The sequence below is a fragment of the Penicillium canariense genome (genome assembly GCF_028826845.1).
Source record: "Penicillium canariense strain IBT 26290 chromosome Unknown utg000003l_segment0_segment0, whole genome shotgun sequence".
Taxonomy (NCBI): Eukaryota; Fungi; Ascomycota; class Eurotiomycetes; order Eurotiales; family Aspergillaceae; genus Penicillium; species Penicillium canariense.
The window spans coordinates 1,379,261-1,592,402 of NW_026622730.1; the positions used below are offsets into that span (position 1 = coordinate 1,379,261).

Sequence of the window (213,142 nt, forward strand, 5' to 3'; positions counted from 1 at the left end):
TATGTACAAGCCATCTATCACGAATTCACCTCTTCATTGTTTGCCCTCCACTCATGTATTCTACACCTCTTGCAATTGACTCGTCTCACACTTTCACTCGACGTCTCCCCTGGGCCCTGAAGTTTTCCTTTCACCATTTTCTCTCTCATTTCTCTATCCTGACCCCAATACTTTTGACCTAGTTCTGACTCATCCCATTCAGATCTCCACTTTGTCCTCCATTTTTTGCTTGTAGTCCGACTTACTTCCATTTTCCAGCTTCGCCCTTTTCCTGTGCGATGTGTATTGAACTGCATAGTCCTGATATTACGGTTATTATCACGGGCTGTTCAACCCAGAGTAGTTTGTCCATTATTCATTTATTAGCATTACTTCTTCTCGCTTCCTTGCTCCCCTACGCGATGTTCAGGCGCTTAGATTCGTTTCTCGTGCTAACTGATGGACTTTGGTTGATGGGTGGGTGCTAGGGGGAGCATTCGAATTAGTTTCCATCATAACGGACAACGTAATATATAAGCAACCTAGTATTTCAATGAAGGCGAATAGGTTCAGAATTATTGAGCAACATTCATTTGACCACAGCATATTCAGATTAGCAAGACAGGATATCAACTTAGTGAGACATGCATATATCCGACAAATCCTGTGGAACCTTAGCAACAGGGTTTCCTTGCGGAATAGGCCATGCCCATTTTAGAAGCAGGTTCAACTTTTCCAAATAGTCTTTTCTATCAATCATATCAAAATACCTTATTCCCCAATCAGGGACGGCAATCACATATCCTAGATCCAAGACCTGTGTGAATTGAATATGAAGCTTGCCATCAAAAGAGAATTGAAAGATACGGCATCCACCATATTCATCCATCAAAATTGTCAGTTGCTAAAAATATGTTAATAGAAAACTCTAGATATTGAAGTATAGGGGACAAACCGGGAAAGTAAAATAGCACTTATCCGGCTCCTTCTGATCAACTTGCCGCATTTCTCGTTGGGTCAATGCGGCAATGGCAAAGAGCTCCATAGAGGAAGGTCGTTCATCAGAACCACATTTCGTGTGGCTATGTAAGCCGAATAATGAGCTCCGGTGACCTTTATGGTCATGGCAGGGCACTGAATCTGGAGGAGATTCTATCTTGATGGCCAGTTCAGATTCAAAGTCGAGGTAAGACCGTGTGAAATAAGAAGAGAGTATATCTTATATAGGTATACTAACTCTCCATAGAAGTGATCCCTGATATGGCGGTTCTGGTCCTTCCCAAGTGCGAAATATCTGTATTCATCGGTCATAACATCTGGAAACATACACATCTGCAATGATTCAAGAATCAAGGGATGCGAGCGATCACCTGGCCGTTCAGAATGACTTCCAATTTGCATAAGTGGCGAACGTGCCAGGTGTGGAGAATCCACGACATCCGGGAAATTAGCTCGCGGTAGGAAGTAGCTTGTCACGGATGGTGAGGTTGTACCAGTGCGGATATCAATGTGCTGAAGATCGACCCCGAGATCGGAGAGTTGCTTGTCTGTCAAAGGAAGCTTCCTATTCTCACGAAGGGTGGTAAATATCTTCTCCATCGTTCAAAAGTGGGTTTCAATTCCTGGCTCAGCGTAATGGGGTTATAAGGGTTGGGTAATCTTTGGCAAGCTGCGAGATTGCAGAACAGTGGTTTAAGTAGTAACACACAAATGGCTTTTCTGCCTAGTCTAATTCAAACTAAGCTAATATAGGTCGTGAAAGTCTATATAATAATTCATATTTTCCCAATCTATTTCGGTTGAAAGGCCAACTGGTATTGATGACGATTTGGGCAAGATGTACTGATTAAATTTTGTACTAAGCTGAAATAGGCCGTGAAAGTCCAGGTACCAATTCACAATTTCCCAATCTATATTCGGTTGAAAGGTCAACTGGTCTTGATGACGTTTTGGCCAAGAGTTAGTGAATGTAAAACTTTGTCGTAGAATGGATATTTAAATTAGTGATGGGAAATGAAGGAGAGAAATATGGATCTATAGCCGGGACGGCCAATTACTAGAAGGGAGGGAATTCCCCCTTCCTGCTTTAATCCACCACCGCTGTTTAAAATTAATTCATAGAAAGTCGGGCCCCGAAAAAGTCAGCTCCCAAAAAGTCAGCTCCCAAAAAGACGGCCCCAAAGTCGGGAAGGGGAGCATCTATCTTCATAGTTTACTTCACTAGGGACTCCTCGCCTTGGGACTCCGACAACGACCCTCAGAGGCTCGCGCTCTAGTGACTTCGAATCATCTACCGCAGAGGCCGAGTTGAATGCGGAGACTGACAGATCAGCAACCAACGCTGATTCGTTGTGGTTGAACGTTGTTCAACTACGGCTTGGGCACTAGGTGGCCCCGGGCATTTTTCAGACTCCCAAATATCGATACCTGCATTTCTCTTCCAGCCTTTTGCTTCGTACCGACATCTTGAACTTGATCTAACAATTTCGCGTTGGATTTCTGGTAAATGAAGGGTTGATCACACAATGAGCCACCGGTTTTTGCTTAGTAAATTGCACTGTGATTGCCATATCGAGATTAAACAAGTCAGCCTTCAAAGGCTTCATTATCAAAGACTGAGATGATCATGATTTTACGTTCAACTTAGCGAAGGTATGCAGTTAAGGTCTCTTATCTATAAACATATCTATGATTTATAGGACTGCTAGAGAAAAGCCTGAAAAGACGAGTGCTGCCGAAATGTTCATGAGTCCAGTAACCAAGTGTGAAGATTTCCAAACCCGGTCTGTCGCTTCACCTGTCTTCGTCCCAAGGCCTCGAACATGCTTTCTAAGAGATGTGAAGCAGATGCTTTCCTAATTGACTATCCCATTATAAGCATATCAATATCCAAAAATAGGATTTCAATAGGGATTCTTGATGATACTTTTCATAGAGCACCTTTCCAGGTCGTCAGCCACCCTTTAATCAACAGGCTGTCTAAATATCCGGCCCTAGACATATATCAGGGTGATAATGCCATTTTAGCGCTCATATATAGTTATACGGATATATGAGTAGCGCTTGTTTTTTGAAGGTAGTCGTTAGCCTGTCCCAAGCCACCTTTTCAACCCAAAAGGGTGGGTAGATGCCATTTCATATTGGAACAAGGCTCAGCCCTTTGTGATCAGAGAGTAACAACTCGCGGAGATATCTTCCTTTACGCTACAACAATTGGCTAGCAGAATGCACAAGATAATAGCAACAGTTACCTATCAATCTATAGTGTACTGTTCAAGAACCATGAAGATACCAAGTAAGTCCCAACACTCCCAACTCAAAACAGGAATGGTCTGTATCGACGTATATTACTCCCCTAACCCTAGTAAACACCCCACACAAAAGCACCGTAACCTGAAAAGTGCCTAGCGCGCCTAACCACACCAAGCGAAGGTCCCAAAACCCAATTCCGGCACCCTCATTACGATCCAAGACCGTAGACCTCGAAACACCACCCCGGTCCATGCCTCGGAGCCATCCAAAGCGGAATCAAAATGCTACCATTGCAAGCATGCATACCCACTCTGGTAACAATGTACAATACATAGTACGGAGTATGGACTCTATGGCACCCCCCTGTCGATCACCAACGCCAAGCCACAACCGCGGTCCAGACTATAATATGCACCAGCCCGGGCCAAGAACCTAGGCTCGAAGCGAGCTGAGACGATGACGACAGACCCGGTTGCCGCGTGCTCTGATCCTCTCCCCGACCGACATGCGGCATAACATCGCAGAGCTACGTGCAGGCCGACCGGGCCAGCATGTGATGCCGAAGCTAGCGGGCATCGGCATCGGCGGCGATTCACACATGGATAACTACGTACTCTGTGGAGAAAATAGACAAAAATCGGGTTCGGAACATTATTCACATTCACATTGCGTCGTCCTTTGGTCGGCAATGCCTCTATATCCATCGTCAAGTCAAGATCAAGTCGAGTCCATCCAGGTACAAGAACAAGAGCCATCGTCATCGTCGTCACGAGAAATATCAAAGACGCCCTCGATGAACCAGAGAAAAGGTAGAGAAAAGAAAAACAAAAGGAAAAGAAGACAAAATGGAAAGAGAAGGAAGAGTGCCCCGGCGCGCCCCCCTTTTTCGCCTCCAATCTTTGTCCGTAATAAAACAGATAAACTTAAAATCCCGCTAAAAGACGATCAGAAAGCACAGAAAGGGCAGAGAGAACCAAAAAAATCCCCGGTCGGAAGACCAGATGCCAAGCCAATAATGACATACACAAACACATGCTTATGCACAGGTTCCTTCATCCAACCCCCCGAGATCGGCGTCCACATCGGCCGTCCGACCGGGCCGCTGAGCCTCGGCTGAATACCCCGTGGGTCCTCCACACTCACCCACATGCGGCTCCGCTAGCGCGAAATCAAATGCCTTGGGCTCCGTGTCAAAGCCCAGGGCTTTCATATCAAATTCGTAGGCCTTTTCCTCGGCGCCCACACCGACGCTGGGAATACTCGACTGCGGCTGGTCATCCGCGAATAAGTCATTCCCGGCATCGTCGAAGTTGATCAGCGCGTCGAAGTCGTTCTGGGTCACTTCAGCATCATTGGCCAGATCCATCAGCTCAGTGAGGCTCATGTGAGAGTTCAAGTCTGGGATGGCGAAGGCGTCATGGGAGGCGTGGGGGTTGAGGTTATTCGTACTCCCGTTTTCGCTGCCGTCGGAGTGCGGGGGCGTCGTCGCGAAGAGATTGGCGCCGGCTTGGGTGCGGCTAGGCGCGGGGCCAGGCTTGGGGTATGTGAGGTCGGGGATCTTTTGGGCGAGGGAGTCGGGTGGGGGGGTGAGCGCGGTGGGGCGGGAGAGGAAGTCGAAAGTGTCTGGGGTGGTGGCGGTAGAGTTGGGGGTGGTCGTGGTGCGGCTGGAGCGGGCCCGCGACGACTGCACGTCTTGCGGGGCGACGGTGAGCTGAATGCCTGCTTTGCGGATGGCAGCTTCAAGGAAGGAGGTGGCGAAGTCGGCGGAGGCATAAATCTCGCGAAGACGCTGGAGAATGCGCATGCATTGGTAGAAGCGCTGGAGGCTGGTCATGCGCACGCTTGGGTCGCTGGATTTGATGTCCAGCAGGTGGATGATGACGGCAGGGAGAAGCACGGTCACACCGGTGGTAGGGTAGTACCGGGTCAAGTCCAGGAGGTGAAGGTCCTGGGCAATGTTGGTGATTTCCACCGCGGCGAAGCGCACCTTGTTGCGGGACAGATCTTGCAGCTCAGCGTCCACGGACGGATAGGGCACGGCGGGGAGGACCTGTGGGCGGTGCAGGGCGCTGGACGTAGTGAGATAGACCATCTTCAGCAGGGCACGGTGAGAGTGTAGCACTTCGCTAGCTTCGGATAGCTTTGAGCCCCCCGAAGGCGAATACTGGGTTTCCACGGGGAGGTTGGCCAGCCAGTCCTCCAGCTCCTGGTCACAGCGTCGCACCTCGAAAGTCTCCGCGGTCGATTTCTTGGGTACCAGCATCATGGTGGTTTCCATGGTACCGCCGAATTTGTGGCTCAGCACCGAGTACTGGGCCGAAAGGACATGGCTGACGCAGAGGCACAGCTTGGCCTTCTCGATGAACATCAGCGCCAGCTCCCGCTGGTGGCTGACATTCTGCAAGATCTCCGAGTCGCCGATCATTTTCACGATCTCCGGGGAGAAGGTCCGGAATTCGAAGTCGTCCAGGGCGAGCATGGGCACATCGCAGTCGTCGTCCATCACCCGCATCGGCCGTCGCATGCCCAACGCAATCAATCGGTCGCGCGTGTACGTACTCCACCAGATGCGCTTCCACATCCGTTGGCGGCGAAGGTCCATCCGCGAGTTACCGGGGTCCCGGTGTAGACCGATGGTGTGGGCCAAAGAGAGACTGACACCCATCCAGTGCCAGGTGTCCTTCTGGTCGTCGGGGGTCTCGTACCAGTACGTCATCAGCAGGAGTGACTGGACGAGGGAGATGCGGTCCACCTCGTAGTCGAAGTCGTACAGCAGACGGGCCCGATGGAAGAAAATCTTGCGGGCCGCTTTCCGGGTCTGGTAGCCGGCGGCCTGGAGATGTTTCATGTCCACAAAGGCCATGCCAGCGAACATGACGGCCTGGAATAGCAGGAGACTGATGCGGTGGATGCCATCATTCTGGACAATGGTCTGCAGGAATTCCTCCAAGTCCAGCAATGGCATATATGTGTGAACGTAGTGGATGTAGGCCTTGAGCAATTCATTGCGGAGGCTCACATCGGGGATTGTCAAGGCACCCTTGGCGGCTAAATAGTCGATGTCCTCCTTCTGGAGTCGTGCCGGCAGTCCACGGATATAGTCGGGAAGGAAGACATTGGCAGAGTGGGAGTGACCAAGATTCGGGTCCAGCAGTTGCTGAATTTGCAGGGTGGCATCGGCCAAAGGTATCGATGAAGGAACGGCCGGGCTAGGGGCCATTCGGTGACGATAACGATCATCAGAGCCAATGCGATGGGCCTGCGATTGATCTGCCGAGGGGAGGGGGGGGGGTATTAGTGGCCATACACCAAGTCATGTCTCGGAGAAAAGGCTACGAACAGAGCAGATGCGGCATATGTTGCCCATAGTCGATATCGACCGAGTTCTGCGAGGGCGACGTAGCCTCCATATCGGCCAGGCCGTGCAGAGAGCCCAGGCCCAGTGGATTCTCCTCGGAGGCTTCGCCAGGCGAGTCGGCGGGCTGACTGGTTTCCGCTTCCACACGCGACTTCCTGCAAGGTACCGAAAAGCCGACGTTAGCCTTTACAAGGATACTTTTTGCGGCAAGACGGTTTTGTATCAACCGAGATGGGAACGAACTTTCTCCGCTTGCTTTCTGTAACAATACACTCAACTTGGTCGAGGCGGCAATTCGTGCAGGGCGAGCCATTTTCTACCACATCGCAACGAACCTTGCGGGCCCGGCAGCAGCAGCAGGCTTTGGACGCCCGACGTTTCACCGGGCGATTATGGGCGGAGAGGCTGGCGACCGAGGCCTTGCGTTTTCCAGAGTCGGATTCGGCCATGGTCGTGGTGACACTACTCATGATGGAGGCGATGTGATGATTGGGGGGCGAAGGGAGCACATTCGACAGAGGCCTCCGGAAGAGTCGTTAGAAAGAGGATTGCCACACAGGCAAGAGAGGAGGGAGAGGGAGGAGAGGAGGGGAGAGGTGCCGTTTGAAGAGTGGAGAGGGTCCGGGGGGGGGGGCGCCTGGGGCCGGGGACATGGATGGTTTAAGTATAGGATGGTATAAACCTCCCCCGGTCCCGAACCCAGGACAAGGTTCGACTCAGGTTGGGGCAGATCCCACAGAATACCCCAATCAACGTGGTGATAATTCGCTAGGCTAAGACCGGCAGGAATTCCCCACACGAGAGGTATTTCCACATTGGAAGTGTGGAGGACTGCGTCACAGTGACCCAAACTGGTTTAGCGCAGTATTTTTCTGATTATTTTTCCTCAGCGGTCGCTGCGGTTTGGCTGGTTTGAGAATTTTCCAGTCTTCTCACTGGCTTTGCACGGGGCTCCGAAGGCATGACCAGCCCGTCTGGCCAAAATTGCTCGGCCCGCTCACTTTCCCCCGTGCGGCACCGAGGTGGTGCCGGCTATCCGATCCCTGTTCCGGGACTGCATACTTCTACAACTTATCCCATGATCATAGTATGAAAGGGAAGAGTCAAATCAATTCGCTAGTGGCTTCAGGATATCCATTTAGACATAATCTCTCACCACAAAAAAGAGAAGAAGGATCATTTGTGGGCCCCTTTTGTGGTGGAGCGCGTGTGTGTCATGGGAGGCGACCCCAGAGCTACTGAATGTGGTAATTTACCACGCCGTACTCGTAAGTTTCCCTTGTGTTCAAAAAAAAAAAAAAAAAAAAAAAAAAAAAAAAAAGGAAAAGAAAAAAAAAGTAACGGGGTAGACTCGGCTGTAGTACCCACGTCCACACCAAGCGGTAGATCCGGAAGACTGCCTCACAATAATAATCATATTATACTGTTTGTTGGGAATTGAAGATGCCATGGTGGCCCTAATCGCTTCATCCTCCCTCTCCTCAGTTTGTGCCGGACCGATGCACTGATAGGTTTAAGTAAGGGGGGTCCTCTTCCTGGTAGTAAAGCTCCCACGCCGACCAGGTACAGCACGCACCGCGGGGGTTCCGCAACCCGCAACTTCTGCGCCTCCCCAACAGATCTGAGAAGATCAGAGACCACGACAGAATACAGTAGTGTGGCTAGACTGGGGGACCTGGGGCTGGGGAGCCACTGGACCGGACTTCTAGGACCCATGACTAACTGCGGATGGAGTACGGAGGAGAGTGGTCCAACCAGGCGGAAGACTTGGAAGAACTGGAGAAGCGTCCGATGGCGGAGGGCCGGCCGGCCCCGGAGTGGAGGTCTATCACACGCTTACCCCCTCCGGTCCCTGGATGAATAATCAAGAAGAATGAAGAAAAATTCATCATAATGGGATCCACGTCGCTTCTCATGCCGTAGATCCGTGCCGACTGCAATGCGACAGGGGTTCGTGATCAGAAGACAAGAAATACCAGTCCATTGAAGGCCCCGGCTTGTCTCGATCGCTCGACGCCAACAATCACACACAACCTCTTTGGCGTACGGTAATCAATGTGTGGCTCATGACCCGGGTACTTCGATCGGAGCCTAGGAGAGATGCTTCGGTATACTCTATCACTGATGATACTACGATCCTTTCTGCATGACCGTTCAGACGGGGCTCGACCTGCAACGGGAGAAAAACGCAATGCAACGAGCAGTGGACCGTTACCCCTGTCTTCCCCCCCCCCCCAACCGGCACGAACGCCCACAGCTGAAGGAATTATATTGAATGGGATGAATATTAATTGGGATGATGGAAAAATGAAGGAACGAACTCCCCCCACCAAACCAGCGTCCCACTGAATAGTTTCGAGAAAATTCCCACCAGATAAATCAATAAATCATTCTATGATCATAGCTACGCCGCGGCTCCCAAAACCGCCGACAATCGGCGTGAGCATCGCCTCCATCTATCGACAGGAGAGTGAAAAGGGAACAAAACCGGCCGGACCGACGGTTCAATTCCCAGTTCCCAGCATGATGCCCGGGGCCCTACATAGGGTGTCCCAGATTCCGTACTAGACGAGTCCAAGTGCCGATTCTCGGAGGTGTCCAGTCCAGTCAACGGGGACGCGCAGGCTTTCCGCAGATTCCGCATGCTTAGTTACTCAACTCCCAGGGGGGCAGAAGAAATGATACTGTCCATGACGATGTGAAGCCTGGAAAGAAACCCTCCCCTTCATTCCTCGCGAGAAAATAGAAGGGCCCCGGTTTAGACGCAGAAAGCGGCCGTGAAACCAGAAAGTCTAATCTCCCAAAATCGGTGAAAAGGGTCGAAATCCCTCCAAAGCATGTGGGGAAATCACGAGGGCATTCGGGGATTTGCGGGGCGCCAGTGGGGACTCTCCTGGCGGAACGACCAGGAACAAGCAGCCAATGACCAGCGACGTTCTAGCCTGGGCGAAAGAAAGGGAAAACTCTGGCTTCGCACGCGCCCAGTGGACAGTGGGCAGTGCCGACAAAGTGGACGTCGAAATAGTGGGATGCCAATCATGGGCCTGGCATCTGTCAAGGTGCCGAGGCGCTGACTCGCGTGGTCCACGATACTCCGTACACAAAGGCGGCACCGAATACTGCCTGGGCCTTTGCGCGGCCTAGGCGTTGCCTCGTCCGTCTGACATGATGTTTCGATCCTGTCGGCGAAAAAAAAAAACATATTCAACACGCGAAACCCGGGGGGGTTGGCTGAAGACCTGGTGTCTAGGCGTGCGGGCTTCAACATCAGGCGTGTAAACGGATGGAGATCCGCATGATGCATCGTCCAGGTACTTCATCACGAATGGGCAAGCTACAGCTCGCAGTGTGTACGGAGTACTGGGAGCTGGTCGTGCCCTGCCTGTCGCAGGAGCCGACCCGAGAACTCAAGCCAGCAGGCTTGCCGACAGAGGCTCCCGAAACAGCCTAGGCGACCTCGAGTGCCGCAGGTCGTACCATCATTTCCGTCATGCCCGGTGCGATTCGCATCAGATCAACACCAACCACGGCTGCGGAACGGCGGGAGACCATTTCCGGAAATTCTGGTGCGTCTACCGTACGGTACGGAGCAGGTACGGCCGCAAAGTCAGCGATTGGATGTTATACAGCTTGCAGTGCGCGGCTGCTCTCTAGTGTTACCATCGGCCATCGCGCCGGTCGCAACCCCCAAACTGTACCCGCCAGTAGCCAGTAGCGCCGCAAGTGCTGAGCGCTGAATGGTGAATGCCGAGTCCTTTGAGAGGCCCAGATAGTCCGAGCACAGGATCCATGGAGGCCGAATCAGTGGGCACTGCAGCCACCGGAAAAGAGTCCTGGGCACTTTGACAGGAGCGGACCCCATATACACACCTAATAGAGAGTACGCCGTGCACCTACGGCACTCTGTAATATGCGCAATCGAAAAGCCACCCCACGTTGTGTCGGAGCAAAGCCGACACTGCACGGCCAAAGAGCTCCTCCATCCCACAAGGCCAACTGGGTCCAAGGGCGGGCGGTTGCACCCCCCGCTAAGAGTACACTACTCCTGGCTAGCATCGAGCCTGGCCATGAAGTGGGGGGGGGGTTTGGGTGGGGGCCGATCAACAACCTGGGCAGTTGGCAGCTGGCAGCTAGCAGTAAGAGGAGCGGGGCGGTTGCCCTGGTGGCGTCATTGCGCATTTGCCCTTCCAGCTAGGGAGCCCAAGCGGAACAGGGCAAGCTATTGGCCTTACCCCGTAATATCGCGCATTCACGGACAGGCGGGTTGTGGCGTGAAGAGAGATGTGGGCCGGACGAAAGGGATTCGGGCCCGATTAGGCAAGGAACCAGTGTGCAACTCGGCTCCCCGCGATGAGCAATGGCTCTTTGGTGGGGAAAGGCTGGGGGGGGGGGGCGAACTCTTGCTGGTGGGCGAGTCGGAGAGATGGTCGATTTGCCTCCCTGGGTCGAGGTGGCGCGGAGTTAGTTCGTATTCCAAGCGGATGGTACAGAAGATGGGAATTGGGGGGAAAGAGAATTGTCCGGGGATGGATAGGGCTGAAGAAAAGGTGAGGGTGAAAGTGGAGGTTCCCCGAACTGTATTGATAACCAGGGCCAGGTGTGTAACAAGGAGTGGTTTGGAATAGCATTCATTACTCGAGGGGGTACGAATCGGGTTCTCTTTGTAATCCCAGGTCTTGAATCGAGTCGGGGCTTGTACATAGTGGAATTTTGCGTACGACGTACCTCCCATGGGGGTCATGGACAATGTGTCAGTCTCATTATATATTGCATAGTATAACACATACCAACCACTTCTCGCTCAGTCGATACTGGAGATCACCAAAACCCCAGGGACACAATACCAAAGACAGAAAAAAATCCGTTACCTCCCTAAGCCTACAGTACAGCTTTACAAAGGGATGCCGAATCAACACAAATCGAAACTCGACTAACTTCATAGCACATAGTAGCATAAACATCGTAACCCAACCCTACCAAATCCCAAACGGGGTTATTTCAAGCCCCAAAAAGGATAGAAACCATTCAATGAAGAAAACGATAATCACTGCGGAAGGGGAATCAATCGCGAGAACAGCCAACAACGAGAAACAGAACATAACCAAGCACGCATCTCCCCGTCTCCCAATCTCTTCAAGTCCCCCAAACCCAGGCCGAAGCCGAAGCCGAAGCCGAAGCCGAAGCCCCTGTCTAAGCAGCACCACCACGACCCATCCGCTCAATCGAGCTCATGATGCCACCACGACCAGGCGTAGACACCGCAATGCCCGACTTTCCACCACTATTTCCCTGCGAGTGGCCACCGGGAGCACCGAAACGGGGAATGCGTTTCTCCGCCGTCGCAGGGGCGCGGATCCCACTCGAGCCCGAGCCCGAGCCCGAGCGCCCGATACTGCGGTTGAAGGTCTTCACGGGTTCACCAGCAGACTGATACTCCTCATCAGGATTGTTGGCCGAGAAAACCGAAGATTTGCGTTCCTGCTGTTGCGGCTGCGGCTGGGCAGGCTGGCCTTGCTGCATGGCGAGCCACTCGTCCACGGCCGCGACGAGCTCACCCTTCTCCGCGCGCTCGGACTTAAGCTCAGAGCGGAGGCGCTCACTATTTTCCTTCAGGGCAGCCATTTCGTGCTGCAGGCCTTGGATCTGGGCTTCAAAGACACGCTTCTCAGCCTCGTGCTCGTCGTTTTCGCGCGCGATCATGCTAGCGTTGACGGCGGCCATAGAATCCGACTGCGCGGCGTCGCGCTCGACTCGGAGCCGCTCATTGTCTTGGGTTGCGGCTGCGAGTCTCTTCTCCGCCTCGCGCAGGCGCTTCTCCCAGCGGGACTCGTAGCTTTTCTTCAGGGCGGCGACCTTGGTCTCGTGCTTGCTCTTGTACAGGGTATGCAGCTCGCGGGCGACCCTTTCGACGGCGTCCTGCACTTCGCGCGCGGTGTCCGCGGCGGATTGGGAGGAAGGCTGGCGCGATCCAGGGACGGAGCTAGATTCGGACGACGCCGACGAGCGAGCGGAAGAGAGCTGAGTCTCCAGCTCCACGATTCGGCCTTCCAGCTGCTCCTTGGCTTTCTCGGCCTCCTCAACCTTTTGCGAGAGACGCTCGCGCTCACGCTCACCATCTTCCAACTCATCCCGAACGGAGCGCAGAACGGTTTCCATTTCTTTGCCCCGGCGGTCCCATTCAGCCTGCTCCATCTCAAGCTCATCCTTGCGGGCAGCCTCGTTGCGTACTTCCTCCAAGGCTTCTCCCACCCGTCGCTCTGCATCAGCAACAGCCTTCTTCAAACTCGCAACCTCTGCTTCCTTGCCGCTGAGGGTAGCCTTGAGTGAGGAAATTTCTGACATGAAGCCTGACTTTAGCGATTCCAGTTCTCGCGGCGTGATGGAAGGAAGGGACCGAGGAGTCGGGGCGGGAGGGATATCGAAATCTAACAGAGACGACATCTTCGACGGGGACCGAATGGATTGTCGCATGGCCCGCATGGGAGACCGCCGTGATGAAGAGTAGCGAGCGCTTTGCATCGACTGGCGCGCGAAGAAGCTCATCTGATCGGTGAAATCAAGGAGGTTCGGCGTCTCGCCGGGCTGACCAACGCCCCGGGATGCCCTGCGCCTGGGCGTAGGCGACCCAATCGGCGAGCCTAGATCCAGCAACGGGTTATCTCTGTATGACCTGCGCGCGGTGCCGGGGGTCGATGGGGCAACACTGCGTCGGTACATATCAGCTGGAGGGGTCGGGCGGGGCCCAACACTGCCGCACATCGATTTCAGCGGCGACTCAGCGCGCAGTTGCGCGAAGGAGGTCATGTCCGGCAGGATGGAGAAATTGCTTAGGCCCGTGTCATCCATGGGGTCGTGGTAGTCTTCGCCCAACATGGAATGTTCATCGGCACGCTCGTGGCGTAGGTTCTCTTTGCCGGCATCCTCCTCGTCATGGAGAACGGTGCTCATGCCCTCGTTGTGCCTGTCTTCCATCATGCTGTTGGCAATCGCGGATCGGTCGTGTGTGGCACTCGCAGCCGATCCGAAGCTTTGGTTGTGAATGACACTGGACTCTTCGTCGAGATCGGCATGGATCTCCGGTCCCCCAGCCCGGCTCATCATGCCCTTCTTGCATCGCTCATTGCTTTGCGCATCTACATCGTGATCTTGTGGTGTCTGATCAAACGAACGCTTCCTAGGAGTCGCGGTTGAACGGGGGTCATCAAGGCCGAGAGATGTCCGAGGTACCGAGCGCAGCTTCTGAGAGCTGATCATGCTGTCCTTCTCACTTTGATGGGATAACGAGCTGTGCGCGGATTGCACGGAATTTTTATACGGCTCCCGCTGGGTTCCACGCGACGTCGGAGAACTGATCGTATCATCCTTCTCATAACGGAACGGCGAGTTACGCGCTCTAACGGGAGACTGTCCGGGCTTCCCAAACGACCGCCGCTGGATTCCACGCGAAACCTGAGAACTGATCGTATCATCCTTAGCATCCCCACGGAACAGCGAATTGTCCATTTCAACAAGAGCAGCAGCCTGCGTCATCTTTCTAACCGAGTCTCTTTCCGCAACTGACTCGCGCCGCATCTCGTGCAGATTCTCAAAACCAATTGTCTCCGCCTTAGCCTCAGGGCGGAAGGGCGAGCTCTCAGGCATAGTCTCGAACGTAGGCGTCACAGAGCGTTGCATCTCGCGCAATCTCTCGAAATCCACCGTTGCGTCTCGGGCGTCCGCGCGGAACGGCGAGCTAGCCGGGTCCTCGAGCGCAAGCCGCTTGTCCAGGCCTGGCGACATTGGCTGAACATCGCGCAGCCTCTGGAAGTCAATCGGCTCGTTTTCATTTTCATTCTCATACTCGTGCTCATGTTCATGCTCATGCTCGTCTTCGTACTCGTCGCGGGCGTTGGGACGGAATGGAGAGCTTAGCGGTTCATCTTGTTCTTCGATTGCGAACTGGTGAAGTGTACCAGCACTGGCCGAGGACCGTTGATGTTGCTTTTGCTGTTGGTATTCCCGCATCTTCTGGAAATCGACGGTTTCCTCGCGGGCATCGTAACAAAAGGGTGAGCTGGTGGGGTCTTGGTCTTGGTCTTGGTCTTGGTCTTGGTCTTGGTCTTGGTCTTCGTCGTCGTCATGATCATTGATATCGTGATGGTCGTGAGGGAAGTAATTTTGGTTCTGGATCTCGTTCGCGTTCTCGTCCGCGCCGTAGGTACTGAGGCTGCGCGCATCCGTATCTCTGTCCGTCCACGCCTGCTTCAGCGGACTTGACGGCACACTGAAGTCTGCGGGCGCGGGAGCATCGCGTGTTTTGGTGAGGAAGGGCGACGAGCCGCTCATGGTCATTGGCGAACGGGCTCGCACATTCTGGTAGGATGAGGAGAGAGGGGAGAGAGGATTTGACATGTCGAATGCCGAGAAGAGGACGTCGTGTTACCTCTTTGGTGTGTGAGGGAGGGAATAATGGTGATTGAGCAGGATCCGCTCATGTTTGGATTCAACGGGATGCGGGTGCGGTTGCGTTGCTATGTAAACAGAGCTAAGCCGTTTTCGGAAGGCGGCTTCAGCGAAGTATAAACCGTATGATGGGATCAACGGAGCGATTGTATTGTCAATGACAGAGGCAGAGAAATTATGAGACATTGGAAGGAGAGCTGTAGTAGTCTAGAAATAATAAATTGATTCTTTTTATCTCGCCAGCAAATGCTAAAACGCCATGCAGGGTAGTCGCTAAAACCGGAACACTCTTCGCCAAAGAACAGAACAGAACAGAACAGAAAGGGCAACCATATAACATCATTTGAACCCAACCACCCCAATCAAGATAAATATGAGCGAGAATGTACAACGGGATCGGGGTGGGCGGGTTAGGTATCATACTAAAACCTGGACCCCAGATCTTCACAGCAATACTGTGGCCGCCGAGCTTTCAGCATCAGCATCAGCATCAGTCACGATGATATGTACCGTTTGTTTCGGGGGCTGACTCGGAAGGGGAACATAGCGGCAGGGGGCCGCAGAGGTCACCGTCACAGACGAATACTTCTTGCGCTGGATGAACCAGATCTGGACAGCGCCCAGCAAGGCGACGAAGGAGCTTGCCCACCAAGAGAAGGCGGTGCAGCCAATTTCGGCACCGGCGCTGTACAGAAATCCCGCAACAGGAGGCGCGACAGTACGCGAGGCGGCGCCAGCAGATGCAGCCAGGCCGTTGATTTTGCCCATGACCGCATCCGAGGGACTGGCTTGCTTGATAAGGATGAGCAGCACGGGGTAGGCGATAATGGACAGGGTGTTGCGGATGATCAGGCAGGCATAGATGCCGACGAAGACGAGGTGTTGCGGCAGCAGGGCCAGAAAAGGGACCATGAAGTATGCGATCGGATGAAGGACCGTCACGACGACGAAAAGCCGCCACACACCGAGCCATTGGGCGAGGGCGGGGAAAATAAGGCTTTGAATCACAAGGGCGATGATTCCATCCGTGGACATAATCACACCCACGTTTCGGGTCGAGAGGCCAACTCCGCCCGGAATATCGAGCAGAGCGTGATGACCTGCGGAGACGCCGCGGGTATTTTCGTCTTGCAGGAAGATAGGTAGGAGGTGGTCGTATGTCATCGAATGATACGTGAAGATGGCGAGCGCGACCACCAGCATCGTGACCCGCCAAGTGAAGGCTTGAGGTTTCAGCGACTTCTTCCACACGGGAGACGTACCGTCTGCCTGGACACCCCAGTGCTCCTCCTCATGCATGCTGATCTGATTGAATGTTCCGTAGGACTCGGCCCGAAGGTCGACGCCTGCATTGGCCGTGGCGCCCGAGGTCGCGAGGAGAGGCTGTTCGGCAGAGGTGTGCTCAAAGAAACGATGGGCACAGCCGGGTTGCATGTCCGGGTGGGTCTCTTGCAGAAACAGGCAGCTGCCGATGATGCTCAAGAGCAGAAGAACAGAGCAGACAAGGTTGGGCAACAGATAAGGAAAACGGCCAAAAAGACCATCCGTAGGAAACAGGGATGGGAAGCCTTCTGCGGGCCTTGCCAGCAGACCTCCAATGGCTGCATGGATTTACGACTTAGCACTGGGTCTGTGATCGATGTGGCGTAGAGTGAAGGAGATGAAATAATGGATGGCGCTTACCTGGCCCGATAATAGTCCCAATGGACCAGACAAAAGGCATGACCGCATATGCCCGTGCTACGAACCATACAACGTCAGTGCACAAAGTCCACGCACCCAAAGGCCTCATGACTTACGCTCATGCTCAGGTCGTTTCACCAGCTCGCCAACCATGGTCTGGATGACACCGATGTTTCCATTCAGAGCACCGCCCAGCACTCGACCGACGAGGGCCACCCAAAAGTTCGGAGCCACGCCGACAAGGAGCAGGGAGAGCATGGTACCCACGCAGCCGGAGATGAGGACCGGCTTGCGGCCCACTCGATCAGAGAGACTGCCCCAGAACATGCCGGTCAGGGCCTCGGCGAGGGAGAAGGCGGAGATCAAAATGCCGGCGTAGAAGGAGGCATCATGGCCGCTAGCCATATGGAAATCCTTGACCATCACCCATGAGTAGGGGAAGATGGACGTCAAGGCGATCGGCTCGGCCACGCGACATATTGCTGCGGCGGGAGAGGTCAGCGAAAGATGTTCCAGGTGCGCATCAGGGGAAAGGCGACGCAGAGGACGTCCGTTGGACCACCATACCCAGGAGGAACAGCTGGACAGTGGGGAAGCTGTCGTCGGTCGACGCGAGAGATCTTGGCTGTTGTGTTAATACCATCGTCCTATAGAAGTATCTAAGACCTTACGGCAAGCCCTCCCCGCGAAGTCAAGTCTTCTTCACCTAGAGTGCCGCTGTGGTATTTCCGTTGGTTGGAGCGCAACTTTGGGTTTCGGGGTTTGGCCTCCAGCCTTTGGCAGAGTGTGCAGTTTGAGATTCAGAGGACATGAAGGGAAAGAGGGAGGTGGCGGGGACGAAAGGTGGAGGGGAAAAAGAGCCTGCGGTCTGCGGTTTCCATTACCCAACCGAGAGCGGACTGCGCTGGGGCCACAACCCGGCCTGCCCTGCTTGCGACAAGCGCCGCCTCCTCAAGGAATGCACGGTCTCATCACGGCACAGTGTTCTCTGATTGATTCTACGATTGATCATCGACCATGACAATGACCATGCTAATGACCATGCTATGAATCATGTTGATGTCCGTTCCTCTGTTTCGATTCTACAGGACTAGAACAGAGTTTGAATCGAGTGGCGAAGACCCAAACTTTACCCGCTCGGACAGCCACTCCCACCCTATCGAGGTTGCATCGGGGCAGGGACCATCCAAACAAAGAGCCCGATAGTTAGCCACATGGACCACAGGGGAATAGTTCAATGGTAAATCGTGCAGCTGGCCACGAACAATACATCAATGAACAATTCAAGCCACGTTCGACGCCCCTCCACTGGAACCCGTCGGTCGTCTGATCGCTCCACCCATTTCTTAGCGGCCGTTTCGTCGCGTTCTTAATCGCCACCGGACCAATGACAACGCACCATGCACCGCCCGGGCCCCGTCAGAGCCGTACATGAGGTGTGGGACTGCGCGTGTGAGTTGCAGGGTAACGAGCGGAGAGCGGCGGCGATAGATGTTTGGATTTGGATTTGGATTTGGAGTGGCCGAAATATTTCCCAGGATCTGACCTGCTCGGGTGTACTTGATTTCACATTGGAGTGTATACGGAGCGAAGAGAATGTCCCCTGAACGGGGCTACCTTCCCCTCCCAAGAGACCAGACGTGACATATCGACAATAAATGAAACATGACATCTATGTTTGAAAGCACTTAGGTGTCTACATCATCGAATCCGGAAGACCAGCTCAGCCATAAAGAAGAGCTATTTGCTAATAGTGGGAGAGTCATACATAGTAAAGATGGCGAAGGACATGCAGGGCAGGAGCAGGCCAACTCAACGAGATGTACCTCTGAGAGAGAGAGAGAGAGAGAGAGAGAGAGAGAGAGAGAGAGAGAGAGAGAGAGAGAGAGAGAAAAGGGGGATGAGAGGGGGTAGGTCGAGGAAACTGCAAAAAAAGGAGAGGAAGGGGGCCGGTTAAGGGGTGGTCAAAGTAGGGTGAATCTCCTCTATCGTGGGTTGAGTGGGTGGGAGAGAAACAGATGATACGGAAAGGGACCAGAAACGAGCGATATGCTAGAACAAAGAAGCAAACATCCTTCAATCCGATGAATCCGTCCTGCTGCGCCGGCTAATTCATAATCCCATTCCATGCGGCCCGACAGAACCCAATCGAAAAAAGGAAAGAACATGGGACCATGAATGGAGATCACGAGGTTGATCACGAGGTCGCTTCGGGGTTCGCGGCGCTCGTAATTTCAACCGAGCGAGTCTCCAGTTCTTTGGGGGAGATGCCGCCCGGGCCCTGCACGTCCACCGGAGGTGTCCCGAGCGGGGTCTTCTCAGCCGTGGCGGGCTCACCATCGGTCCGGGCCACATCGGCCGAGGGCTGGTGGACGGAGGGAGTCGCACTCGAGGAACCCGCCACGTGCTGGGCACTGTCCTCGACATGCTCGGACTCGCTCCCCTTTTCCTCATCGCCGATCACGGCAGCCAGGCTGCGGAAGTTGAACATCGGTTCGAGAGAGGTGTTGCTCCCGTCTGCCGCGACGTTGCCCACCCGTTCGTCCGGATTAGCTTCCATGATCGACGAGAACGACGAAGAGGCGCTCGAGACGTGTCGTAGATGAGATGGTTTGGATGGTTCGGCATTCCCCGACAGATCAGGCGGGGCGAGGGATTGATCTGTTGCACTGGACGCGGTCGAGGAGGCAGGCAGGGGAGTGCCTACCGTTAGTGATGGGGGGGCCCGATCAACGGCTTTGCCCTTCCCTGCAGTCGAGGCTTCTTCAGCAATGGAGGATGAGCTGCTGGCTTTGCCTAAAGGGCCTTCCAGGGGAACAGACAATGCGGAAGTGCTGGCATTGTTGCTGTACAGGCCAGTCTTGCGAGCCGCCTTATCGGCCTTCCGGGCCTCCTTTTCCCTCTCCTTTTCGCGTTTCTTCGCTTCCTTCTTGATTTCCTTCTCTTCTCTCCGCCGCCGATCCTCCTCACTGGCTAAACTCAACCGAATCGCCTCCATCATCATCATTTCTTCCAGGTCATCAAAGCGGGTGCGCCTGGAGCTCTCTCGTGCCGGTGCGATATTCCCTTGCCCGTCCTCTGCTGAATCCGTGTCGGGCGCGGCCGCAGGCACCCGAGGCGGGGTTCGGTCAGGCCGTTCGGTCAAGAATGCGAGCGCATTGAGGGCAGGGGATCCGGACCGGCCGGCATCCCCGTACGTCGCTCGTCGCAACCCTCGGCGCCCCAGACCGAGGCCCCGCGACTCGCTCCCGGAGTTGTTGGAATTCATCAAATACGCCGCGGTGTGAAGGGCAGTCGCTGCGGCCGACCGACGAGCTGCATGAGCTCGGGCATTAGCCAACTTCTGCGCCCAGTCCGGACGGACCTTGTCCGTCGTAACCACAGTAGGGTCGCTCGCAGACAAGGAGGTCGCACGGCGGCGACCGGTTGCGGGAAGAAGATGTGCGGACGACAGAGATGAAGTGGAAGAGACGGGAGAGATGATGTTGGGCGAGGGGCGGGCGCTGGGGTCGGCGGCGTAGGTTAGGCCACGGCGGAAGGATGGCGGGGTATAGGTGACCCCAAACTCAGGCTGGACGCAGAAAGGACACGCGGAGGGCTCTGATACAAGCTGGCCGTCCGTCGATTCAGCTGCCTGCTGCTCCTGTTCGCCCTCGGCCGGAGCCCGAGCCGGGGCATTAGTACCGGGCTGGTCGTGCTCTGGGGGATGCGGATCCGGGCGCTTGATCTGAACAAAACATTCCGAGCAGATGGGCTGATCACAGCATCGAGTTCGGTTCAGATGCGGGGGATAGTACAGGAAGCAAATGGGGCATTCAGTCGCATCTTTGTAGAGATAGACCTCGATGGGTTGACCGTTCACGAACGGATCCTTGGGAAGCTGGAGTTCTCGGGGGGTCAGATCAGTCTGGGAGCCATGCCTTGAGGAGGTCGTCAGGGCTGCGAGGGTCTTTGCTCGGGCGCGGAATAGCGGCGAGGTGGAGGTGCCTGATGCGATCGCCGACGGCAACGACTGCGCGGGCATGGAGGATTGCGAGAGGTCGGAGTTCAGGGACTGCGACCGAGACGTGATGGGCACTGTGAGATGCTGGATATTCGCCTCGGCAGACCCCTTCGTATCACTGGCCTTGGGAGGCATGTACTCCAACTCCGGTGGGATCTCGTCCGGCGGGGGAATGATCATTCCGCGCGCGGCGGCCATAATCTGGTGCTCCGCCCATGATTCCGAGAAGTCATTCAACCCTCTCCAGAAGGGGGCCAAGCGACGTTCAATCTAAGGGACCCAAGCTGTCAGTCATTGCATTTCTGCAAGCCTGCCGGGGTTGGGGGGAGGGAGGGAGGGAGGAGTTGTTTCTCCGCGCGGGCCTACCATGAGTTGCCGGACTACCGCCTTGTTGAAGTCCTCTGTGCCCACATACACGCCCTGAGTGACAAGATAGCCTCCATCCACATGTTCCTCTTTCATACTGCGTTCCCTCTCCTTCACACGAGCCGCCCGTTCCTTCTCCAAGCGGCGGGCCTCCCGCTCCTGCTTTGTTTCGCGCCGGTGTTCCAGGGAGGCCACGTCACGGTCCTGATGATGGCTGCTGCCGATGCCGAGGATAGACAAGTCTGGCCGACTACTTCTGCCCGACCGAGGGCCCTGGTATAGCGCCCGTCCACTGCCGGGGCCATCGGAAGAGGACCATTGCTGACTGCGGTGCGGCGGGGCGGTGCGGGACTCCTTGGTCTGCGAGTTACCCATCGCGATGGGGTAAGAATGGTTGGAGGGAGAGGCTGGCCGTGAGGTTGAACCAGGTCTGGCCGGTTGGCACGGCGTTCCTCCGAAGGGGAGAAAGGGCCCCCAAGAAGGGGGGAGGTACGGGAAATGGATCAGGAATCAGGCTAAAGCCGAGAAGACGAATACAGCAGCATAAGGCCCTTAGCTAGGAAATCCGAGAAATGACATGTGGAGGTCAAGTAGTCGAAGCGGGGAGCAGAGCCAGGGGGGGATCTGTTCGGAGGAACTGGGGAAGTGAGATCGGTGAGAGAAGGTGGGAAAGCTAAGAATGGCGCTGGAATGGGATAAACGGGCTACGTAAGAAGAAGGCAAGACCCCAGGGTCGGATGTGGCGGATGCCCTATCGACCAGGTCTGTGAGTTAGTTAATCGATTACGCCGTTGAGTTTCCTACTCCGCAATGAGTTGGGGACGGGCATTCCAGTCCACCGGGTCCATCTTGTCGTGTGCCACGAGACTCGTCATCACCCGTACTTATCGGGAGCCCGAGGAGCTTGTCGGAGCCCTGAGGGCCCTGAGAGCCCTGCGCGAAGGGATGGTCGCGATTACATCAGCCCTTGGGAATCCGAGGCCCGGCAATCTGTTGATCCCTGATCATTCCCGCGAGACGATGTACGGAGTACCCTGGTCCCGTCTCGCATCCAGTCTCTCCACCGGCCTCCACTTAGCTTTGCAGGAAATTGGCCCGGCCAGGGGCCATGAGGAATCGTCCCCAGACGAGTACGGCGGGCGCGAGCGGCCATTGGGGAAGTAGCTGGAAGTAGACCGTCCCCTTCTGGCAGGCGGTGGCCGACTGCGGAGCCAGGAAAAAAAGTGCGGCGATCCGATGCGAGCTGGTCGACCTGCCTCTTAACAGGTCCAGACGGGCCACGCCAGATGCAATGACCGAAGCCACCACCAGACTCCATATCACCCCTCTCACTCCCGATATTCTTCCCGCTGTGCTACCGCCCTCACTCCGCCAGTCCGCCGCCGATATCTCCTACCACGCCATTCCCACATTCCCCGAAAACAGCTACGGCTACGTTACCCTGCCGACCATGGACGCCGAAAAGATCAAGAAGAAGCTCAATGGCTCCATCCTCAAGGGCAAGAAATTCAAGGTGGAGGTGGCCCGCCCGTCCAAGCGGGAACGAGACGCCGAGGATGCCAATGCCGTGGTCGAAGTTCCTGCGGAGAAGACGAAGAAGTCCAAGAAGCGCAAATCGGATGATCAAGAAGACAGCGTGCTAGATGGCTATGAGCTGCCTTCGAATCGCAAGGTCAAGCGAGGATGGACGGAGCCGTCCGGTGCGCAGAAGGACCGCCGACGGAACGAGAAGAGCAAGAGCAAGGGTGACAAGAAAGAAAAACCCCGGACCAAGTCCAAGTATACGGAGAAGGAGGAGTGCTTGTTCCAAACCAAAGTCCCACCCAATCGTGCGGGAAATGCTGCCGATGACAAAAAGGCCAAGAAAAATAAAAAATTATCAGAGAATATTGTTCACGAGTTCGCCAAGACGACCACCTATCCCAGCTTCCTCCGCACCTCAGGAGAGGGGGCGGCGCCGACGGTTGAATTCGAGGAAGGGAAGGGCTGGGTGGACGCTTCGGGCAACGTGAAGGAGGCTGCCAGCGACAAGGCCCGAAAGGATGACTACCACCCGGGGCAAGTTGCGGGAGCCAAGCTCAAGAAACCAGCTGTCAAGAATTCAGCTGTCAAGGAGACGGTGCCAGAATCGTCGAATGAGCCGGAAGACTGGACATCATCCAGTGGCTCATCGTCCGAGGAGAGCTCCGACTCTGAGAGCGAAGCCAGTAGTTCGTCCGACGATGCATCTGATTCTTCCATGGAAGAAGAGGACGCAAGCCGGAAGGCGCCGAAAGAGACCGCAAAGTCGACCCCTCCCCCTAAGCCTTCTTCTGACGATTCAAAGTCGGAGTCAGGCTCAGACTCGGATTCAGAAGTGGCTGATCAGCCCGCTGAAGATGCCGAAGAGCCCTCTGCCCAAGAGGTCCATCCTTTGGAAGCACTTTTTAAACGGCCTCTCCCCATAGAAGCCGAGGAAAAGCCTGCACCCGCCGCCACCGCTGGATTCAGTTTCTTCGGAAACGACGATCTCGAGTCTGAGGATGAGCCGCACTCCGCCGAGCCTCAGACCCCCTTCACACCTTTCGCCAAGCAGGACCTCCAGATCCGCGGTTTGCGGAGCGCCGCACCCACACCCGATACCGCCATGATAAACCGCCGCATGAACTGGACCGAGGCAGACGAGATGGAAGAGGACGAGCTTTCTATTGATACCCCGGTGTCGAAATCGCACGAGAAGGCTGTGCCGGCAGAGGAGACGGATTTCGCAAAATGGTTTTGGGAGCACCGTGGTGAAAACAACCGTGCTTGGAAAAAGCGGCGGCGCGATGCGGCTAAGGAGCAGAGGCAGAGAGAGAACCGGAAGAAAGGCATGAAGGGCAAGTCTTAGAGTGGATATCCATGTTGGGTATCAGAAGGGGCAGTATGGGATTATGCTGCTCTGTAATTATAACTTTTGGACCATAATTACATAATTCCACCGGGTTCAACATCCCACTTACCTACTCAAGTATAACTAGGTCTCACAGAATGGTTTGCGATCTACGGAGTATTCTTTGGGTGGACGTCTTCCAGCCTGTGGGAGAGCTACAGTCACGTGAGTTATCCCGATAAGTGGCTGCGATAACCTCGTCATCCAAGATGTTGGCTTCGTGTCGACCGACCCAGGCAAGATGCATCTCGGCAGTTGCTTCAAGAGCAGCAGGGCACATCTCCTCCTGCTACTCCTTGCCCTTCTCTCCCTCATTTCTTTAACTCAGGCTTCCAGTAAGTGGGAACCACGCGACACCGCTCAGCTTCTCGCCGCGTGCTATATGGGCGAATTCGGACCAAAACGCTGATACTAACTGCCTACCCGTGCAGCACCCACCTCCTTCTGCAAATGTACCTGCTTCTCCAACAGCACGATCATCCCCCTGGACCCCGGCAAGTCTAGCTCCAGCTCCGCCCTCGATCATGTCTACAACCTATACGAACGCGCCTTCGCAAGCCCCGACCTGGACCTCGCCAGCACGCCAGAATCCAAATCCGAAACAGACAGTGAAGCACCAGCGGCTCTCACCGAGCGCGCATCCAAATACCGTGCGCTGAGCTGCAACGACTGCAACCGCAAGTTCTGTCTGGACTACGAGCTGCCGATTTGCAAAGACGCGAAGGAGGAGGACGTCTTCACTACATGCTTCCGTAAGTGTGTGTGCGCTGGTGCGCTGGGTCGCAATTGCCTTATCCTACAAGTCCAAGCCTAGAGCTACTCTCGAGGTGGTTGACTAGACGAGACTATCACTCTAATAGTCTCGTAGACTCCTGGACTAGACTGCCATTGAAGGCATCCCCATTCCTCCTCCCGGCCCTCCCAAACCAAAAGCGTGGTACATGAGCTGACTGTTCTACGCGGCGCATAGAGCGCGACTCCCGGAAAGACGAGGCGGTCGTCTTCATTTTCATTTTTGCCACGGGCGGCTTGCTGACGTGGGCGCTGCTCAAGCCCTGGATCGAGCGGTATATCGAGGTAAGAAAACAAATCATAGGACTCCGAACAGAGCTCCGTTTTGGCTGCCCTCTTGCTTTGAAAAAGTCAACGGCTGACGCGTGGTGAACCTCAATCTGCAGGCTGCGCGGGAGCGCCGATCGTACATGCCTGTTGCGGAACCCGATAGCTAGCTAATGAGCTAGATTGATGATGGCTGAGCCAGTCTCCCAAAAATCCAACCAAAAATCCACCAAAACTGGGAGTCTTCCTCCCGTCTGAGCTGTGTCTCCCTTGTAAAGATAAGAAGAGAACAAGGAAAGAAAAGCAAAGAAAAGAAAAAGAAAAAAAGGAAACCCGCTTCCCAAATAAGTAGAATGACGTCCTGAACATTCGGGCGATAGCAGAACAATAACGGCCAAACCCGTGCCACACCGGGAAGCGGGTTGTTGCGCTTCCAATGATATCACTGCGAGAGCGCACCTGTGGCATGCTGGAAGATAAACCAGCCTGCACGAGCCGGGACAAGAGGCCTGTGCAAGAATTAGCTGGCGTTGAGCTAGCCCAAGTTAGCGATGCATTAGGTGTAGGAGCCGGGTCTGTCCATTGGTATTCGTGCGTTCGACCATGGAAGAGCCGGTGGCTACCAGCCCCAAGCCCGATCTATTGCCTCTAGCGCCGCCAGGTTGTGACGGATCCAATGGCCCAATGGCCCCCACTTGGTTGGTGGGAGATGAAACAATCAGGCACAGGTGGGACGATCTCCACTGCGTATCAAGCCCGCTAAATGGAGACCCTTCCAGGTTTCCATGTGGACGCGCGCCAATGGCGGCGCTGCTCGGGGATCATGATGAGTTGGCGGATGCCAGCTTGGATTCCCTGGTCGGATCGGCCGATGGAGGGCGATGGTGATTGAAGCGAGCATCACTGAGCATGGGAAAAAGGTGATCGCTGGCCCTCAGTGTGGTCGGGGGCCAGCGGAAGCGAATGAGGCGGCCCTGAAGGGGAGGTTGAGAGAGTTTGGGATTGGAGAGTGGATTCGGATCCCTCAGGCACAGCTTGCTGCCCTCCCCCCAATTAAGATTACAGGTTCATTTCGCTTCCTTTCCTTGGTTTGACATCCTTCTCATAGTCCTCTCTGCACTCCTTCTCTCTTCCCTTTTTCCGCCATCATCACCTCCAACGTCCACCGTCCGCCCCCGACTCTGGGGCCTGCGCGGAAGAGACCCATCGAGATCGAGATCGTCGCCAACTAAAAAAAAACGGTGGCGCACATTGTCGGGATAGCCACGAGCTTACCCACCACGTTGCGTCCTCCACACCTATCCCGTGCACACAGTGTATACTTCGTCCTTCTAAATGGCGATTTTCGACTCGGAGAAGCGCCCACGCGGCCTGCGCGTACCGTCCCTGACGGCTATGAAAAACAGCAGCGCCGCCGCCAAGTCGCAGTTCTCTTTCCACAGTAAGAAATCCAACGACTCGCACGAAGATTGCACGGCGCCCGCCTCGGGCCTCGCTGCTGCACCTGCACCGGCGCCCAAGTCTGCACCGCCTCGAGATAAGCAACTCCCGCCTCCCCCGATGGAGAAGCGGCCGCAGCCGGGCCCTGCCCCGCCGCGGTCATCCTCGATGGTGCCCCCGCGTCGAGAGGTAGCTCGCAACCACAGACCCGGCGAGACTTCACCTGTCATGGGAACACCGACGACGGGGTTGCGACAAGCTTCGCAGGTGTCCCCTGCAGTTGCAGCCACGCCACAATCACCGCCGCAATCGCAGTCACCTCAAGTACGAGCGTACGCTCCATCGCCTCAATCGCCGCCCGCTTCTCATGAAGGCCTGGTTTATCAGTTGTCCCAGGCTGCCCCAACTCCTCCAAACCCCCAGTCCCCTCCGACCCGGCACGCAGCATCCCAAGAGTTCCAAGCCCCAGCTGCAGTCATGTCCGCGCCTCAAGCATCCGAATCAGCTCCACATCCACAGGCATCCTCGGCAGCACGAACACATACTATATCTCCCCCACCACAAGCCGAGACCGACGCCTTGACCCCACTGGAAGACTTCATCCCAACTCCTGATGGCGCAGGCACGCCTTTGGAACCAGTGTCCAGTGACGAACAGGCTCCACCCGACACCTATACACCACCCGAGCTCGAGCCTGTCGCAGCACCACTGGGCAAGGTCCACTTTGCCTGCTTCCAGGAGCACAGCAACATGGTGGTTGTGCAAAATGTGTGGTGTCCGGTGCCGTGCATGACGTGCAACAAGTTCGACCGCGAGATTCGGCATCGCTGTGTATTCTGCTGCCTACGTGTCTGTGAGAGCTGCAATCTGGTGCTGCAGAAGTGTCAGAGGCGGTCGTTGGCGGAGCTCTTGGGCCAGCTGGGCTGATTTTGGTGGGCTGAGTTTCCTGTCTCCCCTTCTTCTATAATTTTCCCCTTCTTCTTCCACCACTACAACTACTACAGCTACTACTCCATTTCTTCCCTTTTGCTAGTATATCTCTCATGTCCTTCTTTCTCTTCTTAGTTTCATTGCATGACTGGCGCTGTGCCCTTGGGCTAGGAAGGATGCTGCGAAATTTGATTAGATCGGATCACATTCTCATCTGGGCTCGGCGATACGGAGTAGCGGCCGGGCTGTGCTTCTGTATGGGTCCTTTTTTATGATACCAAGGAGCTTCGTGTATAGTATGATTACCCGGAGAGTGGGATCACCAGCGTCGACATATTGATGATGAGTTTGTGTCTGGCTCTGAATTAGAAAGCAACGGGGCCATGAAACCAGAAATCAGGAAGTGCGCATCAAACAAGTCGCGGCGCATTTTTTGGGGTCGTAATCTATTAATAATTCGTCATGTAAGACATAGTGTACAGTCTACTCCGCTCTGCAGCTCCGGTTTAATCGTGCTCCTCCTCCGTCAATCCAGGGCAACCCTCCAGCTCATCGTCTGTCTCATAGCGATGCTTGCACCAGAAGCAATACCGGTATGTCTCCCGCAGGTAGGTGACCAGCTGCTGCAGTCGCTCAGCCGGATCGAGCGCGTTGAAGGCATCCAGTTCCGGGTCCTCCTCTTCCAGCTCCTGCTCGACGACCGCAGTATATGGCTCGCGGGTGCCGAGCGCCTGCCGATCGTCGCGATCCATGGTCACGTCATCGTAGCCCGGCAGCCTCGAGCTGGGGAAGAACGAGGACGGCAGCGAGGACTGGAGGGCATGGCGGGCCTGAATGGAGCGTTCGCGCTCCTCGCGCTCGCGGACCAGGCCCCGGTAGAGCACGTTGAGCTGCGCTGTTGGCTTAACATGCTTATGTTTCGGGTTGCCCAGGGTCTCGCTGGCGGGTGTCTCGTCCTGCGAACAGGCGTGGTCGGGGGTGCCGTCTTCATCGGACCCAAGCACGCCACCGGCCGCAGGTTGTTTGGATTCACCCGCTTTCCCCTCCCTGCTGGGCGCCTCATCGGCCGTTTCCGCCTCCGCTTCTGCATCCAACCTCTCCGCGACCTTCTGCGCAGCGCGTACATGCGCCTCGGTGCGCCTCGTCTCGCGCTCCTCCCGCACGCGATCGCGGTAGTCGCCTTCGTCCCGCTTGATTTTCTTCGTGGCCTCTTCGGCCTCCTCGCGGATCTTGCGCTTCTTCTCGCTGTCTAGACCGATTCCGCCTCGGCCCTCCTTAAAAATGAGGTTCAATGGCTCCGAGCGCGCTGGGGCCGGACGATGGGTCGAGGCTGAGTCGGCGGATGTGGTCGAGGTCGAGATAGAGGCCGAGGCCAAGGGGGCGGAAACATCGCGTTTTCCGAGCGACTCGCCCGGCTTGAAGCCTAGCTTGGCCATCATCTGGAAACCCTTGTTGGTGGGATCCAGGGTGCTCTTAGCCAGGGCTTCATCGCGACGGGCAGCTTCTTGAGCGGCACGTTCGGCTTTGGGGGGACTCGTCCGCGGGCTTCAGCCTGAGAGAAAAGCGTTGTCAGCGGTCGGGGAGGATTCTGTGCACAGCCCCAAGGAGTGTTGAGACGGCTAACGGTGGGGGCGGGGCGGAACCTTACCTCTCGTTGCTCACGGCGTTTGCGTTGAGTGAATGTCTCCTTCTGCGAGGGCTCCTCGATCACCATGGACATATAGTCCTCCTCGTCGGCAGACATGGCGGTGATGCAAGACGAGGATTTGCACAGGCGCAGATATGCTTTTTGCGGGGAAAGCCCGAGTGGAGCCGCCAGCAGCCAAGCAGCCAATGACAAGCCCGTGCGGCCATGCTTGTAGAACGTTTGTTGTGCTCCTCGGACTTGATGCGCGCAAGGGAGGGTCTAGCCCCCCCCCCCCTTGGGACCCTGACTGGGTCTCGCCCTTTATTCGGTTTGTTGTCCGCGATCGACGGCATTCAGACCACTCAGGCGGCCCAGTCTGGCCCCGCCAACTTTCGGACCTTTTCAGTGCGTGGCTGTGAAGGGTCTAGGGCGCCTGGATTCACTTGACTGGGCCCTTTTTGTTTTCTTTTACGACCTCGGGGCCAATGCCATTTATAAGAGCGCGATGAGTCTTGAGACCCTTTCCTCCAGTCAAGCATGGTCCGACATGGTGATTTTACGCCTCTTCTTCCTGCTATCCCTCGCGTTCGCGAAGTCTCCGGTCGTTGACCTGGGCTACACCAGCTATGAGGGCCGCTCACTCGGCGGTGGCATCTCACAATGGCTCGGCGTACGCTACGCTGCTCCACCGGTGGGCGACTTGCGCTTTGCAGCGCCCCAGGATCCCCTCGTAGAGAAAGGGATCCAGCAGGCAAACAAAGTACGTGTGGTGTGCTTGCATCTGAACCTCCTCGGACCGTGTCGGCTGACTCGCTTTCTAGCATGGCGATGTCTGCATCCCAGTTTCCGACAAGCTGAACCAGGCTGTACCATCGGGCACCTCGGAAGACTGCCTTTTTATGGATATTTACACCCCCACGCACGCGCTCAAATCGGACAAGAAACTGCCAGTATACTTTTTCATCCAGGGAGGAGGCTTCGCCCACCTTTCTAATCAGAACTACAATGGGTCAGGCTTGGTTGAGGCCTCGGACTTTAACATCGTTGTCGTCACTTTCAACTACCGAGTGGGGCCCTACGGCTTTCTCGCCGGCGCAGAAGTTGACGAAGGGGCGAGTCTCAACAATGGTCTGAAGGATCAGATCAAGGCCCTCGAGTGGGTGCAAAAGTATATTACCAAGGTAAATCAAGCCACGCGTTTCATCATGTGTTGGACACAACTAATTGGTACATGTAGTTCGGCGGTGATCCGGATCAGGTTGTTATCGGCGGCGACAGTGCAGGAGGTGCCTCCGTGACTCTCCTGCTTTCTGCAAATGGCGGGCGCGACGACAAGCTGTTCGTCGGAGCTGCCGCGGAATCTCAAAGCTTTGCAAACATGCTCAATGTCACCGAGAGCCAATTTGCCTATGACAGACTGGCCCAGCGGACGGGCTGTGACGAGAGTACGGACTCGCTCGAATGTCTACGAAACCTCGATATCAGTGATCTGCAGGCACAAAACATCAAGACACCCTACCCAGGTGCACCCGGCAATCCGTTGTACCTATATGGCCCAACCGTCGACCAAGGACTCGTCGAAGACCACACATACAAACTCTTCCATGCGGGCAAATTCATCAAGGTCCCCGTGATCTTCGGCGACGATACGGATGAAGGCACCATCTTCGTCCCCAAGGATACCGCCAGCGTCTCCGATGCTGACAAGTTCATCACCAACCAATTCCCAACCATCACCAAGGCCCAACTGTCCAAGATCAACGGCATGTACCTCACCAAGAACCAGACGCGCTCGTTCCCCCACGCAAAGCCCTATTGGCGCCCGGCCAGCAACGCCTACGGTGAGATACGCTACATCTGCCCCGGCATAGACATGTCCTCCGTGTACGCAGAAGCCGGCTTACCCAGCTGGAACTACCACTATGCGGTACTCGATCCATGGGCCGAAGGGAACGGCACCGGCACCTCGCACACAGTCGAGGTAAATGCCATCTGGGGACCCAGCCACGTTAGCGGCGTGCCGCCCGAGTCGTACTGGACCACAAATGCCAACATCGTTCCTGTGATGCAGGGCTACTGGACGAGTTTCGTCCGGTCTTTGGACCCGAATAAATACCGGCATCCTGGGAGTCCGGAGTGGAAGACTTGGGGAAAGGGCAAGGATGCGTTCCAGCGGATCTTTATCCGCACGAATGCGACGCGGATGGAGAGAGTTCCGAAGGTGCAGCAGGAGCGGTGTAAATATTTGGTCAGTATTGGGGAGGCTTTGAGGCAGTAGGGTTGTGGCTTCTGTGAATATTGAAGGCCCATATAGTTGATGTCTTGGCCCGCATGTGGCATGTCAGCATACAATAATTCCGTTTTCAATTGTTATTTCCCGTCTTCTATCTCAGACTACCTGCTTTCTTAACAGAGACGGCCGCCAAGTGAAAATAAATGGCAGCTGTCGTCCGATAAGCAAGGATGACTACCCCCGAGGCAATTCAACCACCACCCATCGAGCTGGATCCCAATCCAGGCCCTTTCTCTATTGGTGGCTCTTCATCCGCTTGAATCGACCGCTGCCCAGGTTGACGCTCGTGTGCATGTTCAGAGAGGGCAGGCTTCGGGATGGCCACATCCTCCTCTCCGGTTCGAGACTACATACAATATCTATGCAAACAGAGACATTGTCAACTCAGAGCAGTCACCACAACTCATGGGCCTGCCCCTGGAAGGCTTCTTCAACCCTCACGATCATCTGGGCCGCGATACTCATCTGCTCATCCTCATCCTCGAGGATTTTGTCGCCAAAAATGCTGTGTATCGTCGTTGATATCTTTGCCCCAGACTCGAAATACCAATTCGAACGTCAAGAAAGTAAGGGGCGGATGAGCAGCGTGAATGGCAGTCCTGTAGTTCAGTTCCCTACTTTTCACAGACTCGCGTACGTACATTCATGTGGATTAGAAGCTTTCGCTTAGGCCCAATTAAGCAAGGCGCACGCTAGTTGGCTATGGGCTGCTAGTCAGCGCGGGCACAAAGTGCGCGGGGCTGACACCCACCCACCCCTCATCCCTCTTCTTCGGCATCATATCGCCGTACAGAGCCTCTCGGTTAGTTGCGAAGATCTTGAGCTGGAAAGCCCACTCTCATCGATGCGATGGTGCCCGATACCCCAGTAGGAAAAGCAGAGGCCCGAGACCTACCGTCGATCGGCACCCTTCACGCCCGAGCCTTTCACTCAACAAGGGAATGGCACCGCAGGGTCTTCCCTCGCTCCATCGCTCCATGGTGGGAAGAAAAATACGCGCGGGACATTAACGACCCTGATTGCTACGTTTTGAAGGTCTCATGCCCGGACTCGTCAACGTCGGTCTTAGGGCTGCTCTGCCTACGCAAGTACAAAGCCGATGAGAAAGGAGCTGGACAATGGTCCTCTTTGCACCCCCCACCACAGGTTGACAAGGAGGCTTACGACGCCTTATTGACGTCCATGGTTGAGAATCGTGAGAGGTTCATGCTCGGACGATCGCATCTTTGTGTGGATCATTTTGGGGTCGACGCCGAATATCAAGGGCGTGGCCTGGGGAAGTTACTTCTGGCAAGCGCCTGCGAGATTGCAGACAGAGAGGAACTGGATATGTTTGTCCAAGCCAACGAGTTTGCAGAAAGCTTCTACCAGCGATTTGGATTCAAGACCGAGCAGAAACTCGAGATGCCCGGTGGGCTGACAGAATGCTTTCTTACCCGACCATGTAGATGACAAGATGACAAGAGAGAACGATGTCCCGTCAAACCGATTTCAATCTCGGTATCATTGTGTTTACTTGGGTTTCAAGGGCTCTGAAAGTCCCTCAGGTGTAGCACGAGCCATTTCATGGACAGGTTGGCCCAACAGGGCTGTGGTCAAATGGTGGCACCGACAAGACACTTTCTTCGGCTATTCATAAGCGTGTGAGATATGTTGCGGCATGGAAGAGAAGGAATAATATTGTGATGAACATCGACTTTTGAATCCGCAGCCATGCACCAGCCCTGGAACGGGGGCAAAAGGAAAACTATGTACCAATTCAACGAAATCTGTGCAAACGAGAAAACGGGATGAAGGGATGCGGTGATAGGTATAACATAAGAGCACGGGGAAACAGAGGCCCGAAATGCAACGTGCAACGAGATTACCGCTTGCCTTGACGTCCCCGCTTCTGCCGTTCGTACTCGTTGGCCGCCTGACCCTCCTCGCTCTGAATCTCCGCAATAAGCTTCTTGTACTTCTTCTCGTACTCGGCATCGCGCTCCTTCTTCTCCCGCAGCTTCTCCCGCGCGACGAAACTGGCATCCTTGCGCAGCTCGCGCATAGCACCCTTCTTCTCACGCTTGTACTCAGCCTTGAGGCGGTTGGACTCGGCACGCTCGCGGTCCGGATCGTAGTGCTTGTCCGGGTTGAAGTTCTCCTCGAACTTGGGAATGGCGGACTTGATCGCGAGCGGACGGTGGCTGTGGAGGAGCAGCGGGCGGCGGGCAAGACGGGCATGGGCGAGATGGGCATCAATCTTGTCCAGGGTGGACTGGATGGGGTCTCGAGCTGCTGCGAAGACCTTGCTCTTGAAGGATTGGCGGAGGTGGTTGAGAACATCCCGGACGGGACTGAAGATTTCAGCGAAGGCAGATTTCTCAGCCCACAGATCCGAAGCAGTGTCCAGGAGAGACACAAACGTAGTGACGAGGGAGATTTTAAGATCTTCTTCGGCCTGAGAGTCGGAAGGTGTAGCAGCCAAATCCCGGAACTGCAATTTTCGTGGGGTGACCTTTTTGGATGGCGCGAGTTTGACGGATTCCTGTGACTTTCGGAATGGGAAAGACCCAAGCTTCGCGATCGGCTCGGTGGGAGATAGGTTGCAAAGAGCATTCAGTATATAATTGATGAACTCGGGCATGTACCGCTTCGCAACCGCCTGGTACTGAAGGCAGAGACTCGTGGCGAAGGCACCAGTCACAAAATCGGAGGTGCTGCTGAGTGAACACTGGCCCAAGAACCGAGCAAGGCAGAGATGGGCGGGCGTGGTGACAGCATGGAAGTGATCCGACGTAGGGAAGACAGTAGCCACTCCAGTCAGGGCGACGAGATCACCGGGAAGGAGGTTGAGCGGGCGATCATCCGAGATCTCGCGAAGACGAGCACGGAATGCCATGGCGACGTTGATGGGATGCGTTTTGGCCAGCGAATGAATGTGACGCAGAATGTTCTCAATGATGGCGAACGGAGGTTCATCGCTTCCATTGGCCAAGTAAGAAACATGTTCGACGAGGACCTCAGCAAATCTGCCGAGCTTGGCCTTGTTGTCGGCATGAAGACGGGGGTGATGCAAGGCACGAATGCGCTGGATGACCGTCGGCAGATCCTGGGTAGGCACGCCGTGGATGATCTTGAGAAATTCATCATGGCTGCTCGGGCAAGGGTATGTAAATGCCAATTTCCCATCAGCGGTTTGGTTGACTTGGACAGCTGTTGATGCGGCAGCACCGCCAGTGTTCGCCGTTGGTAACGTCATCCCATTGATGAGTTCGTCTTCCTCCTCAGATTCATCATCATCTGAAAGCTCCTCCTCTTCGATGTCGCTCCCATCCACAGACAAACTGACGTTTGACCTCGTCTCGACTAGGTCATCGTCGATAATGAAATCATCTTCGTCCTCGACCGCAAGTTCCGGGCGCGGCTCATATGAAGTAGCAGTGTGAAGTCCGAAAGCAGCCGCATCGTCAATTTCAGACTCCTCGTCCTCTTCGTCGCCCTGGAAGAAAGAATCCTTGTCGCTTTCCTCTTCCTCCTCGTCGCTTAACTGTTCGCCGCGCATTCTGCGGAGTCGGTCTTCCTCCAATTTCTTCAGCCGTTCAGCCTCCTCTTCCACCTTCTCCTCCTCGGTCTTGGTGCGATCCGTGGGTTTCGACCGCTTGTCAAACGTCAGTTGTTTGAGACGCTGGTCGTATTCCTTCTCGGTGTTTTTGCCTTCTGGCTCTTGGAGCATGGCCGCGCGCTCCGGGTTCATGGTATCAAGATCCTGTCTAGGCGGCTCCGGTTTAGCCGGGGCCTTTATGCCACGCAAAGCCTCAAAGAGGTCTGGGAGCTCTTGATCCAGTTCGTCTCGGAGATCGTCATCGTCCTCCTTGGCCTTTTGCCGCTCGGCCTTGTAGAACTTAGACTTGGCAATGACTTCCTTCATAACTTCGGCCTTGGACTTCTTGCGGTCCGGTTCATCCCCGCCTTCCTCTCCGTAATCGATAAAATCTTCCACATCTTCCTCATCCTCCCCAAGGCGCTTTCGTTTCCGTGACTCCTCTTCTTCAGACTCAGCCCCGTCCAAATCGCCGCCATCGAAATCGTCCATATTAGCGCCATCAAGCGTCAGTGACTGGCCCATATGCGTAAGCTGGAACTCTTCATCGTCTTCTTCGAGATTGAACATGGATTCCTTGCGCATCTTCTTCTGGCTTTCTCTCGCGAATCGTTCGGCGGCTCGTTCCTCCGGAGTCATGGTCGGATCGTTTTCACCAAAACGGCGATCAACAAGCCCACCAACTTTGTTTCGGCTGTTCATTTCCTGCAGAAGGGTGGCGCGGCGCTAGAAGATAATGTCAGCTAGGAAGTTCATGAAACGATTTAATAAAGGAGGAACTCACCCTCTCTTCTCCCAAGGACTTGGTGACACCTGGACGGCGCCCAGTAGCTTTTGTGGAATTGCCATCACGAGTGGTCGTCTCGAATTTGCTCCTCGGTGCAGTTGTCCGGATCTCAAATGGGTTGAACCGATCTCGAATTGCCTGCAAAGCGGCATTGCGCTGGTTCCGATTCTGCGATGCGACACCAGACTTCGCATTCTGGCGCTTCTGCTTCTTGGACTGCTGGGGACCGACAACCCCGCTATCCCGAAGCGAAGCCTTCAACTGCTTCAGCTGCGAAGGTGGCATTGTTGTCTAGAGGAGCTGCGTGTGGAGTGGAGTTTTTTTCGTTGCTGCGAAGCCGATCAGAAAAAAAATAAGTCCACCGCCTCCGGCGATTACGATTCTGCCGACTGCCTCTTCTCCGCATCTCCAACATCCACCATATCCGCCCACCATGGCTCCATTCTCGGGGGACGGGGTACTATGGCTTTGCCTGGGTAGGGGAATTCGAATAATTTTCGTGGTCAAAAGCTAACTGTTTTAGGTGTGTCTCTTTTCTTCGCCGTACGCGGCATTGCTACGGACCTACGCCAAGTGGTGGATCTAACCCAGATCAAGCAAGTTGAGAGGGAAGACAAGATCATCAGTGAAGGAACGGAAGAAGGTGAGTGTTATATCTGACTCAAACAAATCTCTTATATTAAATACTTCTAGCTTTGAAACTAAATACTCTGCTCAAGCTCTCTGAGAGCACGAGTCACGACCTCCGATCTGCGTAGGACGAATCTCTCACGAACGTTGCATAAATGTTATCACTAACGAATACACAGAGCCTTGCGCATAATCTCGGAACGATCAACTAAGGGTGAAACACGCGACTTACTGTTAGAAGACCTGGCATGCAAGGACAATAAAGTACGGCAAAGTAGGGCGCTAACAGCCCTCCACTTTCTTGTCACAAACCGAGCATGTATGCAAACTTACCTATCAACATACCAAACCCCATGCTGATGACTTCCAGTATCCCGAACCTCGGTCTGCACCCGACTCCGAGATGTTGAGACTTACATGGCTTTGGTAAATTGTCTATGCAATTTCCTGGAAGAACATAACGAGCAAACATCCGCGACGAACTCGCCCATCCTACCCAAGACTAGGCCTATGGGGGAGAAGAAAGCCCTCCAAGTCTTGAACATACTTCTACCAGAGAACCTTCCTAGCGCGTTGGACGCGGGACTTATCAGCCGGTGGCTGAGCAAATATCCATTTCCATGTGCATTGGGCGAGTCATCACGTCGACAGGATGTAGTGCTTCTGATGAAAACCTGGTGGGCCGATGACGTGGTCATGAGCTCCATTTTTGGCACATTGGCCACACACCCGGATGGGATCAAACAGCTCCGAAAATATGGGCTAATGGGCAGCATGATCGAAGAGAATGACCAGGATGATGACGATGATGCGGACAGCGATGTCTGGATGGTAGACGGGGATGACACAGCTGGTTCATTTCGCCCAACTTCCGCGAGAAGGCTTCGGGAGGATAGCGCAGAAGAGCAAGCACTGCGCCGACGGCGAAGAGAAGCCATGGTTCTCAGTGAAGGGGGTCGGCCCTTGGGGAATGACGATATTATACAGCGGCCGATTTCAGAATGATTGATCTCGGCTTAGGAATTTTTTTCCCTACTGATACTTGACTGCATGAGTATGATACCCCTGCCTAGTAATGGACTTATTATTGATCGAAATGCGATGGATGCAATGCTATTGAATAAATACTTCATAATTAATCTCAACTACAACCCCATCCATGAAGATTTGGCCAGATGGTCTGTCTTCTTTCGGCTATTCTTGACCATGCCAAATGACTTCAAATCGGACAGTGCGCCATAGAACAAGGACATGATCATGCGGTCGTCGCACTGATTGCCCTGGTCACTCTCAAATACTGCGTGGAAGGCCTGCCATAGGTCATGGACATTGACCATAGCTCCGGACTCAAGGTAGAGTTGATATAAAATGGCGGTAGGAGGCTGCCTAGCGGAAATTCTTGCGCCGCTTGCATCAGTTGAGGAAATAAGATAGTCGAAAGGATTTGCAAGGGCGCGTTCCAGAGCGAAACGGGGCCGAGGTGTGAAATTCTCTTTCAAAGGATTTCGCAGATCAAACAAGAACGCTTCATGCATGAATAGATCCTGCGGCTCGATCAACGACTCCGTGAAATATTCATGTAATGCCCCAAATAGCCGGTCGATGATCCTGGTGTACTCGATGTCTTGCTCAGACAGGTTTGCCTTGCCTTTGCTGAGTAGAACCCGTTGCTGGACGACAGTGGTTTTCACCACAGAGCTGTTAATATTATATTCACTGCGAAGTGGTGCGTAGCCTGCGTTTGTGCCGACAAGTGTTTTGAGATCTGTTTGGATTTCTCCAATACCTAGGTCGGCAGGGAGGGTCTTGGGCAAAGACTCCAACAGAAGGCCCAGCTTTTCTGAGTCGAGAGCTCTCACGGTGGCTAACATATCCTCCACCATCTGCGAATCGTTCAGCTCACCAGAGAGGGCACGAACGGACAGGTCAGAAACGCTAGTTTTCTTCGCAGTTTGAGTGTGCTGGAGACAGGCATGGATGACAAGAACAGCTTGGAAAATTTGCTGCATTCTCTGCTGGCCAGCGCTAACATTGCTGAGCGCTTCCTGGACCAGATACTCATCGCTTTCTAGCAAGTTCCGTACATCATCGGGGGAACCAGCCTCGACTAGATCCTCACAGAACCTGTCTCATGATTTAGATGGAAGTTCCAACGTGGGAATATAGACCACTTACATTCTGAATGAAGGCAGGTTTCTAATGGCTTCGCAGAGCCGGCCTCGAGATATCGTGGCTGGTGCTGGGCTTCCTAACAGCACTGCTAGAGGATTGGCAAAGAAATGTGACATGTACCCATACTAACCATAGTTAGAAACTGGACTTGGCCACCCACAGGGCTTTTCCTTACCTTCACCATGCGACTAAAAGCTTCCGGGGTTTGAAAGTAGTCACTTGTCTTTTCAAGAAGAGTGCTAGTGATATTGCGACCAAGCCACAATTTTCCATGTGGGCTGGTTTGAAGTGTCTCGTAAATGCGGTCGACACAATTGCCCGCTTCTTGAACTTCGAAATGCTTCCCTTGAAGCAAAGAGACGCATGCCCGTGGGAGTCGACCCTCAAACAGCTCGACAGAGGTTGAGATTCCGAGCAGCACTGTGAATGGGATACGATCAAGCCAGGACCTAACAATGCATTAGCGCAAAGCTCAGCCCAATGGGCGAAGCTGATCTTACTTGAGGAGTGATAGTAGATCCATCAGCAGACCTGGATCAAAAGCCTCGCTATCTTTCAACGCAAGAACTAGCTTTTTGGTGCCTTTTCTTTGGACGTAGTCATTGAGAAGGTCCAGATCGTACCCAAGAAGTCGGGGTCCCTTGTTATCAGTTAGTGTGGACGGGGTTGAAACCTCCAAGATAAAAACGTACAGCACGATCCGTAAGGAACTTTTGATATCCATCATTGCCCTCAGTATTGGTGATCGCCGCTCGAATGATGTTCTTCAGAGATGTCTTCAGATTAGGGGCATCGCCCGACTCGAGCACCACCACGCCACCTTGGCCGCACGTTGTTAATTGATCATTGAGGCGCGAAAGCAATCTGCTGAGTGAAGATACATTGGATCCAACAGTCACCAGGCCCGTAGGAATACATCCATTGCATCTAGCTCCTAGTTAGGTCACGGCTTTATGATTCTCCATCGGGGAAGGGCGTACGTTTCAGGCGAATTCTCTCTCACGAAAGAGAGTACGTCGTTCAAGACTCCGGCGTCAACATCTTCAAGGATTGCCTAATCATGTCCTGTCAGCCACAATTCCTATATCTGAGCCAATGCTTCCCACCTGAATCTTGTACTCCTGCTCAACCCAAAGCTTTTTGTAGGTATCGTGTCGCAGTTGCACACATTCGGCGCTTTCTCCGCCATTGAGCAAGGGAACAAAGCATTGAGCAATGGACTGCTTTCCTCGATTGTCGGTAGAGGAGACCTTGCGCCGTTTCGAGGGTCGTTCGCCGGGGGTTTTCCCAGGTTTTGCCGGTTGGTAGATGTACACGCCCTTGTTTGAGTCAGCATTACCCAGTACATACGAGTAAGAGCAGGAAAATCGCATACCTGATTCTGTGACCTGTCTCTGGACAGATCCAGCGCATCGTCAAGGCCGTCAGGATCCATTGCTGGGTGCAACTGACAAAGTCGCGTCGAGGGCGGATGACTTCACGCTCGGGGCGGGAACGCGCTAAACCCGAACAGGAGGATTAATGGTTTTCCGATCTTCGACTCTCAACCACCACCCAACTTCTCTAGGACCCTGATGAACAACTCCATATGCTCCGCCAGGCTGTTCGAGGAGGGGCTCAATGGTACCACGCGGCCCGCAGCCCGTCGATTGCCCGGCGCACCTTTAGCGCTGTGAGTGCGCGTCGTCTCGATTTTGGCGGGCCGAACGATAAGGTCACTTTCTACGAACAAGAGAATCCCTCGAGCAAGAAGCGACGGAAGGTCGATCCGGAAGCCGAAGATAATGAGGAGCGCAAGGAAGTTGAGAGTGAACTGTCGAAGCTCCAGGAGGAGCTCAAGACACTAGAGAAAGGCCCCTTCACCCCCGATGGTGAATTTATCCAGAGTCTACCGGAGGAGGACCGGAAGATTGCGCTAGAGGCCCTACGGAAATACGAAGCAAATCGAGGTCCATTGGAGCCACAGCCCTCGCTGGACGATGTCTTTGACGAAGAGCTGGATAATATGCTGAAGGAGGAGTTCGAGGGTCTTGCGCTGGAACAAGAGAACTGGCAGGACAGCGCCAGAGTGCGACGAAAAGTGGCTCCGCGGAAGACTTCGCAGGGTCTGCTTGCAGATGCAGAAGCAGCATCCCATCCCTACGTCATCCGATTTAAGGAGAATTTGCGCCGCTTTACGCCAAAGGCATCGGATGATCGGGCGAGGCAGGAGCTGTGGAAATCATACCGCCGGTGCAAGCAGAACATCCCGGACTTTTTGAAATCGCTTACCCCAGAGATGCTGAATTCAATTTGGGAGTCACAAGCCACAGCACAGTCAGCCAAGTCCACACGAGCAAGACACCTCCAGACCCTCGCCGAAGACATGAAGTCAATTGAAAGGCCTCTCGCCATCCCCCAAATCCTTTCCTACATCGAAGCCCTACATGAAGGCGGTGCGATCAGCCAGGCATTAGAACAATGGGAGGCTTATCAAGCGGATCTGTCGCAGAAAAAGGAAGACCTCGAGGAGTACTGGATGCTGGGCGTCCGACTGTTTGCGGCTGAGAACAACCCCCAACGCGCCCAAGACATCGCATTGGCATTCCTCGTCAATGACAGGTCCCGCCAACCGCGTGTCCTCATTCCAGTGATTACGGCATGGGGTAGAATGCCCGGGAAAGATGCAGAGGTGAAGGCGTGGGCGCTGTATCTACAGCTCAAGACATTCCTGGGGCCAAACATGACCATGGAGGACTATGACCAAGTCAGCATCGGTCTCCTCACGGCTGGCCGGTCAGACATGGCTGTTGCTGTCTTCAAAGATATGATGGTGACAGGCCAAGACCCAGCCAACGATTCAACGGCCCTGTATCAAGCAGCCCTCGGTCTCGCAGGGAGCCTGCAAGCTTCTAGCATCGACGAGCAAGCTGTGAATAGAGTGTCATTGTCTGTGCTCACGATGCTACCCCGCCGATTCCATAATCGGTTCTTCTACGCCAGCTGGATGAAGAAGCTCATCGGAATGGGCGAGGTCGACTCAGCCGCAATGGTGATCGAGCTGATGTATGAGAGAGGGGTGAAGCCAGACGCCAAGCATCTCAATGGTGTCATGGCAGGCTGGCTCCGCGAGGGCAATGCAAGCGCCAGAGACAAAGCAGAGCGACTAGGCTGGGCCATGATCCAGCACCGAATCGATGTCGCGTGGAAACGGTTCCAGCCAGTTGAGACATCTCCTCAGATTCAGGTCAAGCATCAAGCGATCGAGTCAACCCGCATGCCCAAATTTTTGCAACGAGAAGTACCCCCGGCAAGCATCGAGACTTTCTCTATTCTTCTCCTTCACTACACCCGCCGTGGAGACGATGACATGGTCAAGTACCTCGCCAAGTGCCTCAGCGACGCACATATTCAGCCAAACTCCTATTTTATGAACCACCTCCTCTACGCCGAGCTACGAAAGCAAGATATCCGCTCGCTATGGGCCAAATTCGAGAAGATGTCTACCAACATCCGGCCTGACCTTGAAACCTTTGCGTGTCTTTGGGACTGTGCGAAGCTACAATACGACCGTGGCCGCACTGCATTCGACCCCGGATTCCCAACTGCGCGACAGCTGTACACGCATATGGCGCAATGGTACTCTCAGCTCTCTTCGCGGGCACAAAAGAGTACCAGAGAGCAGTTCACCAAGGATTTGTATGACCAGATTGTTCGGTGTTTCTGTCTGTCGAAGGATCTTTCCGGTACACTAGTTGCACTGCACTCAATGCACGCGACGTTCGGCTATGCCCCTGACGACATCACTGCTCGCTTAATCGTTCTGCAAGTCGCACGTCTCGCGGGAGTGCCGGCTGACACCCCAAAGCGCCGGCTCCGCCGTCTGTCCTCCACTCCGCGGAGCAAGGAAAACATCAGCCAGGTCAGCCGGCTACTGGAGATGCTCGGAGAACGCAAATCACTAGCTCTGAAAGCGCATGGCCTGGGTATCGAGCAGCTTGATCCACACGAGAAACAGCAGTACCAGCTCGAGGTTATGGCTAGTTTACTGCGTATTGTGCTGAGCCGGACTGGGGGTTTGGATCCCGTCCAAGTTGAAGCGAATCTTGCGCAGGCTGCAGCTGAGATGCAAATGGAAGGCATCGATTTGGGATCTCCTCTGGGAGTGGATGATAGCAAGTTGCTATAGTCTGGCTCGGGTTGATCATGTTCTTGTGTTGCATCGCATGGTATGGCGTTTAAGGGCTTTCTTTCTTGTAGCCCCTGGTAAAAGGACCTGTATATTACTACCCACCTCTTGGTAATCTAGATCGGAAATGTATCTCGTTTTCCTCTTCAAAAGCAACTCACAACTCATTGTATTGGACATGATATCTATAGTGGTGCTTCAGTGCTAAATCTAGAATCGAATCCAGTCGAAGCATGCTCATAGGTATGACATACCTACCAATCGTTCTTACACCTTGTAAGCTTGTACCCACATACACATTCCGGCTGCGGGGCTCACACAGTTAGGTGGTCGGCCACCGCCGCCCTGCCCCAAATCCCGTCGTAGTGTATGGGACTATACCAACGAGATGGAGAATCTGAATCAAGCGGAAGTATTGAAAATGCCAAGTTTTTGCATGAGGGAGGAAACAAAGCCAGTTACGAATAACTGTTTAATAGCCTTGCCACAAGCTTCTCCTTCTAAGAAAACGCCTTCCCGAATGAGCCCATTGAATTGAAACGGTGATAACCCAATTGAAAAAGAAACATAACGTTACAAGCCCATATCTATTTCTTGCCCTTCCCCTTCTTCTTCTTCCCACCCCCAGCGCCGCCTCCAGTGGATGGGCTAGCAGGACTATTTACGGATGGAACCGCCTCGACCAAGACCGCATCATCATCGCTGCCCTGCACCGAAGGTGCAGGCGCCGCAGCGGGTGCTGACTCTGTAGGCTTGGAGGGCGTGGTAGGCCGCGCAGCAGTAGAGCCGGAAGCCTCCTCCTCATTCAATTCCTTCATGAATCCCTCGCGGACACTAGTCTTCTTCTTGTCCCACCATTCGCGCTCCTCGGCGAGTTTCTCCTGGTGCTCGGCGATACGGGTGCGGTAGATATCATTGTTCAGCATCTCGTTGGCGGACTGGAAAATGGTCTGGCCCCAGTTCGGCACGTAGGCATTGGCCTCGGAAACAACATCGCGCACCTCGTCCTCCATCTCCCTCTCCGCGCGCAGGAAGCGCTGCCACAAGTCGTCACCCACGCTTCCGCGCTGTAGGAGCGTAGAAAGAGCCTGTTTCTGAGCGCGTAGCGCCATGACACGGCGGATATCCTCGGTTGCGCGGCGGAGCAGCGAAGCCTTCAGGACGGACTCGGGGACCGCGACGGTCTTTTTCTCGTTTTGCGAAGAGGGGTCTAGGTGCATGAGGGAGAAGTAAATGTCACGCTGGAGGTGAGCAGGGAACCATGCTTCCAAGGAGGCTGCCTTTTCTATATTGCAGAAGAGGAACATATTAGTTCACTAGTCCTCGGAGCTATCCCGGAGGTGTTCTGCGGAGTGGGATGTGATGTGAAAGTTTCAAGGGCAGAACACATACGGGCCTTGCGCTTGCGGTACAGCGAGGAAAATGTAGCGAGAGAGCCGATTAGTATGCCTAGGTAGGCGAGGGGCACGGCGAGACTGAGCCAGTTTACCATTGTTGCGGTGCGGGCGTCGTAGATGCGCGGTAGGAAGAGGCGCTTTTTAGAAAAATGGAGATACCAAGAGAAAGGAAAAGAGCGTAGTAGTTCAGGCTCCGGTCATGATCCAGGAGTTAAGACCAGGGAGCAGGGTCGAGGGAGGGATGGGAGGTGGAGAGTGAAGTGTCTATCAAAGGCAGGCACACCAGGCGTATGGCCACAAAGGCCAGGTGTTTAGTGGGTCGACGTCACATGTTCCGCCTTCAGCGAAGTATAGCAACTCAGGGTCTTCAACAAGCTTTTTTGAAACAGATTTACACAGCACAGGATTTTTAAATCACATATTTCATTTCTCTAAATGTACGGGACTGTTCCTGTCCCTCCTGATTCGCTCGAAATACTCTCACATCCATCCATACTCAATACAGAAAAAAGGGAAAGAAAAATGAGAAAATGAGAAAGAGAAAGACTTCTGCAAGACAGGGCGAACGCCCTGTGAACACCGTTTAACTGCACCTTGAAATGACCTAAAATCATATCAGGAGAATGATCTCAGCTGAGACGAACGTATACACATGAAAATAAGAAGGGAATGAAAGAAAATGTCGTCCCATGCAGCCATTACGCAGAAAAGCTGGGGTTGGCCAGCTGGTCCTTGGTGTTCTGGCTGATGGGTCCGATCTCCTGTATGGACTGCATATCCTCCAACACAGCGTTGAAGGTCTCCGTGATACCCATAGCGACAGTGGTGCGGTTCCACTCACTACGTCTTCGCCAGACGAAGTCCATTAGACAGGTGTGAACCTGCTCAAGCTGCTCGACAGAGCACCCGCTGGTCTGCAGCGTTAGCTGGTTGTGGAGATGCTCGATATACTCCAGGTCAAGAACTATCTCGGGTACGGGCTTGGCGGCAGCCGCATCGAACAACGGCGGCTGGGGCTTTGGCTGGGACTGGCTTCCGTTCAGAGTGCCAGTCTCCTCGGCCTGGCCCTGGGACTCGCGAGGGCGGGGAGACGGCTGGCTGCTTCCGCCTTGCTGGGTATCGGGCAGGTGCTCCTCCTGCTGCGGGTCACGGTCGGGATACTGCCGGAGATCGGGAAACTCATCCCGCGACGCGTGCAGACTCTGGGTGTGGTCATGACCAGAAGACTTCTTGTCGGAGGATGTCTGTGTCGTAGACGCCTCGTTGGTGTAGTCTCCGGGTTGAGATCCGGCAACCATGGGCGTTACAACCCCAGTTTGCGAGAAGCTCGACATGCCAGACTCCCGGCGCATCTGCTGAGATGGCGCAGTGTGCGAATATGGCGGCTTGGGCTGCGCCGAGGGCCCGAAGGAGCTGACCTGGGTGTCTTTGCTCCCGGAGTGATCCTCCGAGTTGGTCATAAACACATCCCCGTCGACATCCCCGTGAGAACCATTGCTCTGACCATGAGGAGCAAGCTCGTTCAGATCCGAGCCACCGCCGTGGTGATACCCGTTTCCGTTGGCGAAGCTGGCATTTGTTTGCCGACTAGGAGTCACAGGGCGCTCGTCAGTATTGCTGTTGAACAAGCCGTCCCGATTAGCAGCGTTGTCATTGGGTCCATTTGCAGAGCCGGGCCGAGACATTGCTGCCTCCGCCTCCTCTTGACGCCGTTGCGCACGCGCATGGGCCTCCTTCTCGCGGGCCAGTTCCCGCAAGTAGACATTCTCGCACTCCGCCATCAAAGCCGGCTCCGCTTGCTCGATAGTGGAGACATCGACTTCGACATTAGACAGCAGTTCATTGGCCCTCAGAAGACGCTCCTGTTCGCCAAGCGTTCGAGCATCCTTGGCAATCCGCTTGATATCCGCCAGGAAATCTGATGGGCGCTTGTAGAAACCATTCGACAAACGCTTCTCCATGGTGACGATTTCCATGTTGTAGTAGAACTTCCCGGACACAACCTCGTGGAGACCAGGTACGCCATGCTTATCATATGCTTTCTCGTACGGCCGGTAGGAGGTCAGGGGGTCGGGGGGAAGATCGCTCGTGATAATATTCGGATCTTCCTCCTCCCACAGATATCGAATATGGGCTTCATCAATCACACCCTGGCGGAATCGCTTGTACTTTTTGATCTGATCCATGATGGGCTGGATGCGAATCTTCAGAAGATTGAGAGTGTGATGATCCTTCTTCTTCTGGGCCTTGCGCTCCTTCTTGGATATAGGTATTTCCGCATTTGGAGGCGGAGGCGGTGCAACCTCCAGCTCTTCCAACTGACGCTTTTTGCGGTTTTCCGGATCGGGAAAATCGGACGGGGGCGTTTTGATGTACTCAATGAGCCTACCGAAAAACTCGTATCGAGCAGTGTGACCAGGGGCTCCGAGTTCATAGAGATTCTTCTTGGAGAATCCGAAGAGCTTCTGGAGCAGACCAGCATCCACGTCATCCCCTGTTGACTCAAGCACGCCGAGCAACAAGACAGGATCAGTAGGTGGCACAGATCGAAGCAGGCCCATGAAGGTAGAAATGACGGCTGGTCCGACTGTCTCGAACCACGTTTGAATATTAGGGATGTAGATGACACTGGGCTTGTGGCGCTTGACCTCAGAGAAGAGCTGGATAACAGTGGCCTCCGGTGATCGGGTCGAGTCGCTGAGGAGGGTTGGTAAATCGAATGCCTGGACATGTAGACCCTCGAAATGGTGCAGAAGCGCGGCTGCAAGATACTGCTGGCCCATACCCGGCGCACCCCGAAGAAGCATCCGCGGGCGGAAGACACGCGACCGATCGAATTCCTGCATGATCTGCTCTCGCCTGAAACTGCCCCCATCCTCGGGTTCCTCAAACTGGGCTTCCTCAAGAGCAGTCAGTCTCTTGCGCTGAGGAAGGATTTCAGACAGTGAAGCCTCGATCTCGAGCAATTGCTGACGAAGAAGAGGCTCAACGTTCTGAGGGAGAGCAGTTGCACCCGAAGAAGTAGATCGCTCTGATGAAGGAACCATCTTTTTGATTGCAATCATGAAGTCCTTGGGGGTCACATCAATGTTCTTTGGATCAATCACCAGCTTCTTGTCGGACTTGTAGATTTGAGGGTATCTTCTCTGCACAGCATTGAGGGCGGCCTCAGTGCAAAGGGCTCGCAAATCGGCACCACCATAGCCCTTGGTAATCTTGGCAAGTTCATCTTTAATATCGCCCGGGAGAGGAGGATCCCAGCCCTTGGTGTGGATATCAAGAATAGCACGTCGACCCTCATTGTTTGGGAGAGGGAAGTAGAACTCGCGGTCGAAACGACCAGGGCGACGAAGAGCAGGATCAACCGAGTCAGGTCTGTTGGTAGCACCAATGACAATGACTTGTCCACGGCCGTCCATACCATCCATTAGGGCTAGGAGAGTCGAGACGATCGAGGCATGGATCTGTTCTTGTTTGCTTGATCGCACAGGGGCGAGACCTATTTGGAACCGTTAGCCAAGTGAGTTCAAGGTACGACAGGGACGCCTCTTTCTTACCATCGATCTCGTCAAAGAAGATAATACTCGGCTGTGTCTTGCGGGCCTCTTCGAAAAGCAGGCGGAGCTGACGCTCAGCTTCACCAACCCATTTACTCAATGCATCTGCACCTTTTCGCATGTAGAACGTCACCTTGCGGCCCTCGGCACTGACACTGTTTGCGAGAGCACGGGCCAAAAGCGTCTTTCCGGTACCAGGAGGACCATGAAACAGAACACCGCGTGGAGGTACGATATGGAATCGCTGGAAAATTTCCGGGTACAGCAGCGGAAGCGAAACCATCTCCTTCAACTGGTCGATGTGACCCTGCAACCCTCCCACGCTGTCGAAATTGACATTGACATCAACACCCAGAGGGTCCGCATCTGCCAGCGCTTGTTTGTCCTTGATTTTACCAAAGTTGGCAGGCGTACCGGAAAGGTTCTGAGCAGGATCGCCGGAATGTGTTTGGGGAACAAGACCACCACCGGATGCAAGTCCAGCGGGCTTGGATTGCTGTATAGCTTCATCGTCACTGCTGTCGCTGTCGACACCACCAGTGGCAACAGGGGCACCCGGAGGAGCCAGGATAGCCGATGGGCCACCACCACCGAAGGGTCCAAATGTCGGGAACAGGGTTCGCTGCCAGGCGCCACCACCTCCGCCGCGTCCACGGCGGGATGGAGACTCAGTAACGAAATCATTTTCGGCATCTTCCATGGGGAGGAGATGCTCGGGTCGAATAAGGCGATAATCAACTTCCTTGCGGCTACGGCGTGGCTTCTCGGAGATGACTTCGTGAATAACACGGCGTTTCGACCGGCCACCTCGCAGATCGTGCAGCTCCTCGGCGAGTTCCTCTGCAACTTCTGACTGGCCGCGGGATTGGGTAGGGCGTTTGCGCAGGCCAGGTCGACGACCAACAGTGCTACTATCTTCCTCTTCCTCGCGAGCTTGGCTGGCTTTGCGAGGTGAACGGCCGGACTGTTCAGACTCAGAGCCATCGCCATCATTGGATTCCTCTTCCTCGGGTTCAAAATCGCTTTCTTCATCCTGTGTCTTGCGCTGCGATGAGGGCTTCTTGCGGCTGGAACGACGGGGCTGAGGGTCCTCAGATGCTTCGGCTTCGGCCTCATTTTCATCTTCCTCGTTTTGGTCGGGGTTTTGAGTAGGCCGGCTTCGTCGTCGAGTAATAGGACCCTCGTCATCCTCATCTTCATCATCCTCGTTCTTTGGGTTTGGATCGCCGTGCTCAGACTCGGGGACGACACCGTCATTGGTCATTTCAACATCTTGTTCACCATCGTTTGCAATCGCAGTGTCACCTTCAACCCCGTCAGGGGGCGCGTCACTCTCCAGGATTTCCAGGGATGCCTGGATCTCGGTTGTTTCGACGATCTCTTCGTGAATCACAGGCTGCTTGGATGCTCGACTGCCTTGACGATGGCGCATTCCAGTCTCAGGACTCACAGTGCCTCGCTCAACAGTCTCCATGTGGTGTCCTGAGTTGGTCAACGCGTACATATCCTCTGAAGCGCCGCGAGTACGGCGGGTGGTACGGCGAGTCATGAGATCAGGCTGCGACAGGATCTCGGGGCGAATCTTCAATTTGACCAATGAAGCTTTCTTTGGCGGAGGGGTGGAAACCTCTGGCTCCTCATCATCATCCTCGTCGCCCCCATAAGACTCTTCTTCGTCGGAGGGCTCTTCGTAGGTGGTTTTAGCCTGGGTGGTTCGTCGGCGCGCCGTTCCTCGAGCGTTGCGTGGTATATTAGGATCGTCCAGATCTTCTTCAGACTCGTCGATAGAAAGCTCATCACTCAAACTAGCATCGTCTGACACCACATCGTCTGAACCACGGCGGCGCTTCTTTGAGGGCCGGGACTTCTTCTTGGGGCTCGACTGGGACTTGCGGCTGGGGCGTCGCGTCGCGTGGTCGGATCCCTCGCTCCAATCTTCATCGTTAGAATCAGACATATTCGCGATCTCCTCAAGAGAGCGCTTAGCGCCGCCGCGAGCCATGATGGCGGGGGGATGGAGTAAGGGAGGTCACTTGAAGCGGCAAGCATGTTAGCGAGGAGGCCTAGATAAGGGTGTAGCGAATGAGCAAGGCTGGGAGATGTCTCCAAGCGAGTACAAGATCTGATAACCTGACGAGGACACCGAAGTCGCGGGAGGAGGGACGCAAACTGGGGAGCTTACAAACGCCAAACAAAGTCTTCGTCCAGCGATGACAGCAGACAGATGGAAGTGCCGGTGCGCGACTCAGCTCAGGGTTAACGGAGAGTGGCCACGAGCGTCTCCCACGAGCAATTGCGGATCAACAGACAGGTTGTCCGCGACGGGAACGATGGTGGAGCGCAAGATGAGTTGAGAAGGGTCTCACGGACTCGGAGTGGACGCGTGAGAACAACAGAGAAGAATGGAAAAGATTACACAACTTGACAGGTGCGCAACATAGAGAAGGAAAGGTGCAGCACAGCTAGAGAATGGTGGACTATGTGCTCTTCGAATAACACAAGTGGATGGCCCAGGGCGGAAGGGACTCGCGCTGCCTGAGAGAGCGTTCCAACACCAGCCACAGGGGGCCTTCCAGCCCTGTGGCGCACCATGCTGAGTCATCCCGCACGTGCCACCATCGTCGAGGTGAGTGCAGGCAGTCCACCCTCGTGGCCCACGCTATTCGAAGCCCCTAAAATCGCATTCGGAGATGGTTCTGGGAGGCATCAATCATGTCAAAACGGCATTCTGGGTCCATTCACGCCCCGAATCAGGCAGTTTGGGGCCTGGAGGGACATGGGAGCCTGGGAAAGACAGGTGGTGAAAGGAGGTGTCAGAGGGCAGTCAGGGACAACGAGAAGCGCTGCCGGGAGCCCTTCTACCATTTGGGTTGTGGCTCCCTTCTTTGGCTGCCCGCCAGAATTCAACCAGACCTGATATCATGTGATGGATGACTCAGCGGGTTGATCGGCAACTGGTAGTTAGCTTATACAAAGTAGTCAATTAGCTCACCGCAACGAAACAGGTATATACGATGGAAAGAGGCACAGTTGAGCGGCTTGATGCTTACAATAATGGCCAATTGCAATCTCTCTCGATGTATCCTCTCATTGGCGTTGTTTTCGATCGTCATCAACACAATCAGCCAGTGCCACAGATGCACAGTATACACATTACGGCAGACCAACAACCCTCTTTACTTCACAATTCCCTCAAAAGCCAACATAAACCAATAAATCCACCCCATACGGAACCACTGATCAAGCACCCCGGCAGCTCGTTTCTTCTGCCCAAACGCCAGAATCGCAAGCTGTACTCCCACCTGCCAAGCCTCCGCTATCCCCAAACAAGTGCCGGCGCTAACCCGCATTCAGCCACCCCAGACCTTTGCCTGACCCGCGAAGCCGCAAGGAAATTCCCCAGTGCCACCAAATATACAATATACAAGCAGCAGCACTTCACACACACAAGATGCTACTCCGACGATCAGCCCGGCAGCTGAGCCTCGCAGCTCACCTCACATTGCCCGCCCGATCTACTGTAACCAGGCGATCATTGGCATCAACGGCGGCACAGCTTGATTCGGCGCCGCAGCCAAGTTCGTACCGGCAGGGGGTATGTGTCTTGCTCTGTTGATTCTTCATCTACCCTACTCCTACGTCGTAGAAATGAGTGCTAGTTCCGTGCTGACGGACCCCTAGATGTCCAACTACAAGACCTTTGCCCGCCCCTTCGGCAAGGTCTTCCTGGGCGCCGTGCTCACGTACCAGATCATCTACTGGACGTGGCTGAAGCTGGAGACGGACGAGTCTAAGCTCGAGAAGAACGGTATGATATCTCTAGGCTACATTTGCAGCTTCCCTTTGCTAACCGGATACGTAGAAGAAATGACTATCCTCGAGAAGAAGGCGCGGGAGTTGGCGGCCGCGCAAAAATGATATATCTCCAAGGATGGGGGCGGATTAAATGCACTGTACCATATTTTACCATTTAGCACGGGCTTACCTCGATAGTTACTCGTGTTCTGCTTTGTTGCCCTTTCATCTGATATAATCCACCTTTCCAAGTCCGATAACGCTAAATGTCAATAGACTGGCAAAATCCTTCGACCACCCAAGGCCAGCTGTAATATATCATTGTACAAAATATTCATTATGCATGCGACAAGCACGATTTAGGTATCTGGCGAAACATAACAAGCCATTCATCACCCTGAGAACTTGCGCTTTCGATAACTCCTCTCCGAGCCATGCCCCGTCTCACTCCTACAGCCCACATTCGCCGGCGCCGCCGCAGCACTTCCGCTCGGGAACGCATTGTCACCCGCATCCTCACCACCCGGCAAACACCAGTCCCTCCCCCCTCTCCCCCTTCTTGAAATGTTCCACGTCAATATGATTAAAGCGCTCATCCAGCGCGGCAGCCCCGCAATTCCCCAACGACACATTGCGCGTGCAAAAGCCACACCAGAAATGCGGCTGATCCGCCAAATCGAGGCGGCTGTTATGCACGGCGGTCTTCACCCGAGCCTTCGAGACGCGGTGGTCCTGACCCAGGTGTTGGGCAAAGGTTTCCTCGCGGTAGAAGATGCGCGCGCAAGAGGTGCCCTTGGTACCGTCGTGCAGGGTGCAGAGCCAGCTGGGGATGTGGAGGTGTTGGGAGCTCTCGTGGCGCTTCCAGTCGGCTTTGCTGCCGAAAGATTTGGCGCAGTGCGGAAACGTGCAGCCGTAGGGACGCTCGTGGCGCTTTTGGTGTTTTCTGGTGGTAGTTGTTAGATGAGTAGGACAGACGGAGAAGGGGGGGGGGGGGAACGCACTTCATTTCGCAGCGGAGACGGGTGCGTTTTGAGCAGATGTCGCACTGGAACCAGTCCTGCTTATCGTCGATGGGCTCAGGCTCTGTGGATGTATTCTTGTCCGAAAGACGCTCCAGGGCTACCGAGAGGACCTTCTGCAGCATCTGGCGCTGCGGCGGGGATAGTTGGGTGACATCTGACTCAATCTCGATCCCCTCATCGCTGTGATTGCTGGACCTGTGTCCGCGGCTGTTCATCACCTTCGTCATGGCGTTGATCAGGTTGTCCGCTGCGTCGGCGACGCACGTCTCCGGCTTGATGCTGCCGCGTTCTGTCGCTACGTCGCGGCCATCACGGGCAAGTGATACCAGACCCCCTAGTGCAGGGATCTCGGGCTGTGTATGATCATATTGAGTAGGCTTGGGAGTGGTAGCACCAGAGGGGAGAAAGTCCCCGGTGTCCTCTGGATGGCCCAACGAGTCAGTCGAATCCAGGTCCATCTCGTGGGGGGAGACCAGATCCTGCTGTGTCTCGTTCGAGGGATCGGGATCGTCTTGCGATGCACTGTCCTCGGCAATCTGACCAGGCTGGCCTGTGAGGTTCTCATACCAGTCCATAGACCTAAGAATTGATTAGCTTGGGAACACATAGCCGGCCCCAGGCGATAAGCCAGACGCTCTCTTACTTCTTGAGGAGTGCGTCTGCATCTTCTTCATGATGCATCCGGCTCAAATGCTGCTTAAAGTTGTCCAGCCGGGGCCACTTCTTGTTGGGCCGTGGGCAGTTCTTTCCAAAGCAGAGGTACATCATCTTCGGTCCACGCTCGGGCTCTTTGTTGTGGACGCATTTCTTGTGCCGGGCCAAGTCGTTGATGGTACCGAAGCCTTCCTTGCGGGGGCAGTTCATCTCATCACATTTGAACAGCTTGCGATGTCGTGCCTCGTGTTTTCTAGCTTTAGGTTAGTGGATGATCCGACACGACGAATAAGCGGTGCGGATAGACATACCTCTTATCGGAAGGACATTTGCCCACCCAATTGCAGGCGGGGTGATCACATTTGACCGATTCGAGGGCCGAATCCAGATCCCTCGTAAACATCGGGGGTCCCACATACGCTTGATCGAACATGGCAAGCGGCTCTCCCAAGCCTTGTTCTTTACCATCGACCTGCGGACTCGACATGGAGTCGACGCTATACGAAGAGGGAACCACCGAGTGCGTCGCACAGCTCGTACTCCCATACCCCGAGTCGGCGGAGTGGAAACTGCCCATATACTGGCTGCCACTCTCCGAAGGCGTCCGATAATGATGCTTCGCGAAGCCATCGCGATCCCCGACCGCCATGTTCATATGGGACATGGACGATGGGTGCGGAACGCCGGTGACCTGCAGCGGGTTCCAGGCATCCTGATCGGCCGTGAGACGGGAGGCCGGGTAGTACGACGGATAAAAGTCGTGGGGCTCGGACGAGGATGGCGGCCACGGCCCCAGAAAAGCGGGTTGGTGGTGGGGTTCGAGCGATCCCAAGTCCAGCTCGAGCAGCGGGTTCGGGGCCTCCAGCGCCAGCCCGGACGATTTGAAGTCCGCCAGTTCGGGATGGGGGTATGAACCGTCAACCATGATGCCCTGTAGCACGTCGGCAGGGTCACTCCAGTTCAGCTGAGAGTCCTGAGGGAGAGGAAGGGGGGGTTAGAGTGAGCCGGGTGATACAAGGAGCCGCAGCGAGCACGAACCTCCATGATGTGGCTGCGACTGGGGCGGGAGACAAGGTGATAAGCGTCCAGACCGGCTGAGGCTTATGGGGCGGGGACGGTGTGGGGGGGGGGGAGTGGCTAGATCCGCGGGTGTACCGTGGGAGGGTAGGGCGAAGTTGTGAAGACGAAAGTATAACAGTCCAGCACAAACTGAACCCTCAGGAATCAGGTCAGGATAAAACCGCTCACCGTGTGAAAACAGGACAGGCTCCGGGTTAAATGCAAGCCGTGGCGCCCCTAGGAAAACGAGGTGCATGCACGCTGGGCCGACGCACGCGAGCGTGAACAACACGCACCCGATGCCACACTTTCCTTTGCCTCCACTCTCGCCCCGAGCCGGTTCACCACGCGGACCATCAAGGGCGGAAAATGTCGTGTAATGCGTCAAAAGAGTCGAAAGGGCCGCTGAGTGCTCATTTCCTTTCTGAGACATCCGTGGAATGCAGTCATCCCTTGATTGCACAGCCCCGCTGCACGGGTGGTTTAGTGTGGTTGGCTTCATAGTGGGGGAAGATCATGGTGATGGGCTCTCATCCGACTGAGGGGGATCGTTGAGATCATCATGACGGGACCAGAGTGCTCACGATCCGGGTATATCTCCTACACTATACGACCTGTTGTTCGATAGTCTGCGATAGTCGACAGGGAGTCTCCAGCCAGGCCAGGCCTCGATCGGGGTGTGACAGGGCGATCGGCCTCGTTCCGTGCCATGCCGTAGGGCAAGGGATACAAACTGACACATAGGGGGACACGGTATGAAACACGACATTTGGACCACGCATTGCTAGGAGGGTCCTCCGATCATTGCCAGCCGACCTTATGCTTAACGCCCAACCCCGTCGAAATACCAGCGGAAACATCTACCCGACCCTATCACTCTCCCAACCTTGCAGACGCCCTCTAATCCACACAGCCCTGCAAATCGGGGCTCCCAACCGAAAGAACCGCCCCAAATCGAGAACCAAAGTACGCCAAGCCCAACAAGAAAAATGATCTCTCATATGCTACTGTATGCACACGGGGGTGGGTGACGCCACCAGTCCGAGACAGGACGCCCCAGCAGCCCCCGAAAATATGTACACAAGCCCGATCATCAGGACCGTCATCATTCCACATATGCAAATAATATGTCGCTAACTCTTGCTTTCGCTCTTCGCATTGCGTGCAGGCCCCATCTTTCAGCCAATGAGACGCTAGGAACCAGAGGAGAAAAGGAAAAAGACAGAAAGAAAAAAAAAAAAAAAAAAAAAAGGAAAGGGGGGGCCCAAAACGGTAAACAAGGAAAAGGAAAAGGAAAAGAAGCATAGAGGAAGAGAGAAAAATAAGCGATCAATAGAAAGAAACAATGGGAAAAAGAAAAAGAAAAAAAACCAGAAAAGAAGGGGGGTTTGCGTGTAGAAGGTTCACACTCGTCTCAACCCTAAACATAACAGAAAACCGCTCATCCCTTTCTAATGCACCTCGGCTGCCGGGACGGCGACCCCATTACAGCAACGACGAACGAATTAAATAGCGGCAAGAAAGGGGTATACACGTAGACATACACCCTGAAATGCAAAACCAGAACAGGAGGAGCGGGGAGCACACAGAGGTCGGGAAAATGAACCCCCCCACAAGGAAAGTCATCAAGGGTGCGAAAGTGTAGCCTAGCGAGATAGGAGAGAGGATATAAGATGGAGTCGAACCGAACCAGACCAAGACCACCGTCCACGATAAGTGCTGATGCGTATGTCGAGGGTTATGCTCACCCCATCTGCGAGGAATAACTCGAAGGATACAGACCTGATGGGTACGAACGATTCGGCGCCACGGGTTGGTACGCCGAGTAACCCGGCTGTGGTGTGGGGTAGAGCGAGCCCGGAGCCTGACACTGAGTCGGCACCGGCTCTTGAGCCTGCGGTGGCAGGTGGGAAGTGACAGAGAACGAGTGCGCATTCGCAGCGGCTGGGTCGGGGGAGCGCGTGTAGAGCGGTGGGTATGAGACCGAGCCCTGATGCAGGGGGTGGGGCGGGTGGGCGTGGCCTTGCGGGTGGAGCGTGGCCGTGGCTTGGGCTTGGGCTTGGGCATGGGGGTCGAAAGGGCCGATACTGCCCAGAGCGTACCCCGGGAACTGCGGATCGCCCGGCGGCTGGGATTCGAGCATCGAGTCGGGCTCCATGGAGAGTGCGCCGTCAGTCATGGTGGTGAAATTGAAGCTTGGGAGATCGAGGTAGGTTTGGGGTTGGGCTTGGCTGGGCGCCGGACCAGTCGCGGGCGCGTTCTGCTGGCCGTGAAATGGTCCTGCGGCGAGGGAGGCGGCGGAGGAGGAGGAGACGGAGGAGGTGGAGGGGTGCGGGTGCTGGTGCTGGTGCGGGTGCTGCGACTCCGCGGCGGATCCGCTGCCCTCGATCCCCACCGGCTGGCCCTGGGCAGGGAAGGCGCAGCTCTGCCTCGCAAGTGCCAGAACGGGCATGGCCAACTGCTCCATGTGCTTCCCCAGGTGGACTGTTAACTTCTTCCAGGTGCCACAATTATTTCCGCAGAAGCGGCAGGGCTCCTCGGCCGGGGTGTCCGTGGTGAGATGTTTGCAATCCTCGACCAGCCGATCCACCTCCTTCGAGGGAGTTGACTTGGGCTCAGGCAGTTTATGCTCGCGCACCAGGTGCTGGAGGAAGTTATTCTTGCGGTAGCACTTGTGCGAGCAGTCGGCTAATGAGCAGTGCCACCACTCCAGCTGGCGGTGTCGTTCGCTTTCATGGCGGACCCAGTCCGCCTTGCGCTTGAAGGATTTCGGGTCCGGGCACCCGGGGAACGTACACGTGAAGGGCTGCACATCCTCGAAAATGTGCTTGGACCAGTCGGACGGTTTCTGAATCGTTTTGACTTGGAAACAGACGGGGCACTCGAACTGGGCCGGAAGACAGGGCACGGGGGGAAGGGGGGACGCCAGGGGGAAACTGGGCCGCGGCCACGGCCCCTTCGCCGTGGGTATATGACGGATCGCGGCTGTCCGTGACGCGGAACTGGGTCTGGCCACTCTCCATGTCGGCGGCTGTCTTGCGCTGCGGCAGCAAAACGGCCTGCCCACCCAGTGCGAAGCAGAACTTGCCTGATTTGCACGAGCCCTTAGCGACGGCCGCGGCGTGCTTCTGTTGGTACTCGATGAGCTTGCGATAGCGCCGCACTTGCTCGCCCGCGAAGCGGTTGACCAGCGCGGGGTTGAGTCGCGGATTCAGCTCCATGATTTGTGACTTGAAGCCTTCCACGGTGGGCACAGGCAGCCGGGAGATCGCTGGGAACTCCATCACGAGTCCCTTCTCATCACCAGCCATCTCCACGTCATCCTCATCCTCGGCAACATGCACCTCCAACGACGGCGCAATGCTTGTGCGCGGCTCGTCCTCATCCGGCTCTGCTTTAGTGTAGCGAGAGAGACTGGCGACTGGCGGACCGCCATGGGTGGTCATGAGATCCACCAAGCCTGGTGTGGTCGGTCGTGGCACCTCACTCCTCGCTCGATCGCGGCCCCATTTCGCTGGAAAGGCCTTGGGGCTAGCTTCTGCGTGGGGAGAAACCACTTGAACGGAGTGACTGCCGCCAACGGCGGCCATCTGGCCCGTCATGGACATGAGCGCGTTGGTCAAGCTCGGAGACCGGATGTGCGGCCTCGGTACATGCTTATTCGACGACAAGCTCAGCCTATGTCGGTAGCTCGAGCCGGTGCTCTCCTTCCGCTGGGGTTGGGGCGGGGGCACCTCCGGGCCACCCACCTGTTGGGCGTTGGAGGGTACACTCGACAGGGATAGATCGGAAGCTTGCCGTTTGATTCTCTGCTGCGCCTGCTGGACCCCTCGTTTGAAAAAGCTACTGCTCCAGCTCGCGTGTTTCTTCGGCGCGTCAATCCTCAACGAACGCTCAAAGGTTGCGCTGAAGTTGATGATGCTGTTATTGTCGATGGTCGCCGTGATCGAGGCAGCATCCTGTTCCTTCGCGCGCTTCTCGTATGCTGACATTGCAGCCGCGGAGCTCCCGGGCTGCCTCATCTCTGCCCTGCGCACTGGATCGCGCGGCGCATCCTGCCACGGATAGAGAGGAAAGCTTTCCCCCGGCGAGGCGACCTCCTGTGAAGTATACTCTCCAGGGGTGGAGTAATCATACAACCTACGATCATCAGCGAGGGCGGGGAGCGAGTCTGGCGCCGTGCTGCCATCCGAGTCATCCTCGCTCACAATGCCATCGTCGCTGCTCTCATGCAACATGAGGCCGGGCCCCAGAACCGAGCGATCGCTCGCATTCAAATTAAAATAATCCACTTGCTGGAGGGGCCGGTCTCCCGTGCTGAGCGCTCGGATCCGTTTGGGCGCTTGATTGCGTCCGCGGGACAGGGCAGGAGGACTATCGCCGGCCTCACTGTTCGCCGCCGACACCGTCTTGGTCCAGCGGCTAATTTCAACGTTCTTCTGTCCTTGTTCCCGCTGGCCCTGGAGTTCATTCGGGCTGGGCACGTATTCATTTCCTCGCGCGAATGGATCCAGGCCCCGACGGGCCGCGGTGGGGGTCCGGACCCAGGTCCCGTTGTGCGAGGGCACGACGGAGAGAGAAGAGACCGAGTGGTGCTCATCATCGTCTTCTTCGTCGTACCCATTAGCCATTTCCTCCGGCCCGATGGGTGACAGCAGCGATCGGCTGGGTTGTTGTTCGTGGGCATGCTCATTGGGAGAGTCCCCTCGTGATGTCCTTGATATGGTGATAATGGGGCTTCGGCCTCTTGGGGACGAAGAGGACAATTCATTCTGCGCGATCTGAGTGGTCGAGACGGTCAGTCTGGACGGTCCATGGGCTGGCTTGGAGCTCAGCCCGGACAGTTGCGGTGCCGCAAATGAACCGTGTGTGAGGGGCGCGCCTTGGGCCGTTGCGGTCTCCGGCACAGATGATGGGCTGGGCATAGTGTGCTCAGGGTCCAGGAACTGGGCCGTATCCAGTGGAATGGATGATAGCCACTGCGCGTGGCTAGTCGCTGCTGCGTTTGGCTGCCCCGCTCCTGCGCCGAAGGACAAGGTCCCTGCGTTCTGCAGACTATCATAGTTCACCATAACGTCCGCTGGGGCGAGGAAGTGTGTCTCGTCCGTCGAGGAGGTGCTCGCACTGGGGTCCGGATAATCATTCCCTCCTGGGGCCAAATAAACCTGCGACTGGACGGAGGGGCGGCGGGCCTCGTCCCGCGGCGGGGAGTTGTGATTAGGACTGCCATTGACGGGAGTGAGTCGAATAGCGCTGGCATGGAAGTCACTTTCTTCGGGATCGGATTGCGCCGACAGGTAAGGGTCGGTGTCCAGCTCCAGCGGCGAGTGATGGCCCACCGCCAGGGACTGACGGGTGTAGGGACTGGAGGACATGTTCAGACTGAGGTTGAAATGTTGGCGGGATGGTTTGGCCCATGTAGCGAACGGTTGGGTTGGCGAGCCGCCTTCGGACGGAGGCGAGAGAGGACCCGACGAGGAGAAATCATTGAGGGGGTGCAGTCCGCTCCGAGCCAGTTCACGGGAGTTATTATATAGATTCCCGGGCATGAGGGGGGGTAAAGAGAGGTTGAGAGGTGGGGAGGTTTTGGAAGGGTTCCTTTCTTTGGGAGAAGAATTTACAGCACAACGTAGCCCGGCTTATAGAGCGGTTGGGCTGGTCTTGGTACTCCGCTTAGCCAGCTGCGAGGGCTGATGGAGGGATAGTCTTGCAGGGACGAAAGAGGGTCAGAAATGGGGGCCGACAGTGGGTTGAAGAGGGAGGGGGAAGATGAGAAGAGCAAGAACAACAGAAGTCCGATAGTTTACCGCCCTGGAGCGATGCGATATGGGCGTGAGGGAAGTCGGGGATCTGAGCGTCAGAGATATGCCGCCGGGACTTGTCTAAGCGTCGCGCATGAGAGAGAGGAGGGGGGTCAGCCTTGAGAGGGTTTGGACTCCGCTTCCGAGAAATGAGCCTCATTTAGCGCTGTTTGCGCCCCGAACCTGCGACGGCGCGAACCACCAGCGCCATCATCACCACGACGATACCAGCACTCCTAGACTCGAAGATCCTGCTCGAACCCGCATTGCTCCTGGTATCTGATCCTCCTGCCTTCTGTCCCAGTGCATCATTGCATCATTGCATCATTGCATTATGGTATCGTTTCCCCCGAGGCAGACCTGCGACCCCACAGGACAGCTGAAACAGGGCTGTGCCGGCGATTTTGCAGTGTTTGCAGCCTGCCTGAAAGCCTGCAGCGAACCGCCAGCCTTTTTACCTTTCCCCTTCCCTCCAAGGCGTTTCTATTCTTGTCCCTCCCTCGTGGGGCCGCTGGCAAAGCCACATAGGGCTGAAGCCAAAGGTCCACGAGCTTGTTTATGCCGCCCCATACCGGAAACTCGTCGGGTGGCGCTGCCGGGGCCACTCCGTGGTCCATGGATCGGATACCGCGGGGATCTTGGATCTTCGAGCTTGGTTGCGGGGGCCCGGATCCACGATTCAAATCACTCGTAGACAGTGAATAGAGTACTGGGTGATAAGAATAGATCGGTAACTAGTAGGTTGGAGGGTACATAACCAAATTCATCGATCCGTTGCTATTTGCTATACATCTGAACTGCGAACTGCGGAATACATTTGCGAACCGTACAGGAGCCCTCGAAACACAGCGCGCTGAACGCAAAGACCAAAACAAACTGACATCCAATATCGCAAACAAAAGAAAACAGACAGAGCCGAAACACAGGCAGAACAAGAGCTAGTTCCATAAGAACAGCCTCCCAAACTCCTCGCACATTGCCTCAGGCCGGCACAACCTGCCCCTCGGCCCTCGGGCTCGCGGCCACCGACAACCCCCCCATCTTAACAGGCGTCGCACTCCTCGCAGCCGGCGGACTCCGCACAAAAGTCGCGCTCGGCTCACGCACCATGGAAACCTGCTCGACAGGCGCGCCCGCCAAATCCACGTCCCCGATCTCACCCTTCGGCGTCTTGGGCGGCGACCACAGGCCCTCCTCTTCGGCCACCAGCGTCTCCGTCGACTTCTTCGCCAGCTCCCGCAGGCGGGCCATCACGACAGGGGAATCGGAGAAGAGCACCTCGCCCGCCGAGTAGATGCAGGAGGTCGCACGGTCCGGCCCGCTGGCGAAGTCTTCGTGTGCCGGCTCGCGGAATACGCGCGGGAACGTGCGCAGCACGACGTGCCGGGCAGGCCCGGAGGTGGGGGCGGGATGGTCCTCGTGGGCAAGGGAGGCAGCGGCGCCGTACTCGGCCCAGCCGTGGTTGGCGACGGTCTCTGCGTCGGGCGCGGGGAAGAGGGCTAGCACAAGCTCGCGCTCGACGCGGGCATGGCGCCACGTCTCGGCGGCGAGCTTGACGATCTTGCGGACGGCCGTGAGCAGCGGGTCCAGCTGGCGGGGGTCGGCGAAGTGGCGGATATGATCGATGATCTCGTCGACGATGACGGCGGCGGCAACGTTAATGGACTGCTTCGCGTCGGAGGTGGTGTAGGCCGCCTTGAGCGTCTGTTGGCGCCAGAAGGCCTCGCGGCGGACGGACTTGCGACGGATGTCGAGGGATAACATCTGGAAGAAGGTGTCGGCCTTGTCGTAGCGGCGGCCGAGGGTGAAGAGGAAAGGCTGGAAGACGCGGTAGGTTAGGGTCTTGGAGACGACGTGCTGGATGTAGGCGGCGCGTAGGGCGCGGGAGGCCGGGGTGTTGTCCAGGAAGGAGGGAAGCTCCGAGGGGATCTTGGAGAGGATGTCTTTGGGCGGATCGATGGGGAGGTAGGCGAAGTGCTCATTTGAGAGCTCGGAGATCAGTTGCGAGAGCTGGGTGAAACAGTCCACACTAGAGAGGGGTTTGCTTATTAGAACTTGTACATTTATAGCGTTATCGACATGGTGGCATGGGAGGTGACATTCTATAGAACATAGGAGATAGATGCGAGGCCTTTGGTGAGGCAAAGGAGAGTATATGTCGGACGGCGACAAACGAGAAGACGAGAACAGAAACGCATAAAAGGAGAGAGGCATGGTCATAGACCGTAGCAATTTCAAGTTCAAAAAACCGGAAAGAACCGAAAAGTGTGGGTAATTGGCTCACTTACAAGAATTGATCGCCCTTGGTTGTCTTCAGGTCAGTCGCTTCGCCGAGGCTCAGCAGCGTCTTGCGCAGTCGATCGCAATCCTGATCCAAGTGGTCAATCGTCGACCGCATCTCCTGCACCGCTCGCTGGAGCTGCTGCTCCTTGATCAGCCCATCCCCTTCTAACTTGTCCTTCTCCCGCTCCGCGCTCGTCAGCTCCTCGTCTTTCTCGGCCAGCAGCTTCCGCAGCGCAGCGCGCTCCGCCTCCCAGTGCTGCTGCTGCTCGAGGAAGTGTGCCTCCACAGAGGCAATCTTTTCGTTAAGCTCTGTGGCTGCGGCCGCGAGCTGTTCGTTGTGGCTTTGCTGGAGTGAGTCGAGCTCACTGGCATGGCCCAGTTGAAGGGTGTCGAGTTCACTGGCATGGCCTTGTCGGAGGCCATCCAGCTCGCCGGTATGACCCTGCTGGAGGGCATCCAGTTCTTGCACGCTCTTTTCACGGGTCTCCTCCAATTCCTTTTCTTTCGCTTCCAGCTCCGCCACTTTGGAGGCAACCTCCTCGCGGGTGGTGTTGAGCTCAGCCAGATGCATCTCCCGCTCGGTCTCCTGAGTCTCCAGCGTAGCAATCTTAGAGGCGAGCTCTGACTTCGTGGCCTCAAGCTCACCGCGTTGCGTCTCCAAGGTCTCCTCCATCAACTTCTTCTCCTTCTCCCATTCCTCCTTGGCAGAGTCATGCTCCTCACGCAGATCCTTCTCCCGCGCCTCCAGAGTCTCCGAAGCGGCCTTCTCATCCTCGTTCTTGATCTCCTCAAAGAGTTCCGTCAGTTCCTGCTTCTGAGTCGTAAGAGCCTTGGCATGTTCGTTCTTCTGCGCCTCCCGCTCCTTCTCATGTGCATCCTGCGCGTCTTTGAGACTGCTATGCAACTTCTCAATCTCCGCCTCAAGCTCCGATTTGGACTGCGAGAGCTCCTCGTTGGACTTCTGATGGCCCGCTAGGCCGTCTTCAAGGTCCTTCTGCTTCTCCTGCAGATCTCCCAGTTCCAGGCGCAGTTCGTTGATCGTGTTCTTCAGCTTAGCACACTCCTCAGCACTTTCGTTGGCGGTCTTCTTCATTTGAGCCTGCAGTGCCTCGATATAGAAGTCCTTGTGCATGAGCGCTTGCTCATGTTGGTTGCCGATCTGCTTCATCTCTGCTTCGCGGCTGTTGAGTCTGGTGTGGGTGTGGCGGAAGCCATGTAGAAGGCGGTTGATGTCGGGAATGGCGGATTGAATTCGCTGGAGCAGCTCGATATGTTCCTGGTCGTTCTCTGGGGGAGAAATGGTACCATTCTCGTTCACTTGGCCATTGTTTAGGTTCAGGTCCCGAATGGCTTGAAACGATGGGGTATAGGATTGGTCGGAGGCACTGTAGCTGCGGTGCATGAAGTGGCTGTCAGGCGGTTGAGGAGGGGTATAAGGAGCATATGGTGGAACCATCCCGGCAGAGCTCAAGACGGGAGAGTGAATAGCCGTTGTATAGCTCTGGGCTGTTGAGGATGGCGCTGACAGGGCCATTGGGACAGCCGGCGCCGGGGGTGGTGGTGGTGGAGTGGCAGTGGGCGACATGATGGGTGACATATAAGGATAACGAGATCGGGCAAGCGGACTGCTGACCTTGGGTATAGGCGAATAGTAAGTGGGAGGGGAGTATACAGGCGCGGCGTAAGGGGCGAATGGAAGTGGAGGAGGGGGATAGTATGGGTAGTAGTGGGCCTCTGGTGAAGCACTGGACATAAACCGTGCCTCGGTCAGAGACGGGGATGGCAACGGCACTAGAGCCGGTGCAGGCGAAAAGGGAGCAAACGGGGATGCAACAAGTGCCCTCTCGGGATGCTCTGTCGGATAGCTTTGATCTGTCGGATAAGGTTCTTCGTCCGATTCGATATGCGGCTCGCGTGTGTCTTTGGTGGTTGACACAGAGACTTGGTCGTCAAGATAGTCGTTCTTCTCAGCTAGTTGTTCGTTCGAGGGACCAGAGGGCTGTTCTTCATGACCTTCCTCATTATCGACAATTGCGGGAGAAGTCTGAGTCCGAGTCCCGGTGAAATCAGCAGCGGCCGTGGCCTGTTGGAGTGCTGGATCCAGTGATTGGCCGAGCTCTGGTTCTTGAAGCACAAGCTCGGGGCTGCCAGGCGCAGACGATTCGGTTATTGTCTGGTCTTCTGTAGCTTCGGGACTCTTCGACTTCTTAATCTTCTGCTTTGCTCCGGCCTTGCCAGTTTTATCCTTGGCTTTGGCCTTCTTGCCACTCACACCCATCTCGGTTGAGTGATGCGTGCCCAAGGTAGTCGGATGGTTAGAAAAGAGGAAGACGTGTTTCCAATAGGATCACGGTATCAACAGAGGCAATAATGCGATGAGTAAATTCCGGGTGGGCTGATTGATGGGACTTCTGTTTTCTGCATACATTTGCAAGTGGTCCTGGCAGTGCCTCCAGATATAGCCCAAAGAGGCCTCAACAAGCTAGGGTCGAAAGAGACCCAGAATGCGAGAAATAGTGAGTCAAGGTGCGCTGGACGAGGAATAATCGGGCAGAGAGTCAATTGTTCTGTTCTTAGGGTCTAGTCGGACGAGTGGGCACAAATGAGTGCGATACACGAAAGCAAGGCTGCCTGTTCCAGCACGCAGATAATTTGGGCAAGGCCAAATCTCAATTTTCGAGCGTTGGTGGATCAGACAATCGAGGTGGTTGGTGTGTACAACCAGAGAGAAATAGAAGGAAAGAGAAAAAGCAAAGGCATTGGATTTAAAGTACCTAACTAAAAGAGGGAATGTGGATGGGCAGACAAGTCGGGAGGAAAAAACGGACAGTGCGTTCGTTTCCAACCCTTCCACACTTCCACACTTCGGGCTCCTTGGGAAGGCCGCAGCGGACCGAACCTTAGGGCGGATGTTGGTACCCATCCCAAGGCCGACCGGGTCGACAATGCAAGCGCAACGCTGATCGGCGGCCCCCAGAGAACAGCAAAGATTCCATTCTGAACCGAAGCGAGGCCAATTGCCGTGCGCCATGGAGCCATTGGGCATCAATGGGTTCGGGCGGCATAGTTAACAATAGGGCAATGCCGGTGGGGACTGGCTCCCAAAGTCTGACATGTTCAATCCACAGGCAGACACTATACGCACTTGCACTGCTCAGGGTGAGAAATGATGGGCCCAATATTGATGGATTCGCCTGATGTACGGAGTAGGAGTAGTAGGGGAGGAGGTGGGGTGGGGGTTCCAAAAATGAGGCGTCATCTCTGGAGATCGCCCTAACAATGCAGTCTGGGAACATATCGCCTCGGTTTTGGGGGAAGTCGTGCATATGCAGCGTGATCCATGATCCGTTCGGTTCGAGCGGATTGAATGTTTTGGAAACATAGTGGAAGACGAAGAAGTGATGTCGCTGTTAAGTTGTGTTGCCGTTGTAGGTCAGAAGCTCAGTAGGAGGGCGCCAGTCGTCCCGAGCCAACTGGTACGCGCTAGTCCCAATACATACAAGATCATGTGACCTTGTCGGCACGCAACTTCACCCTATCATCACCGCCCGAAGGGTCATCACCATTCGTCTCTCGCCAAATTCCCCTCCATTCAGTCATGTTCGCCGCCAGACGCTCTGCTGCCTCGACGCGGCAGCTGCTGCGCCAGCCGCCTCGTCGGTTTGGCTCCCACTCCGCCCACTCCGAGCCCGTGAACGAGGGCTTAGGCGTAAGCTCCTCCCCTCCGGGACCTTCAGGCTTGACGAGGAGCTCGGAAAGCCCCGAACGCCCTTCAATGCGTTAAAATGGCTTGCTAACATGATGTTTCCCCTTAACAGCGCAGTCTCTACGTCACCGCTGGTTCTTTCGCCTCCGCGTACATCCTCTACCGCATCAGCAAGGCCAACCAGGAATCCGGCTCCGAGTCCTTCATCTCCGGGCTGATCAGCAAGTTCACCACCTCGCAGGAGGTGTTTGAGCAGCGCAATGCCATCCATACTGCTCTGCTCGAGAAGGCCGCCGAGGACCGCCACCTACTCCAGTCCCAAGGACCCCGCGAGGCCTTCGAGCTGAAGCAGCCGGAGTATGTCGATGAGGATTCGTTCTGCAGTAGTGTCAATGACTAATTTTGGTACAGTTTGTTCAACGCTCGCCCCCCATACAACGTTTCTCCCGGCTCCCAGGCCGATCTTAGCGCCGTCGTGGCCCACTACGAGCGCCAGAACAAGGACATCGAGGAGGCTCGGGTTGCGCGGATGAAGGACGGCAAGGTGCAGTCCATCTACGAGTAAGGGCATAGAGTTCTTTTTTCTTATTTGGTTGGCCGTCTCCGATAGACGTGCGCAATTGGGGGCAAAACATGTACATATACGTTGGGACTGGAAAGTGCAATCCGGCAACCCCATCATTTGAATTTCATTTGTTTGAAGCCGTGTTTCCGGAATATCTAGGGTGGACGATTGCCCTCGAGGTGATTATTATACATAGCGTGTCCATCTCATACGCCATGCGCAGACAGTGTGGCCTCCAACACTACCCGACCGACTCCTTCCGACTGCACGTCCACCTTCTCCTGGACCTCCAATTCTTCTGCACAGACACTCTTAAGAACAGCGAGAAACTCGTCGACTCCACCCCCAACTCCGAAATAGACCTTCTTCGCGGCAATCAATGCGCGAGTCTTCGCTGCGGGTGTGCTGGAGCGACGCAGCAACCCCAGGAGGGTCTCGGAGAATGCCGTCAGTGTTGCCGGCGAGTAGATGGTCTCACTTGCAAGCACAAGAGTCCTGCATTCGCCCGCGCGGGTAGTCGAAGCAGAAAAGACCAAGTCGACGAACTCCGGAGACCACCCGCCAGAGATGAAATCAACCAATATCCCCCTTCGTGCCAGGTCATTCTTGAACTCATCTACCAATTCAGGGGTGATGTCTAGCTCCTCATCCTGCTGAGCTTGAGAGGCTTCCTGGCCCGCTGGAGGTTCCACCGCAGTCTGTGACCGGCTATTGTGCCAGGTCAGGAGGAGGTTGGGAAGAGTTACGAGGCGCAGCACCGCATCGTTATAGTCTGCGAACGTAAAATGCGCTCTGCGCTGGGGAGCTGCACCATCTACCGACTCTGTCTGGCTGAGAATATGGGCGAACAGAGTCATCGATGGTACCGCAGTGCCTGCACCGAGCTATTGTCCCCGCATCGTTAGCAATATGCTTCACCATCCCCCCAAAGACAATACACACCTCGATCACATGGACATCAGTCTGCGAGTTGTTCAACGACTCGATGATGGCCGTATCACCAGCAGCCAGTTTGGCGAGATCCAGGGCACACTCCCAAGTCTTGAAGCCACCTTCGTAGAAATTAGGCTTGAGATCGCCTTCTTCAAGGCCAGCGATCAATTCGGCATTGTCGTAATTCTCGTTGTCCTCTGCCATCAACTGGGTGCGGATATCGAATATTTCTCGACGTGCAATCACAATAGGTGTGCCACTGATTGCAAGCCGGTTGTAGAATATTTGTGATGGGAGAATCGAAAGCTATGAATGTGTGAGTCGTTGTGACTAGCTCAAAGCAGACAGATAGCAATTGGGTGTGTTTGTGCGGCTCGACATGAGCTCTCGGACTATAAGAAGTCGCGTTCTCACAGCCCGTGGGCGGGAATCAAGTGCTTAGAGGGAAATGTACACAGAACAATGCGAAATCATGAGAGATGTCTGATGCTACTCACCCACTCGTTCATATCATGTTTGCCAGCTTTCACCAGTTCGGGGAGAGAATTGGGGGCACTCTGCGGGGGCAGCACATCTGGGACTCCATTGCTAGTCTCGGAGTCGTCCATGTCAATATCGTCCCCTGAAAAGCCGAAGCTGAACGCCATGTTCGAGCAAGCTCCTCTATCCCCGTGTGGCAGGCAAAAATATATCGCGGGGTGGAAAGCTGGGAACGAGGTGATCGTTGTAGCGTCCGAGGAGATCTTCAAGTAACTATTTGGGTGGGCACTCTAAATCAATGACTCTGAAAGGCTCCAGATTGATCTATTGGGCCGGCATTGGCCAGTAACTTGCGAATTGATCTCAAAAAGGTCATCAAATATGCATACCAAAAATTGCCGGAGTGGGTCAGTAACCATGACTAAGCAGTATATCGCCGGCCGTGGACCGAGCAGGGAGGCTGCGCCAAGATCAATCTGGAGATCTCTGTAATTCTAATTGTGAACATCCAGATTTTCCCTTCCTGGTAGATGCTACCTAGTAACCTCTGGTCAATTGTGGCTATACACCTAGCATGGTGTCTAGCTTGAACTGTCGCAAAGCGCCTGGTTCGCAGTTTGCTGTCGACCAGAGTTCGGAATTCACTTCCATTTCGTTGTCGGTATCGACAGTTGCCTGGAGTAATTTTAATGCGGAGGTGATCATCGGCCATGTTGGAAAGTATATGACAGAAGGGAAGGGTAATGGTCTGCATAGAAAAGAGGGATTGTTTGGAGAACCTCAAGGATGTCAGCCACCCACTCATCCAGATAGGCCACGGTAATGAAGTACCGGTTTCAACTTCACGTTTAGGTCAGACCCCCCGCCCGAACAGCTGCTCACGTCTGCCTGGCTTGAAATAAGGAGTAAGTGGATTATGGCTCAAATGGGTGACAAAGAGGTGAGGATTGTTCTTGAGCATCGGACATGAGGTCCCGGAGGTAATTCTTCAGTACCTTCTCCTCAGGGCCATGTTCCTCCCCTCATCTGTCTTCTTCTGGAATGTCTTCTGGAATGTATTTCCCACCATCTTTGTTGATGGATTCATGATATAAGTGTCGGAGTGGAAGGGCCATATGTCCTGCCGAGGGTTCTCTAGCTTGATGAGGATAATATGCTTGATCTTTACATTTCCATTGTGGAGCGCTTCCTGAAGAGGCTCCAAAATGCTATTCTGGAGGCTGAGCGTGGGTGTGTAAGGGGCCTTTCATCGGAGTGCAGTGCTCGTACAGCTTCTCCCCGTCTGCATTTTCATTAACCCTATTTCGTTAACCCTATGTGCCTGAAAGGGCGACCAATCTGGAAAGCCCTTAGGCGAATGATGTCCGAGTTTACCAGAAGTTTTGATTCTAGATAGTCGTACTAAATACAGTATCTGCAATAGGGACAGACCCATCTGGAGGTAATTATCATCTACCATAAGCCAACTGGCACAGCACCTGAGAGCTAAGCAGTTCCTATTGCCTGTTGTCGACTCTCGTTATCAAAATGTTCAAGTCGAAGGCTCTCGGTGCAACGATATAGACTTCAGCACTTACAGGAGCTGCAGAGTAAGATCCCCTCTAATTTTTGCTTTCAGTTCAATCTCAACATCCAGATTCAAATCCAGCCTCAGTCGCAGTTGATCACCTCCTTTCTTTGATACGGCTTCGGTGGTTTCTACCACTTCGCCGGTATTCGCGTTAGCTGGATTGGAAATGGTGCGCCCTGACAGCGCATCTTCCTGATTCCGAGCGGTAACAGCCTGTTGAGTTGTAGCCTCCGGGCTGAGTATCTGTCGGACGCGGGTGGTTTGTAGCTGCGTTCCTGGACTTTCCGAGGATTGTTGTTCACGCTCCAGCACTTGATCTTGGCCTGGCTCCATGGATTGGCTCGACTTCCGGCGTACTCGTTGACGGTGGTGCTGGAGCATAGGCTGGGGGGACATCTGCGTTTCTCCAGGCGTTGAATTGTCGCTGGGGTTGTTCAGACTTGACTCCGAGGCGACGCCATTCGGAAAGCTGTCAGAGGGACCGGACGACCTTTCTGGAACTCCATTTTCTCTCTGCTCGCGTGCCTCGTTTGGTCTGTCCTCGGGGGTAGACTTCTTTGCGGGCTTTGGTGGTCTGAGTTTTGGCGGCCGTCGTTTTGGCGAGGGAGCGAGATCACTCGCGCTGGAGGTGAGTTGGTCCTTGCGAGGCTCCGTCGGCGGTTTCATTGAGGGCAGCGTTGGCGATGTGACCACGATCAATCAGAAGTGGGAAGTCAACAGCTTTCCCGCAAATGGGAACCAAGCATTATTTTAGCCCCAACTACCATTACACGCAATCTTTGTTTGGGCCAGTTCGCCTCGTGACGTCAGGTGAAGAGGTTCATCAAAAGGACAGAGCCGCATCGGGACAATCACTCGAGCCACAACGATATTCCGATCGAGTGTTCTGCCACTAACGGGATGATGCATGATGAGGTAGGCGAACACTCGATGCCATGATGGTCATCGTGGACATGAAACAAGATTGGAGAAAACAATGATGCCACCCTTTAGTGGGGATCCGGGGTACACGGCAGCCCGAGTACCAAACTTCCCAGGAGAAAGTGGGGACCACCAGACTGGCCGATGTGGCTGTTCATATATGATCCGGTCACGCTAGCCGATAACTCCTACGGAGGACATATGATAGCTGGAAGGTGAATCGATTTCTTTGCATTACTTCACAGCCTCCAGGAGGATCACCACAAATGGCACCGAATCAAAATGCAGGCAGGAACAACATCCCGGTGCCAGATTCGAAGCACTTGAGTGATGGAATGGAGCAGGAGCGCAGAATCTCTGCGGTTTCTGAGATCCAATCGCAAGAGGATGACGATTCTATTAGCTTGATCTCCGGTTACTATGAGACCAACTCGGATGTCGACAAGACAGACACAATCATCCAACGGAGTTCACCTACCAAAGTGACCACATTGAGACAAACCAGACCCGAGGCTCCTATCCAGGCAAGGTATGGCGAAGTGCAACGACGAGGACTCGACGCAATCCAACCAGTCCAGAGGACGGAAGCACCAGCAAAGAGTGCGGTTAGCCTAAGACTGGACCTGAATCTGGATGTGGAAGTCAATCTGAAGGCGAAAATTCGCGGTGATTTGACTCTGACCCTGTTGTGAGTCTTCTAGACGGCCTTCAATAACAGTTGAGCCGCGAGCTGACCCCTTACAGGGCGTAAATGGCGACGGGAGCAATGACATGAAACCCTCCGCCAATTCGACTGGTGGGTTCACCTTCCTGAGAGGAATCGATGCGATGCAGCCCTGCACCTTTGCAACGCTGGCACAGCGGCCACAGTCAAGCCACCCATGCGGGACACGTTATCTACTTTATTTCAGACAGACAAATGTACACCAGTGATCAGTGATCAGAATACATCTTAAGCTGCGACACAGGAAGGCCGTGTGGCGAAGAGTATAGTGCCAAGCCCTTCCAGCCACTGTTTCGCCCTGCCGCTCCGTGGTTATTGTCCAGCAGCCGACGCTGGGAATGACGACAAGACACCGAGCGCTCTTATAGCCACACCCCAACAAATGTCCTGAACCAGTATTTGTTCCTCGCAATTGTTCGGGCACAGCCTGTGGGCCATCTCTAGCAAGTTTTCATTCGCTTCGACTGGACAGTGATTGGGCCGATTATCCTGTTATGATGCTTCGCTTATTGTAATCATATCCATCTGTGGAGACGTCTGTGGCTTGGTTTACAGGAGGACCACTGGTATAAAACCACCAGTGTTGGCAATCTATCTGTGGCGCATCATCAATCATAGCATCTGGATAAATTACTCTTTGATCAGACTTAAAACGCAGCACCCCAAACAGAATGGCATCTTCGGTGTCCAGATCCATGCCTGGGAAGAATGCGGCTGAAGGTCCCTTGAAGCAGGCGCAAGCTTCCCCCAAGCCCCTGGCTGCTCGCAAAAAGCCGGATTTGGAGTCGCCTAAATCTTCAAGCTCTACGGGAAATAAATCTGCCGCCTCGAAACCAAAGATAGGTACAAAGCCGTCAGATCTCTCGAGCAACAAGAGAATGTCAGCACATGCTTCGAAAGATGCGAGCAAACTCATTGCCGATGGTCCTCGCCCATCAGTGCCTACCGGCAAAAAGCCAGTGTCACAGGAGACGAAGATAGGTACGAAGCCGTCAGATCTCTCGAGCAACAAGAGAATGTCATCACATGCTTCGAAAGATGCGAGCAAACTCATTGCCGATGGTCCTCGTCCATCAGTGCCTACCGGCAAAAAGCCAGTGTCACAGGAGACGAAAACCGTCGAGGGAACAAGTGATGACGCGGATGATCCCAAAGATGAAGAGGACAGTGGCATGGTTGACCTCGTCGACAATGAAGAAGGCCCGATTGAGGCAGAAGACGAAGGTGCTGGACCTGAAGAGCAGAGAGGAGGCGCAGCAAAGAATGATGCGCAAGCCTCTGGGTCCGGGGGAAGATCGGTATTTCAACGAGGCAAAGATGCGGCCACAGGTCTTGCCAGTTTCGCCACGAGGGCCAACAAACTCCATTCTCAGATGCCTGATCCCGTTAAACAACAAGTAACCAGCCGCGTGCAGACGGGTGCTCGAAATATCATGGGCACAGTCGGGCTAGACTCCGCGGAAGCAGAACGCAAAGCGCAAGAGCTCAAAAAGAAAGATTTTGAACTTCCAACCGACCTCTCTGCCCTGTCCCAGCTTGAGGTTGGTGGGGATGGAAAGGTCGTCGATGATGACGGCAATGAAATTGCCCGGTTAGTGGAGGGAGAGCCCGAAGATCTTGCTGGTCGGGTAATTGGCGCGAACGGAGAGATCCTGGATGAAGACGGTGATATGATTGGGCGTGTGGAGCTTCTCAGTCAGGATGTGGCCAAGAAAGCGCAGGATGACCTAGGCTTAAAAAGACTCGCGCAACTGCCCGTCACAGAAGAAGGCTTGCTCAAAGATGAATCGGGCCAAGTGGTGGGGAAAGTCGTTGAAGGCGACCCTGAAGATTTGGCCGGGTTCACTCCAAATGAGGCTGGTGAGATACTCGACGAAGATGGTGACTTGGTTGGTCGTGTTGAGCTTGTTTCTCTCGACAACACCGAGGAACAACTTGATAAGGCTAAAAGCGGACTAGAGGTCCCATCGCCCGAGCTTTCTATTCTTAAAGGGATGTCGATCAACGAAGAGGGCGAGATCCGCGACAACGAGGGGGGCCTTCTTGGTCGAATAAAGGAGGGCCAAGCCGCCGATTTACTTGCTGGTAAAGTACCGAACGAGCAGGGCCAAATTTTGGCAGAGGACGGGGAAATCATAGGCCAGGTTGAGCTGGTAGGTGGGGAGGCGGCTGAAAAGGCAATGCAAAAGCAGCAAGAGGCACAAGACATGCTACCGTCTCTGTCCACCCTCCAAGGCCTCCAGTGTAACGAATCTGGAGAAATCGTCGATGAAAATGGGCGGGCCGTTGGTGAGCTGGTCGAGGGTGACCCCAGCAAGCTCTCCAAGGCCAATGCACAGCTTGACGATCAAGGCCAATTTTGGGACAGCAAAGGCAATATCATCGGTAAGGCTCAGACGCTTCCCGCGGAAGATCAAGACAAGGGACCATTTGCCGATGTCGAGGAGCCGTTTGTCACAGACGAAGGCGAAGTCCATGATGCAAATGGCAACAAGGTGGGGACCTTGATCGAAGGTGAAATACGCAAAGTTCGTGGACGAGCTGTCGATGAGGATGGCGATATTCTGGACAAACGAGGCAATCTGTTGGGGCGGGCAGAGCCCTGGAAAGAGCCTGAGCCGGGCCCTGACAGCGCCGATCTCTCTGTGTTGGAGGGTCTTCTTCCGAACAAGCTGGGCATTGTTATGGGGCCCGATGGAGTGCCCATCGCACGTCTTAGCGAGGGTGACCCAAAGACAGTGACCGGCAGAAAAATCGACGCTGAAGGTCAGATCTGGGGTGACGATGGCGAGGTTATTGGGCGGGTGACTCTGATCCCCGAAGACGAACGAGAATCCATCCCGCCCTTTGGCAACCTGGGAGATTTGGTGGTTCGGAAAACCGGGTTTGTTGAGGATGAAACCGGCGATGTTGTGGGCAAGATCGTCCAAGGTGACCCCCAGAAATTACAGGGTCTGGCTGTGGATGAAGATGGAGATATCATCGACAAGCGCGGCAATGTCAAAGGACACGCCGAGCCATATACTCCACCGCAAGAAGAGGAGCAAGAGGAGGAGGAAGAGGAGGAGGAGGACATATCCATCCTTGAAGGAAAGACGGTCAACAAGCTGGGAAACGTTGTGGATGACAACGGTTCTGTCTGGGGACGCATTACCTCGGGAAATCCCAAGAAGCTCGCGGGCAGACAGGTGGATGCAGAAGGTCAAATCTGGAATGACAGTGGGCAAGTGATCGGCACCGCCGAACTTGTGCCGGCTCGTGAACGTGAACAGGCCGAAGGCATCTTCTATGGCCTCGATGGCCTCTTAGTCGCCAAGGATGGGACCATCACTGACTCCCACGACCAAGTTGTCGGCAAGCTGGTGGAGGGAGACTTAGCTCGCCTGAAAGGTCGAGCCGTCGACGAAGACGGCGAAGTGATCGACAAAGTCGGAAATGTCATTGGTCGTGCAGAACGATGGACACCGGAGGAGAAACCGCGCGAGATCAACCCGATGAGCGGCCGAAAAGTGAATCGCGAAGGGGAAGTCCGCGATGAGGATGGCAATCTAATCGGTCGACTTACCGAGGGGAATTTGAAAGCACTGGTGGGTAAGTCGATTGACGACAATGGCAACATCGTGGACAACGACGGGAACAAGATTGGTGAATGCACCCTGCTGGAGCAGATGCCGGACGAAGCCGAACAAGAACCGGCACTGTCTGCCGAGGAACTTGAACAACAAGAGAAAGAGAACCGGGATCGAGACTTGGCGAAGAAGATGTCGGCGATTGTGCAGCAGACGCTGGAATCGGTGGGACCGCTATGCAAACAGATCACGGAGGTAAGGACGTCTCATTCCTACAGCGACACCCAAATACTAAAGGCTGGACTAGCACATTGAACGGGCCGATCGCACTCCTCGGGAAGAGCTTGACGAAGAACAGTTGGTGAAGACGGTGAAGCCTCTCATCGAAGACGCGGGAAACATGCTACAGGAATGCAAAGGGGCCCTTCGCGCCCTTGATCCCGACGGCCAAATTGCAGCTTCAGCCAAATTGCGAAGTGTGTCCCACGAGGCAACACCAGAAGAATACCAGCTGGCAGATCTCCTCAAGGAATTGTCCCAGACGATCTCAACCACCATTGAGAATGGTCGGAAGCGCATCGCAGATATGCCCCATGCAAAGAAAAAGATCAACCCCCTGTGGGCTCTCCTCTCCGAACCGCTCTTCCAAATCATTGCTGCGGTAGGTTTGCTCTTGAGTGGAGTGGTGGGCCTTCTTGGTAACCTTCTTGATGGACTCGGTCTCGGAGGTCTCGTTCGTGGACTGCTTGGGGGATTAGGAATCGATAATCTCCTCAGTGGTTTAGGTTTGGGCAACGTAAGCGAGAAACTAGGAATGTCTGGTTGAGGGCGTGCAAAAAGGGGGCGCGGAGGCGTCCGACGACTCGAGCATATGTTGCTAAGCTTTCTGTCGCGTTCGGCTATGTTCAGTTTGAATGAATTAACTCAGGTGCTACATGAATATGAATAATGTAATTCACAAGCCGAGCTGTGCACCCTAAAATATATGGAGTACATGCGATAAATCAAAGAACTGCATAGTTCATCTAAATTCACTATACTACACGATATATAAAGACTAGGCACTATCTATGAATAGGGGATCATTACTGAGGATAATCTAGTTATCCTTCTCAAGACTGAGCTATTATTCTGTTGGCATATCCCTATCTAAGATGGATAAAGTAATGCTTTTTTTGTAAAGGTTTCCGAGTCAATTAGTGAAACTCCCGTGAAGGAAACAATTCCATAGTTACGAGCATTCTGAAGCGTTATTATTCGTTTCACAATCTCATTATTATAACTGAGAAGAAGAGAGTGATGTGACACCAATTACTAGCGAAAGGTGTGAGCCGGAAGGAGACAAAGCCTGTCACGAGCTGGCCTTAATGGTTTGCTTCTGAGCAAGGAATACGAGATACTGAAGGTCGACGTCCTATTAGAATCGCTTCAAGATAATATCATAGCTCAATTGAATAGATAAAAGATTCTGTAGGGTGACGTAGTACTCATAATGGCCTAAGCTCCCTAGGTGATCATTTCGGGCGGAGATACGTAGCTATAAAGACTAACGCATGCAGGAGGACAGCACAAATTTGCAACCCGTTGTTTATCTGGAACCTTTGGGCTTATATATCATGGACAGGCAGAAGAAAAGATAAGGCACCGCAACAACCCAGCTACCTAGGCCAGCCCGAATCCCCGGAAGAAATATGGTCATTTTTTCATTTCTCCTGTCCACCGGCTGCTCGATGTCGTAGAGGAAGTCGATGCTTCCGGGAAACTAGTCGGTTCCAGTTTGAAGCCTCGCCCATACCGTTGTTTATATTCAGCCGTCATTCCACTCTCCACTGCATCTCGCTGATCCGGTATGCTGCCATCCGTCGAAGAAGGCTCGGCCTTTTTCAGATAGTTCATGTTGATAGTTGCAATATCTCTCGATAGCTGCTGGACGGATGCATCGCTCACATAGCCTCCCACTTGTCTCGTTCTCCAGCCATAGGCTCGGTTTTTTCCATGTAGGATCTTACCATTGGTGGATACCATGAATTGCAAGGCATCGCCGGTTCCATAATTTTCAATCACACTAACATTCTCTTTCAGATTATCATCCGCCTTGGAGCAGATATCCAAGCACTGTCGGGCGGTATTCCATTCATCCTGTAGCCTTGCCAAATCCTGTGCATCCTTTTCAGATGTGATTGTTGTCTTGGTTTCCAAGAGTATTCGATTCATGACATCTTGCATATGTTTCTCTAGCTTGGCAGCCGTCAGAGACAAGCTATTTTTGCATTCTTGCAAGCCGTCATTGGTGACCCTTTCAGGCGAGACATGTGCACTATCTGAGCCATGTGGGGCACCACTTCGGTCCGATGTCAATTGGATTTGGTCAATATGATCGGATAGCTGGGCACAAATCTGGAGGCATTTTTCTGTACTCAAACGCTCCTCTTTCATCGATTGCAGTTCCGCAGCGTCTGGTCCGGATTGAGCCACGCTTTTGTTAACAATGCACTCCAATTTGTCATCTATACTTTCCAGACGAGCTTCAAGGTCATCCTTGGCGTCTTGGATAAGGTGCTTGTAATCTTCTAGGGCTTCGGTATTGGCAGATGTTTGACGTCTGATCGGCGTAAGCCACACGCACTCGAGCAAAAGGAAGACGGGACTGATATCCATATCGAAGTCCAGTGAAGACATGATCACTTACATATTTGCATCAGTGAGCGCGATATTGATGGTTGCCTTGTACCCCGCCAGCAGTCTTCGGAAGCCATCTATGTCGTCACCCATGTACTTTAGTCTGGCCCACTCCCGGAAATTCGTCCGATTACTGCCTGGCTGCGACGAGCATTTGAGAATCTCCTGCCGAAACTCGTTGCAGGCACCGCCACAGCGTAGAAGAGGAAGCTCCAGCGCCGAAAAGTCTATGTCACTAGTGGCCTTGACAAACTCGCCGAGTGGCCCAAGCACAGCACTCAGGGCTTCAAGTTCTTCAAGAAGATCACGCACGCGCTTCGGATGGTGGCGAAAACTATTAACCGTTTCGTGGAGCGAGATGCTGCACTCGAAGGCGAAAGTTGCCAGGGCTAGCAATCCGGCTGCTAAACCTATTGGTTCGGCCATGACTTCAATAACTTGTATATGGGTGAAAACTCGACGGGTGAATAGCCCACTCCGAGAATGTCATGGGTCTTTATAACCGAACCAAAGTCACTTCTCAGCCGCACACGAAGACAATAGGAATCGCCGATAAGGGTCAGGCCAAGAGATGCGCTGGTTCGCTTGCCGCTATCCCGGCGATCGATCAAGGTGCAAGATTGGTGGGGGCCGGCGGCTAGCTGTTAATTACATAGTTTTGCTCATACGAAATTACTAAGCCTCACTTATTCCCCCTAAAATTCCAGACCACCTCCTTGCGAGAGTGGCTATCATTGGGCCCCTTGTACGCGCCCATGCTGGGACCCAGTTTCAGAGGGGCATCAAAGCTGTTCGCGCGCGCGTCCGAGGCGCTTTCCTATGGTAGAATTCATATCTTGCATATTGGTTGCGCGGCAATCTCCGAAAAGACCTTCGCCGCGTACAATATTAGGTCTCTACTTTGTTGATCTTCTCCCTTCTCTGCCTGATTGCATGCGAGATATGCGGTGGGGGGTGCTGCAAGCCAGTCACGTTCCGACAAAATTAGTGTAATTGTAAGACAATACGCGCCCGCCTTGACGAGGCTAGAAAAACAAGGTGGGGGCGATCGCAAATTGTTCCCCGAGCTGAGCACATAAAGCATCCCCGCACATAGTCTTCTGTTTCTCTTCTCACCCTTTCTGTTGATTCAAATAACATTAATCACTTCTGCTCTCGATATCGAACAATACAAAGCTCCTTCTCTTTCCTAATGGCCGAGGTTATTGGCATTAGCTCGGGCGTTGCTGCCTTGTTGTCCTTGGCCCTCGAATCAAGTAGCATCTTGTTCCGCACTCTTAAGAGCCTCAATAACCGGGAAAAGACCATTCGGGACCTTCGAGAAGCGCTCCAGGATCTCGAGGATGTGCTGAAAATACTCCAAGATTCGATCAGCACCTCGCCCTTTTTGAATAGCGGGGTCATTGAACGACCTCTTGATCGATGCTGCAAAGCATGCAACGATTTTAATGCGCTGATCATGAAGTGTTCTGAACACTCCACAGACAATCGCTTCAGTATCCGTGATTGGGCCAAATTGCGCTACATGGGTGAAGACGTCGCTGGCTTTCAAAGCATGCTTTCTGGCTATAAATCCACAATTACCATCGCCCTCGCGTATTCTAATGTGTACGTTCATAGGATTGCCCTGAGAGAACTTTCTGACTTCTCCTAGTAACCTTACCGTCACGACAAAGAGTGTCATACACGAGTACAAGGAACTCATTGAAGATACGAAATGCGACCTTCAGCTTCATTTGCAGTCGATTGAAGACAGATTGAAATCATTGTCCTCCACCAGACAAGCCGAAATGGGATTCGATTTTATCGACGTCAAGCAAATGAACGAAGAATTAGAATGCACACAGCACGGCCTGGATATTTGCACGAAGTTTTCTTCATACATAGAGGAGACAAGGACCACCTCTTTGCAAAAAATGACTCAGGCTCCAGGAATATCCAACAGAGGGCTATTATCTCCGGAAAACAACATGCCTTGGTTGATACTTGCTGAAGCCTTGAGTTCTGCTGAAAGGGAAATCGTCAGTTCAAGACTGCGACTGCTTCAATATCGTCACGCGCGCGGAAGTCAGCCTTGGTTCTTACAACACCAAGGGTTGCTACCTGAGAGCGAACACAAAAACGAGCGAAGTGACATCAAGGAAGAGGCAGAGAACATTAAAGAGTCGTTGAAATTCTTCGATCAGGTATCCCAAGAAACCGGTGAGGGTCGAACAAACTATTTTGAGGATGTGTCGACGGGTGATAAAAGCAAGCAAATCATTGTGACGACTTTCAAAGATTTGATCTCTGCGCGACGGATTACCTCGGGATCTGGCTCATTGCAAGTCCTAGGACATTATACCGAAGACTCCCTGAACAACGTGCTGCGAAACCAGGATGACTTCAATCCGGAGTGACCCCGGTCTTAGGGACTGTCAGTTTCTATGCAACGTACGCGTGAAGGACATTGGGCATTGGCCATTTCGGACTGGTTTCCTATCTAATCTTAACTTTCTGTTTGGGGGCGGCCTTCTACCGCCACACCTTAGTTGAAGAAGTAGATAGAGCTATATTAGTGGCGAGGCGTTTGGAGATATCAAGTCACGATAGTGTACCTTCCTCGATATCATAGAACGCAATTACCGGGTGAATCACTACAATCCGACGTCGATGTTATTCTTCCATCATCTTACTAGATATAGTAAGGACAGTATCAACTAATATGATATATTATAGTATTATATATCCGGTACGCTATAGAGCGCCTAACACTTCTTATCGATCATTTCCCTAGAAAGTTATCGTTCGCTATCGATCACTAGCCACGAATTCTTGTATTGTTCTAGATTCTCACAGACTAAGCGCGTGCGCTACCTCCCCCTTTAATCCCGTAACTTACGGAGGGCTCTAGTATGCATTTCGAACATTTCCAGAGTTTTCTTCAGACTCTCGAGCGCTCTAGCGGATATTACCAATAAATCAATGAACAACGGGCTACTCTCACTCTTTGTCCGGCCTACTTCACTGGTGATCTTAGAAGCTCTCTCGATTGTCTCTCTTATCTATTCTTGTTAATCTACCGCTCTTTTTAAAGTTTATTCCAGAGGAGGAACAGTAGTAACCGAAGGTAGATCATTTAGCTTATATAGTCTCCGAGGGTCGATAGAGTGGCTTAAAAAGAACGCGAAGCGTATAAGTAAGACCTCAAATAATGCCTTAAGCATTAATGTAGATTCCGACGCTATAGAATCGAACGAAGATATTAATCCTAGGATGCTGTGATATCATGTTCTGGAACTCGTTCGAAATATCCGCTATACCTGTACTTACAAAGCTTAGCTATAAGATTCAAACGTGGAGACAAGGGAACTACTGGCTACCATTATACGCTTTAGCTACTCTATATAGTTACCTGTATGGCTTTTTTGGTGGTTTAAATATAAAGGATTACCCCGTTCAACCTACATTGGATATGCCAAGAGAAACAGTCTCATGTCAAGAAGGGCCATTAGTTATATTATCTTTAGTAATCACACCCTATTGAAAGATGGTAGCTTCTGTTCTTCTACCTGAATCTATCAAAATTTAGTCTGTATGGATACGGTATATTAAAGTGGATCAATCCCAGTCCCCAGCCCGGCGTTTCTGCAATGTAATTAGCCAGAACAGCTCGTTGGTCTACGAGGCGATTTGCATAAGATGTGGAAGAATATGAGAATGAGAATCGCCATGGATTTCAGATACTGTCCACTTTATCTTTCACCGATCGAAATGACGCTAAAGGCGGTGGTCCGAACCCAGGGCGGGGATCGTTCGCAGTATAGATCCCGGTGGACGGAACGGAGCCAGATGTTGCTTACTCCCTTTCTACTATGGGGGATGCTTCTTTTTTATCGCTTATTGCTCCTTCGAAGAGCCCCCTGGATAATATCTTATGATTGATGTAGCAGAAGCAACAATGCAATGTATTTTTGCAGCCCCGGAATCGGAGTATGCACAAAAGATGCAAGTAGATTGTGCAAATATCTTTTCGCTGGGCGACAGATAACAAGGATCATGTCGAGAGCCAGCGGAGCAACACAAGGGAAATCGTCTATTATCTAGTTTCGTTAAAATGCAAAGAGCCCATCAGAATGACAGAACCACAACCCTCTATGCGCTGCCGTTGGACGCAGCCACAGTCTTCTCCAGCGCCTGGAGAACATCCTCCGTCAGATCCTCAGCATCCTCCACGCCACAGCTCATGCGCACAAGGTCATCAAACACACCAGCAGCCTCACGCTGATCCTTGGGGATACCGGCATGGGTCATGCTGGAGGGGACTTCGCAGAGCGACTCGACGCCACCTAGACTCTCCGCGAGGGTGAAGACCTTCGTGTACTTGCAGAAATCGTGGGCAGCCGCCTGGCCACCCTTGATGCGGAAGCTCAGCATGCCACCGCCCATGCCATTGCGGTGCTGCTTGATGGCAATCTTGCGGTGCGGGTGCGAGTCGATACCGGGGTAGTTAACGGAGATGACGTGCGGGGAGGCCTCGAGAGCGAGCGCGACGGCGGTAGCGTTGGTGGTGGCCTCGCGAGCGCGCAGGTGCAGGGTCTTGAGACCGCGGTGAGCGAGCCAGCAGTCGAAGGGGGAGGGAATGGCGCCGATGGCGTTCTGGAGGAAGGAGAGGCGCTCCTTCAGGGACTCGGAGTTGAAGGCGGCGACGCCCATGCAGACGTCGGAGTGGCCGTTGATGTACTTGGTGACGGAGTGCACGACGATGTCCGCGCCGTGGTCCAGCGGGTTCTGCACATAGGGGCTCATGAAGGTGTTGTCGACGACGACCAGAATGCCGTGGCGGTGGGCAATGTCGACGACGGCGCGAATGTCGACCAGGCCGAGGGTCGGGTTGGACGGGGTCTCGATCCAAATGAGCTTGGTCTCGGGGCGGATCAGCTCCTCGATGTGCACCTCAATCGTAGGCGTGAAGGTCACATGCACGCCGTGCGCGGCGGCAACCTTGGTGAAGTAGCGGTGGGTGCCACCGTACACGTCGGAGACCGAGACGACGTGCGACCCGGCCGCAAGGGACTGGAGGATGTTCGCGGTGGCGGCGGAGCCAGAGGCGAAGGCGAGGGCATACTTGGCGTGCTCGAGGGCAGCGACGGCTTGCTCAAAGTTATCCCTGTGAAAAGGTCTGGTCAGAACGCGGACTGGTGGTGTTGGCGAGCCAGGGAGGTTTTGGGGGGGGGGGTGTCCCCGAGAGAGGGGGGTCGCACTTACCGGTTGGGGTTTGCGCTGCGAGTGTACTCGTACAGGCCGACGGGGTTGCCGACACTGGTTTGGGCAAAGGTGGTGGAAAGGGAGATCTAGACAGCGTCAATTGACCATTATTTTGTGCTTCTCAGAGTCGCAATCGTACCGGAGCAATGACGGCACCGGTGCTGGGGTCGTGAGGGGAACCAGCATGGACCGCAAGGGTGCCAAACCGGCGCCCAGTCGTGTGGCCGTTCTCAGTAGAGCCCATTGTGCAGGAGATGTTCGGATGCAAGAGTACAAAGAGCAGAAACGACGTAGATAAAGGAAATGAAGCTTGATGAGGTGATTGCTCCCCACTAAGATGAGATCACCGCCTTTGGAAGATGGACGTATGCGGCGTTGATTAGCAAGCAGAACCAGCGAGAATGACTGAATGGCAGGGGTAACGAGGTGGAAGAATCGCTTTGTGATCCCTTGCAGCGAAAATTCTAATTTTTTTCGTATCGCCCAAAAAAACCCGCCCCGTGAACTATGGATCGGAACCTGGATTTCTTTTACGTTGCCTGCAGCTGTTCTGGAGCTTTGGGCGATCGATCGTCAAGACGTGACTGGCCCACAGGCCCTGACAGCTCCACTATGGGGACTTGTCCCGGACGGAGCCGCGCCCATGTATTCGGAGAAAACTCTGAAGACGCCGCCTAATCGGAGTGATCGGAGTAATGTCCAGTTGGATTATCAAGCACGCCGGGTATCACGATAGTCGGAACCGGACACCGTCGGACGTGATTGAGAGGGAGAGATTGTAGATCCTAGATTGCTCAGCCTGCAGATGCAGACAATGACGGAGTGCCTTCGAGACGGGCTAAGAATCGGTCTCTCCGGGGTCAGGTACAATGCGTCTCGTCGTCTGCTGTTACGTAGTTCTACCCATTACAAGAATGGCACATTACTCTATAAAATGATGTATTCCATAAATCTGTGCGCCCCGGTCTCCTGTGTACCTGGTCTGCCTGGGTATCTGATCTGACGAAGAAAAACATAAACTACCCCCACCCTTGCAAAGCGCCCTCCAATGATCTAGCGTGATGCACAGAAACCGAACAATTCCGCGGCGAAGAACCCCCTCACCACCAAGTAATGGGTCCGAGACCATGGATTTGCATAGAGCCCTGCGGCAGAGTAAAGTCAGTTGCGGGTTCATCGTGCGGGCAGGAAGAACGTACAAAGATCGAGTATGCAGGCTTTCGTTCTACGACAGTCTCCTCCCCAAGATCCGGCGCATTGGGGATCTGGTCATGCCACTCTTCTGTCTCCACGCGGAAGCGGACAATCTCACCCACGTCGAGATAGAACATGGTGCCGTCATTATCCCAGGTCCAGACCTGGTCCGCATAATCGCTGCACCCACCGAGTCAGTCCATGCCCAGGTTGAGCGTATATCAGACAGGAAGCAGAACTCACAATTTGGCACCGTCCATCAGCATGGGCGGCGGAATGAGGATATCGTTGAAAAACTCGACACTGACTGGGAGCAAGTCAGTATAATGGACATGACGGAAGATTTTCTCAAGATACATACTCTTGATGCCATTCTCAGTGCCACTAGAGATTTTTCCAAGCATAATCTCGCCCTTGAAGGGCCGGAAGACGATCATGCGGAATTTCACTGGTATAGAATTAGCCACGACCGGAGAGCGGAGGGTACGGTAATCGGTGCGGCTTACCATTGACGTTGACAAGACCTGTCCCATGGCCAATCAGGCCATCCGAGGATTCCAGGAGGTCATAGAAGCTGATGCAAAGGCCGATCTTTTGGATCACCTACAACAGGGTGAGCGGATGTGGAATCACCAAAGGCGCATGGGCCAATACATGGGCGAAAGACCTACCTTGTTGGCATACTTCTCATTAATATTATCTTCAATGGCCACCGCACTGAACTTGGAAAAGTCCTCGGGCGAGATCTGAATCAGATCGGAGATGGTAGTCTGCGCCCCAGTTAGCAAAAGAAAAAGACGTCCCGCCTGTTTGTCACAACCAACATACCAAGATGAACATGATAGCCGACGGTGGTTTGTATGTATGTCAAAATTACACAATCCCAGACATGAAGCCTTTTTTTGGTCCCTGCTCAGGGCCAGGCAACAATGGCGATCTCTCGGTGAATCCAAAAGCCTGCACCCATTCTCCAACGGCGTGCGGATCCTGCATGCACGTGACCTGCGGAGCTGTCAGAAGTTGAGCTCCGCCGAAAATTCGCGCCGCAGCTTTGCTCCGCGATGGTGTAAGCTTGTCCCTGCCGCTGGGACCTCGGAGAGGGACAGCAATCATGAGTTCACAGGGTTTTTCATTTCCTCCCCCTCCACCTCCCCCGCCGCCTTCCACGGCCCAGCAACCGCCCGCCTACCCCTCGGCGCACCCCGGCCAACACTGGAATGCACGCGGGTCTGGCGGACGAGGTCGTGGCCGAGGGCACGGGAATCGAGGTCGAGGAGGACACTACTCCTCAGACGGCGGAAGACCGCCATATTCAAATCCCCCGGGCTACAACTACGCTCCCGGAAACTATGGGTATCCAGCCCAACCGCAACCCGTGTCGACGCCGTCGTACATGCCTCCTACTCCCCCGCCATATCCTCATTCGCAGTCGAATTTCCACCACCCTCAAAATCCGCCTACCTATCAACCGCCTCAGACATACTCGCAGCCCGCCGGCTCGGCTGCCTACCAACCGCTCCCGGGATATAATAACGGGCCGGCCGCCAACCTGGCGCACGCGGCGCCCTACCCTACACAAGCTACGCCAACATACCCTCCTAATGTGCCACCTCCACAACATGCACCACCATCAAATAATCCGATGATTATGGGCTCGCACTGGGGTGCTCCCCCGGCCCATGGACGAGGCACCTGGCCCTCCCATCCTCCTGGCAACCTCGCATCCAAACCGCGACACAACACGAAGCGCGACCATACGTCTGCTTTCAGCCGGCCGCAGTCAACGGTGCCCCGATCTCCCGCACCGCCCCCAGTGCCCAGCTTCGGCAACCCACTACCGTCGAAGCCCCCGCCCGCCGTGGATGCAACGCGAAAGCCCAAGAAACGCAAGAGGAAGCACAACCAACTCGGACTGACCCCGAAAACCGAGGACCACGAGTCGAGCGAGGAAGAGGAGGAGGTGGATGAGGAATCCAAGCTCGCGCAAGCCGGCTCCGACGCTACGGCGCCGCTCCAGTTCTCCTATAGAGGGCAGACCGCGACCCTGCAGTCGCAGTCGGACGTAGCGGCGTGGATAGCGGAGCGCAAGAAGAAGTTCCCGACGCAGGCGCGGATCGATGAGAAGAAGAAGGCGGCTGAGGAGGCCAAGGCCGCCCGTGACGCCGCCCGAATAGAGAAACAGAAGGAACGAGAGAAGGAACGGGAGAAGGAAAAGCAAACGCAAACGCAAACGCAACACGAGTCGCCCCAGAAGCCCGGTCATGAGGGTGCAGCAGACCCGGCGCTCGACGCCGCACTGAAGGCACAGCGCAAGGCTGAGAAGATCCGACGCAATCTCAACCGCGAGCAGAAGCGGTTCGCCAAAGCGGAGGCCGAGGCCGAAGCTGCCCGCCTCAAGGTAGAGGCGCTGCAGAAGCAAGTTCAGGGCCTGACGGATAAGGACCCAGCTCCTGTGCCGAATGGACCACCTATTACTGAGCCATTACTAGCCGTGCCATCTGAGTCTATGGGAGGAGAGAACGCAGCGACCCTTAACAACACGGAAGTGCCCAGAGCACCTGAAACATTCTCGGGCGAGACTACTACCTCGTTGCCTGTTTCAGTGGAAGCTATCAACGCTGCAGCTCTGGATCATTGGTCCGATGGCTTGGACATCAGCGACTGGACCTCATCCAGCGGCTCGGGTTCGGGTTCGGGTTCAGACTCAGAGCCTATCTCAGATAGCGAAGACGACGATGGTGCTCCCGAGGAACTGAGCTCGAGACGGCAGGGCCCCGAACGGGTGCTGCCACCGCCACGCGAAGGCAAGAAGCCCGCCTGCCGGCACTTTGCGCGCACAGGGAAATGCAACCGGGGCGAGAAATGCAAGTTCTCGCACGAGGGGCCGGGGCGAGGACCGAAGGTCAAGCCGGCAGAGAAGAAGGGGCGCAAGGGACTGCTTCAAGCTGTAAGTGCTCTTTCCCCCATGATTCTGTTGAATCTCTACATCCACATCCACATCCGTAACCAAGCATTGGAGGACCCAAATCAGGAGCTACGCTCGGTGCTAATTTGAATCATAAACTACACAGCTGCTGGACCGGCAAAAGGATGATGAGGACCGCCGAGCGATGGAAGTGATTTGCTGGCTAGGGCAGAATGGCCATTTGGCGGCGCTGGCGACGAATGACGCTGCCAGCGCCAGTGCCAGTACTAGTGTTAGTACTGGGTCGAGTTTGCGTGCGAACGGCGCCCCGCAGCCGGATACCCCTGCTTAGTGGCTGTAAGCCAGCGAATACACACGAACGCCTATTTGTTTTTTTGCTTCTGAGTGGTGTCACCGTAGGGGATGTAGTACGGAGGCCTGTGCATGCAATCTGCATTTAGTCACCACGGTGGACTAGTTAAGTGACGCGCACGCCTCAGTCACCAAACCATTCGAAGGATAGTCTCAATGTGGAGCCTATCTTTTGAACGGGGTTATCTCGGAGTAGAATTCCGCTTTGATGTACATATCTGGTTTACGGTTGTTCTAACCGTTTACAGCTTAGCCAAAAGATTTATGCTAAAAATCTGATGGAAAAGAAACTTCGAAGCATGAACATTACAATTGAAGCGTGTTAGAAGGTATTTGCCATATCAATTTAGGTATCAAGTTTCAAGAGTGAAATGGCGATCGCGCCAGACTATTGTGGTACCAGTGTACCACAGTTTGATTCTAACATATCTTCGATTCATGTGCTCAACGCGTTCTATGCTGCGCCAAGCCTGAACCTACCGCCCAAGCAGGTGTCGATCACTTGCCAGATCTATAAGCGCTATGTCATTTCCCTAACAACAGCCATCAATTTGGGCAAAGGGGTTAGCAGCCAGAGAATATAAAGGCATGCGAAGGCCAGGTAGATACTAGATCAAGAGAACCATCTATGATTATCCAGGGTCCATCAGCTAACATCCGGCTGTCTAGCTATCCTTCATCTAACTGGGATCGGATCTATGTTGCTCTATCCGCGCGTTAAGGAAGCTCGATGCAGACGATAAAGTCACGTGAGATCGGTCTCCTGAGGGCACTGGGGCCAAGTCCGCCGCAGGAAGGAGCGTCTCAGAAGCGATAGCCGTTGGCGGTGGACCTGGGTTCATGAGGGACCGCGTACGTATAATGAAGGGTCTCGGGAGCTAAGCGGGAACGCGCTGCACAGTGCACAGGTCAAGCGGTTCCTGCAGCCTCGTCGATAGTTCGTCAGAGGAAAAAGACCTGCCCGGCCAATTTCCAATCGAGCACCCTGACTCGCGTGGCGCACAAACAAAGCAAACACGGTCCCCATGGGTTCCGATCAACAAAACCCGAACGAAGCAGGACGGAAGCGTGGGAGATAACGTGATAAACAGGAACAAACACCGAAGTAAGCTCGGGTCCCGCTCATCCTCTTCGCGCCCGTCTAGTCAGGTATGACCTCAACCAGCCCTCCTCACTTCGCTACAAACCTGTCTGCCTACCGCCCAAAGACGAAGGGAAAAAAGATGAAGATCAAAACTTGACCCATCCGAACGGTAATTTCCTCACAGCCCCCAGCCAAATATAGATATCAAAGGCCGAAAAAATCCACAGCGTCAGGCCCAAGGAGGACAAGCCCAATCGCTGCGCCTCCCCACACGATTATCACCGAAGTTACGGCCTTCGGGGCGAGGAAACTCTGCTAAACGAAGAGCCTGCCGACCGTCAGGGCGGCCGGACTGGTGGGAGGAGCCTGTGGAGAAAAGTCATTTAAGGTCCTCCCGAAGCGAGCACGCTGACTGGCGGAGGTGGCCCCTCGTGGATCGACGCCACGAGAAGGTCCAATTTCCTAGGCTCTTCCGACGGGGGCCCAGCCCAATTTCAAGCCAGTGATGGCGCCCCGATAGTATTTCTGGCCAATGGCATGGCGGAGAGAATGAGGACAAATATGCGCTATTTGCTGGACGCCTGTTTAGTGCAGCCGGTGCCTTCCTAGTCCAGCGTGGTGACCATGGCACATGGCCGTGGAGCTGGGCCCTTTCAGTTGGCCCTCCGAACGTCGTGGACGAGTCAATCTACTCCGTCGCTAGTTTATAGGGTCCCCAATCCCGGGGGTCACGCCCTGGCTCCCTCGCTCTGCTCGGCTTTTCTATCCGCTCCTTAGCTTTCGCTGTTGCGCCTCTCGCTTTTCGCCGATCGTCTCTCAGCTCTGACAGTCCTGCGTTGTCACTCTTTTACATACACCGCAGTCTGCTCTTCTGGATAGTCCAATTCCTATACCTATCACTTAATTTCCCTCCCACGGCTCCTTGATATCAAGCAGCCCCCCTTGGGACCCCCTATAAACTCCCGAACCCCCTGGTCTATCCACAAAAAGAAAAACAACTCCCATCACGATGCGCACTTTCATCACCTTGGCTACCGCCCTCTTCGCCACGGCTGTCTCCGCGAACAGCAAGGCCAATGCCTTCAGCAACCCCGCCGGTGGCTATGTCTTCACCGTTGGCGAGGCCACTACCCTGGTGTGGAATGCCGACAGCGGCTCGACCGTGACTCTGCGCCTGCAGTACGGCGACGTCACCACCGCGAACTCCGGCGCCGTGATCGCCTGTAAGTATCCCCCAGATTTTGTCGCATATGGCCCCCTTTGCTTCGAACCCACGCGATAAAACGGTATCCGGACGCCCTGGTCCAACCGGTATACCTGCACATGGCATTGACTAACTCAACCCAGCCGGTATCGCCAATGACGGCAGCTACACCTGGCAGGTGCCGTCCGACCTAGCCTACGAGTCGGACTACACCATTGAGATCATCGACGACCAGGACACCAGCAACTACAACTTCCTGCCGCGCTTCACTGTCGCTGGCGCCACTGCCTCGGCCACGGCCACCACCGCCTCGTCGACCAGTATGTCCACGGCCACCACCGTCTCGTCCACCAGCACTAGCACCACCAGCGCGTCCACCTCGAGCACCCCGACCACCATGACCACCACGAGCAGCTCATCCAGCGCCAGCAGCTCCAGCACTGCCTCGACCACCAAGTCCACCTCTACCAGCGCCAGCACCAGCGCCTCCAGCACCGCGTCCGCGACCTCCGTGCCGAGCTCCAACTCCGGCATGGTCAACCGCGTGTCGGGCGGTATGCTGGCCGTTGTGGCCGGTGCCGCCATCCTGCTGTAAATTTATGTGTGATTTGGATATAATTGGGAAATACGAACCCATCAACGCCACCCCCACCCCCTCACCTGCTAAGCTGTTAGACACGCAGATGAGATGAGCGGGTTGATGGATGGAATGGAATATGTGGAGATGTTTGTTTGTCATGATTTGGAAATCCACTGTATCTATAGCCCGCCTGTCCCAGGTTAGTTCCGTTTTCTAATCTCATCGGTTCCTACCCGACTCAGCCGCACCCAACCCAACCTCTCCATGGCAGTGTACGACCATAGGCGACATTTATTTTGAGATGCAACGTATCTGGATAGCACTAGGCGTCAACTTGAAATGCGTATGAAACAACATCAAGCCCAACGCGAATCTCTTCCCAGGCATACTCATCACTGTCGAGAAAAGACGGCTGTCCCGATTCATCGTTCCATTCGCAAATACGGTCGACATCGCAGGGTCTCATAACTTCAGGGCAGGAGCCAAAATCGATGGTGTTTGCCCTTGTCCTCTCGTCCGCGAGCATGATGTTGCTTGTGCTGCCCAAGGCAAAGACCCGTGATCGGGGCGGAAACCTAGCAGGATAAGTCATTACCCTGGGTGCTTTCTATGGTTGAAGTTGAATCAGTAGTGCAACCAAGATAGGTGACACCGTTGGGATTGGGTGCCACATTAGGGGGACCGTAAATCCTAGCTACCTAGAGCATCCCCTCAGCAAACAAATTCTGTCGAGGCCTCCGGCTGGTTCGATCGCAACTACTCAACAGCGGCTATTTACTAAAGCAACTATTGGGCAGCGACGGGTATTTGGGATTACGCGGCGAGACTGGAGGGTTGGTCACATCTTCCTTTCAGTCTTCGTAGATCCTGTTCCTCCCTAGTACTTCCAGTTATTGGTCAAGAGTTGGCGGAGTCAGCATAGCTTCGATGCACTTGGCCGCGTTGGTCACTGATATACCAATTTTAATGGGAAAAATGACCTTTTTGTCAAGGCTGCTGTAACTTGCCGGGCTTCATGTTCCCGGAGCTTTCATGGGTCTCTAATTACTTCTTCACCATGAAAGATAAAAGATAGCCCCTTTGTAGTCACGCGAGTCTGATCTGTCCATCTTGAATTCAAGGCCCATTCGTAACTGGATGTAACTGTTTGGTTTGGGCCATGAATTTTGTGTTCACTCGCTTGTCTTGGTCATACCTCATAGAGGCGGTGGCGAGCATCTGAACATCGGAGCAATCTCTACGGCATGCAAGTCGACTAACTCCTACGGTGTACTCCGTTGATGACCACAGTGGGTCCTCGGAGATAAGGCATTCCTTCATACTTGCAGCACAATTTCCCTTGAGTCAAGAATTTCCATGGCAATTTGCCCGCCCCAAATGACCGCATCTTGCGTCTCGGGCCAATAGTATGTATGGATCCAGTAAGGGGCGTAAAAGAGCGTCACCATCTCTCCAAAGGGGTCATAGGGATGATGCTGCCCGATGATGGATGCTATGTCACCATACGTCAGACCTGGAGGTACAGTGTAAATGAGGATCAGCACCGATGTGGTGCTGGTGGAGACGCAACGGTCTGGCGTCGATAGTGTGCGGAGTATCCTGGTAGCGTACACTCAGAACACTAAGAATAGCGAACGGGGTTAGCGTGTGCGGCCTTGGTTGTCCGTGTGTTTTCCTTTTCTTTTCTTTTTCTTTTCTTTTCTCGGGCGAGTGTATCTTTAGTACGCCGTACTCCGCAAGGCTCCACTCGCGAAGGGCCGATGCTATCAGATCGCCGCATGAGTAGATGCTTCGAAGTCGTGAATGAGCGTACTCCGTCAGATGACGGAGTATTGACTTTGAGCTCGATGCGAACCATTAATAATGACTGGAGGCACGAGTCGGTAGGGGAGAGATGCCGGGCTCTGGTGTGATCTCTCAACCGCAGCTCCTCCCTTCGGGCCGTCCCAGCCAATTCAACTCTGCGTCTGTGACCTCGCCAGGAACTTCGGGGACATTCAGGAACGCGGAAAGTTCCTTGCTGCATTGCGTCTCTGGTGCGGATGCCTGACCTGCACGGAAGACTGCCGGACTCTGCCAGCGTGGAGTGTCAATGTCGATGCCCATGCCTGCCATTCGCTGTTTTGAAGTCATCATTGCCATCTTGACTGACCTCAGCCCCATGGGCAGTTACCATGGCGAGAACCCTTCGGGTACAAATGGCCTTTGGCCTTGGAGTCGATAGCGATGAGGAGCGGAACGTTGTTTCAAGATACTCGCTCTTCAATGGGAGTCAGACTGGCTCGGTCCCGATTCATCCACACCGCATCACCCCAGCCCTAAATCCAAGACTCCAGAGTCCTGGCCAGGGACCCTTACACATTCGCATCCATCCACATTCATCCAGTGCATCCAGCTTACCGTCATCAAGGGCATCACAGACTCGCCTCAAACCCCACATGCAAGGTTCGCTGAGAGTCGTTGACTGCACTGCCCTCGTGTCGGCACCGATCAGCAAGGGTCGCCCCGTACCATGCAACGGACCACCAAAATAGCCCACTGCCGCATAGGCCTTGACGAGTCCAGCGCCTGACAAGTTCGCAAAAGGGAAAAAGTAGCTGCCTGCGTGATGTGAGTTATCCACGCAGGGGGATTGATCGATGAAGTCGAAGTTCGGCCACTAAACAGCCTGCTCCGTTGTTCTGACTGGCTGCTGTCGGCCATGCCAATGGTTTCTGGGCCATCGGGGATCTTCCTGTGTGAGGGTGATCCTGCAGGCCTCGGATTGACGTGCTGCCCACTCCAGACCCAGAGCTTGCGATGACAGTTTGGTTCCAATCGCAATGAACCAATGCACCAATGCACCGATCGACCCGTCGGCGATGCAGAAAGATGAATGGATAAGACCATGTACAAGCCGAGGATCCGGGGATTTTCTATTTCCAATTGTATTGATTCTCGGTGGTCTATATAATAGCTCATCGGGACCCCAGGATCATCGCCCTTCTCTCGGCCAGCAGTGAGGGTTTCATTGTGTGCAGCATCCAACACAGCCAGCCTGCCCCAGTCTTGCTACTTTACAGTCACTGGCCAGCCACACACAGCCCATTATGCCCTCCAGCATCTACTTCGCCGTCTCGGCCGCCGCCCTCGCCGGCTTCGCACAGCTGGCGTCCGCGCAGACCAATATCACGGCGAGTGCCTGCGCCGCTGAATCCGCCTACTCAGACTGCAACGGCAACGTGGCCGACAAGTGGCGCTCATGCATCAATAATTGCAACGGCGATGGCAACTGCATCATCGACTGCGGGTGCACCGCACACCAGGAGTATATCAACTGCATGGCGCAATCGTGCTGGAACCAGGTTCGCTCCGCCTCCCTTTTCTTCAATTGCCGGCATTGGCATTAACCCTGCAATGTACTAAACGCGAGCTGTGTCATCTAGGTCTACTCCTGCCAATACCAGCTCTTCGTCCAGCAGTACTTCGCCGTGTGCCCGAACGCCGCCGAGCCAATCCCCTTCTGGCCGGCACCAGACAACGCCCCGAACCGCTGCTCATGCAGCCTGGGCAAAGTGCTATCGAGCACGCTAAGCGCGCGCAACGATCAGATCTCCTGTGTGCAGAACGTGACAGACCAGACGATGAATAATCTTCCCGACCTGTCGAATCTGGGCAATATCCCGGATATCGCGCGGACGGCGACGGACTGTGCGTGCTGCGGTGCCAGCGCGAGTATGTCTGCGTGCGTATCCCCTGCATCTCCCCTGCATCCCCCATTCAATTCAACCCAATTCCCACCCCAGGACGGACTACAAACCACCGTACCTGTCAATGTGAAAAGAAAGAAGGAATCGAACATCCAAAGTACAAGACTGACATGACAACCCTTGCAGTGCATGGGACGTGTGCCCTCACACAGTTCCCACCCTTGCAGGTGCCGATCTCTGGCCCATCTTCTTCCCCTCCAACCTCCCGAACCTGTACACCTCAATCCCAAATTGGGACTGGGACACCTGCGACGGCACCCTCGGCTCAACCGACTGTGCAAACATCGGCTTCTCCGACCCATCCAACAAGTTCTACAAGCCCGGCGACTTCCCGTCGAACGGGACGTCGACGCTGTACAATGTCGGAGGCACCGTGACGGCGCCGCCGAGCGGGACGGTGATTACTTGGTCGCAGGCTTCGGCGACGTACACGGTGACGGCGACGGGGTATGATAAGAAGGCGGTTGCGAGTCAGAGTGAGCATGAAGAGACGGCGACGGGGACGGGCGATGCGATTGTGACGCAGACTGCCAATGCGGCTGTTCAGGGTGGGGTTGGGCTTGGTGGAGTTGTTGGGTTGATGGTGGGTGGGCTGATGGCGTTGTGAGGGCATGAGATTGCTGTGGGAGTAGGTACAAAAGTGGTGTGGGGGTTAGAGATGCATGATTTATGATGAATGGGATGATGGGAGTCTTCTTTGCGGCTGACGAGTTATGTTTTTTGATGATCGAATTGGAACTCAAAAAGTCATCTATGAATGTACTTGTGGAATCATATAATATTGAAGATGTCACCCAGTATGGGTGAATTGGGACGTTGAGTCCTCAATTCAAACGATCATGATATAGAACAGGTAGAAAGGGAAGAAATAGCATAGCAAAGCTACCGCCCACTCCAAAGACAAAGCCCAAACTCCAGTGCGCCGGGTACCGCATCGAGATGCAATCATGACACCCACGAAGCATTCATTCAACTGAGACGAATTCCCTCGGGTATCCTCATGGGCTGGCCTGGCCAGACCAGACCAGACCAGACCAGACCAGGACAGGACAGGCAGGCCGAACCAGCCTGCCTCAAGCGGCCGTCCACGACGGAACAACCCTCTTCAAAAACTTCATGAACTTGAAGAAGCCCACCGCATACTCCACATTCCCACGAGGATCAACCACCTGCTCAGGGAACGCAATGCCCGCTCCAAACAGACCGGGAATAACGGGGCCACCCCCGCGCTCATGGAAGCAACCAGACGAATGATCAAACTCCATCGTCAACGGGGCCCCGCCCCTCGTCAGTTGCGGGAGCGGATCACGCGTGAAGCCAACTGCCTGGACGATATGCGAGCAGCTAGGCAAGTGAGCACGATACTGCGCCGCCTCGCGGGCCTCGCCGCCGCCGCAGTTGATTTTGGTGATAATCTCGCCAGCATCCGAGGTTGCCAGCTGATCGTCTTCCAGCTGGGTGCGCGCAAAGTCCGCCGCCGACCCCTTCAGCCCTGTGTTATCGCGCAGGATCCAGCCGTCCATGTACTCGGCGTAGCGGAGCGGGTGGCGCGTGAACCACTTCACGCGCAGATGCGGGTGCGAGGTGCGGGCGAGCGTGACCAGGTTGAGGAGGGCCAGGATGGCGCTGTGCGAGGCGCCGACGACGGCGACGGTCGAGGGGGTGGTCGGCGGGAGGATGGTTGCGAGCTCGGAGGGCTTGAGGACCGTGTCTAGGTCCAGACTAGTGATTGTCAAGCCAGGTACTGGGACGGGGATGTTGGTGGGGTGGGAGCCTGTGCAGAGGATGAGGCGTGCTGTTTGGATCTCGAGCTCGTCGGGCGAGCCGTGCTGCTTGATGCGGACGGTCCATTGGGATTCGCCGTTGGATGCCTGAGTACGGGCGATGGTGTCATTATTAGCCTTCCTGCGTGCGACACGCAGATGTATGGACCCAGTGGCCCTAGGGAGGGAGGCCTTCGGATCGGATCTGCGTGGGGTGCGTTGGGTGGGGTGTGTATTTACCTTCTCGCTGAGGGAGGCTGCTGTGACGAAGCCACGGCAGGCGTGGACCTGGTCCATCTTCATCAGCCCGTCCGTGAGCCCGCGGATCATGTCTGCGGCGTAGTGCAGGTGGCATGTCTTTTCCTGGTCCAGCTTGGCCATGGTGGAGAAGGCGTTGGGCGTGGGGGTGTTGTCGATCACCGTCTTGAAGGGCTGCACGGCCGTGGCATACGCCTGGAAGAGGGCCACTTTGGTATTGCTGGAGGTCGTCGGTCAGTTTCATGACGTCCGGGCCACCTCGCATGCTGCCTGTGGTCTGGCAGGTGGATGACAAACCTAGGAACCTCGCGGTATTTGCGATTCACGCGGCCAGCCTCGAAGCTGGGATCCACCCAGGTTATTGTGCCCAGCTGGCGCTCCAGGAGGTTGCCCACGACGGCCACACCGCCAGGGCCAGCGCCCACGACGACCGCAGCGCATTTCCTAGAGGCCATTTCTGCGAGAGAGGAGAGAGAGAGAGAGAGAGAGAGGAAGAGAGGAAGAGAGTAAACGAGGGGGAAAGGTGGCGAAGGTGGGAAAGCAGGTATGGGGTTATGAGAGAGGACTGGATTTAAGAAATGGAGAGCGAGGAAGTGCGAGTCAGAATGGATTCATTCGGGTATCTAAATAAGAACTGAAAGTCACTCTGGCGCAGACCGCAAGTCGTGCAACGCGGCCATGAGAGGGGTTTTCGAAAAAGGGGCGGGGCAATCAAAGACAAAAAAGCCAAGAACCGGCGGGACGAAGGAATGAACGGAATTGGAATGCGTCAGTCTCCGATCACCAATGGCACGTCCAGATAACGCAACCACCGTCCAGTCGGGACATCACCAGCGCGGGAGAGCCGAACTGGCCCAACCTTGGGAGGCGTGTTCCCCTCGGGTCCCCAATTTCTCAGTTGCCCGGTGTTCAGGTGCCCTCAGCACATTGTAGTAATCGTGACACATCGCGCAGGACTCTCGGTCGAAACAATGCGATAGACCGAACGATCGTGACTCAACCCGACGGCTGGGTATCACCCCTCAGCTGATCATGGGGCACGGAACCTGGCTGGCGGTGTGGTTTCGCCCGTGAGCGCCCTTAGCCGGCCGAGAGAGAGGGCGACGGGGCGACTGACGCGGTGAGCCCCACTGGCTGCTGCGCTTTGCTTCGGCTGGTCGGCTGCGTCGGTTCTGCCAGGCGGAAGGGAAAGGGTGTGTTCTGGTGTGGCCATCCATGGGGATGGCCAGTCCACGGCTCTTCAAGGAGGCATATTGGGGGAGTGCTGGACGAGCTGAGAGCTGCGTCAATGTGCCTGACAGGCTATTTTGGGGGGAAGAAAGAAGCAGAAAGCTGGTCGAGGAGGACGTTTGGTCTTATACTCGCTTTGGCGTCGATCCACAGGGCTTGGCGAAATTGCGTGATCGAGTGCGGCCTGGATGCCTCAGGACTCAACATGGCCTGAGGCGTCGCTCTTTTGATAGTTAACTACCTTCCAAGGCGAGGAGTTCTCGGTCCTTTGGAAAAGATACAGTTTGAAAGAGGCGACGGCCTGCTGGAAGTGACTTGCGGAATGCTGACGCCGAATGTACAACTTGCACCGAGCCATGGCTTCTGAGTGTATCATCATTACTATTCTCCTGTGGTTCATAAAAACATAGGACATATAAGAGAGGCATGTGCGGCGCTTGGGAACCAAACCGTGGGTAGGTGGCTATAAGAGTAAATTAAAAGCTGCAGTTTCTTCCATCTCTATGAACTCCCTCCTCAGATAGCCCAGAATACCGTCACAGAAGCACCGTAGACATGGTTCGACCACCCGGGGAATCGTGCACGAGCCCAGACAGCAATAGAGTCCCCCACTTCCATCTCGCGCACCACACGTCCATCCAAAGTGGCACGGCCACGACCCTTGCGGCTCTCAATGAGGGAGGCCTCGGGTGAGTCAGCTTCGATGTCGTCTTGGTAGTGCCAGATGATTTCGACATCTTGCCTCTCGTAGCAGCGACCGCCGTTGGACTGCAGCTTGTTGGCGTGTGGGAGTAGAAGGCGATCATCAGGACCAAAGTGCTTGGTGTATTCGCCCTTCTCGTCCTCCAGCAGTTCTTGCTCCTCACCATTCGCAAACATGTTTTTGGCGTGCGCGCCGCGGATCACTTCCGCGTCGAACCAGGTCCAGGACTCATGATACATATTTGGGCGCACTTGGCCGGGCCCTTGGTCATGAGATGAGAGACGGAAGACGATCTTGCGGCATACTTGGTGGCGAGAACGGTGAGGAAGTGAGCGTGGGTTGTCGGGCGACTGTTCGAGTTCCTAGAAGATATGTGGTGTCAAGACGTACGTCATTAAGTAAATCACATCACGATCACTAGGCATACCGTGCGATCATAGCAGAGAGGTACAGTCTTCACCAGGACCTGATCCCGGTCTTTCCTGATAATTCTGTGAGATTCATCGTCCGCGCTGGCCATGGTCGTCGTGGTGGACGGCCAGTACTCTGCCGCGTCGATGATTTCATCCACGATCTCGGTGGGCAGGGCGCCTATCCGCTGCAGCAGAAATCGAACTTTCAGAACGTCCCATACACTAGGGTGGTAGTCATAGCTCTGCCGAGATATGCTTGCAGGGTGGACAGCAGGCTCTGACACGTCTTCCAAATTGGCATCTTCGTTTATCTCGGGATTTGGGGCGGTGATTTCATGGCCGTTGTCATCCGTCAACCTTACATTCCATCGGCGCAAAACTCCCTGTACCATAGGGAGCATGATCACGATTGTAGAATTTTCATATACCCGCTTATTAGCAAAGAAGTGAGGGCTCGTCGAGAACCGAAAGGTACGGGGTAAGGGGAAGAATGGAAGCTTGGACACTCATGGCATGAGGTGGGCCAGTCAGCGGGTCCCCCACCAAGACTAGATCGACAGCGAGGGAGATCGAAGATTCACGAGAACTTCCACTTCAGTGATCGACCGCAACTCCAATTGACAAGTATTATTGGTATACTATGCATTCATCTCAAGACAACCTTTGAAAATCTAGTTCTCTGGGTCTACTAGTCATTCCTCAAAGAAAGGTGATGGTCTCAATTCTTATCGGTTATCTTATCTCCCCGCATTCCGGTGGAACGACTGTAAATCAGTCTCTCATACATGAGATATCAGCTGACCACACCTGGAGAATACAATTTGCCTTGGGCACTTTGGCGTCCAATACGAAACGTGGCACGACCTTAAAGCAGCTGAAGAGTTTGTGCTTCAGGTGTTCGAGAAATCAGCCGACACGGGGTATCCAAGGCGACCATATCTGGACAAATTTAAAAACGGCATAGATGGTTCGAATTGCATGAATGCTGACTTCTGCTACACACAAACATGTATTCGTCCTTTTCTTGATAAATTTCTCACCAATATACGAATTACATCTCTCACAATAATCAAGGTTGTTTGTTGAGGCATTTTCACACAAGGCCTTAGGCACAGTGGCGGGTCGAGGAGCTTTCATTGAATGTTCGTGCCACTCTGAAGCTTTGCTTTCAAGAATCGAGACGCGATTACATGCTCATCTCGAGTATATAGGAAGATTATAAGCATTGAGCTCATGCGTGAAGCTAAGCGCGGGATCCTCATCGAAGACGCACTGGAATTGCTTCCCGCTCAGAGGCCACAGCGACCTCAAGGGGCCATTTACAGATCGTTTCGATGTCTCCCGACTCCGGAAGCGTGCCCGGCGCCGTTTCCTTCCCAATCCAGTCAATGACAGTCCGAGAGTGGTTGGAGAGCATGGCGCGTTAGATTGGTAACGATTCGATTCACAGTGCTCTGTGCTCCGGGATCAGAAAGAGCCGGTAGAAGTCATCGACAGCGCGTGTGCCATCTTCCTGAGTCCCAGGAGCGGGCTGAAGAAGCAGCCGGGATCAAAGAGTCTTGTTCCACCAGCAGCTTGGAAGTCACTCAGGTCAGGGTATGTTGTTTGCAAGACGTCTCCCGAGTTCTTTTTGCGTGTAAAGAATCCATTCCTTGAGGGTGTCGTAAGTGACGGTCGGAAGGCTGGACAGTTTCTCTGCATCCGCGATCATGTCGATGAACCGGGCAACCCAGACGCTTCCCGAGCCAGACATTCATAAAGCGCTCCAATCATGCCATCCCAGTCCAGGTGGTTTGAGGTTGTGCTGGGCCCCTAGCAGTATGCCTTCCCGTGCATGCATGGGTGGAGACGGGGCCTTGGTAGTGGAACTTGGTAATAAACTTTGGTTTGCCCTTGCCATGGGGCGGAGACGCACTCTAAGTGCTTGGAGAACTGCTTGAGGGTTCTGGAATCGGCTGATTGATCGAGGTGGCCGGCCAACCAACCTCCGCCGGGGCCTCATTTCCCCGCAAATTGCTCCACTGGGCTTCGCCTTGAGGTTCAAACAACGATATCCATGCCTTGTAGTCATCCCACGCTGGCATAGGTAGAAAATGGAAGAAGATGTGAAAATCGTAGGAGGGGGTTGGTCTTGGACCTGTGGGGTTGAATGGAAACTTGTTCATGAGTCTGCCGCTGGCTCAGGTATTATGAAGATATAATCTCCCCCGACGTGTGTATGGGAAATCTGAAGAAAGGGGGCATGGGGAACGCATGAATACGGAATAATGTTGCACGTACGGTAGCTTCGAGTTGCGGGTAGAGATAAATCGTAGATTGATGATATCCGCATGATAATTTAGATGCCCTTCCCAACGCCCATAAGATACAAAATAAAGCACTTCTTTTGTTTTCAAACTATGGCTTCTGTCCACCAGCAGCCCGGTAGGCGGCAGCACGCTTGCTGCTCCGGTTCTTGGGCTTGCCCTTCGAGCCGCGGCTCTTCACCTTAACCTTCATCCTCGGGCCGCTGCCCTCGCTGGCGCGGTGGCCCTCGAACACAAACGAGTTGCCAGCAATGCCGCCCTTGCCTTCTGTCCTCACCTTAGCCGCACCGGCTCGGCCAAGCAGCTTGGTTGCACGGCCCTGAAGAGTCTTATGAGCCAAGTTGCCCGATCGTGCGTCCTTGCCGCCCGAGTCATCGCGCTTCTTCATGACCTTGCGGGCACGGGTCACGCGGATTTTGCGGGGAAGCAAAGGAGGGAACTTCTTCTCGTTGAGCAGAAGCGCCTGCTCGACACCGGTGCCCTCATAGAATTGGACGTAGGCAAAGCCCTTGCCGACGCGCGTAGAGCGGTCACGGATCACACGGACGAATTCAACGTTCTTCTTAGGAGTCTTCTTATCCTTGGTATCTCCGGTGTGGGCGTTGAAGGTCCGCCAAAGACCCTCCTCGATATCGGAGGGAGCGCGGACCTTCTTCTTCTTGCCATCATCGCCGTCTTCGGTTATCTCCTGGTCCACGAAGTCCAAATTACCCACGAAAACGCAGCGCTTGTTGTCGATCTCGGCAGGGTGAGCAACGCTGTCCACACGCAAGTGCCGGTCCAGGACCACAGTTCCATTCAGCGCAGCTGGAGCCTTACGAGCGGCCTGGATGGTGGTGTAGACGGCATAGGCATTGGTGCTAGTGGTGGTCTCGTCCAGAATCTCTCGGCGGGCAAAAGACGCACGCTTAGGGACGCCGCCACCGCTAGCGAATGGCACAGAGCGGAAGCGGATCGACTCAACCTTGTGCGGACCAGAAGATTCGGGCAAAGTCGAGCAGAAGGAAGCCAGGTGTCGGAGAAGAGTCTTCTTGCCCGACTTGGACTTGATAGCTTCGGTCGAGACGTTGCCCAAGAAGACTGTGCGGTTGGACTTCTCAACTTCGCTGGCCTTAGCACCGCCGGACATACTCTCGTGCACGGGCACCGGGTCCTTCTTGTCCTCCTCCTCGTCGCTGTCCTCGGATCCGGCGTCCTCCTTTTCCTCCTCCTCCTCCTCCTCCTCCTCCTCCTCCTCCTCAGATGCATCATTCTGGTCATCTTCCCCAGCGGGCTTCTGGCGCTTGGCGTGCTCGGCGTTGCGCTTTTCCTCGGCTCTCTTCTCTTCCTTGTCGATGCGGCGCATATATGAAGCCTCAAGGTCATCCTCCACGCCTCCTCTTTTCCGCTTACGGCTCTTGGAGTCGAGAGCCTGTTCTCCCTCAGCCTCTGGTTCATCTGAATCAGCGGAGCCCTCAGGGGCATCCTCCATAGCTTCATCCTCCGACTCGGCGTCGTCTTCCTCAGATGCGGCAACATCTTCGGTCTCTTTCGCTTGTTTCCTCGGTTTCAACGCGACATATTTCACAGCGGGGGTTGCCACAGGGCCAGCCTATTAAACATGCGGTCAGTTTTAATTCTTGATTCTGCAAGAAATATGGAAACATACACTCTTCTCGAACAGCGAAGACAAACCCGCGTCGAGCGATGCGGCACCGCTCAGGAAGGCAAGGCCGCCGGTCGTAGGCGCCTTGGTGTCCGACTTGGACTGCGATTTGGATTTCTTGCCCATGTTGAAGAATCTTGAGTCCTTGGAGAAATCTATTCCTTCAAGGCTTGTCCAATGAGTGGAGTCGAGTTGCTCTGGGGGAGACTACGCATACCTCTGAACTTTTTTTTCTTTGGGCTTATCGGTCTTGGCGCGGGAGCTGTTGCGCATCACATGATTTGTATTTCAGATCACTCAGTCGACAATATTGATACGGAAATTGGACTGGACAGAGGTACGCTAATAAAACCAGGTCAAAGATCAAATTAAGTAGAATACGTTAACTGACTTGTTCTTGTGAAGTCCCATCAGTGTCCGTCGGAGAGTTGCCAACTTCCCTATAAGCCGATGTTGTATATGGACGATGCCTTCGCTCCTACCGATCAATATTGGATCCTCCGAGTATATCTATTTACCCCTCCCGACAAGCCCCAATCAACTCCAGTCCAGGATATATTACTACTGTTCAATTTGCGCAGGAGGCCGTCTCCGGCGACGTCAGCCCCACGTGATCAGGGAGTTTTTGCAGGCGGTGAGCCTCGCCCTCGCCGGGACGCGGCAGAACCCCGTCACTCGCTTCTGTTGCTGCACCCCATCATAGCAGTCTTGTCGCTTTCTCTCCCCTTTCTGTGAGCCGTCGACTCGATTTGCCTGCCCATACTCCTCTCCGACCATTGCGACGACGTTACCCATCCTCATCTCGTGCGTCTTCATGCCGACCGCCCTCCCGCGACCCTCTACTGTGGTGTTGCCCACGTCCTAGCCGACCTCCCCTCTCCCTCCAGCACCGGCGCATCGGCAGTCCAACAGCTTCTGGCGATATCCCACACTGGTGAGACGCGTGGATATACACCTGGTCGATCGTCTGTGTGCCAGGAACGCGGTGGCAGCGAGAATCGTGCTCGGTCGCGAGCAGCTGTGCTCTTCACCAGCGTCGCTCCCGGCGCATTGTTGAAACGGTACGTCGCTCGCACGTCTACATTCATCTACAAGTGGCTTTTGGTCCTATTCTGGACTATACTAGTCATATGCTGTCTGGGAGGTTGTCTATCCATTTCTTGGGCCTGCGCAAGGTGCCGGTCTCCTCTGGCCGTGCCGTCGGCCGCCGACTCTGGGGCCGTTCCGGCGATGATCAATCTCCGCACCGCCTTCTGGAGGCGCTGACCTACCCTTTGCACCCACCCACCTACTTTTCCTCCACCACTCTTTTCTGAGCCATTTTGGCACATATACAATGGCAATTGAGCTAATCCATCCTATGTTTGGTCCAGACTCTCAAATAAACCCTTTTCAGGTGGCTCGGTGACCTTGCCGCCATACTACCTTCTCCCCACCGACAGCCACCACTCTGCCGAGAGCTACCTTCCGCACGCCACAACCTCCCTCCTACCATACCTCCTCTTCTCTCTATTATATCACACTCGCTGTAAACTCAGGCCTTCCATAGCTGCAGATGGAGGTGGCCGAGAGCAGAGAGCAGGCCTCCGTTGGTCCGATAACGGGGGCAGAGTCCACCATCACCAATGGCGAGCGGAATCCCTTCTTGGATGACCCTCTCATGGATGATGGCCGATCGAGCAGCTTGAGCGAGATCGATGATGTGTCCGACGACGAACCATCTGACTTCGAGGATTCGCCCAAGCCTGAGAAGCAGCTGGAAAACGACTCGGAGGCGGAAACAGAGCGCATCGAGGACTCCCCGCACAATATTCGGAAACATGATATTGTACTCAGTGCTGGTAGCGCTGGTCCAAGCCCGAGCAAACTGCACCAGTCCACGACCCTAGATGATGTCGACGATGACGACCAGGTGGTGGACGACTCGCCGAGCAAACCGCGACGGGCCTCCAACCAAGATGCAATTGATGATGAGAATGCCGATCTCGACGATGTGGAACTTCCCGATAGTATTGGGAAGAAGCGCAAGCGTGTTGAGACCGGCGACGAGACCGGAACCGAATTTGATGAAGATGAGCCGCTTAAGAAACGCCGGAGCTCCATCAAGAGCGACCTGAGTGACCCGATTGATGACGATACCCCTCTTTCACCGGAGCCAATGATGGATGAAGAGTCGGCCCCCATCATCGACGACGAGCTGCCTGCCGATGACCTTCCCGGGTCAGAACTCCCTGCTGTGCTATCCAAGGGTAAAAGGGGCAAAAAGGGTAAGCGGAGCAGAAGAAGAGCCCAATATGGAGACAAGGAGATCGAGACTGGCGGCGTGGAGGCTAGTATAGAGGACCTTGCTGATGACAATTTTGGCGAAGACGAGGAGCCCACGGAACGGGTCGATGAACCTGACGATGCCGAGACTGCTGCTAGAGTTGAAGAAGAGTGTAAGCGTTCTCTTGAATCGCCCTGCCAAACATAAGACTAACCCTATATCATAGCCGCGAAGAAGATGTCCGCCTTGGAATCACTGGCAACGCTGGAGAAAGAGTTCGCAACATTGCGTGACAAGTGAGAAACGTCGGACCCTTCCACATGCATTTCCAATTGCTCACAACCATGGCAGAATTTATGATGAACGGATCACGAAGCTCAATCGCGAGTTGGAAATGCTGACCGGACCAAATCCGACACATCCCGAGTACCTGCGTCAGATTGAATGTGTGCAACGTTACCGGGATGCCAAGATCAAATACGAGCATACCTTGTACCGTTACCGCATGAAGGCCTTGTTGAACAAGAGCTTGGCCGAGCGATCGCAGGGACATAGCACCTATTTCCAGCGTGTCCGAGACGTGCGCGAGCGTCATTCGAGTGCGATCAGCAAGCAATTTTATGCTATTCAGCATGACCGGTTCAAGACAGATGAGCTGAGCCCGCATCATATCGTCCCATTCCCAACCCGCCGCTCGCAACAGATCGCACATCAAACCGCCTACAATCATGAGGTCTCGATTATGGCTGGTGTTGCCAAGTACGTTGGCTTCCCAGCTGCGCCCACTTTGTTGGGGGCGCGCCCGTCCGAATTAGAAGAGGATCTGGAGAAGATGGGGGTAAGTCGATCAATTTTGTGAGCTCTGGACATTACTGACAGGTTCCTCTAGATCTCGATTGAAACACGGGTGTCGGCTCCAAGACATTCATCAGCAATGCCGCCTCGAGCTGCTGTGTCAGCTATGTCGTCGAACGTTTTCCGCACAGCCGCCGAGGAAGCGTTCCTGGAGCAAACGCCTTGGGCCAATCCACAGCATCCTATCCATCAACAACAGCCACAACACCAATTCTCTCAACAGCATCGGCCCCAGGCGTCCTCCTTCGCTACTCCAGCCGCACAGAAGCGGGTAGTCGACGTCAACGCACCTAATGGATCTGCGTCCACCATTCCCGAGAACATGTCGGCTGCCAATTCATCTACCAACAACACCCCCTACGGTACTGAGCAGGAGCCGCGACACCCCGCACAAGGACCTTTCCGCAATCCAGACTACGACCCCGAGCATAAATCTGGGTTTCGATCCCCCAGTTCTTCTCCATTAAATGTGCGAAAATCTCAACCACGCCCGAGCCATCCTATTGAGCGCCACTCTCCTGGTCCGGATGTTTCCGCCTCTCGCAACCCTCTCTTCTCTCCACCTCCTGCCCGGGCTGGCTTGTTCCAGCCATCCACCTCGAAGCCGGAATCTTCGCCCCCCTTGCCATCCAAACCGGTTGACGCGGTACATTACCGCCCCCATCAACCCGAGATCTCCACGGGATCTGGCCCAAGCCACATGCCTGCTCGGTAGACAAAGGGATTTTATCTCAAGTACCGATGTCATGACTGACTGGGCTGGCCTGTCGCTCATGGTGAAGGTCTGGAACCTAGACCTGGTATACATGATTGCTTGATATGATGTTGTGGTTTTCGCATCATCTTCTTTCCCCTTCCTCTAATGAAGATTCCCCTATTTCCGTTCTGCTATTGATGCGAAGGCAGATGTATTTTGATCAGCGTTCTGAGCTAGAAAGAGAGAGGAAGCATGGTGTGTTGATGTGCATGGAGGTGTCCGTTGGAATAATTGCTTCGGTCTCGAAGCCCACACTATATACGGGGAGGAGCTCGGTGTTTATCACTTACGAGGCCTGGATCCGGGCGATGACTGCATGGAATGGAAATGGGCCTTTATCTTTCTATCATATGAGGTGTTTGTACGGGCTACGGAATTCAACTTTGCCTTCATCTTTCAGTCTCTTTCTTCAGTTTCGACTTAGCCAGGGGCGGAACGTGTTGCATCGCAGTCGAGTATTTCCTCTAATATGCCCGCATCGACCACATTAGATCGAGGAACATATGAGGAAAGTCCCCCACGAACGTCCTCGTCGGTTTTCTCTTTGGCTCCCTACTTTCGCTTCGGTTTGGTAATCTTTTTTGCCTCCGGCATAAGCGGCACTCTTTTTGACGGCGCATACGTTTTTCTTAGCAGGCGTTGTAGAAATCATGTTGGAGGCAATGAAATTGATGAGTGATTCAAGATAGAGATGAGAGATGTAAGATAAGCTTTGAACTAAGCATAGTCTTCTGAGAAGAGAAAATGTACATGACTAGTTGTACTTGTAGATTCCCTCTAAGAGTCAACATACAAATCAAGGAACTTGACCTAGCACATATGAGCTGAGATCGAAACAGCCTAGGCGAAACCCAGGAGGAAAAGGTAGATCGACAATTGGACCATACCAAACTCCAAAAGAATCTTGTTTAAAGTCCCCTAAGAACCGAGTGTTCAGCCTCGACGGAAAGTGGCGGGAAGGGCGAGTACAAAGAAGATTTCTAGCCTGATACCATCACAGTGGTTAGAAACGCGGGGGAAGCCATGAGCGTTGTCAACATGAACGATAAACTTAGGTCATGGGACATCTGACCAAACATCGATTTCCCCCATATGTTAGCGTAAAAGTCAACTGAAGTGCGCTGACCTGAAGGAGGTGAACGGTCTATGCACGAAGGCCAAACGATTCGATCCGTTGAAGTCTATATGAGGTCAGAATAGAGAGATGTAGTCGACAATGAAAGCAAAGGAAAGGAAACGACAGAAACTGTATCCAATGTCGATTCTGATTGATCCAATTATTCAGTGGATGATATACGAGAGGGTGTATGGAATATGGTATTTAGAAGGAAAACAGGACAAGACACGAAAGGAAGCAAATCCTAGCAAGTCAATAGGTATCCATCCCCCATGCTGCTTTCCTCGACAGTAATAGAAAACCTGGATGATTCACATTGATATGACAGGGGCTTGCACCTCTGCCTGGGGAGCAGCTGGTGCAGGCTCTGCGGCACCATTAGTGACCGTCTCAACCGGCGTGGGAAGCGCTTGCGGACGCCATTTGGCTAGAATTTTGCCTGCTGCGGGGCGAGATTCCTCGTCTGGGAAGGGCTTGTCAGTAACCGGTGCCGCGCAGGTAAAGCAAGTGGTGGATCAACTTACAAGTTTGGTAAACGTCCTCGAGTGTGTTAAGGCACATTTCCCGAGCTGGGGGCCGGAACATGATCAAGTACCTGAAAGGTCGTATTAGACATAGGTAAATCCAAAAGGAGGAACGAAAGGAGATACTCACATCAAAGCTTGCACGCAGAGATTCACACGTTCCGGATCTTTGGCCAGGCTGGCCACCCGCCGAGTGATGGGGATGGTGACTTCTGGGATCTCGCTGAGGAACCGCACAAGTACCTTAATATCACGGGAGTCAAGGTACGGCAGGAAGCCATCTAGGAGTCGAAGAGCCCAGGTATCATAATAAAGCGCGACAGTGGGTTCCTCGTCCCCTTGATCGTCACGCTCCGAAGCAGCCTCTTTCATCCGAACCCGGTCATTGTACCACTCCTCATTAAGCCAGATGATACCGATGTTGAGCCGGGCTCGGAAATCCTCCAAAATATATCGATACAGTGTCTCGCGGATGGAGTCTGAAATGGTTGTTTGCCTTCGAGAGAGAGTCGACTCCCCCTTGCCCTTATCACCAGACTCCAGGCCAGCTGGCGAGCGAGTGGCCAACCGAGTGAGGAGAACAACCCATGCATCTCGATCGAAAGTGCTTCCAGCTAGCCGGGAGAAGCCAAGTTGTTGCTGGCTCTTGCTCTGAGCTGGCGATGGGGTTGAGTCTGCGGCATCAATCATGCCGAACACCCGCGCAACAGCACTACGACCGACATCACCCGCTTCCTCCTCAGTAAGTGGGGGTGGCTGTGGCAGAACGAAGGGGCCCAGGGACACTAAATCGTGTTGCAGGTCCGCTACTTCCGCTGCGACAGTAGTGGCCTCCTCCGATATATTCTCCCCCACGTCCATGGGGTCGTAGTCCGGCTCGTAATCATCATCCTCATCAGCCGCAGCCGCCGCCGCAGCCAGTTGTTGTTGTCGCTTTAAGTTTTGTTCCTTGGTTATAGTTTGATATCGGTTTCGAATGGCCTAAGGGCAAGTTAACTATTGTCCGTTCGGCCTCTTGGAGGAGCGTACTTACATCAACGGCTTGTGTGAGCATTGACTGGTTTACTTGGGATAGGAGTGGAACTGTAATCTTCACTACTAAGTCGGGAGGAAGCTGTTTGACGTCGAAGGAGGAAAGGCCGACATCTTGGGTCAGGGTGAAAAGCTGGTTGAAGCTGGTCGGGCCTGGGGGTAGATGAGGGATATTGAGCAGCGGAGGAGTCAGAGCATCGAGACGAGCCCGCTTGGCGTTATCCAGGCCATCTGTCGGCTCGAGGGGCAATCCACGTTTGCGCGATGCATCATCCGTGACCTCAAGCCGGGACTGCATCAAGCGCTCGATATACATTTGCATCTTCCCAACCAGCGGGTGGCTCGGGTTCCTGAGACAGGTTTATTAGCCTTGATTTTGGGGGCTATAGATAGAGGAGCTGGGATATCGCCGTACTTCTTCATCACGTTGACCAACAAGGCCCGCGCTGTACGTTCCATGGACTTAACGCTGACAAGAACGGCAGGTGTGAACGGTGGGAGGACATGTTTGGCGGGATAGAATTCCAGAACTGTAAGGATTATTTTATTCGCAATCGACTGGCGCGTACGGATCAAAGGCGCAAGGCAGTTCAGAGTCGCATTGACAATGAGGGGATCACTAGTAGGGCATCAGCTGAGAAGTATTAAAAATCTCTCTCCGTTTTCAAACCTTGTCTCTTCTTGAAATACACCGAGCAGCCGGTCAAGCAGACCCGATGACTCGGCCTCCAGGTGTGGAATGGCAAGCAGGGCGTGGGTTCGGGGCACAACGGCCAATGATGTCTCGTTCTGGTCCGGTCGCTGATGAAGTTGAGTATCTAGATCCTGAGGAGGGATTGGGCTTGCAAAACATACTCTAGGGTCCGCAATCAAACCAGGCGTCTGGACCTGGACCACGCGTTGTAGAAACTTGATGCAGCAGATCTTGACCGGACACGGGAAAGAATCCATTTTCCGAAGGATATCTTGTTTGATGGCGTTCATTGTCTCCCATGTCTTGTTGTCCTCCGGGTGATTCACACTAGCCCCAGCCGCGTGTTAGTCCGTGTAGTCCACCCGCTCTTCAAACGGGATTCTATTTGGAAAACTATTGCAAAACATACATGTGACGAAAGATGAGAGGGTACAGACTGGCTGATGTCTGCACCAAGCTCGACAGGACTGCCGTGTCCGTCTCAGGTAGCCCCAGGATTTCTTGAATTGTCTGCAACACGCCCGGCGCGAGCTGCTGCTTTTGTGCTGTAGGTAGCATTGGGCTGGCAAATGTCTCTGCTAAGAAGTCTGCACCCCATCTTCGCAACTCGAGCCTCGCGTTGGCTCCGACGATGGGGAGGATGCCGCTTACGATCCGCGGGTAGAGTGCGGCATCGCCGAGGACAAGGTTGCGAGCAGCGTTCAGCTGGGCGACCTGGTCGACGACCTGGTCGGTCGATTGAGCCATCGCGGCTCAAAAGAAGGGAAGGGAAGGGTATGCGATGGGCGCTAGTCGGGGGTAGTCGAGGCGAGTCTGCGGGCGCGATGAGATGGAGCGTGAGGTGTTCCCTACCCGGACCGAAGCGCGAATGAAGCTGCGTACCAGGTGAACAGGACGCGCATGTGCTACGAGGCACGACGATAACAAGGATATACCACGACCGGATAAAATGGGTGTGTCGGAGGGGTTGGGTTGCGGTCCGGGAGTAGAGGGAGAATATGGAGAAAGCAGCGAGGTCCGCGGCCAAGAAAAGTTGGGGAAAGTTGGCGATGCCACTCGGCGCGTAGGTTAACCCCAGCACGGCAATTAAGAACAGGGATAATCAACTAGTCCCAAAGGACCAACCTATCGAGAAGGTGCTACGGGCGTTTCTAGCTGGTCTAATGAACGGAGTAACGTGGGCATTCGGCGAACGGCTGTATCTACTGCAGCCTGCGCAGGCACATGAGCCCAAGTTTGAGACAGCAGGAGAGCGCACAATCTTTGATGGGCACCAGGTTGACTATGTCCTAGATGTATCAGCATACCCAGAATCAATTGCCCCGTTTCCTGGCTAAATAGAGGAGTTGAAGCGGAGTGGCCTGACTATACATCGCATCTGGTCGCATTTCCAGGCGACAAGTACCAAAGTAAGCAGCGCCAAGACTTTGCCTTCGGCGGCGCATCGAATCGTCGCCGGCCGTCTTCTCTTCTTCACCGACCATCAACACTCGCCATGGCTACCGGAATGTACGTTGCATGACCAATACCACCCTACGGTGAAGTTCATGTCTTGGCTAACATTTCTACCCTCCACAGCTTCAACTCGACGTACTATGGCAAGGACTACCGCGCTGGCGCCGCCCTCCTGCGTGCCCGCCGGCCGTACCTTTTCAAAAATGCTCTGACCGGGTTTGGTCTATTTGCCTTCTCCATTGGCGTTTGTAAGTTTGCCTCGATCTGGAATTCCCTCCGTGCATTGTCCCTAGATCTGCGTCGCCGAGAATCATGCCAGAGAGTCAATCGATGGAACCATATCCAGAGACACATCGAGTCCCGCAGGAGACTCTACAGAGGGCCTATTACCAGACCAGCTTGCTGACCCCGACCTCTCTCCTGTCTACAGATGCCTATACCATCCGCGCTGTCGGTCAAGAAGAATTCTCCGACGTGAAGGTCCCCGATGCCACCACGCAGAAATAGTGCGGAAATAGAGTCAGCACACATCACAGCCCACCGGGATTCAGCCTCCCAGCTGACCGACTTGGGGTTGTGCGTGTACCATATAGTCGCATCATTTGGAAGGGCGAAACAAGTGGCCGAGATGACCACCCCTCGGCAGGGAAACAGCAACGGAGCACATCGGGGTTATGGAGTCTTCTGAGCAGACCATCTTTTTATCTGGGAGCTCAGCGGTTTTGCTTTACCGGCATTTATGTTGTATTGTACAGAGCATATTGGCCAGAATATATTTTTACTTGTGCATAGGCTCCGGCTGATTGCCATTCTCTTCTCTTTTCTCATTTGGCCTTGGAAGATCGCGTTATATTTGTGCGGATAATGTATATGTGTATACTACAAGGGTAGTTCTGGCAGATAATGGGCTTTTTGGGATTGACTGGCCACACTTCCGCTTGTAATGCTAAGTCACGGCCAACATGGCTTACAACTACACAGCATATTGACGGATATCTTTCCAGAAGGATTCATTGTATACTGATTCCGCTGAGCCATTGGCTCTGTACGGATCAACGATGAAAAACATGCAGAGCGAGACAAGCCTGCTATGCTAGGCTAGGTATGGAAATAACCAGGATGACAGGATAAAAATCAAAAGAGACAAGCAAAACACATATTTAGTTCACAGACAAGTCTACTCGGTTCTCAGAACGCGAGGACCCTTCTTCTTGGAAGCACGCTTCCGCTTAAGACCTTTGTCAAAGGCGACCGCATTGTTGTGATCACGGCCGAAGTTGTCCAGATCCTTGACCTTGTAGATGCGGATGATCCAGTTCTCACTGGTGAAAGCCTCCTCGAGGGTGTTGAGCTGCGGGCTGTCAGCCGGCACGCTGGTACCGCGAACCCGGTCGACGGCTTGGCCGGTCGGGAAGAGGGACTGGTAGTTAAAGTAAGACATCTTGTACCTGTTGGAGAGTTAGTGCGATGCGTCATATGATGAGCGGAGAAAGAGAGGGAAACATACATCAAGCTGTTACGCATGGCGGGAGTGGCCTCCTCGTCGACACGGTACTCGCCACGAGCAGTGAAGAAATCGCGCTCCTTCACCTCATCAGGCCAGATACCCTCGGCGATACGGACCATCCACAGGAACTTGTTCAGGTCATCACCGGAATAGCCCAGCAACCCGCCGAAGACGACTAGAACGTAGTCGACATCGTGTTGACGGAGGATAGGGTAGCTGACCTCCTCGCGCGAGCTCATGGCCTTGCCAACGGTGGCAATGTGCGTGTTGTTCCAAGTGTTGTTGTCAACCAGAGTGGGGCGATCGGCCATGCCACCGATCTGGTAGCCATAGTCCCACCAAGACATGATCTTAGCGTTGTCGGGGGTGTTCTGGCGAAGCCAGTAGTAGGCCTCGCGGTAGTCGTCGATGATGAACTGGCTCCCATCGGGCATGCGGCTCGCCAACACAACGGAGGGGGACGAATAGGCGTTCGAGGTGACCCATGTGCAGTGCGCAACAAAGAGGAGCAGATAAAGAGAGATCGAACACGTAACAACGGTCTTAGAGAAGTACGAGTAGATGCCGACAACCGGGTCCCGAGTCGGGCGGAGCGACTTGGAGTCTTCCACGGTGGCCTTGGCCCGAGACTCAGGGTTCGGCTTCGTCATGACCAAGAAGTTGTCGAGAATGCCCGACAGGGCAAGGGCGGCAGCGACGCAAACAATCGGAGTGAGAGTGAGCATCAGGCGGACCATGACACCAGCGAAGTAGCTAGAGAGCACAGCGTAGATAATCACGAAGACATGCTCGTCCTTCAAATTCTGGAAGCACATGAACACACCGGCTGGGAAAAGCCAGATGAGGAAGTTGAGGTCGAAGAAGAAGGCAGGCCAGGCAGTAGGCTGGTGCTCAGAGACCGACGCAATAATCGGAATATGAATCTTTGCGTAGCCAGTATCCCAAAGCGAGTAGAAACGGCCACTCCACGGGGCAATGACACCAGAAATAGAGAGCAGGATCAAACCGCCAAATCCAAGACCGACGGTAAGCAGAATCATGGAAGTAAGCAGCTTCTGGAACTGTTTGCCAGGCAAGAAGCCGCGAACGAAGTCAGCAAAGGCCACAAGCTGGATCAGTCCGAAGACACCCAGAGCAGACATGTGGTCGCTGTTACGAATGGGCAAGAAACCGACGAAAGGGATCTGCATGCTGCCCAAGGTTCCCAGAGCATACCACGTGGTGTAACTGATATACACACGAGAGCTGTAGCGACCCATGCAAAGAAGAACGAAAACATGGAGAGGAATGAGGTTGGTAATGAAGACATATCCACCCCAGGCGGAGACCATGTATCCGTAGAACAAGGCAGTCAATGCTCCCCACATGATAGAACCGTTCTTGACGGCCTTGATCCACAGGAAGAAGGTGAAGACCAGCAGGAAAATGGCAATTGCCTCGTTATCGTAGCTGCCAGCCACGGACCGCGAGATATAGCCAGGGGCAATTCCCATGAAGGCGGCGGCAAGAAGACCAGCCGAGGGCGAGGTCGACATCTCGCATGTCAAGAGGTACATCGCCAGGGCCGTGAGCCCCGAGAAGCCCGGCGCAAGCAGAACGCAAACATTTCGAATATCGACGGGGATGGTGAGGAAACGAAGGATGTGGTAGATCACGCCGCTGGTCACCATGAGACCGGGGTACAGCGTGCCACCAGTGACACGACCGAGGGGGTGCCAGGTTCCTGAACAGAGAAGCAGTTTGCATTAGCACCGCCTGGTAATACCATTGGGGCTTGCGACTTAGGGAGCCACGCAAGCATAGATAGAGGGGGATAACATACGGTCGTCGAACCAATCCCAGAAGCTATAGAAACCATTTTGAACCAAATATTTTGTTGCGCGGAAGTTAAACCAGGGATCGACTGTAATTCGAAAGGGTCAACAATCCAAAATTCGTCATCTGGCCGATGCCAAGTTGTATAGTGTGCATGCAATAGGGATGTGGGATCATACATTCGTGAATAATACTTTCAAATCCTAGAATCGAGGTCAGCAAAGAATTAAGAGCAGGAACTGAGCCATGTCATACGGATAACACTGAACAGACGACTGGCCACAGCAGCCGCAGCGATCGTAACGAGGATGATGATCCGCAGTAGACCGCGCGTGCTCTGGCCGGAGCTGCCTTTCAGCAGAACATCAAGAGGGGAGGACTGGGCCATAATGGCCAAAAAGAGGAGCAAAGTCCAAAAATCAAAAGAAGTGACACATGAAAACAAGAAATGAATTGGGCAGAGCTGCCAATGGTTGATCGTCTGGTTGATGGTTGGAGGAGGGAGAGCTGCGCAAGGTGGTCACTTCTGAAGTCTTGGCGTCGCGTCGGGGAAAGGCGCCACCTCCGACTGCTCCCCGCAGTCGATTCAATAACTGCTCTCTTTGGATTGTTTCTTTCTCCCCCACGCCCAGAAATTCTATCAGAAAAGTCCTGTAGTGATTCGAAAAGTCTGTTGCGTCATCCGGTCCGACTATCTGGCTTTCTGTACAGACGGTTCCACGATGGAACTACCTCCCCTCTCGGTCGAGCAGCTCTCGAAGCTGGCTGCGTCAAACGTTCCTCCATTACAGCTCTATGAGATTTTGTCGCAATACGAAACAGATGCATGCCTCATATCTGCTGGTACAGGTAGCCTTGAGACAGGCGATGGTGACCCTCAAGTATTGAGCTTGTTCTACTCGAGCTTTTTCTTCGCCCATCTTCTCGCCAAACAATTGTCAGTGTCTTCGATTGCACCTTGGGAAGCAGAGGTAACTCACAAGAGAATTCATCCAACAGACCAGAAGCTCGAGCCTTGACACAGCGGATGCCTGAGACTCTGCGACGCCAGGATCCTTCCTTACAGAACTGCCTGACTTTACTCCGAGCACTTTGGCAAACCCAGCATGCCCAGGTTTACCAGATCCTCCGAAGATTGCCGTGGCCAGAGAACCTGCAGCCACTAGTTCAGAGATATGAGAGTACGGTCCTGATTCATGCCCGTTATCATCCCAGAACGCTAACGCTAGCCGTCACCTAGGCTTTTTCCAAGACGATACCTTGATCGCAATCAGCACCTCCTACGAAGCGATCAGACCCGCCACCGCAGCGAATTACCTTGGCCTTGACCCGCAAGCGGCAGAACAAGGAGACCCGGCTATTATAGAGAAATTTACAAGTTGTGGGTGGACCTGGGATGCGGCGACTCAACTACTACACCCCTCCCCGATCACCATACCGCCTACCGATAAACCCTCCTCAAACGGCATTCGCGAGACCATGGCTATGCTGGGAAACCGTGGGAGTTGAAAAGTACGATTTGCCCCAAGTTTCCGATATGTCGATGGATGACGTGTCTAATACTCCCATTAGAGAGTTAGGTAGAGAGTCAAGTACACAGGCAGGACGCCAAACCCAACACTAGGCCGGTCCATACAAGGGCTAGTGGTAACGCCGGAATGCATAACACGATCTTTTTGCTCTTTCTTGTGGTTCAACTGTAGTGTACAGTCGCACGACAGCCCAGGGTATGTACAGAACCCAAATGATAACGTCTAGAACGAAGAGTAAAAGGAAACGAATCAAAAAGAAATCATTGCATCTTTCGCTCGCAATGTCGCAACTCGGGGGTAAATTAGACCCAAACAATCGTACAGTAAATGGACCCGAGTAATCAATTCTAATACCCTGGGGGAGGTGCGATTTCCGCAAAGAGATGCGTATCCATTCCTCCTCTATGCCATCTTTCATCCCATTCAAGGGTTCTCCTTAGCCTTGGCCAGCAAGAATGCCTCCAGATCGAAGTTCGGGTCCTCGAAATTGGTGATAACTGTAGGAGAGAGACCGGTTAGCGGTGCGAATTCAGGTGGGCTAATCTCGGCCACTTCGGAAGCCTAGTTGCAGAATTGATTCTGTAGAGCAGTGTTCACATACGTCCGCTAGATTGTGTAGAGGTCTCCTGCTTGGGCTGGGTCTTCTTCTTCCATTCGGCCTTGGCCTGCTCGATCAGACGCTCCTTGCGGGCATACTCGTGCTCGATCTCTGTGCGCTTCGCCGACGAGTTAAGGGACGACTGGTGGTAGACTCCGTAGACCAGACCAGCAACAAGAGCCGAGTAGCGGAGGACCTGTACAGAACAATGGGTGGTTAGACATCCGATTTCGCATCCATGCATAGGGCGATTGTTTCCGGCCGGGCCACACTCACGTTAACACCCTGAGTGCTAGCCATTTCTGCGAGGTCTCCGGAAGACGGGAAGAAGACGATAAAGCAAGGTGGGGGATATCCGAAGGACCGTTCAACAGAAGTCGACCGTCAATGGCAGTGAATCCTCGGGTTGGGCAAGGCGAGGTTCAGTCCCTGTTCTGCGCGAGTTTTTCCGGTGCCGTTCGAACCTGGCGCTTATGTCATCCCGGTAAATAAAGCGCAACAACACTACTACAGCAACTACAGCTACGCATCTGGTCAACTGCCCATGATTTCAAGATGTCGTCTATGCAGCAGCGCAAAAACGAGATCTTGGCCAAGCGGGCAAAGCTTGCTGAGCTGAAAAAGCAGCGCGAACTGCGCCAGAAGGAGTTCTCCAACAACCGGAACAGCATCGGGGATACTTCAGAGGTAACCCAGCCTGAGGATGGAAACTACCAAGCTCGATCGCAGCCTAACGTTCTCATAATTTAGATTGCTTCCCCGGTACCAAGTCGCTCTGACAGTAGAGCTGAACTCGATGACCTGATCGCTCGCCTTGTGGACCGTCCTGGATCAGCTTCCATCAGCCATGGCGCGGAAGGCCCGTCGCGCAAAGGAAGTCGCCCAAATTCAGTGCTGAGCGCCAGCCAACTGAGTGGAGAGAACGCCGAGGCCTTTAGCCCTTCGTCCCGACCGCAGTCGCAGTCCATTGCCGTGCAGACGGTTGGAGAAGAGCAGCCTTACAGCTACTCCGCGCCGGAAGTCCACGCCCCGCTTCCCCCTGAAGCCAAACCGGAGGTCGTCACATATAGCAAGGCCGTGCAAACAGACGGTTTGGAACAACAAACTCAGTCTGAGGATGGATCTGTTGCTTCAGATAACGAGGAGGTAGCTGGTACAGCACGATCAAGCAAGCGTCTTAGTCGACGAGACCGAGAGCGCGATGAGGAAATTCGGCAGAAGCTTCGCAAGGAGATCGAGGAAGAGTTGCAAGCGACCCACCAAGACGGAGCTGATGCGGCGACCACACAATCTACACAACTACGCTATCCTTTGCGCACACTCGATGACGACGAGCTGAAGGCTGTCACCTCGTCTGATGACTTCTTGGACTTCGTGGAGCGCTCCTCAAAAGTGATTGAGCGCGCTTTAGATGAAGACTACGACGTTCTTGCAGACTATGAACTTGGACTAAATGGAGATGTAGAGGAGGACGAGGAGACTGGCAAGAAGAGGAGGGGCATCCGGGAGGTTTGCCAATTCTGGGACGAGCGATGGAGCAAAAAGCGTATGATCACGGACTTGAGCTTCTCTCCTAAGGTAAGCGTCTGCTCATTGGCTCTGGCGCATGTTCTGTATGCTAACTGGTCTCAAGTTTCCTGAGCTTGTTCTTGCGTCATACACCAAGAACCCTTCTGCCCCTCATGAGCCAGATGGGCTCGTCCAAGTCTGGAACCAACACCTGCAATCTCGCCCGGAATACGTGTTCCACTCTACGTCCGACATCCTTGCAGCCAGGTTTTCTCCTTTTCATCCTAACCTCATCGTTGGCGGTTCATACTCGGGTCAAGTCCTTCTATGGGACACGCGTTCCTCGCGCGCAGGCGGTGGTGCACCCGTACAGAAGACACCTCTGACTGGATCTGGACACACTCACCCCGTTTACAGCATTTCAATCATCGGTACCCAAAATGCGCACAACATCCTGACTGTCTCCACAGATGGAGTGGTCTGTGGCTGGACTGTCGACATGCTTTCCCAGCCGCAGGAATACCTCGAGCTGACTACGCCTCCTCCATCCAAGACGGAAGACCTTGCACCAACTACCATGTCGTTCCCTCAGTCCGATCCGACCTTCTTCATTGTTGGTACAGAGGAGGGAGGCATCTACCCTTGTCACCGCTACGACCGAGCCGGCGCTAAAGCCGGCACCGACCACCGCCTCGCTTACCGCGGACACACTGCGCCGATCATGTCCACGGCATTCCATCCTGCACGTGGTCCAGTTGATTTGGGAGACCTGATGTTAAGTTCCAGTCTGGACTGGAGCGTGAAGCTCTGGCGCGTGCGGCCGCCAGCGACAACTGCCGCTCTCACATCCGGCATGTCCTCCGCCCAGGTTGTTTCGCCCATTCTGGACATTGCTCGCGAAGATGTTGTGTACGATGCACGATGGTCCCCACACAGACCGGGTGTTTTCTCCCTTGTCGACGGTGCTGGCAACGTCGAGGTATGGGATCTTTACGCCGACACCGAGGTCCCCGTTGTGCGGACCACTCCCTCGCGCGGCCCTGGCAGCGTGCCATCCCGCAGTCTCAACAAGGTTGCTTGGGAGGAGCGCGAAGGGCGGCGCCTGGCAACTGGTGGTCTCAATGGGGTCGTCACTGTCTTTGAAGTTGGCAAGGGTCTTGGTGGACCGTCGGAGGAGGTGCCTGCGGAGGAATGGGCAGGCATGAAGCGCTTAGTGGGGAAACTGGAGCAGAAGGATCGGATGGCTTGATTTTGAATGTTCTTTGTGCAGGGCACTCGGCTGTCCTCTCTTTCCGTTTTCTGGTCTCCTGCATGTCTCTGTAAACTCCCCTTGTCACGACTAAACCTTGCTTGCCATATACCCCTTTTCTCTTCAATGACATAGTTTAGGGATATCATTCTCTTGTGTCTACTGTTCGTACCGGAATTTAACCGTATCATACCTATCCATATATCACCTAGCTGGATTCAACAATCTGCATAGTAATAAGAGCGACAACTTCTTCCAATTCGGTTCCTATACTTCCAGGGCATATTGAATAGCATCCAGATCATATTATGGCCCACAACTTCCCGCTCTAGCACAATGCTATACTTGCCCTTTGGAAGGGTCACGGTGATGCAGTGGGGAACACGTCGTAGCTAGATGCGGCCGCCAACACTAGTCAAACCGCCTCAATTATCCACCGTATGGCCGGTCAAGTCTTGCGGAGACAATGGCGGGTGCGCTAGTCCGAGATACTCCTCCAGGTATTAAGCAGCGGCAGCAGTTGACAAACCCGTATGCACGACAATCTCTGTCTCGTATGAGATCGCATCAGTAAGAGGAATGACCAGAACCTCATTCCACCGCCTCTAAATCTGGAAACCGTGTCTCATCACCCTTTGTGGTGGAGGTAAAGGAACCCCGCTAGCTAAACCGCACCTGGTCAGGCTTCAACGACTTCGCCGACTACATTGGACCCACAGATGTGAGGAAAATCCAAGCCATGGTACTATGTTAGTGCCGAATTTCTGCATATTGCGGTTGACTGGGTTTATAGCAAACAGCTTCGGTCTTAATGACAGGCTCATTCTTGCTTGAAATATATTCGATGGATTGGACTTAGAGGAGTTGGCTCTATAAGCGAGTATTTATCAAATTAAAAAAGCTTTTTATTAATATACCTATCAATCAATCAATATTCTTATTCCCGATCTAGCTTCCTATGTTTATAGGTGTTATGCGGGGACTTGCACCTTCTGGTTTCCAGCCTAGTGCGCACGCGAAGCTGCCCGTAGCGAGATTAGATGGCTTACTACCATCAGACCAAAGAAAATAGTGCAAACACGATAGGCAGAAAAGAGAGCTAGGGAGTCAGCACCCTAGTGGAATTATTGTGCCGTAAAATCTGAGTCTACTCATATAGTATCTAGTATATACACCAGGGTACCTATCTAATTACCTACTATTCCGATCTACCTAGAAAACGGCCCTTTGTGATAATCTATACAAGGTAAAAAAATGATTTCTGATGCCATGCTACTAGTTAATAAGACCCAGCTTCCATAAGCTTTTGATACACTGCCTTTGGCCCATTTGGAATCTCCATCGGAGCCGTAAGACGATTAAGGTCATATTCTCCCACCTGCCCAGTAGCCTCGAGCCCCAAATAACCAGGTGCATATAATTCGACATCCTCTTCCCACTGCTTGCGGTAGTCCACATCTAGAGGAGCTGAGCCGCCCACTGATTCTAGAATATCGAGTATAGGTAGATCCATATCCAATCTATTCATATAATCGCCGGAGTTAGTATATACCACGAGCAAGATAGAAATAAGACTAGGACTCACGGTGTATTCTGATAGGGGCGACCACCTGAACGCTCTTTTGCTTCTAGTACACAAGTCCTCCCGTGTATAAAAAGATCCAAGGAAAGGGAGAACATATTAAAAGGGCGTATCAAAGTTGAGTGCTTAATATCTCCGTTCAAAGCAAATTTAACTAGCGTCAAACGAGCTGTTTTTAAACCTTCCTCATCCACTATCATAAAGTGCTCTGTATTTTGCTCATATAGAACACTTCCTGTCTTAGTGAGATAGATATCGCCAAAACATGCACTCTCAAGATAATACCAGGGAAGAAAATCTTGCACCAAGTGGGTATTAGGAGTGGCAGGGTTGAAAATAGCTATATTCGGAACGGGGTTCGCGATAGGAAGACAGTGCCCTGCTTCATAATCGTAACGATAGAGTAGAATCGCGAACTTTACCCATCGAGCCCTATTTATAGGATGTGCCTTATCAACGGGCGCCACACAGATAGCATGGTTCGGCTGGCAAGGTAAGAATGCATAAACTCGCTCTAATGCCTCAAGAGGATAAAGAGGAAACTGATTTCCCTCGCTTAGAGCACGATTATGGTATGACTAACGTATAGTTAGCTAGGGAATACTAAAGATATTCAAATAGAAAGTCTTACATCACGGAATTCCTGAGAGGCAGACGCCCATTGTTGCACCAACGCGCGGCGTTGGTGTAATTCGTATTCTTTATCAGCATCAAGGTTGCTTGGTCGTGACACCCAGCTTTCCCGGACAAAAAGTAGCCAGCCTTTCACCTGTTCTTCAATTTCATCACGAGACACGTCGGTTTCGTGACGTTTGATTTCACGAGGAATGCCCCCCGGCCAGTGAGATAGTGTAGCCATGATAGATTTCTGTACGTTGTAGGGGAAAAGGGGGTAGGGGAAAAGGGGGGAATCTCAAACAAGTACTTGAGATTGGAAAGAAAAAGCCGAAAATCTCGGTTAGGACGCACGTGTATGCGCTTCAGGAACAGTGGTGAAATGGAGTGGTAACTTACCACTAATAATGGGCTTATTCATCAAGTGCTCACTTTTCTTATATTTTTGTATGTAATTCTGGTTTACAGTGGCTGTTAGTATATGGAACACAGTACGGAGGGTTACCGCCCACACGTTTATCTTGATATCATTATATCAACATCGATGGCAGCTCCGATTGGTGTACCCGACCTAAGTAGGCTCCAAAGACGAAGTGTCTAAGCAAGGCTGTCTCAGTGCGGATCTCCGATGTACCTGAAAAGGAAGTCCCACTTGGCAGATCGGGTGGGACAACGCCGGTTACTTGTGATCGCCTCCTCGGGTTCTATTATAATCTCGTGCTCTCCGATCGGCGCCTTTATACTTCGGAGCTTCTCCATTTTCTTTATCCGGTGACGTAGTTGTCAAGCTCAGATATACAAAAACAGTTAGACTCGAGTACGTCAAGCCACGAATGAAAAGCGTAGGACGTCAAAGAGAGATTCTTTCTCCTGCACTTGCGTACGTGGAAAGTCTTTTCCAGGAGGGTCCTGGGGCTGTTGCTGGTTACGAGTTTGGATGATATTGATTCTACACTGAATAACCTGTTTGGGCTTGACGGGATAGAACGTATGTCCTGAAGCTCTGCCAACGATCATGTCGTACCGAGTTGCACCTAGGGTCAGATGACTGAAGGCTTTTGCGCCGAAATTCTCGTCATATTGGGGCAATCACTGCAATACTCTCACCCCCTTTTCTAAACCAATTTTGGCGGATTACAATCGTTACCTCCCGGCTATAGGTCTACAACAAAAGTGATGATTTACTGACTGTACGCCAACCTCAGTACTAAAATGCCGGATCCTTGTGAAAAGCTTCAAAGCAGGAAGTAAGTTGAGGGACTGGGCCGACGTCATGCTAGTGATCGACCAAGAAATCGACATCATATTCATTCTGAGATGCAGGTTGAAATAATTTCAGCTATGCAGTCACAAAGCTTCGAAAATCTTACAAAAAGCCACACTAGGACCCCTACATGACGAATACCGAACCCCACTACGCTTATGTCGGCAGTCTCGGACGACAGCAAATGATCGACATGTCAAGAAGTCGATCCTTTCAACGGTTTGGCTCCCTATATCCACTTTCGTAAGGAGTGTAGACCAAATTTTATACATCCCGAAAGCTTGTGATATTATGAAACCCGAACCGGTTCCGGTACATGACGAATGCCGAGACCAACGGCCCATCGATGCCGGCTGAGATGTCAATTAAAGCTTAACACAGCACAAGGTAAAGCTTAAAGTTGGATCTTCAACCGGCGTCTTGGGTAGAAAGTACGCCATATGGGCACGAGTGCAAAGCAAAAGCATTTAAGCAAGACATCTAGGCACGCACCATCTGCTCCGGATCCGCCCTGGCGACGCGATCCTTCTATGTCAGTCGATTATCCCCCATCGGCGTGGGCATGAACTTTCATCTGATAGGTGAACCGTAACAAAATGTGGGGTATTGCGACATCCTGCGACCTCTTGCGACGCATTATATCGCATTGCATCGTGTTGCATCGTATTGCATCGTATTGCCTGCGGGGAAAGCATGAGCGGGCTGCTGGTCCCCGCCGGACCGGGGAAGCGCGGACCCAGGGCGAAATAGCATGATCCCACTATTTCGCCGAAGAGAGGAGCAGTTTCCGGGGATATCGGTTCAGCTGGGGAAACCTCGGTGCTTTGGAAGCCGGTGGTTGGTACGGAGTCTGGCGGTAAGGACAGGCGAAGACAATAGAGAACCCCGAGGTGGAGGGATTCCTTCCAGAAGGTCGCCGTGGCCACTTCCGGTCAGTGATGAGGTCAGCGGGAATTCTAGCGAGCTCCAGAACATGTTCCCCGATGCTCGGCTAGTTGCTGTATTAGGCAACGTGACCAATGGACCAAGCCTTTCTGGCAGTCCGTGGCTTAAGTTTCCAAATTCTCAGAGCGAGCAACGGGATCGTCCATGCATTTCATCAGTCGATCCGGGAACTGGGTCAACCTTATCCTGGTGCCCAATCACATCCCGCAGGAAGTGCGATGCTCTCCACTCCGCTGGGCGGGAATCGTATCCAGGACTGCATGGGCGCGATATCCCTCTCAATGGGCATCCACCGCCATGCGATGTAAAGCCTAATTCACCCGGTGCCGTGGTGTGAGATCCCCCAACATGTGTTTAGAACGGACCTGACAGTCCACACTCTCCGGGAATGACATTTGCCCCATTCGCCGAGTAGGAGGGGCCACAGGACGTGGAGACAGGCCGTTTGTTCCATTCTTCGATATGGGAACGTAGTCGGCTAGCGACTTAGTCCCCGATAGACACCGATCGGGTAGTGGAGGCGATGATCTGCAGTTGAAATAGAGCATGATGTCTTGCTCTGCGCCTCCGATGGTGGTAGCAGACATTTTGTTCAACCCGCGTTATCACTCTTCTCCAAAGTAAAACCCCTCCGTGTCTACCGATGCACGCCCACTCTTTCAATCCACGATGGGTGAGGCCCGCTGGGTAGATAGCAAGACACCGTTTTCGGATGGAGGTGTTGCCTTGATTACTGTTAGCGTGGTACTTTCGGTGGTGCAGATGGTGTTTGTGGCTGCGCGGTTCTACACTCGTTATATGCAGCGGATGAGATGTGGGCTGGATGACTATGTCATGCTCATCGCTTTGGTATGCGCGGTCCCTTGAGCTGCATATTAGTGATCCTTGGGTGCTAATTTGAGACTATCAGGCTGGAAGTCTGGCAAAAGCTATCATCTACATTGTCTGTAAGTGTAACGATCTCGCGAGACGTTGGAGAATACATAAAGCTGACAGACTGCAGTGGTTCATATAGCAGGACTTGGATATCACCTCGATGAAGTTACCCATCCAGAACAGAAAGTAGCCCTCATCAGAAAGGTACCAATCACGTCATTCCTTTCCCCAATCCTAGCTCCCTTCGGAATTATTGACTCTATTTAGTTCTTCTTTGTCCTCGAGATCCTTGATCTCCCTCTCTGCATAACACCCGCCAAAATCTCTCTACTGCTCTTTTACATGCGCATCTTCCATGTTCGCAAATTCCGGATCTTCACCTATCTAGTAGGATCCCTCGTGCTGGCAATTGGCATCACTGTATTCTTCCAAACGATCTTCCAGTGCTCACCCATATCTTATGGCTGGGATTTGAGCGCTGGCCATGGGAAGTGTATTGACCAGACCACATTTTACCGGTATATCTCGCCGTTCAATGTTCTAACGGGCATTTTGATTCTTGCTATGCCCTTGCCATTGGTGTGGAAATTGCAAGCACCCAAGGAGGAGAAGTTTGCTCTAACGATCGTTTTTCTGCTGGGTGGGCTGTGAGTGTTTCCGTTGTCTGTCGGATAGCCTTGGGTGTCAAGTGCTGACCGTACGGGTAGGGGATCCGTGGTGAGCATACTACGGATGGTGAAATACATGCAGAATTCGCCGACGCAACTCAGTGATGTCACCTGTATGTTCTGCAGAGCCCAGTTATCGCAAACTCGACGCTGACATGACAACCTGCAACTTAGGGTTCTCCATTAATTTAGGCATTCCCACCGTTGTGGAAGGCGCAGTCATAATCATCGCCTCCTGTTTAGTGACTATTTGGCCACTCGTCATCCGCCTCACCCCCCGCCGCCTCAGAGCTGCGCTGTCAAGCTCTTTCTCCCGAACCCCAGAGCATCATACAGTCTGGTATAATACGGCACAATTTGACACCCAAAGAAGTGCTGTTCTCACACCCTCCGAAGCAAATAGTAATAGAACAGACTCGAAAAGTAGCTGGTACGGCTCACATTGTTCCTTTGAAGATCTAGAAGACCAGCGGTGGTGGGATTTTGAAGAAAGGGATACAGTCCGTCCTTGTGGGGGGGGGATAGTCCGGTCAAATAGCACAAAAGTCTAACTTAATAGATAATAGATCTGCGATTCATCAATCAGCGCTATCTGATAGAATAATACATAATACACAGGGTTTATCGTGATGAAATGAACATTCCTGCACGGGCGACAGTAGCATGCAGTTCTGTTTCTCATGGCATTCGTTGGAGGGTATCATAAAGAATACTTTTCAGAGGCAGTATCGGTTCATCTCGTTAATAGGTATATCGGAATCCAGCCTACAACGATGGAAATCAGCATGTCAACCTCAAGAGTCGCCCCGTAGGGTGAGAGCACACATACCACGCGCTCAATGACTTTCTCGCCGTGCCTCTGCTTTTTGTTGGCGGTATAGAAATAAAGCGTGAACACGCCGACAATAACGATCAGCAGGGCGTGAGACCTAAACCGAGTCAGTAACTGGAAGGCACGGTCAGAATCAGATGAATACAAAGGTGCTCACCCAACCGACACCCAGACCGCCGTCTGGTACAGCGGGGCCTCTTGCCGGCGGACAATATAGCTGCCCGCCACGCCCCCCAGGCCGTTGCACGCAGTCACAGCTGCGGACGTAACGGCGCGCTTCCACTGGCCAACGACATTGTTCGCCTGGAAAGCGTTGAGCGCAGCCCAGTTCGAGATGTACGCTCCGGTTGCCAGGAACGTGCCGACGTATCGCACCGTCACCTGTGTCGACGCAGGAAGTCCGAACATGAGGAATCCGGCGATGATGCAGAGCGCGTTGAAGATGATCAATGGGCCCCGGGTGCCGTAGTGGTCACCGATCAGCGAGGTGAGCAGCACTGGAATGACGGCGTAGTAGTATGGCTAAAGAATGGTTAGATCAGCGCCGAGAAAACCCGTGGATCAGCAACGAGGACATAAGCAGCGACAACACATAACAGCCAAGAGGGGGAAACTTGAACTCTAACACTCACGGGAGTTGACAGCAGAATCGATTCGTTTGCATCAAATCCCATCCCACCCTGCAGGATGATCGGCAAGAAATACGACAGCGCCGTCGACACGAGGTTCAGCAGAAAGAACATGCATGCAAACCCGTAGATTTTCAGATCCTTGAAGTTGCTGAGCACTCTGACCCATGAGAACGGCTCCGGCACCAGATCAGCCCGATCATCCTGGATTCTCTGTGCCGCGACACGAGCCTCCCGATTCGACAGAAACCAAAAGCTTTTGTGTGCATTCTCCGGGAAGTCCACCATCCACCAGTACGTGGCGATACCTAGAATGCACGTAATGAGGCCCTGGACGAGGTACATCCAGCGCCAGCCTGCCAACCCCGCCTTCCCGCTCAGATGGTTGAGACCGAAATTGACCAGGTTCCCCGTGGCCAGGACAGTCACCTCGCCAGACTGCAGAAAGGCGAATCGGAGCTGCTGCTCACGCCGCGGGTACCAGGCGCTAATGAGATAGGTCAGGCCCGGGTAGATGCCGGACATGGCCATGCCGAGCAGCACGCGCAGGGCAATCATCTGGCGCCATGTGTGAATGAAGGCGGTGCAGAGAGTCAGCAGACCGAAGAGGAAGGTGATGGATGCGAACCAGAGCCGCGGGCCGACGAAACGCACCGCGAGGGTGGAGGGCAGCTGGAAGACGACGCTGGCGATGGTGAAGATGAAGATCGACACGGAATACCGCGAGCCCTGGTCCAGGCCCAGATCGGTCAGCATGCTGGTTACTGCGGCGGAAGACAGGATGCCCGAGTCTAGCAGGTTGAGGCTGCATAGCAGGCCGGCGATAGAGCAGAGGCGCAGATCGACTTTCCAGCGGACTCGTCGCTCTAGCGCGGCCCATTCATCGCCAAGTTCGGCATGCGGGTCATCGAGTGGGAGCCGGTCGGAGGCAGCGCTGCTCGTGAAGATTTCGGATTTGCCCGCCATGAGGGCTTCACTCAGAACGCTGGTTCGGGCCTGACTGCCGTGGGCGTGAGTGGGTTCTTGTCCAGACTGTCGAAAGCGTCGAATATGACGAATGGTCTTGTGATCGAACCACTGTTGTGTGATATGGTATCACAGAGAGAGATGCGGTGAATCTGAAACACTGCAAGAACGTCGGTGTTCGCAGTCGGGAAGCGATGGGCGTGCGGGCTGGCTGACTATCGTGGGGTTTTCTTAGTTTCCCTGCATGTGGGTGGCCGGCCGAAGCCATCAGAATCTAGCGGAACGCCGTCCAATTTTCGTTCTGTCGGCTCCTGCAGGTCGGCTTTAGCGGCCGATAGAGCATTCGCCTATGGCCATTCAGCTATGCTATCGATTCGGGGATGGATCCAATGTATACAAGCGGTTCCACAAGCTAGGTGGCAATGCATGCACCCGGAGCAGCTCAGCAATGAGAGCGGATGAGATGACATCTGACAAATAGTTGCCGTTGAGAGGGCTAGCCCAGTTTACTTGTGAAGCAGAAACATATATTTTTTAAAGACTAGCTGTAATTAACTAGTTCTTCGAATAAACTTTGGTACGCACCGCATGGGTCGGGCCAAGGTCGCATTGACCCGCAACATGACCGGAGGCGTCAAAGAACAAACAGAATACTCAAAACGGAGAAGAGTAAACTCACCAGCTTAATGGCAGTCTAATATTGTCATGGTTCTGATTGGTACCGGGACCTGCTTACAAGAGAGCATAGCCAAGCCTCTAAGCTTCGGCCTGCTCATCCCCAACTGCCCCACGCCTTCGGGCGAATGGAGCCCGCATCCACTTTTGTCCACTGCAGAGCTCCGGTCCACGGCTCCGAGGGGTTCGGCCTGGGGAAATCATGGCACGATTCTGCTTGTCCTTTTCTCTTCTATGCCAACAACCCTCCCGCCTCCCTCTCACCACCCCCCTCCCCTCAGCATCTCAACCTCTCACCACCTCCACTCCGCACCTCCACCGACATGGTCGAACTCATTAGCCCTCCAGACCCGCGTGCTCTGCTTCCTGCCCTCCTCGCTTGCCTCCCCACAGCCTTCGTATCTCCTCGCCCGCCGCCAGTCCTCCTCCCACTGCTCTCTCCAATCCTCCGCCAGCGCATCCAAATCCTCACCTCCGTGTCCACATCATCCTCCGAGTCCTGGCTCCGCCTTCTCTGCTGGGACACCATCAAAGCCGAGCGCCTACAGGCTATCGTCGATGAGGCGACCTTCGAGCCACACCCGGTCTCTGGCGAGATCGAGCTGCCCACCGAGATCCCGGTGACATACAAGCGTATCGATGATGAGACTCTGCGAGCCCAGGTGCTCCTGCCCGAGTACCGCCTCACCGTGATCTACCTTTGGTGTCCAGACGATGAGCAGGGCGGTGGGCGCGGCTGGCGTGTGGCGGAACTACTTCCGCGCGAGCTCCCCGCAGATGACGAGAGCTCATGGGCACCCTCGATTGGCGAGGCGAATGACCAAGCTAAGGAGAAACTCCTCGCCGACGCTCTGGACGATCGTATAGACGGCCCGGCCGTGGACGATGGTCCGGCCGCGGAGGACGATCACGAGGACGAGGACGATGACTACTGGGCTCAATACGATGCTACACCGGGCAACAAAACCCCCGCGGTGCGGGCAGGCTCATCAACCTTCCAACCCTCGGGCCTATCTGAGGCCTCCTACTTCTCGCAGTACAGCGACGTCCAGCCCGCCATGGACAACCATGACCCCGAAGAAGAGCAGCCCGAAGTCGGACCATCTTCGCTGAACGGCGACATGCTCGCCAACCTGCTGCGGCGCCAGGTGAATGGGCTAAACGGTGACTCCGCACGCACAAACGGCTACTCCGCCGGCGAAGTCCCCAGCGACGCCGCGGCCCAGGCTCTCAGCCACCCCCGTCCAGCCTCTACCTCATCCAGTAACTCTGACGCAGTGGCCAGGTTGGAGCAAGAAGCTGCAAGCCAGAGCACGTACGAGGTGGGCGTGAAGCAGCATATTGGCACGAGCATCAAGAGCCTGTTCCGGCTGGCTAAGGCGACGGGGATGTCGCGGGGTGAGTTCCAGGGCCTGGTGCAGACGGAGCTGGAGCTGCTGGATGTGATGGATATGGATGATTGAGCGCCCCTGTGTTTTTGATCTGCTTACATCTTTTTGCGTGATACCCGTGAGTTCATGAGATTGAGCTTGAGACGAAATGATGTTGTATATTGATATGAAAATGATATAAGCCATAGAGGATGCATGTTGCATGATGCATTTGGGGGTTTGAGGAGCATTGCCTTTTTTTCATTTCTCTCTTTCTCATTTGCTTGTTTCATGCTACTTTTGCTTTGTTCTTATTTGTGTGACTAGTCCTCTATAAATCGAAACTTGAGATGGGCTGGAGCACTTGATTATTGAACTTAATTAAAGAAAATGCTGTCTATTGACTATACAAACTAAACCCTACCGGAATATCCCCTCCCACCCAACTTCACACCCTCCGATTCATACATCACTCGTACCATCCAGCCTCTCATACCGTGTCCTGGTCGCCACTTTACTAACAGCAACCGGCCCTTCACCACCATCAACCGCAAAAGACAAACAAATCCGTTCCATACCCCCCATAATGCGTCGCATCAGCCGCCAACCAATCCTGATTCAACCATACTGCCCCCGTAAACGGCCTGATAACCCCGATATCCGCGCGCCCCCGGCGGGCCAAATACGTTGGTAGTTGCCTGAGCAGCATCGCCTGGAACGCGACGCGACCTTTTTGGTCGGCAGGATTTTACTTCACGATGATGGGTAGCAGGCGCGAAGCCCTGCCACCGAAGATATTGGAGTTTAACACATTGGTGCCGTTCGAGATAAAGCGCGTGATGTTGAGGCCGGACTTAGAGGTTGATGCGGTGGAGCGGTTGAATTCGATGGTGAGGCTGGAGTTGAGGCGGGTGTCTGTGGAAGCATAGCGCTGCATACCTTGGAGACGCTCCAGAATTTCCCTAGCTCGAAGATATCCACGGGCGGCATGCCCCAGTGTGTGACCGGGGTCTCGCCGGTAGGCCATAGGCTTCAGATGTGGTGTAGTTGTACAGCAAGTCAAGAGCAGGCCATTCCTCGTGCAGGATACCAGGGCTCTGGGATGCCAGGGCCCACAGGGTAATCCGCTCCCACTTAATATGCCCGGTAGGATCCTCTTTACGCTAGGACGCTAGCTTGGCCAAGCCAGGGTTGATCTGCGTGACAGGACGGTTCCATTCATCTTCAGTGAGCGAAAGCATGCCCAAATAAGTGGTGAAGAGCTTACTGGCACTGGCAATTTGGTAAATGCTGTGGCCGTCAACTTTGTGCATCCCATTTGTGCCATTAGCAACCTTGAGGCTGGTAAAGTGGTATTGGAAGTCTGTGGCCGTGGAATCATGGATGGAGAAGAGGCCGGCGGAGAAGAGGGTGCTCACGATACCGACCCGATTTGCAGTTTGGCTGCTTTTGGTATGCTTACTGAGATACGCATCGAGGGAGGAGGTGAGGGTGTTCCAGGCAGCTCGGATAAGACTATCTTTGCTGCTGACATCGACAACTTGTCATCTAATCCCATGCCCAGGCAACTTAGCGGAACACGACCATCTCGCCAACCATAGTGCCTCTTCATCTCTCCCGCTAGTACTCAAGCTACTTGGGCGATGAGGAGCATAACATTTGGATTGCCCAAAGGATTAGCCTCAGCACCCCTCGGGAAGAGGTTATATGTCAACTAGATAATATCAATTTAGAATTAGTCTTATCTCATGTCTATCTAATTAACCTCCCACTGGAGTTAGTGGGCTTCTTCTGCCACCTGTGATAGGTTCAACTGGGTCATGTGCTTCGTCGTTTCACAATCTACCGTAGGAACCGCTGCGGCAATCCTGCCTGGGCAATTTAACAAACCTCTTACAGCTACCCACGAGCATTTCCACCTTTGACTAATATGTCCTTCCAGACTTACGGTTGTCACCCCTTGTGAGAGAACTACCGCGTCATCGCTCCTCCTGTTGTCGCAAGTTCGTTTCCAAATGACAGCCTGTTGGCGATGTGATTGGTAGGGCTGGGGGGTATACACCGCGCCACGCGGGCCACCGCCTTGCCAGAAACAAGAAGACACGCAGCCAGTCCAATCCGCCCCTTCAAAACTCCTTTCTCGACACCCAGTTTTCCTGGCCCCAATCTCGGAGTGCCATGCCCTTTGGTGATTCTGGTGAGTATTGCCATTGACCTGCTTCTCCCTTCACTCTTACCCTTCGCGTCCTCCGGGATGCTTTGATGAATCCCGCTGACAGCTTCGCCGTTTCGGAAGTCTATTTACTTTAGGTGGTTTCGCGGTCGTTCTCTATCGTTTTCCTTTTTCTCTTTCTTCACCATGTCTTCGCCTTCTTCCTCTCTCCGCAAGAGAGGCGGGAAAAAGGACGCTTACACGGCTGTACCTTCCGATGAAGTCTCGCTGCATCCTGCGGTCGCGGCTGCGCGCCAGCAGTCGGAGTGGGATTATTGGCTGGCCATGATCGTGCTCACCGTGTTGGCATTTGCGACCCGTTTCTACCGTATTGACTACCCCAACGAGGTTGTCTTTGACGAGGTTCACTTTGGCAAGGTACGGATCTGCTTTTGAGGAGAACTGCGCAATGGTGTGGTTGTGAGCAGAAAGGGGTCTCGCCCAAATGAACTGAACTGACATGTGTTTGCCCTCCGACTAGTTTGCCTCGTATTACCTTCAGCGCATGTACTTCTTCGATGTACACCCTCCCTTCGGAAAGCTCCTGTTTGCTTTTATGGGCTGGTTGGTGGGATATGATGGCCACTTTTTCTTTGAGAACATTGGGGACTCGTATATTGACAACAACGTGCCCTATCTATCTCTCCGTGCGATGCCGGCTGCCCTCGGTGCTCTGACAATTCCCGTCGTGTTCTTGACTATGTGGGAGTCAGGCTACTCGCTGCCAGCCTGTGTGTTGGCTGCCGGTCTGATGGTGTTCGACAACGCTCACGTTGGCGAGGACCGCCTGATCCTCCTGGACTCCACGCTGGTGTTGACCATGGCTCTCAGTATTCTCTGCTATGTCCGGTTCTACAAGCTGCGCCACCAGCCTTTTGGACGTAAGTGGTGGAAGTGGCTGCTACTGACTGGATTCTGCATGAGCTGCGTCATCTCGACCAAGTATGTAGGCTTCTTCACTTTCGTGACCATTGGTGCGGCCGTCCTGATCGACCTGTGGAACCTGCTGGATATCAACCGCCAACAGGGGACTCTTGATATGTACACCTGGATTAAGCACTTTGCAGCTCGTCTGGTCGGGCTCATCATCATCCCTTTCTTCTTCTACCTCTTCTGGTTCCAGGTCCACTTTGCAATCCTCACCCGGTCCGGCCCTGGTGATGAGTTCATGTCCCCCGAGTTCCAGGAGACCCTGAATGACAATGCCATGACCGCCCAGTCTGTTGGAGTCCAGTACTTCGATAGCATCACTCTTCGCCACAAAGACACCAAGACTCTTCTACACAGCCACTGGGAGAAGTACCCGCTACGCTACGATGATGGCCGAATTTCCAGTCAGGGCCAGCAGGTTACCGGCTACCCGCACAATGATACCAACAACCTGTGGCAGGTCCTGCCGACGAAGCCCTTGGCCGAGGATGGCCAGCCACAGAGCGTGTTGAATGGGGATATCATTCAGCTCCTCCATGTGGGCACCAACAGCTTCCTCCTCACCCACGACGTAGCTTCCCCCTTCTACCCCACCAATCAGGAGTTTACCACTGTTTCTCAAGAGCTGGCTGACGGCGAGCGCCACAACGATACGCTGTTTGAGCTGAAGATTGAGAATGGCAAGCCTTCTCAGGAATTCCGCACCTTTGCCAGCCTGTTCAAGCTTATCCATGTCCCCACTCGGGTCGCCATGTGGACACACACCACCCCTCTCCCGGAGTGGGGCTTCAAGCAGGCCGAGATCAACGGTAATAAGAACATCCTTCAGTCCAGCAACCTTTGGTTCGCCGAGACTATCGATGGTCTCGCGGAGGATAGCCCCCGCCTGGTGCGGGAGGAGCGCAAGCCCAAGTCCATGTCCTTCCTGCGCAAGTACCTTGAGCTGCAAGGTGCCATGTTCCACCATAACAATGCGCTAACCAGCAGCCACCCTTATGCCACCGAGCCCTTCCAGTGGCCGTTCTTGCTGCGCGGTGTGAGCTTCTGGACCAAGAACGAGACCCGGGGCCAGATCTACTTCCTGGGTAACCCCATTGGATGGTGGATTGCTAGCAGTCTTCTGGCCGTTTTTGCCGGCATCGTCGGTGCCGACCAGCTGTCCCTCCGCCGTGGGGTGGATGCACTGGAAGAAAGTAAGTTGCACATCCCTTTTTTATCTCTCAGTTCGCCCGCCTGTCTTCATCGCCGATGACTAACCTCGAGTGCGTTCTCTAGTCTGGGGTCCCGGAGCCCGCTCCCGCCTGTACAACAGCACCGGATTCCTGTTCCTGTGCTGGGCGGCCCACTACTTCCCCTTCTGGCTGATGGGCCGCCAGCGCTTCCTGCACCACTACCTGCCGTCCCACTTGGCGTCGACCATGGTGACGGGCGCACTGATTGAGTTTATCTTCAACCTGGAGCCCCTGGACCCTGCCACCGCGGCGCCGCCCGAGGATGACCCCTCCGGCAAGGCTAAGGCGAGCCGCAGCGTGCGCCGCTTCGTCACCGCCAAGGAGCGTATGGGCCGCAAGTCGCTCCTTGCGGGATGGATCGCGACTCTGGTCATCCTGGCGGTTACCATCTACGGGTTCGTCTTCTATGCGCCGTTGACCTACGGCACACCCGGCCTGGATGTGGCGGGCGTCAACGCCCGCAAGTGGCTGAACTATGACCTCCACTTTGCCAAATAAGGGACCGCTTGAATGAGGTCTTCTTCCCTGGACTCTTGACTCTGGACTCCATTTACCTCGGGTTGGATGCGAACATGATCTGGCCGCACTCGGGAGGACACGCCATCCCAACTTACGAGGATCTTGTTTGGTAGGAGTATGTATCAATCTTTTTGCAATAGAGGGGCGATGGATGGTGTTTAATTTTGCCCGGACTGCCGCGTGGACAGGTAAAACTCCGGTGTGTAGTGTACTGCCTATTTCCCGTTGTCCGTTCCAATCCTTTATGTTTCATGTGCATTTTCATTTTTTTTAAGTTCATTGTACCCTAGTTCCGCTGCGTGCCACGGCCAATATTGAGGGCCTGTCGAGCCCTTGTGTGACGGCTGGATTTCCCGAGTCATCTTGTATGTCGAGCTGCACAAGGCCCATCACCCGACCGTAAGAATAGATGCATGGGAAGAACGACTCAGACGAAGAGTGAAAACAGGGCTAGATTCCACGTAATCGGCAGAACGAGTGGGTGGCACGATATGAGTGAAAAGTTCACGCCGGATAGTGATTAGTCGCTATTAATCGTGGCCGGGCGGGCCTCGCCATTGGACCATGCTCAAGGATTAATTAAGTGGATTCACTGCTAGCGGGGGAGAAGTCAAAGCCGGCGGACCTCGATGTCCGTTTCGATTCCACCTTGAGTGCTCTGTCCGGCATAGGGTGAGTCTCAGCTGCGACTCATCCCTGGGCCAAGAAAAGCATCCTTACTCTGCCCTCTGACGAATGCTTCCGGCAGAATGGCAGCATTCAGGGCCAGAGTCTTTCTTGTGCACGAGGGGGGTTTAGCGAACTAGTCAACGCCAGCATTCTTCCCCTCTCGGACCATCCGAGCACTAAGTACGACTAACCACAAAGTACATAGCACTTTGTACTTTGTACTACCTGATTGGGTAAGTCCTAAGGTACCTAGTGGGTTACATAAGCAGGGCCTCGTTGTTTATTTATAGGCTCCCACTTTGTCCGTCCAGCGCGTATAATAATAGTAAAGAGGTTTCACATCGGTCTTGACAGTCGTTCCTGTATTTCCTGTCATTGTCACCACCTCCAAGTCGACGGATCGACCGTCGACATCATCCTACAGCGGATACCCAGCCATTCCCCTCATCCCTGCCCTTCCGGTCCCGGTCCAGCCACGACAAAAGGCAAAAACTACTGCAACTAACATACGGCAGAGGCAGAGCACTAGACTGCGGCGAGGCGTGCTCGTTCCACTGGCCTCACTGGTTCTATTTTTCCGCTTAGTCTCTTTGCTTTTTATTTTCCTCTTAGTGTCAGCGGCTGTCTGCGCTTGGTAGCTCCTCTCAGTCTTCGTCTAGTCGTCTTAGTTTTTCTTAGTCTGTTGGGCTGATCTGTTTCCGATCTTTTTCTGCCCTTTGCTTCCTGTTTCGCTTTCGCTCATTCTTTGCATGTCCGGCCTGGACATTCCGTAATTTTCGCCTGCTTCATTCTTTACTGTTGTATTTTCAGCCGGCCTTCTTTTGGCTTCGTTCCATTCTTAGGCTTCGTCTTTGCCTCCCCTCGCAGCCGTCGGTCGCTCTGGATCTCATCCCACGGAACTGATCCCACAGGATCCTCCCCGAAAGGCACTTTGCTTGCTCGACTCCCCAGCTCCACTCCCCGCCCTCCAGTCGGATCTGACTCGCTCCGACGTGCTCGACGGGCTCAATCAACGGCAATTACAAGTCCAGCTAGGGTCTCACCTGATCGGTGGGTGCAATTCTTTCTTTCTTCGTCCTGCTCCTCCTCCTCCTCCGCCCTCCCCTGTCCCCCAAACATCTCTGCACATCCTTCCCTGGCTCCCGGTCGCGTATTTTCTCGGTTCAGGGGAAGAAGCGACCCAGAAACAAACCCACGGGAGCTTGTGAGTTTGCATTCAGATCGCAGCACCCGAACCCACCGGGTGGATTCCTACTGGGGGGCCTTGATCAGCCGCTAGAGAAGTGTGATTGCTGTTCGGCCTTCGGTTGTTGTCTCCTTCCAGACGCTTCTTTGTAACTGAACTAACTGCTCCGTCTTGTCTTCAGTTTTATCCTGATCAACCTTCACTCTCGTTGCCCCGTTCTCTCGCTGTACAAATATCTATTCCCCTTGCGACCGCTTGGCCGATCCTCCGCTCCCCTGGACTGATCGCTTTTTTTTTCACCCACTCAGCCCGTCCACCTGCATTTGACACGTCAAGCGAATTGCCGAGCAGGAGAGATCGAACGCTATCCCCCAAAAACCCCCTCCACAAAGGATTGACAGAACTTTAATGGGAGCGACTCGCGAGTAAAGGGAGACAGGCTACACTTAACCCATCTGTTCACTCAAGTGCTCTGAGCTGCGTCAGCCACACCGCACCGATGCCCATCAAGCTACCCAAAAGCTTCGCTCGGAGGAAGTCTTCGGGCAATGTCCTGGAGGACGTGGATGGCAACCCCCAGCCCTCCTTCCGCGTCTTCGAGCGACCGGGCCCCCAGAGATCGATGACAGACGGCGCCCCACTCACAAAGCGTATGAGCGAGGACCATGCGGTCCCCTCGCTGGAGGATTCCGACAACATCTTCGCCGGGTCAGAGCACCCCTTGGGCAAGACTCGGTATGGCCGACCCCGGACCATGGAATCCCTCAGAAAGCGGCTGACCCGCCACCATGACAGTGGTCCAACCTACGAAAGCTCGACCTCGACTCGGCTCAGTTCTTCGTCCACCCTCCCATCCTCGACAGAAGTCCCGCCGCCCGACGAGGCGTCCTCCCCACATTCGCGAATCCACGATATCCCCGTCCCTCCTCCACTTTCGGGGGCCCTACGCGCTGCGGGCAGGACATTCTCATTCGGTGGGCGCTTTAATAGGAATTCAGGGCCTCCTGCTCCGCCTCGACATGCTACTCCAGAGGTCCCCAAGCAACGTGCCTATAGCGGTAGCACTGACGACACCGCGACCCCGCCAAAGCTACCTGATTCGCAATTAAATTTCGATCTCGGAGCAGGGGGCGACGACTTCGGGAAGATGTTTGACCACTTAGGTAAAAGGGAAAGCGCCCTGTTGCGGGAGTCGTCTCCACAACGGGCATATCAGGTACGGAAGTCAACGAGTCATGGTACGCAAGGGGGGAGCGCAGGCTAATGGTGTCATAGTACTCTTCGTCCCCGCCCACGAACGCCCTACCGGGATTTCAAGCAACGGAGAATAGGGCTGGACGACCCGCTCCTATTAGTACAGACCGATCTGTAGCCGTCGAACCCTCTCCTTATTCATGGGGTAGCCGTCACTCTGGCGATAACCTACTTAATAGCCCAGGCGACGAAATGGCCACTGCGCCTGCTCATTCGACCCTCGACACAACCAAGGGTGTCCGCAGACCGTCGCCGTCGCCGGCCCAAATGCTCGGCGCTACTACTTCCCACCGGGCCTTGGACAAGCCGAGGCGGCCATCAGACGGACTGCGAAGAAGTGGGATCTATTCGGTGGACCGAGACTCGAATCCCGTTGATGACGAAGACGCCAAAATGGTCCGACAATCTCTTTTGTGGAGTAAAGGCTCTTCGCCCCGATGGGAAGAAGGCACCTCTCCGTCGAATGGATCGCCGGTTCTCGATAAGGGCAAGGGAGTCAGTCATTCGCATTTGAGCCCTGATGCGGATGAGGGACTGTTCGCGCCTCGCCGGTCACCCGCACCCAGCGATTCTGGAATGGACGATGCACGACTGGCTGTTCAATTCGCCGAGAGCCTGCCCAAATCCACTTCCCCGGCAAATGGCAACAAGGTGATGACTCCATCCCAATTCGAGCATTACCGCCAGCAGCAAGAACTTCGGCGATCCAACAGCAATGCCTCGAAGACTGATGAGGAATCTGACCACGAGGAGTTTGATGAGGAAGATGAGGTTGAGAAGCAGCGTGAGGCGGAGCGCCAGCGACGGAAGCAGGAGGCTCATCTCTCCGTGTATCGACAGCAGATGATGAAGGTGACCGGCCAGCAAGCGCCATCCCCTCTGCTTCATCCGAACATGACGGGAGCGAGCAACAGCACTCCGAACCTGTCCAACCGCCTTTCCAACCTGGCTGACAAGTCTTCCAGCGGGAAGAGCAGCAATGAGGACGATGACGAGGAGGTTCCGCTGGGTATTCTTGCAGCCCATGGCTTTCCCAGTCGCAACCGTCCGCCTACTCGCCTGGCCAATGCCAGCTCCAACCCAAATCTTCGCGCTTCACTCCACCCATACGCATCGTCGGCTACTTCACTCGCCGGCGGCGAGGCTGGCAATCGTGGCAGCTTGCCCGTCTTTGCCAGGAACCTACCGCAGGACCCCTACTTTGGAGCTCGTATAGTTAACTCTTCCAATCGGGAATCATTGGCCTTGGGTGGTGGTTCCGGGTCCGTGTATGGCGGTGCTTCCTCCCCGGTACCTCCTCCTGGCGGTCTGGTTGGCGTGATTGCCAATGAAGAGCGACAACGTGCAGCTCGGCGGGGAAGTCCCAACCACCAGGCAATGTACGAGCAGATGCAGATGGGGATGGGTGGTGCAGGCGGCGTGCCTCGACCTTACTCCATGATGGGCCCGCAGCCGTTGTCTCCAAGCGAGCAGGCTCAAGTCAACCTCTCCAATCAGATGCAGAGTATGATGCAGATGCAGATGCAATGGATGGGTCAGATGATGCAAATGCAGGGCACCCCTCCGCCGATGATGGCAGGTGGCATGCAACCTCCCATGATGGGAGGCATGCCTATGCCAGGCGGTCCCATGGGCCCTCCTTCAGTCATGGCGGGCAATTTCAACATGAGACCGGTCTCCATGCAGGGTCCTCCAGGTGCCGTTACACCGAACATCGACCAGCGCACCCTCAGCTTGCTGGACCCCAATATTGCTGCGCGCCGCGGCTCGCCGATGCCGAATCTGCCTGGCGGCCCGCCCTTCCGACCTCACAATGCAGGCTATGCCGCATCCATCGCACCTTCTGAGCGCAGCAATGCAGGCCTCGCATCCCGGTATCGGCCTATCTCGGTTATGGGAGGTGAGCCCGGTCACGCCCCGCCACTCAACAAGCCCTGGAACGACGAAAACCAGCACCCCTCGTCCTTGTCTGTCTCCCAGTCTCATAAGAACCTGCCCAAGTCCTCATCGCTGGCGACCGTCACTGTGCGACCGGTCTCACGAACCAGTCAGTCCCCGGCGGGACGCAAGCCTCGCAATGCTTCGGACGAAGAAGACGAGGATGAGGGCTGGGCAGAGCTGATGAAGAAACGAGACAAGAAGAAGAGCAACTGGAAGCTGAAGCGGGGCACGTCCTCGTTCGGCGACCTCCTGAGTGCCGTGCACTAGATTTGCTGCTCTTCATTCATTTTGGAAAACAAAACCGTTCATTCACATATGCACCCGTGTCGTCGCTGTATAGAACTTATTTTCTTAATCCCGCCGCGCCTCGCCTCTCCTCTCATGACATGATTACCACGCACATACACCTCCACGATCCAGAGTGCCGAGCTTCGCACCCATTCTTCATCGTCAACACCGTCATTATTTTTTCTTTTTGGATACGTCTCGGGAAAAATTACACCCCACCCCACCTCGCTCGGTAGAAGGAGTCTTTTGAGTACCTTCCCAGCTAGCGTTTTGTTCGGGCTTTTTGTATCAATGTCATGTCATATCCGGGGCGATGCGGCATAATAGTATGAGAACATATGTCTCCGTTTTTCACCTTCTACGTTTACATTTTCATTCTAGTTGGCATTGGCGCAACCAGGCATGGCGTTTCTTTGTTTTCTGATTGTTTCTTTTGACCGTGTTTGTTAGCATTCCTGCATCTTGACCTCGATGTCTGTCTCGCTTTCCCACGCATCCTTTTTCTCTACCTTTACCTCGACCTCTCTTCGGGCTGACTTCGGGATTTGAGAGAAAGATAAACATAATTCATCCGGGTTGTGCGGCCGTTCACTCAGTCCGTCTTTCATCATCTATCACGTATTCGTTCCCAGCAAATTAATTTACAAGTTATAATATGCTAGCAATACAGCACTAGCTACTCTAGCACTAGCCCTTGTATATATAACCTAGAGCTGACTGCCTTGTACTCCCCCTCATACCCCCTCCAAAATCTCCTCGCTCCAGGCACCTTCTTCACAAGTCCCACTCCTACCCCCGCATACAGTGCCATCTGCCCTAGGCTAAATATTGCCTACAGGGCCCTAATAATACCCGTCTTCACAGCCCGGCGCATTGGATTTCTCCCCGGCGGCTACGACCCCCGATGCTTGGCGTCCGAGAACACCCCTACGACACGTAGTAGAAAGGAATGAAGGGCGAGGGCCTTCAAGGTGTTAGCGAAGAGTGGGCTTTGTTTGCAACCCAAGGGTCAATGTTTTGGAGGGTTCTTTTGGGTTAGGCAAGTGTCAGGGAGGCTCAAGCTTATGATGAGCGAGAGAGCAGTGGAGAGATATATTTTGAACCTTGATGGATTTAAAACCCTTTGATGACGGAATGGATTAGTTGTTTTTTTGGAAAAGGAATTGGCGATGCAGCTCGATAAAATAGAGCAGTATTGTATTGGGGAGTCTGCTTGTTATCGTGCATATTGTCGGGAGTGTTAGCTCGTGAGGTTATTGTTCCACATGTCGCGGTAGCTAGTAAAGGACCGACGTGGATTTTTTTGAGCTATATATATAGTCTATACCTATTTTATAAACATCCTCTGTCCCATTTTGTATCATCAGAGCTGTTGAAAAAGCGAAAGACCATGCGATAAACACCAAACCTACTCCATCCATGGATGCAGCGCTTGCCGTTCCAGAGATGTGGTACCTATGTAGGTTAAGCAGCATCACGTGAAGGATGCGGAAAGTCACGGGACCTGGCATCAAGGGACATCACATCACGTGGCCGATATCACGATCTGCCCGCGACACGGCACTTTTCTTCATCTATATCGACTCGGCTCTCACGACACAGACAAGCCGGGCATTTCCGATAAAACCAAGATCGACTGTGTCTGCCTGCCCAAGCTATATATAGGCTTTTATCGGGTTTACACCCCCCCACCCTGGCGCCAGTATTTGGAGACTTGGGGCCTTTGACCACAGGGTATTCCGTCGACAAGGCGACGACTCAGCGTGAACTACGGCAGTGCCTTTTGCTTGGACGGGCACTTGGAATTCCTCAATTGGAATTTGAAATTCTCGCGCATTCTATCCGCTTGATCTGACATCTTTGACTATACGGTATACCGTGATCGGCTCTTCCGGCCTCCAAGTGTCAGACCTGCAAGAGAAGTAATATTTGCCCAACATGAACGCACCAGATCGGTAAGCGCAAATTTCTGTTTTTTATCATTATATCGATTTGTCTTCATGCGTTTCTTTGCTGGTTATTCGCTTTCATGCATCTACTATTTTACTGGCTTTATCGATCTTCCATCATCTTTCCCGGATGTCCGGTTGGAAGGAACGGCCGTGGCTGGCATGGGTAGCCTCCAGAGTACTGCCTGGATAAGATTGAAGATGCTGGCTTGGATGAAATTATTCGTTGTATTGGTTTCATGGACGAGTTGAACCCTCGATCTTTCTCTTCCCTCCCCTCTTTACGCTGCCCTGCACTCTCCATCCTGCTGTATGGCCTCGGCCATATTGGTTGGATTGTATCTTTTCGACCAGTTCCCTCTCACCTGTTTTCCTTCTTCTTTCCCCATGTCATCTCCTGTTCTTTCTCCAGCCTCTTCCAAGCGTCCTCCCAAGCTCCCGCCCAAAGATCTCCTCGAAGCCGAAATCTACATCCCGGGGATCATGATGCCTTTCTCTTCCAACTTTAACTTCACCACCGCCGCAGAAGCCATCGCCAAAGACCGTGCTGGTCGGCGTGGTGTCCTCCCCACTTCTCACCGCGAGGGCCCTCGTCAGGTTGATGATCGCCCGGACGTGTTAGTTCATTTCAAAGATCATGGAAGAAGCCTGTTGTACTCCTGTTTTATCTGAATCATGTCTCCTGTTTCTTGAATAACTTTGCGCACCCATTGCTGCTTGCATCTAGAGACTGACTCAGGTTTCAGGTATGAGGCCATCTTGCTCGCCCCCGGTGAGAACAAGATCGACGTTGAGGTTGATACCCGTGAGTACTCTCTTCAGCCTCGAGACACGGCGAGAGAAGCCCTTCTGACTGCTGCGGTCTAGGCCTTCCCTCCGCTGCCATCTTCACTTTCCACAAGGAGGACCACACGCTCGCCAACATGCTCCGCACCCGCCTCCTGAAGACTGCACACGTCATCTTCGCTGCGTACCGAGTGAGTGAAAGCAGGGTTATCTCGCAATTCTCATTTCAACAGACCACTGACTTTGCAGGTCCCTCACCCCCTGACCCCCAACTTCCAGCTGCGCGTTCAGACTGATGGTGAGGTCACTCCCCGTGACGCCGTTGTCAACGCTTGCCAGGCCCTGATTAAGGACCTGGGCATTCTATCGCGCGAGTTCACCAAGGAGTACGAGCTGCGCAAGATGGCCAACGCTGCCAACCAGCAGCAGAACATCGGCGAGTAAAGAAAGGGTCGGTGTGTTAATGCCTTCCTCTTTCGTAGCCACCATCTCTAGTCCTATTCGCACCTCTTTTAACTGGCGCATGGAGCAATTCTGATACTTGTCTTTTTATGGTTTACGTGCTCCCTTTCACAATCCGGGTCGGCTGCCCTGATGGATTTGTTCTCTTCCTTTTTCCCTCTGGCTCCATAGTCCCGGCGAGGACTTATGATGGTTATGATCTTCATTCGCCTTATGCCATGTATCTAGCGTGATACCACTGCAATGCATCATTAATTGCGTTGCTTATCTTGGTTTTCGTAGGACTGTAGTGCCAAGCGATCGGAACCTGCCAATAGTCTTGATCTATGGCCATCAATAAGACTGGCTTTGTATATTCCCCCGTTTCCCCTATCTCCGCTGAAAGTGTTGTTGAGAGAATATCATCGAAGGCTCGGGATAGCGCAAGCTTGCATATACACTTTCTATACCTCTGCAAGTCACACAGCAACTGTGGCAAGTCGTTTTCAATATCGTATTCTATATTTACTCACCTCGCCCTTCCCTTGGGCCACAATGGGCCCGCTAACCCATGACTAAGCACCCGCTCCGGCTAGCGTACTTCCGCGTCCCTGCAACGGCGTCATTTGCGTTGCTCCTGAGATTCACCTAACTGCCCCCTCAGCATTCTTTTTCTTCTTTCCCTTTCCATCAATCCCTCCTCTCTGGGATCTTTTGGATCTGTTTTGTCCATGCAAGCGCCGTGTTCATAATGTTCTCATCGTCGAATTCCTTCGTCGGTGGTGGTGGTCCTGGCCGTCCAGGCCAGGCACCATTCATGCCGCAACAGCAGCAGCCCTCATACTCGCAATTCCCTCAGGGTCAACAGCAGCCCCCAATGCAGCAGCCACAGCCCACGGGATTTGCGCCCCAGCCTACTGGCTTCGCCGGACAGCCTTCGCCGTTCGGTAACGCGCAGCTCCAACCCCAGGGCACCGGATTCCCCGCGGGACAGCTCCAGCCGCAGTTCACCGGTTTCCCTGGTCAACAACCACAGCATCAGCAGGCCCAGATGCAACAGCAACAGCAACCGAGCTTCCAGCAGCCTCAATATACCGGATACCCTCCCCAGAACCAGTCGCAGCCGCAAGCCCCACAACTGCAGGTGTCGCAACCCACTGGCCTCCCTTCTCGATTCAAGACCTCGTCTGAGATTGCGAACTCCTTCCAGACTGATGGTGCCTCGGGGCCTCCTCCGCAGGTGCCTCCTAAGACCGGCTCTAAGATCCCGAGTATCCGACTCTCGTTCATTACTGCTCAGGACCAGGCCAAGTTCGAGCAGCTTTTCAAGTCCGCGGTCGGCGATAGCAAGACAATGGAAGGTGGGTTTCAATGCAGCCAAGACGCAATTCGCTGCAGTTAGCGCCTATTTACTTACTTGGATACTACAGGCGACAAAGCACGGGACATTCTAATGCGCTCGAAACTCCCCGGAAGCGATCTTTCTAAGATTTGGGTGCTGTCAGATTCCACCAAATCGGGACAGCTGTTCTTCCCTGAATTCGCGTTGGCCATGTACCTTTGTAATCTGCGCATGACCGGACGTGAGATGCCCGCCGCTTTGCCGGAGAAAATTAAGAATGAGGTTTCTAGCATGGTCGATATTATTTCCTTTGATGTCCCCGACACTCAGCCCGCGCCAGCCCCGCGCACAAATGTGCCCAGTTTTGATCAGCCGCTCTTGGAGAACAAGTCCGCCCCTCCGGTAGTCCAACAGCCTCAGCCTCAGCAGGCTAGCAACCAGCAGCTCCTGTCGCAACTGACTGCTCAGCCCACCGGATTCTTCCCTCAGCAGACCGGCATGCCGCAACAGCCCCAGCAGACCGGTTTCTCCGGACAGAACCAGCCGCAATTCCTTCAGGCTCAGCAAACCGGATTCTTGACCAACCCGCAGGCTACGGGGTACAGCGGTCCTCGACCACCGATGCCACCTATGCCAACTGGCTTTGGCTCGAACCTCAGCCCTGCGCAGAATGGTGGATTGGTAGCGCAGCCTACGGGCTTGACTGCTCAACCTACCGGCATTCCCGGCCAGTGGGGCTTCATCAATACACCCGCGCAGGGATTGCCAAACATTGAAGCCATGAAACAGCAGCTCATGCCTCAGCCTGGTCGCGAGGGTGGTTTCACCACTGCCAACCTGTCTGGTAATGCCACCGTTGCTTGGGCTATCACAAAGGAGGAGAAGAAGATTTATGATGATCTCTTCCGTGCGTGGGACGGACTTCGCAAGGGCTTCGTTGGTGGTGAGACGGCCATTGAGATCATGGGTCAGAGTGGGTTGAACCGCAAGGATCTGGAGCGGATCTGGACCCTGGCAGACCCGCACAACCGTGGTCGTCTCGACATGGACGAGTTCGCCGTAGCTATGCACTTGATCTACCGTGCCTTGAACGGGTACCCTGTTCCTAGCCGGCTCCCTCCTGAGCTCATCCCTCCCTCCACAAGGCACTTGAACGACTCCATCGGTACTGTCAAATCCCTTTTGTCCCAAGACGCCGAGACTCGCAAGGCTACTGGTGCCTTCTTACAGCCCCAGAAGACCGGTGTCAGCTACCTCAAGGATCACTCCTTCCGGGGCGGCGGTGGCGCCTCTCCTGGCTTCGGCCGTAAGGATGCGACAGTGTTTAAGAACAATGATAACGCTGGTGGCTATCGTTCTAGTGCGCGTCGTCGTGTTGGCCAAGATGGTCGCACTCCTTCTCCTGCTCCCTCCTCCCAAACATCCGAGGGCGAGGAGCTGACTGTGGAACAATTGCAGAAGAAGATCCGGGAGACCAAGATTATGCTCGATGCTGTTGACTTCCAGGATGAGAACCGTGCAGAGGACGATGATGCCCTCGATCGCCAGGACCGCCGTGAGGCAGAGAGCCTCATGGACCGGATCCGCCGCGTTCAGGATGACATTGACACTCACCCCAACTCTGGATTCCGAGGGCTGGATAATGGAGCGGAACGTCGATCTCTTCGTCGCCAGCTGCAGTCTTATGAAGATCAGGTTCCCCAGGTTGCGTCTGATGTTCGACGTGTCGAGCGGGATATTGCCGACGCGAAGCTTGAACTTTTCCGTCTCAAGGACGCCAAGGCGAACCCTGGCAGTGCTGCCAACATTGTCGGCACCGGCCCTGGTGGTGCGATCACCGAGGCAGACCGCATTAAGGCTCGTGCTCGTGCGCGTATGGAGGCTCGTGCTGCTGAACTTGCCGGCCGCCCTCCCCCTGCAAGCGCGGGTGATGATGGCCAGGCTGCTCGCCGGCTGGAGGCCGAGAGTAGCAACGTGAAGGCCGAAAGGGAGCGCAACGAATCCATGACTCGTGATGTCGAGGATAGTGTTCGTGACTTCGCCAAGAGTCTGGAAGACAGCCTCCGTGATCAAGGCGAGAACTCTACCCGCGAGCATGAGAAGCGTCGGTGGGAGGATGCCCTGGGCGTTGAAGACATCATCCGTGACTTCATTTATGATCTCAGCCGCAACAATCGGACCGCGCACATTCGCAAGGAAGAGTATGATTCACCTTTTCATTCACATTTTCGAACTGGACTAATGAAAGATAGGCGTGAACGGTCTGCCGTGGACCAGCGTTCTCAGTATAGCTCTCCCGCCGCCGAGTCTCCTGCGGCCCGTCCAGCTATGCCCTCTTCCACTGGTTCTTCGGGCTCTATGCCTGGGAACACGCACGAGGACCGCGTGGCCGCTGCAAGAGAGCGTGCTCAGAAGCGTATTGCTGAACGGATGGCAGCTGCTGGTCTGAAGCCCAGTGATTCTTCCGAGTCCTTGTCGCAGCGCCAAGAGCGGGAGAGGCGAGAGCGGGAGGAGCGCGTCAAGCGCGCTGAGGAGGAAGATGCTAAGCGCGAGGCGGAGCGACAGCGCCGTCTGGCCGAAGAGCGTGGTGGCCCTGCTCCCGCCCCCGCCGCCCCCAAAGCTGCTGGCAAGAAGCCGCCTCCTGCGCCTCCGACTCGCAGGGCCCGGACCGATAGTGCTGACCAGGCCGATGCGAAGAAGGCGGACGAGGCTGCCAGGGAGCAAGCTGTCCGCGAGCAGGCTATCAAGGAAGAGCAGGAGGTACAGGAGGCTGAGACCAAGCGTCTTGAGTAAGTTTATACCGAGGATATCATTCGTGAAGATTGCGTTCGTTAATCGATAACAGGGATGAGGCCAAGCAACGTGAAGAGGAGTATCAGAAGCAGAAGGAGGCTCAAGATGCCAAACTTCGTGCCCTCGAGGAACAGGTCCGACAAGGGAAGGTTAAGAAGCAGGAGGAAAAGCGCCGCCGAGAGGAAGCTTCTCGCCAGGCCAAGGAGCAGGAAGCCAGACTGGAGGCCCAGCGTGCTGAACTCGAGGCCGCCAAAGAGCGTGAACGTCAGCTGCAGCGCGAGCTGGAAGGTATGGATGAAGAGTCTTCGGATGACGAGGGCCCCGTCAGCATCACTCCTCAGGATAGCACTCCTACTCAGAGCCAGGTTCTATCTGCTCCCCCTGTTCCTACTATTGCTGTTCCCAAGCCTCCTGTGCCCGTTTCCGCCCCGGAGCCCTCGCAGGTTGCCAGCCCCGAGTCCTTCCCAGCGACTACACCTGACGCTGAGTCAAAAAACCCCTACTTCAAGTCTCTGGGCCAGCAGGCTTCGGAGTCCTCGCAGGCGACCTCGCCGTTAGCTGCGCCGTCCACCAACCCCTTCCACCGCCTCGCTCAGCAGGAAAAGCAAGAGCCCGTCAAGCCCACCTTCACCGGAGCCGGCCCCTTGGAGCGCAAGACCCGTGCCCGGCCTGAAGATGATGATGACTGGTCTGTCGCTGGTTCTGAATTTGACTCATCCGATGACGAAGATGACCATCCCGGCGGTGGCAGCGCCAAGCAGCTTGCCAGCATCTTGTTCGGCACCATGGCTCCTCCACGGCCCCTGAGCGCCATGGACGAGGACAAGTCCGCCACCCCGGTGCAAGACAGCCCCGTCGCTCCTCCTCCGCCCCCTCCACCTGTGGCTGTTTCTCCTCCCGCTGCCGAAGAAACCTTTTCTCCCGCCCCTCCCGCTGGAATCCCTCCCCCCCCCACCACCACCTCCTCCTCCTCCAGGAGCTCCAGCTGCCGCCGCGCCTCCTCCTCCCCCTCCTCCTGCAGGCGGAGCCCCTATGGCACCACCTCCACCTCCTCCCCTCGGAGCGCCCGCTGCTCCTCCTCCGCCCCCTCCCGCAGCTGCGGGCGGCGCTGGAGGTGAACACTCCGCCCTCCTCGCATCCATCCAGGCGGGCAAAGGTCTCCGGAAGGTGCAGACCAACGACCGTAGCACGAGCTCCTCAGCCGGTCGTGTGCTGTGAGGCGATCATCGGCTGGTGATAGAACATATTGTACAGAAGTTGGGGAGATAGGTATTTTATTCATGGGCTGGAAGCAACTCTTTCTCATATTTCTTTTTTTTGAAGCATTGCTTTTTGGCGAGGTGGTTTCGGAGGCCTCGCAAGGTATATGAGATGTGATGGATGACGATGATGGCGATGGCGATGGCGATGAAACCGAGATGGCGAGGTAGCAAGTAGCTTCTTATGTATGTCATTCACATCAATCATTGGTTTTTAATTGCTTGACAGGTTCTAGAGAGGTTCACGTAAGAGCTACCAGTACCACAGGAAGGCAAAGCACCCATGCCATAGGCAAGTTGAATACCCATCCCAAGCTTGGCGCGCGTCTAGAGTGCTTCATGTCATTTGTTGCACTCTCCAATCTGCCACTTTGTCACCCATGGGCGTTATGGGGCCAGGTGAGCAGGCCAGAGAGAACGGAGCTGCACACTGCCCACCCACCGTCCCGTAGTATAGCCGGCCGTGTCGCGATATTTATTAGACGATATCTAGGACGCTGTAGCTTTCTGTTTGACTGCTCGCCCAGGATTTGTGCTCATGTAGTAGAACCCAGGCACGCCCATGCGCGCGACACATAATCCGTGCTCGGTGGCTCGTTCTTCTTCCGCACAGTCCCATTCCACTTGTCTTTGCCCAAGCAGATGGCTTCGGCGCCCGCTACGAACGGAAACGAGAACATCTGCACCATCAGGGGCCATATTTAGTTTACACGCTATATGCTGTAAGTGTAAGTTTACCTCGATGTCTGGAAATGGGGCAGTAGAAGCCAACTGTGATATTTTATTCTCATTCTGCTTTCTTGATGCACCCAGGGCCCTGCTTGGTACACGCTAGCTAGGAAACCAGAAATTACCCGTCGTTATCTGCACTTCAGAATCAGAATCCACTGTTTCGACCAGAGCAGATGCATGATGTTTTAAAAACATTTCCAGGATCGTGAGTGTTGATCCGAATGCCGTGGAGTTCAGCCCTAAGCCTTGACACCTTCCTCCACATATACGCTATTCTCTCCACCACTTTCTGTATCGGGCTGGCCGGCTGAGCTGGGCTGACGGGCCTTGAGGGTCTGCTGCATGCGGCGTGCCACGCGCGGCGGGTCAAAGATGCTCTTCGACTGGGCAAAGATCTCGTCGATCTCTTCCAGCGACCGTCCCTTGGTCTCCGGGAAGAAGAAGTACACGGATGGCACAATGAGCGCATTTAGCACCGCGAAGATCAGGTAGTAGTAGTTGTTGATGGAGGCAAAGCCGACGGGGGTTACTTCCGCGAGTAAGAAGTTGAACGCCCACACCGTGGCCGTGGAGACGGCACTGACGGCAGCCCGGACCTGCAGGGGCGCCATCTCGGCCGCGTAGAGGAAGGTCAGGCCCGAGTAGCCGACGGTGAAGATGAACTGGAAGCAATAGAGCGCAATCACGGCGACGACTAGGGCCGCCGTATTGTCTGCCGCCCCGGGGGATGTGGTCCCGGCCAGAAGAGCCATACAGACGGACATGGCTGCTGCACTCCACAGCATGAGTGGTCGACGACCGAGTCGGTCGATGGTATAATAGGCGAGGAAGCCACCGAAAGGCTGCATCAGACCCATGGCTGCGGCGAGGATGCGGGACTTGACGGCGTCGAGCCCGAGATATTGCTGGAGTGCGATTAGTCAAGAGGACGTGGACAGGCCCTAGTCAAATTGCTCCCCATTGAATTGCATATTCTTACCTGGAAGATGTTTGTGGCGTAGTAGGTGATGAGATTCACACCGCACATCTGCTGGAACATCTGACCCGTCGCGGCGAGATACGCACGATGGAAAAGACGCTGCTCTCCGTTGGTGAACATGGCCGTCCAGGAGGTATTTCCGCAGACCGCCAGGGTCGCTTGGATTTGGTGAATGCTTTCAGTGATCGTCTCTGAGTCTGGCTCGAGTTCAAGGAGGGCTGATAGCACCTGCCGGGCCTCTTCGAGCCGGCCGGTCTTGATTAACCAGCGGGGGGATTCCGGCAGCACCGTGATAAAGATCATGGCTACCAGTGACAAGATCACCTGGAAGGCGAGAGGGAATCGCCATGCCACCGAGTTATCCTTCACGAAGTAGAAGCCGAGATCAATCCAGAGAGCGATGGTCACGCCGGCACCCACGAAAATGCCATCGGTCACTACGTTCGAGCCTCGCTTATGAGCGGGTGATAGTTCGGACTGCCAGACGGGCACCGTGGCGACGTATCCGCCAATTCCGAGACCAAGAACTAGTCTTGCGACGATGAACTGGGCAAAATCGAAGGAGGTGGCCATCAAGATCGCGCCGATAATCGTGATCAAATTTGTCCAGAAGATCACCTTCTTGCGTCCGAGGAGATCACCCAGAGAGACGCAGGAGAGCGCTCCGAAGATCCCGCCCACAGTGTAGAGAGCAATCACGGTGCCTGGGCATCCCCGCCAATATTAGCGGATGGGGATCCGATGATTGACATGAGGGACCCACCTTGAATCGTCGAGTTTTCATGTTGCACGGCACCGGTCGTGTGGATAGTATCCATTCGAGGAAATTGATTGTTGAACGCGTCCAGCGTCAAGAGACCGCCCGCCACGCTCATGTTATATCCATAGCAGGTGAATGTGGGACATACGACCAGCATGACAGCTGCTCGAAGGAGTGCATTGCCGCGAAGGCCCAGATACGGCTTCAGGCCCATGATGAAGTCGGTATCAGATGCGAACCACACGATTAAGAGAGTGGCTCGGGGGGAAGTGAAAACCGAATGAATAGGGCAACAGGCGACCCATGGAAGACTGATATAACCGGGTGGTGTCAATATATCCGGGATCAATGGTGTCGCCGCTAAGTATGGGGTGGAATTGTCGGTAGTCGGCGGTCGCCGCTGAGCCACGAGCCCGCCAGAAGAGCCACGCCTGCACTGCATCATCTCTGGGGTAAAGTCCCGAGATGTCTGGGGAAGTTCCCCACGATCTGGGGAAGTGCTCCACACTCTTGGCTCTTTAATCCAGACTGCATCACGAAGCTCACTTCGGGTAAGCGGCGGAGAATACGCAGTAGCAACATCTCAGAACCACTGCCGCCATAAAATCTGATTGGCACTCGGCCACAACTGTTCCGGGGAGCTGAAGTTCGATCGCTAGGACTTTCCCGTGGAGCTTCGCTGCGGCCGCGGGGAGTCCCTGGGAATCGTGCCAAGCATGGAAGGGACCGATCGTGGGGAGCATGAGGATGAACTCGCCCTAGGGTGGCTTGCATCTGTTGTATCTCGAGCGCATGGGGTACCTTCGAGACGGACAGTTGACTTCCCATGGCCTCCATCTCGATCGGTTGCACTCCCAGAACCCTAACAAGCTCGGTTTCAAACACACCTCGGCTCGCGGCGCCACCCGCGAATAGCCTTCCGATGGCACGGCCTTTGGCTTTGTCCCCTCTGCCCCGTCCGCGAATGCTGAAAGCAAGAAAAAATTACCAAGAGAATCTCGACTGCTGTGACATTTCAGGCTCAGCAAATGCTTTGATTCGCCACGAGGAAGTTGGATGTACTTCGCGCACATCAATTGTCCCCATTCGTCCAACTGGCCGACGACTCATGGTTGTCTCCCGCCGTCCTCATCCGCTGGAACCAGTCGCCGGAAATTGGCAGTTTCTCGGAACCTATCTAATGTCCGTTGGACGTCTCGACGGGACTTGAGGCCATTCACGCCGGGCTCAACTCGCCTCCACATGAACCTCGTGTAAAGATGCAAAGCCGACCATTTCTCGCTACAATTGGGGTTCGGGGGCCAACTGGTCTTTCAAGGAAGAGAACAGCGTGATGTTGACTATGGTATCTTCGTATGTTCTACCAGGCGGGGTGAGGCATACTTCGGCTGCGATCACGTAAGTCGGGGCACTTCACCCGCATTTCATTGGCAGTCCGACAGATGAAGCTCCACCTCATGAGAATCCTCATCTTCCAGCCAAGATCTCGTATGGTACCGAGAGGCCTGTGAGTCAATGCTTCGGCCGATCCCTATGCACCTTGATTGATGAACTTAATCATCAGGTTTCTGGTTCTTTGGTTCTCACTCAGGACGTGGTCTTGATACACAACGCATTGCAGGTTATATCAGGTTGGGTCTAATTGTCTGTCTCAGCCCAGGAACTCCAGATGCGTACCTCGTCCATGCGATGCGCGCTTACGGGCTGCATATTATCCTCTTCAATTTGATTATACTCCGATCAATGCGCTTGATTGATAACCCCAGGGCGAATCAGTGCCCCTCTTATTATGCTTGACCGTACAGTTGCCCGCACTCGCCTCTCTGACCCGCTGGTACTGTATATATCTGCTTGAGATGCATCATCGGAAGCAGCCGAACACCGAGCCCAGAACCATGGCGATTGCTCGGTGCGGCTGATCCTGCCATACTCGACCCCCTACCTGAACTTAGAGGTCGTTTGACGATACAGCAGCGAAAATCGTCTTCTCATTCAGAAGGTCCAGCCTTCACACTCCGCGGTCCATTCCGAAGTCTGCCTCTCCTGGTAGCCTCTGGTAACCTTCTTCTTCACGCTTGATTTCCATCCATCCGGGCCCTTCGTTTCGTGAGCATCTATCATGGATATATCAGTGGCGCCGTCCCCAGAAAAGAAGTAGTCCAGACCGTGAGCATTCAGTCACACTCGTTTTCATCATGTTTCTGACCATTTCCAGATTCAGTGTGGGGGTCTGGCTGTGTCTCGTATTGCTTCATGCGTGCGGCACTGCAGCATTGGCATATCCATACACCGTCTATCGGGGCACATTCATTCATCTCCCCCGCCTGAATCTGAGCGCGGAGGCTCCGGAGCTCGCTCGCCACCAAGGTGTTCTGTGGGTCTCGTCTGAAGATGGCCGGATCAAGGGATTCGATTGGACCGTCAATGATGATGCGAGCTTCAAGTCGTTCCTGTCTAGCCACGGCTGGACGGATGCCACTGCCACTGGTGGCAATGGCGATTCAACCACCCCCGTCATGGTGGTGCAGTCCAACGATGAGAATAACGAGTTCTTCTTCCCCGGATTCATCGGTCTGTCTTATCTCCCTTGCTGATATTCCAACCCTTCTGACGATGTAGACACCCACATCCACGCGCCGCAGTTCCCCAACATTGGCCTGTTCGGATCATCAGGCCTCCTGGACTGGCTGAACGAGTACACTTTCCCAGTAGAAGCTAGCTTTGGCTCCAAGTCAGACCCAAAGAACCAACAGACAGATCCCAAGCAGATTCCACCCGAGGGTCTGCGCGTCTATGATGAAGTCGTCGCCCGCACCCTGGCCCACGGCACAACCTGCGCATCCTACTTCGCCACAATCCACGTCCCAGCAACCAACGCCCTCGCAGCCCTGTGCCACTCCCACGGCCAGCGTGCATTTATCGGCCGTGTCTGCATGGATAACCCCGATCAATGCCCCTCCTATTACATCGACCCATCCGCCGAGGAGGGCATCAACGCAACCCAGTCGACCATAGACTACATCCAGACGCTCGACCCCAACGGGACATTGATCCACCCAATCGTCACCCCCCGATTTGCCCCGAGCTGCACCAATGCCTCGCTCGATGGCCTCGGCAAACTGGCCGCATCGTACCACCCGCCCCTGCACATCCAAACACATATCTCCGAGACGCTCGACGAGATCGCCCTCGTCCACCAACTGTTTCCGGAGGCATCCAGCTACGCCGATGTCTATGATCAGGCTCACTTGCTGACCAACCGAACCATTCTTGCACATGGCGTACATCTCACCAAGGACGAGCGCACTCTCATCCGCGCGCGCGGCTCCAAGGTCGCACACTGCCCCGCGTCCAACTCAGCCCTGGGTTCGGGCCTTGCTCCCGTGCGGCTAATGCTCAACGAGGGCGTCACCGTCGGCCTAGGTACAGATGTGAGCGGCGGGTACAGCCCCAGTATCCTCGAAACGGCGCGACAAGCCTGTCTGGTCTCCCGATTGCTGCAGTATAGCGCCGAGTATCAAGAGATGAACGGCAATGCAACCTCGGATGGAACCGAGAAACTCTCGGTGGAGGACAGCCTTTACCTCGCCACTCGCGGCGGCGCAGCAGTCGTCGATATGGCCGATGACATTGGCGGCTTCGATATGGGGATGATCTGGGATGCGCAGCTGATTGAGCTGGGCGCAGTGCTGAAGGACACCGTGAGCCCGCTTGATGCCGCGCCGGTGAATGGTCTCGCTGCTCGGAGTCTGGCCCCGTCGGGTCCGGTGGGTAATGTTGATTTATTCGGGAATGAGACTTGGCAGGAGCGGATTCAGAAGTGGATGTGGAGTGGTGATGATCGGAATGTGAAGAATGTGTGGGTTCAGGGAGCGCTGGTGCATACCAGGGAGTAGAGTTCTCAATTCGCCTTGATTTTGATATCAGAGACCTGTATACAGTGTGATGTCGTAACGTAGCATGGTCTCCGTTGCAACTTGAATCGGTCAAGCGTGGAAATGAGTGGCATGGATTGCTGTGACATCAAGATTACGGAGCTGTTCCGATCCTACCAGTGTGTTACGAAATAAGCATCGAAGAGGTAAAAGTGATCCTATTGCTATGTAGTAGCTACGTATGTTAACTTGCAAGCTTAGTCAAGCTTAGGGAAGAGCTTAGGTATTCCTCTGTACCAACTCGCCCACAACAGAAAGACGCTGCCGCCCTCCGTAGCGAAGGGGTGTGAGGCTTCACCATAACATGCAGTCCTTCAGAAGCTGCCATTAATTGCTGGATCGTAGAGGTCGGCTGAGGGCGTCTCTGGCGGAGCGCGGAGTTCGTCACGGATCTGTTGAACCAGGGGCTTAAGTTCGGCATCCGTCATTGTTTGCAGACTTCTGTCGATAAGTAGCAGGCCCTCAGTTAAGGCGATGGCGTCTCTGATTCTGTCGTGGTCAACGAGGGATCCGTGAAGAGCGCGGAGCACGCGCGGATCGCCCTCTGTCAGACGAGCGCGGAAGTCGATGAGACCGGCATGGCCGAGACGCGTGATGTGGAATAAGGAGGGGTCTCTGGATACAACCTGATGCAGGTTCTCCACTGAGAACAACAGAGCGATGATCGGGCCGACGGCCTGGGGCTCACGTCCGCCTGCCAGGGAGGCGATACGGATAAGTAAGGGTGTGGACTCCGTAGAACCGGAGCGTGGGCGGTCGAGCTTGACATAGGCCCAGGATGGCAATGTCTTGTCTGCCATGAGGTTCTTCTTGGCGTTCCAATGGGGGCTCTATTCGTTGAGGAGAACTGGTATTTAGAGGAAATAGATGATTCTGTGGACAATTTGATGCGCTGCTGAACCGATGATTGGCTAGCCTTACGCCCTACCGTAGGGTGGAAGGCTCCATAGTGGGCCTGTCTTATTGTGAGACCTGACAGGTTCCTTTATGTGAAATAATATTTGCCAATGCGAGTGGGGGAACTTTGGGGGAAACGCTCTTTAGGCGGCAGCATGTCCGTAACTTCGCATGCTTGACCTGAGGTTTGTCACTGGTTCTGTACGAAGACTTTTGGTTCCCCACACTCGATTAGGAACATGCAGGGTTCATGTTTTGGGTGCTGGGTGTTGTGCATCCGCTTGTCTGGGTCCATATTGTACCTCTCGTGACGTTGTCCGCGGTCGTCGGGAAATTGGACCCGAGCCAGTGCAATTACACAATTCCTCCATACATTTATAAATGACGAGAGCGAGCCCCAGTGAACATGTCAACGCTAAGTATATCCGTGCAATCAATTATGTCTACCCACAAAAGATCTCTCCTCAAGGCCGAGCCCTACTACAACTCGGAGCTCGGTTCCCTCCGCGCAGTGACAGCAGACCAGCTGCCGGTACTCAAGAACCTGTCCATCAACCGATTGACTCTCACGTCCTCCGCCATTCGCGAGCCGCATTGGCTCACCAATGCCAACGAATTAGCCTACTGCCTTCGCGGGAGCGTCCTAGTCAACATTCTCGACACCGGAGATGTGTTTGCGACCTTTGTCGTGGAAGCCGGCCAAATGTTCCACATCGAGTCCGGCTCCCTACACCATATCGAGAATATCAGCAACGATGAAGCTGAGATCATCATATGCTTTCGACATGAGCAGCCCACGGACTTCGCCTTGTCCGCATCGATGGGCGCCATGACGGACGCCGTGCTGGGCAACATATATGACCACCACGCCGCCAATTGGGCCCAAATCAGCCGGACCACGCAGCCGAAGTATATCATTCCACTCAAGGGACCGCCCGCGATTCCATCGACCGCGTTCTACCCCGATCCCCACAAATTCGACATCGAAGGGACGATTCCCCCCGTGGTATCGGATGTCGGATCAAACCGTACCGCTCGCAACCAGTTCTGGTCCGCCCTAACCAATATGTCGATGTACTCCCTCCGCGTCGAAGACACGGGGATGCGCGAAGCACACTGGCACCCGCAAACCTCGGAATTGGGCTACGTGGCCGCGGGCTCGGCGCGAATGACGATCATGGACCCGGACGGATCGACGGACACGTACCTGTTGCAGCAAGGCGATATGTACTACGTACCAACCGCATCTCCGCATCAGATTGAGGTGCTGGGGTCTGACCGGATACACTTTTTGATCTTTTTCGATCAGCCGAATCCGAAGGATGTCGGGTACCGAACGTCGGCTATGGCGATGTCGCGAGGGACCATGGCGTCGACGTTACGAGTTGAGGAGAAGGATTTGCCCTGGTTTCCGTTTACTGTTAAGGATCCGATGATTGTGATGAAGAGAAATCCGGTTGATGAGGTGAAATCGAAGCTGTAGAGCACTATTTGGGCTTGTATACAGATTTGGACGGTTCGGAATGTGATGCATTGTCGAATCTACCCTACCATCCAGACGTATCTTGACCACTATATCAGCCCGAAAACCCAGCAATACTACTCGCATTACACAAACTTCACTGGGCGTGGATTTCCCGATGTGGCTGCCCATAGCTTTTACCCCTAGTAAGTCCCTTTTGCTGTTGAGATTTCCTAAATATTTCCCCTTTTTTCTTACCTATCGACAGCATCGAAGTCGTCAAGGGCGGCGAAAAGGCCCTTTCGGGAGGCACCTCCGCCGCGGCGCCTATCTTCGCCGGTATCATCTCTCTGCTGAATGATGCCCGCCTACGCGCCGGCAAGCCAGTTCTTGGATTCCTTAGCCCCTTTTTCTACTCGCAGGGATATAAGGCGCTGAATGATAAGGTCGCCGCCGGCTCCTATGGGTGCGATGGTTCTGTTGACGGCGGCCTGGTCATTCCGTATGCCCACTGGAACGCTACCCGTGGCTGGGACCCCGTTACTGGACTGGGTACGCCCGATTTCCAGAAATTGAAGGCTATGGTCATGTCGATCTAGATGTAGGACCATTGAATAGATAAGCTTAAATTAATGATAATTGTTAATTCTTGTTTGTGGATTTTCTGATACACTCTCTGTTTTGAAAATTTCTCGAGTAGAGCAGGTGAGTCGGTCATATGGAGGCACTCAATGTGGCCCATAAGGCGTATTCCTCTTTAAATTTGCTGCTACATTTTGCCAATATTTAGACTACATACTGTGGATAATTTTATCGAGGTTCAGTCGTTTACTCAACTATTCTGTTAGTTTTAAGACTACGGCGACATTCAGGTAGACGCCTTGTGATTTCAATTCAAGAGCCAACGACATCGACTGCCTTCTTTAAGTCAACCTACCGGCGACTCTGCTACCCCGCTCCGGAGAGGTGGTATACCTTGGTATATTATGTGTCGACTATACGGCGAAGCACCACCGATACACCTCTACTAGAGTATCTTTTCAGGTCTAGTAAGAACCTCGGATTCAATGGCCCTGGTGCGAAACATTACTGTCTCCACCCCCTTCTACGTCGTTTAGTTTGCGGCCAATCTCTCCATTACAGCGTCCAGAAGTCCGGTGGCATTCAAGGCAGTGCTTCTCGCCTGGTGTGACAGGGGTGTGGCTTATCCTGCCTTCAGTGTTTCAAACTTTTGCACTGCCACTGTACTCGATATCGATGCTTATCATAGCCCATGCTCAGCCCCGCTTTGGACATCAAAGCAGCTGTGCCCCTGCCCGATGAGGCTGAATACCAGCTCTGAAATAGAAGCTACATCAACGGCTGAATCGCCTGTATTCTCAGACTTAAAAATTATCGATCACGATGGCTGAGCCACTCTCAATCGCATCAGGGATTGCCGGGCTGCTTTCGCTTGGTATTCAGGTCACCCAATCTTTGGTCAGCTTTTACACTACATATAAGGACCAAGACAGCGATCTGGCAAAGGTTACGCAGAATCTCGATAACCTTCAGAGCATCTTTCGAGTCCTTCTTGTTGCAGTAGAGGAACGCCGATCGCAGGTCGACACGCAAGATCTACTCCGAGAAGTCGAGAAGGCGGTACAGAAATGCGAGGAAATCATCGCCGACCTGCAGAGCGAGTGTGATAAATTCCACAAAGACTCGGCCGCTAGTTTAAAGGATCGCGTTAAGACTGCTGGGCGTCGCGCGGCCTATCCATTTCGGAAAAGTACCCTGCAGAAACTTGAAGAGGATGTCAGCGACATACGTGAAAACCTATCATTCGCACTTGACGTCCTGCAGCTTAAAAGTCAGAGTCAAATCCAAGCTAGCATATCGGACGTCAAATCACTTGTTGAGCGAACAAATGCTAGTCAAGTCTCACTCACGATTCGTTACTGGCTCATGGCACCGGATGCATCTCTCAACCACAACACAATGTGCGCGAAATGCCATCCAAGCACAGGTTTATGGTTCGTCAACGGCCATCAATTCCGGACTTGGCTAGAGGAACACAATTCCTTCCTATGGCTGAATGGGTTCGCAGGGTGTGGCAAGTCGGTCCTCTGCTCAACCGCAATTCAGTATACGTTTCGTGAGATGCGGCATAAACATGGAGTAGGAATCGCGTTTTTCTACTTTTCCTTTAGCGACGAGACAAAACAAGATGATAACGGCATGCTACGCACATTGCTATTACAGCTATCGGTACAGCTACCTGACGGCGAGAGAGATCTAGAGCAACTACATGCATTGTACAAATCCGGTTCTCCCCCAGTCGATGTGCTGCTGGACTCACTACGACGCTTCCTTGGACGACTCCGCGATACTTATATTCTACTCGATGCGCTAGATGAGAGCCCCCGAGACAGCAAAAGGGAAGGTGTCTTAAGAGCGATACAACTGATACGCAGTTGGTCAATACCTGGTGTCCATCTTTTAGTGACGAGTCGCAATGAGCTCGATATACGGGAATCTTTAGATCCTTCTCGTGACCAAAGCCTTGGGCTTAGAAATTCGGAAGTCGATGGAGACATAGCAAACTTTGTCTCTTATCAGCTCAAGAACGACGCGAAACTCCGAAAGTGGACAGCTCGCCACGACGAGATCCAGGCAAAACTAACAACAGGTGCACAAGGAGTGTAGGTGTTCGACAACGAAAAGCTAGTATCCATTATATTGACTAAGATGATATACAGATTCAGATATGTTGAATGCCAGTTTAACGCCCTTCGGCGGGCGCGGAACCGGAACCAGCTCGATGAATGCCTGCGCACGTTACCCCGTGATCTAGACGAAACGTACGAGCGCATCTTGTGCAGTATTGCAGATGAATATGTTGAGGATGTGCGGCGAGTTTTGACTCTGCTGTGCTTCTCCACCCGACCGCTCACGGTCACTGAGCTGATCGACGCTCACGCTGTTGATCTAAATGAGCCACCGCAGCTTGATCGTGACGGTCGTTCGTACGAGCAAGATGATCTTGTCGACATTTGCCTCGGTCTTATCGAGATCGCGGCCACGGAAGACGAGAATGGGCAAACGACCTTGACTGCTCGCATAGCGCATTTCTCTGTCCAGGAGTATCTTCAGTCAGATCGCATTTTACAACAAAGCTCAAGAATATTCGCTTTACGAAGTGCGCCCGCGAATACGGAAATAGCCCAGATATGCCTGGTCTACCTCTTGGAGCAACCTCTCTCTACCGGAACGTTGGATGAGGCAAAGCTTACAGCTTTCCCATTTGCTCATTTCGCGGCCCTGCATTGGTTTCATCATTATGAAGATTCCAAGGAAGGGAAGGCCGCAATCGAACAACTAGTATCGAAGCTTTTCAAAGAGGAGACGGCTTTTGTGACATGGATAAAGCTCCATGACATAGACTGTCCGTGGGACTTAGATGTGAACTATATCCGTCCTATTCCAGATATGGCATTGCCTCTGTACTACGCAGCATTGTTGGGATTAGAATCCGTCATGCACAGTGTCTTACCAGTTAAAACAAGGGATGCTGACGCATCAGACGCAGTGAATGCTCAAGGCGGGCGGCTCGGCAATGCCCTGCAGGCCGCATCGTCCGGAGGCCACCAGAGGGTAGTGCAGAGGCTACTAGATCAAGGTGCCGACGTCAACGCCCAAGGTGGAATGTATAACAATGCACTCCAGGCCGCATCGTTCAAAGGCCACGAGAGGGTAGTGCAGAGGCTACTAGATCAAGGTGCCGACGTCAACGCCCAAGGTGGATGGTATGGCAATGCAATCCAGGCTGCATCATCCGAAGGCCACGAGAGAGTAGTGCAGATGCTGTTGGATCGAGGTGCCGATATCAACGCTAAAGGTGGAGCGTACAACAATGCACTCCAGGCCGCATCGTTCAAAGGCCACCAGGGGGTAGTGCAGAGGCTACTAGATCAAGGTGCCGACGTCAACGCCCAAGGTGGAGCGTATAGTAATGCACTCCAGGCCGCATCGTCCGGAGGCCACCAGAGGGTAGTGCAGAGGCTACTAGATCAAGGTGCCGACGTCAACGCCCAAGGTGGAGCGTATAGTAATGCACTCCAGGCCGCATCGTCCGGAGGCCACCAGAGGGTAGTGCAGAGGCTACTAGATCAAGGTGCCGACGTCAACGCCCAAGGTGGAATGTATAACAATGCACTCCAGGCCGCATCGTCCGAAGGCCACGAGAGGGTAGTGCAGATGCTGTTGGATCGAGGTGCCGACGTCAACGCTAAAGGTGGAAGGTATGGCAATGCACTCCAGGCCGCATCGTCCGGAGGCCACCAGGGGGTAGTGCAGATACTATTGGATCGAGGTGCCGATATCAACGCTAAAGGTGGAAGGTATGGCAATGTACTCCAGGCCGCATCGTCCGAAGGCCACGAGAGGGTAGTGCAGATACTATTGGATCGAGGTGCCGATATTAACGCCCAAGGTGGAAGGTATGGCAATGCACTCCAGGCCGCATCGTCCGGAGGCCACCAGGGGGTAGTGCAGAGGCTACTAGATCAAGGTGCCGACGTCAACGCCCTAGGTGGAGTGTATAGTAATGCACTCCAGGCCGCATCGTTCGGAGGCCACGAGAGGGTAGTGCAGATACTATTAGATCGAGGTGCCGACATCAACGCCCTAGGTGGAATGCATGGTAATGCACTCCAGGCCGCATCATCCGGAGGCCACGAGAGAGTAGTGCAGATGCTATTGGATCGAGGTGCCGACATCAACGCCCAAGGTGGAAGGTATGGCAATGCACTCCAGGCCGCATCTTCGAGAGGCCATGAAAAGGTAGTGCAGATGCTAGTGGACAGAGGAGCCGGCCCAGATGTCAGAGATTCTACACATGGGTACACACCACTGTCACTGGCAGCTATGAACGGGCACCATGGTATCGCAAAGCTCTTGCTCAGTATCGAGAAAGTTAGGGCAGATGTGAAAGATAATTGTGGTCGGGCGCCATTGTTCTTTGCAGCCTTATACGGACATGACACTGTTGTCAACGCAATTCTGATCGATGATGCTGTTGATCCGGACCAGAAAGATCATTATGGCTCAACGCCACTATCGATAGCTGTACGACACGGTCATATGGAGGTCGTAAAGGTATTACTGGCTACGGGTAATGTTACTTGTGACTCTTACGATTGTTTTGGGCGCTCTGTGTTCTGGTGGGCTAAAAGGAGTGGGAACACGGACATTGAGAAAATATTGGATGACTATTCCAGCAAGCGAGGGGTACCAATGTATGGTGATGAATATGTTGATGTGCGGTCAATACCCAGTGGAGATACATCAAGATGGTGTGATGCCTGTACCCTGGATATTCCTGAGGGCAACATCTACTATCTATGTGGAATTTGCAACGGAGGGGATCTGGATATTTGTATGGAGTGCTATGAACTTGAGGGACGTTGTTTGCAAGACGGTCATGACATGACTCAGATGAAGGGTGATTAGGGTTTAAATCAGACATGTGTCTCCTTTCAGAAAGTATTTGTCAGAGCAATAAATGACGGTATAGACTGAGAACGTTGCCTATAGTGCATTTTTGGTCTAGTTGTTGTTTTACCTAGGATTTGGCCCTCCTTTATCTTGACAGGATTCTTGGCACTATGCTGGAAGCTTCATATATTGGGTTTCAATGTGGCACTGAAGGAATACTTCCGTCCCAGTTCGATGTTGCAAGGGCCCCAAGAATTATTCGGCGCAGCCCGGATTGAGAATGCCAGGGTTCGAATGTTGGTGGTAACCGATTGAAGTATTTCTTAAAAATTGATTTATGAATGGAGGAGACAAAGACCATGTACAATGCAATCCCATCATATATCATGAAACTAGAAGGCCGGAGACGAGACCTCTGCAAATGCTGCATGCGAGATGAAAAAAGAATATCAGAGACAATGTTCAAGACCACAGAGTCGAGAACTTTCAAACAACACAATGTCAAGAACCCCAATCCGAACAAAACAACGCCGTGGCTTCACCAAAATCCAACCAATTATCATCAGATGTCATATCAACGTAAAATAAATTATAAAACCTCGGCAATGACATTCCCCAAGGTACTCACACACCACACCACAATCAAACCCCACCCAATCCTGCGATCCATGCGCCAGTTGTTCAATGGAACCACGATCAGAAGACCCACAAGAACAACTAGGAGAGTGGCGCCGCTGATGACTAGCACCTTGGAAATGGCGACCTCGTAGGGGACCCGAGCTATCTCGTCATGCTTCCGGGATGACTTGCCTCCTTTCATAGTCATGTACAGACCACCGAGACCGATGCCGAGGAGGATGTTGAGCATGGGGCCACCGAAACATGCACTGAGAGCCATCACAGGGTATCCGAGTCGGGCGACCGTAATGTCGGCGACGAGGTCGCCCAGCGAGTTGCCGACAGCGAAGATAGTCAGTCCCAACAGTGAGTCGGAGATATTGAGGATTACGCCGATGGTCTTCAGCACGGAGACAACTTCGGTTGCGATTGTTGCAATCCAAGAGATTGAGACCAAAAAGCCAAGGAGGGAAAGGAAGGGCCGCCATGCAGACGAAAGACCCTTGGGAGAAAGTATTTCTGATGCCTCGTGGGGGTGGAAGTAAGACTGATCAGTAGGGCCCTCTCGGTGCCATGGCCATCGGCGAGTAGTCGTGATAAGCGCACTAAGGCACAGGAATGAGAAGAGGAGAGACACTAGAGAGGGCAGAAACAGGTTTCTAGGATTCAGGTTTGCGTCTGCAGCACTCCAGGCGATGAGAGTGACAAAGAATGGCCCCGTGAAAAGCTGGATCGCAATGAGCCAACGATTGCAATCCTTGACTGGCATAGGAACCGCTGCGGGAGCTGGGAGTGGCACGGCTGGCAGCTCGGAATCCCAGCGTGGACGAGTAACACGTTCCTGGTGTGTGGACTTGCGGCGGGAGTGTGAATACGCGGAAGGTACACGAGGCATAGACTCATTGTGATCATGCCCATCAGGGTGAAGGGTTGGACTGTCTGCTGGTAATCTTATCCTCGAGGCTGGGTAATCGTTGTCGCCCACTTGCTCAATGATGACGGGCACTGGATCTGGCTCCGCAAATTCGGGCGCCTGGGGTTCGATGACGGGAATGGTGATTGTGAGCAGGAACACGCTGGGCGCCGCGATTATCCCCAGTAGGCGCGCTGTTATACCCTTGGACTTCCAGCCAGCCAAGGTGGGGAAAAGTGTACAACCAATCTGAGAGGCAGCAGGGAGTGAATCTGGCCACCACTTCACCAAAGAGCTTTGGAAAGAGGAGTTTTCATTTGCCATGCCGTTATGGCCGTCCTGGATCAGGAGCTGCTCTGACGGGCTCGCCACTGGGTTGGGCAGACGGATACTGGGTGCCCCAGAGGATTGAGCGGAAGGTATATGGATAAAGGTGGGGAACGGCGCAGCTGGGCTTTCCGGACTAGGTCCAGAATGGTAGCTATCAGTGGCCCCTCGGGGGGAAACGAGGAGCGGCGATCGATCATGTGTTGCCGATGTTTGATAGTTTGGCGAGCGGAAAGCTCCAGGGGGAGCTAACAAGTCTGGTGTTTGGGGAACGCTCGGGCCAATAGTTGGGCTTGCATTCGGCGATGGATACTCCGATGATGATGGAGAGGCAGTCAGCAGCGCATTGGTATCGATTCGAGGGAGTTGGGGAGTCTGCATCCCTCCCGGACTTCCTGCACGCTCATTGGAGGGCCGTCTGACAGTAAGGCGAGGAGCTTGATCGTGCTCTGATCGAAGATCAAAAACACTGGTGTCAATTTTCAATCCATCAGCATAATTTGCCGACACAGCTCGTGCTCGAGAGCCTTCTCCACCGAGGGGTGACAGGCGATCGTTGACAGTAGTGGGTCTGCTAGCACGAGGGTGGGATGCAATGGAACGGGTATCGAATGGCTGAGACGAATCGTCACCATCGTCAGAGTAACTACTAAAGCTGATCGTCGGTTTATGCCGGGTAGTCCTCGACCTCTGAAGTGACTGCAGCACTGACTGGAATTCCAGTGCACCGACCAGACTCGGACGAATCGGATTCATGGTGTTTCGCCTTGACCGGTTTGGAGGCCGGAAGACATGCATATTGTCACGAATCTCGGCCAAATACCGATTGCGCGCCTCGTCGTCTTCGTCATCTTCTTCCTTCCAAATGGGGATCCCTTCCGCCCGTTCCAGAAGGTCAAAATCGTCTGTCGATGCTCCACGGAGAAGGCTTCGGGATTCCGAGGCCACACCGGGATCATCATCCTCGATTGGCTGCTCGACCTCCAGCTCCTGGTTGTCTGGGATGTGAAAGTGGGTTCGGGCAACTAGGTCTCTTTCGTACTCCCGGCGGCGTCGAACCAGATACCAGTGCCAGCTAACTACCATCACAACGTAAAAAGCATACAAGCCAACCATGGCAGCTGATTCCCAAACGTGAAGGCGGCCATCAGCCAACAAGAACATGCTGAAGCTGACGGCGATCACAAAATACCCAACATCACGGACAAAGCTCCGCCGCGCGACTTTGAACGGCCGGACCAAAGCCATAGAGCCAGCCACCACAGTGGTGATGAAGCTGGCCGCTCCGATCAACTCTCCAATCGCCAAGCTACCACTGTTCGACCGCATAGCGGCGAATGTCGAGAAGACATCAGGACTCCCGTTGCCGAAGGCGAGGAACGTGACGCCTGTTAGACTTTCGCTCAACCCGAGAATACTCGCCAGTGTACTCAAATCGATGCATAGAAAGTCGCTGGCCGCGATACCGATAGTGCTGAAAAGTAGCGACAGCCAGACAAGTATGATAATGAACGCTAATGGTTTGGCATTGGCAAGGGCGCAGTAGTAGAGCTGTAGGTAAGAGAGGAGGCCATCCTGGTGATCAGGGCAATTCTCGCGGACATAGGCGCACTGATCCTTCACATCACGAACCAGGCGGCACTATAGTAGGGTCACACAATCCACCGTTTAGCTTTGTATACCACGTCATGAGGGTCGAGGGGGCATACCTCTGGTTCGTCGGCCCGTCGCAGGAGAGACACACCCGCTGCTGTACGCTCATGTACCTGTCCATTTCCAGACCTCGTCAGGGTCCAACTAACGGCTGCAAGGGTCGTGAACACAAGAAGTGTTGCGCAGAACGGCCGGACGGAGTATCGAGGGCCATTGCGGATGGCGGGCTGCAGGAGGGGTGGTAACCGGTTCATGGTAGAATACAAGCCAGCGGCATATTGGAACCAGGACGTGTCAAGGGGACCTACGCACGACTGAGTATTTCAAGCGAGTCAAGAAGAATAAGTCAAGAAACAGATTGCCTCTCCATTGAGCTGCTGTTGGCTTGGCCCTACCAATGCGGTGAGTTCGGTGATGTCAGCCTAGCAGGAGCGGCAAGAAGTGGGCAGTGCACTATTCTCCGACGCGCATGCTCGGTGGATCCCCCGTACACTGAAAAGGAAGATAGGAGAGGAATGTACAAAATAGAAGACTCAAAATGTGGACAAGAATACAGGATGAAGGAAACTGGGATTTATTTGACGCTGCCTAGACGAGCCAAACGCCGAAACCTGGAGGGATGGGTGCCTGATAAACCAGGCCGAAGATTGGTAATGCACGTGACACTCTGCTTTATCGGTCGCTGCGCCCCACCGTATGTTTGTTGACTTCCTCATTTGTTTGGGCCGCCCCTCCTGCGCCTGCAACCACCATATCGAACACACGTCTCGACTACAGCGCATCCTGCTCTCCCCTATCGGGGGCAACCGCAACCATGCCTCGTGTAGCGAACAAAGCCCACCGCCGCTCGGGCGGAGCGTCCACTCCGCAGAAGCACGCGCCCATCAAGTACGTTAGCCACCAATTTTACCAGGCAACGGGGGTCCCGGAAAGCTAACCGGTCATCAGAATTCCCCTGAACGATGATATGGGGGAGAAAGCAGCGCGCATGGAGGCCCGGCAAGCGCTCCATGACCACCAGATGAACCAGATCAAAGCCGCAGTCAAGACACCAATGCCCGCCCGTCGATATCGCGAAGGAAGCGACAGCCCCTCAACCCCCCGAGGATCCACCCATCGCGGTCGCGAAAGCGATGTCAGTGGCCGTGGCGTGACGCCAATGAAGCGCGTACCTATCCTGGCAAACTTTGAGGAATGGATGAAGATGGCTACCGATAACAAGATCAACGCAAACAACTCCTGGAACTTTGCCCTGATCGATTACTTCCACGACATGTCGCTCTTGAAGGAAGGAGACGGCGTCAACTTCCAGAAGGCTAGTTGCACACTCGATGGATGTGTGAAGATCTATACCAGCCGTGTGGACAGTGTCGCAACCGAGACAGGAAAGCTCCTGAGTGGTTTGGCTGACAGTCGCGACAAGCGCGCGCGCGATGCTGACGTCGAGGGAGAGGATGGCGATGAGGATGAGGATGGAGAAGAGGGCGGTGCGCGCAAATCGCGCAAAAAGGTATGGCATGCTCCAGGACAGAACGCCAAACCTTCGATTAACTCGAGATTTTTTTTTAATTAGACACGCTCTCATGAGGCTACCCTCGCCCCGTCCTTTAACTCATTACAACTGAAGAAGTTCGAGCTGGAATTCGCGGTTGACCCGCTGTTTAAGAAGGCCTCCGCCGACTTTGACGAGGGTGGAGCCAAGGGTCTGCTCCTCAATCACCTCGCTATCGATGGACATGGAAGAATCGTGTTTGATAGCAGTGATGACGCTGTTGATGATAGCTCAAAGACAGCTGATGGTGATGGTGAGCATCAGGAGTCTGCGGGGCCTGAATCTCAGGCCGAGGAACAGTTGAAACCCACCCAGCAGGCTAGTGATGCCTTTGATGACGATTCTGACATTGATCTCACGACCCTCGCGAGTCAGTTCTTCCCTGACCTTGATCGTCTTGGCGAACAAGACATCTGCCCATCACTGAAGAATTTCGATCTCGGCGACCCCAGTGGAAACCTGGATATTCCTCTCCTCAAAGCCCCCGAGGACTGGAGGCACGACAAGGTCAACGAGGGCGGAGAAGAAGATCCGTCGGGTATCATGCTTGATGATGATAATGCTGTCGGCTTCGACGACGACGATGCTACCTTGGGCGGCTTTGACCTGAGCGGCGATACCGGCTTTGGTGATGGTGGAGAAGCCTGGGCAAGAGAAGCTGCCCTGGAGCCGATGCTCAAGGTTCACCGACTTAGCCACGATGGCCAAGACGCCGATGGCGATGAAGCGATGGATGACGAGGATGCATACGGTATCTCTATGTCTCATCAGCCAAGCAAGCAAGACCACGAAAACATTCTGAGCTACTTCGACAATGCGCTCCAGAAGAACTGGGCCGGTCCAGAACACTGGAAGATCCGGAGGATCAAAGATACCACCGCCGCAAAGGACCCGAGCTCAGCACCGAAGCAGCGCAAAGAGAAAGAGCCTTTCGAGATCGATTTCTCCGCGCCACTCGACCCTGCCATTGCCGATTTGATCTACACCCCTGCCAGTTCCAATTCTGCAATCTCCATTCCCAAGACGCAATGGAAGACCAAGGGGCGCAATCTGTTGCCCGATGACAAGCATTTCAACTCGAAGAACTTACTTCGTCTGTTCCTCAAGCCCAAGGCCCGCATGGGATCCAGGAAAATCATGGGCAGACGAACGCAAAATGGCCGGCCTGATCAGATCTCTGGCCATGGCGATATGGACGAGGCATTTTGGGCAAATCACAAGACGGAAGATACCACCGGTGATGAAGAGGGCGTTGGAGGTGCCTATGACGCTAATTTCTTTGCCGACGATGATGGGCTTGCTTTCCCGAATGGCATGGACCTTGATGATGACGACGACAACCTGCCATTCGCTGACGCCCGAGAGATGCTGTCCCCGCCCACGGATGGTCGTCCAGGAACAGCTGCTGGAAATGCTACCGGCATAACCGCGTTGCTCAATATGGTTGGCGCCACACCAGGCCGTCCCGGTGCTGGCGGATACGGATCACAGCTTGTGACGCAAGGCGGACGCCGTGCACGACCGGACTATGTCAATTACGCTCGAGTGGCAAAGAAGGTAGATGTGCGAAGACTCAAGGTCGAGATGTGGAAAGGCATGGGCGAGCGGCTGGTCCCTGCCACTGACTTCAGCTCTGCTTCACAACCTGGAGCAGTCTCAGGCGAGGCCCCTACTGAGCCTGAGAGTGAATCCGATGAGCCAGTCCCACCCACTCCCCAGCAGAGTAGCCCAGAACGGCCCTCAGATCCCAAGCAGGATGGCCGGTTGCGCTTCACGCAGATCATGAACAGCCTCAAGACCGTCTACCCAGCGGAGATGCTGCGTGATATCAGCACATCATTCGGCTTCATTTGTCTACTCCACCTAGCGAACGAGCAGGGTCTCGTTCTGGAGAGCGACATGGACCAGATCAACAACGGTGCTATTAGCCTGGAGGAGATCTTTGTCAGTCGCGATTCCCACGCCGTCCTGGAAGATGGTGGGATGTGAGCTGTGGGATACTAGTTAGTACTCTATTTGCATGTACAGTCTTCTGTCTGGATTAGATCTTTCTGCGACGCCATGTTGGACACGAATGATGGGACAGAACGGGGAAATTTGGTTGATCCTCGTGGAGTTTGGTGGTACTCGGTTTTTCTTTGCAGAGTGGCGTCTAGGGCTTTTTCTAAACGGTCGTCTTTGATCATAAATGCCGACTATTTTGCATTTGTTCTAGTCTCTTCTTCGTGTAAACACCCCCTGCCAGTGGCCCTACGGGTGTCTTGAGTATGTTGCCGTACTAGCTACTCCCAGACACCCACTGTAAGTATAGTTGAAATGCAGTTATTTCCATGCTACATGGGCTGACTGACTCCAGAAGGCTCAAGCGACTGAGTATTTAGGTGGGTCGTCCAGTGGATTCAGTACATTCATGTCGAATTCCTCCCAATGGGGGCGGCGATTACGTGGCCAACAGTTGAAACGCCGCGACGGGCGTAAACTACAGTAGCATATAATCATATTATGCATTCATTTCCATTAAGCTTGTAGAAAGACTCTAGCGAACCCTTTAAGAATACCAGTGCTAGCATAGCAGCCTTACCGGCGGAAATACTGCTTCAGGTCCTCCGCCATCTCACGGCCGCCGAAGACCGACTCAGCCTAACCAGATGCTACTCGCGCCTGCATGCTATCATTGTGTCTCTTGAAGCCTGCCACGGCTTCTCCCCGCAAATCTAGGTCATTGGTTATGTGTCCTTCGAAAGCATAAGCATATTTAAACTATTTACAGCTTACCCTAAAGACCTTGTAATAAATCTTTGATTCGTAGGGAATCATGGTTCAAACCCTCTGAAAAAAGATAGTACCGTGTAAGTCTCGGTGCGTCCCCCAGGTTCGACATATCGAGTTTCAGTGGGATAATGGCGTTCCGGTCAGACTTACCTGTATACAAAATATTGCGAAGTCCACCAGTGAGAAAAATAGTGATCTCCAGTGTGGATCCTGGCATGAACTTTTATCCACCAAGATGAATCGTTGCTATAGTATATCGCAGTTTGTGATGGATGGTCGCCGTTCCAGACATGAAATGACTTGAATTCGACACATGAAATTAATGCCGGGAGCTGTGGAACATGGCGTTGTTTTGCAAGTCTATAACTATACTATTGGTAACGAAAAGTGGGAGTCGGTCAAACCCATGTCGACGAGAGGAAACGAGAAGCGAGGTTTGCTATATATGAATCAGGCGATAACGTAGTTAAGAAATTATGTACGGAGTATATCGAGCGAAGAAGCCGGATGAGCGGAGAGAAAAGGAGCGTATGAGGCCACAAGAAGCCATCCCATTCATTGCGGGGAGGAAAAGAAACCAGCAATGGTTACGATCACCCAGTGCTCTTAGGCGCAATATACGGCACAACAAATGACATCTGGACGGTGAAAATCACTCGCAAAAGCGAAAAAAAAAGAATGTAGATTCACAATTCCTCCAATAGGTATAAGGTATCTGTACTATGCCAAAACTCCAACACGCCCGCTGTACACATCAAGCACCCCGTCCGGGTCTCATCTGAGTCCAACGGGGAGATTATTAGTTCAGAATCAAACATCCCCGGCAGACTGTATGTCCACGTTTTCATCTGACAGTCGTCACGTAACGTCACATATTTTCAGGGTTTTCAAATTTTTTTAAATGTTTTTTGGCATGGGTTTTCGGGGCATCAGATGGAAATCTGAAGCTCGGCATGCCCAAACACCAGTCCCATCTGTTCGCGCGGTAGGCCGGCTACTTGTGCACTGCAGCCGGGAACGCTGGCATCGCGGGGCTCGTGTATGCGCCCGGGATAGGCACAGCACCGTAGTTCTCCTCGCCCGGTGCTGCGGCCATATGCTGCGGCTCGTTTCGTGGCGGTGAGGGAGACCTGGGCGCCGGGGGCGCGGCGAATCCCTCCTGCGGCGCACGCGGCGTAGCCTGCTGGACGCGGATGGGCGGAGGCTGGAGCTGGAACGAGGACGTGGGGCGGGTTGGGGAACGCGGCGAGGCATACTGCGTCGTCGTTGGCTCGGCCTGGCCCTTCTCTGCGGCGGAGTACGGGTCGACGTGGACGCCGTACGGCGACTTGGGCGGGTAGCTGGAAAAGCCTGGGAAGCCGGGGGTGTTCGGGGCAGACTGCAGGCGCAGCTGGGCGAGATACAGGTCTGAGCGGGCCTTGTCGCGAGTGTCCATGGATTTCATAAGGCGGCGTTTCGTCCAGATGCGGTAGGCGACGACGGCGTAGATGAGGAGGACAAGGAGTTCGATGACGACTTCGATGATGGCGCAGACGAGGCCCCAGTCCTGGATGGTGTTAGATCTTTGTATATGCGGAGAGGGAGAACTTTGGAGGAGGCAATACGAACCTGAAGACGGCATAGAAGGGCGTAATCAACCGTATTGGAATAGATCTCCTCGCGCGTGTTCTGCGCGCAGGACCATCCCCACATGTCCTTGCTGTTGCCAGAAGACTTCGAGTGCTGGTAAATGGCCGCACCGACAATCCACATTACCAAGCTGAAGATAAAGAAACAGATCGAGAACGTGGAATAGTAGACCGCGGTCTTTTCTGCTCGACGGTGCCCGCCTTTCCAGTAGCCCCAAAACACAATCACACATGCGAATAGCGAGAGACAAGCCATTCCCAGCAACATATACTGTGCCCATGGATTGGTGCCCTCTGCCCAGGCGGGCAGACTATTGCGTTGTGCGATGGTCCTGGTTGCGTTGAAGACGGTCAGAGTCACCGCTAGCAGGGACAGCACGATCAGACTGCATGAGAAGTTGACACCGCGGAGGAAGATCTTCGCAATACGGACACGGAGTTTGATTCGCTATATCAATATGAGCACGGTGTATGCAATCAATGGTGATTAGAACCGGGGGCTTCCTTACCAAGTCACGAGCATTCTCCTTCTCCGCATGCTTCTCCTGCTTCTCCAGCATATACTCCTCGCGGAAAGTTGGACTGAGGGGGTTCAACGACTTCGCTGTATTGGGCACCTTTAATCCGCTCCTCAGCGGCGAGGCGAGAGCCGGCGTTATCGGCGGCCGCGAGTCGTCGGCATGCTGCGCAGGATCGCTGGCAGCAACATAGCCGAATCCAAGATCACCAACACCGCCTGACTGGTCCCGCAGGGGATCAGCGAAGGGAGAGCGGCTCGACGGTTCGACTGGCGAGTGCACTGTTGTGGCCTCGGCGAATCGAGCTGTGCGAGGGCTCTTCAGCGAGGCGCCGCTGCTCTCGGAGGAGCTGCGAGGCTGCTGTGTTGGATGCGGCGGCTGCTGCGGGAGATCACCCATTCCGCTGTGGTAGGAGGCTCTGGTTAGATCGAGAGGAATGACGGGCTGGTCTGTTCGAGGGGAGTCGCTGGCGTTCGACATTGAAACGACGAGCGTGCGCGAAATAAGACGGTGCGGTCAAGAGAACCAGCTCTTGATAGAAAGAAATCCGGAAGCAGAAAGCAAGCTTCTCGGGGAAGTAAATACGACTCGCTTCCAGGTGCAGAGCTGAGTCAACTTGGCTGCTGCGGAGACACCAACGTGGTGGGACAACGGCTGAAGCGATATCAACACGTTGATCAGATCGCCTGGAGGTATACCGTGTGCGAAACCTGCGTCCACGAGTATAGTATATGACAAGCACAAAGACAAAAAGCCAGGCGACGTGACGGAGATGCTCAGGAAGAGAAAGACATTTGCAGACGGGGATCCGGCCACTGGGCGCTTTGAATATCAATCCCGCCGGGCATTTCGGCTGCTCGACCTGGACCGCCGCGAGGGGCAGAGCTGCAGCCCATGGCTGCTCATCACTTGAGCCATTCCCAGGTAAGCGCCGAGGGCACGATAACCCAGGGTCGACCGGGGAAATGATTGGAGGCGAGGTGCTCGGCGAGCTCGCAGGATGCATGTTCGCACCTGTGCGGGCCGTCCGTTGGCGTGTGTGACTGGCCGGAGGGGGTGATCCGACAAGCTTGTCACAGTGGAGCCTCTGGCCAGTGAGCGGTCCCAGGCGGGCCTGTTGCTCCCTCGCGATGCACGCCCATCACCTCAACCGGCGCTAACCCGCCGATCGGCTGGCCAACCACAACGCCTGCAGAACCGCCTCGCTTTTGAGGGGTGCATTTCTGGACGAAGGTAAGTCGGTGGAAGAGGAGAGGGGATGCACAGGCGGGTGGACAAAAATACCCGCCAACCCGGACGTGCCAGTGCGAGTCACCCCGGGTCAATACAGCACCGGGCCTTGCTTCTTACCCCGTGGTGGCTTGGCTGTGGCCTGCGGGCTTTTCGACTTGGCCGGATGTAGCGGGGTCTGTGCATTTGGCTGGCCGTCTACAGGATTCTCGCCGACGAGTCTCCCCGGCGATTTGGCATGTTTGCCAACATGGTGATAGTGATGGTGATGGTGGAGGCTATATTCAAATGGTGGCGTGCTAAGTCCGTCAGGAGCATGCGACAGCTAATTTTACTCTTGACTAGCCTGGCAGAAAACCTAACTGACCACAGGCCAACCTCGTCTCTCTACATCAGATAATCAGGCTATCAGGCTATCAGGGTAAGCGCGTTACAGTCCCACAAGAGTGACAACAGACCGACTCGAGATAACTGGACTTGGCTGTCTGGAAATAGACATCCTCAGGCCTTAATTCTGCAGAGTGTGCTTTGATCTAACGTTTAACTGCGTCTCTCTTTTTCCTCTCGGCGTTCTGGCAGCGAGTCCGGGCAGCGATTCGAGTGTCAACCTGGATATCTCGAAATCGGGCCATCGCATAGGTTTCTTCTGTGGCTGGTCGACCTTCAGCCACGTTGGCTCGAGCAGGGTGCGGTCGCAACAAACCATGTTTCAATAATTACTGAGACCTATGGAGCACGTACACTCCGTCGAAGACGGGTCTGCCATTATGCCATTGTGCCATCGCGCGAAAATTAGGGATCATAGCCAAGTCACCGTCTACCGACCTCCGCTCGGCACATATCGGAAGAATGAGAGACTGGACACAAAAGGCTGAAACATGCTGTGGACAGCTGTTTCGCAGTTGTCACATCTCGTTCTCTGTTATAGTGCTTATGATGGAGAGGGTAACGGGAGTGCCTGAGATGCTCAAACGACGTGGCTGAGGAAAAGCAAAGTCAGCAGTCATGTGCTCACGTTGTGTCTACCCCCATCTTCAAAGGTGGCGGGCTGGTTGTCCGCACTATCGAGAGTGGATGACGGGGTACACATGTGTGATCGATCAAAAATCCATGGCCTTCGGAAGGCTGTCGAGCAGCTGAAAGGCATTTCTGGCTGATGGTCTTTCCCATCAGCGCAATGCATTGTGCCGTAGTGTGGCTGAGGGCCATCAATGCATAGAGCGAAGCGGTGAGCTTTGCATCTCGGCCGGCAACTTTCCTTATTCAGCAGTTGAGGCCGCCGGTGTGATGAAGGGGGTTCATAGGCATCGTCATCTGTGAACTAGCCTACTTCTGAGTTGTCCCACAACCGGGTAGATACGGGGCATCAGGACGGAGCGGATCGATCTGGTGGGGGAACCCCAAAATAGACCAGTCCCAGGAAGGCTGGAGCAGTAACACGCTCATTAGTCAGGCACCCCTGAATCACACACTAGCGAGTAATTCGAACTTGTCAGCCCCAGTTAACCCCAGATCGAGGCTGAGCTGCCAAAGAATAAAGCAGAGCCTCCGAGGAATGCTGTGGAAGCTCCTCTCTTCTCTCCGTGCTCATTCTCCAGCTCTACAGTGCGTAAATCCACCCGGGTAATATACCCAGCCTCAACGCATAGATGTGACTCGTCTAGGTTTCCATAAGGCGGGACAGCTCCACCAGCCTCCAAAATGACTAGTCCAATCAGGTCACTCCAGAGTAGTCTGAGCGAGCGGCTCATGTCTCCTTCAGGCCCTTCTTGACAGCCTTTTCCCGTCAGCCCCTGCACAGCTAGAGGAATGGGGACGCTGTTGTTCATATCAAATGTAGAGCGCCAGTCTGGGACAAGACCTCGTCAAATTCGGGGCGCTTCGTGAAACCAGGCGGACGCCGCGGTGAGTCTGACAAACTTTCGCCCAGCCTATGCCTCGCTGCGCATTCCCCCACCCGTCATTGGGGCATCCCATGTCCTGCATAGTCAGGGTTGAAGACATATTGTTATGCAGTGGAGCGAACAACGGAAGGGTGTCCATGGCGAACGAACCATGGGCGCCAGTCGATCTGCCGGGTCGCCCCATCTGGGGGCGAGCGGCGTGGGAGTGTTGTTTTTGCTGGCTGGGTGACATCACCGCTGCCTTGCCACCAGCTTGCCGTGGCAGGGGGAGGCGGATGACTTCATCGTGATTCACGGGACTTGGAGCTTGGAGCTTGGTACGGAGTACTGTGTGGTGGGGGGAACGCGACCCTGTTGGAGGTTCTCCTATTGCCGACCGGCCGCATCGCAACCTCGCTAGAAGTGTACGAAGAGAATATGTTTCGGTATTAGTGGCCGGTGAGAAGAGGAGAAGCGCCTCGTGCTGGACCCACGGCCAGCCACACGCGTTAGCGGGCTACACAGCCTCAATCTTATCCACAGGTAGAGAGTACGGCCGGAACTATGGTTTATCCTAGATAGTACATACGTTATACGAGGTGCCGACAAGTACCATATACTTGACACCCGGCCCAGAGTTCAATTTCCAAGAGCCTCGACCGTGACCGGCAGAAACCCAGCGTTACCCACCGTGGCCAACGATACGGTACCTTCACAATACGCCCATACGGCAGTACCCTCCGGTACGAACCAGACTGACAGACTGCCAGACTGACAGACTGACAGAACTTCCAGGCAGTCAACCAGTCAACCAGTCTGCCTGTCAACCAGTCAACAACCAGTCAACCATCCACCTGGCACCTCCCCCCGTGCCCGGTTTCTTGTTTTCGTTCCTGCTGGCCATCTGTCGCTCTTCCTTCCAGACTTCTCTGGCCGTAATTCCCTGACCCTCTCGCACCATTCCCTCGTGCCCATCCTCTCCAACCGTGAAACGGTTCCAAGACAACCGGTCAATCAGTCAATTCATACCTGGCCCATCAGGCATCCCTCGCGTTCCTGCGCCTGCAACACCCGCCACGGTTCCAAACTTCCACGCCTCATGGCCCGGCTCCATTGATCCTCAACCAATCTCGTCGATTCCACCTCCGAAGTGCTATTTTAACGCCCCAAAGGCCCAAGCCCCCCCTGGGACATTCCGGGTGGATCATCGCTGGGCCTGACAAGTGCAAAGCTGAAACCAACCTCGTCAGCTTGCGCCACACTCGGTTTCCAGGTGAGAGAGAAACGCCCCACACGCCCTGGACTTCGCCTTCAAGCCGACTCCTGCCTGGTTCCTCCTCTGTGGCCGCCTCACCCCCTCCTCCTCACCTCTGTGGACCTCTGGACGTGCGTGTCGCTTCTTTCAGCCTTGTTCAAGATAGCCTCTGGGTGAAGTCGGTCCTGGCTTCTTGTCTTCCCCAGCACCATCGATTTCGCAACGCGTTGATTCTAACATGACCTCGGAAATAGCCGTTGCGTTGGCTCTACCACCTCTCCAGGCTGGTGCGAGATCTTCTTCCTCCATGGCGGCATTGATGCACTCCAACAACGAGCCCGTCGCCGTCTCCAACCCCATCACCGGTGCCGCCACTTCCATCGCGAGCCCGGAGCCCATCGCTTTCCTTAAACCTCCATCCAAACCGGAATCCAACCTAAGCTCCATCGCCAGCGCCAGCTTGCACGTCTCGCGATCCCACCCGTCTCCGATGGCGAGTCCCACCGCGGCGTCAGCGGATCGGCCGGTTGACCACGAGAGAGATGCCGGACAAAACAGCTCTCAAGTCGCCCGAGAGGCACTGGGCGCCAGCGAGAAATCGCCCGGTCCCTCAATCCATGCGCCCGCAGTCCATGCGTCCCCAGAACAGATGCAAGTCGATTCACACCCCAACGACTCATCATCAGACCCATACGGATCTGGTGATCACAGCCATAGCTCACTGATGCACACCACGGTCGCCAGCCCAGGTCCCATCGAAGAGTCCGCGTCCCAGGATGGGGACCGGACTCGCCCACGAGAGGACTCGGACATCCACCAAGATAGTAACAAGGCCTTTTCGTATCCCATGCCCACCGGTAGCCTCAGCGACCCGCGTCGGGGCCTCAGCCTGCCCACTTCCGGCTATAACAGAGGCAGCCCCCGCTCTCCCTCCGCGAAGAAGCATCGCTGCCCCTATTGCGCAACCGAATTCACCAGGCAACACAACCTCAAGAGCCATCTCCTCACCCACAGCCAAGAGAAACCGTTCGTGTGCCAAACCTGCCAGTCCCGCTTTCGCCGACTGCATGACTTGAAACGCCACACCAAACTCCACACCGGAGAACGCCCGCACATTTGCCCCAAATGTGGACGACGATTTGCTCGCGGCGATGCGCTCGCACGACACAACAAAGGACAAGGTGGATGCGCCGGTCGACGTGCAAGCATGGGGAGCTTCCACCCGGATGACGATTACGGAGACGGTCAGCACCCGGACGACGAAATGCATGGGGTAGTCTACATGGAGCCGGAGCGCATGGACGAGGAGGACGAACGACGGCTCAATATTCCAAACATCCGTCGGCATGATACCGATCACCTCTCTCGTTCTGATTCTCTCCACGCCGCTCGTCAACCCAGCACGTATCCGCCGATCGCCGCTAATCGTGGGGGGCTTCACCCCCTCCGGGCACACATGGTGGCTCGGGCGCATCGACAACGGCGACCTCGCAACCCGGCAACCTCACCTTCCCACCAGCAGGACACGCTTCCGGTTCAACAATCTTCCCTCCCGCCTCCACAGTCGGCGACAGCCCAAAGCCGCTGTCTCCCAATGCTTTGTCACACCACGATCCGAGCGTACAGCCTCCCCACACACACTCACCAGGACCGGGCCAGTCCTTACCGCACCCGCAACCCTTCGCCCGAACAAGCCAGTCTTCTGCACCAAGTCATAACCCGCCCGGAATCGGTCTGCCGCCGCCACCGGGGGTCCCACAGCTCCCTCCTCCTGTCATCAGCTCCGCAGATGCACGATTTGGCCTGCAAGCCACCGCCAAGCACACCCCCTCGCACAGCCACTCCAGCAGCCTCGGCTTACCGGCGCCTAAGGTCGGCCTTGAGGGATCAGACCCCACGGGCGCTGGCGTCGAAAAGCTCTGGGCGTACGTGCACGACATGCACAAGGAGTTGTCCAATTTGCGCACCGAAGTCGCAGCTCTGCACGCGCACATTGCATCAACAAATTCATTGGCTGCGCCCGCGCCGGTTGAGATCAATCAGACGAACCCTGGTCCGCGACAATGAGCCTGCCGCACTGGTTCGGTTGAATGTTTTGGTGTGTACGATATGGCTGTTCATTCATTCGCGTAAATGAGTGGCGCCCTCGCCCTTCTCCCATTTTGTTGATACTGTTTTGATTAAATTGTTTGACGTCTCTACCCCCGCAGACGTTGAACACTTGATGCCTCCTCATGATCACCCTCCCGACACTCGCCGGTGTTGGTGGTATTCGCTTTTTTCCCCTTCCACTAATTCTCTGTGTTACGCCCGCATGGCTCTATTTGACATCTTACTGGTCTTGGTATAGCCCTATCTTGTTCCTTTCGTCTCTTCGATCACCCATTGGACTTTAGCATACTCTATCTCTATCCCTCGGGAGCCAAGCTGAAGCGCCAGGTGTTCTTGTCATCTTCCTGTTCTTGTTCTTTTTCTTTCTTCCTGGGTCAGCTGACGGAGTTCGGCGTACCAAAACTGGATGCATTGCGACAGTTATCTGCCCGTTTACCAGGGTATCAATTGGGCTGTCGATTTATCTATTTCCATGGGGAAATATGGATGAGATCCAGTCCCACCCTCGTGTTAACCTTTATGGTGGTTGTTTGATAACTCTATGGATGACATGACTTGGCAGCTTGCCAATTGGGGTTTCGTTTCCTTTTTTTCGCCATCTTTTCTTTTCTATTTCCTTTGTTTTGGTGCCCCGGGCTGCATTCTCGAATGATGCATGGAACGACTGGATTGAGGTTTATTTTTCGTTTTCCCCCTATTCCGCCACTTTACATTGTCTTTACGATTCTTGTTAAGGTTGAGTCCGTCCGACTTGGGTAGTGATAATATCCCCTCTGCTAGAATGATCACCGTTCCCCATTTTTTTACCCTACCATTACCAGGAGTACCTATTACCATATTACCTCTGCCTATGCTAGTGTCCCATCTGTGCGGAGTACGGAGTACTGTCAAGCAAATCTCCAGCCCCATGTGGCGCTTCCCCCCCTCTTTCTCCCCCAAACTCCTCGGCGTCCCCACCCGGCCCAACGGCTGAACCGAGGCTCCTGTCACACGACCCCATTTCTATGTACCGACCTCCGCACCCTGGACCCCGTGAACACTCGAATCGTCGGACAGCTTCTGTAGAATTGAATGATCAACCTGCACACGTCCCTAGTCGCACATAACCAACTATTTCACTCGCAATGTCCTCCGTCGCCCCGTCCAGGTCTCTGCAGGCTTCGGCCCTGACCTTTGTCATTCTATCCATTGGGCACACAGTACGTCATGTCCCGTCGCGTTCCCGCATTTGGATGGAGATAGTGCTTTGCCGGTTCTGGCGTGATGATGCTAATGTCTTGTTTGTGATGTAGGTCCAAGGAAGACAGTGGACTGCAGAGAAGGTATTTAGGAATATCAAGGGGTCTAGGCCATGGGCTTGTGGGACTGTGGGATGGTTCCAGGCAAGTCCTTCCTCTTGCTGGGGTCTAGTTTGAAGGCCTACACTCTACACTCCTGAGGACCCGGCGTTGGCGTCCAATAGGCTATCGAACACGGTCCTATCCCGTGATATTACCGCGGCGGTGCTAATCGTATCTTGCACGTTCTAGGGAAGCGCCTTTCTTTTCATGACCGGTATGTACCGCGCTACACCTTCAAGATCTCTGCGAGCTTCCGGCTATGCGATCGTAGTCGCGTCTCTCTGCTCTCTGCTTTCTGCTTCTTTCTCGCACGTTCTCTTTTCCCTCTAACACTTGTTTTCTGCACTAGGCATCCTTCACTACCAGTGGTCCAAGAACCCTGCCGCCCTGCAGGACCCGCTCAACAAGGCGCTCGCGACTATCGCCAATGCCATTCTCTGGGCGAGCTCGGCCTGGTATGCCAAGACGGGGGTGAATGATAACGCTGTGTTGGTTGGACTGTCGGCAGCGCTGCAGGCTTATTCTGTTTTCTCGAACTAAAACTCAGGAAAAAGGGGGGGGGGGGGAAGGGACTGACTGTAGCATCCTTGTCCTGGTGCTGGGCTTGTTGGATGCTGAGCTCTGACTGATTGATATTGTGCCATTGTGTTATCGTGTTGATAGGAAGGAATTGGCTTGTTATGTCCATGATTTTATACGTGATAGGTATTATATTAAGTATCTTATGTGTTATCATGTTCTAGAGGACAAGCAGTAGTAGGAGAGTTCATTCACCTCGTCAAGCCTGTCTGAAAAAGGGGCTCACTGGCTGAGGGACCCGGGAATGAAACTACTCCCACCCGTCCTCGAGAACTAGGTACCCCACTTCATCCTATCGTCGTCCGAATGTCCTCAAGTTGAACCTCTCCGCCGCATTGTCCACCCAATAAAGAACCCCACATCTGCAACGACAGCACGCGGCATCCCGCCCAGCGTGAAATTCCGCTGGACCCACTTCGGAATAGAGCCCCCAGGATCAGCAGTGGTTGCCATCGTCCATTCGACACGCGACTTGGGCTTCCCGGAGAAGTCCTGAGCCTGGGCTGAAGATGAAGATGAATATGACGATGGCGGCAGCAGCGTGACGTGCTCTACGCTGACGTAATTGGCAAAGATCGTGCGCTTCGGCACGGAGGAGCTGATTTTCTGCTGCAGGGCTTGTGGCGTAGATGATGATGTTTGGTGCAGGGGTATTTGGACGATTAGAAAGCCCTTGCGCGGGGGTGGGTGCTCTCCTTGGGTTTGGGGTGGCTGGGGAGGAAGGTCATCGTGCGCGGCGGAGATGGTGAGAGAGATAAAGCTGCGCGGAGCTATCAGGGCCGAGGGTTGGAAGGTGTGTGTTATCAGGTTGACTAAACCAAGGGGGATCAGCACCTTGCAGACAATATCTACACTGTGGACGTAGAGAAGAATAGTGATAGTAATAACCGCTTACCTTCCATATTCACATCTCGAAACCTGATCCCGTCCACCTCGACTTCCCCGACATCTTGCGGCGCCCATTCCAGCAATCGCTCCACGGCGGAGACGCTGCGTGTATACTCCATTTCATGCTCAGCATGTTCTGATTTCAGTCCGTCCTCGAACTCCCGCCATGACGCGGTGCCCTCGGCGCTCGCGTCGACATGTTCGGTTTGGCGACATGCCCAGAATTCAGACTTGGTTTTGTCTTTCGGATTCGTTGGTTTCGTGCTTGGCTCCGAAGGATTGCGCCATCCTCGCAGAAGCTTGACTTTAGCTTGTGATGGCGGGGAGGAGCGAAGTTTGGGGTCTGCGACGAATGTGGATGGGATGGAGTGGAGAAGCTCCAAGGCTTCGTGGAGAGCGGTGTGGATGAATTGGTGTAATTCGGGGCGGGAGAGATCGGTGGGGAAGGACGGGTGGGCAGGAATGGAGGTGAAGGGATGGGGCTGGAGTTGGATGAGGGGCATTGTGAGGGTTGAGATGGGTTGAGATGTGCAAGGAGGTGGTGAGAATGCTATTTTGATTGTTGGAGCAGAGGACGGCCCGAGCGATCGGCAGAGCTTATTTGTCGACCGGCTGTCCTTCCAAGGTTCGGGGCTTGTTGGCTGTTATCAGCGGGGCACGTCGAGCTGGTCTCAACTTTGTGCCTTATCATTTCTCTTATCACGGCACCTGTCTCTATATTGTCAAGCCTAACTCCAACCCCACCCCCGAAGAGGTTTATATATACATCATTACAGGCATCGGACGCCTGGTCCTACACTGCCGGTTTCAAACATTTCTACCTGGCCCGCCCCCAATGCTTCCTCCAGCACCCAACGAAACTGCATGCCATACAGCTCCTTCCACTTCTTCGTTCGACCCGGCAAGATTCCTGCAAACTCGCCCCGTGCTCGTTTCGCAAGGTGGAAACTCTTCTCAGTCTCCACGGCTCCATTCCAGCGATCCTTGAGCAGATGCATAGGTGCTTCATTGCAGGTGGATCGCCGGAGAAGAGCGAGCAAATGAGCACGGCCGGTGCCGAGCAACCTAAGATACGTCCCGGTATTTGGCAGCGACAAAAATAGAGTCGCAGCACGAGCCTGGGCGTCGGTCTGAACAGCTCGGTCGATGTCGGAAGGATGAACCGGCCCACTCCGACTGGCTGAGGAGATTGCGGCCCTGGGTAGGTTGGGAAGAGATGCAACATTCAATGATCCTTGTGTGTAGGATGAGGACGACACAAGGAAGCCAGCGCGGATCAACGCTCTGTATTCATCGGGTGTAAAGATGCTCTGCGAGAGGGCAGAAGAGGTTCCGATGCGTGAGAGGATATCGAGGAATTTCTCTGCAGCTCGTCAGCATATGGCCCCTCACAAGACAGAATCATGTTCAAATGCTCACCCTTGAGCTCGGTGTCTAGACCGGTGCTCCCACGCACCAATCCCTCCCAGTCTTCAGCAAGGACTAAGCAGTCACCCAGCCCCGCCGCGTCGTTACCGCGTCCTGGGACAATCAGTCGTCGGACGCGACCCGTCTGCACCAGCTCCACAATCTCCCGTTCCACCTGTGTCGGCGCATTCAACAGGGTGTGTATGTGTGCAACAGAGGCGAGCGGCGGTAGCGACCGGCGCAAATTCAAGACCTCCGCAATACGAGTACTGTTCATTCCCGCGCGCTGTGGGAGCTCGTCGAACATTCTCGTCCGAATAGACTGAATCGCCTGTACCACATTTTGGACCTGAGCAGTCTCAGAGATAAAATGCGATCCACCTATATCGGGGAGAGGGTCATCGTCAACCAAATCCTCAGCGGCCGCCTTCGCAGCGCCGGCTGCGGCAGGACTAGGCTTACGGCGCGCATGAGCGGCAAAGGGCGAGTTGCGGGGCTTGGGCGTGGACTTGCGCTTCTTGACACCGGATACTGGAGCTGAAGTGAGACGCAAGGTCATGCCGGTACAATCAATAGAACCAGCGTTTCATGAACAGGGGAGCCTCGACCGCCGCAGGGGAAAGGCTCCTCGCCGATTACCTCATCGTCAGGTGATTTTGACGGCAGAATTCGAAGCTCCGCCAATCACAGAGAAGACCGCATACTTCGGTATTGGCATTACAGTATGGAAACATTTACGGCCGCGCGGAGCGGGTGGGATCCAGTACGGCGGATTAGACTCAATACGTGTTGTCATTGAAGGCTCTAGAACCTTGGGAAATCTGGGCCTCGCCCTGTGTCTTTCAGTTCCTGCTCGGCGCAAGAAAAGACCAGGCTCTTCTTCGTCCTTCTTCCATTTCGTCAGGAAAGTCATACCACTGACACGGTCTCTGCCCGGGTATTCTTCTAGCAAACTTGCTGCGGCCCACCGCGACGCCTGATCTGCTTTCACATGACGTAGCCATGAGAAAAGAGCTCTTCATCTGATCCTCTTTTCAGCCCAGCTTGAATGCGAACCTGACAGCTTGATGCCTGACGACAGCTTCACCATTCGCTTGCTTCTATTTAGTCGCCTCTCAGACCTGTCACTGTGCCCCGGAGGTCGCTGTCGCCCCAAACCCCTCAATTCCTGCCCCGCCTTTCCGGCCGATCCTTCACGATGACGGTCTTCATCGCGTCGCTGTGAGTGATGACAAAAGCTCCAGCACCTGACTGATATTGGAATCTAACCATGCCTTAGCTTTCTCCCGTACACGGTCAATTTTCACGTCGAGAGTCCGCGCAATCGACTCTCGCAAGCCGCTCCTCAGCCTGCCAACGGGGCGACAGACTCGGCCTCTTCTCTCCCCAACGTCGCGGCCAGTCTGTTTGAAAAGAGCAGCCCCACCCCCCAACAAGGCCTCACACCGGGTGCGACCACCGACCACGAGCGCATTTTCACGACCAATCTCGGGAAAGTCGACGAGGAGCAGTCTGAATATCCATTTCCCGCCACGCCGTCATCCGAGCACCAGCCCTTCACCGAGAGCGAAGCCCACTCTCCAGCATGGGGCGCCACGACTTCCCTCAACCAGCCGAAGCCACGGCCCATCCTCTCTCCATCTCCGTCCATTTTGAAGCACCAGGATCCCATCGTGCCGATCGAGAAGCCAGTGCCACAAAAACCTCTACCGCCCAGCCTACCCCTCCCCTCCCAGACGTCCAAAGGCCCGAGAGCTCGGGCCGCAAAGCCTCATTTTCTCGGGCCGAGTGGACAATTGAGACTGCGGAGCAAGGAAATGGCGGCTTGCGCAACGCGGTCCGGTCTGCTAAGGAGTCGGGGTACTTGGGTGACATGATGTGGGTCGGTACATTGGGAATGCCTACGGATGTGCTGGCGAAGTGGACGCGTGATGACATCGCAGAGAAATTAGAGGACGAGTACAATTCGCTGACGGTGTTTGTCAACGACGGAGATTTCGATGGTCACTATACTCATTTCTGCAAAACCATCCTCTGGCCCGTCTTCCACTACCAGATTCCGGACAACCCGAAGAGCAAGGCCTATGAGGATCATTCGTGGATCTACTATGTCAAACTCAACGAGGAATTTGCAAAGCGCATCGCCAAGAACTGGAAGCGGGGTGATTCGATCTGGGTTCAGGACTATCATTTGTTGCTAGTCCCGGCCATGCTCCGCAAGCTGCTACCAGATGCCGAGATTGGCTTTTTCTTGCACATTGCATTCCCCTCCTCCGAGGTCTTCAAATGCCTGGCACCGCGCAAGGAACTTTTGGAGGGTATGCTGGGTGCCAATCTGATCGGTTTCCAGACTGCTGAGTATTGCCGGCACTTCTTGCAAACCTGCAGCCGTATCCTGTGCGTCGAGGCTACGAATGAAGGCATCCAGATGGAGGACCGCTTTATTAATGTGGGCACGTTCCCAATTGGTATCGATCCGACCTCGTGGGATAAGCGCCGTAAAGCGGCGGATGTCGAGCGATGGGTTGACACGATATCTGCGAGGTATCATGACAAGCGACTGATCGTCGCACGCGACAAGATTGACTCGGTCCGGGGTATTCGTCAGAAGCTCCTCAGCTATGAGCTGTTCCTCAACACCTATCCGGACTGGGCAGACAAGGTGGTGCTGATTCAGGTTGCGACCAGCACCATCGAGCAGCCTGAGTTAGAGGCCACCATCTCTGACATTGCCATGCGTATCAACTCAACTCACTCGACTCTGGCCCACCAGCCTTTGGTCTTTTTGAAGCAAGACTTGGCGTTCCCGCAGTACCTGGCTCTGATCACAGTTGCCGATGCTTTGATGATTACAAGTCTGCGCGAAGGTATGAACTTGACTAGTCACGAGTTTGTGTACTGTCAGGATGGTAGCTACGGTGACAAAAAATATGGATCACTCATCCTGAGTGAGTTCACTGGTAGTGCATCGGTTTTTGGAAACCATGCACTCCTGGTAAACCCCTGGGACTATAGGCAATGCTCCGAGGCAATTCACACGGCACTGACGCGGGGCGAGAAGGAGCGAAAAGAAGTGTGGCAAGAACTGCACCGTGCTGTTTTGCAAAACTCGACCGGCAACTGGGTGAAGTCTTTCAACGAGACGCTGACGAAAGTATGGAATGAACAATCGTCGCGGGAGATCATGGCCGTGCCACGACTATCAGTGCCCCGGCTCGTCGAGAAGTACCGACAAACAAAGCATCGACTGATGATAATCGATTATGAGGGCACCCTTGCCTCATGGGGATCCCCACGCAGCATCATCCTAACGACACCACAGCGCGCCATCACGACGCTCACTGAATTAACCGATGACCCGGCCAACGTCGTTTATGTAATGAGCTCGCGCATGCCCGAAGAGATGGAGCGGCTCTTCCGCCGAGTCAACAACCTGGGCCTGATCGCTGAGAATGGCTGTTTCGTGCGCGAGCCCCGCTCTGACGAATGGACACACCTCGCCGACAAAGACCATGTCGAAAACTGGAAGACATCGGTGTCCCACATCCTGGCCTACTTTAAAGACCGCACCGAGGGCAGCTGGATTGAAGAGCGCCACTGCTCGCTCGTCTTCCACTACGGCTCCGCCGATGACAGCAGTGTCGCTGCGCGCCTTGCGGCCGAGTGTGCAGATCACATCAACGACGCGTGCAAGAACCAGGGTGTGCACGCTGTCCCCATCGAAGGAGCCCTGATCGTTGAAACGGCCATGACGAATAAGTCCTCGGCAGCGGAGTTGGTCTGGCGATGGTGCTTGGAGGACCCAGAGAAAAAGGCCGTCGGCAAGCCGGGCTTTTTGCTGGTCATTGGCGATAACCGCGAAGACGAGCCTGTCTTCCGGTGGGCGAATAAGTTGCACAAAGCCAAGGCTGTCGACTATGCGATGACCGTCACTTTGGGATCACGTAGTACCGAGGCCAAGGCTACCTTGACGCAGGGAGTAACAGGTGAGAGTTTTCCTGGATTTTACCCCGTTATTTTATGGTCAGCTAACAGATCTTAGGTGTTCTCTCTTGCTTGCAGCACTTGGCCGCCCCCTCAGGAACAGCACCCGCGCCAGCGCGGCAATCCGTGATGTCTGCTGGCGATTGGGGAGAATGATGTGCCGGGTGCTCAACTAAAATTGCCAAGGATATTTTGATATGCGAAGCCCACTAAAACACTAATATGAAGACTAAGAGGAATGGGCGTTTCGACTGTAGCAGTGTATTTTGGTTGGGCCCTTTTTTCCGGGTTCAGCAGATCTCTAGTTTTGGATACATACATTATCTCCAAAGCAATGTGATTCATTACATAATTTCCAAGTATGCGAATTAATCTTAGGTAGTTTATAGCTATCGCGACCGACTCCCCGAACACGGCCTGCGCGTCTTGATGAAAACTAATAGACTCCTCCGCAACTTCCGCTCGGGAAATAGACAGGGTCCGAGACAGCTATTAATCCTAAATCCTCAGTTCGTCGTCTCAGTCGCCTCAGTCCTCGCCTCAGTCTCGGCCTTGGCCTCCGTATCGAAATTAATGTGCTTGTGGTGTGCACGTGCATCGTCGACCATAGCATCAAGCTTGGAGTTTCCAGGCTTGGTCTTCCACGGCTTAGGGCCACTGGGGGCAAACAACTTCTCAATTTCCTCGAGAGTCTTACCGCACGTTCCAGGATACGTGAAAAAGAATTGTACCGCCGCAAGAAAGCACATCACTCCGAACACAATGAACATCTCCCAGGTAATATTCTGGAACCCGGGAGGGATGTACAGACCCAGGGCAAAGTTGAAGAGCCAATTGCCAATGTTGCCAATGGCAGCTATGCCCATGCCGGTGGCACGGGTTTCGAGGGACCAGACCTCGGCGGCGTAGACCCAGCACACGGGGGCGAGAGTCAGGGCGTAGATAATGATCAGTAAATAGGAGAATGTAATGACGGTGAGAGACCGGGATCCGGTCACTCGGATCAACACGTTAGGGTTGCCTCCGACGCCCCCAGGGACGTATTCGCCAGACGATAGCACGCATGGTTTTTTTGACAATGGAAGCTAGGAAGGATTGTAGTCATGATTAAGACTCCCTGTCCCTTGCGCGGTCGCGTCGACAAACCGTGAAACCCTAAAGCCCGATAACGCCGACAACGCCTTACTCAGCGTTCGGCTGTTCTCTGGGGTAATCACCAGGAGCCGAGGTTCGCTGAGGGTCTATTGGAATGCGGGGAGAGAGGCAAGTATATCATTTCCCTTGAACTGAAATCTTCATCCCCCTTCTCCTCCACCATTCTTCTCCTCCCCTCGTCCTCTATTCAAAATGCCACCCCTTAACGCGTTCTTTGAGGACGCTATCCGCATCACCCCACAAGGCAATAACAAATACAGCGCCCATCTCCGCTCAGAATGGTGCATTGGGACCGGTACCTAGCTCTCCCGTTATTGATGGATATTCCCGAAATGCTAAATACTACTTGCAGTTCCCCATGGCGGCTACACAGCAGCCGTGTTCTACAATTTAGCCCAGATACATTTCGCGCATGCCCATACTAAACAATACGACGCTCCCGCATCCCCAATCTCCATTCAACTCTCCTTCCTTCGCCGTACAGCCACCGGCCCCGCGACACTGGAGGTCGAGGATGTAAAGATCGGCGCTCGAACGAGTACAATCCACGTCAAGCTGCTCCAACCATCAGAGAAGCAACCAGATCAGCTCCAAGTCAATGTCGCCGGGTACATCACCGTTAGCCCGCCCACGGCAGAGGTAGGCATTAGCGCGGCGACGGGGTGGACACTACACCCCACCCCAGCACCCGGCTCGCTCGCAGGTGGGAAGGTAGACTTGCCCGCTCTCGGGCGCACAGGAAATGACGGCGCATGGACAAAGCTCAACCCGCCGTTCCCCGAGTTCCGTCGCGCTGCTGCACAGCTAGAGCTCTACGGTCCCGGGACCGGCAAGTCACAGCGGCAGCACACAGGGACCATGGCAGTCGATCAGTGGGCGCGGTTCCGGCCAGGCGGCGACCAGAGTGGTCGCTGGACTGACGCGGCTGTTGCCTACCTGGTCGACATGTTTCCTATGGCCCTGGATGGCCTCGATACTATGTCTGCGACTGCCGTGGCCAAAGCTAAGGGCGAGCCCGTGTCGGAGCAAATGGCTAAATTCTGGTATCCGACTGTCACACTGAACATCGATATGAAAAAGCGTTTGCCGGCCGGGGGTGTCGAGTGGCTGTATAGTCGGATCGTGACTAAGGTTGTGCGCGATGGTCGCACAGATTTGGATGTTACGGTGTTGGATGAGAATGGGGAGGTTATTGCGCTGAGTACACAAGTTGGACTCGTGGTGAGTGCAAGTCGGAATGTTGGATCGAGGAAGCTGGATAAGTTGTAGATATTTGTCTCGGTTACCTAGATCATTTTGTTGGGGTAGATGGACTGGACGGATGTACATTTGCATGAATATAGATCCGGATATATATCTTCAGCCTCGGTAGACCCCTCGCCTGGTACTGAGCGCCTAGGTGGAACAATCTTGGCAGACGAAAAAATCTTCAATAGTCTCTGCGATGATGATCCTGCCATAAGAGATTTCTCATGATGCTGACTTGTCTAAGTAGGTATAATACTCACACTCGCACCTATATGTACATTGCGAGCCCATCACCACTATACAATCATAGCTATATCCAGAGGTTTCCTTTGAAGTTCCCCACACGTAGGTCTATAACTTCTGCTGCCCCTCCGGCGTGACAATCCAGAAAGCCATCGCATCAGCCTTGACCACTTTCCGTTTCGCCCACTCAAGATGGCCCCCAGCGCCTGCCTCATCCTCCTGGACAGCCTGCGCCCTAACCCAGAACTTCCGCCCGATGCGCGCAACAACCCGGGACCGGACAACCAGTAACTGCGGCGTCGTCACGGGCTTCTTATACCGCACATCCAATTGCACCGTAAAAATCTTCGGGCGGGGGTTTTTGTCCACGGGCCCCGACGACGGGGACACAGGCGCAGTGTGATGCGCCGCCACGGCGAGCGACATGGCTTCGTCAATCATGGTCGCAACGACTCCGCCGTGCACGGTCGATGGATGTCCCGCTATTCCTGAGCCTCCAAGGTCATATATCATTACGATGTCGGCGGGGTTTGCTCCGGGCGTTGGAGTTCCCGCGGCAGCGGCATCTTGCTTTGTTGCGGGGAGCCATGTCGGGGGTTGCGACTGCGGTGCAGCAAGTTGGCGGCGTTGGAGGGTGAGCACATGTGGAATGGTAGACGGTGTGGCGATGGTGCCGCCGAAGAATCCGTCTTCACCGCTGGGCTTCGGACGCCGTGAGTCTGTGGGGATGGCTATGTAGTCCTCCGAGGAGATGAGAGAGTTGGCCCATTGGGAATTGCGGAAGTGGGCGACGGTGGAGTCTATGTCGGCCATCGTAGTCCTCAGGGTCTATACAGGTCGAAACCACAGGAGGGTGACTTGAAGAAAATTAGGGAGTTATCAGGTTTTCATTATTCTATCATTGATCGTCGCCTGCGCCGGCGATCTCTCGGATGGACCTCGGCCGCCCCAATCGGGTAATATGGTTATTTATCACGTGAGGATGAGCCATGAAGCGCGATCCGTGAATTGGCGTGACTGCGGATCTATCTGGCCATTTATATTGAATGGAGATCGTTGAGCGATTTATACCATGTGTTTCCGATCCCGCGGTGATCTGTTCCAGGTCACAAGCATGGTCTTACTTGGGTATGTATTCGGGATGACAGCTGCAAGGAGGTGCGCTCCTGGTTGGTGAGGAATTTGGTCCTGGAATGCAGGAGGTGCAAAAGCAGCCCCGTCCAGACAGGCCAGGAATACGACTCTCAGTGAGAAGCGCGTAAACGAGGAAGGGTCAGAAATTATTTGGGGGGACACAGAAAAAGATTGTATAACTCGAGGATATTGGCCGTCGATGATATAGTTCCACAAGTCAATGATCAGGAAGATTGACAAATCCAAAGGAATCAAAGGACATCTCGCGCGTCAGTCCCCAAAATTCAATCGATCGGCTTCGCGGCCCTAGGCCATGGACTTCGAAAGGGCCCGAACGTAGCATTCGCGAAGCCTCGGGCAACAGTCATAGGGACATAGACAGGAAAAGTGTCCCTGGGAAGCTTCTGGGGCCACTGGTATGTGCTTTCCCCGGCGGTTACCCTGGCACCTTCCTTTTTCCCTGCAGAAGCTTCATTAATGTAGGGTGCTGCACGGGCAGCGCCTACCGTTCCTGGCTTTGTTTTCCTCAACTTCTTCACTTCGTCGTCGCGTATTGCTTCTTCCTCTCTTCCCCCATCTACCTCCCCCTTGTATCTCTCTCACTTGAGCTCCAATAACCACTTCCAACATGCTCTTCTCCATCGTGCTCCTCTCTACCCTCGCTGTAACTGTCCTGGGCAGTAACTCTACTTACACCCTCCCCGCGGGTTTCAACATCGGACTGGTGAAGCCAGATGAGCTGAGTATGTGGACCACCCACTGTTTCTGAGGGACAGTGCTGACTCGATATCAACAACGACAGACTCTTGGTGCCAGGGACAACGCAATGAGTGTCCCTCGATTTGCAAGGGCGCGACCAGGCAAAACACCTGTGAACCCGTACGTGCTACTGTCCCTCCGTTCGGGCGATCGGATCATACTGACAATACTCACAGAGTACCCTGAATTTCAACTGCATCTGCGCGGACGGAAGTACGCCCGATGTTTCCCCGTACATCCAGACTGTGCCCTTCTATGTGTGTGAGGAATCTTATGGCCAGTGCATCGCCTCCCACCCCAACGACATCCAGGGCCAGCGAGCCTGCAAGAAGGCCGCCACCTGCGGAAGCAAGAATGCCAGCGCTGAGGATACCACAATGAGCTCATCCACCACCGCGGCATCCACCACTCTGGCTATGGCTACTTCCACCGACTCCAGCAAGACTTCCTCGTCCTCGGTGGCAGCTGCGAGCACCACCACCAACGCCGCTGTGACCCTGGGAAGCCTGGAGGGCTACTCGACTGGTTTCATGGCCACCGTCATGTTCCTCGCTGCGCGCCTGTTCCTCTGAGGGCTCTCTCGACGTATTTCACATCGCCTTCGGAGTTAGTTCCGTTTGGTGTCATTCCGCGTGCAGATTTTCGTATCCTCTTATTTCAGCGCGATGACGAATGGTCGATGGTCAATGCCCTTTGAATTCTTGATTCCCCGTTCCTGAACGCTTCCAGCTGCGTTAATGTTATCCCTTTATCTATGAGAATTCGCGCATGTCCTTCCTTGTCTCTTGGGGGTGTTCGGAGTGTCTATCTGCGCTGGCGAAAATAGAGCAGACTGTGGCTTGAATAAACCCCCATTCAGTGAATGGTGCATGTTCTAAACTTGTCGTAGAGTAATTTCACGAGCATTCGTGGTGGAAAGGGTAGAAAATGGCGAGTAGTTGGGGATGGTCGACGCCGTCCCTTGCTGTCCGGGCAGGTCGGTGTTCCTTTCGCCAAGACTTTTTGGCACACACTGAAATTTCTCAACTTATCGATACGACTCCACCATCAAAGAACCTCTCTCCTTCCCTCCCCTTCTCCTCCCACCACCACCCCCCCACCCTCAATCATGCCCGCTCCGACCAACACCCTCCTCATTGAGGGTTCCTTCTCCGAGCTCGCTGAGGAGTTCGCCCAGTACATCGACACCCTGCGCAAAGAGGGCAGCCTCCAGTCCGAGATCGCCCCGCTCCTTGAGCCGATCCGCCAGCAGGAACAATCCGAGGGCGAGCCCGACCTCAAGCAGCACGATGAGGTCCTGAAGAAACTTGTGGGGGCTGCGGCCGTCCTGAACGGTGCCCCCGAGAAGGGTGAGTTGGGATACTGTGCGGATTGAATATTGAATATTGCGGCGGCGGACAAGGGAAAAAAAAGATATCGCGCCAAATATTCGACAAGCCGCCCAGCAATTTCTTCAAATGGATACAAGAAAACTGACTCGGAGTGCAAATTTGACAGAGATCATCCCCTCCTACAACCTGCTCATCCACCTCATCCACCAGTCGTCCGACACCGACGTGTTCCTCCCTCGCATCTGCGCCTATCTCGCTAAGCCCATCACCACCTCTCCTCAATTTGGCCCGACCCTGGCTATCTCCATCCTCACCACCATCTTCAACACCCTGTCCAACGATGATTCCAGCCGGTACCACGTTCTGTTGGCCATCGTGGCCGTGATCCGTCAGTCTGGGTCTGGGTACGCCTTCGAGGCCCTGAAGCCCAAGCTTACCACACAGCTGCCCACATGGCTGTCTGCATGGGAGCTGGATGATGAGGAGGCACAGAAGCTGCACCTGGCAATCGCTGATGCCTCCACAGCTGCCGGTGATGACGGCCTTGCCCAGTCGCACGTCATGCAGGCTCTGCAGCTCATCCCCGCAGCCGAGGCCAGCAAGCCCGCCGCTCGCGATCTGGCCGTCCGCGCTCTCGCCTCTGCCCTGCGCCGCCCCGCTGTCTTCGACTTCACCCCTCTGACTGCCTCCGATGCCGTCCAGTCGCTGCGCTCCAGCGACAGCACTCTCTTCGAGCTGCTCGAGATCTTCACCTCGGACACCCTCGATGCCTACGAGGCCTTCGTCTCCGCCAACCCCCTCGCCTCCATTTCCGGCGGCGTGCTCGCCGAGGCCGCCGATGCCCTGCAGACAAAGATGCGTCTCTTGACCCTCACCTCGCTGGCCTCCGGCACCCCCTCCCGCTCTCTCCCCTACGCCACCATCGCGTCTGCTCTGCGCGTACCCGCTGAGGACATCGAGGTGTGGGTGATTGACACGATCCGTGCTGGCCTGGTCGAGGGCAAGCTCTCTCAGCTCAAGCAGGAGTTCCTTGTTCATCGCGCCACTTACCGAGTCTTCGGTGAGAAGCAGTGGGCTGAGATTCAGGGTCGCCTGATGGTCTGGCGCCGCTCGCTCGAGGGCGTTCTGGATGTCATCCGTTCTGAGCGTGAGCGCTTCGCCCGCGAGGGCATGCAGGCCGCCGTGGACCAGGAGGCCGCTGCGGCTCAAGGTAAGAACGGCGACAAGGCCCGCTTCGGCGACCGGAGGCGCATCCAGCAGCCCCAGCAGGCTGCGCAACCCCGCGAGGTTGAGGCTGTTGCCGAGTAAGCCTACATTAGCCTCTTCGATGAAGCTGGGTTGATTTGCGGAACTACAGCATTGGAGTAGGTGTTTTCTGCGGTGGAGTGGAACAAAAAAGCTCTCAGAACACAAAAAATCTTTCTTCTTTGCGCTAATAGAGGGGAGACTCATGGTTTTCTTCTTACTCTTCTTGATTTCCTTTCCCCACCCCCTTTTATCCCTCATGCATTTATATTTTCTTTTGTCTTGGTCAGTTTGTAGGGATGGATATACTGGCCCTCTCCTCCGTTGATATTGGGATCCCCACGAGTCATGTCATGCCTGTGTTTTGCTCTGTTTTTTTGTTGTCCCGGCGGGATGACGTTTTGTTCTTATTCCCTGGTCTCTGATCAGAATCACAATACTTCTAGATGATTTTTCTTTTCGAGTAGAGCTCGTTCGTACTCTCCTCACATCCGCCTGTCATCGTACGACGGTCGCGAAACTATCCTAACCGTGTTGTTGCGACTTCCCAGGCCCAGCATCAGATACGCTATACAGCACGCCAACGAAGTATGCCAGCATTCTATTGATCTAATTACTTTAAGCTCCAACCAAATCCAAAAAGAGTGGCTCTGTATGTCCCAACCAGTAACATCCACGCACACCATATCTACACGAACGCAATCCAATTTAACGAGGGTGCACACCGCGTGCCTCAATACCCTTCTTCACCTCCGCATAGACCTCCTCCACAGAGCCCGTGGCCTTAACCTTGACCACCTTGCCCTTCTTCTCAAAGTCATCCACAACAGGCATGGAGGTCTCGACAAACGTGCGGAAACGCTTGCGAATAGACTCCGCATTGTCGTCATCCCGACCACTCGTCTCCCCGCGCTTCAGGAGACGAGCCTCCATCACGTCCTCCGGGCAGTCGAGGAAGAGGACGACCTCCGAGGTGCACACGGTCTCCTCGAAGAACACGGCCTGGTCCAGCTTGCGCGGGAAGCCGTCGATCAGGAACCGCGCCTTGGTGCCCGCGGGCGGGGGGTTGTTGTCCAGGGAGTCGCGCATGGCGTTGGAGAGCAGGTTGACCGTTACCTCCATGGGCACGATCTTGCCCTCCGTGATGTATGTCTTGATCATGGCGCCGTACTGGCTGCCCTCACGCAATTGCTCGGCGCGGAGCAGGTCGCCTGCGGAAAGGTGGACGAAGCCGTAGTCCCTGACGAGGTTCGCGGACTGGGTGCCTTTGCCGCTGCCGGGGCCGCCCAGGAAGAAGACGACCGTCACCTCCTGAGTGGAGAAACGGGGGCCGGTGGTGGTTGTAGAGGTGGCCATTGTGGAGTGGGAGGATGGGGGATTGAATTGCAATCTGTCCGGAGGAATTGAGAAGAGCAGCGTTGTTGTGTTTGGTGGGCGGCGGTGAAATAAGAGAGTTTGAGGGGGGAGGGGCAGAAGCGGTAGCTGCGGGACCTGGACGCTGAGTGCAGTAGTGCTAGTGCGAGGCTGCTAGGCGGTTCGTACCCTGCAGATCTAGTTTGAGCGTTGCGGTGCCTGGCCGGTACGAGACTTCACCAGGAAAATATATGAGCCTGAGCCGATGGCAATGATGGTGAGAATCGGCAGGATCTTGAACTGCGAGCGGTCGTTCTGCGGCGCGGACGACGGGCGCTGGGGCGGCGACGACTTTGGGGCGGTGCTGGACAAGCGCTGGGGACCGGATAGTCGTGCAAGGGAGGTAGGCGTGAAAGAGGGCTTGGAGAAGACTCCGGATGCGAAGCGGCGGGCGACAGCTAGCGACATTGAGGTGGGTGGTGAGGGTTGCGAGATGCGATGAAGAAAAGGAGTGGCCGGAACCGGACTAGTTGCGGATCTGTATAGCAGCCGCCGTGGAGAGAGACCCGACGCAGCCAAGTAACACCTTTGCGGCGTCTCCCTCCGATATTGGAGATAGTCCACCAATGGCTTTGCTTGACCTCATTATTCCAGCCTATCGCATCCTCGGTGCGTTGTCTGGAGTTTTCTGGTCCATTGGACCTCACCTGTTTCGTCAAGTGCGTGGGGACGGTCTTGGTCAACCTTGCTCTAGTAGTGTACCCCCTCAGACATCAGTTACACGCTGCCAAGCGCTGGATTGACCCAATTATCATGACTCATGGGATCTCTGGTAAATTTCATGAAGTTTTCTGGTCGATCAAAGCTCGCTAACATCATTAACGTGCATAGGGAACGTCCCCGTCGCAAGCAAGTCAATAAGATTTAGCGTAATTCCATCTAAGCTTGAACATCTCTCTCCAGTCGCTTTATCCAATTAGACAGCCTCCAGTATCCTTGTGAGTTGACTTCTGTTCGATTGTACCGGGCTAACCCCTCCAACCTGCATAGGGTTTACAAATAATGCTCATGTGGCTGAATTTACGAAGACAACAATTCCCAGAACTTCATATCAAGCCCCCGTGTTCTTGACCTATTAAAGATTTATCCGCTACTTTCTTCAACCTTTAGATTTCCGAAACCCTTCCTTTGGTTAGTGGGCCTCCAGCCCGACATCTCTAAGGCTAACAACTAGTGGAGTAGCATCGGGACTCCTCATCGTCCGCAAAAAAGCCTCCTTACCTGGCATTGACAGCTCCTCCATTCTTCGATTGATCCAATCAAAGATTACTTTATTTTCAAATGCCACGAGGAACTGAGGGCAAGTTCGATAGACAGTCATCTATTTTTAACAGGCTCGCGATTCACATCCACTCCTCGAATACCTGCTACGAATCAGAAGACAACCGTACAACACTTTCAGCTTATTTATATTGACTACAATTCACTCTCTGAGCATAACAATACTTAATTGGTCATTAATACAGTGTCAGGGCGTGAAAAGCAGACTCGATTGCCTGCTATACTTCCGATATCAAGCATGTGGTTGGGTCCTTCCCTTTGGGTCCAATCCCACCGCTGACTTTAGCCCTTCAGTGACGGCTCAGTATAGCACTGCGGCCATAGCAGCAAGAAGTCACCTACCTTCCAATATTTCATCTCTTATAAAGCCCAGAGTCATTCCCCTGGCTTCACATCTTCCCCTCCGTCTCTTTCAAACTATCCCTGCACCATCACCAGCATCCTGAGTCAAGTCGAATGCGACTGGCTCTCATCGTCTGAATTACACCGCACTTCGGCAGCCGAGAAAGCTCGGTTCGCAAAGTTCATCCTCCCTGTTCGCCCGCGTCTGTCTCACAGCAGTCGAAAACATGTCTCTGCCGCTGTACGAGCAAGCCAGTGACCTCACGGCCATTCCCACTACCGAGTGGGAATGGTCTGCAAAGGCCTCTGCTGGGCTGTCAAATGGCTCTGGAAGGAGCGAGGAGGTCGGTGAAAAGGATACCGCTCCCTCCCAGTGGGGCATTCAGTTCCTCCCTGGTGAAATTCGCCAGATGATATACAACTATGTCTGCCTTCACTACCGCGTGCAGATCCAGCGTGCTCCCCGGAAGCAGGTCCCACCTGTCCCAAAGGTGGATGAGGAGACCGGCGAAATTCTCATCATGGTGAATTGGAAGAACTCAGAAGTCTTCAAGCTTACTCACCGTAAGCTGCCCGCTCGCGTCAAGAGTACCCAGGAAATTGACGCTGGAGCCCCATCCGCCTTCGCTCCCCCGCTGAACCTCATGCTATCATGCAGGAGTATCCACGATGAGGTCAAGCCTTTCTTGTACAAGCATACCCAGTTTGTCTTCCATTCAACCCGGGTTCTCAACCGCTTCCTGAATTTCACTAGCTCGGAGATCAAATCGGTGGTTCACCACATCGAGGTGACGCACACCATGTATAACGACCCCTTTGACCAGGCAAATAAGAAATGGAAGACCAAGAGCGACAACGCCTGGATGAAGACCTGCCTCCGCTTGTGCCTCGAGCTTCCTGCACTGCAGGTTTTCCACCTGGAGCTCGGCGTCTTTGATAGCGCTGCTGAACTGCGAGTCTGTAATCCCTGGTTCAACCCCTACCTGGGTCTCTGCTTATTCCACAATATGCATCACACTCGCTGGCTGGACCTAAACGTGCGCGTCCTCCAGATCCCCACCGAGGGAAGCCAGTTCAATGAATACGTCCACAGCCTCGTGGCAGACAGGTATGCAGAGGGCGATCTCGACAGCGAAACCGAGGAAATCATGGACGACCTAGGGCTATACCGGCAACGGCCCGCAGTGTACAAGACAGAGGATGGTGTGCTCACAAAGCGAGACCTCAGCATTTCATGGTTCAACTGAATGTTTGTGCTGGCGTTTGCACTTCTATGTGCGTTCAATGATGACGTGAGAGTGAGTGCGAAAGAGAGAGATACCCTTTCGCCTAGTGTTTGTATGGAGCGAGGAGGGAGATCTGAGACGAAATGGGGATAGAAGACGAAACACAATTTACGAAAGTGGATGTACAACAGCGGCTTAAAGAAATGCTTAGCTGAGCAACCTAGGAACATTTCGAAGGTTTACCTACCCTTTCATTAACATCTAGAGATTCCCAGATTAGACGTAACCAATGCCTCCCGGGGAAGAGGTCGACCCAGGTATTCGGTCTGTTCTCCACGCCACTTTCGAGATGGCTTTATCACCCCACCTAATTCATACTTCCTTCGGGGGCCTTTGAGGCAATGGAAGATAAATCTACTTACTAGATATGTAGATACTGCAAGCAAGACGATATTTGCTGTCACACCATTCTAACTCTAAGTATACAGTGGAGCGGACTTGTTAACACATTACGACTACCAAGTATTGAAATGGACAGCCCACAAGCAAGCCAAGAAACCAGTGTAACTAATCATATATCAAACACATTAAGATAACATCATTTCTCTTATAAGTGTCCAGTTAGCAGTCTCAACGGAAAGAAAAGCCAAATAAAAGGCCGCGCCTACGAAAAAAGAGGTAGGCGCCAAAGTAGAGGCGGTACAAACGAGTCACATTTACAGCTCATACAGTTATAGTTGTGAATCCATCTTCCACGAAGATACTCATTCTCAGTGCCCTTGCCCTGCCCATGACAGGTGTTTCCTTCTTGCCAAGTCGCCCATGCAGTCCGCACATAGATCCAGGAATACAGCCCCTGGCCTCGGTTTCAAGTGGAGTCTGCTATATGAAGTGCGATAATAGTTAGAATTGTGGCCACATCCTCATCTGGGGTTAGTTGCCTCTGAAGAAGTGCATTTTTCCAGAACATAGTGTCCTCTATACTACCAGTGCGCTGACAGTGATGGCGATTCTCATTTGCATCCATGGGATTCAGACTAAGCATCTGAATAGTAACCTATGAGGTTCTATACCTCTTACCGAATCATTCGGTCCTACCTCTATCTCCATATAGTGCTAGCTTCGTGGACTCTATGCTCGAGCGCATGGGCTCACCTCAAGAGATTATCACAGAGGTTGTTTCAGTCTTTTACGGACGTAACTGAATCCATTGTTCCGGGCAAAATCTAGCGGAGCTCTGTGGTTGCTGGTAGGGAGAGTAGCTTGATTAGATCCAACGCAGACAATAAGGTGAGTAAGATGAGTGGTGATGTGATGGAATGAAGAAGAGGTGGCTTTTGAAGCCCTGGCTAACGGTGTCTCAATATGACAAGGCCGTGATCACCTTTGTCCGAAAAATTTTATTCATTCTGTAATAGAACAAAGGAATAATGTCAAAATATATATCGAGTCAATGCCCTGTGTATGCTTCGCCCGGGCGCGCTCGTGTAGGTAAATGCTCAGATGTAAGGGATAATTCTACGCAAATAAGCGCCTGCCATACGAGGATTATGTCCGCTTGAAACAGGTTAATAATAAGTCGATACTTTTCGGGCAACAGTTCAAGGAAATTCTACGTTGGCACTCCAGTGCGACCTTAGTTGGATGTGGATATGATTGACTGGCTACCCTTTGTCGTATTGTGCTCCTACAGAATTGCAGAGGTACACTAAGACCTGCATCCGCAGCTAAGAATATTTATCCTGCCAGACCGGGAGTCTCCGATCGCTAGGTATGTCCGCTAAATGATCATGCCACTGCCCTCGGTATAACCCGCTTTACTTCATGACAGGCTCATTCCTACAGTTCTACAGGCCGTATCTGCAACACCCGCATCCAAAATGGAACTTGAAACAAACGCCCACGGTGATTTTACTGGGTTGGGGGGATAACCGTTATTTCTCAATTTTGAAGCTGCATGCCGAGAAATGTCAGATGTGATGTGCTGCATGCAAGTTCTATCCGCAATAGGCTAATCGGTCCGACAGTACCCGCGCCGTTCACGCCTGCTTCGGCATTCCAGCACCGAGCTTTCCCTCCACCGCCGCCCGCTCAAAATCGCGACAGCAGCAAAAACAGGGCGCTGTCCAAATCTACGCGCGACCGGTTCATGGAGCGTCTAATATTGCGGCATCTGAACATTCTAGGTTCACATTCGGTCTTGGTTCGGACATCTGAATATCCAAATACTGAGATCATTTACAGTAGAACGTGTCGAAGTGTAACTCTCTTGGCAAACTGCTGTTGAGCCGAAACTTAGATAGAGCTCTCTACGTGGCTGGTATCTGTTTTGCTCTATTTTTGCGTGTCCAGGCGGCCAATCTCCAATATGGAAGGCGTATCTACAACTACAATCAGGGGGCACAAGGACGGCGCGCCTCTAGTTAGCGTGTTGCATCCGGCCGAGTCGGTAGGGCAGAACATCATGATCCGCTGCAAGCGTAGGGCCTCCGCCCAGAAGATTCACTAGTTCAGTTTAGTTTACGAGGTGCATACGACTTCGGCCGAAGCCCGGTCAATCGAACGCACCATGTGCGGAGGGTAATCAGGCCTTAAGGGGGGGGGAGAGGCTACAGCGTATGGAGCGGGCGTCATTCATGGCTTGCCGGAAAACTGCCGGGCCAAGAGCGTAGCCAGAGTCGCCGATCATCCCAAAACTGGGGAATTAGGTTAGGGCCAGGAGCAAAGATCAAACGGCAATGAAGCATCTTAAATTTAGGGTTCCGAGCCGTCCACGGGACCAGTGAATCGGGAAATAGATGAACGTAGTCGGAGCGGTGGGACCGAACCGTATGAGCCGTCGAGAATGACTTAAGTTTGGGACCAGGCCAACTGGGAAGGACGCCGAAGACGCTGGCCACTAACGGGCTGCTCGCTGGTTCGTGGGAGGCTCCGTGCGGTCCCTGAAGGGTCCACTTGGCGCCGCACGCCGAGTGCCAAACTTTATAATCGCTTTTCCTAATGACGGGATTGTCTAAAAAGGAGATTGCCTGACTGTCGGCCAGGTGGATGCGGGACGCTGCTTTAGCTATGCATTTGATATCACCACTTTTCTTTTTTTCCTTCCATTTTTTGTTTTTTTTTTTTTTTTTTCGTGGCTTCTCTTGGTCTTCTCTTTTGGTAGTATCGCCGAGATTGTCATTGCCCATTAGTCATGTACCACGCGTACTTCGCATGACCCTAGCTTATTGTGACCGAGTCGCGTTCAGGCGCTGCTGCACAAAGTGAAGCACGTCCATGTTGTATCGGAAAATATAGAGAAAGTGAGCAAGGTTGTCCGGCGGCGGGATTCGGAAACAGCAGGTCGCGTCATCCTCGTCGCAGTAGCTTCTCAGCGAGGCTGCGTATGCGTCGCACCATTCAGGATGGATGCGTGGATAGATCTACATTGTGGGCGGATCATTAGATTGCGGTTTTTGGTTCTGCCCGGACAAACCCCAGACACCAGCCGGAAGTACCAGCCGGAAGTCTCGGGCGTGGTCAAATTCAAGAGAACGTTGTGACCGGGATTTGACTGCTTGACTTACCCCAGTTCCGTCAGTGCACGTCCCGACGCTGTACGGAACCCCGGGGACAAACGTCTCTTCGCCATAGGATACAGCCGCGATCACTAACGTCAAATTTGGCTTGGTGTGGCCGCGATCAATGAGTTTGCGGCGTGGACTTACCAGTCCTGTTGTACCGGGGCTCCAGTGCGGAGACAGGGAAGAGCCACTGCGAACTCGTCCCGCAAAGTCCGTCCATCATGACCACTCCGCCCTATGGTGGGAGCAATAAGGTTTTCTCAGCATGGTGGATTTGAAATAGGGATATCCGTACATACGAGGGGTTTGTAAGGGGAAAAGAAAAACAATACTAGCCACAAACTAGGAGGCAAAATGGATAGACACTGAAAACCCCCCGAAGTAGTCCTGTTGGGGGTCTAGATCCATACAGATCGGTGAATGAACGAGATGGAAGAGGCAGGCATATAGTCTTCCGAATCCAATAGACCAATGAAAAGCCCACGTACCAACGAGTACCCATGGACGAAAATTTTGGAGTTCGGACAACTCGCTGCATAGTACCGGATATACTCCTGCATGAGAGAAGCGCCATCGGCGGCGGCGATTCGATGGTCGTCCACGCCGTGCTTGTACGGCAGGTCGACGCTACTCGAGCCCGGAATCAGCTGCAGGATCAGGTTCTGGACAGACACCATCACATTCAGATGATCGCCAGGCCCTTGTCCCCGAATGAGAATGGCGTGGACACCTGTGGCGCAACGCTCTGGCGGGACTATTTGAGCCAAGCACGGCTGGAGTCCGTGGAGAAAGAAACCCAGCAGGAGGGGATTCTGGAAGGACTTGACGTGCATGGCGAATGGAATGCTATCCGCTAATGGTGGGAAGTGGGGGTGGGATTGATTATTCGGGACAATGGGCCTGGAACGATCTACGGAGCTGTCGCGACGTATTTAATGTGGTGGAGGACTGGGAGGAGAAGATAGGGGGCTGTGGCAGGGATAATATCACGCTATCGGGTTGCAGCTACGCCTATTGATGATAGTTTAACAATTGGCGAAGGAATGGTGTGTAGGAGAGTACAGTCTTATATTATCCGGGTGTGCGACAAGGGGAAATTGCGAACTTGACATGGCGGAGAGTAGAAAATGACGGGATACGCACGAGCACGAAGGATAAGCACATAGATCCGGAGATTGGGATCGGCACTACTTCTCGGCATTGGCCAGGCGGAGGGTTATCGATAGATGCGTCGGCTTCCCTGACCGATTGGAATGTAGCGCATTGGCCTCAGTGATAAACAGATGAGAAAAAAGAGAGATTTTGACGAGGAGAAAGCGAGGCAATGGACGGCATCTCCCGTTCCGAGGTGATTCAAGAGGAGGCCAACCCAACTATCGAAATGGACTAGAGAGGGATAGGTATAGTTGCTATTGTGAGGACTACATGAAAATTGAGCGGATATGCTGAATATTCAGCGGAAGCATCCCTGGTTCAGCGCAAACCTAGTCGGCGACCCACAGCATAGGTTGGGTGGTCTACAAGGTTAGTATATACAATATCGAAATATTTTCTTGCGATGATGATAGACAATCATGATGGAAAATGGCCTCAAGGTTACACCGACGAGCGGTTCTCGACCGCACAACCGGCGTGCGAGTTACCCTCCTGCAAGGCTACGTTGATAAGCGGAAAAGTCATCCTCGTGGCGTATGACAACCCCCCGGCCAGGCACATTCTGTACGATCGGCACGGTAGGCTAGTATAGTGCGAATAACTGCTGAAATATTATTCTTCTGGTTATTTCCCTTTATCGACACTTCCAGCCCCCCAAGGTAGCTTCCATACATCCAGACCAACTTGCATGAATCCGTGCTCCCCTCTCTTTACATATTGGTTTCGTCCTGGGTAGACCCGCCGAGACACATCCACTTACTCCTCTCCCTGCAAGTGCTACGACTTGGACATCATTTCGCGGACCGCATCGCCTAGCTCACCGATCACCAGCCCAGACCGCGGAATGGTGTGACCCTTGCCCGTGTCGAAGAAAATAGCCGTGTCAGGGTCACAGACGTTGTAGAGAGCGTATGCGCCGTGTCGGAAAGGATCTGCTCATATAAAATAAGAAGGAAGGCGGTTAGTTGGGAATTTCGACAATGCCAATCACAGAAGATGAAAGAAATAGCTCCGCATGCAAGTATCATACCATTCGCGCCCACGACGTGCAAGGAAGGCACGTCGATCATATCGTCAACTTCGTCCGCGAGGATAATCCCCTTCTCCGGGTGGATTGGAGGCCAGCCTGTGATGAACATCGCGCACTTGATCCGTCGTTCGCGTCCGCTTTCTTGGAGTCTGATTTGCTCGTCTATGATAAGTGTGGCTGCCATGGATGCGCCTTCACTATACCCGATGATGCCTTCAATATCCGGGTTTGCCTCCAACGTTTCGTAGAGATAATTCATTACCTCCCGGCGGTTCTTCCACTCAGCATCACGGTCCCCTATGAGGTCGCGCATCACATCCTCCGGGTTCTGCCCAACTGGAATCTTTCGTACCCGGCTGATCATCGAATCCTCGGCGACACCAGCATCGTCGGCCCAGCGGTAGTGCGGTCCGACGCCAAAATATTCCTCGAACCCTGCGAGTTGGTGAGACATGAATTCCGGACTCCCTTTCTTTTCCACGGCTATCAAGATGGGGTGCATCATACCTGGCGGAGGCTTAATTCGCACCGGACCCTGGATATAGTGGAAGGAAGCAGAATTGTCGCATTCGAGCTCTTTCTGCAGTGGGGCTGGAGCGATCACCCGTTAAAATGCGTGCTACTTCAGACTGTACCCTTCCTCCTCCTGGTGGCTTCTACCTAGCTGGATACTGATATTCTGCGCGAATTAGCATGGTTTCTTCACGCCGGACAGTGCCTCATATCTGGCACCTGCTTCCCACTCACTTCAATGTTGCCAATGGCACCATGGAGACAGAGGAACCGCATTCTGGGCCCTGTGTAGTCTGGTCGGCGTAAATTGCGTATACTTGATATTTGTCCAATGACGGGGATTGCACAACCACTCTTCCTGCGAGAGACAATGGGGAGCGCGCTTTAATAGCCAACACAAGCAGTTAAGCTGAAGAAAAGGTGATACGAAAAAGAAATCCCTTCAGGGGAGCTTGTCAGAACACCGAGTGGTTTCTCCACCGGTCCGGGACTTGTCTCGAGCTCATAAATCAGTAATTCCCTCTGAGCACAGGTGATCGACAGGGGGATCCACCCTGCCGGCCAACAAGGTGAATAAGGCTGGTTAGGGTTGCATGGTCTAAGTCCCAAGTTGCATGGACCCAGAGTTCCTGTCCCTGAATTTTGTGTCTAACCCAAGTGGGCTGCACGGCAGGATAGCCAAAGTTACGCCACCGGCGGCCCAATGTTAATCTCCCATTCTTATCGCCGGGCAAATGAATATTTGGGAAAACAATGAATATTGAGAAAAATGGCGTGAACTTGGTTTGAAAGTAAGATTTGATGGATGAGGGAAGAGGGACTGTTGATCCTCTGCCTCTCTTACAATGCACTGTTTTTTTAGTTTTCTTTTATTTTCTCTGACACTTAAAGTAGAAGGCTCCAGCCTTGTCTATATAATCCCAATGGCTCGTCGGTTCTAGTTGTGGATTCAAGAGACACGAAAAGAAGTCACGGACATTCTTCTATACATTCGTTCTATATCTTTCTCTTCTGGTTCCTTCTTTACTCATATACCCCCTCCTCCATCCATCAGGCCCTCCAAGGTGCCCCTCCTCCTATTCTACTCCCCCTCCACCGTTATACTTCCCCACCTCACCCTGACACAAAACACACGATGAACGGTGCTGTCGCCCCCAATGGGACGCAGTGCGACGGGGAATCCCAGCCTCCGCAACCCATTGCCATCATCGGATACGCCTGTCGTCTCGCCGGTCAGGTTTCCTCGCCCAGCGACTTATGGGAGCTATGCACACGAGCCCGAAGCGGCTGGTCACCCATTCCCAAAGACCGCTTCTCTCACGGCGCCTACCACCACCCCAATCCCTCCAAGCCCGGCACTTTCAACCCAGCCGGTGGCTACTTTCTCGACGAAGACATTTCCCGATTCGACGCCCCCTTCTTCAATGTCACCGTCCAGGAAGCCATTTCCATGGACCCACAGCAGCGCCTACTGCTTGAGTGCTCCTACGAAGCTTTGGAGAGTGCTGGTATACCCAAAGAGTCGCTTGCCGGCCGCAATGTCGGTGTCTTTGTCGGCGGCAACTTTTCGGATTATGAGCTCAATAATTTGCGCGATATCGAGACTCTCCCTTCGTTTCAGGCCACAGGCAATGCACCCGCCCTCCAATCCAATCGGATTTCATATTACTTTGACTTGGAGGGACCGAGTATGACGATCGACACAGCCTGCTCATCTTCTCTGGTGGCCTTGCATTATGCTGTTCAGAGCATTCGAAGTGGGGAATCGAAGGAGGCGTTGGTCGGTGGGTGCAGATTGAATCTTCTTCCTGACTATTTTGTTTCTATGTCTATGTCACAGTGAGTAAGCCTGGTACGTTCCCCCTGAAGCTCAAATAGTTAACGGATTCATCCTTAGATTGTTCAACGATGACGGGAAAACATACTCTTTTGACGAAAGAGCAAAATCTGGATTTGCGCGCGGCGAGGGTGCAGGCGTTGTCCTCCTCAAACCTCTTGACGCAGCCCTGCGCGACAAAGACCCCATCCGGGCGGTAATTGCGAATTCTGGAGTCAACCAAGACGGGAGAACCAAGGGTATCACATTGCCGAACGAACACGCACAAGAAAAATTGATCCGCCGCGTATATCGCGAGGCCAACCTAAACCCAGATGAGTGCGGGTTTGCGGAGATGCACGGTACAGGAACGAAAGCCGGAGACCCCATCGAGGCGCGGGCAGTGCAGGCGGCCCTGGGGGGAGGCCGAACAGCTCGGAATCCGCTTTATATTGGATCGGTGAAGTCGAACGTCGGCCACTTGGAGGGTGCCAGTGGCATTGCTTCCATTATCAAGACGGCCATGATCCTCGACAAGGGGCTGTTGCTACCCAATGCCGACTTCAAAAAGCCGAACCCGAATATCCCACTGGCGGAGTGGAATATGAAGGTCGTCACCTCCACACGGCCATTCCCACGGGGCATGAAATATGCCAGTGTGTCCAACTATGGCTTCGGCGGAACCAACGCTCATGTGGTCCTCCAAAGGCCGCCGATGCCAGAACAGTCGGAGGACGATGCAGGAGTCGAGGGGGATCCTAAGAGCAGGCTGTTTTTGATCTCAGCCAATGACAAGGAAGCCCTGCGCGCGAGAATCCAGGACTTTGGCATCTACTTTGAGCAGCGGCCAGAGGTGTTCGAGAACTCTCTCTTTGGCAACTTTGCGCACACCCTTGGAACTAAGTTGTCCCATCTTTCATACCGGGTGGCACTGTCTGCTGTCTCTTTGGACGATCTGGGCATCAAGATGGCCCAGCTAAAAGTCAACCCGATTCGAGTGCTAGGCGCCCCGACGGTAGCTTTCGTCTTCACCGGCCAGGGTGCTCAATGGGCCCAGATGGGTATTCCTTTGATGGGCGAATACCCAATTTTTGCTGCGGCCATTGAACGCGCAGACCGATGTCTGCTCGATCTGGGAGCGGACTTCTCTCTCCTCGAAGAGTTACAGAAGGATGCAGCAGTCTCCGAGATCAACGCCCCCCACCTGAGCCAGCCGGCCTGCACCGCCCTCCAAATCGCTCTCACGGACCTCCTCCGTTCCTGGGGAATTCGTCCTTCTTCAGTCGTTGGTCACAGCTCTGGCGAAATTGGCGCCGCCTATGCCGCCGGTATCTATGACCTGGAGGGAGCCATGGCACTTGCCTACCGCCGCGGTCAAATGACCTCATTGCTGAAGAGCTCTTATCCGCAGCTGAAGGGCACTATGATCGCCGTCGGAGCTAGCCCCGAAGCTATCAAGCCAATGCTGAAGACCCTAGGCTCTTACGCGACGGTAGCATGTGTGAACAGCCCGTCCAGCGTGACTGTTTCTGGAGATGCAGATGCCATTGATGAACTCGAGGCTGTACTGCAGGAGAAGCAGCTCTTCAATCGGAAACTGAAGATTGGCGTCGCCTACCACTCGGACCATATGAAAAAGGTAGCAGAAGCGTACCTCGCTGCCATTGACTCGATCTTGCCCTCGTCATCCACGACGGCAACCTTCTTCTCGTCCGTTACTGGTGAAATCGCGGAGCCGTCCGATCTAGGCCCAGCATACTGGGTTGCCAACCTGACCTCTCCCGTGCTCTTTGCCGATGCGCTCGCTAAAATGTGCACCCTCGAGGAAAATCGACCAAACCTCCTACTTGAGCTTGGCCCCCACTCCGCCCTGAAGGGTCCCATCCTAGATACTATGAAGAGTCTAGGTTCAACCGCATCAAAGATCGGCTACGCTGCGACAGTACTCCGCAACGCCGACCCCGCGCAGTCCATGCTGAATGCCGCAGGCGCTGTGTACGTGCGCGGTGGAACGCTCAACATCACAGCGATCAACTTCCCTGTGAGCGGTGGCCGCAACCGTTCTTTCCTGCGAGACCTGCCCAAGTACCCGTGGCAGCACGGCACCCGGTATTGGCACGAGGCGCGCATTGCGGAGAACCATAAGTTCCGCGATGGAAAGCGGAATGATATGCTGGGAACGCTGGCTATTTATTCGAACGATCTGGAGCCGACCTGGCGCAACATTGTTCGTCTAGATGATATACCCTGGCTGCGGGAGCACAAGATGCAGGGTATGAACGTATATCCGATGGCTGGATATGTATGTTCCAACGATGACTTCATTCAGTTCTCGAGAGATACTAACTTGGCTTTGATAGTTGGCAATGGCCATTGAGGCTGCACGTCGACGCGCTGAGCAGCACGAGATCTCTTTCTCACAATTCGAGTTCCGCGAGGTGACCGTCGGCGCTGCCCTCGTTCTGACCGACGACGTGGACGCTGAGACTACCATCTCCCTCAAGCCATATGCAGAAGGTACCCGCGGCAACTCGGATATCTGGGATGAATTCCGTATCTCGTCGTGGACCTCTAAGCGGGGTTGGACAGTGCACTGCTCGGGTTTGGTCCGCACCCGCGCCAACAATAAGCAGCAGACATTGGTCGTCAACGTCGCCGAGGCCGAGGAGAAGCACTTCCATTCTCAAATCAACCGGGTCAAGGAACAAGCTACCTACAAGATCGACACGCAGAACATGTATCAGGTTCTCACCGATGTTGGTGCCGGTTATGGGCCCCTCTTCCAAGGTCTCGAGAATGTATTCTCAAGTCCCGTTCACTCATGTGCGGATCTGTACGTTCGGGACACGAAGACCGTGATGCCCAAGAACTTTGAGGCCCCATTGACCATTCACCCCACCTTCTTGGACGCCCTGCTTCACCTGGTCTGGCCAATTCTTGGTCAGGGTCGAATGGCTCTTGAGACGCTGTACATGCCTACGATGATCAAGAACTTGGTCATCAGCGACAAGATCCCATCTGTCCCTGGCGAATTTGTCAAGGCGTGGTGCAACGGTGGACCCAGCCAGGCCAGCCCCGAGCCGACCAAGTTCGACCTTTGGGTGACGCCCCAGCAGTCGACTGAAGTCCTGATCAACATGGAGGGTCTGGTAATGACTCCGCTCAAGGACACTGGTGCAATCCGTCGCGAAAATACCCGAAACCTGTGCTACAAGTTCGAGTGGAAGTCTCTAGCCGACGTTGAGAAGGGGCTGACCCCGGAGATCCAGGAATCCAGTGATCATGTTAATGGCATCAATGGGCACGCTGAGGAGCCTACCAGCGCCTTGGCAAATGGCCATGCTACAAGTGAACTGCCCAATGGCCATACCGATAGCCATCTGACTCTGGATAAGATGCCGCATATCAATGGCAATGGCATCATGAACGGCCATCACCTGACAGATGTCCTTATCACGCAGTTCGGTGAGTCTGACGGTATCGCCGACAAGCTGAACGATGCTATCCGCAAGGAAAACATTGACTGGAAGCCTTCTGTCTCTGATTTCGGGGAGATGGATGCTACTGGTAAGCGCGTCGTTGTCCTTCACACTGGAGCTCACTCTCTTCGCGACCTCACCGCACAGTCCTTTGAGGACATGAAACGGACTTTGCTCAATGCCTCCCATGTCCTTTGGGTTTATCGTCTTGACAACCCCGATGCCCAGATGATCGTCGGTCTTACCCGTAGTCTGCGCTCCGAAACTCTGGCCAAGGTCGCGACTCTTGGTCTTGAGACCGAAGATCTCGAGAAGCCTGCTATTCCGATTACGGCTGCCATGAATGCTATTTGGCCCGCTGACAGCGTGAAGCCCTGCAATGAGTTCGAGTTTCGGGCTAAGGGTGCTGAGTTGTACGTCCCGCGTGCCTTCCCCGACGACGCGGCGGACACTTTCGTCAACAATGAAACTCATGAGATGACAATTTCGTCTCAACCATTCCATCAGCCTGGCCGTCGCTTCAAGCTGCAAATCGGCAACCTTGGTGCCCTGGATACGCTGTACTTTGCCGACGATGTCGTCGATCCCTTGGCTGACGATGAGATCGAGTTTGAGGTCAAGGCCACCGGTCTGAACTTCAAAGATATCGTCGTGACCATGGGCCAGCTCGCACAGCCGTATATTGGTATCGAGTGCAGTGGCATCGTCTCGTCGGTCGGCAAGAACGTCAAGCACCTCACGGTCGGCCAGCGAGTCATGGCCCTGCCGCTGGGTGGTTACTCAACCTACGCTCGCTGCAAAGCCACCAGCGCAGCCCTGATCCCAGAGAACATGTCCTTCGAGGTCGCCGCCACAGTACCTGTCGTGTTCTGTACAGCTTACTATGCACTCTTTGACCTCGGCCATCTGCAAGAAGGCGAGCGAATTCTGATCCACGCCGGTGCAGGTGGTGTTGGACAAGCAGCCATTATGCTAGCGCAGATGATCGGTGCAGAGATCTTTGTGACTGTCGGCAGCGTGGAGAAGAGGCAGTTCCTCATGGCAGAGTACGGCATTGCCGAAGACCACATCCTGTACAGCCGTGACTCATCGTTCGGTCGCGGTATCCGCCGCGCTACCAACAACGAGGGCGTGGATGTTGTCGTCAACTCGCTCGCAGGTGATCTCCTTCGCGAGACATGGGAGTGCCTGGCGCCGTTCGGCCGATTCATTGAAATCGGTAAGGCGGATATCACCAAGAACACCCGTCTCGATATGCTGCCATTCGAATACAATATCACCTTTGCATCCGTCGATTTGACCAAGGTTGCGGCGCGCCGACCGAAGCTGATGAAGCGTCTCTTGGATGATGTTACGGCGCTGATGACCAAGGGCTCTGTGCATCCTGCCCTGCCGCTTACCACATATCGCATCTCCGACCTGGAGATTGCGTTCCGGACGCTTCAGACTGGTAAGGCTATGGGTAAGATTGTGGTTGTGCCTCACCAGGATGATCATGTCAAGGTAAGAAATTATTAGTCAAATATTGGATGGAGCAATGCTAACTTCTCATACAGGCTGTTACGCCCAAGACTGGCTCTTCCCTCCTGAAGGCTGATGCTTCTTATATCTTGATCGGTGGGACTGGTGGTCTAGGTCAAAGTATGGCCAGGTGGATGTCGTCAAAGGGTGCCGGACACATTGTTCTTGTTTCCCGTAGCGCATCAGTCAATGACCAGGTGCGAGCTCTGATTGATGAGCTGGCCGTCAATGGCACACATGTCACCGTCAAGCCCTGCGACGTGAGCAGCCGACAGTCCGTCGAGAATCTCGTCAAGGGGGATATGAAGGATCTTCCTCCAGTCCGTGGTGTTGTCCATGGTGCCATGGTTCTCCGAGTACGTATTGCCCTCAAAAGTTCTACCCCAATCCTCAATCATGCAACTAACAATTTCCGTAGGACATGCTGTTCGAGAACATGACCTTAGACGACTTCCAAGCCGTCATAACCAGCAAAGTTGACGGCGCCTGGAACTTGCATGAAGTCCTCGCTGACTCCCCGCTCGACTTCTTCGTGGCCCTCTCCTCCGTGGCCGGTGTCATCGGCAACCGCGGCCAAGCCGCCTACGCCGCAGCCAATGTCTTCCTTGACGGCTTCATGGAGTACCGACGGTCACAAGGCTTGCCCGGTACATCGATTGACCTGACAGCCGTCCGCGATGTCGGCTACCTAGCAGAAGTCGACAGCAAGCGGCGACAGGAAGTGCTGAACAATATCGGCACAGATGGTATGGACGAAGCCGAGGTGCTCGCCCTGCTCGCCGCCGCAATCACAGGCGATCTGGTTGAGTCGTGCTCAGGCCAGTTCATTGTTGGCCTCGAGCTCAGCACACTTGATCACTTCTGGGCGCAAGACGCCAAGTTCAGCGTTCTGTATGAGGCCGCGAAGGCAGCGCACGGTTCAGGTGCTGGCGGCAGTGGACCCTCTGCCCCGCTGAACGTACTCCTTGCCAATGCAGCCTCCAAGGAGGAGGCACTTCGTATCTGCTATGAAGCCCTCGCCGCCAAACTAGCGCAAATCCTGGTGATTTCGCTGGAGGACATGGATCCGTCGATTACCGTGGCCTCTTTGGGTTTGGATTCGCTTGTGGCGATTGAGATCCGCAACTGGATTGCGCGCGAGGCAAATGCCAATGTGCAGGTCTTGGAGTTGCTGTCGAGCGGGTCTCTGATGGCACTTGCGGAGATTATTTTGAACAAGTCGCAGGTTTGAGTGGGTGATGTAATGCCCGTTGAAGGGGAGATTGAGTATATGTTCTTTTATCCTTGGTTTTATATTTATGTTGATCCTTTGTTATGATAGAAGTATACCTAAGTAACTGCATTGATTTGAATGAATTTCTTCAGCTAGGTCTGGCTCAATTTCTTAGATATATATTTTACTCTTGATGCCAAACATATACCCGGTGGGGATGCAAATCGTATATTGCGCCAAGCTAGCCTCAAGTGGGACTCACAGTTAAACTCTTTGATGATCCACCAGACTGTCTGCAGATTGGAACACCATGAAAGACAGCTATCACAGGGCGCATGCGGATGGTAATCTGATTAGAGTAGATAGGTTCGTGTGGCGCTGCGAGTGGCGCT

The 213,142-nt window shown here is 54.1% G+C and overlaps 78 protein-coding genes across 78 annotated transcripts; 38 read left to right on the forward strand and 40 right to left on the reverse strand.

The window, feature by feature from the left end:
• Positions 1 to 613: 613 nt before the first annotated feature.
• On the reverse strand, positions 614 to 1,578 carry N7482_005331 (uncharacterized protein; the record flags this gene model as incomplete). Its single annotated transcript, XM_056687456.1, has 3 exons — positions 614 to 883; positions 935 to 1,135; positions 1,213 to 1,578. 3 exons carry the CDS (start codon positions 1,576 to 1,578, stop codon positions 614 to 616), a joined length of 837 nt encoding a protein of 278 aa, XP_056543011.1.
• Positions 1,579 to 4,267: 2,689 nt separating this feature from the next.
• Positions 4,268 to 7,059, reverse strand: farB1 (putative C6 transcription factor (Ctf1B); the record flags this gene model as incomplete). The annotated part of the gene is made up of 3 exons (XM_056687457.1): positions 4,268 to 6,501; positions 6,572 to 6,744; positions 6,833 to 7,059. The coding sequence occupies 3 exons, from the start codon at positions 7,057 to 7,059 to the stop codon at positions 4,268 to 4,270; spliced, it is 2,634 nt and encodes an 877-aa protein (XP_056543012.1).
• Positions 7,060 to 11,779: 4,720 nt separating this feature from the next.
• Positions 11,780 to 14,920, reverse strand: N7482_005333 (uncharacterized protein; the record flags this gene model as incomplete). Its single annotated transcript, XM_056687458.1, has 1 exon — positions 11,780 to 14,920. The coding sequence occupies one exon, from the start codon at positions 14,918 to 14,920 to the stop codon at positions 11,780 to 11,782; it is 3,141 nt and encodes a 1,046-aa protein (XP_056543013.1).
• Positions 14,921 to 15,475: 555 nt separating this feature from the next.
• On the reverse strand, positions 15,476 to 17,357 carry N7482_005334 (MFS transporter; the record flags this gene model as incomplete). The annotated part of the gene is made up of 4 exons (XM_056687459.1): positions 15,476 to 16,632; positions 16,715 to 16,771; positions 16,831 to 17,196; positions 17,282 to 17,357. 4 exons carry the CDS (start codon positions 17,355 to 17,357, stop codon positions 15,476 to 15,478), a joined length of 1,656 nt encoding a protein of 551 aa, XP_056543014.1.
• Positions 17,358 to 18,911: 1,554 nt separating this feature from the next.
• sip5 (Sip5p) lies at positions 18,912 to 21,458 on the reverse strand (the record flags this gene model as incomplete). The annotated part of the gene is made up of 2 exons (XM_056687460.1): positions 18,912 to 20,987; positions 21,084 to 21,458. The coding sequence occupies 2 exons, from the start codon at positions 21,456 to 21,458 to the stop codon at positions 18,912 to 18,914; spliced, it is 2,451 nt and encodes an 816-aa protein (XP_056543015.1).
• A 435-nt stretch (positions 21,459 to 21,893) lies between these two features.
• N7482_005336 (uncharacterized protein) lies at positions 21,894 to 22,247 on the forward strand (the record flags this gene model as incomplete). Its single annotated transcript, XM_056687461.1, has 1 exon — positions 21,894 to 22,247. The coding sequence occupies one exon, from the start codon at positions 21,894 to 21,896 to the stop codon at positions 22,245 to 22,247; it is 354 nt and encodes a 117-aa protein (XP_056543016.1).
• A 127-nt stretch (positions 22,248 to 22,374) lies between these two features.
• N7482_005337 (uncharacterized protein) lies at positions 22,375 to 23,952 on the forward strand (the record flags this gene model as incomplete). The annotated part of the gene is made up of 1 exon (XM_056687462.1): positions 22,375 to 23,952. One exon carries the CDS (start codon positions 22,375 to 22,377, stop codon positions 23,950 to 23,952), a length of 1,578 nt encoding a protein of 525 aa, XP_056543017.1.
• Positions 23,953 to 24,235: 283 nt separating this feature from the next.
• On the forward strand, positions 24,236 to 25,223 carry N7482_005338 (uncharacterized protein; the record flags this gene model as incomplete). The annotated part of the gene is made up of 4 exons (XM_056687463.1): positions 24,236 to 24,329; positions 24,426 to 24,746; positions 24,965 to 25,071; positions 25,173 to 25,223. 4 exons carry the CDS (start codon positions 24,236 to 24,238, stop codon positions 25,221 to 25,223), a joined length of 573 nt encoding a protein of 190 aa, XP_056543018.1.
• A 1,165-nt stretch (positions 25,224 to 26,388) lies between these two features.
• Positions 26,389 to 27,420, forward strand: N7482_005339 (uncharacterized protein; the record flags this gene model as incomplete). Its single annotated transcript, XM_056687464.1, has 1 exon — positions 26,389 to 27,420. One exon carries the CDS (start codon positions 26,389 to 26,391, stop codon positions 27,418 to 27,420), a length of 1,032 nt encoding a protein of 343 aa, XP_056543019.1.
• A 509-nt stretch (positions 27,421 to 27,929) lies between these two features.
• N7482_005340 (putative G-patch domain protein) lies at positions 27,930 to 29,167 on the reverse strand (the record flags this gene model as incomplete). The annotated part of the gene is made up of 2 exons (XM_056687465.1): positions 27,930 to 28,968; positions 29,067 to 29,167. The coding sequence occupies 2 exons, from the start codon at positions 29,165 to 29,167 to the stop codon at positions 27,930 to 27,932; spliced, it is 1,140 nt and encodes a 379-aa protein (XP_056543020.1).
• A 430-nt stretch (positions 29,168 to 29,597) lies between these two features.
• On the forward strand, positions 29,598 to 31,328 carry N7482_005341 (uncharacterized protein; the record flags this gene model as incomplete). The annotated part of the gene is made up of 3 exons (XM_056687466.1): positions 29,598 to 29,810; positions 29,872 to 30,231; positions 30,288 to 31,328. 3 exons carry the CDS (start codon positions 29,598 to 29,600, stop codon positions 31,326 to 31,328), a joined length of 1,614 nt encoding a protein of 537 aa, XP_056543021.1.
• Positions 31,329 to 32,192: 864 nt separating this feature from the next.
• On the forward strand, positions 32,193 to 32,795 carry N7482_005342 (GNAT family N-acetyltransferase; the record flags this gene model as incomplete). Its single annotated transcript, XM_056687467.1, has 1 exon — positions 32,193 to 32,795. The coding sequence occupies one exon, from the start codon at positions 32,193 to 32,195 to the stop codon at positions 32,793 to 32,795; it is 603 nt and encodes a 200-aa protein (XP_056543022.1).
• A 412-nt stretch (positions 32,796 to 33,207) lies between these two features.
• Positions 33,208 to 35,995, reverse strand: N7482_005343 (snoRNA-binding rRNA-processing protein NOP14; the record flags this gene model as incomplete). Its single annotated transcript, XM_056687468.1, has 2 exons — positions 33,208 to 35,649; positions 35,708 to 35,995. The coding sequence occupies 2 exons, from the start codon at positions 35,993 to 35,995 to the stop codon at positions 33,208 to 33,210; spliced, it is 2,730 nt and encodes a 909-aa protein (XP_056543023.1).
• Positions 35,996 to 36,143: 148 nt separating this feature from the next.
• N7482_005344 (uncharacterized protein) lies at positions 36,144 to 37,345 on the forward strand (the record flags this gene model as incomplete). Its single annotated transcript, XM_056687469.1, has 5 exons — positions 36,144 to 36,186; positions 36,234 to 36,353; positions 36,404 to 36,464; positions 36,520 to 36,659; positions 36,711 to 37,345. The coding sequence occupies 5 exons, from the start codon at positions 36,144 to 36,146 to the stop codon at positions 37,343 to 37,345; spliced, it is 999 nt and encodes a 332-aa protein (XP_056543024.1).
• Positions 37,346 to 37,485: 140 nt separating this feature from the next.
• On the reverse strand, positions 37,486 to 39,947 carry N7482_005345 (uncharacterized protein; the record flags this gene model as incomplete). Its single annotated transcript, XM_056687470.1, has 8 exons — positions 37,486 to 38,464; positions 38,516 to 38,637; positions 38,688 to 38,961; positions 39,013 to 39,152; positions 39,205 to 39,439; positions 39,493 to 39,566; positions 39,619 to 39,831; positions 39,888 to 39,947. The coding sequence occupies 8 exons, from the start codon at positions 39,945 to 39,947 to the stop codon at positions 37,486 to 37,488; spliced, it is 2,097 nt and encodes a 698-aa protein (XP_056543025.1).
• Positions 39,948 to 40,100: 153 nt separating this feature from the next.
• On the forward strand, positions 40,101 to 42,680 carry N7482_005346 (pentatricopeptide repeat protein; the record flags this gene model as incomplete). Its single annotated transcript, XM_056687471.1, has 1 exon — positions 40,101 to 42,680. The coding sequence occupies one exon, from the start codon at positions 40,101 to 40,103 to the stop codon at positions 42,678 to 42,680; it is 2,580 nt and encodes an 859-aa protein (XP_056543026.1).
• A 587-nt stretch (positions 42,681 to 43,267) lies between these two features.
• N7482_005347 (Sec63 complex subunit SEC66) lies at positions 43,268 to 44,172 on the reverse strand (the record flags this gene model as incomplete). Its single annotated transcript, XM_056687472.1, has 2 exons — positions 43,268 to 43,965; positions 44,073 to 44,172. The coding sequence occupies 2 exons, from the start codon at positions 44,170 to 44,172 to the stop codon at positions 43,268 to 43,270; spliced, it is 798 nt and encodes a 265-aa protein (XP_056543027.1).
• A 603-nt stretch (positions 44,173 to 44,775) lies between these two features.
• On the reverse strand, positions 44,776 to 49,636 carry N7482_005348 (chromatin segregase YTA7; the record flags this gene model as incomplete). Its single annotated transcript, XM_056687473.1, has 2 exons — positions 44,776 to 47,576; positions 47,635 to 49,636. The coding sequence occupies 2 exons, from the start codon at positions 49,634 to 49,636 to the stop codon at positions 44,776 to 44,778; spliced, it is 4,803 nt and encodes a 1,600-aa protein (XP_056543028.1).
• A 1,449-nt stretch (positions 49,637 to 51,085) lies between these two features.
• Positions 51,086 to 51,552, forward strand: N7482_005349 (uncharacterized protein; the record flags this gene model as incomplete). Its single annotated transcript, XM_056687474.1, has 3 exons — positions 51,086 to 51,229; positions 51,316 to 51,442; positions 51,497 to 51,552. The coding sequence occupies 3 exons, from the start codon at positions 51,086 to 51,088 to the stop codon at positions 51,550 to 51,552; spliced, it is 327 nt and encodes a 108-aa protein (XP_056543029.1).
• Positions 51,553 to 51,821: 269 nt separating this feature from the next.
• Positions 51,822 to 54,149, reverse strand: N7482_005350 (putative C2H2 finger domain protein; the record flags this gene model as incomplete). The annotated part of the gene is given in 6 exon segments (XM_056687475.1): positions 51,822 to 51,944; positions 51,964 to 52,372; positions 52,431 to 53,030; positions 53,095 to 53,358; positions 53,417 to 54,078; positions 54,144 to 54,149. The coding sequence occupies 6 exon segments, from the start codon at positions 54,147 to 54,149 to the stop codon at positions 51,822 to 51,824; spliced, it is 2,064 nt and encodes a 687-aa protein (XP_056543030.1).
• A 1,759-nt stretch (positions 54,150 to 55,908) lies between these two features.
• On the reverse strand, positions 55,909 to 59,713 carry N7482_005351 (putative C2H2 finger domain protein; the record flags this gene model as incomplete). Its single annotated transcript, XM_056687476.1, has 2 exons — positions 55,909 to 57,051; positions 57,089 to 59,713. The coding sequence occupies 2 exons, from the start codon at positions 59,711 to 59,713 to the stop codon at positions 55,909 to 55,911; spliced, it is 3,768 nt and encodes a 1,255-aa protein (XP_056543031.1).
• Positions 59,714 to 60,946: 1,233 nt separating this feature from the next.
• On the reverse strand, positions 60,947 to 64,526 carry N7482_005352 (uncharacterized protein; the record flags this gene model as incomplete). Its single annotated transcript, XM_056687477.1, has 2 exons — positions 60,947 to 61,994; positions 62,254 to 64,526. The coding sequence occupies 2 exons, from the start codon at positions 64,524 to 64,526 to the stop codon at positions 60,947 to 60,949; spliced, it is 3,321 nt and encodes a 1,106-aa protein (XP_056543032.1).
• Positions 64,527 to 65,846: 1,320 nt separating this feature from the next.
• Positions 65,847 to 66,519, forward strand: N7482_005353 (putative NADH-ubiquinone oxidoreductase 178 kDa subunit; the record flags this gene model as incomplete). Its single annotated transcript, XM_056687478.1, has 3 exons — positions 65,847 to 65,957; positions 66,067 to 66,311; positions 66,366 to 66,519. The coding sequence occupies 3 exons, from the start codon at positions 65,847 to 65,849 to the stop codon at positions 66,517 to 66,519; spliced, it is 510 nt and encodes a 169-aa protein (XP_056543033.1).
• A 206-nt stretch (positions 66,520 to 66,725) lies between these two features.
• On the reverse strand, positions 66,726 to 68,099 carry N7482_005354 (protein-histidine N-methyltransferase; the record flags this gene model as incomplete). The annotated part of the gene is made up of 3 exons (XM_056687479.1): positions 66,726 to 67,403; positions 67,462 to 67,758; positions 67,950 to 68,099. The coding sequence occupies 3 exons, from the start codon at positions 68,097 to 68,099 to the stop codon at positions 66,726 to 66,728; spliced, it is 1,125 nt and encodes a 374-aa protein (XP_056543034.1).
• Positions 68,100 to 69,505: 1,406 nt separating this feature from the next.
• N7482_005355 (uncharacterized protein) lies at positions 69,506 to 70,168 on the reverse strand (the record flags this gene model as incomplete). Its single annotated transcript, XM_056687480.1, has 1 exon — positions 69,506 to 70,168. One exon carries the CDS (start codon positions 70,166 to 70,168, stop codon positions 69,506 to 69,508), a length of 663 nt encoding a protein of 220 aa, XP_056543035.1.
• A 521-nt stretch (positions 70,169 to 70,689) lies between these two features.
• Positions 70,690 to 71,115, forward strand: N7482_005356 (uncharacterized protein; the record flags this gene model as incomplete). Its single annotated transcript, XM_056687481.1, has 1 exon — positions 70,690 to 71,115. One exon carries the CDS (start codon positions 70,690 to 70,692, stop codon positions 71,113 to 71,115), a length of 426 nt encoding a protein of 141 aa, XP_056543036.1.
• A 703-nt stretch (positions 71,116 to 71,818) lies between these two features.
• On the forward strand, positions 71,819 to 75,542 carry N7482_005357 (DUF3659 domain-containing protein; the record flags this gene model as incomplete). The annotated part of the gene is made up of 2 exons (XM_056687482.1): positions 71,819 to 74,971; positions 75,024 to 75,542. The coding sequence occupies 2 exons, from the start codon at positions 71,819 to 71,821 to the stop codon at positions 75,540 to 75,542; spliced, it is 3,672 nt and encodes a 1,223-aa protein (XP_056543037.1).
• An 869-nt stretch (positions 75,543 to 76,411) lies between these two features.
• On the reverse strand, positions 76,412 to 77,821 carry N7482_005358 (uncharacterized protein; the record flags this gene model as incomplete). Its single annotated transcript, XM_056687483.1, has 2 exons — positions 76,412 to 77,318; positions 77,406 to 77,821. 2 exons carry the CDS (start codon positions 77,819 to 77,821, stop codon positions 76,412 to 76,414), a joined length of 1,323 nt encoding a protein of 440 aa, XP_056543038.1.
• A 766-nt stretch (positions 77,822 to 78,587) lies between these two features.
• N7482_005359 (uncharacterized protein) lies at positions 78,588 to 79,794 on the forward strand (the record flags this gene model as incomplete). The annotated part of the gene is made up of 2 exons (XM_056687484.1): positions 78,588 to 79,003; positions 79,050 to 79,794. 2 exons carry the CDS (start codon positions 78,588 to 78,590, stop codon positions 79,792 to 79,794), a joined length of 1,161 nt encoding a protein of 386 aa, XP_056543039.1.
• A 1,735-nt stretch (positions 79,795 to 81,529) lies between these two features.
• On the reverse strand, positions 81,530 to 82,886 carry N7482_005360 (cystathionine gamma-lyase CYS3; the record flags this gene model as incomplete). Its single annotated transcript, XM_056687485.1, has 3 exons — positions 81,530 to 82,544; positions 82,643 to 82,728; positions 82,782 to 82,886. 3 exons carry the CDS (start codon positions 82,884 to 82,886, stop codon positions 81,530 to 81,532), a joined length of 1,206 nt encoding a protein of 401 aa, XP_056543040.1.
• Positions 82,887 to 83,742: 856 nt separating this feature from the next.
• On the reverse strand, positions 83,743 to 84,676 carry N7482_005361 (DNA-directed RNA polymerase III subunit RPC25; the record flags this gene model as incomplete). The annotated part of the gene is made up of 7 exons (XM_056687486.1): positions 83,743 to 83,787; positions 83,842 to 84,016; positions 84,080 to 84,143; positions 84,198 to 84,284; positions 84,343 to 84,439; positions 84,508 to 84,606; positions 84,665 to 84,676. 7 exons carry the CDS (start codon positions 84,674 to 84,676, stop codon positions 83,743 to 83,745), a joined length of 579 nt encoding a protein of 192 aa, XP_056543041.1.
• A 271-nt stretch (positions 84,677 to 84,947) lies between these two features.
• On the forward strand, positions 84,948 to 87,093 carry N7482_005362 (CCCH zinc finger protein; the record flags this gene model as incomplete). The annotated part of the gene is made up of 2 exons (XM_056687487.1): positions 84,948 to 86,783; positions 86,908 to 87,093. The coding sequence occupies 2 exons, from the start codon at positions 84,948 to 84,950 to the stop codon at positions 87,091 to 87,093; spliced, it is 2,022 nt and encodes a 673-aa protein (XP_056543042.1).
• A 2,113-nt stretch (positions 87,094 to 89,206) lies between these two features.
• On the forward strand, positions 89,207 to 89,996 carry N7482_005363 (GPI anchored serine-threonine rich family protein; the record flags this gene model as incomplete). The annotated part of the gene is made up of 2 exons (XM_056687488.1): positions 89,207 to 89,420; positions 89,545 to 89,996. The coding sequence occupies 2 exons, from the start codon at positions 89,207 to 89,209 to the stop codon at positions 89,994 to 89,996; spliced, it is 666 nt and encodes a 221-aa protein (XP_056543043.1).
• A 1,902-nt stretch (positions 89,997 to 91,898) lies between these two features.
• N7482_005364 (uncharacterized protein) lies at positions 91,899 to 92,123 on the reverse strand (the record flags this gene model as incomplete). Its single annotated transcript, XM_056687489.1, has 1 exon — positions 91,899 to 92,123. One exon carries the CDS (start codon positions 92,121 to 92,123, stop codon positions 91,899 to 91,901), a length of 225 nt encoding a protein of 74 aa, XP_056543044.1.
• A 947-nt stretch (positions 92,124 to 93,070) lies between these two features.
• On the forward strand, positions 93,071 to 94,337 carry N7482_005365 (uncharacterized protein; the record flags this gene model as incomplete). The annotated part of the gene is made up of 3 exons (XM_056687490.1): positions 93,071 to 93,325; positions 93,407 to 93,705; positions 93,857 to 94,337. 3 exons carry the CDS (start codon positions 93,071 to 93,073, stop codon positions 94,335 to 94,337), a joined length of 1,035 nt encoding a protein of 344 aa, XP_056543045.1.
• A 466-nt stretch (positions 94,338 to 94,803) lies between these two features.
• N7482_005366 (uncharacterized protein) lies at positions 94,804 to 96,206 on the reverse strand (the record flags this gene model as incomplete). Its single annotated transcript, XM_056687491.1, has 2 exons — positions 94,804 to 95,971; positions 96,049 to 96,206. 2 exons carry the CDS (start codon positions 96,204 to 96,206, stop codon positions 94,804 to 94,806), a joined length of 1,326 nt encoding a protein of 441 aa, XP_056543046.1.
• Positions 96,207 to 97,497: 1,291 nt separating this feature from the next.
• N7482_005367 (uncharacterized protein) lies at positions 97,498 to 98,498 on the reverse strand (the record flags this gene model as incomplete). Its single annotated transcript, XM_056687492.1, has 2 exons — positions 97,498 to 98,046; positions 98,112 to 98,498. 2 exons carry the CDS (start codon positions 98,496 to 98,498, stop codon positions 97,498 to 97,500), a joined length of 936 nt encoding a protein of 311 aa, XP_056543047.1.
• A 1,996-nt stretch (positions 98,499 to 100,494) lies between these two features.
• On the reverse strand, positions 100,495 to 102,174 carry nop12 (rRNA-processing protein NOP12; the record flags this gene model as incomplete). Its single annotated transcript, XM_056687493.1, has 2 exons — positions 100,495 to 101,994; positions 102,052 to 102,174. 2 exons carry the CDS (start codon positions 102,172 to 102,174, stop codon positions 100,495 to 100,497), a joined length of 1,623 nt encoding a protein of 540 aa, XP_056543048.1.
• A 474-nt stretch (positions 102,175 to 102,648) lies between these two features.
• On the reverse strand, positions 102,649 to 102,864 carry N7482_005369 (uncharacterized protein; the record flags this gene model as incomplete). The annotated part of the gene is made up of 1 exon (XM_056687494.1): positions 102,649 to 102,864. One exon carries the CDS (start codon positions 102,862 to 102,864, stop codon positions 102,649 to 102,651), a length of 216 nt encoding a protein of 71 aa, XP_056543049.1.
• Positions 102,865 to 103,603: 739 nt separating this feature from the next.
• N7482_005370 (uncharacterized protein) lies at positions 103,604 to 105,884 on the forward strand (the record flags this gene model as incomplete). The annotated part of the gene is made up of 4 exons (XM_056687495.1): positions 103,604 to 104,486; positions 104,541 to 104,610; positions 104,666 to 105,152; positions 105,204 to 105,884. The coding sequence occupies 4 exons, from the start codon at positions 103,604 to 103,606 to the stop codon at positions 105,882 to 105,884; spliced, it is 2,121 nt and encodes a 706-aa protein (XP_056543050.1).
• A 1,470-nt stretch (positions 105,885 to 107,354) lies between these two features.
• On the reverse strand, positions 107,355 to 110,040 carry N7482_005371 (RNA-processing protein PTA1; the record flags this gene model as incomplete). Its single annotated transcript, XM_056687496.1, has 8 exons — positions 107,355 to 107,506; positions 107,568 to 107,638; positions 107,698 to 108,548; positions 108,601 to 108,949; positions 109,015 to 109,218; positions 109,270 to 109,400; positions 109,455 to 109,620; positions 109,703 to 110,040. 8 exons carry the CDS (start codon positions 110,038 to 110,040, stop codon positions 107,355 to 107,357), a joined length of 2,262 nt encoding a protein of 753 aa, XP_056543051.1.
• Positions 110,041 to 110,788: 748 nt separating this feature from the next.
• N7482_005372 (uncharacterized protein) lies at positions 110,789 to 111,255 on the forward strand (the record flags this gene model as incomplete). Its single annotated transcript, XM_056687497.1, has 3 exons — positions 110,789 to 110,802; positions 110,872 to 110,996; positions 111,179 to 111,255. The coding sequence occupies 3 exons, from the start codon at positions 110,789 to 110,791 to the stop codon at positions 111,253 to 111,255; spliced, it is 216 nt and encodes a 71-aa protein (XP_056543052.1).
• A 670-nt stretch (positions 111,256 to 111,925) lies between these two features.
• Positions 111,926 to 114,458, reverse strand: N7482_005373 (dolichyl-diphosphooligosaccharide--protein glycosyltransferase subunit STT3; the record flags this gene model as incomplete). The annotated part of the gene is made up of 5 exons (XM_056687498.1): positions 111,926 to 112,196; positions 112,256 to 113,978; positions 114,078 to 114,158; positions 114,250 to 114,273; positions 114,326 to 114,458. The coding sequence occupies 5 exons, from the start codon at positions 114,456 to 114,458 to the stop codon at positions 111,926 to 111,928; spliced, it is 2,232 nt and encodes a 743-aa protein (XP_056543053.1).
• Positions 114,459 to 114,792: 334 nt separating this feature from the next.
• On the forward strand, positions 114,793 to 115,579 carry N7482_005374 (CSN8/PSMD8/EIF3K family protein; the record flags this gene model as incomplete). The annotated part of the gene is made up of 3 exons (XM_056687499.1): positions 114,793 to 115,007; positions 115,070 to 115,251; positions 115,311 to 115,579. The coding sequence occupies 3 exons, from the start codon at positions 114,793 to 114,795 to the stop codon at positions 115,577 to 115,579; spliced, it is 666 nt and encodes a 221-aa protein (XP_056543054.1).
• A 446-nt stretch (positions 115,580 to 116,025) lies between these two features.
• Positions 116,026 to 116,500, reverse strand: N7482_005375 (ATP synthase subunit e; the record flags this gene model as incomplete). The annotated part of the gene is made up of 3 exons (XM_056687500.1): positions 116,026 to 116,099; positions 116,204 to 116,396; positions 116,477 to 116,500. The coding sequence occupies 3 exons, from the start codon at positions 116,498 to 116,500 to the stop codon at positions 116,026 to 116,028; spliced, it is 291 nt and encodes a 96-aa protein (XP_056543055.1).
• Positions 116,501 to 116,755: 255 nt separating this feature from the next.
• N7482_005376 (uncharacterized protein) lies at positions 116,756 to 118,958 on the forward strand (the record flags this gene model as incomplete). The annotated part of the gene is made up of 3 exons (XM_056687501.1): positions 116,756 to 116,887; positions 116,951 to 117,778; positions 117,834 to 118,958. 3 exons carry the CDS (start codon positions 116,756 to 116,758, stop codon positions 118,956 to 118,958), a joined length of 2,085 nt encoding a protein of 694 aa, XP_056543056.1.
• A 5,075-nt stretch (positions 118,959 to 124,033) lies between these two features.
• N7482_005377 (uncharacterized protein) lies at positions 124,034 to 125,504 on the forward strand (the record flags this gene model as incomplete). The annotated part of the gene is made up of 7 exons (XM_056687502.1): positions 124,034 to 124,213; positions 124,275 to 124,311; positions 124,368 to 124,444; positions 124,508 to 124,887; positions 124,948 to 125,021; positions 125,083 to 125,408; positions 125,475 to 125,504. 7 exons carry the CDS (start codon positions 124,034 to 124,036, stop codon positions 125,502 to 125,504), a joined length of 1,104 nt encoding a protein of 367 aa, XP_056543057.1.
• Positions 125,505 to 125,649: 145 nt separating this feature from the next.
• N7482_005378 (putative MFS transporter) lies at positions 125,650 to 127,446 on the reverse strand (the record flags this gene model as incomplete). The annotated part of the gene is made up of 4 exons (XM_056687503.1): positions 125,650 to 125,673; positions 125,738 to 125,837; positions 125,898 to 126,262; positions 126,373 to 127,446. Coding segments are annotated over 4 exons (1,563 nt in total), but the record flags the coding sequence as incomplete, so codon positions are not given.
• Positions 127,447 to 128,333: 887 nt separating this feature from the next.
• N7482_005379 (uncharacterized protein) lies at positions 128,334 to 129,473 on the forward strand (the record flags this gene model as incomplete). Its single annotated transcript, XM_056687504.1, has 1 exon — positions 128,334 to 129,473. One exon carries the CDS (start codon positions 128,334 to 128,336, stop codon positions 129,471 to 129,473), a length of 1,140 nt encoding a protein of 379 aa, XP_056543059.1.
• A 655-nt stretch (positions 129,474 to 130,128) lies between these two features.
• Positions 130,129 to 130,407, reverse strand: N7482_005380 (uncharacterized protein; the record flags this gene model as incomplete). The annotated part of the gene is made up of 1 exon (XM_056687505.1): positions 130,129 to 130,407. One exon carries the CDS (start codon positions 130,405 to 130,407, stop codon positions 130,129 to 130,131), a length of 279 nt encoding a protein of 92 aa, XP_056543060.1.
• A 1,332-nt stretch (positions 130,408 to 131,739) lies between these two features.
• Positions 131,740 to 134,252, forward strand: pmt4 (dolichyl-phosphate-mannose-protein mannosyltransferase; the record flags this gene model as incomplete). The annotated part of the gene is made up of 3 exons (XM_056687506.1): positions 131,740 to 131,970; positions 132,074 to 133,715; positions 133,798 to 134,252. The coding sequence occupies 3 exons, from the start codon at positions 131,740 to 131,742 to the stop codon at positions 134,250 to 134,252; spliced, it is 2,328 nt and encodes a 775-aa protein (XP_056543061.1).
• Positions 134,253 to 136,627: 2,375 nt separating this feature from the next.
• N7482_005382 (uncharacterized protein) lies at positions 136,628 to 139,590 on the forward strand (the record flags this gene model as incomplete). The annotated part of the gene is made up of 2 exons (XM_056687507.1): positions 136,628 to 137,344; positions 137,404 to 139,590. The coding sequence occupies 2 exons, from the start codon at positions 136,628 to 136,630 to the stop codon at positions 139,588 to 139,590; spliced, it is 2,904 nt and encodes a 967-aa protein (XP_056543062.1).
• Positions 139,591 to 141,947: 2,357 nt separating this feature from the next.
• Positions 141,948 to 142,790, forward strand: N7482_005383 (DNA-directed RNA polymerase II core subunit RPB11; the record flags this gene model as incomplete). Its single annotated transcript, XM_056687508.1, has 4 exons — positions 141,948 to 142,177; positions 142,307 to 142,365; positions 142,428 to 142,537; positions 142,596 to 142,790. The coding sequence occupies 4 exons, from the start codon at positions 141,948 to 141,950 to the stop codon at positions 142,788 to 142,790; spliced, it is 594 nt and encodes a 197-aa protein (XP_056543063.1).
• Positions 142,791 to 143,538: 748 nt separating this feature from the next.
• On the forward strand, positions 143,539 to 148,040 carry pan1 (actin cytoskeleton-regulatory complex protein PAN1; the record flags this gene model as incomplete). The annotated part of the gene is made up of 3 exons (XM_056687509.1): positions 143,539 to 144,148; positions 144,218 to 146,918; positions 146,975 to 148,040. The coding sequence occupies 3 exons, from the start codon at positions 143,539 to 143,541 to the stop codon at positions 148,038 to 148,040; spliced, it is 4,377 nt and encodes a 1,458-aa protein (XP_056543064.1).
• Positions 148,041 to 149,152: 1,112 nt separating this feature from the next.
• Positions 149,153 to 150,866, reverse strand: N7482_005385 (sugar porter family MFS transporter; the record flags this gene model as incomplete). The annotated part of the gene is made up of 3 exons (XM_056687510.1): positions 149,153 to 149,818; positions 149,893 to 150,596; positions 150,656 to 150,866. 3 exons carry the CDS (start codon positions 150,864 to 150,866, stop codon positions 149,153 to 149,155), a joined length of 1,581 nt encoding a protein of 526 aa, XP_056543065.1.
• A 1,981-nt stretch (positions 150,867 to 152,847) lies between these two features.
• On the forward strand, positions 152,848 to 154,548 carry N7482_005386 (uncharacterized protein; the record flags this gene model as incomplete). The annotated part of the gene is made up of 2 exons (XM_056687511.1): positions 152,848 to 153,223; positions 153,272 to 154,548. 2 exons carry the CDS (start codon positions 152,848 to 152,850, stop codon positions 154,546 to 154,548), a joined length of 1,653 nt encoding a protein of 550 aa, XP_056543066.1.
• A 353-nt stretch (positions 154,549 to 154,901) lies between these two features.
• On the reverse strand, positions 154,902 to 155,387 carry N7482_005387 (uncharacterized protein; the record flags this gene model as incomplete). The annotated part of the gene is made up of 1 exon (XM_056687512.1): positions 154,902 to 155,387. The coding sequence occupies one exon, from the start codon at positions 155,385 to 155,387 to the stop codon at positions 154,902 to 154,904; it is 486 nt and encodes a 161-aa protein (XP_056543067.1).
• Positions 155,388 to 155,923: 536 nt separating this feature from the next.
• N7482_005388 (RmlC-like cupin) lies at positions 155,924 to 157,545 on the forward strand (the record flags this gene model as incomplete). The annotated part of the gene is made up of 3 exons (XM_056687513.1): positions 155,924 to 156,949; positions 156,992 to 157,152; positions 157,215 to 157,545. 3 exons carry the CDS (start codon positions 155,924 to 155,926, stop codon positions 157,543 to 157,545), a joined length of 1,518 nt encoding a protein of 505 aa, XP_056543068.1.
• Positions 157,546 to 158,350: 805 nt separating this feature from the next.
• Positions 158,351 to 162,439, forward strand: N7482_005389 (NACHT nucleoside triphosphatase; the record flags this gene model as incomplete). The annotated part of the gene is made up of 2 exons (XM_056687514.1): positions 158,351 to 159,630; positions 159,688 to 162,439. The coding sequence occupies 2 exons, from the start codon at positions 158,351 to 158,353 to the stop codon at positions 162,437 to 162,439; spliced, it is 4,032 nt and encodes a 1,343-aa protein (XP_056543069.1).
• Positions 162,440 to 163,013: 574 nt separating this feature from the next.
• On the reverse strand, positions 163,014 to 166,189 carry N7482_005390 (sodium/calcium exchanger protein; the record flags this gene model as incomplete). The annotated part of the gene is made up of 2 exons (XM_056687515.1): positions 163,014 to 165,923; positions 165,992 to 166,189. 2 exons carry the CDS (start codon positions 166,187 to 166,189, stop codon positions 163,014 to 163,016), a joined length of 3,108 nt encoding a protein of 1,035 aa, XP_056543070.1.
• Positions 166,190 to 166,749: 560 nt separating this feature from the next.
• N7482_005391 (condensin subunit BRN1) lies at positions 166,750 to 169,476 on the forward strand (the record flags this gene model as incomplete). The annotated part of the gene is made up of 3 exons (XM_056687516.1): positions 166,750 to 166,823; positions 166,884 to 167,445; positions 167,509 to 169,476. 3 exons carry the CDS (start codon positions 166,750 to 166,752, stop codon positions 169,474 to 169,476), a joined length of 2,604 nt encoding a protein of 867 aa, XP_056543071.1.
• Positions 169,477 to 171,253: 1,777 nt separating this feature from the next.
• On the reverse strand, positions 171,254 to 172,885 carry N7482_005392 (uncharacterized protein; the record flags this gene model as incomplete). The annotated part of the gene is made up of 3 exons (XM_056687517.1): positions 171,254 to 171,805; positions 171,868 to 172,335; positions 172,397 to 172,885. The coding sequence occupies 3 exons, from the start codon at positions 172,883 to 172,885 to the stop codon at positions 171,254 to 171,256; spliced, it is 1,509 nt and encodes a 502-aa protein (XP_056543072.1).
• A 4,126-nt stretch (positions 172,886 to 177,011) lies between these two features.
• N7482_005393 (C2H2 zinc finger protein) lies at positions 177,012 to 178,840 on the forward strand (the record flags this gene model as incomplete). The annotated part of the gene is made up of 2 exons (XM_056687518.1): positions 177,012 to 178,200; positions 178,338 to 178,840. The coding sequence occupies 2 exons, from the start codon at positions 177,012 to 177,014 to the stop codon at positions 178,838 to 178,840; spliced, it is 1,692 nt and encodes a 563-aa protein (XP_056543073.1).
• Positions 178,841 to 180,009: 1,169 nt separating this feature from the next.
• Positions 180,010 to 180,765, forward strand: N7482_005394 (uncharacterized protein; the record flags this gene model as incomplete). The annotated part of the gene is made up of 4 exons (XM_056687519.1): positions 180,010 to 180,084; positions 180,178 to 180,294; positions 180,325 to 180,396; positions 180,592 to 180,765. The coding sequence occupies 4 exons, from the start codon at positions 180,010 to 180,012 to the stop codon at positions 180,763 to 180,765; spliced, it is 438 nt and encodes a 145-aa protein (XP_056543074.1).
• Positions 180,766 to 181,116: 351 nt separating this feature from the next.
• Positions 181,117 to 182,195, reverse strand: N7482_005395 (SRPBCC family protein; the record flags this gene model as incomplete). The annotated part of the gene is made up of 2 exons (XM_056687520.1): positions 181,117 to 181,616; positions 181,700 to 182,195. The coding sequence occupies 2 exons, from the start codon at positions 182,193 to 182,195 to the stop codon at positions 181,117 to 181,119; spliced, it is 996 nt and encodes a 331-aa protein (XP_056543075.1).
• A 267-nt stretch (positions 182,196 to 182,462) lies between these two features.
• Positions 182,463 to 183,658, reverse strand: N7482_005396 (Stk19 family serine/threonine-protein kinase; the record flags this gene model as incomplete). The annotated part of the gene is made up of 2 exons (XM_056687521.1): positions 182,463 to 183,055; positions 183,112 to 183,658. The coding sequence occupies 2 exons, from the start codon at positions 183,656 to 183,658 to the stop codon at positions 182,463 to 182,465; spliced, it is 1,140 nt and encodes a 379-aa protein (XP_056543076.1).
• A 639-nt stretch (positions 183,659 to 184,297) lies between these two features.
• N7482_005397 (putative alpha,alpha-trehalose phosphate synthase subunit TPS3) lies at positions 184,298 to 187,239 on the forward strand (the record flags this gene model as incomplete). Its single annotated transcript, XM_056687522.1, has 4 exons — positions 184,298 to 184,320; positions 184,379 to 184,772; positions 184,817 to 187,085; positions 187,142 to 187,239. 4 exons carry the CDS (start codon positions 184,298 to 184,300, stop codon positions 187,237 to 187,239), a joined length of 2,784 nt encoding a protein of 927 aa, XP_056543077.1.
• Positions 187,240 to 187,589: 350 nt separating this feature from the next.
• On the reverse strand, positions 187,590 to 188,148 carry N7482_005398 (general substrate transporter; the record flags this gene model as incomplete). The annotated part of the gene is made up of 2 exons (XM_056687523.1): positions 187,590 to 188,080; positions 188,124 to 188,148. The coding sequence occupies 2 exons, from the start codon at positions 188,146 to 188,148 to the stop codon at positions 187,590 to 187,592; spliced, it is 516 nt and encodes a 171-aa protein (XP_056543078.1).
• Positions 188,149 to 188,430: 282 nt separating this feature from the next.
• N7482_005399 (thioesterase family protein) lies at positions 188,431 to 189,507 on the forward strand (the record flags this gene model as incomplete). Its single annotated transcript, XM_056687524.1, has 2 exons — positions 188,431 to 188,533; positions 188,591 to 189,507. 2 exons carry the CDS (start codon positions 188,431 to 188,433, stop codon positions 189,505 to 189,507), a joined length of 1,020 nt encoding a protein of 339 aa, XP_056543079.1.
• A 330-nt stretch (positions 189,508 to 189,837) lies between these two features.
• Positions 189,838 to 190,542, reverse strand: N7482_005400 (PaaI family thioesterase; the record flags this gene model as incomplete). Its single annotated transcript, XM_056687525.1, has 1 exon — positions 189,838 to 190,542. One exon carries the CDS (start codon positions 190,540 to 190,542, stop codon positions 189,838 to 189,840), a length of 705 nt encoding a protein of 234 aa, XP_056543080.1.
• Positions 190,543 to 191,491: 949 nt separating this feature from the next.
• On the forward strand, positions 191,492 to 192,194 carry N7482_005401 (uncharacterized protein; the record flags this gene model as incomplete). The annotated part of the gene is made up of 3 exons (XM_056687526.1): positions 191,492 to 191,606; positions 191,666 to 191,742; positions 191,799 to 192,194. 3 exons carry the CDS (start codon positions 191,492 to 191,494, stop codon positions 192,192 to 192,194), a joined length of 588 nt encoding a protein of 195 aa, XP_056543081.1.
• Positions 192,195 to 192,730: 536 nt separating this feature from the next.
• On the forward strand, positions 192,731 to 194,261 carry N7482_005402 (PCI domain protein; the record flags this gene model as incomplete). Its single annotated transcript, XM_056687527.1, has 2 exons — positions 192,731 to 192,971; positions 193,120 to 194,261. The coding sequence occupies 2 exons, from the start codon at positions 192,731 to 192,733 to the stop codon at positions 194,259 to 194,261; spliced, it is 1,383 nt and encodes a 460-aa protein (XP_056543082.1).
• Positions 194,262 to 194,906: 645 nt separating this feature from the next.
• On the reverse strand, positions 194,907 to 195,554 carry ura6 (uridylate kinase ura6; the record flags this gene model as incomplete). Its single annotated transcript, XM_056687528.1, has 1 exon — positions 194,907 to 195,554. One exon carries the CDS (start codon positions 195,552 to 195,554, stop codon positions 194,907 to 194,909), a length of 648 nt encoding a protein of 215 aa, XP_056543083.1.
• Positions 195,555 to 195,749: 195 nt separating this feature from the next.
• N7482_005404 (uncharacterized protein) lies at positions 195,750 to 196,019 on the reverse strand (the record flags this gene model as incomplete). Its single annotated transcript, XM_056687529.1, has 1 exon — positions 195,750 to 196,019. One exon carries the CDS (start codon positions 196,017 to 196,019, stop codon positions 195,750 to 195,752), a length of 270 nt encoding a protein of 89 aa, XP_056543084.1.
• A 1,442-nt stretch (positions 196,020 to 197,461) lies between these two features.
• On the forward strand, positions 197,462 to 198,481 carry N7482_005405 (uncharacterized protein; the record flags this gene model as incomplete). The annotated part of the gene is made up of 1 exon (XM_056687530.1): positions 197,462 to 198,481. The coding sequence occupies one exon, from the start codon at positions 197,462 to 197,464 to the stop codon at positions 198,479 to 198,481; it is 1,020 nt and encodes a 339-aa protein (XP_056543085.1).
• A 3,203-nt stretch (positions 198,482 to 201,684) lies between these two features.
• Positions 201,685 to 202,856, reverse strand: N7482_005406 (uncharacterized protein; the record flags this gene model as incomplete). The annotated part of the gene is made up of 5 exons (XM_056687531.1): positions 201,685 to 201,882; positions 201,936 to 201,968; positions 202,027 to 202,109; positions 202,168 to 202,258; positions 202,512 to 202,856. 5 exons carry the CDS (start codon positions 202,854 to 202,856, stop codon positions 201,685 to 201,687), a joined length of 750 nt encoding a protein of 249 aa, XP_056543086.1.
• A 1,099-nt stretch (positions 202,857 to 203,955) lies between these two features.
• On the reverse strand, positions 203,956 to 204,997 carry N7482_005407 (Serine hydrolase FSH; the record flags this gene model as incomplete). The annotated part of the gene is made up of 4 exons (XM_056687532.1): positions 203,956 to 204,110; positions 204,209 to 204,799; positions 204,869 to 204,887; positions 204,956 to 204,997. 4 exons carry the CDS (start codon positions 204,995 to 204,997, stop codon positions 203,956 to 203,958), a joined length of 807 nt encoding a protein of 268 aa, XP_056543087.1.
• An 859-nt stretch (positions 204,998 to 205,856) lies between these two features.
• N7482_005408 (type I polyketide synthase) lies at positions 205,857 to 212,768 on the forward strand (the record flags this gene model as incomplete). The annotated part of the gene is made up of 5 exons (XM_056687533.1): positions 205,857 to 206,560; positions 206,619 to 208,839; positions 208,898 to 211,519; positions 211,573 to 211,893; positions 211,956 to 212,768. 5 exons carry the CDS (start codon positions 205,857 to 205,859, stop codon positions 212,766 to 212,768), a joined length of 6,681 nt encoding a protein of 2,226 aa, XP_056543088.1.
• Positions 212,769 to 213,142: the final 374 nt, after the last annotated feature.